This window comes from Peromyscus californicus, unplaced genomic scaffold (genome assembly GCF_007827085.1).
Source record: "Peromyscus californicus insignis strain IS unplaced genomic scaffold, ASM782708v3 Scaffold_4__1_contigs__length_199733344, whole genome shotgun sequence".
Classification (NCBI taxonomy): domain Eukaryota; kingdom Metazoa; phylum Chordata; class Mammalia; order Rodentia; family Cricetidae; genus Peromyscus; species Peromyscus californicus.
The window spans coordinates 64,301,741-64,590,098 of record NW_026294562.1 but is presented as its reverse complement, the minus strand read 5'-3'; the positions used below and the strand labels follow the sequence as shown (position 1 = coordinate 64,590,098).

General features: G+C 46.1%; 3 protein-coding genes and 1 long non-coding RNA gene across 14 annotated transcripts; 1 reads left to right on the top strand and 3 right to left on the bottom strand.

The window, feature by feature from the left end:
* Nucleotides 1-136,415: 136,415 nt before the first annotated feature.
* LOC128094831 (MAPK-interacting and spindle-stabilizing protein-like) lies at nt 136,416-185,751 on the bottom strand. Of its 8 annotated transcripts, none has more exons than XM_052713411.1 (5): nt 185,406-185,705; nt 164,801-174,314; nt 154,937-156,555; nt 153,719-154,412; nt 136,416-152,582 (listed from the first exon to the last, which is right to left on the bottom strand). In XM_052713411.1, the coding sequence occupies exon 2, from the start codon at nt 174,224-174,226 to the stop codon at nt 173,165-173,167; it is 1,062 nt and encodes a 353-aa protein (XP_052569371.1). In that variant the 5' UTR covers nt 174,227-174,314; nt 185,406-185,705; the 3' UTR covers nt 136,416-152,582; nt 153,719-154,412; nt 154,937-156,555; nt 164,801-173,164. The 8 variants fall into 8 exon arrangements, with proteins under 8 accessions (XP_052569371.1, XP_052569372.1, XP_052569370.1 ...); XM_052713412.1 differs by lacking the exon at nt 136,416-152,582 and having other exon boundaries at nt 153,718-154,412; nt 154,937-155,109; nt 156,471-156,555; XM_052713410.1 differs by lacking the exon at nt 136,416-152,582 and having other exon boundaries at nt 153,718-154,412; nt 164,801-165,834; nt 171,850-174,314.
* A 100-nt stretch (nt 185,752-185,851) lies between these two features.
* On the top strand, nt 185,852-224,376 carry Ppp2r2d (protein phosphatase 2 regulatory subunit Bdelta). 4 transcript variants are annotated; one of them, XM_052713404.1, is made up of 9 exons: nt 185,854-185,968; nt 186,051-186,143; nt 207,089-207,186; nt 209,125-209,290; nt 209,823-209,935; nt 212,284-212,461; nt 213,444-213,608; nt 215,394-215,655; nt 223,545-224,376. In XM_052713404.1, exons 1-9 carry the CDS (start codon nt 185,962-185,964, stop codon nt 223,822-223,824), a joined length of 1,362 nt encoding a protein of 453 aa, XP_052569364.1. In that variant the 5' UTR covers nt 185,854-185,961; the 3' UTR covers nt 223,825-224,376. The 4 variants fall into 4 exon arrangements, with proteins under 4 accessions (XP_052569366.1, XP_052569364.1, XP_052569365.1 ...); XM_052713406.1 differs by lacking the exon at nt 209,823-209,935 and having other exon boundaries at nt 185,852-185,968; nt 212,411-212,461; XM_052713405.1 differs by lacking the exons at nt 185,854-185,968; nt 186,051-186,143 and adding an exon at nt 199,541-199,583.
* Nucleotides 224,377-233,566: 9,190 nt separating this feature from the next.
* Nucleotides 233,567-253,876, bottom strand: Bnip3 (BCL2 interacting protein 3). Its single transcript, XM_052713417.1, has 6 exons — nt 253,714-253,876; nt 242,878-243,025; nt 242,183-242,264; nt 236,909-237,015; nt 236,685-236,834; nt 233,567-234,549 (listed from the first exon to the last, which is right to left on the bottom strand). The coding sequence occupies exons 1-6, from the start codon at nt 253,742-253,744 to the stop codon at nt 234,504-234,506; spliced, it is 564 nt and encodes a 187-aa protein (XP_052569377.1). The 5' UTR covers nt 253,745-253,876; the 3' UTR covers nt 233,567-234,503.
* A 4,187-nt stretch (nt 253,877-258,063) lies between these two features.
* Nucleotides 258,064-286,838, bottom strand: LOC128094522 (uncharacterized). Its single transcript, XR_008212986.1, has 3 exons — nt 284,941-286,838; nt 259,111-259,216; nt 258,064-258,453 (listed from the first exon to the last, which is right to left on the bottom strand). It is a non-coding gene; the product is annotated as an uncharacterized LOC128094522 (long non-coding RNA).
* Nucleotides 286,839-288,358: the final 1,520 nt, after the last annotated feature.

Sequence of the window (288,358 nt, the reverse complement as noted above, 5' to 3'; positions counted from 1 at the left end):
TGTTCTTAGATTGTTTCTCTCTGCACATCTTTTTTTCTCTGGCTACTTTTAAGTTTATTCATCACTGATTTTATTTATTTATTTATTTATTTATTTATTTATTTATTTATTTATTTATTTATTTATTTGCTTTTGGTTTGTTGAGACAGGGTTTCTCTGTGTAGCTTTGCGCCTTTCCTGGAACTCACTCTGTAGCCCAGGCTGGCCTTGAACTCACAGAGATCCGCCTGCCTCTGCCTGCCAAGTGCTGGGATTAAAGGCGTGTGCCACCACCACCCAGCTTCATCACTGATTTTAAACAACTTTATTATTGCATGCTTTAATGTCATTGCTTTGTGTCTCTTGTCAATGTGATTTGTTGAGTTTCTTGAGTCTGTTAGTTTCAACCAACTATTTTCAACAAACTGGGGATTTATCACCCACATTTCTTTACATCTTTCCTGTGCCTCCCCACCTCATTACCATGCTAATTACAAGTTTATTAGGTTGCTGAGCATTCACATCATGGCTCTAGTCTATGTCGTTTTTGATAATCTCTATTGATAAAAATTCAAGTTCAGAAATACACTGTCTGATGCTACTGGACACTGCTGTCTATTAAATAATGAATGTCTAGGACACACTGTCTTATTCAATATGCAGTGTAACACTAGCTCTCCCAACAATCCCTAGTAATTTTTACCTAAACCTGCAGTCCTCACCCTAGAGGTTTACACTGAGACATTTCACGTCTTTCATGACTCTACTTAAGGTATTCAAAATTTCTCTAGCTTCTTAGAGACACGAGACAGAGTTATAAGGACTATTTTAATGTCTATGTCTGCCAATTATACTGTGTGTCACTTCTGAGACAGCCTTGGTTGATGTTTTCATCATGTAGGGCCATTTTTCCTGTTTCTGTACATGGATAGCAATCCTTACCGCATACGAGACAGTGTGCTTTCATTTCCTGGGTCAGTGTGTGCCTGTGTTCTTACAGATAACCTAGTTGTCTATAGAGAGAAGTTCGGCTGCTTGGAAGCAATTTTGTCCTTTCGGTTCTTGGTTTCAAGCTTTGCCAGGCAGCAACAGCAGCATTCTGCCTTAAGCTGATTTGCCAAACCCTGAGGTACAAACCTGCAAATGCACACTGAATGCCCTGTGCAGCATGAAGGGATCCATTCTGGAGGGTGAGGATGGAAACTACCCTGTGATGAGAGTCCCTCCCTCTGTTGCAGTGTTCTCCGGTCTGGGTGGTTTTCTGATGTGTGTGCGTTGGTTGGAAGACATGAAGGCATCCTTTAAAAGACCCTGCCATCCTCCTGTGTTTGGCTATTTCCTCTCCAGTGTCCTGCCTGTGCCCTCCAGGTGCCTTGGTCTTTCCAGATCCCAGCTTTTTTGACTTTGAAGACCCTGAACCTACCAGCTTCCTTCCTTCCCCATAGTTGGAGGAGATACTATAGAGCAAGGTGGAGAGAACTTGCTGGGTCAGCCACTGACTGCAGACTAACTGGTAAAAGGAAAGTAATAAATGAGCTGTGTGCTCATGAGCAGTACTTGAAAACTCACAATCTGGACTGACTCCCCAACACAAAGACTGTATCCAGAAACTCCCAGTGGACATTCACTAGCTCTCTTGGAGCATCCTTATCCCAGAAATGCCTAGCCCCAGCTCAGGAGGCAGCATCAAACCTCAGCGACCTTCTGGCTGCTTGAGAACAGGAGAACTGGATCTGGTGCCTTTTGGGTGGGGGTGGAGGACGTCAACGACTGCCCACTGTAGCTTCCCTTCTCTGGAGAGACATGGACATCAGCCTTTGAGAGAAGCTCCAGTGCCTGCTGTGGGTCTGGTTTTATGCATGCCCAGAAAGACTCCTCTTGGTAGCTCCCCAGGTGAAGAATGTACCTCCTAAGTTGTCAGCAGATCTACAGCTCATCTTCATGGCTGCGACTGAAATAGATAGTAATGGGACACCACCCATCTAAAGCTGTGACAAGGGAAGCCTCCCTGGCAGTGGTTCCCACTCTTGCAAGGGATAATCATAGGAACACAGGAATGATGGATCTGCTCAGATATATAGCTCTAAAAGACTCACCCCTGTCACTCTGCCGGGATGCCCAGACTTCACCCCCATAACACTAGAACACTCACTATTAGTCCCATCACCCTATCAGGACACTTACATCCCAGGTCAGCCTCCCCATCAGGATGTCCATGCCTCACTTTCATCACAGCCCAAGTCTCCACTCATGGGGTTTGGTCAGCAGTAAGGAGCCATTCTTCCTGAGAAAGGTACTCTGCACTGTCCCTTCTGGACACTGGTTTGGAGGACGGCTGTTAACTTCATTCGCCTCGCCCAGTCTGTATGCATCCCACACTGAGGAGAACCAAAGAGACCCATGTGTCTCTCTCCACTGCAGTCACCACCAGTGAGGGGTCTGTTGAAGGTTGAAGGCTCCTTGCTTTGAAACGTTTCGGGAGGTGGATTTCTAGTGTGACTTTTCTCCATCACTGGGAGTTTGAGGATAATGGACAAGACTGCAGGGACACGTCCCTGCACTGCCAGTGAGCAAGGCGCCCACATGACCGCACCATGGATATTGTCACTTTCTAGTGAGCCGTGGATGCAAACGGGGGTGCTGCACATAGAGTGTGAGTCACCCTTCCTGGGGGTCAGGAGCTAAGTACAATGGCCTTGTCACCCAGAATATGGAAACTCATGTCCCCAAAATCCAAACAGAATGGGAGCCACTGTCACAGGGGAGAGTGTAGTGATGGTGACCTAAATGAAGTTTACTGTGACATGGACACTTGGCAAACACTTACGGGTTCATCCAGCTCTACCAGGCCTGCATGAGCCCCACTAGCTGCTAAGCAAGGGCAAGGGCTGTTGCAGGATATTTGATCATACTGTGACACCCCGAGACTGTGTTAATAAAGTTAACCTTGAATCAGCGGGAGGAGGCCGCAACTAGTTGACAAGAATTAGCCATAGAGAATAGGGAGGACCTAGGCTACTGCTAGAGTAGCACAGGAAGGAGTAGGGAGGGACTTGGAGATTCTAGGGCTTTTTATCGTTCCTTTTTGGTCTGGGAAGTGTGGAGAGAAGGTCAGCTGGTTGCTCCTTGCCACTTCTTTGATCTGTCAGGTTTCCATCTCAATATCTGACTCCGAGTCTTTATTGGTGATAGAACAACAAAAGGCCTTAGACAAACATTGGTTCCTGTGTCTTGCTGGCCTTCATCACACAGACTAGTGTTTGCACACCAACCCTGTCCCTGTGTCTCCAGAATGCCAAGAGATTACAACTAAATCCAGCTCCCAGCACCTCCATCTCTGTCCAGGCAAAGAGTCCAGGCCCACTCCCATTTCTTCTTTCTACACTATCCAAAGTAATGCTTGTGAGTTGTATGCTTGGTCAACACCAATCACTAGAGTGGCATGTGGAAATCCTGATGCTGGCATTTGAATCCACAGTGAGGAAAGCCTTCAAACCCACCCTCGGTGATATCCTCAGAGGTAAGCCCAAGGTGGATGTGAGGAAAGGTAGGAAGGTGAGCTGTCATGCAGGGACTCTGACTCTCAATTTTCCCTCTATGCAGGGAAAAATAAATGTCACCCAGTGCTTATCACAAGACTCCTCAGCACGGGCCAAGCATCTAGTTCCACAGTTCCATAGCCTCAAGTCACCATAGCCTACTAATGGGCCTGCTGGGAAAATAGCTTGGAGGTAGAGGGTGACCAGCGAGGAAGGTTAGGCCTCACCCGTACAGTCAGAGGATCAGGCTAGCCTAGAAGAATGAGGCATGGCTGAAGAACCCTATGAATGCCCTACTTTCCTGCAGAGATATTTTCCCGGCACTCACCTCATTATGCTGCCCAATAGATTCCAGGGATATCTGAGACAAACTGATACTAGCTAGGTACTGGGAGCTTTAGGTGGTCCCCCCCACCACTCCCTGTGCCTGAGGGCCTCAGCAGCTCCATCGCATGATAACGAACAGGACTATGGGAAAAGAGCTCTCTGTGAGCCAAGCCTTGAAGCTAGGACCCAGAGGACCGCCCACTTGGCACTGGGATAGCCCCATAGTCTAGTGGATGGACAAAGAGCCTGCTCAGCAATACCTCAGTCTGGCTGCAAGGTCCACTGTCCCCTGTCTGTGTTAGGCCTCACTCTGGGAGGTGTGTTGGCTTTTCAGGCAAAACAGTCACCACACATGGCAGCCTGAAGCAGCATCTACCTTCTGGTTGGTCAGGAGCCTGGTCTCAGCATGACCAGCTCCCCACTCAGGTCTTGTTGGAATCAGCGTGGCACAGGCATTCTCCAGACTATCAGAGGAATAGCCTTCCAAGGTAGGGCACTCAGGTCCCTACTTCCTCACCAAGAGCTTCCAGATCTCTCCCCTACTGGCTGAAACCAATTTCACTTCCTAGAACCTTTCTTCGGGTGTAGCTGTACCTCCAACCAGCCAGTTCCCAAATAATCTCATGGAGACATATTATTAATTATGAAAGCTCGGCCCATATTGTAGGCTTGTTCCTAACTAGTTCTTATAACTTCAATTAACCCATATCTTGTAATCTACATTCTTTTATGTGGCTCGGTTACCTTTACTCTGTACTCCACATCCTGCTTTTTCTCTGTCTGACTGGCAACTCTGCCTTCTTCTTCCCAGCATTCTCTCTGCCTTGAAAATCCTGCCTCACTATGGGTTGTTTTGCTTTTTTTTTTTTTAATTATTAAACCAATTATAGTGACATATCTCCACACAATGTAAAGGAATATTCCACAACATTCAGGTCCCAGGGGCTGGCCACAGTTCTCTGCCATTGGTTCTCCTCATGGCCACTGTCACCAAGTCCACGAGAAAATCTTAGAGCGTCTATCAAGAGGCCTCTCACACATTCTGACAGTTGTGGAAGCCACTTCCAATGCCCCCACCAAACTCTGTGGGTTGGAAGCAGGTCATAGGTGCTGCTGACTCTCAAAAGGGTGGGGAGGGAGCCAGTGACACAAGGGAATGCAGACCACGAGATGGGTCCAGGACTCCTGCCACAGACTGCTAGCTTTGGGTAAAGCTGAGATCCTTCCAAACATCCAGCCAAGGTCAAGAAGCACAGAGGGTAAGTCCAGAGTCCAGGGCAGGGGCTGGCTTCTCCTAATGGGAAAGATAAAACCTTGCCGCCCAAGTAGGAATCAGCCCTGTTAAGCTGCCCGGTGGAAACTTTAAAAAAACATGGCTCACATTATTTTCAACTATTAACATCTTCATAGGACCCAATATTTAAAACACATAGTCAGTGTTTGCAAACCACAGGGCAATTTTACTTTTCATAACTGGTGATTTCTCTGCACTCCTGGACCACATGCAATTCACAGCATAAAGCTCTCTCCCCCTCCCCAAGGTCTCTCATTTTGTGGCCCAGATGGGTCTAGAACTAGCTATGTAGACCACAGTGACCTTGAACTCAGAGATCCACTTGTCCCTGACTTCCTAATATTGGAATTAAAGGGATATGCCACCACACTGGACACAAAGTTCACTTCACAGTTACAAAGTAATAATAGAGTCCTCACCCAGGCCTGCCAAGAAATCCCTGTGCTCCTGTGGCTGCTGGTGTCACCCACATGCCTACTCAGGCAGGGTTAGTGGATGGTGCTGAGAGACCCCTGGTCCACTGCCTAGGGTGGAAACAGAAACTACTCAACCCACTGGTCCCCCCCCCTCCCTGTGAGTGGCCCAGCCTCAACTCAGACATGAGAAGAGAGAGAGACCTGGGTCAGTGCTAAGGGGAGCATTCGATGAATGCAAAACGCTTTCCTGGTGTGGGAGATGTGAAGTCTACACTTTTTAATTAATCTCTTTGGACAGTGAACTCCATAAACAGTCACATAAACAGTCACAATCACGGAGCTTGGCCAAGCTAGTCTGAGAAAGGGAGGGAGGCTCTAGAGTCTCATTCCAAAAGGTGGAGCTGGAAGAGAAAACAGGGCACACACACACACACACACACACACACACACACACACACACACACACAGTCTTACTGGGAGTCCCCGCTGTTTCCTGTGGTCCGATGTCTGCAAAGGAAACCAGTGCAGGCCAGCCCAGTGCCCAGCTCCAACTGCCTCCCGACTGCCGACTCCAAGTATCTGATGTCGGACAACAGAGAAAGCTTTCCCATAAAATCATAAATTAGCATTTAACAGATTTGCATTAAACAATCTTGCTCATTTTAGAGAGTATTTGTGACTTTTGAAATATTCATCTTTTGGATAACCACCTCTTTTAGAATAAACTATGTGGATCCTATGTAACATGTATAGAAACCACTGATACGGGAACTTAAAAGTCCATGGCTGTGTCTCACCACTGGTCAGCTAGAAAACAGTGTTTCTGTTTTTCCTGGTGGCAGCTAAGCAGTATTTCAAGTGTCAACACAGAAACACAGCTCTTGTCTCAAAGGGAATAAAAGATAGTTTATTCTAGAGCCAAACTTGAGCGACCATGGCCCAGGAAACAGAGAGCTCAGTTACCTCAGGTTCCATGTCCAACATGGAAGCAGTTCCATGAAGTTTTATAGTAACAGAGGACAGAAAGTCATAAATAAAGGCAATTTTTAAATGTATCAGAGGAAACATCAGTGAGGTGGATACAGCAAGAATAGAGAATCTCTCCTACAGGCTGTATTTTGACATCCTTAGCTTTTGGGTTAATGGAAACTAGTGGTCTGCCAAGTTAATAGATTCCAAAATATTTTTTATCATTAGCCACAGGATATCAGTTCTAACACAGAGGTAAGCAAGGAACAGCTATGAGGGGACGAAAGGTAATTAGGCTCCGGACCCGCAACATTCCAACCCCTCATTGAAGTTCTAATGAATCCGTCTCTGTGAGTACAGCTTCTTTCCAAGAGTTCTCATTCACACAGGGCCCATGCTTGGGGTAGGGGGGAGGTATTCTGAGAGGTGGAGGAAAGGGCACAGCTACCATATCCGTAACATCCAACTTTTCTCTGTCCTCACAGCAGGGAGACCCCGAGAACCAGAGGAGAAGAGTAGAAAGAGGAAGGGCTTCCCAGGGGTTGCTGACATTGCCAATCATAGATGGGAAGACTAGGCTGTGACGTCATGTTTCTAGCAGGCTGACCAAGCACTCAGTCCCCAAGGGAGATTCATGGGTGAAAACACAAGACTTCAGCGTTAGTTATACCACGTCTTCATCCTCCCTGGAACACGATGACCCAACACTGTGGTTTTTCTCCACGTAGTTCATGGGTCTAGCACAACCTAGGAATGAAGAACTCAGATGAATTTCTCTGCCTTCTCTGACACGCCTCCCTGTGGATGCTGACAGCCTGGCACCCCACAGGGTGGTGGGAGAGTTCCCACCCTCCTTGTAGATCACAGCTACAGAACAAGTCCTACAGTTCATTCAGTGTAGACAAATGCTCTGTAGCTCTCAAAAGTCCTTGGAATCTCAGGCTTTTTTCCCTAACAAAGAAGATGGTTGAACTGACTTGGCTCTAACAGAGAAGATGGTTGAACTGACTTGGCTCTAACAGAGAAGATGGTTGAACTGACTTGGCTCTAACAAAGATAGCTGAACTGACTTGGTCCTCAGAGCATCCCTGTGACACCCAGGCCAGTATGCAAAAACAGCAGCACTGCCCAGCTGATGGTGAATAGAACTTGCTGCTGGCACAGAAATCCACCCTCACTGCAAACCGTTCAGTGACCCACAGCACCGCATCAACTGCTCTCCCATGGGCTATGTTAACAATGTTAGAAAAAGTCACAGCCTGTGTGAGAGCAAACGAATGATCATTCACACAGGGCCTTTCAGTCATGGTTACTGCTCAGAAGCCCAGAGAGGCTGAGATGACAAACAGCCAGAGACAGGCAGAAGATGGACCTGGATCCAAATCCAAGGTCAAAACCATGGCCCATGGCCCAGAGACTTTAACTTAGCTGTCTATGCAGAAAAGCAATTTCCTAAGAACTGAAATAATGAAATGAACATATGCTTTAGCGAGTGCGTGCCTGCATCGATTTTAACAAGCTCCATAAGGAGTTCAACAATCGTGAGTGGCTGGGTACCCAAAAGGGCCCTGGGCCCCACCTTCATCTTTCAAATGCTGCCACTCACCATTCCTTGAACATTTATTTCCCTGCGCAGTACAGGGGTGGGGGCCGTTTGTGGTCAAGGCTCTGCAGACACACCTGTTTCCTTATTTCCCCAACACTCTGGCTTGCTTTGTCCCACAGCTGCTAAACAGCTGTCACTTTTCAAATACCATTAGCGGTTCAAATGTGGAACCTATGCCTGGAGTACAATATAGGTCCTGAGTATCCCTCAAGGGCTCCTGCAGGCTCCCTGGACACATAAGAGCCCCTTGCTCGTGGGACCACATCCAGTAGATTTGCTATTAGGATAACTGTAGCCTACCTTCCAGCTCTAGACAGAGTGAGTCTGCATATTTTCCTAGATTTCCTCAGAAAAAAAAAAGGCACAAGTGTGTTTACATCACAATAGCTTATGTCCCTATAGAGATGAGAGCAATATATGTCTAGACATGTCTCCATAAAAGGAAAAAAAAAAAACTCTCAAAAAAAATTACAGAATTTGCCCAGAAATTTGAAGCATGTAATCATTTATTTTCCTGTCATCATTTATGAATTGCAAAAATCATGTCTGGCCTGTTAAGAAGAATAGCCATCACAGACCAACCCCCCTGGACCAGGCATGCCTGAGAGTTTTTGCTCAGAACACTCTTGCTTTGTCACAGGCTCTCAGCTCCTTCCAGCCCACACCACAATCTCACTGTACACGTGAGACCACCTGCCTGGCTATCCCAACTCCGCCAGCCCGGGTACCTACTGCCAAGACTTCCCACACACGCCATGAGGGGCTAGAACATCCTCCTGCCTCAGATCACCGTAAGGAGACCTCAGCAAGCAAGGGCGGAAGTGGAAGAAACACGCTCAGTGTCTCTGCTCTTGTGAACGCTTCAGTGTTTGCTGACTAAGCTGTTTTGGAATTGTAAAGGGCTCGTGTGATGTGTGAATTTTTCACAAAAATCTGTTGACTGGATAATTTTTTTAAATTGTATTCAGAGCATGGAGGCTGGGTGGTGATGCTTGGGTATCCTTTGATTCGATTCGGTGAGTACTTATTGGATAATTGCACCCACTCCATTATAGAATAAGAAGTAAACTAGGTTGCTCCCTCACGCAGAGACCAGCATAAAAATGTCTTCCCAATGGAGATCTTAAATTATAATATTAAGATTTCTGAGACAACTTATTCAATTGATTTGCGGGAGTGTGCGTGTGCGTGTGCGTGTGCGTGTGCGTGTGCGTGTGCGTGTGCGTGTGCGTGTGTGTGTGTGTGTGTGTGTGTGTGTTTAACACAGGACGAGATGGATCCACAGTTAAAAGCACTGGCTGCTCTTCCAGTGGACCAAGGCTCAACTGGCAGCTCACACCTGCTTATAACTCCAGTTTCAGTGGACCCGACGGCCTCTTTTGACCTCCACAGGCAGCAGGCATGCATGGAGTACACAAACATACATGCAGGCAAAACCCACGCACATAACAATAATAAAATAAAATTTGTATTTTATAAATACAGAGTCTTTATGAAGACTGGAACTTAAGGTTCTCCTCCCTCTGCTTCCTGAGTACTGAATTTGCAAGTATATGCCACCATGCCTGGTTTCCTCTGAAGGGTAACAGTGTATAGAGGCCGCCTTTCCATGTCAATGGAGACATAGCCACACCATCCTCCTCCATAGCTATACAGCTTGTGTTGGTGCTGATTCAGTCATCTGTAAAATTCTCTTATTAAATTGGGCATTGGGGTTGCATTTTAGGCTTTGATGGGCTGACACGGTCCTGTACAGAGCACACAGGTTACAGCTACATCCCAGATTATGGAGAGCACGATCTATAGGAGATTTCTTTTGGGGGTGTTCTGAGCAGACAGAGCCACATGTCTGGTAGGTTCCACTGGCTAAACAGGACACAGTCCACAAGCTACCTGAGGTAGAGGACGGGGAAGTGCTGACCTAGATGCAATGGTGAGTCTCTGCATGCTTAGCAGAGGCAAGTCATTGCTCCTGCCCCTTGAGCCAGGCCTGCACATTGAAGGGAAGAGAGGTTGGGTAATTTCTGGAAGGCTGGGCTGCTACAAGAAAATGAAAATACAGATGATCATCCCCTGGACAGCTCGGCTAGCCTCTGGCCTCACGGTCCTTCTTGCCACCCATGAGCCATACCTGCAGTCAGTCAGTGTGAAGCCAACAGTAACCGCAAAGGATCCCGAGCCTGAACCCACAAAATGCAGGACCCACGTGCACAGTTTTGTTGCCTCGCTTCCCCCCCCCCCCCCCCGCCCGAGTTTCAACCTCTCAGTGCCCTGACATTCTCACAAAAACAACAGCAGGAGGCAGAGGCACCATCCTCTGTGGCCTGCACAGGGCACCTCTGGCGTGAAGGACGTCTGCTTGAGGACTGCACTGTGTGCTTAGGAGAAAGTGCATGCCATGGAGAAACGGTGTAATTTTTTATAAAAATAAAAGGGAATGTAAACTATTCTAAATGTTTGAGTTGACTGCAGCTGCAAAGCTCAATCATCCCCTAGGTATGAAGTCTTCTATACACATCCCCACCTGACAACTCCACCCACTGAAAGAGTTGCCCTTGGGAAGGAACTTCAGAGCGCTCGGAGCAGCTGCGCAGGCTTTGCAGAACCCGCCACCATGAACTGCACCTGTGCAACAGGAACAAGGGAGTCACTCTGTCCTCATCTATCTCTCTAATGGGTCCAGGCATCCTACTTCCCCCTCCAGACCAACCCTGACTCTGTTGTTTTACAGAGCACACATTTCATGCTATACCTAGCTACAGTCACAAGGCCTCTACTTCTAAGGCTGTTTGAAAAGAGCAATCAAACATTTATTAGGCACGGACCAGATGGGATTCCACACGTTCCACTCCTGAGATCAGTGAACACAGTCCTCTCTGGCTTGTGCTGATGGCAGCTTGGCCTTGGCAGAGACAATCAGGAGCCCTGGTTTGGGAGAGGACACAGAATGCCTTGTTCCACCAGGAATCCAGAGTGAACAGGAACTCTCATGGCCTGGTGGTATCTGTCACTTACATCGAATGAATGATTACTTGACCCTGGTAACTTTGACAGGACAGGGCTGAGGTAAACAGCAAGGACAGAGAGGAAGCTACTTTTCTATTAACTGCCCATCCCCCAACAGGAAGAGACGGCGCTTCCTTCAGCTTGGCTAGTTACACTGTAGAACACCTCTGCTGCAGGACTCCTCTTAGATGGGTCTGTATCTGCTTTTGCACTGGCCCATTTGATATTTGCTGTGGCTAGAACAGTGTACCAATGGGCTCTGATTCCAGTGTGTGTCCTCAGAAGCATTTCTCATGACCCTGATGTGACAGTGACTTCAGAGCATGACACAAGTGTGTCTTGCCTTTGAAGGAATACCTTCTATATTCTGCTCTGAAAATGGGCTGGGAACTTCTGGGATACTCCAGAAGTCAATCAGGCTATTACTAATGAGAAGACCTATCCAGGATCCCTGAAGCTTTTTCCTTCCTTTCAATATGCTTAAAGTTTCCAGAGCAGACCCCAGCATCATGGTACACAACTATAATCCCAGCACTCAGGAGATCAAGGCAGAAAGAAGATGGCCACAAATTCAAAGTATATAGCTAGAACCTTCCTCAAAATTGAAAAAAAAAATAGTTCCACGTAGCACATGCAATGATTTTTAATGACAGAAGAGTTCCTTTCCCTGGAGATGACTGAATAATCACTTACAAATGGCGAGACCAGGTACATGCATGAGCCTGAGGTTTCCACAGATTGGGAAGGGAAGGCACAAGGCATACACTGATGATACAACTGTAACTTTAAAAATGACTTCCTTACCACGCATGAGCATCCCGTCCACAGACCTTTCATCTGCGAGACCCATGAACTCAGGATGGACATGGGAACTGCCTTCATCCTGCTTTTTCCACCATGATGCTCCTGCACCTCCAAGATGTCCCAGGAAGCAGTGGGTGTCTGGAAAGACTGCCCCCGCCAGCCTCTTCTTGAAGTCTCCCATTTTCCTGATGAACAGCGCACCTAAGAGCAGGCAGGAGGAGGCAGTGAGCCTCTGCCAAGCATTGTCCCTACATGTCTTCTCCGGTGCCTCACAAACAATGTCAGTTGCACTCTTGTCTACACTGACGGACTCAATCCCCCTCAAAGGACAGTATGACTTTCTGTTGATTTTCCATGGCAGGGACAATGGGGAGTCTCGCTGACATGTAATAAATGCTTGACAAGGGTAATAATGAAGGGGGAAGCAAGTTAGCTGCTTTCATCTGACTAAAATATGTGCTCTGCAGCATCCTACACCATCGGAAAACACACCAGATATGCAGAACTTTCACAGAAGAAGCGCGATTTTCAAATACCACAGTTTTCCAGCACATGAAGACACAGCGGCCATTTTTGTAACTATCTTTGTGTAACTTGATAAACTGCCCATCTGAAAATGCCTTGATAGAAAGTTTGATATCAGATAATGACAGCTCAAGGGGATGGAAGCAGAGTGAGAATCCAGGAGAGTCTTAGGGGACACACTGGGTGATGAAGAGGACCATCAGTTCTCTAAGGATGGGTGTTGTTTTGCTGTTGGGGTAGAGTAAAGGGTAGCATGTCCTCGTAGGGCTTAGAAGCAGGGCATCTGTGACACATGCAGAGGCTGTGACTCTGCTCCTGTCCCTGTGCTCACCTTTTGTAAGCTGGCCCCCGTAAGTGGATGACATATATCTGCAACAAATATCCCTGTGCTTGCAGGGGAGGACATGTAGGTGTGTGGGTGTGCGTGTGAATGTGCACACACTTTCAGATTACCATCTGATGGCTAGTGCTAACTGTAACTCTAGAATCACCTGGGAGATGGTCCTCTTTGCATGTCCAGGGTTGTCTTAACTGAGTGAACTGACAGGAAATGACCTGCTTATTATAGGAAGCCCCATTCCCCCGCTGAGATCTATGGAGGCAGCAAAGAACTGAGCAGCAGCTGGCATTCATTCACCCCGCAGCCTCTTATCTGGATACAACGTGATCAGCTTCTTCAGTCTCCTGCTGCTCTGACCTCCCCACCACGGCACACTGTAACCTAGAACCCAGAGCCAAAATAAACTCTTTCTTCCTTTAGTTACTTTTGTTAAAGTATTTTTATCACAGTAGCAAGAAAACCTGGGCCCTGAGCACCCACAGGCTACTGGTACCTGAATAGTGTTTTCTTTCCAGGTCATGCTTTCTTGCCCTTATTGGTCTCTCAAAGTCAAGTAGAGAAATTAGAAAAGGCTCAGCAGAGAGGTACACCCAGGCCATTTTTGCTTTTGTCAGATTGATACCAGGATCCTATCATGCGGAGCGTCCTACTTTCACAAAGGGAAGAAACATGTTGGGAATGACCTGGCGACCATTGTCTGACCAAGTGCCGTCGAATAAGCTACATCAGGTATGACACTGTAGACTTTCCAAAGTCTCAGGAAATGTCCCTCCCTTGGGAACAGGAGCAGCCACTGACCACCCAAAGTAGGTGGCTCCAGCTCCCTGCTGCCCCCTGCAAGATCATCCTGGAGTGTACCAGCTGTCCCTCTTCTGGTCATCAGTTTCAGGTCTGACTTAATGCAGACCCATGGAGTGTGGTAGACCCCTCTGCCTACGATGTATCAGCAAGCCTGGATGCCACATCTGGGTCGTTACTGAGCCTCTTGGGCGATGTTTTTCTTTCTGCACATTACAAATTGGGATTTGCAAATACTTGATGACTTTCATACTTGGAATATTAATACAACGTAAGTGCTAGTAAAGTGCTAGTAAACTATAAATCAATAGAATAACACATGACCGCATGTCAAGTAGCCCAGATCTTGAATAATTACCACTTGAAACATCTTTGAAATCTCTAAGTGAGCACTAATTACCAGCCATTTACATGGGAAACCACAGGGATTTTAAACGTCCCATATGCTGTTTGTTATGGACAGAAACAATGGCTAAGACTGGAGGGAGGGCTGAGTTTCCTAATCACATGTAAGAGTTGGTTTGTTACTGCAACACCCCAGGTCCTGGCTGGGATGCCCATGAGGAGACACTTGTATCTGGTGGGAAAAGAATCTCCTCGAGGCCTGTGTGCACACCTCTCCTGAGGGACAGGCTGGCTAGCTTCCATTTTGTAATTGTTTTCCTTATTGACACTTAGATTAATTCACCTCACAAGTGTAAAATACCCTCCTTTCAGGAAGTCCCCTTGATTTATATAGTCACATTGGGTTCTGTCCACCAGTAGTATTGATCTTTCATTATTTTCCTATCTGAGAAGTTACCCAGACCGTCTCAGTGGCTAATAAAAGGCCTTCTTATTATGCTCAATTAGCTTTATCACTTGTCATTGTACATTTAGGATTTTTATTTAAATATTGTCTTTGTAAAGATTAATTCAAGGGAAAGATCAATAAGTCACACCCTAGTGGCCCTACAAAGAATGAGACACCAGAGGGGAGTATAGCCCACATGGCTACCCTGACTTTGCCCTGGTCCTGGGTCTCAGAGAGGTCTGCATGCTTCCCAGAGGCAAGTGGCCAAGTCAGACGTTGGACGTTGGTGGGGTTCCCTGGGCTGTCCATGAGCACTTCACCCCACTCCTTTTTCCTTGGTCCTCACCTCCTCAGAGTGTTCTAAAACCAGATGAAGATTGCAAAGCTGAGAGGAAGGACAGAGGTGGGGAGAAAAACTGCAAGTCTCAACACACAGTTACCCTAGGCTAGCTGCTGCGTTTCAGCAATTCAGTGCTCACAGGTAAGGAGGCAATGGATGTATGATACACCTGTTCCCAAAAGAAGAAATGGAGACACAGGGGGTGCAGGCATGCCCCCCATCTCAATGACAGCACCTGCCTCCCCTCAGGCTTTACTGTTCCCCAGAGGTCTGGAGAGTCCTTCACCGGTTCCCAGTCCCCACTGGAGACTGCAGGGCCACCGGATTTTCAGTGGCTTCTCAGCATCACAGCCCAACCTCTGCTCCAGCTAGGGTCATGGGGTAACATCTCAGAGAACATATGCCTACCAGACCTCAGAGAAAGGCCAAGGGCCACACGCAGCTTCAGGTACCTCTCAGGGAGGCGTGCATTCCCTCTGTACCTGTGCAGTATGGAAATGGGGGCAGACAGGAAGGTGGGAGGCAATAACAGACTGGTAAATTATGATGTGCTTTAACTCCAGTCTTATGCAAATGGGCACCCCAAATGCTCCACCCTCAGAACTCATACAGGACGCTGTGTCCTCCCCAGCAGCCCAGACCACATTGTATGTTGTTTCTTGATTTGACAGTCCCACTTAAAGGGGAGCTGCCCAATAGGTGGGGATGCGGGGGTGGGGGGGGGCTGCTGTCAATTTCATAACCCTAAAAAGAAGCATGACCAGTTTTCATATGCATGAAAAAGTGAATGAACAGTGAGAATCCAGATAGGTGTGGTTAGCTTATGGAGCCTGTGCCCATGAGCTGTATCTTGGAGTCTGTGTCCCCATGCAGTGACAGCCAAGAGTGCTCTTTTTCTCCAGCTCCACACTGAATATAGGCTTCCTGATGCCTCTACTCTAGCTGAGAGGAACCTCTTGCACAGTCTTGGCTCTAGCAGCAGGAAAGTGCGGGGTGGGGTTGGGGGTGTACTTCTACCTCCTTGTTTATAGCTATTTGCATTTTGATCACTGGAGACTTGAAGGAGACTCAAAGGAGACACTCCAAGGTCCCTTCTCTTCCTCTGACTCATCTGCATCAGCAAATCTGCATACAGATGGCAAAGCCACCTCCAGCTTGCGCCCTCCAGCTACCATCAGTGCCTCCTTCCTGACCCTTGTCGCTGGCTGGCATCAATTTGCACTTGCCTGTTACCAAATTAGACCCAGTAATTAGGCTGCAGCTGGCAGCGTAAGGACAAGGCTAGACTCCTTGTCTATTAGGTTGACCAGGACACCTGCTGGTGAGGGAGGCCGAACAGAAGACTGGGAGCCCTCTGACATGGACAGCAGCCACCGGGGCATCACTCGGATGTGGCCCCAGCGCCTCTGCCGGGACGCCAGCTCTACTGACTGGCTGGGGCCATCTCCCAGGAAACACATCTTGACAACACAGGAGGGGCTCCTTCCAGATGAAGCTCTGAATTTGCAACGTAGCAGAAGGCGAGTTCTCTGCTGCTTTTATGAGGTGTACTTATCACATTTTCACAGACAACGTAAACATAATTTTAAGTATCAAGCATCTTTAATGTCTTTATTCCTCAGGAAGTGACAGTAAACGCTCCTCTATTAATGGGCTGTTTGCTGTAAGGAGGAGATAAAAACCCCTATTCTTCTCGGCTGGGCCAATCAGCGTGGTTTAATTTGGCTGCAGGAGCATCCATCTCCCTGGCTGCTCTTCCTTCAGCGCTAATTTGGAGTTATGACACCGTGCACAGTGCCCTTCAAATTGAGCCTGATTTGAATCCCAGCCTTGGAAACAAGGTTCAAGGTTCATTCCGTGCTCCTTCCTGGCAATGGCATGGGCCCTAATTTCTGCTTCTGTAAATCCAAGTATTGAAAACTCCCTTCGTGAAGTTCCACTGAGAAGGCAGCTGCTTGGAGGAATAGCCTCGTGGGGCCTTGGTTCAAGGACAGGCTGTAAGGGTGGCCTGGGGGCATAAATACCTGGAAACCATCTCACTAACAGAGGGAGAGAGGCCTGCTCATTTCCATAGTTGGAATCCAGTACCTGAAAGTGAAGACAGTGACAACAGTGGCTGAGGCCAGCTTCGTGGAGTCTGTCGGACCATCGTCCCGAGGCTCAGACTGTCTCCTCCACTTATACACCTCCCCACTCAGAGACAAGCTGCCAATTTATTAGAAACACAGCCACATCTCAATTTGCATACTGCTTCTCGTCTATGCCAGAAAGTGAACGTGAACACTTGCCTATCTCATTCCAGACAATGTGCTAAGAAGCTCATAGTCCTCCTAAAGTGACATCAGGGGAAAGGGCAGCCAGCATCAGGGCCCTGTCTGCAAAAGCAGAGCCCGTCATCCACCTGTGAGCCGGAGGGACTCAAGCCTTCCTCCTGGCATCCACTGATCTAAGCAAGGCTTTCCATCATTTGTTGAGTCCTGAAACTTCATTTTTCAGCAAGGTGACTTCATGTCTGAAACTTGACTTGTGTAGAGAGACCCTGTGCCACTCACAGGTTAGATTTAAATGCTACTGTAGACCTAAGGAGGTGAGATGTGTCAAATCCTGCACAAACAAACCATGGAACCCTTGAAAGGTCATCCACAGGGTCAGTTGTGATACCCACACCCAACTTGGTGCAGCTGAGCCTCACAGTCACTAGGATTGGGGTCCTGGACAGGGATTGAGTATTTGTTCAAGGCAGCATGTCAGTGGGTATCACAGAACAGAGTCAGCCTTTGGAATCAGAGCAGTGAGGTCCAGACTCAGCTCTGCTGTTGTTTTGTACTGCTTTTATTTTAGCTGAGGATGACAACAAATTAACCTTCACCCTTTCACCAAAGAGGCCAGTAAATGATGCACCCGGGCATTGGCAGGGATTCAGTGGGTGTCTTGTTTACTCAAATTCACTGGCTTTTCCAGGTACTCTACAATCTGTGAAATGGTGATTACATGTGTCCTGGCAAGAACTATGTGTTCTCAACTTGGAAGCAGAGGAGCTGTAGACACACACATACCAGAGACTGTAGAGATGCCAAGCTGACTGCAGCCCCTCCACAAATAGTATCTCCTGGAACCTCCAGTCCACAGTGCAAGGGCCATGTCGGAGTTCCATGCTAAGCAGACAGGGACTCTAACTGCTACAGTGATCATATCCTCTCACACAGCATTGGCACACAAAGCACACTCATATTCACAGAGGAGCAAACACACCCAAGAACACACACACATACACACACACACACACACACACACACACACACACACACACATCAGCACAGCACATACACTCATACAGGTATACACACATGCTTGTGCACACATCAGAACAACACACACACACACTCACAAAGGAGGAAACACACCTGAAGACACACAAAACTCAAACACATACATCAGCACAGCATACACACAGGAGCACACAAACAAAAAGGCATACAGCATTCACACACACACACACACATATACACACATCAGTACAACACATACACACTCACAGAAAAACAAACACACCTGTGCACACAGCATACACACACACACATACACACACAGTATAGCCCATACACACTTCATAACCCATATGTGCCCACTGGAGCATGCATATGCTTGTGCACAAGTGCTCACAAATATACATCATCATAGCACATATACACCCTCCAGGGCATGCACACACTTCTGCAAACAGCACCCACACATATTCACACACACACACACATGCACATCAGAGTCCACTGGAAATTCAGAGCCTGAGCTCCGAGGCTTTCATCAGACCCAAATGTACTGGGACCTGTTGTTAGGAGAGGGAGACAATCACTGTGGTCATTGGGGCCTGCAGACTTCAGGAAAGAGCTGGGCCAGTGGAGATATAGAAACCCCTGTGACAGTGTCCCATCATATAGTTCTGGGGTACCATCTGAGTTCTCTCTTGAATCTCTCATACCAGCCCCACAGTGGTGGAGCTCTGCTGAGGCTGTGGCCCCAGGAGTTCTTCTAGGGCACACAAGGGTAAAGAACAGGGAGCTCAGCAAGGGACATGCTGTCCCCAGGCTCTGTGTCCATTTCAGAGAACTATACCTGAACAGTTCTTTACTGGGGCTGCTGCTCTCAGGGAGGAGGAGTCAAGGTGCTGCCTGTTCTGTGGACACTGCCAAAGGAGGCAGTGGGACCCAGAGGGGACACACAGGGGACCCAGAGAAGACCAGCCCGGGACCATTGCACCCCAGCTCAGATGACCACTTCCGGCAGATCGTCTGAGGGTCCACTGAGCCCAGTTTCTTGGAGAGGAAGCAAAGCAGGAAGAGGTATGGCGCTGGCCCCTCACATAGAACGCCTTGCTCCCCTCACTGCAGTGAGTCCCTGGGGAGGGGCCACAGTGGTTCCCAGCTCTCCTGCTGCAGCCCTGCATGCTCTTCAGACTTTTTGTGCTTTTGTGTGCAGATCCTCCTCTTAATTTGCTTTCTGCTGCTTTGGTAAACATCATGAGAAAAAGAAACTCAGAGAGAAAAAGGGTTATTTCGTCTTCTGGGTTACAGTCCAGGATTGAAGGAAGCCAAGGCAGGCACTCAAAGCTGGAGCTTGAAGCAGAAACCGAGAAAGGCTGTTGACCAGCTTATTCTCAGGTCCACCTTTCTTACAAAACCCAAGCCCACCTGCCTAAGGATGGTACCACCCACAGTGGGCGTGGCCCTTATACATCAGTTAGCTATCAAGAAAACGCCCCATTGACATGCCTATAGGCCAGAAAACGGAGGCAGTTCTTCAACTGAGGTCCCCCTTCCCCCAGTGTGTGTCAAGCTGACAACCAAGATTAGCCATCTCTGAAGCAGATGCAGAGATCCACAGCCTGGGGCCAGGCCGAGCTCCAGGAGTCCCATCGATGAGAGAGAAGAGGGATTCTATGAGCAAAGGACATTGAGAGTATGGTGGGAAAAAGTACAGAGACAACTGGCCAAACTAGTGGAAGCGCATGTACTGTGGATAAATAGCTGAGAAGCCCCCATGGTAACAGGCTAGGCCCTCTGGATAGGTGAGACAGTTGTTTAGCTTAAACTGTTTAGGGGCCCCCCAGACAGTGGGATCAGAACCCGTCTCTATTGCATGAGCCGGCTTTTTGCAGCCTAGTGCCTATGGTGAGACACTTTGGGCAGCCTTGGTGCAGGGAGGAGGGGCTTGGACCTGCCTCAGCTGAATGTACCAGGCTCTGCTGACTCCCCATGGGAGGCCTTGCCTTGGAAGAGGTGGGAATGAGGGGTGAGAGGTGGAGTGGGGGAGAAGGCTGGGGGGCGGGAGGAGGGAGGACAGGAGAATCTGTGGTTGGTATGTAAAATGAATAGAAAATTTCTTAATAATAGTAATAATAATAATAATAATAATAATAATAATAATAATAATAATAATGATTAGCCATCTCTGAGCCTATTTCACAGACAGACCTGCAAGCTAAAACGCCTTCACGAGACCCAGGTTCCAGACCCAGCTCCTTTCCACTCCCAGCTTGCCTTCTCTCATCAGGTGATACTCACCAAGTCACTGTGTGCCATGCCCAAGGTTCAGGACAGCAATGCAGAATGGTCAAGGCTATGTGATCCCAGCCAAGGTCCTGTGAAGACCCGGCCAGCAGGAGGCCCAACTTGGTCAAATGTGGTGGGCTGTTCTTTCTCCCTGAGACCTGGAGTCTTAGCTTATGCACCCAGCATTCCCTGAGGGCTGCCTCAGAGGTCCCTGTTTTACAGAGGAGGAAACTGATGCAGTTAGTATACTTAGGGTCACACACCAGAAGGTGGCCTGGAATCACGAGTCTCATGCTGCCTTGCTCGTGCTGGGGAAGGGGCTGGATGCCGACCCCTCTCCGCCCCCATTTCCAGCACAATCAGGATGACATGTGTCTGAATTAGACATGTGACTGGGGAAGGTGGCCTGGTTTAAAAACAGATTTGTCCATGAATATTCATGTCTTGTGGGAACAGAACCACTGCAGATAAGTGCTGGGTCCTTGTTTTGAACATTTCTCAGATTAGGGAAACCTGCAGCTTCCTGGTCACCCCTGCCCATGTTTACGGATAATTACTTGTCGGAAGCTCTGTAGCTTCTCCAGCTAAGGCCTCCTTTTCTTTCCTGGGGTCGGTTCTGCTCTGAATTCGCTGTGTGCTCACACCATCTGGAAGGCGTAATTTGCAGCTCAATTACTTCTTAGGCTCTTAAGAACTGCTTTTCCCCAGTGGGTGTTTCTCCTCAAAAGTTACTTTCCTTTTTTTTAATACATAATTTCCTTTAAACTACCCCTGAAACTCACATTATGCTTTGCTCCTGAATACTCTATGAAAATGACACTGTGACCTCTGTTGCAGAGGAGGGGAAAGGCTAATCCACTTGGCATTTCAGTTTGCGTGTGGGAGAACCAATCGTGAATAACCCCTATCCTATAAAGCCATCCCCTGTCCCATGCACTAGGTCCTAGGGCTTTGCCCAGGACATCAGTACCTCATGCACTCACAGAGACAAGGGGGCAAGGCATCCAGAATGTGAGAGGGACTCCCTCCCCACCCCCCTCACCCCACCTCCACCCCCACCCCTCCACCCCACTCCCCCCAGGAGTCAGGGCTACAGTGTAGCACCTACACAGAGGAGCTGGACTACCTGAGGTTGATACTGACTCTGAGCTACAAACTACAGCTCAGGAGTGTAACTGGAGTTTTCCTGCCTGGCCCACAGTCAGGACAAATCTCTGTCACTCGCCCAGTCCCACAGCCGCTCAGACCCAACCAAGTAAACACAGAGACTTATATTGGTTACAAACTGTATGGCCGTGGCAGGCTTCTTGCTAACTGTTCTTATATCTTAAATCAACCCCATTTCTATTAATCTATACCTTGCCACGTGGCTCGTGGCTTACCAGCATCTTCACATTTTGCTTGTCATGGCGGCTGGCAGTGTCTCTCTTACTCAGCCTTTCAGTGTTTTATTTATTAGCCAATCAGAGCAACACATTTGACATACAGAACATCCCACAGCACAGGAGGGAGCTAGTCAGATGTGGCTACCACAATAGCATTCTGGATCATAGGAACCAGAATCCAGAGAAGGAGGTAAGACCCAGAGATGCCCAAAGAGGGACCAGGCATGGGGGTAAGGGCAATGTGTTCAGGAGAAAGGCCCAGAACACTGAAGAGAAGAGGTTTGAACATCATTTCAGTGGACACAATTTGGACCAGAAGAGGATGTTCAGCAACTCAGATGGGTGGAGATGCTCATCCAGTCTCCGAAGATCCAGGACCAATGATTAAGGAAATAGTGCTGGACAACAGAATCTCATTGAAGGGAGGCAGGACACTTCTACTACATACAGTATTCTCCCTGGGTAGAAGGTTCTAGAGGTATCCTTTTAAGGTGTCCCATGGTGGCAAAGATGTCCAAAGTGCTTTCAGGGATCAAACCAGCATGGCTTGACACTGCCTCGACCAGGGCTCTTCCCTAAGAGAGAAGAATCCCTCACTGTTGCCTGTCACCAACTCTGAAGGCTCTTCAACACCAAAAATGACAAAGGCCCCAATCCAAAGGACTCTTGATTTAAAAGAGCACGGAGACGGGACTTGTCTCCAAGAGTAGCCCTGTCACCCTTACTCCAGTGGAGGACATAGAGGTGGAACTAAAATAGAAACCAGAACAAAAGCAGCGATCACCAATCCAACTTTTGGGATCAGTAAATGTAATACTGTGTCGACAAATTAAAGACAGAAAACCACGTGATTGTATCATTTGATGCAGAAAAAGCATTTGGCAAACCTAAAACTTACCCAGGATTAGGGGTGGGGGTCATGGGAGAAGGGGTTTGGGCTTTCAGCAAGTTAAGGATAAGAGAATTAGCTTCAAGAGTATTAGTAAAAATAAATCTACTTCTAGCAAGCCACGCTGACAAACTAAACACTTTGCTCTTAGGAGCAAAGCCTGTGACCCCTCACCATTGTAACTCAAAGCAGTGCCGGGGGTTTCAAGCCACCTCTTGTGCACAAGCCACAGCACTCAGGCATAGATTAGAGAAATCTCGAAGGACTCAGCTCTCTCCTTCCACCTTGAGGATACTGGGACTTGAACTCAGGCCATCTGGCTTGGTGATGGCACCTTTACCCACCGGGCCGTCTAGCCAGCCCAAGAACATGGTTTTTAAATGCAGAGTAGGGAAGAAAAAATGGGGACACCCTTGTTTGCACAGTGCCGTGGCCATCTATACAGAAAATTTCACAAATGATATCAAAAGCAAAAATTCCCAGAACTAATTAGTGAATTCACAAGGTTCATACACAAAACTATACTGTATTTCCACTGACAAGTGTGGTTACATGGACAGTGAGATTAAAACCACAGAGTCACCAAATATTGAAAATATTACTCACAAAAAATGAATTCTAGGGTGAAAATGCCTTTAAAAACTTGTATACCGCCGGGTGGTGGTGGCGCACGCCTTTAATCCCAGCACTCGAGAGGCAGAGCCAGGCGGATCTCTGTGAGTTCAAGGCCAGCCTGGGCTACCAAGTGAGTTCCAGGAAAGGCGCAAAGCTACACAGAGAAACCCTGTCTCGAAAAACCGAAAAAAAAAAAAAAATGTGTCAAAAACTATAAAACATTGTCTGGCATGGTGGTGCACATCTTTGATCCCAGAACTCAGAAAGCAGAGACAGGCAGATCTCCGCAATTTCAAGGCCAGCCTGGTCTACACAGGAAGTTCCAGAACAGCCAGGGCTACATAGAGAGACCTTATCTCAAAACAACAACAACAAAAGCCTACAAAACCCAAAGAAGTCAAAGGAGGTGTAAGTGGAGGCATTTGTGTTCAGAGATTCAAACGCTCAACCGTGAATATGTCAGTTCTCTTCAAATTAATATATTTAACACAAATTCTATTTTTAAAAAATTACGTTTTCTTTTTTAGATCTAAACACATCCATTGAAAGTGTGCATGAAAAATACAAAGAACTAAAACAGGAAAAGCAACTCTGAACAAAATGACAGAATTCAGCCCACCAATGTTAAGACTTTTATGTAGCTGCAGCAGCCAAGAGTTTGTGATACCAACAGAGGGGTGGATGCAGAGGTCAAGGGAACAAACAGAGAACTCAAGAATGAATCCAATCCACAAGCGTGAGTTCAACTGGCTGTTTAACAAAGGCCAAAAGCAACTCAATGGAAGAAAGAACTTTCAACAAGCTGTGCTTGAGCAATAGAGAAAGGAAGAGGGGGGGAAAGGAGAAGTAGGGGTGGGGGACGAAATGAAGGCAAGATAGACAGACAGAAAGATTCTGGCTTAACTTTTATACCTTTCAGAAAACTGAACTGAAAATAGATCCTGAACTTGAGTGTAAAACTACAAAAGAATTTTAATAAACACAGAGGACGTGTTTTAAAGGATCTAAAATGAAACAGTGAGTCCTTTCTAAATTTTGTGAATATGTCAGGGGTGAGTGTGTGTATGTAAGTGTAGGTGGTCACAGAGGTCAGACAAGGGCATTGGTGTCTCCTGGAGATGGAGATAATGGGCAATTATGAGCTACCCAATATGTGTGATGAGAACCAAGCGGGGGTCCTCTGCGAGAGTAACACATGTTCTTCACTGCTAAGCCAACTTTCCAGCCCCTCAAGCAAAGAGTTACTTGACATGACATCTAAATCATAATCCAAGGAGCTGGGAGGATAGCTCTGTTGGTAACTTGCATGTTCTGCAAAGATGAGAACATAAAATTAAGACCCCCAGCACTCACAGAAAAGCTGGGTGAAGCAGGGCACACCTGTAACTCCAGCACTGGGAAAGCTGAGACAGGCAGATTCCCAGAGCTCACTGGCCTGACAAACGGACAAGCTCCAGGTCCAGTAAGAGATCTTGGCTTAAAGATATACGTGGAGAGTCACTGAGTAAGCTACCCATCCTCAACCTCTGGCCTACATACACACACACACACACACACACACACACACACACACACACACCATGAGAGACAGACAGACAGACAGACGGACAGAGACCATGAGACAGATAGAGAGCACAATCTATAAATCAATTAGTTTGTATCAAAATTGGTAACTTTAATTCTGAAAACACTATAAGAGGTTGGGAAGACTAGATACATGTGGGGAGAAAATGTCTGCAAATCACACACATACACACACACTGTGAGTGATTTCTCTCTAAGAATAAGACATTAGAGAATGCTCAGAACTAAACCACTTGAAACCTGAAAACCCCATTGGAAGGGGCTGCAGATATGAATGGTCACTTTCCCAATGAAAAGAGAGCATGGGACAGCCAAAAAGCCATAGAGCAAATGCATGAAGATGTGGGTGGCTAACCCAGGGGTACACATGAAAGGCAGTGTAAAACACCCCTCGCTGGAATGACTATGACAGCCAATGCTGGGGAGGATGCTGAGGCACTGGGTCATGTCAGGATTACTGGTGTGACTGGAGGAGGAGCCCTCCCAGTTTCCTATAAACTCAGCTCCCATTGCCCGATAGCCAGCAACTACACTTTGAGATATTTATCCCAGGGCAATGAGAAATTACGTTCACACACCATTCTGTATATAGTGTTCATAGTTCACACCTGTAGACCTGATGCCAGCCAGTGTCACTTGGTGATAATAATAAATAGGATTTTGAATGGATCTCCAGAGATCTACACGGAATGGGGAAAAATCAATTAGTATGATGAAACAAGTAGGTGCCCAAACCCACAGAGTCCTGGGATCAGGAGTCCAGATACTGGCTGCCTGGAAACCATTGTCAGAGCCTCAGTAGGCCTGGTTGATGGTGCCCACTAGGGTTCCAGGGACTCTTCTGAGGCATCTCAGGTTGTAGACACAGTCTTTCATAGCTATAGCACAGAAGTTTCTATTTCCTCAATGGCTCTCATCTCCTAGAGGCCTCTCAGCCTTAGCCCTTGGTCCCCCGCAGAGTAGTATTCACCATGCTGTCTGACCCATGTGGCCAGTGGGAAATCTACATGCTAAGGGCTCCTTTATTAGCTCAGTCACACCCAGGTTGGCCTCACTGATGATTATCTCAAAGGCAACTGGTTAGGATCCGTAATCGCATATATGAGATCCTTTAGCTTATGAATTTAATGTAAGACAACTATGTCAATCTTCCATCCTCAAGAGGGTCTCCCTGACTCAGGGAGACCTTCTCACTGAAGGGGCAGGAACCCTGGCCACAGTGGGTTTCTGCCATCCCTTCACTGCTCATAACTATGAAGAAATGGGGAGTTTCGCCTTCCGCCTCTTTCTTCCTCTCCTCCAAGCCATCCATCTTCAGAAGTCATCAGACTATTGCATAATAAAGAGGGAACTATGCAGTTGGCAGAGACCTGGCACGCTAAAATCCCTGGCTCCAACATCATTAGTGCCAGACTTAGAAGAAGAAAATGTTAAATGAGAGCTTTATTTAGAGCATGAAATGCTGGGCCTAATCTTGCAAGTCTTTAAGTGATTTCTAGAAGAAAGGAAGAGCAGAGAGTCTCCGTCCCTTCCATAGGTGGGGCTCAGCAAGTGCCTCAACCTCTGGGTCAGCATTGGTGCGCCAGCACAGAGAACCTCATGGAGCTGCAGCCTGGGCACAGTGCAGCTTGGTGGGAGTAGACACTGGAAGGGGACTCCAGTGTTTTCAGAAAGGGCTGCAGCAAACAGGCTATGGTATGCAGCCGCTGGACCTGGGGCACCCAGGAGCCACACGGGACTTCTTTTCTTAGAAACAGAGTCAGGCCTGGGATCCTGCTTCCCTCAACCCACACCCTAGCACTGTAAGTCTGAGTCAAAGGCTGGGGGTGTCCCACCTGCAGAATTCCAGGGCCAGAAGACCTCCCAGGGGCCCTTAAGAAGCTTCTTCCTTACAGGTGGTATCCTCACTGCTAGCAGGTGTGGGGCTGGATGACCTCTGTGATCCTTTCAGCTCCTCCCTGAATCTTCAGAGTAGCAGTAGCAGACCCTAAAATTCTTTGGAGCTGCTCATGGCATCGGAATCTTGGGGGGGGAGGTGTCATTTCAGCATCCAGAGAGAGATCACCCCCTTCTCCTCATTAGGACACCACTGATCTGTGAGTAATAAATAGAATGAGAAAACACACACTGCATTTAAAGACAAATGAAATCAGACAGCCTTTGAAATGAGGCTCAGAAACTTTCACAACAGGACAGGGTGACCACAAACATGGGGGGTGCTGGGGAGGTGCCCTGTTTCATGAAAGATGGGGCCGTGCTTCTGTGTACTCGAATGACTTGCTGGAAAGCTTGCTAACTAGATAAAAGCCATGGCTTTATCTCTTTGAAGCTGTTTGAAATCTGATTTCAAAACGAGCTGCGTAGTCACCTGGGTTGACAAGGGTTTGCCAGGCGGCACCGCTATCTTTGGCTTCAGGAAACAGAAATCCTTCATAGTTTGTCCTGGATTTGGTCACATCTCTCTGTCTGGGCTGTGGTAACAAGCCACAGACAGGACACTTAAACAGCAGGCACTTATTCCTAACTGCTCTGGAGTCTGGGAAGTCGAATATCAAGATGCCTGCAAGGTGGGTCTCTGGGCATTCTCTCTCTTGCTTTGTAGGTTCCCACCTTCACACTGTATGCCACTGACCTCTTGCGGGGGTGGGAGGAGATGCTCTCCCATGCACTCCACCTTGAGAACACTAATCGTAACATACAGGCACCACCTCCTGAGCACATCTAACCCTAGTTACCACCCAGGGCCTGCCTAGTCCCATCACATTGGCCTTAGGATAGTCGTGTTGTTGATTTGATTTTTGAGTTTTTTGTTTGTTTGTTTGTTTGTTTGTTTGTTGAGAAAAGACAAAAATCACTGCTCTTGTAGTGCAAGAAACACAATCTTCCTTTTTGTAGGAGGGAATGGGGGTGGGTTTGAAGGGGGAGGCTGGAAGAGCAGGAGAAGGGAAGAGGGTGATCTTTGATTGGTATGTAAAATGAATAAAAAAATTCTTAATAAAAAATTTTAAAAAAAGAAGCACACTCTTTCCTGTTTAACTCCAATTGGGTCACATTTGGTCCTGGGGAATAGCACACAGCTGCCATGTGCAAAGATCTGGGAAGAACCATGAAGATGTCTGGAGTGGTTCAGTGACAGAGACTAGGACTTCACAAGGCCCTGTCTCCATCCAAAGCACCATAAGAAAATGATGAAAATCAATGGATGGGTAAGTGGATGGATGAGTGGGTAGATGGATGAGTGGGTAAATGCATGGGTGGGTGGGTGGATGAGTGGATAGTTGGAAAGTATGTGGGTAGATGGCTGAGGGGGTAGGTGAATGGGCGTGTGGGTAGGTAGGCAGATGGATAGATAACTGAGGATGGGTGGATAGGTGGATGGGTAGGTGAATGGGTGGGTACATGGATGGGAAGGTAGATGAATAGGTAGACTGATTGAGAAGGTGGGTACATGGGTAAGGGCTTGGGTAAATAGATAGATGAGTCGGGGGGCAGATAGATGGCTGTGTGGATGAGTAGGTGAGTAAGTGGACGGATGGGTAGCTAGATGGATGAGAAGTAGATGATCGGGTAGATGGATAGGTGAGTGGATGGATGGATGAGTACAATTCTCATATCCCTTTCACTGCAGTCTCTGATAGAATGCCAGAAAAGTTTACAGCTGCTCTAAATCCCCGCCTTTTCTTTCCTAAGAACCCAAACACGATTGTGGACTTGGTACTTACCCTAAGGACCTCACCAAAGTCTATCCCCTATGGGCCCCGGGCTCTCACTTGTCAGCAGGGAGTATCCCACCACAGTCCAAGCCACATAAAACTCATCTGTGAGCTCACCAGAACACTTCACCAGCCATGGCTCCACATGACTGTGGGGATGCTGGTGGTTTCCGAGGGGAACAGAAATGCCCTGAAGCTGGCATCTGCCTCTGCTTTGCACACTCTTTCCTGGGCAACAACAGCTGCTGTCTACCCAGGCTGTGAGACAGCGTGATGCACGGTACACAATGTTTTATCAATTGTCTAAAGCTAATCTCGGCATTTTGTTTGATGTTGAGAGAAATGAGAAATCACTGGTTGCTGCTGACCTCTCACTGTCCTCCGGATGCTGGTGATTGGCACTCTCCTGCCTGAGCCAACAGCCAGACTCTCCCCAAGTACCCATGACCCCACCAAGCACTGCCTGGCCTCCTTGGGCTTACCAGCTTATCACCCTTACATTCAGGCGCCAGGAACACCCATGTTCTGCAACCCGTTGTGTCTGTGGGAGGCGATTGCAGGTGGAGGTTCCACTCTAATCCTCCCCTACAATTCTCCCAGCCTCACGGGCAGCACAATCAGAGTCAGGAGCCCAGGACTTCCTTATGTAGGTCATGGCACCAGCCCGCTAAACTTAATTTAAAGTCTCCCTTACTCACAAGGCGATCTTCCAATAAAGTGCCTTGTGTTCCTAAGGTGACGCTAATCTCCTCCTCTAAGAGGTCTGGTTTGCTGAAGGGAAAATACTAAGGGGGGCAGAAAGCTTGTACAGGCATTCAGCTGCTTGAGAGACATCTAGGAGCTGAGCTGAGACACCCCGGGAGGGAAGAGGCTTTGCAAGAAGCAGGAGAGTCTGTTCTGTGTGAGTCCTGCCTCAGGGTGAGTATACCTAAACAAACCCTAAACATGAACCCTTGTATACCCCATTCACAAACACACACACACACACATACACACACACACACACACACACACACACACACACACACACACACACACACACGAGGCTGAATGAGATTGGTTTATCTCATCCATGCTAGGTGACATCCAGATTATAACGTTATACATAGTTTTACAGGGCAGCATGTAGTGAGTACAAAGAAGGTTCCAGGCCAGCCTGAGCTACCTGAGATTCTACCCTTCCTCCCCCAAAAAGCAAAATGGACAACCATAAACTAAATAACAAACCCTTGCTCAGCTTCTTCCATAGCCTTGAGGGATCAAATGCTGTGGGAATTGACCTCCTTGTGGAAAGAAGTAGAAAAACCAATTAAATATATGAAATAACAGTTCTCGAGTACTGGACAACAGGTATCAAATAAATGGAATTCTCAAGAATGGTAAAGCTTCAATGGAGAGCCCTGTGGGTCCTCAGCTCACAGCAGAAAGCCGCTACAGTGGGGAGACCTACAGTGTCCAAGCTCATAACCCAGGGGCTGCCCCGGGGAGCAGAGCCAGGGGGCATCACCCAAGTCCAGCCATCTGGCTTTGAAAGAGGCAGAGCTGACAGAGGCGTAGGGTAGAACATCAGGAGGCAACAGGAAGTGCAGGGACCTAGGCAAGCTGGGTAGAGAGCTCAATATGCATGGTTAGCACTCCCTGAGTCTGAAGAAGACCCACCAGAATGCTGCAGCTCCAACAACTCCCACAGCTGGTACAGGAGTGGGATGGGTGGTGTTCCCATCAGAACAGGGCCTCAGGTACATGGGACATGGGGTAAAAACAGTGTGGTACAAATAACAAGAGTTAAAAATGAACTATAACAATAAAAGTCTGAAACAGCTATTATAAATATTACAAGTATTTCCATAATTATGAAGTACAAACATCAGAAGTTAAAGATATGAGACGGAAATTTGGGGGGCAGGGAACATCATTCTGCCATACAAGCCAGGGAGAGAAAGGAGGTGGTAAATGCTCTGGGTACTCCCTCCCTGTCTGTGTCCTGCTCCTCACAGATTACCTGAGGGGACAGGCAGACCACACCTGGGGTGGGGCACACTTGACCAACATGCTGCCATGTCCTCCCACCTAAGGCTGCCCACTGGCACACCCCTTAACCTGCCATTAGAGATATTCTCATTACTTGGGGCAAAAGATCATCCAGATCCCCTCCCCATCTGCTTCCTGTGTATGCTAAGAACCAGCTTCCCAAACCAAGACATCCTGCCTGACCAGTGGCCATGGTCTGTCTTGCCTCTCCTACCCTTCTAGCCAAAAACTGTCTGGGGGGTGGGGCATGTCTGTGCTTCACAGGACTCCTCCATTCACCAACTAGGACCTCAACTCTCCTGGTGAAATAATACATATTTCCTCATTATTCTAAAAGCATCGTGAACTTAGGCAGGAGGAAGGAGGAGGCCCCAGGATCAGAAGGGATCCATGCGTCAGCCTCTCACAACTATCCAGCTCTGGTTACTGGTAGCATTAGTGAATGTCCATGCCAAGTGCCTCATGGCAGTCTCATTGCTTCTGTAACTGCCTGCCAGCACAACCTGCTAAAAGAAGGGAACCAGGCTCCCTAAGGAATCCTTCAGGTGAGCCCCAACACTTATAAATATTCAGGACTTTTCTCATTGTCTGAAATAGATGTGGAAATTATTATTTAGCAAGGTAAGTTCAGGCACTAGCACAGTTTCAGGAGGGAACTGGGCACTGACCTTGGTAATTCCACCTACACAGCAAGAGCAGAGGAAGCATGGCAAGTGAAGCTTAGAAGGCCAGATCCCAAAGAGAGACAGCACCCAAAGACAGGCCCCAACCAAAGTCCCTCACAAGGTTGCCAGTCACCTACCAGAACTGCCCCATCAAGGTATGGAGGCAATTAGAAATCTACCTGCTGTCATGTGCTGGAATCCTAGCACATTCATATGTCAGCTGAAAAATTCAACACCATTTTTTTCCCAACATTATTTTTATGGCTCCTGATAAAAATGATTGTAGTTACGACATGCACTATTTTAAATCTTTCACCTGAGGAGGAGATTCTTTTCTTTTTCTCTTTCTCTTTTTTTCCTTCCTTTTTCCTTAAAGGGAGAGAAGACGGTGCATATAGCTGGAGGTGAAGATGGGACCTTGGAAAAATCCAGGGAGCCCAGTGCTCAGGGCCCGACAGCACAGTGCTCACGGGGCCAGGTAGCCCACTCCTACTGTGGGTGTCTAAGGAGAAGGGAGAGGAGGAGGCTTGTGTCAAGAGGGAAGGAGGAGAAGGGTAGACTATTGAACAGTACCCTGAGAAATGCAAAATCTTGTTTGCAAGCAAGATCCACTGCTGATTAAAAACATGTGTATTGTAGGTACCTTAGGATGCTGCTCAAGCCGTGTGTGTTGTAGGTACCTTAGGATGCTTCTCAAGTCGTGTGTATTGTAGGTACCTTAGGATGCTGCTCAAGCTGTGTGTGTTGTAGGTACTTCAGGATGCTGCTCAAACCATGTGTGTTGTAGGTACTTCAGGATGCTGCTCAAGCCCTGTGTGTTGTGGGTACTTCAGGATGCTGCTCAAGCCGTGTGTGTTGTAGGTACTTCAGGATGCTGCTTAAACTGTGTGTGTTGTAGGTACTTTAGGACACTGCTTTTGAAAAATTGGGAGATATATAACACACTGTAAAAATGTGTCTGTGGAGCTAGAGCTGGTTGAAGTCATGAGGACCACAAGAAACAGGGCCTACGAGCTTCAGAGACAAGTGAGAGCACTTGCCTGTTGGCTATTTAGCTGGATGGTGTTTTATTCTTCTAAGTGTTTGGTGATTTCTGAATGTTCCCTGTTTTTGAGCGACAGAAATGGCATGGCCCTTAGCTCATCTTGGGCCATTTGAGATCAGGAGCATCCTAGGTTAACAGCAGGCATCCCTGGACCTTGGATTCTGATCAGTTGCTCTCTTTCTTAGTCTAGAATATGCTCAGTCCCGCCAAGGCTTGTCTCAGCCAGCCCTGGCCCCCAGAACTCTGTTGCCCAAACAAAGATATTAAGTTATTAAAATGCAATAAGCAACTCTCGGGAATCATTTAGCTAGTTCTGTGATTCAAGGACTCGTGGCCAGCCCCAGAGCCAGTCTAAGGCAGAGCCATGGCTCCAGCTGGTAGACCTGCCCAGTGTCTGAGTTCTGCTCTAGGTGCTGTCTATACCACATTCCCCTCTCTATCCAACACTAGAGGCAAAGAAGTCTGCGAAGGGCACAGTGAACTATGATGCCCATGAACTGGGAGGCCGCGACTATTAATGGCACCTCTAGTTCTAGAAGACAACAGCTCCAAAGCTAGAACCACTCCAAGAACAAAGCACATATCATTTAATTTTCTGGCTGTGGCCCTGAGGTCAGTGAGCAAGTAGTTGGGGCTGTGCCAGAATGTCCCGGTCAGGCAGTGGGTTGCATTTGGGAGACACCTGTTTTAAATGTAAGAGCTGATTCGTTTGGTTAAGTGCAACAACTTGGTGGTAGATCACGGGAAGGGTAGCCTCCAACTTCAGCTAGGGAGGTTCCATTCATAGGTCGCAATTTCAGGCCTTGTCATGCTTGCGTTATGTCTAAAACCAACCTGAATTCAGGGATGTGTCAGAAGCCTGGAGCCTCACACTTCTGTTTCCTGTCCTCTGCCCCTCGCTGTCCATCTGTGAAATGAAGTGACAGAGGGAAAAGGTCTCTCCCGTCATGGGGCTCTGTATCCAGGGACATCACAGCTATGGGGTTTTGGAGTCTAGTGCTTGGTCTGCACCAGACCCTGTTTCCATTGCTATGTGGCCTAGGGCACTGATAGGTGGCCTGGTCAGTGGAATCCACTCCTGTGGAATAGCTAGGGAGATAAGGATAAGCAAAGGGTGAATAAGCATGGAAAGTCCTCACTGGCCTGTCTTGTGAGGGGACTGGAGATGTGGGGGGGGGGGGGGAAATATCTCAGGTTTGCTCACATGGCAGGCTCAGGTACAGGAAGAGGTGACCAGAAGCCACTGCCCTCTGGGTGAGGATAGAGCTGAAATGCAGAGCAGGAAGCCAGAACAAGAGAGAACTAGCTGCCTCTGCAGATGCTGGTACCGCACTGTACAGGCACCTGAACCTGTGACAGCATCCCAGGAAACTGTGGCCAAGGGGACCCTGCACTCAGCTTCAGTCAGTCCTGGGGAAACCGCTGCAACTGAGAGGTGCTGCATATGAAAGAGTCGGACCAGCAAGCTGAGCTGGACTCTGGTGACTGGACTAGATTTCCACCTAGTTCTCCTCAAGTTTTCTAGGTATTCCATCCTGGTGGCCACAGGTGTGTTGTGCTTCCCCCACTTGGTGGTGTTGGCTTTTCTGTTTCTTGTCTTATCACACTGGCCACAGGATGCAGGCACTGTCTACTAACTGGTGAGACCCATATAGGCTGCCAAGTCGCTAAAGGGGGAGGACAGGGTTTATGAAGAGGCACTGGAGACTGGTACAGCAGCCATGGAGTCCTTCTGAAATTTTAGACAGTCTGGGCATGTGCCAGGATGATGCCAAGAGGGAGGGACAGGGACACTTCTGAGCAGATTTAGAGGAATCCCTGCCTGGACATGTGCATCCAAAATCCCTACAGGCTCCAAACCTAGACTGCAAGAGCTAACAGGGCCCTGGCCAAGGGAAAGTGCCATATTCTAGCCACTGTTCAACCATTGTCAGTTTGCTCATGTGAAAAATGTGAGAAGTGAGATTAATTAGGATTTTCAATTTACAATCAGTTCTCCAAGAATATGGACTCAAATTAAATTAACAGCTGTTTTAATTTTCTCCTATACCTCCACGGTCTGATTCTTAATCACCCTACATCCCAACTCTTATCATAATTGAATTATATGGAATTACAGTTCACTCGGCAAATCTGTGTGTGGGGCTCTTTTGCACGAGAGTCCTGCAACCATACCTCCTTCTCTAGTGGTCTGGATGTCTCAGTCTTCCCAATCTGGTGCTGAAAACCTGAAAGATCCCTGGAGAGATATTGGTCTTTGGTCAATGTTGGAATCTCAAAGAAGTAGGTTCTAATCTCAGTGAAGAAAATGTCTCACAATAGAGTGGATGGACTTGCCAGTGAGAGTAAGGTCAGGCAGGCAAAAAGCAGTTTTCTTCTTCTGTGTCCCTGTATCAGGGCTGCCACCTAAATAAAGATGCCACCAAGATTTAGGGTGTGTCCTCCTGCTTCAATTAACCTGATTAAGAAACTCCCTCACAGAAGTGCCTGGCAGCTGGGGTTTAGTTCATTCCAAATCCATCAAGTTGACAGCCAAGGTGAGTCCCACAGCACTGGTGTCTACAGTGGGTATCTGCTACAGTCTTAATCCTGGACGGTCCCCACAGGGGACATCTGCCTGCTCGTCCCTTGTCCCTTCTTCCACTGTTTCTGTTGACAGGTGACATGCGGTAGCTCTGCCCCTTCCAAGAACACTCTTCGTGGACCCAGGAAGTTCTAGCCAGTGTCCCCCAAGAACAACCAAGCTTGCGCCTAGCCTGGCTCCATACTCCTGCTCTCACCAGCCCCAGGGCACCTCAGACTTGTCCTGTTCTTTGGTCTCACTCCCTCCATGGTCACTACTGACCTTTGGCTGTCTCCAGACTTGAATATCCGTCCTCTTCTGCCCTGACTTCTTCTGGTGTTTGAGACATGGGCTAACCCCTTCCATTACACACTCCTCTACTATACATCTCCTCGCAGTAGCCCTGGTTTGTGCAGCCTTTCACGGCTGGTGGCTATTCCCATTCTTCCATTATTTTCTGACCCAACTGCCTGTTTTTACACTGTTCGACTGTGGGGAGCTGCAGATCTGGGGCCAATTAGCTCATCTCTTAAAATGCATGCTGTGATGTGGTCATGGAGCATTCCTCTTCCCTGCACGCGTTTCCTGCCGTCTCAACGGGAACATAGCCCTCTGGTTTTTGTTGTTGTTGTTGTTGTTACTGTTTTTTCAGAAGCCCTAGCAAAGAGGGCAGCATCCATACCTGCCTGCTCTTGTGCATTCTGGGTCCTCTCTTGACTCAGTTCTAGATAATCATGTTCTGGGGCTAGAGATGTCCTCCCTTTCCCTGTGAAGACCCTGCATACTGCATGTCTTGGTCCTGTAATGGTAATGGGGCTGGTCCCTAGGGCACCTGGAGACCAGCCTGTTTCTGTCTTTTTGAAGGTTCAATCTAGATTCCAAAAAAGATTCTTCACAGGAAAAATCAGATCTCACTTACTAAGGATGGCACTAGCAGTTTGGGAAACAACAGAAGTAGGCAACCATGCCCTGTGCGGTGCCTCTATGTGCCTGGCTAATGGATTAGACTAGCAGGCAGACACTGACAAACCCTCATCAGTTCTTCGTGTTGGTGCATTTTACCTCTCAAACTTGCCAGGTCTCTTGTTAAGTCCTGGCAGATGAGCCCCAGGGGCCATGCTCAGGTGTCATGAAGAATCTCCCCATCATTGCATACTTGTGATTTAAAGAGAAGGCCAATAGCTTAGGAAGAAGCATTAGCTCAGGGTTGAGCTGGCTCCTAGTGCCCTTCCCCACAGAGCCACAGGCTTCCTGCAGTACTCTGTGGGCTGGCGTTACAGGACCTGAGCTTAGGAGATTTCCAGGGAACAAAATGAGGGGATGCAGCCTGGCATCCGGTCTGTACCTGTGTCTGGGCACCTAATATCACAAGTAATCTTATGTCAGTTTTCTATCTTTGGCTATGAGTTACAGCCACCGAGCCTCCCCGAGGCATGAGGTTTAGCATGTATGTTGGTTAGTTACCTTGTTGCTGTAACAAAATACCTGACAGTGAGCAGCTTATGCTGGCTTACAGTTTGAAGGGATACAGTGCATCACTGGAGGGAAGGCATGGAAGTAGGAGCAGGAAGCTGGCTGGTCACTCTGCATCCATACTCGGGAAGCAAAGAAGGAACATGAAGTAAGGCCCAGTTACAAAACCTCAAGGCCCACACGTCTCCCCACCACCCCTACTCAGTGACCTCTTCCTCCAGCAGGGGCCCAACTCTTAAAAGTTTCATAGTCTTCCCAAACAGTGCTACCATCAGGGCACCAAGTGTTCAAACTCAAGTTTATGGGGGACATCTCACATTTGATGGTTTGGGCTGGTCACTGCCATGTACAGAAACCCCAGATCCTTCCCTAGGGAAGATTAAATCATTTCCATGTGAATTTGTTCTTATTTGCCCACTAGGACTTCTGGTCCTGCTCATGACCAAAATCAGGTGAACTTGAGCTGACTAGAGGCAGAAACATGGCATGGTTCCTAGCATCACCATAGCAACACTGGTACCATGTTAAAAGATACCTCCTGGTCCAGCACTAGGTCCATGCGTCAGTTTATGCAGACTTCCCTGGACAGGCTCCACCCAGCTGCTCTAGGCTGCTAGGCCCTGGTACAAGATTCCCCTGATCATCAGTCATACCCTGTGCCTGGAGACAGTGGCATTCTATAAGACGCTTCAGGGTTTGGGCTCCAGAAGCCACCTAAGCCTGCCTTCTTCCTGACTCCCTAGAGCACATCCTTAGAAAACACTAGCGTGCAAGTCTTCAAATCAGGAAGGACCAAACACAGATGAGCTCTCCCTGAGGTCTGTACCATGACTCACTTGTGGGGCTTCCAGATAGAAATTGGTAATGGGTTTTCATGCAAAACGTGTGCATCAGAGCATCTGAGTCAAGGGGGAGGCAAGAGGATATGCTGTAAGAAGCCAGCTCCTGTCTAGGGCTGTCAAAGCCACTGTACCCCCATGAAGACCTAGACACAACCATCAACACTGTCCAGGCTGAATGGTCAGATCAGACATTAGTCCGACATAAAACACACTGCTCTGGCCAAGGGGATGGCTCTGCACCCCTAAGCCATGTCCCCAATCCAATACCTAGTTCTTCATCTGCCACCTGACCCACAGGCAGGACACACCTGATGCCATTCTTGTTGACCACACAACCTTGCCTCCCAAGGGAAATGAACAGGCTGTTGACAACACCCCAGGCTTACTGTGGAGACTGAACCTGGCTCTGGTCTCTCAGAGCCCTCCCTCCAGCTTCTCCCCAGTAGGAAGGAGGACTCGGGACACGGGAGTCTGTTGTTCCAAGCACACCTTCTTCTTATGAATATGGATTAAAATGGTAATAAACATTGAACAAATAATAGACACAATTGCCTTTTAAAATAAACTCATATGTTTGAAACTCACGGCATGCTTTGGGGATTTGTGTAATTTTCACATCTCTCTCACCTCTACCAGTGTTTGGCTTTCTCATTAGATTCTTATTTGGACAAAGCAACAGAGAATTTTGATGTATGAATCATCACCAAGACACTTGTAAACAGTTATCCTAAACCAGTCCTAAGGCTTCCCTTGTGCTAGATCCCGGCAGGCAGGTGGCTCGCTTCTGGATTTTGGATTACATAGAGAAATGAGTTTATCCAAGCATCATATTGCATTATGAGCTCATGTCCTCTGACCTACAGCTTCATGAGCTAGAGAGCAGGCAATGTACCCGCCCCTCCCTCTTTCCCATGTCTCTCTGCTTTCCCCCACTTTCCTCTCTCTCTCTCTCTCCCTATCTCTGTCTTCTCTCCCCTCTCCCTCCCATCCCCCCTCCCCAGTCTTCTTTCTGTCCCTTCTTTCTGGCTTCTTTTCCATCATCACATTGTCCCTTATAAGGATCCTTCTGGTGACATGGAACCTACCTGTATAACATGAGACAATATCTCACCTGGACATCTTAACTCTGAAAGGTCCCTTTTGTCCTCTGAGGTGAAACATTCACTGTGCAAGAGTGGGATGCACCCATATTGAAGTTTCACATCTGCCCTGCCTGCTCTCTGTACAGCCCACAGGTGGTCTGCTTTCAAAGTCCTCCTAGGAGCCACTACAGCGGCCTTTCTTTAAAAAAACAACACTGGCCGGGCGGTGGTGGCGCACGCCTTTAATCCCAGCACTCGGGAGGCAGAGCCAGGCGGATCTCTGTGAGTTCGAGGCCAGCCTGGGCTACCAAGTGAGTTCCAGGAAAGGCGCAAAGCTACACAGAGAAACCCTGTCTCGAAAAACCAAAAAAAAAATAAAAAAAAAAAATAAAAAATAAAAAAAAATAAAATAAAATAAAATAAAAAAACAACACTGGGGGGGGCGGGTGTTAGGGTAAAATATGTAAGTCATTCAGGAAATAGCCTACTGTTTTAACAAGCCTCATGCTGTCTCCCCTGGGTAGGTTTCTTAAAAAGTTGCCGGCAGTTTTCCTCTGTATCTACACTGCTGTGGACATTGCTGCCATCAACATGAGCATGGGGTCCTATGGAAGGAAGCCTTATTTATAATTTTAGAGGGAACTCTATACGGTCCACCATCCTAATTACATGTCTCACACTCTAACGTACAGCAAGCAGTGTGTGTAGTGACAATATTCTGTGTATGGTACTATATAATTTTAAGAGAGGAGGTCTCAAATTAAATATTCTTGCTAGAACTAATAGGGTTGTGGGAGCATTGAGAGGTGACAAATGAGTTATTACTTGCTTATGGTGATGGTTTCAAAGGCTCAGGCAAACCCCCAATGATATACACTAAGCGTCCACACTTGGGGTGTATTGCTTACCAAGGAAGCTGTTATGAGCAAGTAGTCCGCAGCTGTTGCTCCTGTCAGACATTAGCTTCCACTTGTCTAGTGGACAGGAAGTTATCCTTTTCTGCTTCCAGCTTGCATGAGCTGCTGGCCATTAGACCTCCCCTCCCACAAAGCATGTAAATAATGCCCAAATGAAAGCTCATTGCCAAGGTCACAGCGGGGTTTGTATCGATGACCGCCAACCCAGTAGTGCAAACAACCACTTTTTGAAGCTTGAGCTCTGTGGACCAGGGTGGAAAAGGGTCTCACTGAACTCAGAGAAAGTCTGACAGGCCCGGCTCCTCCAAGGAAACTGGGAAGGACTGAATCCTCCCTTGCTCTCTAGCCTCCAAGGCCTCCCAAGGATGTTGGCTCCCAGCCTCTTCGTCTCTCTTTAAAGACGGTGACAATGGATGAGTTTCCCCAGCTCTCCTTCAAGTCCAGCTTCAGTCTCTATGACCCGCTGACCCACAAGCCTTCATCTCCTTTGTAAGACAAACAGTCACCGCTCTGGGATCAGGCATAGCATCTTTCAAGATGTCATTCTACAGCCTCAGCTACAGGATGGCTCACGTTAGGACCTCAGAGACGCAAACTGATGAGGCACCTTGACTCTTATAGACTTCCCCACCAGCCCAGGTATAACCTGGAGATCTGTGGGGAAAGCTACCTCCTAAGGACTCAGTTTGAGCTTTGGTCTTTGTGGTCCAGCAGTGCCCCCTCATCCGACAACATTGCAGCTTGCAATGCAGAAGTGAAATGACTCCCATCCGTTCCTTTGGTAAGTATTAACCACCACATGGCCCTTAGATGCCACCACTGCCCGGCTCTGATTGTCCCTGTCCCTGAATGGAGCCAGTGGCATTCACCCTGAGGGGGGATGCTTTCCTAACATGTCTATTCTAATAGATCTCTCCATGAACAGGGGAGTCTGAGGTCTCTGAGTCTGAAACTTTCTCCTAATGAAATTGTCCTTGACCGTTAAGTTAATGGAACTGCAGAGGGAATAGTTCAGGAGCTGGGAGCAGGCCTCCATCTTTCCCTGGTCTTTCAGATGGCTCTGTTGGGACACACACATGGTGGAGGATTGAGGCTACTCTGGATGGGGGTGGAGGCAGCAGCATAGAGGTCATTTTTTTCTGCTGTCATATAAAATTGAAAGCCTAGAGAGTGCCAGGAGAAAGTTTTTTAAACTTTTATGAATTATTCCCACAAGGAGCCATAAGCATTTTTCACTGTGGCCATTTCGGCTCAGCAGAGCGGCGAGTGGCCGACAGCTGCCTGGCTTTGTGATTAAAGGCTATGTTCTGCTGCCCAGTCACACAGGCCTGGAAGAGGGTGGACCGTGTCCTCAGGGCCAAATCTATTCAGTCAGGAAACAGGAGAACAAAATGCAAGAACAAGCTGTGGTCCCATGGGGAGCTGCTTCCCCAGCCAGGCTGAGAATGTCTACTTCCAAACCAGAGGGCGGTACAGAGAGTGCTGAGGGAAAGGACCCCTAGTGAATGAGCCACCATGGCTGGCATTCATGCACACTTGACTAGAGGCTGGTGTAGGCTGTGAGTTTCAGTCCTCAGTTCTGCCCATGTCCTACCGTCTGTCCTACCCCACGGACTCCCATCTCTGGTTGGCAGGACAAGTTGCTGTTCTAGCTGGCTCTCTTCCTGGGCCACCTAGCCATATTCAGCTGACCTTGAGAAATATCTGGGCTCTAGTACTAACATCAGTAAAAAGAGTCATTATGGAACCTACCAGAGAAGTGGCTCTGAGAAGCAAAGGGGCCGTGTGAAGCCCTGGTCATCTGGCCAATACTTCCAGCATCCCCTGATGGCACTAAGATCAGAAGACCCAGAACATTCCCCTTGCATGTCCTGAGATGACACAGAGGACCAAACCCAGGTTCATCCTTCAAACTGGAGGGAAACAGCCTAGGAGTCCAAGTCCACCTCCATGTTGTTCCTAGTAGAAGTCTGTGTGCACACATGGGTGCTGTGGATATCAATCTGTATAAATAAAATGCTGATTGGCCAGTAGCTAGGCAGGAAGTACAGGCGGAACAAGCAGAAAAGAGAATTCTGGGAACAGGAAGACTGAGTCAGAAAGATGATGCCAGCCACTGCCATGAGTACCAACATGTAAGATACTGGTAAGCCACAAGCCATGTGGCAAGGTATAGATTTATAGAAATGGGTTAATTTAAGATGTAAGAACTAGATAGCTAAAAGCCTGAGCCATTAAGCCAAATAGTTTAAATAATATAAGCGTCTGTGTGTTTATTTTATAAGTGGGCTGTGGGACTGCGGGGGCTTGGCAGGACCAGAGAGAAGCTCTCCAGATACACATGGGCTCTAACAGGGAGCCACACAGTCTCCGCACACCCATAAGGGGCTCAGAGGGCTGAGCACTGGCTGAAGACATCATGACCTTCTGTGTAGCCCACTTCCACCTCCTAAGAACCAGACCCTCTGAGACAATCCCAGCACAGATGTTAAGTTCCTGGGAGCACAGTCCTGGTTGAGATTTCCCCTGCTGTCCCAGTAATATTCTCAACCGATTTTTTTTTAAATCTCTGATGATCCAGTGATTAGTTGTGCAGTGCATTTAGCCCTTGTGTCTCCTCACCCATGGGTCCTCACCCACTGTTACCAATCACATGACCCTTTCAAAGGATCTAGCAGGTCTCTGCTGAAGGTACAGCATTAGCAAGCAGAAAGTATCTCCTTCTGTGTGAAGCAGGTACCAAGGGCTGCCCTGTCTATGGAACACCTGGGACTGGCACCTCATGACAGGGGAGTTATCTGGGCATCTGGTGTCAGTGTGTCCTGCAGTGACCCATGTCCTGGGGGAACTTCACTAAGCAGTGCTGATGCTTTTACTCATACCTCAACTCACTGAGTAGGTTCTCTGTGAGCCTAGAGTAAGGCTCCCTCATGGGAAGTGACACTGAGGGACTGTCATGACTTGACTCTAAGATGTCCCCTGGGGGCTCATGTATTGGAAATTTCCACTGCCAGCTGATGGTTTGGGGGGAAGTGATATGACCCTCAGATGGAGTGACCCCTTGATGGGGTCATCATTTGGTGGCATTATTGAGACTTAATAGAAAGTAGAAGGTAGGACCTTGTTGGAGGAAGTGGGTCATTGGAGTATGCCCTGGACAGATATATCTTACTTCCTGTCTCTGCCTCACCTCCACTTCTCAGCTGCTATCAAGTAAGAAGCTCTGCTCACATGCTCTGACCACCATGATTGTTTAGCCTCACCTCAGGTCCCAGTGAAACCAGCTGTGCTGGAGAGTTTTATGTCAACTTGACACAAACTAGAGTTATCTGAGTGGTGGAAACATCAATTGAGAAAATGCCTCCATAATATCCAGCTATAAGGCATTTTCTTAGTTAGTGATCAGTGGGGGAGGGCTCAGCCCATCGTGGGTAGTGCCATCCTTGGGCTGGTGGTTCTGGGTTCTACAGAAAGCAGGCTGAGCAAGCCATGAGGAGCAAGCCAGTAAGCAGCACCCCTCCATGGCCTCTGCATCAGCTCCTGCCTTGTTTGAGTTTCTGTCCTAACTTCGATGATGAACAGCAATATGGAAATGTAAGCCAAATAAACCCTTTCCTCCCCAACTTGCTTTTGGTCATGGTGTTTCATCACAGCAACAGTGACCCTCACTGAGACACCAGCTGACTTTGGACTCAAGTGTAGATGTAACCAACGGTCTTATTAAATAAGAAACACAGAGCCAATTCAGAGAAGAAAGCCAAGAGGTCAGAGCTAAGAGCCTCACCCTTCCTGATTCAGGGATCCTCTTCAGCCAAGAGAGCTCTCCGAAAAGGACCTACTTCCTGTGTGTATGTCTTTAAAGTCTTCCTGTTCTGCCTTCTCATTGGTTGTAAACCCAAACATGTGACTGCCTCGTCACTGCCTGAATGTACCGCCCTCCAGGTCCTTAAAGGCGTGCGCCACCGCCGCCATGCACTTGCTATGGCTCTAATAGCTCTGACCCCCAGACAACTTTATTTATTAACATACAATTAAAATCACATTTCAGTACAAGTAAAATACCACCACACTCAAGCCTTGACCCTGTAAGCCGAGGCACCCTTCTTCACATTGTTTCTCTGATGTGTTTGTCTCAACACCAAAAAGCTGACAGCCCTGGGTTCCTATGAGATTCTGAGAGGCCTCACTGCCAGGGGCTGTTTGTTCCTTGTCAACTCCAGTACCACAGGTTCCTCTTTAAAAGGCCAGGATTTGTGTAGAGGTGTTAAAAAAAGAACTTAAGCTTGCAGGACTCAAAAGAGCACCTGTGACCCAGCAGTGACCCCCAAACAACCCTAAACACATGCCTTGTCTCCAAAACAACCTATGTGCCTCTGAGGGCAGCATTACAGTGAGTTTATCCTTTGTTACGTCCCATCAAGCCCTGCCCTCCCTTTGTGCTGAGTCCCCCTGGTGGGGTCCTCATCTCTCATAGATGTGAGCTCCCAGATCCCAGGTTGCATGTCTAGCCCTGGCAGTCTCAGTGCTTACCTGCCCCTGTGTCCTGGGAGCGGGTGACAGATGTTCTTCCCACGTATGCCTCCTCCTCTCCTCTCAGGAGCGCGGTCCATGGCTCTGCCCTCTGCTTCACTGCCATATTCCTGTCCCAACCAGATCCTGGGGAAATGCAGCAGAAAGCTGCATAAAGGCAGCCCTGTCTTTCTTTGCATTTTTGCCATGTGTACATGTGATTTTAAAAAGTCTCCCCAGTAGCAGCCACAGAGCCTGGCACTCGGCAGTATCACACATGGCCAGTCATGTGCATCTACACAACATTTTGCACAAATTGGGGCATTTTTACACACTTTTTCATCCAATGTTTTTGTCTTGTTTGTTTTTACGAGACAGAGTTTCTCTGTGTAGCCCTGGCTGTCCTGGAAGCTTGCCTCGAACTCGGAGATACGCCTGCCTTTGCTTCCCAAAAACTGAGATTAAAGGCATGTGCCACCACCGCCCACTATCTTAGTGTTTTAATACTGGTGCTTTTGTGGTTACCTTTCATTACTAATGAGCATTCCTTTTAAGCCTGTGTAGATTCCATTGCACAGCTAAATGACCCTGCTGTGGCGTTTGGGTCTCTTCTGTGTTGTGGATTATTTCATACACTGTGTGAAGATGTTTTGCTGTGACTGGTGTAATAAAAAGCTGAACAGCCAATAGCTAGGCAGGAGGTATAGGTGGGACTTCCGGGCAGAGAAAGAACTCTGGGAAGAAGAAAGGCAGAGTCCCCAGCCAGACACCAACAAGACACAGAACAAGTCAGACATACAGAACAGAGTGAAGGTAACTGAGCCACGTGATAGAACGTAGATTAATAGAAACAAGTTAATTAAGTTATAAGAGCTAGTTAGAAAAAAAGTCTAAGCTAAGGCCACACTTTCATAATTAATAGTAAGTATTCTATGTTGTTATTTGTGAGCTGGTGGTCCAGACAAGTAAGTATTGCTACATGCCTGTCTCCTTGCTTTTGTAGTATAGCCATTTCCATGAATCTCTGCTCTCCCGTCGTGAATTCAGCCACTGTGTGGTTCCACATTTGGGGATGATGCTGCAGAGGCGGTCAGCATCCTGAATGGTGCACATTTTCTTTCCTTGGGGCCCAGCATATAGTCTCAAAAGCAGAGCTGAGGGTACCTCTGCTGTGGCCCCATGCATACTGGGTGTTCCCACCCCGTGCCTTTGCCAGGCTGGAGTGATGCCATGTTGGGGTATGATGCCCTATTTCCCTCTCCCTCACATAAGTCTTATTCCTTGAAGGAACTTCTCATTCCTCCTCTGCTCTCTGATGGTATCCTAACCCAACAAAAGTTAAAACAGGGCAAGACATGCTCTGACCCATCCACTGTCCCTCTGTCTTCAAGGTACTTAAACATCACTATGATCTTTCTCATCATTGGCCCTCCTGGCACCTAAGCCTACCCTGTGGCAGGCTTTTGCTGTCCTTAAACAGCAAAGCTTGCTGACCTGAGAACCTCAGTCTTATGGGGCCTTGAAACTGACCCCTCCCTTAGACCTTGACTCTGGAATGAAAAGTCACACAGTCAAAGCTCCATTCGGCCTGCCATATATGGGAGTGTGTGCTCTTGAACCAGCCACATTTCTTCTATCAAGCTACCAAATGACAACAGTCCCAAGGTGACCTGAGATCAGCTCAAAATACCCACAGAATATCAGAGAAGAAAAGTGACAATTGTTTTTAACTGTTGAATCCAAAGGTCTGAATAACTAACTAGAGATAATGACCTAGGTTTGTCCTTGGAGTAGATGAAGCCCAGAGCTAACCACAGCCTTGGAAGCATAGGTAGTCTTGAGGCCCAGGGCTGACCACAGTGGCAAAACATGGGTAACCAATACCCATGCACAGGATCATAGTAAATCAACCTCAGAAAAGGAATACATCTTTGGAAAGTTATTGGTTTCTCTGCCCAGTTCCTATGGAAATTGTGAGTGGGCCAGTGGGAGTTGGACAGTGCAAAATGAAAACATTGGAAAGAGACTCAGCTCTTCCTGTGGGGAGAGCCAAATTCAAATGTGGCTGCTTAGAGGTTTTCCCAAGGAAGGGTGAGAGAAACCTACTCACTTGTGAGATCCACTGGCTGGAATATTGAAACCCACTAAACTGTTGGCTGTAGACATTGCCAACCTGTTAGCCAGGCCATGCAATAAGGATGCCAGCAGCATGCCCTGCACTTGCAAGGTCTCCTGCATAGATTGCAATGCCCACTACTGCTGCCCGGTGACTGTGAGCATCTGCTCTATGAATTGAGGCCAGAGCTTAGCACTGGTGCTCAGAGCAAAACCATGAAGATCAGCAGACAGAGGGAATACCTGAGCCTTTGGGGGAAGGAAGGGGAGCTGGGTCAACATGGAAAGGCAAATTGTCCTTGGGTCCAGGGGATGTAAAGGATGAGTCAGATTTGGAAGGTGGAACAGGAACTTGGGGTCCAGTGAAAGCAGGTATGGAGCTTAGAAAGGTGGACCTGGAGGAACTAGGGGTGGTGGGATTCTTCCCTTCAAAAGAGTGGGTTGTTTGGGTCCATGATGTTGGGGCAAGTCGGGGCAGAGAATACCTGAGAAGCCATGGTGGACAGGAAAGAAATCAGAAGCTGTTGGTGTGGAAGCAGATGAAAGGGGGGCAACTGTGTAAAATGGAGAGTAAGGTGGGTAAAAATACCTGGTCTTTGCGAATAAGAATGAGGATACACAATCAAATGCAGAGTGCAAAAAATATGCAAATGTGAGTTAGGAGGAATCTTTAAGCTTTGATTTCCAAGGCATTTGGCAAGCAGCTCATAATTTTACACAGCTGCTATAATAACATGGTTAGCTGACTTGTACTAGATGCTGGTAGGAAATATTTCAGAAATGGTGTTCTCCAATTTCCAAGCATGACATATGCCTGGCACAGAACCACCCCGTGACATAACCAGCGATTAGAGAATGACAACCTTCCTATTATCACAGGAGTCACAGTCCACATGATTGGACTGACTTGAGCCAACTATTACTGGGAAATAGGTACAGAATTTGTCCTTTAAGATAGAGAGTACAAATACGCCCTTAAGACCATTCGCCACTGTCCATATAGGTCAAAATCAGGTCTAATATTAGTAGATGAGAAACGAGCTGGCAAATTGAAAGTTATTGCTGGAAAAAATATGCCTGATACAAAGTGGGTGATGTCAAAGTAAACCCTGCCTTTCACATTCGTGCTGCCAATTCTAGAAATAAAATAATTACGCTCTTCATCCTGAAATTGTGACACTCGGGAAAAGCAAGTGAGTGCTTCTCACAACAACTCTGCAGTCACCCTCTGTTAAGCCAGGTTGGCGTCCAGGCACCTGCTTCCTGGTGGCAGTTGTGGAGCTGTGCATTACACACGGTGACAAGCCAGGCTTGAAAAGAATCTGCCTGACCTCATAGCCGACGGTTGCTTTGGAAACTCTGTACCTTTGTTTGTTGTCAGGAATGTGCTCATAACCACAAGCATCCCTACCCAGGTAATCCATCCAGGCCAAAGCAGAGCCAGTTTTCCTGGCTCACTGCTATCAGTTCAAAATGTGGTGGTGTGCATCATACCATAGACACCCACTCACAGAGACATACAGAGGGAGAGACACACACAAAGGGGCACACAGAGACAGTGAGACACAGAAAGAGAGAGGCACACACTCAGAGAGGGAAGCAGAGAAAGACACACAGAGGTACACACTTAGAGAGAGACACACACAGATATATGGAGGCACACACAGAAACACAGAGAGAGACGGACACACAAACATACACACACAAAGAGGCACACCCTCAGACACATACACACACACACTCACAGAATCACATACAGAAAATCGCACACAGAAACGTGGAAAGAGGCACAGGCATCCACATACACAACACCATAGGCACACACATATACACACACTAAAACATACACAGGCACACACAATAGACATAGGATTCTCTCAAACATCTCAGATACACACCGAGAGACATACATAGGCACCCCCACACAGACACATGGAGACACACACATACACGGAGGTAGACACAAGCACAAATGGGCAAACACAGAAACGCAAGCAGAGATCTACACAAGCACACAAACATGGAGGGAGACACTGGCAAACATGTACAGACACATAAGCATTCATACAGAAGTGTAACACAGGCACACACAGACATGGAGAGGGACATAAACATACATATACAGACACACAGGCACACACAGAGGTGTACGCATAGATGGCACACACATACACATATACACCAACTGTTGCTCAGGCAACCATCTTGCCATCAATGGCTTCACTGGCAGGTTAAGCTTGTCTCGGGGAACTGGGAACATGCATAAAGCAAACTGTCCTCTCAGTAAGAGGGGTGAACTGTCCAAGAAAGTCAAGCCCAAATGGTCCTTAGAGATTTTCCCCTAGAATCTCAGGGTGTTCTTTTGGAAACAGTCAGGAATAGTGGCAGGAGGGGTCAGTAGATAGCACATAGGAGGCACAGAAGCCAAGTTGGGGGCCACTGGATTCTACCTCCTGCACTCAAAGAGACACCTGAGCCACTCATAAAAGAAACAAAACAAGCTGCCCAAAGACACCCCAGTGATCACAACCATCCAGTGTCCTAGAAGGAGATCCCTGGATCAAGGGAATCAGCCAGACTCCCGTGCAGCCAGGGGCAGGGGAGTCCCATGTCTCATCTATCCCTGGACTCAAGGGTCATCTCCCTTAGAGGGAGTCACTTGGCTCTCCCCGGGGCTCAGAACTCCTCAATCTATAGTCCCTGACATGTACAGCTCATGCCTGACATCTCAGAAATGTGGTAGTGCCCTATGGCTGAGGGCCAAGTGTATCCTGCACTCTGTACCCCATGAGTTCACACATCAACCTCATAGGAGGTACATGATAATCCCTGTGTAGCAGGTGAGGAAATCAAGGCACAGAGCACCATGGAGACTGTGTACCCTGAGTTCCTGCACTTCACACTAAGAAGTGTGAACTTGCTGTGCAGCTCCATTGGCAGCCACAGTAAGTGAGTGGACATCACTGGAGTCACAGGCAGTAGTAAGAAAAAACAGGGGGCCCCTGTCATTCATCCAAGGTCCCCATGATGATGATGATGCTTTGCACAACTATATAAGCTGGGTGTCAGCACTGATGACCCTGAACTTCTGGTCCCAACAACAACAACCCTCAAGTGCTAAGATTACAAGCATTCACCATCACATCCCATTTCATGAGATGCTGGGGGTTGTGAACACAGGGCTTTATGCATGCTAGGAAGGCACTCTATTGGTTCCCCTACAGTCCCAGCCCAGTGTCTGTCTTATCACATCATGCCATGCACCCACTACCATGGCCAGGAAATGGAGCACTCTCCCCAAGAGCCCCTGAGTTGACCTATTACTTCATCAACATGTCTTGTTTTGGTTTGGTTTGGTCTTAGGACAGGGTCTCTCTACACAGCCCTGGCTGTCCTGGGACTCTCTATGTAAACCTGAAAGGCCTCAGAATACAGAGATCCCCCCTGACTCTGCCTCCTGAGTGCTGGGATCAAAGGTGTGTGCCACCATGCTCAGGACATTAACACATCTTAATTGTACATATTAAGGTGACTCTTCATGCTGTTTCGCATGCATCCAGCACACGCTGATCAAATCCAACCTTCTTTCTACACTTCCCGCACACACCCTTCCTACTCTCTAGAGGAGATTAGACTTTCAGGTCATCGTTTATAGCTTCCATAGTTGAGGAAGCATGTCATACTTTGTCTCTCTGTGTCTAGCTTTTCTCACTTAACACAATGTCCTCGATTCCTGTCCATTTTTTTTTTTTTGCAAATGTCAGCATTTCGCTCTTCTTCATGGCTAAATAGTATTCCACTGTGCATGGTCAGGATGACCTCTTATTGCCACGCCCACTCCTTCCAACCTTACTCCCTCTCCTCTCCCCATGTCCCCTCCTCTGCCTCACCGCATCTTACATTTAGCCACCACTCATCCAACCTGTCTGTGTCTGTTCCTCTTGAAATTTTGTCAACTGAAAATGTTTGCAGTGAGATTATACACTGCACCCTCCTAAGACTGCTCTTTTAGCAGGGGTAGGTCCATCCAGGTTATTGTGTCTGTCCCATGCTGTGCATACACCCACTGGGACACATCTGGACTGACTGATTCATTCCTCATAGGCATAGGCTGCCATGACCACTCACACACCAGCCTTTGAGTGATGGTTAACCTCCACTTCTTTGGATAGATTCTAAGTGTGTGGAGATGGATCATATCTTACTTGTGTCATTTTACAAGGAGCTGCAAAACTTTTCCTAAGAGGCAGCCTGCCATGTTCTTCTCAGCAGTGCCAGGATGGGCTTCTCTCTGGCCTCCTCAGTGTGCAGGATTGTCACACTTACAACTCAGTAGCTCGCTGGGCTGTGGTGGTGCATGCCTTTAATCCCAGCACTTGGGAGGCAGAGCCAGGCAGATCTCTGTGATTTTCGGGCCAGCCTGGTCTACGGAGCGAGATCCAGGACAGACACCAAAACTACACAGAGAAATCCTGTCTCGAAAAACCAAAAAAAAAAAAGAAAGAAAGGAAGAAAGGAAGAAAGGAAGGAAGGAAGGAAGGAAGGAAGGAAGAAAGAAAGAAAGAAAGAAAGAAAGAAAGAAAGAAAGAAAGAAAGAAAGAAAGAAAGAAAGAAAGAAAGAAAGAAAAAGACAGACTCAGTGGCTCTTGCAGGAGTGTGGTGAGATCTTGGTATGGTTTTATTTCTGTTCTCTCGTTGGTTAACCAGGATAGTTATTTGCCTTCTCACTTGCGCTTCCTCTGTCTTCTAGTGAGGCGGCTGTAGAAGGTTCCAGATTGTTTGAAGGATAGTTAGCAAGCATGTTCTCACCATGTGTAGCTTGCTAGAAACAAGCTTGGCATCCTTGCCATGCATTTCCAGAGTGTCCATTTTGAATGGGTCCAGTTCATCAGTATCTCCTCCTGTGATGACTTGGTTAGGGTTTCTATGGTGGCAACAAAGCACAATGACCCAAAAGCAAGTTGGGGAGAAAGGGGTTTATTTGGCTTACATTTCCATATTGCTGTTCATCATCGAAGGAAGTCAGGACAGGAAATCAAAGAAGGCAGGAGCTGGTGCAGAGGCCATGGAGGGGTGCTGCTTACTGGCTTGCTTCCCCTGGCTTGATCAGCCTGCTTTTCCACAGAATCCAGGATGACCAGCCCAGGGACAGAATTAACCATAATGGGCTTGGCCCTCCCCTGTCAATCACTAAATAAGAAAATGCCTCACTACCAGATCTTATGGAGGCATCTTCTCTACTGAGCTTCCCTCCTTTCCAATAACTCTAGTTTGTATGTCAAGTTGACATAAGACTAGCCAGCACACATGGATTCTGTTTTCTGCATCAAGTCTAGAAGCTCTGCCTCTCTCCACTTTACAAAAAGCTTTAGCACTTTCACGTCTCCCTTTGAAGCCTCGGACACACTTGGATTTCCCTTTAGTATAAGCACGAGATGTAGATCAAGGTTTACCTTTTGTCCATGGATGTCCAGTTGCTCTGGGCCTGCTTGCTGAAAAGGAACCTTCCTCTGCTGAACTGCTTTTACACATGCATCAGACATCATGACAGATTCCTGTGGGTCTCCTCTGGGGTCTCTGTTCTTTCCCACTGTCCTATGTGTCTACTCCTCACCCAAGCACCCTGCCTGGATACCACAGCTACAGAAGTCGAGAAGTTGATAACAGTGATTCCTCCCACCTTATCCTTGTTCAAAACTGTTCTAGCTGCTCTCCAGCCTGAGCTTTTCCATATAAATTTTAGTATAAGCTTGTTTATGCTTAAAGAATACCATATTAAGCCACCTCACTAAGGAAATTGACATCTGACTGGGTGAACTCAATTCATGAGCATGATGTCTCTCCATTTATTTGTCTTCTGTGGTTCGTTCTTTAAGACTATATTACCATTGGTTATACTTTCCCTAGCATACAACAGAGACCTTGACCTTATCCCTACATGACTGAGATTTTACAGCCTTTGGTCGACATCATTCCAAGCATACTCCCAGCACCTGAGAACCTCAACTCTACCTGTGCCTCTGCACTCGACTTCTCAGTTTCAGTACATGGGTGATATGTCCACTCCCTTTTGGGTGCCTGGTTTACCACCCCCTGCAACAAATCCTCAGGATACATTCATGTTGTAAGTAATAGGATCTCCATTTCTGTTCTGCATCTCTGCCACTGTGAAGAATGTCATGCTGTGCACAGGAGTGTACAGATCTCCAGCATTTTTACTCTAAGCCCTTAGAATCCCAAGGAGGAACTGTTGGTCACATGGTTTCATCTCCGTCTTTTAAGGAATCTCCATGCCGTTTTCTCACAATGACTGCTCTACCCGCAGTGTGCAGGGGTTCCCTTCTCTCTGCATCTTCACAAGTCCCCTGCCATCTGTTTAATAACAGACACTTTAGCATTTGGAAGGTGATACTTCTAATGTAGGCTGAATCTGCATTTCCTTGATGATTGGTGGTTCAAAACATTTTGTCACACATCACTGAGACAGTCATGTCTCCTTTTGAGAAGTGTCTACCTTTGCCCATTTCCCCACTGAGGTGTTTTCTCCCCATGGAGTCCTTCCGGTACCCCAAATACTAACTCCCTTTCAGATGTGTGTCTTGCAGATGTTTTCTCCCCTCATGTTGGTTGTCTCTCTACTCTCCTGAGGAACTCCTTGGAGGAGCTGAAGCTTTTAAGATGTATAATCCCATTTGTCTACATTTCTGCCCTCATATAAAAAAAAAAAAAAGCCATCCAGACCAATGTTATACATCTCCCATGCTATTTTCTTCTAGCAGCTCACAGTTCAACCTCCCATTTAAGACCTCAATCTGCTAGCCCTATCCCACGCAGATCATCCTGAGTGTGTGAAGCACCTACTGTGTTCAGGAGAGTGTGTCAGAGGGTTCAGAGAGAAAAGGTCACATAGTACAGACTTGTGTGCTTACACAAGTATCAAAATCGTCCCACCATGAGATAGATGGTTAATGCTTGTTGTCAATTTGACAGCTTCCAGGAGACAAACTTTTGAAGACACCTATGAGAGGGTCTCTAGATTAGGTTAACTGAGGCGGGATGATCCACCCTAAGTGTGAATGGTACTATTCCATGGACTGAGATCTCAAAGTGAATTAAAATGAGGAAGGAAGTTGAGTCCCAGCATTTCTCTGTCTCTGCTTCTTGACTGTGGATGCAAGGTGACCAGGTCTTGTCGCTGTGCATTCTCCACAGGACTAAAGTCCCGAGCCGTGAGCCAAAATCAACTCCTCCCTCCTTAAGTTGCTTCTGTCGGATATTTCGCCAACAGGAAAAGAAACTAATGCACAGAATGTGTAAAAAGTGGGGAGAATGGCAAGATGAGAAACTTAGGGTGTCTTTGAGACTACAGAGCCTTCCTCAACTCTTCAATGGGCTTTTAATTCAGGAGTTAAGTTGTTGACTCTCATAGTCACACAAAACTTCCCCAGAGTAGGTTGCCTCTAGCTTCTTGTCTCAAGAATTTGAAGAATGAATAGACCATAGAAGGTGGATTTTAAAGAAGTATTTTATTATAGATAGCTTAAAAGAAAGAAAGGAAGGAGGGAAGGGAAGGGAAGGAAGGGAAGAAGGGAGGGAGGGAGGGAGGGAGGGGAGAAGGAAGGAAGGAAAGAAAGAAAGAAGGAAGGAAGGAAGAAAGGAAGGATAAATATCAAGAGGGATCCCCGGAGATGGATACCATTGAGAGTCACTGCCTTGGAGGTAACCAGGCTGTTCTGGTGAAGTCATGAAATGGGGGAATGGTCTGGTCAACACAGCTCCCATTCACAGGATGCTCAGGTGCCTGTGTATTCAGTAATATCCTAGTGCATGGATCCCAGGAAAAGGGTGCTCATTTAGGTGAAAGGACATAAGGAAATACCAGACCCCCTATTCTGGCATCCCTAGCCTCAGGCCATGGCAGAACCAAAGACATTTTAGCTTATTTTCTGGTATCTCTGATCTCTTGCAATGGGGTCAAGTCCATTTTTAGTTTTTAACCCAGAGGGGGGCAAATTGTTCACTTTCAGATCCTCTTACCCTAAACTGCCCAGCCAATTTCTATCTCTTGTCCTTATCAAATGATTATCTCCTAGACCATGCTCTCTCTCTCTCTCTCTCTCTCTCTCTCTCTCTCTCTCTCTCTCTCTCTCTCACACACACACACACACACACACACACACACACACTTTCACAGCACATCCACCCTGTGTGTCCAACACAAACACCCCCAAACCTCAGAGCGCACTCATTCAGAGCCTCTGAACACCCTGCTCTGGCCAGCCGTAAGCTGCGGGAAGCCTTGCAGAAGAAGTCGGCATTTCAGCTTGTCTATAGGAATGGGATCTGCAGGTTCATTAGCGGCAGCCGTCTCCATCACTGTGGGCTCCACTGCAGTCTGACGTGACAAATCACAGTTATTACAGCCACTATGGATTGTCAGCGATTAGCAAAGGAACCAGTATATTACCCTAATTTAATTATCCCACCATCTGATGCTTATGATGATCACTAACAGTACTTATTTCTAAAATGAAATGTGCTAGTCTCTAATTGTTCACAGTTCGAAAGAAACAGCCAGAGAACACTCTCAACCATTAAGGAAATGATATTTTAAATGATGAACATACTGTATATGTTTGTACTTTAAGGAAACAGACTCTGGTAATGTTTGGGGAAATTAGTGAAAATTTACTGATTCCCAGAAGAAAAATACGTGTGTCTAACAGTGCCAGGCAGAATCTGTGGGCACAGTCTAGGGAGGGGCTGCAAAAGGCACAGCTCAGAACAGTGAGATGAGATGAACCAAGCTAACCGGGATCAAAGCCTATCCCCACCAGGGACCCCAGAACCAGGGAATCCGCAGCCTGCCCGGGCCTTTTTCTCTGATTCTGCCAGCACAGCCTGTGCTGTGGGGCTAAAGGAAGGATCCTGTAAATTTAAGGCAGGTCTGACTCTGCACAGACACTTCCCCAAAGTACCACCTCCCCAAAGTCAGCCCTCCATAAGGCTCCAAGGAGCGTTAAGAGCCTACTGACATTGTGCATTGCAGGAGTCTCCAGCTGGCCTGTGGAAGAGTCAGATCCCAATTTGTGACCAGCCCAGACCTGGCTCTTGCTGAGATATGGTGCCCCAATGAGGTGGCAAAAGAATGTTTAAGAACGCAGTACATGAGCTAAGGACATGACTCTATGTAGAGCACTTGCCCAGCACATCTGAAGTCCAGGGTTCCATCTCCAACTCAAGGAAAACAAAATGTCCCATGTACATATTTGTGGCATATATAGCCCTGGATGAAGTCTCACTGGCATTGGCCTGGGCCATCCACCCACTCAGCAGCCCCTGAGTAGAGGACCCTTCCTAGAGAAAAGGTCAATGTCTGCCAGGTATGGTGGCACACATTTTTAATCCCATCCATTAGGAGGCAGAGGCAGGCTGATCTTTATGAATTCCATGCCACCTTGGTCTGCATAAAGAATTCCAAGCCAGCCCAAAAGACTCTGCCTCAAACAACAACAAAAGCCACAGTGCCAGTCGAAAACTCCAAGGGCATCACCAGGGCTAACAAGAAAGAGAGGCAGCATCCCATAGGACTAGGCAGGGTGCTTGCTGGACCACATAGCTGGGGTTACCTATCACCTCAGGCTCCCTCTCCAGCGATAGCCTTCTCAGAGCTGAGGTCTGGAAGTTCTGGCCTCCAGGGTCAGTGGGTTTGAATTAACCACAGGGAATGGGTTGTTCTGATTGCCAACGATCAGGGTAAGGGACTCCAGAGCCTGGTGTGTGGTCATAGGTCTCCCATCTTGCTGTGACCCAACATGGCCCAGTGAGGGCTCCAGCTACAGCCCCACAGAGACCCGCTAGGAGTACAAGGTGGACTCATCCCAGGGCCAATAGCTGGTTCTTGGAGGTGTAAGTCTCAGCAGCTCTGGCCCCCAAGGGAGGGAGAAGCCAACTGCAGCCCCTTCTTGTTGGTCCCCGAATCCAGCCGGCTCCCACTGGCTGCTCCCTGGGAGCCTCTCTTTATCAAGTGATAAATGAGCGCTCCACTCTCCCGTTACCGCACTTCTCACTCCTCCATGCCCTCCCTTTCCATGGCCGAAATAAATAATCCTGCACTGGAGGCAAATGCATTTGTCTAGAGGGTAGACGGCGCTGGTGTCGTGGTAGGAAGGGCTGGTGACTGCTCTCTGGAGCTGCAGCCTCCCTCATGCCTGACCTTCTCCGCCTCCTCAAGTCTCCCTCTGTTCCTGACTGACACCTCTCCCCTCTTTCAGTTTTATTAACGTCCGTGGGAATGGCCCATGGCCTGTGATGACTCTGGAAAACTGCCTAGGCTGTGTCCTGGGCTGTTCTTAGCGTGGGTGTGAGAGCATCCGGAGGTCACAGTAGGCAGAACAGACCCCTGGCATCTGCTGGCTCCAGCTCCTGGGTGGGTGGAGACAACCGCCTGCTGGCCACAGGACATCCTCCTCCCACTATCCACTAAACATTGCCTGGGTCCCAGAATGCATCCGTTTCCTGAGTGAGGAAGAAGCAATAAACCATTGAACCTCATCCTGAGTCGCAGCCCTGTCTACTTCAATCACCATTTGCACATTTCCCTGTCGCATGTTAGGGAACAAGTCCATTGCACCTGCACCTTGAACAGATCAAAGGAGTCAAGGAAAAATCCGCATCTCCACCAGGAGGAGAAGGACAGAAGGACCACTGGGTGAGGTGGTTGCAGGTCCAGCCTTAGATTCTCCTGGTGCAGTTACAGGTGGGCCTGCCCTTGCCATTGAGGTGGTCTGCACCTTGTGTCCTGGCAGTGGCTGCTGTCTGCCACCAGGGCCCACCTCAGGCTGGGAGTGACAGAAGTCAGTCTCCTAGAGACCAGGATAGTGGGCACGAGCAGTGTTGAACCACTGGAGAGATTTTGGAAGGCTTCACTGATGGTTTCAGGCAGTGGTCAGCAGCAGGGTCAGGGAGCTGCTCTCATTTTGAACTCCTCAGAGGATTCAGGTGTCCAGCAGCTTTAGAAAACCAACGTCTGAAGATGGACATGACAACCCCTTTAAAGGGAGGACAGTCGCTATTTCAGGCCTCTCAAGTCAGGCAGTCGCTTTTGCTGGAGCTCATTCACCAGCCACCAGGAACATAGCTCTGGACACACGGCAGAAGACAAGCACAAATGAGTGTTAATAAAGCTTTATTTATGGTGGGCTGAGACAGTCCCCCCCCCTAGTCTGTAGACTCCTAGCCAAGACCTATAAAGGGTTTTAAATTGCAAATCACAGATATCAGAGGGTCGGCATCATTATAATCCTATTTAATTTATTCAATAGATGTACATGCCTCTGAATTTTTGCTTTTATTTATTTTAAAACAAAGCATGTTAATAAATTACACACTAGCTGGGCGGTGGTAGCACACGCCTTTAATCCAAGTACTCAGGAGGCAGAGACAGGCAGATCTCTGAGTTAGAGGCCAGCTTGATCTACAGAGCAAGTTCCAGGACAGCCAGGGCTATACAGACAAACCTTGTCTCGAAAAACCAAACAAAATAAAATATAATTAATTAATTAAACACAAATGATTATACAAAAAAATCCAAATTAAAGATATAAATTTAAAGCCAGGCAGTGGTGGCACACCCCTTTAGTTCCAACACTAAGGAGGCAGAGGCAGGCAGATCTCTGTGAGTTCCAGGCCAGTCTGGTCTATAGAGCTAGTTCCAGGACAGCCAAGGCTGTTACACAGTGAAGCCTTGTCTTCAAAACCATATGTGATTAAATTTATAACCTAGTATGGTGGCACACACCTTTAATTTCAGCATTCAGGGCACAGAGGCAGGCAGATATCTATGAGTTTGAGGTCATCATCACATAGTGAGTCCCAGACAGCCAGGAATACATAGTAAGACCCTGTCTCAAAAATTATGTGTGTGTGCGCACACGCAAGCCTGTGTGTTTCAGATAGCAAAGATGTTCTGCTGATGCTAAGTCACCTAAGGTGACTCAGCTCCATCAGAGTCCCCTCCTCAGCAAGCCACTGCTCCCCAGGAGAACTTGACTGGACCAGCACATCATGACAGACATGTCAAGTACGTGCCAGATTGTGAGAGCAGCTTCATGGGCTTGTGAAAAAATCCAGGTTCAACAGGCACCAAGTTCACCTGGAAGGTGGATCCTCAATGACCAGAGTGAGGGTGCTTGTGTGGTGTGGTATGTGTGTGTGCATGCATGAGTGTGTGTGTGTGTGTGTGTATGTGTGTGTGTGTGTGTAAGTGTGTGTGCATGCATGTGCATGTATGTGTTGTGGGCTTGTGGGAATCTGTGTGTGTAAATTGTATAAGTTCATGTGTATTTATGTATTCTTTGTACAGTGTATATGCATACACATGAGCACTCACGTGTTACAGAGAAGTGCACTCATAAGTACACACACACACACACACACACACACACACACACACACACACACACCACTATCCCCTCCATTTCAGGAAGTTGCGGCACCAGGAAGTTGTGGGACTTACCCAAGAACCACAGCCATGGGGTGAGGTGAAAACCAGGAGGGTGCACAGAGTCACACCTGACAGGGCATCCATCTCTAAAACAGGGAGTTTAGCCGGGCAGTGGTGGCGCACGCCTTTAATCCCAGCACTCGGGAGGCAGAGGCCAGCAGATCTCTGTGAGTTCGAGGCCAGCCTGGGCTACCAAGTGAGTTCCAGGAAATGCGCAAAGCTACACAGAGAAACCCTGTCTCGAAAAACCAAAAAAAAAAATAAAATAAAATAAAAAACAGGGAGTTTAGCTTGCAGATGGGGACAGAGAATCACAAGACGCTGGAATATAAAATCCCATTTAATCTGTTCAAACATTGAACTATGTGCAGGGAACCCTCTGCCCTGCAGGAATGCACTTTTGTCCCTTCTTCTCCCAGCAGAGTTTCCAAGACATACAGCTCCAGAGACAAACAACTCTCCAAACAAAACGCAAAAGGCCCTTGGGGACTCCAGGGACATTTGAGATGCATGGTTTTCCACTTAGGGACTGCTTCCTGGCATGGTCAGCCGGTGCCTCAGGTCCCAGGCACTCTCTGACAGGGCCAGAGGCACCAGCTGCACATAGTGGATGAGAAACACCTCCACAGATACAGAGTGATGGCTGTTCCTGTGAGTTACCACACCTGAGTGATGCGAAGGCTGTCCTCTGGTCGAGATCAGGGAGCAGCAGCCTTGGGAGACAGAGGAGAACAGGACTGCTGAGAGGAGGCAGCCCTGCTCTCTCACCCATGCTAGCACTCCCTAAAAAGGGAGCCCTCATAAATAAAAGAGCAGGCACTGAGTCTCCGGGCTGTTTTTATTATTGGCTTAATTTCTCTTCCCTGATATAGCTCTCAATATTTTATGACTTGTCGCCTAGCAATTCGGTTATGACAACTCCCCTTACTTGCCGTACCCCTGACAGAAACACTGAAGTGCAAGGAGAAGAGCCCCCAGCCCTGCTTCTGTGGTCCATAGGCAGCCCCTGCTGGGCATGGGATGGAGGCCAAGGGACAGATCCATGTGAGAGACTTGGAGCACAGCAAATGATGGGTACCACTCCTACACAACCAGAGACCCTGGTCCTCTGTGGAAGGGAGGCCTGAGAGCAGGGCTGCAGGTCCCAGCCTGAAGGAGGCCTAGGCCCTGACCACTGCCCTGTCTGCCTAGACCTCTTTAAGAGTGCAGCAGTTAAATCCCCCACAAAAGCCCCAGAGGTTCCTGTCACTGCTAGGAGTGGACACATGAAATGTCCTAGCAGTTCAGACACTAACCACTGCCTGGGAGATGCTCAGATTACCATGATTTCTCAATGTGGTGACAGGGCACAGAGAAAATAGGAGAAAGACCCAAGCCAACTCGTAAAAGAATCCTATAAAATTGTTGAAAATGTGATCCTATAAATAAATCAATAGTTTCTCTGTATAGTAGCAATAATTGACTGAGAAAAAAATCCTAATACCTTTCCCAAAAGCAGCAGAAGATACACACTCCACTAGGGTCACTCCTGTATAACTCGGGGATGGATGTGTAGAAAGCTTACATGAAAGACAGTCACAAAGGATGCCAAGAGACAGGTGGGATGCTGCCCCAAAGACATCCGTCCTGATCCCCCAGACTCTGTGGACGTGTCCCCTTACATCAGGGTTTCTCATCCTGTGTGTTGTGACCCCCTAGGGGGGTGAACATCAGATATCTTGCATCTTAGATATTTACATTGATTCGTAACAACAGCAAAATTACAGTTTTGAATGAGCAATGAAAATAATTTTATGGTTGGCAGTCAGTCACCACAACATGAGGAACTGGATTATAGAGCCACAGCAGTAGGAAGGTTGAGAACCACTGCATCAGACAGTGAAGAGGACTTTGTGAGATCAACCTGGGTGGCATGGGGACACATAGTGTCCTCACAAGGGTCCTTGTCAGAGGAAGACAAATGGTAAGGGGGGAGTCGGGAGTTTTGAGCTCAGCAGAGGCTGTCTCTCTTGCCATGGGTGGGCTTTAACTCAGGAGTTGGGGGAACAAACTCAGGGTCATTCAAACTTATCCTGACTCAATGGCTTCCACGTTCTTTTCTTCTGAATTGGAAGAATGAAACTCACAGACGTGGGAAGGACGAGTTTAGAAAAGAGTTTTGTTACTGTTCATTCACGTGGGAGCTTTCTAGAAAGTAGACAGGGCTCCTGTAAAGCAGATACAGGTGCGCAGAGGTGGGTCATTGATTGCTAGTCTAGGGACCTTCAATGGTCTCAGCAGAAATGGGTGAGGTAAGGGGAGGTGGTCAGCCCAGTTGATCCACCCACAAAGTGTCGCAGCGCCTCCCCTAAGTTCCCATCATGTCTCCATGACATCCCTCAGCTCTGGTGAAGGCAAACCAGGACACTTCTGCTTCTGCCCAAGTACAAGAACCTTTCGAGGTTCCCGTTAAGCTGCCTGACTAGTTTCTGTCTTTCTTTTCATCAGTCACAAGGAGCAGTGGAGGGAGAATGATGGACACTGGAGTGTCAAAAAAGTGAAAGAGAGCAGCCAATGCTTCAGACCTGGAATGTCCCTGGAAGACTGTGTGTGGAAGGCGTGGTCCCCAGCCTGGGACACTATTAGGAAGTAGTGGGACTTTTAGAAGGTGGGCCTGTAGTAGAAGAAGGTTGGGTCATTGAGGGTTTGCCCTTAAAGGGGACATTGGGATCCCAGTCCCTCCTTTTTGTCTTTGTTTCCCACCACTGTAAGGTGAAAAGCCAGCCACCTTCCCCACAGGCTCCCATCATGCTCTGCTGCCTTGCCACAGACTCAAAGCATGGAGACCAACCCACCATGAGTTGAAGTCTCTGCAACTATGTACCTCGTCTCAATGTATTCACCTCAGGTGCTGTCACGGTGACAGAAAGCTAACAGGATGCCAAGAGGCAGGGTCACAGGAAAGGAGGTTGGTTGGTGCTGCGTGTTCAGTTCTGAAGACAGAGGAAAAGGCAGTGAGCCCAGGGCTATAGGACCTTTAGAAGTCGGGAAGGGCGGGAGCTGAGTTCTTTCCAAACCCGGCAGAAGAACATGCTCTGCACCAGCCCTCTGGCTCCTAAACTGTAGGTAAGAAATGTGCATCACTGTAAACCACTAAACCTAATTACTATTACCTTGGTACAGCAGGGATAGGCAACTAGCACACTTGGTCCTAAAGAAGGACAACTCATTGGAGATGAGCAAGGTTTCTGTTAAATGTGATTATAACATCACCTTGATGAAACAGGCTGAAAGGAGGAAACCTGGAGGAGGAGAATCCCAGAAGGGCAGCACTCCTGGCTACCTTGTGGTCTCAAATGAAATCTGCTGCAGTGGGGAAGAAGTTGTAAAGGATAAAGAAGGGAGGCTATGACCACAGCCCCTCTGCTCAGTGGGAAGGGTGTCATGCGGTGATCACTATCCAGGAGATGCAACTATCCCTCCTGCCAGAGCGGAGAAACTGGGCCCAGTTTCTGTTTGCTATAAGAACCACAGCCTGAGCTTCCTCCCTGTGTTAGGGATGCCAGGGAAGGGTGTGGTGCATCCTCATGGGAAAGCCACACAGAGCCTTGGGATGGTGATGGGTTCTGTGGTTCCAGGAGGGAGTCTGTGCTGTCCCAGAAGACCGTAAGGCTGAAGGACCCCAGGAAGCAGATGGTAGGTAGGTGAACTAGGGTTGGGCCATTATGGTGGATGGTCGTGACAGGGAGAAGGGAAGGGTCCAAGAGGAACAGATAGGCAAGACCCCAGCAGGGAGCCAGCTCTAGACTTGGCTTAAAGTGGGGAGGGGGGCAGGTAGTGACAGTAGGCACTGGGCCCAAGGGAAAGGTGGGTTTGCAGCACCTATGATCACCACTTAAGGGTAAAAAAAGCCTTGACCAAGGGTGTGAGGGGCAAAGGGGCAGGACAGAGGACAGAATTTGGGAGAGCTGGGCACATTCACTGAGAGAGTCCAGCCCAGGACCACTGAGGCTTTCTAAGAGGAAAAAGACCCTCCATCCCTCAAGTTTTTAAGCAGAAATAAAGAAGCTTAATTACTTCTCAAAAATTCATTTGATGCTTTTGTATTTAAATATTAACCAGGAAGGAAGCCAGTCATTGAGATTAAAATGAAGCCATACACCTACAGCAGCAAGGAAATGTCAGGAGAAATGGGGGAGGGGGAAGGTCACCTTGGCTGAGAAGTTCCTTCCTTCTCACTAATAGACCTCTCTGCCCTGGTTCTTGGGGCTTTGGGGTTTTCTCCCAAAGATGTATTGGAAACTATGCAAGTTCTAGAGCGTACTTGAGTCATCAAGGGCCAAGGTCAGCAAAAATGAAGCTCCCATGGGGCCACAGTACCCTCAGCTGTCTGAGTATCCCTGGTGCCACACTGATCACAGATCAGGGGCCAATGAAGGAGGAGAGAGTCATCTCTACACACATGTCCAGAGCTTATACCATGGCTGGAGAGTAAGGACAGGAGACAGGGACATCAAGATTAACACACCAAAACAGCCAGTTGGCTAAGGACTGGAAACCTTCACCATCTGGGCCATGTGGTCAACAAACAGAGCATGCCCGAGAAAAGCCTGGGAACTGTGTCAATGAACCACCAGGAGTCAGGGGTCTAGTGACTCAGCGCTTTTGAGCATAAGCCTTTCCCCGGCTTACTTACCCTGTGTGCCTACTGCCATGTCTTCCCCGCCATGATGGATTATATTCTTCTGGAACTGTCAAGATAAAATTAGCCCTTTCTCCCTCAAGCTGTTTTTGTCGGTATAGTTCACCACAGCAAAGGCAACCAAGACAATAGCCATTGTTCCACCAGCTCATCACTTATTAGTGGAAAGAACACTGGATGTCCATTCTTCAGCAAATTTCCAATCTACAGTACATTGTACACCGTCTTCCTTTCATCACCCGCCTACTGTGTGTCTGTGAGATGGTAGCCCAGATGGAGCTGGAGGACAGAGCACCAAGTGACACCAGCCAGGGAGAGAAGGGCCAGGGTTGCGCAATCACACTTTCACGTGGATTCTGCACAGTTGATTTCATGGTAAGAAGTTTTACTTTTTAACAACTTTCTTAAGACAGAATTCACACGCAGCTTTTGAAAGTGTACAGCTAGGGAGCTGGGTGAAAACTCAGTGGGTAAAGTATGAGGGCTTGAGTTCAATCCCGAGACCTACATAAAAATACCAGGTGGGATGGCACACACCTGTAATCTCAGTGCTGGAGAGATAGAAGCAGAAGGAGCCTGGGACTCACTGGCCAGCCAACCTACTCTACTTGGCAAGTCCCAAACCAGTGAGAAACCTTGCCTCAAAATAAACAAACAAACAAACAAATAAATAAGTGGAAGGCTCCTGAGGACTGAGATGTGAAGTTGTTGTCTAGCCTCCATATTGTACATGTGTACAATATGTACACATGTACAAAACTGTCAAAGAATAAATTAATTTTAAAAAATGTAGTCTTGGGGGCTGAAGAGATAGTTGTCAGTAGAATGCATACCATACAAACATGAGGACCCAAATTCAATCCCCAATCATTCAAGAAAAAAAAAACAGGTGGTAGTGTGCTGGAGAGGTGGAGACAAGTGGATCCCTGAGGTTCACTGGCCAGCCAGCCTGACCTAATCAGCAAGCCCAGGTCCCAGAGAGAGACCCTGTCTCAAACAAAAAGATGGACAACTCTTGAGAAATAATACCCAAAGTCGACCTTTAGCCCCCAAACATGTATATACATACATGCATGTGCACCCGCAGAAATACACACACACACACACACACACACACACACACACACACACACACCTGCCACCTGCACAAACACATTTGTGGACAACAAAAAAAAAAATGAGTATTGAATTTCCCAGCTACCATTGTTGAATTATCTATTTCATATTTTTATTGTAAATTCAGGGTGATCTCATCTCAAGATCCTTCAGTCAATCACATTTGCAAAGACTCTGTTGTAAACAAAGCCATATACAAAGGTACCAGACAGACAGAACTCTGGGGAGGACATATGAGCTAAATGCCCCAAACCAGCAACACACCAGCCTCACAACATGGGTAACACTGGGAAGCTAGCTCCTGGACTTCTTGTGTTTCTCTTGCCTCCAGCCAGCAGGGCTTGGGAAGGCCTCAGGAAAACCCTGGAGGAATCCTTGCTCTTAGTTCTTAGCCAAACCTCTCATCTGCAACTGGGTGAGGCGCTGCTTCTGGACATGTAGGCCTTGGCAGCTCCTTACATGAGGACTAGAGAGCAGCATTTGAGCACACTTTAGGATGAAGTTTCTTTGAGAATTTTTTCTTCCCTTTCTGACCCCATGGCACCTGTCCCAAAGGTGTAGCCAATCAGAGCAGAATGGTCACCAAAGGAAAGAATGGCTGCCAAAGATGCAGGTCTGCCTCAGAGCCCCCAACATGGAAAAGGCTGTCCCTAACCATGAGCCCAGCCCATGGCTCCTACCTGGGTTCCTACCTGGGGGTTGGTACTAGGCTCTCTATCTATTGACCTCATTTTCTGGTTCTTTCTTTCTGTTCTTGCACGGGCAGATGATCATGAGAAATAGCTAGAATTTGCCTCTTTCTTATTCTGGATGTTTCTATTCTAGTTTCCATAGAAACCACCATGTGAATGTGGACAAGGAAGAAAGGAAGATCCTTTAAAATAATGATGGTTGAAAAACTTTGACATGCCTATGCTTCCAGCTACCTGGTAGTTTCCATGGAAATCCAAGTCAACAATAGAGCCAAATGGACCCAAGTGCTGGATTTCCCAACAACCAGCACTGGATGGAATGGCCTCCCCAATGGCTGTTGTTTTTGGATGACTCAGTGGATTCCTCTGCCTCCTCCCTAACAGAGCATGTCCCTGCTTCTTCTTGGTAATATCCTCCCAAATTGCAGAGAAAAGACATGAGAAGAGGAACTCCCGGAAAGAGGGGAGATGGGGGTAGGCCCACAGCTGATTCCTGCTGCTGAAATCAGAGCCCAGTCAGAGTCTCTTCTACCTTGAACTTACAGTAGGATGCTGGGGACCAGAGCACTATCTGCTTATAGAGGTAGCTCCCTTGTGGATTATGGGGTTCACCCTAGTGTCATCAGGATTGTACCTACCACCCTTCTTTTCTGGAAGCTACCACTGGTGAGCTTGGTCTAGAGGCTAGGAAAGTCAGGCCACCCTTGCCTAGGCAGCAGGTTCAAGGAGTCGAAGAAGAATCATATGAGATAGACTTACTGCTGCTCAGAATGTGGTTCAAGAGCTCATCCACTGAGTAACTGTAGTCTGTATCTGCTCAACTGAGTATACACTTGGAAACGCATCATTGGCCTGCAGCTGCACCACCCAGGGATCCCTGGGACTTTGTAGCTCTGCTTTCTAGCCAAGATTAGAGAGCTCGGTAGTAGTTTCCCAGTATCCATTCGAAAGACAGTATGTCATCTAGCCACAGAATGCTGACTTAGCAACCTGAGGACAGCCTAAAGGCCATCTGGACTCTTCTATCTTCGTTTGGACAATGTCCAGAGTCCTTAAAGTAGTTAATTCATTCAAACCAAATGAACATGCCTCTGGCTTACTATTTCCCCTCGTAGTCACCACATTTGGCAGATGCTAAAAGCAAGAAGCAATGGTGCTGTGAAAAATTCTCACTGTCACTCATGGAGTACGGGTCTGCACTATGACCTTGCAGGTACCACCTCATAGGACAGACCTCCCACAGAAGCCACACCCTTTTAGAAGCCACACAGGGGAGCTGGGCATACCCCACTGCATAGACACCCAGTCTGCAGCTCCAGGGACAGGGGAGACTCTTTGTTCTATAAAGCTCTGGATGATTTGAGGAAACATGCCACCCCCGACCAGTCTCAGGCTTTTGAACACATAGTCCCTAGTTATGGCACTGTTTAAGCCTGCTGGAGGAAGTATGTTACTGGGGTTGAACTCTGAGAGTAAAAATGCTTTGTCTACTTCCAGTTTGATCTCTCTGTTTCACGTATGCAGTTCAAGATGTGAGCACTCAGCTTCCTTCTCCTACTGCTGTGCTGCCTACTGCCATGCTATCCACACCACTAGAGACTCTAACCCTCTAGAACCTCAAGCCAAAATAAAGTCTCTCCTCTATGAGTCGCCTTGGTCATGGTGTTTTATCACAGTAACAGAAAAGTAACTGATACAGGCCCCATCTGAATACAGAGAAGGGTTTAACCTTGGATTTCCATTCTCTCATTAAAACACACAGTAAAATCTGTGCTTTGTTATTGGATTTTTACTCTTTTTTGGGGGCCTGCCACCCAGATCCCAAATAAATCACACACAGAGGCTTATTCTTAATTATAAATGTCCGGCTTTAGCTTGACTTGTTTCTTGCCAGCTTTATTTAACTTAAATTTTCCTGTCTAGCTTTTCCCTTTGGGCTATTACCTTTTTCCATTTCTGTATAGCTTTCATTATTTCTTACTCCATGGCTTGCTGTATAGCTGGGTGGCTAGCCCCTGATGTCCTCCTCCTTCTCTGGCTATTTCTCCATTCTCCCAGATTTATTCTTCTATATAGTCTCTCTGCCTGCCTGCCCCACCTGTCTTTTCTCCTGCCTCGCTATTGGCTGTTCAGATCTTTATTAGACCATCAGATGTTTTAGATAGGCAAAGTAACACAGCTTCACAGAGTTAAACAAATGCAACCTAAACAAAAGTAACACACCTTAAAATAATATTCTATGAGTGAGTGCTTAACCTCATCCCAGTCACAGCACTGAGTCTTCCAGGGCACCCTATCTTCGGGGTGATAGAGGACAGAATGCAGCAATGCTGCCTGTAGGTGCTTGAAACTCTCTTAATGCAACCCCAGATGGCTGAGAGCCTATTAAAACTGGTGAGAATTACACTTAATGAACACATACTCGGCTCTATGCCGTGCATTGTCGCCGATATCATTTCAGCTCCTAAGGGTCAGAAAAGAGAGAAGAATGTCCTCCTTCCAGGGCACGAAACATGAATGCAAATTTGGATGGAGCTATGAAGATGACTTTTAAGGACAGGCAGTATCAATGAGCTACAATGTTTATGAATCACAGGAGTGAGCGGGTGCCTAGCCAGCCTGTGTGGAATTGCTGGCAACTGTGCCAGGACTGTGGGCTCTGCAGCTGCTGGCTTGGCACTTGTCTCTCAACAGCACACCTTGCACCGGGGCTGAGCTAGAAGATGTTTACAGAGGGTCGGGGACCTTCGGGATGCAGAGCAGCAGCAGGGTGGATGGGCACGGCCTGAGCAGCACTATGTGGTTACTGTGTACTGTTGTGATTGACAAAACTCGGGAGCCCAAGTGGTTTAAAGGGGACCTAAACAGGTAGGCTCATAGATGACCCCCAGAAGAAGTTACAATACGGCTAACAGCCTAAAGATGGGAGTGCTTATCCCAAAAAGAAGACCTATCTCCTACAGGCAGATCACAGGCCAGATGAAATGGACCACAAGGCACCCCGTGGGGTTGGCAGACTGAGCTAGAGGGAGGAGGTAGGCTACTTCATCAGCTGGCCCAGATCACAGTAGGAGACTCGGGTAGAGGGAGGCACAGCAGGATTCCTGTCTCAGTCACTCTAGAGAGGTAGGAAGGACACTAGAGGACATGTAGCCAGAGTGGGATGCTCTGCAGGAGCCAGGAGCAGATCCATGGTAATGTTTAAATCTGCTACTCCGAGCTGCAGCTGAAGAGGGTCCACAGACTCTGCCCCCAGCCTGGAAGAGTCCAGCCATCACTTCCTAACAGAGCTGACCAGCTGCTCTCATTAGCCTGGATTATTCCCCGTGTTGGCTGTGAGAGTTCACTGTTGCATCATGGTAGGTGCCTACAGAGATCACTGGAGTTAAAGGTTTCTCCTGCCCCCGCTCCCACAAGGAGCAGAGCCAAGAGCAAAGACAGAGCACCAGGAAGGGAAAAGGGGCGCTACTCTCATTCCTGGGTCCTTGTACCTGTGTGCCATGGGATGTGGAGCTAGATATCCCTGCCCTCCCATTTTCTGACCCTGAAGCCTCTTAACCTCAGATCTCAGACCTGGCGGGAGGGAGGGAGGGAGGGAGGGAGGGAGGGAGGGGGGAGAAAAACTAAAAGGTGTCAATGCCATCTTCATCATCTTGAACAGCGTTCCAAGGGCTGGCCCTGCTCCTCCTTTCTGTGCTTCACTAGGAGAGGTCAGTTCTCTTCACCTTTACAGGATTCCTCTGAGCTGATTCCCAAGCGAATCCCTCCACTCTCTGGGAGGGAGGGAAAGCTCCCTGCTTAAAAAGCTTCAGACACCTGTCAGCAGTGGGAGCAGGACTTGTGAGAGAGTTCTCCATCCTCATGGCTGGGCTGATGTGTGGTTACATTCCCCCCCCATACCCTGCTTCTCCTCCTCCTGCCCCCAACCCTGCCAGAGCACAGGTCACATCCTCCTTAGGATGTCTAGGTCGTTTCAAAGAACCTCAACGCAGCAGCGTTTTGATTCTAATCATGTAAAATGGCCCATGTTGAGGTCCATCAGAGAGGCCAGCCATGCTCAGGGTCCCCAGGGAGAGCAAGGAGCCAGGGGCACCAAGGGAGGAGGACATGACAGGACTGGAGAGGCACAGTCATAAATGGCCATCAGGCTGAACTCATCCAGGCAGCATCAGAACCTCACCATCCAACCACAAGGGGTGCCAGCAAGCAGAGCAGCCACTCAAAGAGAGATCTGGGGAAGGCTTCCGAGGGTGACAGAGCAGCAAGTTCCTCCCTAGATGTTCCTCTGACAGGTATCCTGAGTTTTGGGGGCAGACTGTCCACAACCAGGGTTCAGGACTCAGCTGATCCTCCCCAGCCCCGACACGTAGCCATTGCCTCCTAGGAGACTCGGGATGTTGATTAGTGAACACACATCTCAGAATAGAAGGGACCTTGAAGACAGTTGGGGCGGGGGGAGCCTCTTTCAGATCCTGAAATATTGAGAGAAAACCTTCCCTTTTTTCTTCAGGGACAGGTGGCCATCCATCTGCTCTGCTTCCTGAGACTGCCAGAGCAGGAATGTCATACCAGGGCTATCAGAGCTGGCCTCTCGGGTGACCACAGAGCCCACATAGCCTCTGCAGCACCCTGAAGTGCCCAGGACATAATCCTCGACTGGGACCAAGCTTCCCACCAGAGAGAGAAGTAGAAATGGGCCGCCTGGAGCAGGAGGGGCGCTCCCCACCTTCACAAAGGATGATGGGATAGGGAGAGGTGACAATAAGGTGAGTGGTGGCTAGGGACTCAGGAAGGCATCCCAGCCCAGCCTTATCCTAAGAGTAAAGCCGATTCACAGCCCTTGTCATCGCAGGACGGCAAAGACAGCTCGGTGTGCCGACTGATAGGCAGACCTCTGCTAGCACCCGGTGAGCTCCCAGATTCAGTTTAGTCTTCTGCAGAAGGGGGCTGTGAACAGACACACCCATACTCATGGGGTGGCCACTCCTCCATCTTCTCCAGCACACACAGGCATGAAGGCAACTGTCCTGGTTAGTTTTATGTCAACCTGGCACAAGCTAGAGTCATTTGAGAAGAGGGAACCCACTTGAGAAAACGCCCCCACCACATTAGCCTGTGGGGTATTTTTTTTTTTATTAATGATTAATAAGGGAGGGCCCAGCTCACTGTGGGCAGTGCTACTCATGGGCAAGTGGTCCCGAGCTGTGTAAGAAAGCAGGCTGATCAAGCCATGAGGAGCAACCAAGTAAGCAATGTTCCTCCACGGCCTCTGCTTGAGTTCCTGCGCTGACTTCTTTTAATAGTGGACTGTGATGTGGAAGGGTATGCTTTTGGTCATGGTGTTTTATACAGCAATACAAACCTAAGTATGTCAGTGACCCAGAATGGGGAGTCAAGCCCACAGTCAGTGCAGAGTGCCTTCCTGAACAAAGCTGTCAGTCTCAGTAGGACAAGGACTTCAGGGGAGGTGGCTGACATGCTTACCAGTCTACCAGGAATACTTACAGATATCTTTGGCCAGTACAGCCACCATCTCTTCTAAAACATTCTTTTTTACTGGAATCTGGCCCCTGGGCACTAAGACCTGCTCTCCTCCTTCAGCCAAACCCCAGGAAGAGACTGCTTCTTCTAGGGCCTGCTGCTCCTGGACAAGGGACCACACGGGTCCCACCTAACTGCCTGCTCTCCACCCGCTACAGGCTGATGCAAAGGCAGAGAGACAGCTAACTGGCCACCTGTTGCACCCACCCTAGCTCCTGCAGAGTGCTTGCTGTATACACAGTGGGTGCTTCCCCAAGTACAGGCCACATGAATGAACAAATGCCTGAGTGGATATTTCTAGGAGCTGGTGCATTGTGTCAGCTTGCAAAACAAAGGTGTCAAGATGAGTGGAACTCAGCAGAGGGCAGAGGTGAGCACAGCCATAGCAACAAAGACACAGGGCTGTCCTCACCCTATGATCCTGCAGATACAAAGACACGCTCACCTTTCAGGGGCTCCATGTTCAAACAGCACCTTCCAGATAAATATAAGCAGCTTAAAAACACACACCTATATACAACACACACATACCTGTATACCACAGGCATGCATACACTAAACACACACACAATATACCACATAGGTATGTAGATACCTATGATATGCACACACACACACACATCTTAACAAACACATAACAGACAAATACACATACTTAAAAACTTGCCGGGCGATGGTGGCGCACGCCTTTAATCCCAGCACTCGAGAGGCAGAGGCAGGAGGATCTCTGTGAGTTCAAGGCCAGCCTGGTCTACAAAGTGAGTTCCAGGAAAGGTGCAAAACTACAGAGAAACCCTGTCTCGAAAAACCAACAACAAAAAAAAAACTTATCACATATATACACCCATCCATGTAACACATAAATACATATATATGTATGTCACTCATGCACATGAACACTACACATATCACATAGGCATTCACATGTACAATAAGCACAACACACATATTCATACATAACACACACATCACATAACACTTGTACATAACACTTGTACATAACACAATACTCATATATATATCAAACATGTAGCACATACCATGTAACACAAACACACACAAAATACATATATACATATGTACACAGCATATCCATAATACAGAACACACACACACACACACACACACACACACACACACACACAATACACACTCTGGATCAAGACATCCCCCAGGCTGCCCCTCATTCTGCTGCGCTCCCTGCAGGAGGTAGCTCCCTGGGTCCTCCTCAGTCTGTCCTCACCAGGGCTTCAGGCCCCACAGACACACTGTCAAGTTGGGGCTAGTCCTCTCTCTGGGACAGGAATCACACAGCCCACAGGCCGCTACCAGAGCTGGATTTCAGTTGTCAGCACTTGGGCACTGAATGAAAAAAAGAAATAAAAAGGAGAGGAAAGGACATAACTGCTCCTTGGTAGGGTAGAAGAGAAAGTTAACTGCAGACAAAAAGGAGAGCATAGGTAGAAGCAGGAGAGAGTCCAGAGCAGACATGATCAGGTTGAGCTGGTCCACGTGGGGAAGGGGGGGCGTTAAGGAAAGAGAAGAGAGGGGAACCAGGTACAGCAGCCAGGAGACCAAAGGTATGAAAGGGGTGGGTAACCAAAATGTCTGGATTATGTAGGGAAGAGCCTCTGGGGAAAGGGCAGCCTGGCCCCTGGACTGGAGAGTTCAGGGTAGAGGGCAGGGTATATGAGCTATATCCTGTAACAGGGAGGGAGGGAGGGATGCTGGGAACCTGGCTGCCAGGTCCAGCTTTGATCTTAAATAAGCACCTCAACCATTTGTCCCAGTTTGAAACTTAACAGGCATTTAAGACCTCTGGGTGTGTAGACAACACATGGGGAACATCTGCTCTGAAAGTGCACATCTGTAGAAAGGCAGTCCCAGGACTTTACTGGCCACTAGGGGCAAAAAAAATAAATAAATAAAAAAGAAAGAAATCAGATTCTGTCCCTTCTGCACCCCAAAGTCAGAGCACATGACTCGGCTGGATCAGTGATTTGCCTTTAAAGGCGGTATCCAATATCTATAGCTGCTAAACCAACTCTGCAAAACCAATGGCTCAACCAACCAACACAGACTACTGTCTCCCAGTGCTGGGATCCAAAGTCTAACACAGGCCTCGCCGGTTGATCAAGCATCAGCAGAGCCATGTTTCTTCTGGCGCTGGTGCCTGCAGGCCCCTCACCTGAGATGACAGCATCCAGTATGTACCTTCTCCAGCTTGCAGAGGTAATTGCACCTCTTGGCTCAAGGTCATCTTCTCTATCTTCAGAGGCAGCAACACAGCAAACCCTATCTTGCTCTGATGACGACTGGCTCTCCTACCCCAGTTTCATACCTAGGGACCCATGTGATTCTGTAGGTCACCTGGGTAATCCAAGAAAATATCCCCAAGTTGAGGTCAGCTGATCAACGCTCCCTATGCCCCTTCTTCAAGTTGCCTAATATGCACACAGCTCGGGTAGTAGGACTTCTTCACACCATTCCACAACCACTACACGCCTGCTTCTCAGGAGATATTTGATGACTGATTTTTTTCAGAATTTGACAGGAATTTATCCCAAGTAGACAATTTTCTGGTGATTATAGTTATCAATTCAGAGAACCAAGATTTGCACAAAAATTGCAGGCCTTTCTTCTCAGGAATGACATCAAGGTCCCTTCCGGAAAGAATGAACCCGTGTGGGGAAACGTGGAGACCTTAATTGAAGATGATTCTGCCCACCGGGCAACAGCTATCAAAGTAGTCTTCAGATCTTATTTTGGTCAAGGTGATACCCTTGTCTTCACTTCCGGTACCTCCTCTACTGCAATCGCAAGTAAAATCACAAAAAAGAGGATGCAGCCTGCTTTCCACAAATGAGAAGCAAAGAAGACACAGTGCTGTTGGGCTGAGAATCCACAAGCAGGACTGCAGGACTAAAAATCTGTGGTCTGATGTGACTAGCAAAGATGCCAAGGATCTAGGATGGGAGGGGATGGCCCAAGCTCTCACTCCAAGGGTCTCCCAAGCTTTGTAGCTACTGATATGCATGTGGGCTTCAGCAGTCACAGCTGTAGGTTGTGACAAGGAGCTGGCATATGGCAATGTAAAAAATGAGGAAAGCTACTGATGACATTAAAATAGATGCCCAGGCCACAGTACTGCTGTTCCAAGACAAGCTGGCTACAGGCTGAAGGCCACAGCAAAGCCACCACAAAGAGATAAGGGGTGAGAGGACACAAAACAACCAAGACCATCCAAAAGAAACAGAGCCCCCCCATACAAGAAATGAGCCCCCAAAAGCAAAGGTCAAGAGAAGGAACTGTTGCTGAGGTATTGAGGAGGGCAGAGACTTCTGCTTCAGTAACACACCCTCCCCCACCACCACATTCCTGGCTGAACTTAAAAAGCCACCATACTTGAATCCTAATCTGAAGGCATGGCCACAACACCCATAGAAACACAGAATCAGAAAATGAAAAGAATTCAGGGCCACTGGCTGCCTCCCCAAGGGCCAAACCAGGAAGAGAAGGGGCTGGAGGATTCTCTCCGGAGGGCCACAGGATAGCTCAGCAGGTAAAAGCATTTGCACCAAGCCTGACAACTGAGTTTGATTCAGTAAACATATGTGGTGAAAGATGAGAACAAATTCCTATGGGTTGTCCTCCGTATGTGCCCTATGTTTTATGCACACACACACACACACACACACACACACACACACACACACACACACACACACACACACACACACAAAACTACGCACGCATGCACGCACTCTCTCACACACTAAATAAATAAATAAATAAATAAATGTGAAAATAATTTTTAAATTCTCCCTGGAGGAACACAATTTTAACCTAACTTTCAGAGCACTTCCAGTTGAGAAGATGAGCCATTCCAACAGCGCACACAGGAATAAAGTATTCTAAGTGACTGGGAGAGGTGCAAAAGTAGATTCGGTAAGACTTTAGATACTGCAAGTATCAGACATGTAATATTAAATTTTTAGTACGGTTTAAAAATTCAAAGGACATTTAAGAAGGAAGCATACATATATTAACAGGGAACAAGATGATGTGAAAAATAATAAAACTAGTGAAATAGAAGCATATTGAACTGGATTTAAGGGAGAGTAGGCAGGGTATGTCAGAAATTATCCAAAATGTGGCCCAAAGAGACACGAAGGCAGAGCACGAGAAGGGAAGGAAGTCACAGCGCAGCTAGGTTTAAAGAACACGGGCTGGATGTCAAAAGGAAGCAGAGGGGAAAATGGGAAAGAGGCCATGTTTGCAGAGACAAATTGTGGAAAGAGGCAATCATCAGATCCCAAAATATTCTTGAATCCCAAGCAGTTATAAATAATACAGAATCTATAGCCTAATTCATGAGTGTGAGAGCAGAAAGTAAGGCAATGAGAAGCACGAAATCACCCCATCCCCACACATCGACAGGCAATGACCCTCAAAGCAGACTAACTCCTCCCCAGCAGCAAAAGGGAAATTAAAACCCATTGAGCAAGTCTCTCAAAGTTCCCAGAATAAGTGACCTTCATCCTAGAACTCCACCCCAGTTCTAGAAGTATCTGGAATGAAGATGAAAACAGATATTTTAAGCTGGTCGCCATGTGTATTGCTTATGTGACAGAATGCCCTAACCTTGATAGGTGACATCCTGGGCAGTGAGTGCCAGGCATCTTCTGCTGACTTCGCCCTGTGTCTGCTTCCAGCAGGCATGTGTTCAGCTCTGTGAAATCTTGGGTGGTCCTATCACATGTCTGCTGGGTTGGCAAGCTGATGGCTAGGGATCTCAGCTCCCCTCTTCAGGCTTTTCATCTCTTCGGGACCTGATCAGACTCATGTCAGGTGGTTTGAGTTAAAAGCACAGAAGAGACCCCTGACACTGCTGAGAGCACCAGGACCCAGAGGCTGGATGACCCAGAGACCTAGGATAGAACCAAACACGACTGAAAGGGGAAAACGTTAAGGTAATGACACCTAACGATATTCTGCGGTACTCATAGATTGATGCCTAGCCCAATTGTCATCAGAGAGGCTTCATCCAACAACTAATGGAAACAATGCAGATACCCACAGCCAAACCATAGGTAGAGCTCAGGGAATCCTGCAGAAGACAGGGAGAAAGGATTGGAGGAGCCAGGGGGGTCAAGGATGCCACAAGAAAACTCACAGAATCAACTAATCTGGCCTCACAGGAACCCACAGAGACTGAACCAACAATCAGGAAGTCTAGATGGGACTGACCTAGGCACTCTGCATATATGTTACAGTTATGTAGCTTTGTCCTCTTGTGGAACTCCTAACAGTGGGAACAGGGGCTGTCTCTGACTCTTTTACTGACTTTTGGGACCCTACTCCTCATACTGGGTCATCTTGCCCAGCCTTAAATACATAGGGAAGTGCTTAGTCTTACAGCAATTTGTTAGGGAGTGGGAAGGGGGGCTGAGGGGAGGGAGAGGGACTGGGAGGAGAGGAGGGAGGAGAAACTGCAGCTGGGATGTAAAATAAATAAATAAATTTATTTATTTAAAAAACAAACACGGAAGAGTGTGTATTCCACCTCCCTGTGCCTGATGACATCTATCATATCTCCTAGCAATTCCAAGGGAAGGAGAAATGGACTGGGAAGGGGAAGAACTTGGGACAGTTCTTTGCAGCCTATTGCCTACTGAAAGACCCCAAGCAAAGGGGACCAAGGACATAACTTAGGTGAAGGGTAGAGACCCCAGACAGAAGATTCAGGTGCCAGAGGATACATTGAGAGGGCAGCAGGTCCAGGGCAGTGTAAACAGACCTTATGTGGGAAGCAAGGCCTGAGGTGGTGGGATGGGAAGATTAGGGATCAGGATGCACAAGGCTGAGAAGGGAATAATCAGGAAAGCACTGGAAGACTGCAGATTCCCAGAGGGAGGATGAGAGCAGTAGTGATCAACTCTAGAATACAAGGGGACTCATACACTAAGAGGCCAGGATACACCAAGAGCATACACACAATGTCTGTTTTCTGACAAATAGAGGCAGTTTTAGCCACCACATGTCTCTTGGTGGGTGATATGGTACCTGGATGCAGGACCCACCCCTGAAGAATGGCCTTAAGGCAGCCTCTCCATTTCTAGGCAGACGGTGTTAGCTCTGTTACCAGAGCAAAGGCAGACCTACCAAAATGAACATCATTGGACCAGACAGACATCATCAGACCAGCTGCACACCTCCATCAGAAGCAATGGCTACTGGGTGGATTTTATTCCCATCTGTGCTGCAGTGCAAGAAGCATGTGGAGTTTCCCTCCAGAACCTCACAGGAAAACTACTAAAGGATGCGCTTCACCTCTGTAGGAATGGCAACAGAGCACTTTCAGATGAAGTAGTGGAATCAAAGATCTCAAGCATCATTAATAAAACTGTAGAAGCATAGCCAGGTGGTAGTAGTGGCACACGCCTTTAATCCCAGCACTTGGGAGGCAGAGCCAGGTGGGCCTCTGTGAGTTCAAGGCCAGCCTGGTCTACAGAGTGAGATCTAGGACAGGCACCAAAACTACACAGAGAAATCCTGTCTCAAAAAAAAAAAAAAAAAAAAAAAAACTGTAGAAGCATATCATGAGGTTTGGGAGGAAGAGCAAACAGTAATTGTTAGCCAATCTTCAGCCACTATAAAAAATAAAACTTAAGATAATCAACTTATGGAGAGAAACAGTTTATTTGGTTCATGGGGTTGGAGGTGTCAGTCAGCTTAGTCTTGTAGTTTTGGGCCTAGAGCAATTGAAGACCACAGGGTGGAGAGTGCATGGAGGAGGGAGGAGGGAGGAGGGAGGCTGCTCACCTCCTGGCAGTCTGCTTTGCTGTCTATTGTTGTGATAAAATACTAACCAAAAGCAACTTGTGAGGGAAGGGTTCCCACTCACAGCCCAACACTGAAAGAAGCCAAAGCAGGAACTCAAACAGAGACTAAGGAAGAACATGGCTTATTTGCTTGTTCAACTGCTTTCTTATACAGCCCAGGACCACCTGCCCAGGGGTAGCACCACCTACAGTGAGCTAAACCCTCCCACACCAGTCATTAACCAAGAAAACCCCCACCTACAGGCAATCTGATGCAAGCATTTTCTCACTTCAGGTTCCTCTTCCCAGATGACTACAGCTTGTATATCAAGTTGACAGTGTAAACAAAAACAAAAACAAAAACAAAAAACAACCAACCTAGGACACTTAGAGAGGAAGTAAAATATACAAAGGGGAAGGGGCTGGAGTCCACTATACCCTTCAAGAGTATGCAACCAATGACCTAAAGACCTCCCAGTAATCCACACTTCTCAAAGGATTCACTGTCTCCCAGCAGCACCATGGGCTGAGAACCAAGTCTCATTTAACACGTGGAAAATGCTATACCATAGCAGTGACCATGTCCTTTACTGAAGGCACATACCAGTCGTGAGAAACAGCTTTCTAGAGAAGTCCTCTCTTCAGGATCCTTTGACCACACTGCACCATGCCTGGTGTCAGCATTTGTTGACTGCTACTCTGCCAGGGCCCAACTCAGGCTTTGGGGGGACAGAGAAGCAGCAAGTACAGCCGTGTCCTCAAGTTGATGACATTCCTACTGAGGAAAGATTCAAACTTAAGTTCACAAGTTCAGAATTATTCCCATTCATGAGTCTCTTCTAACTTCTGTTCAAACTGTGCTCACACGAGCATTGACTTCACAGATGCCCCTTCTACCCATTCCTGAGCCTTGGATTTATTTGAGTGGTAGCAAAGGTCAGACAGAGTCAATGAGGTCAACCCATGTCAGGATGAAGGAGCTCATTTCCATTCTAGCTCTGTCTCTCACCATCTGTGGGACCTTGGACAAGCTAGCCAGCCCCTATGATCCCATGTTTCCTTACCTGTTACAACAAAGACGTTCATTACCTACACAGTGGAGAAGCGTTCACTAGTACATGTGGAGCTATGAGTCAGATCCTGGGTTCTCAGGTAGAGCATGCTTCATCAGTTTTCCTTGCCGCCACAGCACTAGGATATAAACAAAGGGCAGGGCTCCCCAAGCAACAGAGCTAGAAACATTGCTCCAGACAGCTCTTGTCCAGACCTTCGTCCTACAGGACCAGGCTCCAAGCCCAATCTTAGCTCACATCAACCTCAGACTTAGGAAGAAATGCAAGTGATACAGATGCAAGGACTGTTCACCTTGTCTCTGCAGAGGATCAGTGTCCTTCCCTTCATTCCCATGAATACACAGCCACCCAGAACTGAAGCAAGTCTGTAATAGGTTTTCTGCACCTTGATTGTAGGCTTTCCCACCAATGCAGTAAGCCAGATCAAGCCAAATTGAAAAGTAAAAGAACAGATTTATTTTGATCAAAGCAGCTCCTGGATGAGTCCTCCAGCCCCTAGAGATCGAGGAGAAGGGGCAGGAGAAATTTCATACCCGAACTAAAGAGGGAGCTTAAACACCCTATAGGCAAAGGATGATGATGTGTCTTCTATAAGTTGGGTTTGTGCCTGCCCAAGTATGGTATGCTTTTAGGTGGGGACTTGGGCCACTGGCAACTTCAGGGGAGGAGCTGGCACAGCCGCCAAGAATTCAGAACTGGGCTTTAGGTGCCTTTTTGTTGTTGTTGTTGTTGTTGGAGATTCTCTGAGTGGGTTGAGCTTGGAGAAAGAGGAATGGGGCTTTCCAGATCAAGCAGAAGTGAGCTGGAGGTTCCAGCCAAACAATCTGCAGGATGCATGCCTGTGGCCCTGCTCCACACACAACCATTATTCACATAGAGCAACATATATGTTTCACGGCATACTGTTATTGATTGTATTATAATGAACTCTTTGTTTTTTTAAATAGGTTCCCATCAAAGCTATTCATCAATAAGGTATTGTCTTTTTCCAAGTTCAGACTCCAGCACTATAAAGGGGTCGTTGAAGTCATTTCAATCCTCCTGATTTAATTACAATTCTCTTCCCAATCCTTTAGACTGAACTCATTCTGGGTGTGTTATAGGTAGAAACGAGGTTGCTAGGTAAGTTCTAGGCTCCCCCTGCCTGCTGCCTTGCTTCTGCAGAGGTCTTCAAGTTTTGGATAAACAAAGCAATAAATGCAAATGGATGTGCCAGCTCTTTCATGTGTCAAGTGTGAGATTATCTTTAGACATCCCCTTGGTTTCCCTCTAGCCTGGTGTGAACGCCCTGTGGAGAACTTATCTCTCTGCCACAAGTCACAGAGGGAGCCTGGACCTCATCCCAGCACTGATGTGTTTCTTGTGCTTTGGGAAATACAAGAAATTATTAAGATATCCCAGGCAGAACATCACCAAGGCAATGTTTGATATTGAAATCATCCTTTTTGAAATAATCTTTAGAGTTCTTCTTTGAGAAAAGCATTGGAACAAGGTTGAAGCCATGGCCAGTCAGTAAAGCTCTAATTTTGCAAGCATGAGGGCCTGAGTTTGATCCTCAAAATCCATGCAAAAACCTAGGCATAAGCCCAGCACTGGGGAGGTGAAGACAAGTGAATCCCACTGGCCAGCTGGCCTAGCTGAATTGGTAAGCCTCAGGCCAATGAGAACCCTGTCTAATAGAAGTATCACATGCTAGCCCACTGTGCTGCTGGAGCTCTCTGGGAGGTAGGTTACATCCCTGAAGATAACATAGGAGATTCTCTCTCTCTCTCTCTCTCTCTCTCTCTCTCTCTCTCTCTCTCTCTCTCTCTCTGTCACACACACACACACACACCAATTTTTAGAAGAAAAGCATTGTAATAAACTAACATGGCATCCAATACCTGCAAGGTGTGCCCTATTGGCTGATCACCAAAGGGGGCACGAAGTGGGCACTGAAAGGGCTCCTTCACAGGCCATGAGCTCCCTGGCCTCTAGCCCCTGGCATCTTGGAAATACACACTAGTTCTGGATTACGCAGATTTTACCTTTTAGTCACTGCCATTTTGGATCCACTTAAAGTGATGAGATCATCTCTCCCACACTGGTCCTGTTTTAAGGGCACTAGCTCAGTGAAAGAGAACAGGCATAGGAGCCCGAGTACCAAGGGTGGCTGCAAAGTCATAATGAGGGAGTGCCCTTTGCTCAGCACCCACCTAGGGCTGAGCCTGGCCCAGAAGTTAGGCAGATGCAATGAACAGGGTGTATGCAATGAAGCATGATGCTATGTCCATGAGGCTGTCCTTTGGCCATCGAGTCTCAGGGCCAGTCTGCCTAAAAGCCATTCTTGCAGTAACTGGTACTGGAGGAAGCCTCTGCAGAGGACGTAAGGCCTTGTGCCACCTGCTTTGTGACGATTTTACGTTGTTCGTTGGCATCTAACAGAGCTTATCACATACATTTCATTTCTGGAAGCTAAATGGGTATTGGCAATGGTATCTCTTCCTAGTAGCAAATGAACTGAAAGTTCAAGAAGCCAACTCCTGCTGCAGTTTTGTGCCAGTCCTGAGAGGCCCTGGGAGAGCAATGACTTTCCCTAGGAGGCCATGGACTAGAACAGCTCTTGGATGTGGTCCAGAGATGTGTAAATGGGTTCATTTTCGTGCTTGAGAGACAAGGGGGCTTTTAATAGTAATGAAACATGTGCTGTAGCATCTACGGCCATTGCAATCACCATGATTAAAAAGCAACTTGCCTGCTCAGAGCCTCACTGCACCTTAAGGCATATTTACCAGAATGCATCTTCTGATGCAGACCATGGTATGCTAATCTCCTCGCCAAACTCCACCCACCTGCCCAGTGCCCTCTCCCTCAATCAGCCAGGATCAATTCCTGCATCGCTGCCAGCCAGCCTCTCCTGCAGGAGCCCATCGATTTCCTGAAATGAATGATTTCTGTCTGTAAAACCCATATTACCATTTCCCTCAAAGTAACACTTAGAAATTTTGTCTCCCTGATAATGTTAACATCATCCATAATGACCCATTGGGGACACTTAACCTGATGATGTAGAGGTGGCAGGGGAAATCAATGAAAGCCCACATGTTGGCTTGAGCTAGGGTCCCAGACATTAGTACCAGGCAGCCTTAGAGCCACAGTGCAGGTTCCAGAAGCCACTGCTCCCATGATCTTCTGTAACTGTGAACAGAGACCAGCTGCCCTACCTGAAGGACAGCTCCTCCCTCCCCAGGCCTGGGGGTTCCCCAGGATACCTTGTTTGCTTGCTTACTTGCTTTCTGAGAAAATTCGAGGGCTCAGCTATTTGCCAGGCTCACCAGGACACGGACATGGCACAGATTCTGTGCCGTTCTCCAGAAGCTTACAGGGAGAGGGGTCGTCTTGAGACATCAGAGCACCAGCAGGGTCACAGAGTGGGCTCTAGCCCAGAAACAGACCAGGAAGTCATGGGAAGGAAACATTTGCCACAGGCTGGAAGCAGAAACTGGGCGGCTAAGCACACATCACTGATCTGCGAAGCAGACCAGGAAAGTTGTGTGCTTCTAAAGGGCACATCACAGAAGTAGGAAGAGGGAGGGGCATGTAGTCTGAGAGTTACTCAGTTTGTCCTGGCCAGAAGCTGCCAGGTCCAGGCATTTGACGCCCATCTGTCCATTTGCAGGGAGGATCAGCAGCAGATGGATTCTGGCGGAAGAAATGGCAATAGGCCTCTGAAGATGTGCAGACCAGAACAGAAGATGGACAGAGCAGCTAGCCCAAGCCCTCGGGAGCATGGAGCAGGAGCCAAAGCAAACACAGCTTTCTCTCCAGAAAGAGCACAAGAAAGCTTACTCTGAGCTCAATGTGAGTGATCATGGCCCAGGAACGTGGATTCAGGTTGGCCCAAATGACGTGTTTCACTATGAAATTGGTTATGTGAGCTTTTTATAGTAACAGAGTAAAATAAAAGTCACAAATCAATGCGTTAACCAAGTGTGTTGGTGGGGACACCAGGTGCACAGCTTATAGAAGAGCAGGGAAATCTCTGCTATAGATTTCGCATGCTATAACATCCTGAGCTTCGGTGGGTGGAAGCTAATGGTCTACCAAGTTCATATATTCCAAAGCTTTCACCTGATAGTCACAACGGTGGCAGGTCAGACATAGAGGATGGCCATGAATGGCTATTAAGAGGATTGTGACAGTTAATCTTGGTGTCAACTAGATTGGATATGGAATCAACTAAGAGGCAGGTATCTAGGTTGGTCTGTAAGGGTAGTTGCTAGGAAGATTAATTGAGGTGGGGGAAGAACCTCCCTCCAGAGTGAGTAGAACCTCCCATCACAGCCCACATAGAAAGAAGCCTAGGGGTCAAGGAGAGCATTGCTGCTTTTGCCTGCCTGCCTGCCTGCCTGCCTGCCTGCCTGCCTTATATCTGTTCGGTTGTGGTTATTGTTGCTGCTGCTGCTGCTGCTGTACCCCTCCACTGATATCAGAACCCAGCTTCTTCAGCCTTTCAACATGGATTATTGACCAGTGGCTCTCCAGGAATCCTCCAGGACTGAAGATTGCTCAAAGTTATCTTGGCTTTTGATTTGCAGCATTCCAACTCTCCGCCATCACAATTCTCATCAGTCAGTCAGTCAGTCTGCACATCTTCACCATAGCTGTGGCTTTTTCAGGGGCCTTCAGTTCACACAGGACTGGGAAAGGCACCCTGTAGCCATTCATGGAGATGCACACAGGCAGTGTCTGAAGCAGTCAGGCCAGGGTAAAGACACAGAGAGGCTGAGTTGATCAGGCCATGAGGCTAGAGAGCACCTGGACCCAGCATGGAAGCTGAAGAGCCAGAGAGTGAGATCTTAGGGCCCAACCCTGCCAGGCAGTTGGTGCTTTACCTGGGTTATAAGCTTGTGGTGGGGAGAGGGGGCTTGGCAGTACACACACACACACACACACACACACACACACACACACGCATACATACACACATAAGCATACACACACATGCACACACACATATACACATACACACACAAGCACACACACATGCACACGCACGTGCACGCGCACACACATACACACATAAGCATACACACACTTGCACACATATATATACATACACACAAGCATACACACACACACACACACACACACACACAAGCTCGCCTTAGACATATATTGGACAGGTTCCCTCTGCAAACTCCATCTGCCTGCAAGCCCACTATGTGCCAGTCAAAGGGATAGTCACCACTGCCTCTGGCCCTGACATTGGGCAAAGATCCCCAAGTTGACAATGATGTTAGTGTTCAGGAATTCTGCATTCAACAGCATCAAGAATAGGGGATAGTGAACAGCAAATTCTGATCCCTATATGGGACACATTTTCCCATTCCCTGCACAAATACCCAATAGGTAGGATGGGTAGGGTGCCCTCTACCATGGCAACAGAAGGAGACCCAGAATCAGAAAGACCACCAATCCTGAAACAATTCTTCAAACTGGCAGGTCCCAGGGGTTCCTAAGCAGGCACACATGTCCATGCCAAAAAAAATCTAAAGTGACTGTCAGGCATTCATCCACCATGCCCCACCAGAGGGCCCTGGGAGACACAGGATGGGCCCTGGGTACGTGCTGATACAGTTTGTTCCTGAAGAGACCTGAGAACCAGCCTGCAAGGAAAAGTGGGGCTTCCTGTGACCTGTCTGGTCCTGGTACAGTCTGAGAGTGAGGCTTTCCCATGCCCTGACTGGACCTCTAGCAGTCTGAGATTGATGTGTCCCTCCAAGGGTTGGAGCAGAGGCTGTCCCTCCAAGTACTCAGAGAGTGATCAGCAACTGGCTAGGGGACCTACTACTCTTCAGTGACCCCACATGCTGGAAAATGGCACCTACTAGACCCCAACCCTTTGGGGACATTCTGCTTGGTGACAAGTGAGCCTGCCACTGGGTAGGCCTGCCCTGTCTGCCTGCCAAGAGCTGGGGGCTTTCATTCTCTCCTCTCATCTATATCTGCCCAGGGTCTCCCTGAAGGGCCCTTCCAAAAAGAATCACCCAGCTCAAGACGGCTTGAGAAGCACACTCCGAGTGGAAACCTTGAGAGCCACTCTGTCCTGCACCAACATGTCTCTCCTGCCTCTGTCATGACAATGGCGTTCTTGTTTAACATTATGTTAGTTACGTTTCATCACTGTGAACAAAGGAGCAAAGTACTTAGAAAACAACTTCAGGGAAGAGAGGCTTATTTGAGCTCCTGGTTGAAAAGGGTATAGTCAATTACGATGAGGAAGACACAGTGCCATCCATGGTGGAGGAAGCAGGAAACAGCTTGCTCACATCTGGACCAGAACGCAGAGACTAGGCTAGAAGCAAGGCTGGGCTACAATCCATAAGCCTGCACTCCCCACCCCATGACTCTCCTCCTCCAGCTAAGCCCCACCTCCTCAAGGTTCCACAGTCTCCCCAAACAGTGGGAGGGGAGGCACACTAGCTGGGACCAAGTATTCAAACATATGAGCCTGTAGGGGACATTTCATACCCAAAACACAACACTCCTGACAGATGTTTGCTGTCAGGGAAATGTGCACACACACACAGAGAGAGAGAGAGAGAGAGAGAGAGAGAGAGAGATGCACATACATGTGGTCATGTGCACAAACACAAACTTCCGCATTTGATGGCCACCTTCCCTCATAAGCACAATATCTCCTGCCTTTGGGGGCTGAGCTCACTGGCAGCCCAGCTCCCTCCATTAGACTCACTGAATATTCAGCTCAGCTCAACTCTGTTTCACGCACACTGGGGGAAGATACCAGCCCCACACAAAGCCCTCCGGGAAGACAAATGACCCCAATTATGGCATCAAAGATGATTTCTGGAAAGGGAGGGAAATTCACAACAGTTCTTTGTAGTTTGTTCTCAGAGCTGCCGTGGGTCCAGACACCTGGGGCCCATACAGCTTCAGCTGTGTGTTTCCAGGAGGGTTGCTCTGCAGGGCACAGGCAACAGCCACGGCAAACAGTGCTCCATCACACACCCAAACCAACTCCATTTGCTTTCAGAGTGAGAGTTTCTTTTAGAAGCCTATCAGAAACTTGAGATTAGTTCCAGGAAACCTCCTAAACTGAAAGTACATATTGCGGTAGCTTCTGGAAGGATCCAGTTGATATGGAGCAGGTGTAAGTTGAGGGTAATTAAATCAGCCCTGTGTGAGGGCTGCTGGAGGATGGCTGAGGGGTATGCCTCTGAAGATGGAATGTCAATATTTTAATAACTTTCCTTGGAAATATATTGCTGTGTCATTCTCCTTGGTCTGCATTCTGGGGTTCTTCCATCCCTCTAGATGATCAAGCTGCAGGAATTACCACTCCAGCTATGGGTTCCTGTGTTCTTCCCATCCCCCAACTGCTCCACCCCACCGTGGTATGGATTACAGATATGGTTAATCTAGGGTTCGACATGTAAGGGTGCTTCAAATGTCATTCAGAGCGCTGGTTTCATATTTTATCTCAGTGACCAGAAAATTAGAATGCTTTTGCTCGTTCAGTTCTTTCTAAAATAGCTACAGCAGCAAAAGAGGGTTTGATGTTGCATGCCTCTACCCTCCGGCCCCAGTAGGATGAACACAGTCACGTTCTCTACAGAGAGTTTAGGCCTGCACAGAGGAGGCCAAGGTGCACAGGTCAGCTTTGGAGATCAAGGTTGAGAGAAGCCGAGGAGAGGACCTGGAAGCTTCCTTCAGAGTAAAGCTTTATCTGAAAAAGTCTACTCTCCACCTACCCGGGAGGGTGGGGCCCAAGAGTCAGGAGATAATCCTAGTTGGTACCTTTGTGTCCATTAGCTATGACACAAAGGTCTAGAAACCAGAGTGGGATTACACACACACACACACACACACACACACACACACACACACACACACACAGCCAGTCATGGAAGACACAGAACAATTCTGCCAATGCCCAAAACAGCCCAGGTCTCATTCTTCAAACCCTATCGTGCCCAATTCATTCCTCCACAGTTCTCTTGATTGGCACACAGGGCAAGAGAGAAACATAAAAACACAGTGCCAGCTCCAGAGCAGCCCTTGGCCATCAGGAGCCAGGGAACAAAACAGCCCCCACCCCACCTGAGGATGCTCCTGCCTCTCTGAGGCCTCCCAGTGGTCCAAGCTAAGAGTCTTGCTGTGTCCATTGGCATCTTCTTCTCTCACACCCAACCCAGCCAGGTATTCCTATGATCATCCGGCAAACAGGAGTCTTCATGTGGGGCTTTGGTGTGGGGTAGGGAGCCCCAGTTCTCAAGGTTGGGGACCAGCTTTATGGAAGTGAGTTCACTAGCATCAGCTGCAAGTGTGAGAACCCAACAGGGAACGCAGCCAGTCCCGGGTAACAGGCCCCTTAGGTTCAGTGTCCCAGCTGAAAATCCAAACCCCTCAAGTGGGTAGCAGAAAGACCTAAGTGCCCTTTAAGTGACAAGTGGCATCAAGTAAGCCCTACTTTAAGGGGAAGGGACAGGAGCAGAGCAGCACTTCTATGTCACCAGGAAAAGGTAGACTCTGGAGGGCAAAGGGAGTGAACTCAGAGAATGCCGGGAGAGAGGGGCCCTGGCTCTTTGGGAAGCTCTGGGAGTCAGGAATTGTATCACAGCTTAGAGGACCAAGGTCCCTGTTCCTTAGCTAGCTTGGGGACTGGGAAAATAAAGAGGACTTGAAACAACACGAGGTACGGAAGGAGCAAAACGGGATCCATCTCAGGTGAGAGCTACCTGGTAGCCCCAGCCGCACTGTCACAGACCCCTGAGCAGAGCAAGGCAATGACCCTTTGCCAGCAGATCTTTCTCACCAGGCTCTGCAGCTGCAGGGCTAGGCCCCGCCCACCTCACTGCTACAGCACAAAGGCCTAGAGTCCCACTCCAGCCTGCAGCCCAAGCCCACTGACCTCTCAGGGCTGCTTCCTGTAGCTCCAAGACTGGGGTAGCTGCTGCTGTGCGGGGGGTCAGTGACCAGTACCAAGCCCAATTCAACAAGGAGAGGGTATGTCCTACCTAAAGCTTTCTGGAGATGACAGTTCAGTAATTTTCTTCAGGACAAATTCAAATTTTAGAGTTGCTTTTGGGGTGTCTTCATTCGGCCATTTGGATTGTTCCAAGCCAAAATGCAAAGGAATTCACAGCAGGGCTTGCGGGATGCTAAAAATAACCAGCACACCCACTGGCGCCAGCTTCGCTGCAGCAGCTGCAGAGTGCCATGGACCCTCGCCTATTTGTTTGTGTTTTCTTAATTGACTTGTCTCTAAGACCATCATGAATGCCAGCCAGCAACATCTGCCTTTAGCAAGGGTAGGGGACTGTCCTGGATGGAGCCCGGGAGGTCATGAAAACAGGCCACCTCCTCCTCCTCTCTGCCTCTAATCTGCAGCTGGCCCAAGTGTGTGAGCTGGAGCCTTCCTACCTGAATTGCAGTTGACTCACTATTCAGCCTGTCTTCTCTTGTGACCCAAGGGTATGACACACAGCCATAATGGCCCTCAGACAGAAGGTCTTTAGATTCCAGAGCACTGCAACAAGCAAGCCTCTTTCCTCCATTCTCTCCCCCACTAAGGATCCCTGAGAGCCTGGTGTGCAGGTAGGAGTGGGATTTTACATGAGGATGGTGGGCTTCTTGAGTGAGAAGCACCAGCTATCAGGGCCAGCCCATTGCTGTGTGTGGCTGAGCTTCAGAACAGCAGGATGGGGGAGCTACAAGAGAGATGGGAGTCCATGAGTCGCTGGAAGTAGACATGCAGCAAACATCCTAGCTTTCTCTGGATGACCCTGGGCTGACCTTGGCCGTAGTTCAGGGACCAGCAGTCATTGGTGAAGTCCTGGTAAGTTTCATCCAATAATTGCAGCAGATATTATTGACAGCTAAAGGCTAGGGACAGTATACTGGCTGTTGGTTCATTACTGTAGAAGATAAGCTGGCTGTGGGGAAAGTTTAGTATCCTAAATATACCCAGGCCATTGTCCCTTTTGTTCATTTTATTCCTCCTCAGCCAGGAGTTGCACCTGCCAGTAGGACAGGCAGCAAGCGTCTAGAGCTAGGGATAAGAATAATGGACAAGAGCTCCAGTCTAGGAGCAGGTTGGAGCCGAAGCAGCAAAAACTCCAGGTCAGAGAGGTCAAGGGAAGTGATCTAATGAACACACAAATGTGTCTAGCATCTGTGAACTGGAGAGGGACAGCCCTCTGCTCCCCCCATGACCTTACAGGAGCCTTAGCTCCCTCTGGCCTGTTCAGCATGCCCATGATGACCACCTAGCCTGCTGACAGACAGTCATGTTTTCATGATTCATAGAGCTATGAGGCCACTGGCCTCAGAGAGCCTGCTAGGCCTGGCTTCTACTCAACAGCGCACAGGCTTCCTCCAGCTCTTGCTGGTCTCCCAAGGAAAGCCTACCCCAAAGTGTTCTTGGCATCCTCCTCTGACTGAGCCCACTGAGGATCCTGTTGAGAGGTTTTTGTCTGACCCATATGCTCTCTCAACAGCAAATACTCTCACTTGAGTGTTGAGATAGCCATCATTCTCCAGGGATGTCCGGGGAGGCCAGATCACAGAGCCAGTGGCCAGCTCCTATGGCTTTCCCCAAAAGGAGTGGAGTGAGACTGGACTCTGTGGTCCATCTCCCAGAGTCTCAACACTAAAGCTGGGGAGTCCCTAGGCAAACCCATACAAGGGTCCTAGAGCTGATCTTTGTCTATTGCTGAGATTGGCATTGGCATACCCTTACAATGTTCCCTTGGATCCCCAAGAATATCACCACAGATATAGATAGATAGAGAGAGAGAGAGAGAGAGAGAGAGAGAGAGAGAGAGACAGAGACAGAGACAGAGACAGAGACAGAGACAGAGAGACAGACAGAGAGAAAGAGAGATAGATGGAGATGGAGATATATAGAGAGATGCACAACACAACATCCCAGCATCCTGACTCCAGCCACATCAAAAAGCTTTTGCTGTGTAAATCTGGGCCTAAGGGTGGACTCTCTGGACACACCCACCTGGCACTGTGTTGTGTGGCCATTAACTCCCCATCAGTGTCTCGTTCAGTGTCAGATTCCATCCACTAAGCAAGAACCTGTGCATTCCTATTAGCTCATGTCCCAGTGTCAACCAAATAGAATTTCCCAAGCAGTGACTGTGGCCAATTAGTTGGGCAAGCAGACACCATCCATTTCCCAGGGCACTCAACAGAACTTTGTAAGCTCACAAAGAACTCCCTTCCCCCAACCTGACTCTAACAGCAAAGCCCCACGCTTCTCCTTGGAACACGGCTGCTCCATGGCTGCTGAGGTCGTATGCTGGAACAGACTGGCATCTGTAGAGCCTGAAGACTACCCCATCCATCAAGGGACAAGGAGAAACCTTTCAAAAGAACAGTGACCAACACCTGCAGGTCTCAGCTGAGGTGTCTTCTTTACAAGGAACTGACCCCAAACCTGATCCTGCATTCGTTCCCAGGACATTGAATTTTAGGGGCCCTCGGTCCGTCAAGAGAAGTACAAGTGCAGGTTGTGGGACCCCCATCAAGCCAGCACTGAGGCTCGTCACGAACTGGACATGAAGATTCTCAGCTGTCACCTTCCTGGGAGGAGATTTTATCCTTAGCCAAGAGGCACATGTGGCTGAGTTGGAGGACAGCCCGCTGGTGCCTTCTGTGAGCCTGGACAGGGAGCTACTTTGTCTCCCTCCAGAGCCTAAGTGACTACCTCTGAGGACTACCCCACCATTCTCAGGAGAATCCCCATGGAGCCATCCTGTCCTGAAGACAGTTGTCTGCCTACAAAGCTATATGTTCTTGTCTGTGGCAGAGGAACTGAGGTTTTGTGAAGGATTCTCATCTTGAGATTTACAAGCAGGTGTGTGTTATCCATGAACTAAGATGTACCATGCAGGTGTTAGCTATTGCCACACTGCCTAGGAGATGGCACAACATGGGCCCCCACCACACACACACACACACACACACACACACATATCTTGGCATGAAAACCATGTGTCACCGTCTAGTTTTTTAAAAAAATCTTAAGAGGTAGAAATCTAGGCTGGATTGGCCTCAGAACCATGGTCATCTGGAGCCAGGTAACTGGGTTTGTAGGGCTGGTCTCTAATCAAGAGAAAATTAGCAATGTCTCTGGCCTCCACCCACTAGAAGCCAGGACCTTCTCCCAATTCTGACCACCAGAAGTATCCCCACATTGCTGATGGTCCCTGAGGCAGAAACCCACTGCTGAGAACCACAGAGGGAGGTGCAGAAGGGGAGGAATGTGTTGGCCGGTTCTGCTCTGAGCCTGTCTTTACGTCTATTCTTCTTCTCGAGACTTGGCATTCTGGAACTCTGGGAAGCTAGTCGTCATCATCAGGAAGGGACAACTCACCCACTGAGCCTTGAACCTTGGGGAAGCCTGTGGGGGACAGGAGTGAGGAAGTCTTTGCTGTGCTGTTAATTTCTGAGGACTTTGAATTACTGTTTAGAGGAACAAGACAACCTTATGACGCATCTTTCCCTCGAATTTGCCAGATCAACATTTGCGGGCTTGATTATTATTTTTTTTCTCATAGCAATGAGGACATAAGCAGCTATCTATGGACTTAGGAACAATAATGATCCCCTTCCAGCAAAAAAAAAAAAAGTGAAAATTGAGATTTCATCAACATGGCCTTGTGCACATCCATTGTCTCCAAGTGGAAGGAGCAGATCCTGACCAACATTTTGTAGGATTCTTACCAACTAGGAAACTGGATACCTTTTCTCCCTGCCTTTTTATGGAAATGGTAACCTTGGTGTCCCTCTTTCTTCCTGAGGCCTCTCAGCTCATCTGGGCCCCCTCTTGGCTAACCTGGGTCCCCTCTTCCATCCTACAGAGCATCTCTAAGCTTGACTCCCTGCCCACTGCTCAAGTCCTCAGTGGGGCAAAAAGTCATCACATGATCAAGATCTGCCCATATGATGTAGCTACCGGCTGTGGCTCTTGTACACTGTAAAGATTTGTCACTCAAACTGGTTTAATAAAATGCTGATGGGCCAGTAGCCAGGCAGGAAGTATAGGTGGGGAGACAAAACTAAGAATGCTGGGAAGAGGAAGGGCGGAGTCAGGAGTCACCAGCCAGCTGCAGAGGAAGCAAGATGAGAATGCTGCACTAAGAAAAGGTAGCAAACCACATGACTAAACACAGATAAAAATTATGGGTTAAAGCCGGGCGGTGGTGGCGCACGCCTTTAATCCCAGCACTCGGGAGGCAGAGCCAGGCAGATCTCTGTGAGTTCGAGGCCAGCCTGGACTACCAAGTGAGTCCCAGGAAAGGCACAAAGCTACACAGAGAAACCCTGTCTCGAAAAACAAAAACAAACAAAAAAAAAAATTATGGGTTAATTTAAATGTAAGAGCTAGTTAGTAATAAGCCTGAACTACTAGCCAAGCATGTATAAGTAATATTAAGCCTCCGAATCAATTATTTGGGAACAGGCAGGTGGGAGAGAAGCTTCTGTCTACAGCTCCACTCCCCCCAAGAGCCAAAGACCAAACAAAAACCCCCATGCCAGACATAAGAAGCCCTTTTTGAGTTGTTGGCCAGGCCTGTCTAAAAAACTCCCCAAACATGCAGCCTATTGCTATTGCCTTGGTAGAGTCCTTAACTGTTTTGACTGGGCCATTCACACGTGGGGGGGGGGGGAGCCATTTTTCTCAGTCTCAGTTTCAAACCTCTTCTGGATGTACCCTTTCAGACACTCAGAATAAGTGTCACCATAAGTCTGGGTACTTGGGGCCCAGTCAGCTGGCTTGTGAAATTCACCACCAGTGTTCCATTCTGGGGATAAGGAGACTAAATGTTGACTTCTATATACTCCTTGGTCACTGCCATTATTAGAATTCCCACAGTGAACCTGTGTCTGAGTGACAGGGTCTAAGGTTCCCATGCAGTCTACAATTCACCTCTGAAAGATCACAGGAATATACCACATGGGACCTAGCCTGATCCTTAATGCAGGTAACACTTGCATCCTGGGCTCCATGGGCAAATCTGACCACTCCCTCCTTGTGGATGGAACTCTACCCCAACTGCTGCTGTCCCTCCACTCCCAGACTCCCTCAGCTGGTGTGAGCTGGACACTTACTTTCCTCTCCAGCTCATCCCTCATTCACACTCATGAGTTAGCTCTTTGGTTTCTCAGCTACAACAGTAGCCCTACTGTGTGCTGGGTACAACTCTTGGCACTCACCTGCTGTGTCTCCTCAAGAACTTGAACACATTTTTATTGTGTTTATCATTGGGGGGTATGTGTAGCATCGTGCATGTATGGATGTCAGAGGACAAGTTTGTGGAGTTGGTTCTCTCCTACCACCTTTACAGAGGCTCTGGGTTACCAGGCTTGTGTGGTAAATGCCTTTACAGGCTGAGTCATCTCACTGGCCCTAAGCACTTTCTTATTCAGGAGATTCTCCAGGTATGTTTAAAGGAGTGTGGCCCTAAAGGAAGACATCTGTTTTGCTGGCTACACATCCACAGACTCTGATCCCAGTGAGAAAAGAACTGGAGGCCATCAGGCATCATGGGTTGTCGGGATCTCAATGCACCTTCATTCTAATCTGTTTGATCTATAATGGTGCTTTGATGGACAAGCATGAATATATATATATATATATATATATATATATATGTATTTCTAAACATATTTATCTGCTTGTTTATTCACATGAAAACTTACTTTATATAGTTACTAAACACAACAGTCCATTTGGCTCCATACAGTTGTTATTTATCACATGTCCACACTGGCATTAGACCAGAACCTGCATCCTCCAGAATCAAGATGCGACTTCTGCCCAGCATAAACCCACAGCCTGGCAAGGAAATAGACATATTTATAACTATAACCTAATATAATAAATGTTCATGTAAAAGTGACACAGGAGCCTCTGTGGCCTCCCTGTCACCCAGAAGGGCCCTGAAGCAGGACTAGGGGAGCTCTGCACAAGGCCCAGCTTCATACTGAGAGCCACAGTCAGAAGTTCTCTCTCACCCACAAGTCACAGGTCTTTGCATGACAAGTATCAACAATATGCAATTTTAATTTGTAGCAAAAATATTGCCACAAAATGGTACCTACTGCAGGAAGATTTAGAACATAGAAACAGAAGATGTATTGGCCAGGACTGTTTAGCATTTCTGATTCCCCCCAGTGCTCATGCAGTGAGCTGAGGTAGGACATCTTGGCTAGGAGGGGCTGGGCAAAGGCCCATCCCTCAAAGCGCATCCTTGGGAAAATGGACCCAAACTCTGAAACTAGCTCCCACCTATACTGACATTAAAGGCACTACGACACACCTTCCCAAGGAGCACTTATCCTGGTTCATTCAACACAAATGACTGCTTATCTGCCACGTGAGTATGGGGAGGAGCCACCACAGAAACAGCAAAGAGGAAGATAACAATCCCATGTCATCCCACCACTCTTGAAGACCTGTCAGCATTGTTAGTGTGTTAACTTTTAGTTCTTCTTCTAGAGTGAGTGAGTGAGTGAGTGAGTGTGTGTGTGTGTGTGTGTGTGTGTGTGTGTGTGTGTGTGTACATGTGGAGGCCAGAGGACAACCTCAGGTGTTATTCCTCAGGAGCCATCGTCCTTGAAGCTCACTGATTTGAGCATGCTGGCTGGCCAGTGAGCCCCCACAAGGATTGGACTGTTTCTGCCTCTTCTAGTGCTAGGATTATGTTGTGGAATATTAGTTTAAAATATGTCACAATTTGTTAATGCTGTGGAACATTTGTTTAATGATGCAAAGATGTGTTGCCTTCTTTTATGTTGCATTTGTTTAACTCTGTGAAGCTGTGTTACTTTGCCTGTCTGAATCGCCTGATGGTCTAATAAAGAGCTGAAGAGCCAATAGTGAGGCAGGAAAAGGGATAGGAGGGGCTGGCAGGCAGAGAGAATAAATAGGAGAAATCTGGGAAGAAAAGAAGAAGGAGCAAGAGAAGATGGAGGACGCTAGGGGCCAGCCACCCAGTCACACAGCCAGCCATGGAGTAAGAGTGAAAGTAAGATATGCAGAAGTAAGAAAAGGAAAAAGTCCAGAGGCAAGAGGTAGGTGGGATAATTTAAGTTAAGGAAAGCTGACTAGAAATAAGCCAAGCTAAGGCTGAACATTTATAATTAAGAATAAGACTCCATGTGTGATTTATTTGGGGGCTGGGTGGCGGGCCCCACAAAAAAGTAAAAGCAACCAACAACATTTTGGTGTTCCAACATGGGGACACAGAAAGCTGAACAACAGGATTGCAAGATCACACCACGTGTCCTGGCATTTTTTTTTGCATCAGTTCTGGGGGACTGTGCTTGTTCCTAGGCTTGCATAGCAAGCTCTTTACTGACCAAGCTATCTCCCCAGCCTCTCACATGGGATTTCTGGACCATAGTAACATAACTAATTCTGTCTTCACTTTTATCCCTTTACAATTAAAACAGTAGTTTGAGGAACTTGGAAAACCCCACCTTTGTGACAAGGAAGTGGCCTCAAAGATGGGTAGGATGGGCACATAGTCATTTATTTGATTGTCCTATTATCATTTGACACTTTGAACCATTCTATTTTTTCATTAAAAAATTGTGATTAATACCATTTTTAAATTGCTCATAAGGCACACACACAGAGCCCTTTCCCAGAGGTCCCTTGTCCTGCAACTCATCTAAGCATCTTGCTGGCCACAGAGCCCTCTGAGCCCCCAGCAACCAGAGTGGTGGCCTGCAAATGAGAAGGGGACAGTACAAGAGTAAGGTGAGCTCCTGGCGCGGGGCTATCAGTATTCAGATCAGAATCATTTCCACAATTAAATAAAATTTAATTTTTGGCTCACGTGGTAAAAGATTATATCAGATTTCTCATTCCACGGAAAATCAGAAAGAACTTAATAACAAATACCACAATTATCTGTGAAGAACGAACAGTGATTAAATTACCAAGAGGCTGCTCCTCCCAAAACTATTTCCTTAATTAGCTAAAACTGGCAGTATATATTAATATTTCTGGAGATATTTGCATACATTCACAACAAGCTAACTCAGATATTAGCTGAAATATAATTTTTATAATATTATGTTAGAAATATTTTAAGATTAAATCATATTATCATTTTCTTCAATGGTTATTAGAGTAGACAATCTTGATTTATTACCATAAATTCTCTAATTTAAGAACTGAAAATGCCTCTTGTTTTCCATGATGATGTTTTCCAGTCCTGCTGACAAAATAGAGAAGGTTGTTTCAGAAGCCAGGCACTGTTGCCACCATGTGCACCCATGCACGTGGGTAGAGGCAACAGACTACCCTGACGTGTGGGGAAGTACTGCCACAGCATGCTACAGCCATTCAGCCCCCCATGACCAAGGCAGGGAGCTCAGAGTGAGGGTGAGCCCAAGAGAGCACAAGAATGGAAGGTGTATAGCTGGCAGGATTGAATCATGGCTCAACACTCATGGGGTAATTAATCGTATCAAATCGATGAACGCTTGCATTCAGCTCACTTTCTCCTTTGTAGACAGTCTAGGATCCTAGCGCAGGGAATGGTGCCACTCACAGTGGGCATGTCCCACCTCCATTCCTGATAAGAGTCCTTGCTCCCCTCTGAAGCCTCATGAGCTGGGCATCCATAGTCCACATTTCTCTTAGCATTCACATCTTCCAAGCTCCAATCAGAATGGCCTATTAAGTTCTGTTCACAATATTCAAGGGTTTTTTTTAGCCCAAATTTTGAATTTTTCCACATTCCTTCCACAAACCAGTTCCAATGGTCTAAGAAGCACATAATCAGACTTATCACAGCAAAGGCCCTACTTCCTGGTACTAATTCTCTGTCATAGTTATTTTTCCTGTTGTTATGATAAAATACTCTGAACAAAAACAATTTGAGAAAGAATGGGTTTATTTCAGCTCACAGTGTTCAGGAGCTTGAGGCAGCTGGTTACATTGTACCTGCATTCAGGAAGCAGAGCAGAGTGAATGTTTGTATTCAGTTCACTTTCTCCTTTTCATAGAGGCCAAGACCCTAGCCTGGGGAATGGTGGCACCCACAGTGGGCAGGGCTTCCCACCTCAATTAACCCAATCAAGATAACCCCATCACAAGCATGCCTGCCCAGAGGCCTTTCTCTGGAGTGATTCTAGATCTCATCAAGTTGACAATTGAGACCAACTGTCACATTTATCTTACTTGACAACAAAAGCAAAGACTGCAGTTTTTAAGGCAATAGTTCACTCGGTAGCCCACACAGGCTTAGAACTCTCTTTGTGGTTCAGGATAGCCTCAAAATTGAGGCAAGTCTCCTGTCTCAGCATTTCTAATGCTGGGCTCATAAGTGTTAACCACTATGCCTGGCTAAAATAAACATTTCAGAGACCCAGGAGCCCAGGAACTGACATGGGTACAATTAGGAACCCAGAACTCCTTGTACAAGCAGAGCTATCTATAGGCGATTTGCAGGTGGCCAGGGAGATCTAGGCTAACAGAGCTGAAGACCAAATCACCAAGGTTCACTTTCTGAGAGAACACAGGACAGATGAAGGTATAGGCCGGTGCGGAGGAACAGCCCCAGCCTGATCTGTTGGACAGCCCCAGGCATCAAGGAAGTTGACAACTGGGAGAAGTTCAGTGTGTGTCCTGAGAACTAACTCCAGCCTGCTACCTTGACTATCACTGGGTTCTGGGAAGTCCGAGTGCGTTTCCTAGACGACACGAGGCAGGAACCTAGAATGAACCATTAAATACAGCCCAGCATAGTGGCACACACTTGCAATTTCAGTTCCAGAGAGGTGGAGACAGAACTTACTGGTGCTCACCAACTAGCCAGCCTAGCCGAATCAGTGAGCTCTAGGCCAATGAGACGTTGTCTCAAAACCAAGATGGTTGGCTTCGGATAAATGACACTTGAGGTTGATTTCAGCCTATACACACACACACACACACACGCACGCACGCACGCACACACTACACCACACCACACACACACACACATACACACATATACACACACATACACACACACACACACACACGGACACACACGGACACACATATACACACATACAGGGACACACACACGCATGCATGTGCACACAGACACACACACACACACACACACACACACACACACACACACACACACACATACCTTAATTCTGAGGCAGAGCCACAGTGAGGAAGCTCTCTGTTTTAATCTCTCATTTCACGGGTGTCTCTAAAGGCTTTGGATGACATCTCTTTAAGAACAGAGCTGTGCAATGAGTCTTCAAAGCCCATCCTACAAAAAAACCTTCCCAGCCTTCCCCTCTCTCACTTTGTTTTTTGTTGTTAGTGTTTTAATGACTCTTTTTTTTCATTTTTGGTTTTTGGTTTTTCAAGACAGGGTTTCTCTGTGTAGCCCTGGCCCATCCTGGAACTCACTTTGTAGACCAGGCTGGCCTCAAACTCAGAGATCGCCTACCTTTGCCTCCCAAGTGCTAGGATTAAAGGCGTGCACCACTACTGCCTGGCCTGACTTTCTTTCCAGACAAACCACATCAAAAGCAAGATGGCCTGTGACTCTTCAGAGGCAGAGACAGGTTCTGAGTCCCTTATTGAAATCTCTACACGTGTCTGCTGATGCGCTAAAATTCCAATGTGAGGCCGAGGCTGGGACCTGGAAGCTACTGTCTTTGTCCCTTTCTTTTCCTGCAGGAGTTGTGACTCCTTGGGTCAAATAAAGGTACAGCAACCAGGGGCCTCTAGTCTCCTCAACATGCCCTTTGGGGCTCGGTCAAGGCAGACTCTACTTTCTGAGACATAATGTGTCCCAAAGCCATAGCTCCCCATCCCCACAAACTAAAAAAGTATTCTAGGGATTGGAATGCAGTGTATTCAAATTACAGTGGTCTATCTAAATCAGGATGCCACAAAGGCAATGTAATATTCATGCTCAGCTTGTCATCTTAATTAATTTGTCTGTATTATTTCAGGGGTTCTAAAAAAACACAGGGCAGTCATCAAGGAAAATGGAGTGTAAATAAAGCCTTTTAATTACTCTCCTGCAGACTAGTTGGGGGGGAACCTCTCCACCCAGAGGACAAGTAGCTGGAGGACACCAAGAAAAGACCACTGGGTGTAAGTGTGCGTGACAGATAGATAGACTTAAAGTCATTTTACAAAGTCCATGAAATTTACGTAATCTTTTTCCAGAATTTTTTTTATTAATAAAGTGTAATGTCTCTAGCGACTTTAGGTCCCCAGAAAGGTTTCTTTGACTCCTCCACTAAACATACACTGCCCCCCAACATCCCACCTGTGCAGTGTGTTTACTGAAACTGAGCCTGGTTACTCCGCAGGATCCACAGCTCCCAGCAGCATCTGCTCTTGTGTCCTGTAGCCTATGTGTTTGACAATGTATTGTGATACACAGTCACAATTACAGTCCCATGTTGAGTCTTTAAAAATTCCCCAGTGTGGGCCTGGAAAGATGGCTCAGCTGTTCTGAGCGCTTACTGCTCTTCAATAGAACCAGAGTTCTGTTCTCACCACCCATATGGAGGGGCCCACAACTGTCTGTAAGTCCAGCTCCAAGGGGATCCCATACCTCTGGCCTCAATGGGCACCTACACACACATGCACTTATCCACAAAACACAACACACACACACACACACACACACACACACACACACACACACACACACACACATTCATGTAATTAAAATATTAAATTTGAAAATAAATATTTTTAAAAAACCCAATACCCCACCTCTTCATCCCTCACCCATGACTCTTGGCAGAAACTGGCCATTTCGTTTTGTCCATAGCTCTGCCTCATCCACAATGTCATCGTCAGAACCACACCTCTTGGAGCATTTCGTGATGAATATTACACTTTCTCTGCTTTCTCTTGACTTGACAGTCCATCTCTTCTGTGGTGGAATGATATTCTCTTGCTGCCTGTACATCATTTATTTATTCATTCATTAACTGAAGGACATTTCAGTTGTTTCCAAGTTCTAGCAATTATAAAACTTCATGAACGTCCCAATTCGAATTTTTGTGAATTTCCAACTTCTTTAGGTCAAATACCAAGAGGTCCTAGCACTGGATCTTATGGCAATGTTAACTTTCTAAGAAACCATCAAGCTGTCTTCCAAAAGGGTCAGGGTCATTCTACATTCCCTCCAACAGTGAACAAGGCTCCCTCTTGCCCCACATCCTCATCAGCACTTGGTGTGGTCGATGTTTCTATTTTGGCCCTTGTAGTAGGTGTGTGGTGTTATGCTGTTGTTTAAATATCTGTTTTTGAGGTGATACAGGTGTAGGGCACATTTGTGTTTACTTATTTGCCATCGAGAGCCCATTCTTGGGGAGGAATGATTCAAACATTTTGCATGTTTTTTAATCACCTAACTGATTATTATTTAATTAGCTAACTTATTGCTGAGTTTTTGAAGGTTTTTGTGTATTTGGGGTAAGCCCTTTTTATTTTAAATGTCTCTTTTTATTTATGTGTTTGTTACAAGTAAGCAAGTACTCCACAACCAAGCTGCAGCTGTGACCCCAAGACAGGATTTTAACTCGTCTGTTAGCATGGCTGCTAGAGAAAGTTTCCACTTGCTTGCTTGTTCTCCTTTCTTTGAAAGGTCTATGCATTCCTATTTTTCCACATACTGTAATTTTAATGTTGAAATTTGGGTAGTTTAATTAATAATGTGCTATCTCTAGAAATCATTTTTCCTCCCCGCCCCCCCCCCACAATTGGCTGCATTTTGGAGGGGTCTAGTTGATTTGGGGTGTTGTAGCTATGGGCAATCTCCATGCTAAGAATCAGCCTAGGATGTTAACTTGGGGTCTCTGGAGAATTTTGTGAACCTATACCTTCCCATAAGCATGCATAGCAACACTCTAATTTTCTTCATATTTGAAATTCCTTTCGGATGTCCTAGTCTTTAATATCTGGCTCCCAACAGAGGGAAATGAACGGGGGATTTTCACTAGTCTGTTAAAGTTCCGGGATGTCTCTCCAGCTTGACATGGGGCGGGAGCCGCAGCGATGTAGGAAGGTACGATGGTGGCCACTATCTCATCCTCCCCTTTTTTAAAGGGCATATGCTGATTGTATAATGTGCTTCCTTATGTTGTTCCCACTTGTGTTTACAGTGAACTCCAGTTGTATTCAATCCTTCATCATCCTCTTTATCCCCTCCACTGGTTGCTTCCTTCCTATCAGGTTGTCTGTCTTCTCCAACGCTTTCTTCTTCACACAGATGTGCCTGCTGCTGACAGTTCTCCAAGCCTTTGAATGACTTCATTTTCTTGGCATTGTTTTCTGTAGAGGTGGGGTCTTTGCTTGTTGGTTCTTTCATGGATTGTAACCTCAGTATTGTGTCTACAGAGTCATCCTCACACCGAAGGCCATCAAGGCTTTGCTCTATCATCTTCTAGGAGCTCCAAGTTGGGTATCTTCATCTGCGATCCATTTGACTTAATTTGGGGTAATGGTATGAGGTCTGCACCTGAATTCATATTTCTTACACACGAACATCCAGTCGTGCTGTCCACATTTACTTGGAAAGTCATCATTCTTTCTTTGGTTGCTTTTGTTGATCTGTCCATGATCAGGGTGTGTCTGCTTTGGGACTCTCTATTCTCTTTCATGAACTTATTTGTGCAGTTCTGAAAAATACCACAGCCATCATCACTGTGAATTTTCAGGGAGTTTGAAAACCAGACTTTGACTTTCTTCTTTCTCCATATTGTATTGGCTCTTACTAACTTAGATTATTTTCCCTTCCATATAAACTGTAGAATCCATTTGTGGTGATATTGTGTTCCTCAAAATATTGTACACCCTAATAAACTTATCTGGGGTCAGAGAACAGAATAGCCACTAGATATAGAGGCCAGAAAATGGTGGCACACACGCCCTTAATCCTAGCATTCCAGAGGCAGAGATCTGTCTGAATCTCAGTGAGTTCAAAGCCACACTGGAAACAGCTAGGGGTGGTAACTAGAGTCTTTAATCCCAGGAAGTGATGGCAGGAAGCAGAAAGATATATAAGGTGTGAGGACGAGGAACTAGGCCTGGTTAAGCTTTTAGGCTTTTGAGCAGCAGTTTAGCTGAGATCTATTTGGATAAGGACTCAGAGGCTTCCAGTTTGAGGAAACAGGATCAGCTGAGGAATTGCGAGGTGGGGAAGCTGTGGCTTGTTCTGCTTCTCTGATCTTCCAGCACTCACTCCAATAATTGGCATCAGGTTTGTTTTTATTAATAAGACCTTTTAGGATTCGTGCTACAACCATTTGTTGATATCCTATACAAAAAAAAGAAAACAAACAAAAAACTTTTAAAGTTATTGATAGAAATTTCATTTCATCTATGGACAAAGTTGGAAAGAAATATTTTGACAGTATTGAGACTATCTATGAACATGGGATATGTCTCCCCATAGTAAACATGGGTTGAAATTCTCCACAGTGAACAAGGGCTATGTTTCAACATAGTAAATGTGGAATATGTCTCCCTGTGAACATGTGGTATGTCTCCCCACGGCGAATGTAGATATGACTCCCTGTGGTGAATAGGGCTGTGTCTCCCTGTAGTGAACACGGGCTATGATTCCCTGTGTCAAATGTGGACAATGTCTCCTCATGCTGCTGTGTCTCCCTGTGGTAAACATGTGATGTAGTTCCATATAGCTAGTTCTTCTTTAACATCATCCACCACAATTTCATAGTTTTCTTCACATATTTTGTTAGACTTACACCTAAGGAGTTCCTTTTAGTGTAATGTAGATGGGAGTCTGTTTTGAGCTTTAAAATCTGGTTGCTCCTGCTAGTAGTTAAGACACAGCTGACTTCCTGGCACATTGCCTTCTGTCCTGGAACATCGCTGTAACCGCTTATTGGTTACAGGAGGGTTTTGTTTTAATCTGTCCCTGAGCACTTTCTACACAGCCAATCATACCATCCATAAACAAAGACAGTCTTCTTTCTCGTTTTCCAATCCATACACTTTTATTTCCTCTTCTTGTCTTGTTCACGTTAGCTAAGACTTCCGGTATGCAACTGAGGAGCAGTGAAGAGTGACAGGCACATCCGGCCTTGCTCCTGACCAGCATGGTTGCCACAGTTCTTCCTACACTTCCTGTTCTAAAGTCAGGATGTTTTCATTCCTTCTTTTGAGCAGTGCTACAACTCCTGAAATGCTTTTATTTTTTATTTACATGTTACATAACGAACAGGTATGTCTGGTTCTGTGTGGAGAAATGAGAATATCTCGTTTAAAAGTGTTTGAAGCTGGGGCCAGCTCTGTTGGTAAAGTGCTTGCTACGCAGACATGAGGACCCAAATTCAATCCCCAGTACTCACATACAACAACCAGGTGTGGTGGCACACACTTATAATCCCAGCGCCAGAGAGGTGGAGACAGGAGGATCCCTGGGGCTTGCTGGCTGGTCAGCCTAGACTACTTAGAGAGCTCCAGTCCAGTAAGAGAATTTGTCTCCAAGAAAAGGTGGACCATACCTGAGGAATGACATCTGAGTTTTCCCTCTGGTGTGCGGATATGTGCACCTACACACACACATACACACACAGATAGATAGATAGATAGATAGATAGATAGATAGATAGATAGATAGATAGATATACTTATCTTGCCTCTCCGCTTGATAGCCCTAGAAGTGTTCCCACATTGCTCTAAAGACAAAGTCCCATCCTAAATGCCATGGTCCCTGGTCATCTCTGGTGCTCTCCTTCCCTCCTTTCCTGGGCACTATGTCCTATGTTCTGCTGTGAAGAGCCCGCAATTCCTCTTCTCCAAGGTGTATACTGAGGTGTACCACCAACTAGCAAGCCCTTCTGCTACCTAAGACCTGGCCAGAGCTCCTTTCAAAGACACTAGACCCATCTATCCAGGGAATAATACAAGGCTACCCGACATCACATTGTCAGAGGCCCTGCCAAGGCGATATGTTAATTTAAAATAAATGAAGTACACAGACTGTAAAAGATGGGATAATCATTGGCAAATTTTTATGGCTGCATTCAAAGAAAGATGAAAGAAAATTTATAATTAGAACTAATAAGAAGGTTCAGCAAGGATATGCTTACAAGCTCAACACAAAAATCAAAGCCTTGTTCCACACTGGCAATAGCTAATTAGAAAATTGTGATTTATGAAAGATTCTCAGTCACAATGACAGAAGAATAAAGAAGCTAAAAGCTATCTAAGATGAAATCTAACACAGAGGTCTAAGATACTTGAAGAGAGCATGACATTACTCAAGGACACAAAAGGTGAGTAAGTGGAGAAAGACACAGAGTGGATGAGCAGGGAGACATGGTTACATAAAGATCCAATTCTCCCCAAGCTAATCTATAAATGCAAAGCAATTCCAGTCAAAATCCCAGCGAATTATTTTTGTCAAACTTGTAAAACATATTCAAAGATTCATGAGCTTGTTACCCCCATTAACATATACAATGCTATGTTTTTATATATCAGTTAAAAATAAATTTAATTTAAAAAATAAAATTTATGCAAAATATGAAATTCCAGGAGAGCCAAGGAATTCTGGAAAATTACAAGGAGGGTGGATAGTCTTTTAGGGACTCAGGTCATGGGAAACATGCTATGGATAGAAGGCCAGGCTGAACACCAGGTCAGAGAGTCCCAAGCATAGCCATGAACACACACAGGACATTGCCATATTGCAGAGGAAGTAAGTAAGCTAAAGGGAAGAGAAGAGCCACTCAGCATCGGATAGGTGACTCCATGGTTTGGGGCCTTCCGCAGGGTAGAACCCAGGCCCTGTTCTCACCAAGAACAAATGTGAGTTCTATGTGGATCAAACCTCATGTGAAAATCAAATTGGAGGAGGGAAGATGGAGAGGGACTTTCTGGTGAATTATGGGAGAGAGGAGTAAAACACAAATATTGAAAGAAAAGAATCACAAATACAACCTTATCAAATAAATCTTTGTTATCACAGGCAATGCCGTTAGTAAATTTAAAGTTAATCAAAGCATAGCTGGGGGTGGGGGGATTCGAACTTTTGTAATCTGTGAATGATGTTTATCTTGATGGTGTGATTTCCCTACAAATTATAAAACAACAAACAAACGAACAAAAAGAACCCAATGTGCAAAGGGCTCCGAGGCCTTAGAAGTCTCTAGCATCTACTGGTTTGAAGGGTGATGTCAAGACTAGCTCACAGTAAAGGAGCAGGAAACCAAGCTTCACCCTTGAAAACGTGAGGGGTCTCAGTGACTTTGTGGGCACACTCTAACCCCACCATACAGTGGGCCCTTCTTTTACCCAGAAAGGAGGGAGACGTCAAATACTGTTCCAGGGAGGTGGAAACTTCCATTGGCAGATTCCAGCTCCAGTAGCTAAACTTCTCTTTCTAGCAGACCCCTGGATTCCTGGGCTTTTCATGAATGGAGACCCCACCTCTGAGCGCTCATCCCTATCCCTGGGCTGATTCCATTGGTTGATTTTAATCAGCTACTTGGAGAGCAAAAAGAATCATGTTGCAAAATATTCTTGCAAATCGGGAGCAGCTACAAGTTCCACCAAGTTGGAAACTAAATGACTGTTCTTTTCCTGAGACATATGTTCGGCTCGTACCTCATTAATCTCCCTTCTGCTCCGACTGTAACAACCTGGCTACTAATGCTTTGAAGTCACCGCATCATTACTCTTTTATAATCTCTGAGAGTTCTCTGTTTTGAGAGGCTGAGCCCTGCACCATGAAGACTGGGTGCAGCTCGAAGAAGATGGTTCAAGGAAGTCAAGCAAGAAGCTGCACCCAGGGACCCAGGGACCAGCGCGGAACACTGTAGACAGAGAGAGCTGTGGGGTGAGGTCAACAGACACAATGATCTGCCAATTGTACACTTTCAAGCAGCGAACAGACATGAGACGGGAGACGTGTACACATCGGGTGTCTCTTCAATATAATGTTTATTGCTTTTAGTGGGAGCCATGAACATAATAAACACTCATTGGCAAGCACTCCAAAGACTCAGAAAAGCCCAAAGAAGCAAGGAAAGCCTTCACTAGCCCAGCCTTTCAAGGAGAATCTGCTAACATTCCATAGTTCTTTTGGCCCAGGGTTGGCAGGCTCTGGCTAGAGGACCAGGCTGGCACACCTGTTCCTGTTTGTCTGATTTTCTTTGCATGCCTGGGAAGACTCACCATGCCTTCCTCTTCACTCCTTTCCTCTGTGCTTCCAGACACAGAGTGGGACGGTCTCCACTGCCCGCTCCTGGACACCTGGGGGTAACTGGCTGCTTGTTTGCTATCCCTCCATCTATACCTGTCCTTTGTGTGCTCTTCCACAGCCTGAAATAGCAGCTGGAGCCAGGGATGAACTTCAGCCTTGCGACACAGATTGTCCTGTGGAAAGCTTCAGCATGGCTTTAATTTCTACAGTTGCTAACCTATTGATATCCCATAATATCACTTAGCCCATTTCCTATTATTGAGCAGTTAATTGCTTCTAATTTTTCACTATTACAGTCTTCTAATTAACATTGTATTCATTTCTGGATGTCAGTCTGTTAAGTAGAGGGTCTGTCCTTCTGTAAGCCCAGATACTGGCCAGTTGCCCACTGCTGCCCCCCCCCCCCCCAGTATCCCTAAGCCTCCTCCTTATCCCTGGATTTTACTTTGTTACTGTTATCCCTGCTGTGAGTATAAATGTCCTCTGCATTTGAACTCCACCTGCTTGACTGCTGTGGAGTCAGGCTCTCTCTCACAAACATGGATGTCTGCACCTCTTGACTCAGGGTTTGAGGAGCTGATCTGCTGAGCCACTGACCACCATGGCTTCTCAGCTAAACTCCTCCCCATTAACTCAGCCCGTACCATCTCTGATGGTCAAGAAGCTACCATTGCCTCCAACAACACTTGAACCCATGCTTACACCCATCAGCTGACACTGTGAACCTCCGGAGCCTGGTGGAAACCCAGGAAACAGCTCTCTGAGCCTGATGGGGCCATGATGACCTCCAACACCCAAGTCCACCATCACACCCACATGCTTCAAACAATTTTCTAGACAACTACACTGTCTCATTCACTCAGAATGTAATACATCAAGGACACTGGTATCTGGGAGACCAGTTAGAGTTCTTATGGTATTTGCTGCACTGGAAATGAATCCTGAGGTTTGGCGTAGGCCATCTCCAGGCACACAGAAAGCCAAGTACTGGAGGCTGTTGATGGAGACTGAGCAGTTAGAGCGAATGAAAGTCAACACAAGTGCTCTGCTGTCTCTATTCATATTCTGAGCCAGCCTCAAATGGAAAGGGGAATAATGAACAGACACTGATTAAATTGCCCATATGAATATTCATTGAATCACCTGGCCTTTCATGCTAATTTGTTCTTTCTCCCATGGCTGCCTCTGAAGAGCAAAGCTTCCTTCCCTCTCCAAAGACCTGAGTTCAGCGCTGATTAGAAAACAAAGAGAGAAACTGAGTTTGAAAGTCTGCCAAGAAAAAATAAAAACAAACTTGAAGGAATCATGACCCTGGTTCCTGGATCTAGTCTGACCCTTTAAGATGTGCCCTCCCTTTAAAGTCTACCCTACCTTAGTATCTTCAAAGCAACAGAGGTTGTTTCACAGGGATGGACATGTATTTGATGAGTGCCATAGGGCTATATTTCAAAGGATAGTCACATTAAACTGTCTTGTGAGAGTCCCTTCAACCAAGCACCTAAACAGAACTACTTCTCAGATGCCAGGCAGACTTCTGTCTAAAACCAAGAGCAAAGTTCGGATGCATATGAGTTTTGAGGGAACTCCTGTCTGACAAACTGTGGCTGTAGGCTGACCCCTGCTCTAGAGGCTTCCTCATAGCCAATACGGAATGGCACACTGTCTCTCCAAAGGCGGAGCAGGTAACCAGCTCCCTGCCTCCATCCATCCTCTACTTGCTTTAGCTTCCTCTCTGCCCCCAGAAGTCCTCCTGGGTCTTCCCCACCCCCAGGGCCTGTGCTACAGGCTGGAAGAAGGAGGAGTCCACAGAAGGGGTTGGGTTGGAGGGGAGCAAAGATCCTACATTCCCTACCTCCCCCTGAGACCCTTGCTCCGCATACATATCTGATATATGCTGGTCAGCCATCACTGTACCAGTGTACTTGGGGCAGGGGCTGCATCTGCCTGGGGATCTCAGAATCTCTGGTGGCAGGCACAGGAGAAGGGAATGCCCCCTCCCCACTTATTCTCTCAACCCCTCCAAGATGCCTATAGATCTTGCCTCTGCTGACTTAGTTCATTATGTGGACATCTCTGTCCCTACCCCATGAGACATGGGATGACACACAGTCTTGTTCTATCTGGCACTCAGCCAGCCATGAGAGAGAAAGATTTTAGAGCTAAGAGGTATTCAGTTTCAGCAGGCAATTGCAGTCATCATAAACTAAGGGAGGGTTGGCCTTATTAAAAACTTCTGGGGCTGGTTAAAAATACATACTGTTATTGCCTAGGACCTGAGTGCAGGTCCCAGCACCTACATAGAATGACTTATAACCTCTTATAACTCCAACTTCAAAGGATCTGGCACCCTCTTCTGGCCTCTCCAGGCACTGCACTGGTGTGCACAAACACTCAGTCATTATTATGTATATATAGTTTTGAAAGTATTTTTCTGAAAACTTCTGAGGGTCTCTTCTGAGGATGTTCACATACAGCATGGTCACTCATCAGGAGCAAAGGTGGGACTTGAGGGTTTCCAGCTTCAACTGCTTTCCCCTATTATCAATATCAAAATGTAGATGATGGCTTTGGAAAAGGTATATGTGATTAAAATATTAAAATAAAATCTAAAGGTGACACCTAAATGTTCACTGGCCCAGAAAGAGCATATCTACTGAGAACTCCTGAGGACATCTGAGCCCAGGGAAGATGGAAAGGGAGTGGCTGGGAGGTGCTGCCTCACCCTTGGTACTACAAAGAGTTCACCAGCTCCATCTTAACATAGCCTCCTCTTCATACTTGAGACGTCTGCACAGGGCCTGTTTCCAAATGAAGCCACTAACACAGGTGTTAGAGACACAGTCAACCCCTCAGTGGGAGATCTAGCTATCTCCTACAGAGAATACCAGGAAACCCAGGGAGTCCCACTGGCCTCTGAAAACTGGGTCAGCTGTCAAAAGCATTGACATAGCTGGCCTATGGCTATATTCATGCTCACCTCTAGCACACAGCTCTACTGTATTTCTACTGAATTTTTGTTTGGTTGGATGTTTTGGGGTGTGTGTGTGTGTGTGTGTGTGTGTGTGTGTGTGTGTGTGTGTGTTCATCCGGGAATAGATTATCTCTGCTGCCTGCTCCCAGCTCCAGGGTTACAGGCATATACCATCAAGCCCAGGCTTTTACATGGGTGCTAGGGATCCAAACTCAAGTTTCTGGTAGAGCAAGCACTTTACCAACTGAAACATTCCCACAGCCTTGGTTTTGTTTTGTTATTGTTGTTTAAAAAACAAAAACAAACAGAATCTCACTATGTAGTCCAGGTGAGCTTTGAACTCTTGATCCTAGCCCCCACCTCCAGGATGCTGTGACTGTGTATGCTGCCTGTTCTTCATCTCCTTCACTGAAGGAGTTTTTAGTGTGATCCAAGGACCAAGGATGATTGACACTCTCAGCCACAAATATTGACCTGGAAGAGTATCTCTGAGTTTGTTGTCTCAAAACAATGAAAATTGGAGATGCTGACTTCCACTGGAGGATGCAGAGTGGAAGGAAGCTTTATTGAGAACCTCACAAAGGGGAGTTAGAGACATGGCTCAGTGGTTAAGAGCACTGGCTGACCTGCAAATTCAATTTCCAGCACCCACATGGTGGCTCATAGTCCCAGGGGATCCACTGTCCTCTTCTGTCCTCCAAGGGCACTGCATACATGTAGTACACACATACATACATACAGGCAAAATGCCCATAAAATAATTTTTAAAATATTTAATTGGAAAACTTAAGTGAAGAACACACTAAGAGTGGGAGGGGTTTCCAAGAGAGAGACAGCCAATGAACTTCCTTGTCTAGGAGTTTTTATGGGGCCACGGCAGAAACTGGACAAAGGCTGAGTCACGGCTATGAGACTGACCACCAGTCTTAGCTGTCATGGACTGAGCCAATAGAGGGTCCACACACCCTGTGCACACACACCCTTCCCAACCATGGGAGTGATCATGTTCTGTTCATGAACCACCCACCCAGTTAACTAACTTGATTAAGTGTGGTTACTTCTTTGGAACAGTCTGAGCCCTAGGTGCAGGAATAACGAGCTTTGTAAAATTAACAGCTCTGGGTGCATCTGCAAAGGCCAGGGCTGGTCAAACCCCATTCTGTCCATCTCGGACTTACAATAACTGTTGACTCTGACTGTGCTCACCCCTTGGCCAGCAATGCTGCTTCTGGCCTTGCAGGTGTCGCCAGTGCTATTCATTTTACTAAGCTCTTTGCTCCTGCATTTAGGGCTCAGCTTGTTCCTAAGAAGTAGCCATACTTAATCGACTCAATTAACTCCTTATCTACAGGATGCCCTGGGGCCTCTTCTCTTGAATTGGTGGAGGTTTCCTTAAAACTGTGTTGTCTTTGTCTATTACATTTGGCTGCATTAGAAGCAAGGTCTATAAGAGGACAGCTATGTTCAGCATATTTCCCAGGAGGGGTATCATGGAAGCTAGCCACTGACCCTCCAACATTAGCCTTACTTCTCAGAGTCTGCCTGTCTCCTATCAAGTCCACTTGGTGGTCTCATATCCAACTGCAAGCTTCACTGTTTCTCATTCCTGGTATTCCCAACTCCAGCACTTTACCCCTAAGATCTGTTCTCATTGCAATATCTGCAAGCATCTTGCAGGTCTCACCATGGGTTCTTTACCATTACTAACTACAGAGAGTAAGTTCCAGCCTCATCACCACAGATCTGAGATGGGCGCTATGTTAGCCACTGCTCTGTTGCTGTGAAGAGACACCATGACCAAGGCAACTTAGAAGAGAAAGCATTTAATTGAGGGCTGGCTTACAGTTTTAGAGAGAGTGCATGGCCATCACGGCAGGGAGCAGGGCAGCAGACCTGGCCCTGGAGCAGTAGCTGAGAGCTTGCATTCTAAAACCACTGGGCAGAGAGAGAGAGAGAGACAGAGAGAGGAAGAGAGAATGGGCCTAGGATGGGCTTTTGAAACCCTCAAAGCCCACTCCCAGTGACACACTTCCTCAAACTAGGCTACACCTCCTAATCCTTCCCAAAACAGTTCCTCCAACCGAGTAAAAATTATTTAAACATATGAGCCTGTGGAAGCCATTCTCATTCAAATCACCACAGGCCCGTCCACACTGGGAAAGGAGAGAAGACCGTCTGCTTTCTCCCTGCCATTCTTGCCCTAGAAGAGCCCCTGGTTCACACAACTCATGGCATCAAATGACTTGAAAAACCACTTTCCCCAAACCATACAGCACCTCCAAAGGAAACGGTATCCTGAGAATTGGGCAGTAATGGCAATAATCCATGGGACACTGTCTCTCTCAGTGTGTGTCAGGTGCCACAGGACTAAGAACTGCAGGCATGAGCCCCAGCTGGGTGAGTCACCTGGAGAGGGGGCTCAGTGAGGAAGCCTTGCCCAAGGAGCTGATTCTACAAGGCTCAGAAAAACCGGCCAAATTCTCCCCGAGCCCCCTGAACATGGCAGCCACACTTTTCCCTGCTGAGTTCGTCCCACCAACTGCTGGACAGGAGGGAACTAAAGAGCCACTCAGCAACGATGGCATGCTCTGCAGCATCCCACCGGTCCTCCTCTTGCCTTATCATTGGACCCCATGACTGAGTTCACCATTTGGCCCCAAAGACACAGAGGTGGCATCGTCAGATCCAGGGAACAGGCAAACGTCTGCTGAGGTCCTTGTAGCTGACCCAGGCTGCTCTGCACCAGATTCACCACCTGGGATGGGAGTGATGAGGTGGCAGGGCTTTATTGAGGCCCTTTATGGGAGTCCTTTTCTCCACCATGTAAAGCAGGGTGGTTTTTATAGATTCACTTTTATGCTAACTCTTTTTAATCTGCTGTTACATGATTTTTTTTTTTTTCAGAAGATTGGGATCTGAACCCTGGGTGGAGATATGACTTTCTGAACTGCCAGGAAGATCAGGAGATTACTATCTAGCAGGAGGCTAGATAAAGAACAAAGACGTTCTATTGTTCTCTCCTAACAGTTAATACAATGAAACTGTCAATCACCAGGAAATATTTATTTAATATTTTTAAGATATGTTAAAGCTACCTTAAGGTGTAGGTCGGCCCAATTGTCTCTCTGGCCACTGGCCACTCTCATCCCGGAAAGTGTTTCCTGTCACTCTGTAATAGTAACCTGACTTGTCTCCTACAGTGTGCTTTGTGGGTCTCATCGGAATTCTCTCAACAAAGATCACAAGGACCAGGGAGCTGACGGTAAGCCAGTGCGCAGTTCCAGCAGTAGGTGGGGTGCCACGTGTGGCCCAGCCCTTCGTGGGATGAGTGAAGCAGGGGGAGGCCCTCCCCGATGGATGAGCCTCCAAAGCCCAGCGTCAGCAAATGCAGAACACCAGATGCCTACACACTGAATACCCACGTGTTGCACTCCCACAAGGCCAACAACGAAATAACCTCTTCAGAGATGCATGTGTGTGCAGCAGAGCACACATGGAAATGGAACATCATCAGGAAATGTGGGGTTGGAAGGAGGAAGGAAGGGGGGCCAGGAAGCAGTGGGAGGCCCCTCCGGGGCTTCCTGTCCTGCGTGTTCACAGTCACTGAATGTGGCTATGTGGGAGTCAACTCATTATTGCTCTTTAAGCTGAATCTGCATGTTTTTAAAAATCTCATTTCTCTCTGTTTTATGTATTTTATAACTTATTTTAACTTCAGAAGGGATGAGTCGCAATGAGAGCCCCAGGCATCAACAGGAATCTGTAATTCTGAGGGGCTAAGGGGTGGGTGAAGGCAGGCGGGAAAGAGGCAGATCCCCAGGGGCGCCAGGAGGCATCAGGACTGTCACCCAATTTCGCTGAACCAAATCTCTGTTCTTTCACCCTCCAGAGCAGAGCCAATAACCTCAGCGGGGTAATTCAAGTGAAGTCAGGACTTTCTCTGTGGCCAGAGGGGATCAGAAACCAGGATTCAAGCTCATCACTCAGTGCCCCCTTGGGAAAGCAATGGAAGTAAGGTGATGTGCTGTCTTAATATGGGAATGCAGAGGTCAAGTATACAAGTTCCACATTGTATAAGACCATGACTTTTCAGGCTGTGCCTTGCCCCAAGAGACTCCATTTTCACTCCTTCCGAACACAAATATAGGCTGTCTCACTGGACACTGGGTATTGCTAGCTGATACCAGGTTTCTGGGAAGCAGGCTCTGCAATGGCATTGGGGATCTAGGGGAATAGGAATTTCTGCAATGGAAAGATAGATGTGTAACATACTCAAAGGACAACTGAGGCCAACCTCCCTCCCCACCCCTGCACTGTGGGACAAGGCAGTCATCATCCACTGAGCCTGTAGGGGCCTGTACCTAGTGTATGCCCCTCAACTGGCCAGAGCCTTCTTCATGCCCTAGGCTGGGTCTTGCTAGATTCACCTTGCACTACCCAGCACCCAAGATACACAGAGGGAGAAGAGGCCTGTTGTAGTTTGAATGTGAAATGTCCACTCTAGGCTCCTGTACTAAACACTTGATCCCCAGCCAGTGGCACTGTTTGGAAGGTCCAGCCTTATAAAGGAAATGAGTCACTGGGCATGTGTTTAAGGCTTTAAAGCCTGCCCCGCTTCCTGTCTGCAGATACAATATGACCAGTTACCTCATATTCCTACCACCATGCCTTCCTTCCCTACCATGATGGACTGTGTCCCCTGAAACTGTAGACCAAAGGAAACCCTGCCTCCCTCAAGCTGCTGCTTATCCAGCGTTTAGTCATAGCAACAAGGAAAGCAGCTAACTAACGTGTGGTCTGAGAGACACCCTGGCCCCTGAGGACTAAGAAGCAAGGGAAATCCCTCAAACCCCCCAGGTAGCCCAGGAATGAAAGAAACTGTCCCCAGATGGGAAATAGCAGAGTGGGGAAGGGTACTCTGGAGGATGGCGTGAAGACAGATGGGAACTGTCAATAAGATGGATTGATGGTGTGACTGGAGACACACCAAAGTCTAAGACAGACAGGAGCATGGCTCATTTGGTCACAGCTGAGCAGTACCCTGCCACATACAGCACACCAAGCTGAGCTCACGGATGAAAGGTTTGGCTCCTGGCTGTGTCCCATGTTCTAGGAACAGAGGCTCTGAGCTTCCTCATTGCTCCTCTCTCTCTCTCTCTCTCTCTCTCTCTCTCTCTCTCTCTCTCTCTCTCACACACACACACACACACACACACACACACACACACACATTCCTCTCCCTCTCTACTCCCTCTCCCCGCTCCCCCCATTCATCTTTCCCTCCCACCTCCCTCCCCCTCTCTTCTTCCCTCCCCCTTTCCCTCTTACTTCTCAGTAAAGGGCATCTTCACAGAGAGTGGTCCCCTCAAATTAGCATCTCATAAATCATACTCATGCCTGGGCACCTCTCCACCCCCGTGGGGCTGGTGTACAAGGCAGAGATGCACACAGGCCTGCTCGAAGATGCAGGGAATGTGGGCGGCTGCTGCTTAGGGAAAGACCAGCTAAGCTGCAAACCTGACTCTCAAGTCCTTGGGGATTTGTCCAGCCTGAGAAGGAAAGTCTTTACACAGGCAGATCCTCACTGGGACACTCAGGACAATGTTTACCACTCTCCGAGGTGGAGGGGCTCGATGTGAGCATAGGCATAGGAGGGCCTATGAGTGAGTCTGACTTTAGAAAAGGACAGTGTCTCTGTGTGTACATGTATGAGGGTGTGCCAAAGAGTGTACATCTGGTAACTATGTGTGCCTCACTACCCGGGTGTGGATGTCTATGACTGTGTTCATCTGCACAGGTATGTGCCTACACAGTACAGTGTGACCATGGAGTCAGCTTAGTGGAAGGTAGGGGAAGAGAAAGCTGTGAACTGTGTCCCATGCCAACAAGAAAGTGTTAAATATGCTGTCATTTCTGTCTCAAATCCTGGTGTCCTCATATGAAAGGTGTCCTCTGTAGGGGGCAGCCAGCAGCTTCTCCAGCTTGTGACCCACCAAGGGAAAGTCAACAGCTCTCCAGCATGTGATCCAGTGAGGGAAAGCCTGCTCTGAGTGTTCACCAAGTACTTAGTACATCCAGGTGCTAATTCACACTGTCTACCTTTAGAGTCATCTTCTGCTGCCTTAAATACAAGTATATGTTCTGCCCTGAAGGCCTAGAAGACAGATATGACACCTGCCAGATGACTATACCCTCTCTGCAGGGTTCAATATACAGAATAGCTGCAGAGAGCCTAGTCAACAGGATGGATAGGGAGGAGAAGGGAAAAGATGGTCTCCAGGTCAGGGTGGAATAGGGTACCATGGGAGCTCTAGAGACTTTGACCGCAAAAGAAAACATCTCAGCCTGTTCTGTTCCATGATACATCTGTCCTGGAAAGAGGGACCAGTCCTTTCACTCATCTTTCTCCCCAGCTGGTGACTGCTCCTGGCCAGTGCAGGGCATCAAGGAAGCTGTCGCCTCCTCCACAGAGCTCAGGGTATAAGGTGCCCAGGGCAGTGGTATAGGACCATGTGCCCAAGGAAAGCCTCTCGGGGCTATTTAAATAGAAAGTCTAAGCATGAAAGGAGCAGGAGAAGAAGACGTGGGAACAGCAAACCATGAGAGAAAACACACGCACAAAGGCGAAGAGAGAAAGATTGCAGTGCAAAGGCCGTATGGTGGACATGTGGTAAGTCAGAGGAAGTGTAGCCTGAGCATGAGGAACTCACCTGGGGTCAGGCATGGACCCACCCACCATAGACTATAGAGATCACAGGTTTTGATAGTTCATCACTCAACAAAGAAAGCAACCTGGGCTGGGATGTAGCTCAGTGGTAGAGTGCTTGGCTTGCATGCAAAGCCCTGAGTTTGAGTCTCAGTATCACAGATTAGAAGAGCCAGAGGGCCAGGATGTCTATTGCAAGGTTGTTTCTCCTATATGTGACAAAGGAGCTGCACCCATGAAATCTCAACAATGTGGCTGCCTAAATAAGGCCTGAATAATGACAACACCAGCTGACATACCTACATGACTGGGGGAATCTCCTGGGGCCCCACTGCTGGATGAAGAGCTGTGGGCAATTAATGACTGCTGAGAAAAGACGAATCGATCGTCCCCAGGGATGCGCCCCCTGATATGTTATCCAATACCAGTGGTCAGCCCTAAACACATATACATATGAGCAACACTAAACAGAAATAGACCTAGCAGGTTGCATTTATATATTTGTGCATATATATAAAGAAAAAGATCATAAATTTGAGAGGGAATGGAGGCAGGCAGAGGACATGGGAGAGGTCAGAGGGAGGATAGAGGGAAGTAAGTTATGTAACTTTAAAAAGCAAATTACATAATTAACTAAATTTTTTAATTAATTTTTTTAAAAAGACATGGAGGCACATGCCTGTAATCAATCCCAGCACTCTGGAGGGGATGCAGGCAGGAGGACCAAAAGTTCAAGGTCACTCTGAACAACACAGGAAGTTCAAGGCCAGCCTGGGCTACAGGAGACACTTAAAAGAGAGGGAAAAAGGAAGGGAAAGAGGAAGGAAGGGGCATCAGTCACCTTAAGAGGGTATAATGTGCAACTATTCAAGGAGCTTCTGGGTTAATTCAAACTTGGAGGGTGGGTGGGAGAAGTCTACAGGCACCAAGGTCTCCATGTGAGAGTTCCCGAACACATCCTGGATACGGGAATGATGCTGGGGTCTGCTTCCCCACAGCCCTCACTGCTGTGTGTTCTTTCATGTCAGCCTGGGGAAGACCAAGAGCTTCCAAATAAGCGACCGTTCTGACAGCCAACAGAGGGTTGTATTTTGACAGACACAGGTACAGAAGCCAGGGTAGCACAGAGCTCTCCCCAAAGCACCTTCCACTAGAAGCCAGCACAGCTGTGGGGCCAGGCGCCTGCCATGGGGTCAGGGTTGGCCCTCCTTGTACATTCTGCTGAAGAGGATCTTTAAGGAAAATGTCAAGTGTCCCAGCAGCCAACGTGAAGGTTCACGGGCCCCGTGCATCAACACCAAATGTTCTAGATTCCAGGTGACCTCTTGGTGTTGCGTGTCCATGTGGTTTGCCTTTGTCCTGGCAGGAACTCAGGTGTTAAGTTCACCATGCAGGTCATGGGGACAAAGGAACAGAGTGAGCCTGATTGAGCCACACTCTACCTGCTCCAGCTCATCAGCTGCCTGCCCTCCCTGTCCCTGTCACCTCTTCAGATTTCTCAGAGAAGGAATCAGAATGCTTTAGGGAAGAGGGTGGCTGGGGTGCACTTCCAGGCTAGGATGCAGCACCACAGGGGGAGGTAAGGAGAGGCTGACACGGGTCTTTGTATTTTTTCCAGCTGTTACACTTAAACCTACAATTGTGTCCAATTAAAGAGAATCTATCACAAGACTTCTGGTAGTTGTGCTCGTGATAGGAAACCTTTAAAGGGTCACCTAGCTAGGCTTCCTTGGGAATGCAGAAATGAGTGACTCACTGGATCTACCCATCTGCTTTGCTATCCACAGGGCAAAATATTCACCCTCCCGAGTTTGGAGGCATGGTCTGTGGTCCCCAGAATAACACCTCTTATGAGTATCTACAGCCCAAACCACAAATGAGTCCTTTTGTGTGGCTAAAGGGACATCACAATAAGACCAAGCCACTGGGTCAATTGGGGATGGGGGTGTCTCGCCAGAGACAGGCAGGAGGATCAGAGTAAAGAGAGACAGGCAGATGCCCTGCTCTGGCCTTGAGGATGGTGGCAGAGGCCAGAGGCCAAGAAGAGCAGCAGCCTCTATGAGTACAAGAGGTCAGAAGAAGGTGCTCCCCAGCCTCCACAAGGAGCTGGCCTGGGGAGCCCCAACCACACTCCTCACCTGCACAGATGTCACCGAGTAAGTGTGTTCTGTCTTAAGCCACTAAATTAGTTGTGACTCATCACGGCACAAAACAGCACCTGTACATTGCTTCTCCTGCCTTGTTTTAAAGTTTTTCCTTTCTAGTCTATCTTGGCCATCAGAGCGTGAGGGTGGCCTGAAACCATTCTGCATATAGTTTAGATTTCTTTCCCCCCTACACCAAACTGTTAACTTCCTGATCTACAGAAACATTCTTCCAAGCTTGCCAATATTCTACAGTGATAAACTGAGCTTTGTAGCTCAGGATCTTACCAGAATCATCTCCATGATAAAAGTTGCTTCATTAAATTACACACACAGATCAATGAAACCAAATGGAACTCGTGGCGGCACACTGAGAAGTTAGAGATGTAGGCAAAATAGGGAGCTCGGGGCTGGCCAGGCTGAGGGTTCAACAGAGAGCAAGGCACCAGGGGAGGTTGCTAGATAGGTGGGCCCAGAAGCCTAGCAGCCCTTGTCAGATGTCCTCAGCCACACCAGTGTCCCACTGCAGTGAGCTCCTTCGCTACAGCTTGGAATCCCATTGATACTCTGCCTCTCAGACCTCCATCCGTGTGAATCAGTTCAGCAGGTGGGGAGTGGCCACAAAGACAATCCAAATTGGGGCTAGAGGGATGGCTTGATGGTTAAAAACACTTGGTGCTCTTACAAAGAATCCAAGACCAGTTCCCAGCAGCTCACAATCACCTGTAACTCCAGCTCCAGAACACCCAGAACCCTCTTCTGACCTCATGGGACACCACACATGCATGTGGTGCACATACACACATGCAGGCAAAACACACATATGAATAAAATAAACTTGAAAGAAGATAATCAAGCTGGGAATTTCCACCACAGAACTGTCATGTTTCCCCTACACCAATCATGTTTCTCTGAGGCTGGAAGTCAGGGTGCTCGAGCAAGATTTCCCAAAAAGAGTCTTCCTCTTCAGCAGACTGTTGGGACCTCATGGGACTGTCCCAGCTTCAGATAGCTCCTGAGTTTCAAGGGGTGAGAAAGGAATGAGATGTGCTATGTCTAGGGACAGATCATCTCCAGCCTTGTGACCCCTGCCCTGAACTACAGTGAGAAAGAACAGGGTTCTGCCCTGGAGGCCTCTCATACTGGGAGAACCTGGGCTGTGGGAGACCAGGCCACTGCAACGAAGAACGGTGTCATAGTGTGGGAGACAGAGACCCACGTGCAGACCCCATCTGGAAGGTGTGCAGGCTTTTAGAGTAGGGGCGGGGATGAAGTGACACAAGATCACACAGGGTCTGCCATAGCCAGAAGTGGGGCATCATGGGAGCCAAGGAGACATCGAGACAAGCACAGCAACAGCCCATCAGGTCACTGGGTCACCCCAGGAAACATGGGGTCAGAGAGACAGGAAACACTGAATACAGCATTGCACTGCACCAGAAGGGCCTCCCTTGTCTGCTTCTGGGTTCGAGTGTAAGCCTCCATCCCCAGACAGATGGAGGGAGCTCAAATCTCCTTCAGACCTCACTGCAATGACGTCAGCATTTCAGATTTTCATTAAATATGAGAACCAATATATGTTCATTATTCTCAGTTATACATAGTAGCAAAATTCAGGTTAATGATGTGTGCACAAACCTAGGTTGGCATGCTTACGGGAAGTCGATTGCACTGGGACAAACACTCCTCTCTGGTCCAATCACCAAATGACCTTAGAGTGTCTGTGGAACAGGTCGTCACAGCATTTGGCCCACACTGTTTCCTCCAGTGTCAGATCTGTGATCAACCTCCAAAAACCAAAGACACTGAGCATTCAGAGCTGACGATGATTTCCACGGGTGCTTCGGGTCACCTGGGCTTTTTCTGAATAATTTGAAACTCACATTTTTAGAGTGTCTGAATATATAAATGTTCCCTGAGAGAAGAAATGTTAAGAAAATAGCCACAGAAATAGTTTAAGGTAAATCAAATAATACACTTCACTAATGAAAGCATTGAGCTTAATGTCTTTTTCTGTTCTATTTTAAAATTAGAATGGGTACTTTTTTAAATCAGCCGAAAAAGCAAAGTGCATGGTGGAGGCTACTGGCTCCCTGGACAGTTCTCTAAGACAACTCAGCACAGCCCAAGGTTACAACCATCTCCGCAGGTGACTGGCCCCATCTGCAAAGATAAAGTTTAATCCTGAGCAAGAGGAAAGGCCCATGTCCCTGAGTCAGGTGATAGAATGTTAGCGAGAACTCTTTGCACACTCTAAGGGACCATGTTGCTTGGTTGATTGATTGATTGAATGATTGATTGACTGACTGACTGACTGACTGATTGATTGATTGATTGATTGACTAATTGATTGCTCACTTGCTAGACAGGCTCTCTAGCCCAGGTTAGCCTCAAACTCCCCACACAGCTCATCTTGAAAGTCTGCTCTCTGATTGAAAGGATCAGTTTCTGCTCAGGACCCCCAAGACCAAGTTCTCAGTACAAAGGAGATTTATTTGTCCCAGAGGGACAAAGGACAGGGAATAAGAGACAAAGACAGGAGACAGAGGGTGTAACACGAATCTTAAAGGTCTTATTAATAAAAACAAACCTGGAGCCAGGTATTGGGGTGAATGCTGGAAGATCAGAGAAGCAAAACAAGCCACAGCTTCCTCACCTTGCAATTCCTCAGCTGATCCTGTTTCCTCAGACTGGAAGCCTCTGTGTCCTCATCCAAATGGGTCTCAGCTGAACTGCTTCTCAAAAGCCTGAAAGCTTAACCACCTCTAGTTCCTGGTTTCACGCCTTATATACCTTTCTGCTTTCTGCCATCACTTCCTGGGATTAAAGGTGTGAGTCACCATGCCTGGCTGTTTCCAGAGTGGCTTTGAACTCACAAAGATCCAGATGGATCTCTGCCTCCAAAAGGGTAGGATTAAAAGTGTGAGTGCCACCATTTTCTGGCCTCTATGTCTGTCTAGTGGCTGTTCTGTTCTCTGACCCCAGATTAATTTATTAGGATTACACGATATATTGGGGAACACAATATCACCACAAGAGGGCGAGGGAGAAGGGGAAGGGAACAAGGGAAAGTGGGCAGGGGTATTTATCCCAGAGGGACAAAGGACTGCCTCTGGATAGAGAGAAGATGTGGCACATAGGAAAGTGGCGGTTTATAAAGGTGTAAGGGGAAACCCCAAGTTAGGATGAGGTGTTTCATTTTAACTGGGCATGTTAATTGGGTGAGCCAAAGGGGACTTTTGATTGCTGGACTTCAATATTTTGATAGCTGAACCTTGGTAGTCAGCCACAAGAGGAGGAAGTGGCCAAATAAGGGAATAGACCTTAGGAACATAATCCAATGGTTTTTAGCAAGGCAGAAGGAATGAGGGAGAAGGGCAAGGTCTGCCAGAGCCCTATTTGCCAGGCCTGGGACGGCTAGAGTCCCTTCACTGATCTTCACCTCCCAAGTGCTAGGATTATAGACATAAACCAGTACACCTGCCTTCTGTAGCACTAAGGTCCAACCTAGAGCTGCTTGCAAGCTTGGCAGGCACTCTACCCCAACCCCTAAGACTGTTTTCTGAGCCTAGTTGTCCTCAAGAAACACGTTGACCAAGAGTGAACTAAAAGAGGAAGCAGGGGCCCATTCATGGTCATCAACAAACAAGGACCTCAGGCCCCCCAAGGTTCTGCAGGTGGGTGGGACTCACCAGGCACAACAGTGTGGTGCTGCTTCCCAGGCATCTGGTCCTCCAGCTTTACACTGGAACATGCAGCTGCATCGTTTTGTTCACTATGTGCGCATCAGTGAAAAGGACCAGATTCCATGTGTATACACACCACCTTCCACCAGCAACATGTGAGGCAAGGGAGTTCTCTCTTCCATCATGTGTCAGACACACACTCTCAGGCCCACAGCTGGCCCTCCCTTAGTGGGGCATCCCTCTACCATAGTACAGAGTAGGAAGAAGATGCCCTCCCTCAGAAGTGGGATTCTCCCTCCCCAGGTCTGATCTTCCTTCCACAGATGCAGTACTCCTCTGGCAAGTGAAGTCTCAGTGAGTTTCATTTTGCATAATTTACAAAAGTATCTCCCCTGGCTGCAGCTGAGTTCCGCCAACTCTAGGCATTTCTGTGTGTAAGCCACACAGGAAACATACTTTGAGGTGTGACAGAGAAAGTCAGGTCTGTATGTTGCTGAGGTCTCCTGAAACCATGAAAACTTCTGTGAGTGCTCACAGCTGTAGTTGGCATTTTCTTTGGGTCACCAACCAGCTCCCAAATAAAGACTCAGAGACTTATTATTAATTATGAATGCTTGGCCTTAGCTTAGGCTTGTCCCACTAGCTCTTTTAACTTAATTTAACCTGTTCTATTCATCTATGTTTTGCCTCGGGGCTTTTTAACCTTTCTTTCATTCTGTATGTTCTACTTTCCTGCTTCCTCTGTGTCTGGCTGACTGGCCCCTGGCATCTCCCTGGCATCTCCTTTTCTTTCTTCTTGAACCTAAACTCCTCCTCCTACTTACGCTCCCTGCCTGGAAGCTCTGCCTATAACTCCTCCTTTGCTATTGGCCATTCAGCTTTTTATTAAACCAATCAGGTGCCTTAGGCAGGCAAGGTAAAACAGGAGCACATCTTTACATAATTAAACAAATACAACACATCTTTACATAGTTAAACAAATGCAACACATCTTTGCGTAGTTAAACAAATATTCCGCAACATACAGCAGCTTTCCTCATGGTGCCAAACTTGGAAGCAGCAAGTAAGTGATTTCAACAGACCAAGATCCATCCAGACCAGGGAATGTTATTCAGTAACCAAAAACCATGAGCCACCAAGCCAAACAATATGAATGAACTGCTATATTTTCCTATGCTGAAGAAACCAATCTGACCAGGCTGCATATTAAATGGTTCAACCATGGGATATTCTGTAAAAAGGAAACCATAGAGTGATGATCAGGGCTTGTCAGGGAGTGGAAGGAGGGTTGAATGGACCTAGGAGTTTTAGGGCAGCATACTATTCCATATGGTCCATGACATCCAACATTGTCTAAAGCCATCAACTGCAAAGCGTAGAGTGAGCCTTATTGTGCACTCTGGTCTTTGAGTGAGAATGGCAGTCATTGTGGACTCATCACTGGCACCAAATGCACACAATATGGGGACTATTGATAATGGAGAGTGTGGTAGTTTGAATGTAATTGGCCCACAAGCTCATAGGAAATGGCACTATTAGGAGATGTGGCTTTGTTGGAGTAGGTATGGCCTTATTGGAGGAAGTGTGTCACTGTGGAGGCAGGCTCTGAGGTATTATATATGCTCAAGCCACATCCAGTGTCTCAGACCACTTCCTGTTGCCTGTGGGTCAAGATGTACAGTGCTCGGCTTCTTCTCCAGCACCACGTCTTCCTGAATGCCACCATGTTACATGTCACCATGATGATAACGGACTAAACCTCTGAAACTGTAAGCACCCCAATTAAACGTTTTTCCTTTATAAGAATTGCTGTGGTCATAGTGTCTCTTCGCAGCAATAGAATCTTAACTAAAACAGGGAGAAACTCTGCATGTGCTAGAGATAGAGATGTATAGGACATCTCTATGATTTCCTCTCAGTCTCTCTCTGATCCTCAAATCAAAATTAAGCCTATTGAAATTTATTATAAAACAATCGTATCTGTGGAGCTGCTATCACTGTGATGGCTACTATGTGGCAGAGGCTAGACTCTCAGTCACAGACCTGGGCATGCCCTGATTGTCATACAATTTCCTAATTTATATTAGATCTGTCTCAGAGTACCATCCTGCCTATGAGGTTGTTTGGAGAGTCAACCTCAGTCATTACAAGGGACTCCATCTGTCATTCTACACACCAAAGCAGATGAGGAGTCCTGCTAGCCTCCTGCTAGGCTCCACCAAGGGCCAAATGGCAGAGTGACTAGAAACCAGAGACTCTGTGATGCTGGTTCAGTTGGCCCAAGCTGGCCATATATAGAATCTGTTCTATATTCTTCCAGGTGTTGAAGAGTCCAGGTACCCAGAAAGGAGGCACACAGCCTCAGACAGGTGAAACTGAACCAAGTGAGAGTCAGTGACAGTGTCAGATTCCTGGAGAAGAGTGTGACAGATTGTGAGGTGAAGTGCCCACTGTCCACACAGCCCACCGTCCCACTCTCAGTGCTTCATCTGAAGAATGGAGATTGTGGCTGCACAGAACTTACCCACGAATGCCCACAGTAGCATACTCCTCCCAGGCAATGCACATACATATGAGCACATTGAAGTCCTTTAGCAAACAAAGGGACAACAGACACAGAGCATTCACACACAGCGTTCTGCTCAGCAACAGAAAAGGGACCAACATCCACACACACATCAGCCTGATTTAAGTGCAGGCTGTTTAAAAACTATTAGAGACCTCACTGTTACACTCACCAACAAAAAACAAAGTAACAACTCGAAAAAAGATCAGCCAAGACTCAGATTTCCCAGCACCATTTGTTGAAGAAGCTGTCTTTATTCAACAGAGGTTTTTGACAGCTTTGCTAAAGATTAGGTGGCTGTGCTGTATCGGCTTGCTTCCGGGTCTTCCATTCTACACCACTGGCCTGTGTGTATTTTCATGCCAGTGACATGAGGCTTTTGCTACTACAGCTTAAGGAGGGCGGCTGGATGGGGATGAGTTAATGCAAATTATAATAAGAAGCCATCATGAAAACCATCACTTTGTATGTTAGCTTTAAAAATCAGTTAAAAACAAAAGGCAGTTAAATGTTCAACATGCCAAAGGCCTCAAAGGAGCAGGAGAGGCACTGTGGAATAGGAGTATGTTCCCATCTCTGTTGACCTCAGACAGCTCACAGCTTACCTTGGCTACATGGCTGAGAATTTCCCTTTCACACTGGCACACCTCAGACATCATGCTATACCAACATGAGGCCCACCTCCTTCCCACACTGGCACTTTATCCTAGGGCAATACAACCTGTACATCCCACAGATGGGCAGGTCTACAGCTGTACCACAAACGCCACAGCCATGACCACACTGAGTATGTGGGAACACCTCTGCACAGAAGACCCAAGACAACCTTCGGCCTCCAGCAGGATTCCCTCATCAGTGGAAGCTGAAATCTTAATTATCCCGTATCCCAACTACACAGTTTCTGGTGGTCAAAAAGGAGAACCAGAAACTGGAGAGATGGCTCATCAGTTAAGAGTACTTGCTGCTCTTCCAAAGGACCCACACTGGGCAGCTTACAACTGTAACTACAGTTCTAGGGATTCTGGCACCCTTTCTTACACCCATGAGCACCTACACACATTTGGCATACAAACACACATGTAAATAAAAAGAAAAAATTTAATGGGGCTAGAGATATGACTCCAAAGTTAAGAACACTTGCTGCTCTTACAATGGATACAGGTTCACTTCCCAGCACCCACAGGGTGGCTCACAACTATCTGTAACTCCAGTTCCAATGGATCTGACATCCTCTTCTGACCTCCTCAGGCATCAGGCATGCACATGGAACACATACATATATGCAGCCAAAACATTCATAGACATAAATCTTTAGGGGGAAGAAAGGAGAGCCAGCCCAAGGGCACAGCACCAGAAATGGGCAGCACACAGTAGGTACCCACTGACCATGCACAAACATAGAGTTGGCAAACCAGGGAGATAGAACCACGTATAAGTCTTGGAAATATAGTAAAGGTGTTGAACAGAAGCAGCAAGCCCTATGTGACATGTATAATACATGGAGCATCAGAGTACAGACTCCAGAAAAACACAGGACAACTCTGTGTAATGTCACGAACACATACACAGTATTAAAAGTACTGCACAGACCACACAGGGTAATAACAAACACCAAATCCAAATACTGCTAACCCCGAGGGAGAGGGAAGCTGGCAGCCAGGTGGAGTCAAGGGAAACCCTACAAAACCCTGCGTGGTTTTGTTCTGTAAGCTGAGTGGAGAGTGTCGGAATGTTTGGTGTTATTTTCCATTTTTTATATGCTTTAAATATTTCATAAGTTAAAAGAGCAAAGTACAGGACAATATAAATAATACACTACTATTCACCCTCCTAACAAAAGGATACACATACACATATTTACATGCAGCGGAGAGATGGGCAGCCCTCGAATATGAATGAGGATAATTCTCAATTCTTACACATGCTCTTTACACTGTTTAGATTTGTTTCCATGTACACACTTTATATTTTCAATTTTTTAAAAAGTGTAAATATTTTAAGAAGATTCAAGTGGGAGGGAGCCTTGGTTCACTGAGCCTAGCCAGTCTCGTCTCCTCTTCAAGGCTTTATGGGGACAGAGCCCTCCTCCTGGGGGTCCTGATCCCTCCAGTGTCCAAAAGAGCCTCCTTCTCAGTGGCTCCCAGCTCTCCTTCTAGGTGAAGCTCCTGAGTCTTGTCCTTGGAACTCTGCATTGACATCCAGATTGATTCTATTGCCTAGCTATTATGAAGAAGACACTTGAAGATAGAAAGGCCCTCCATTCTCGTGGATCGGAAGAATTAATATTGTGAAAATGGCCATGCTACCAAAAGCTATCTACAGATTCAAAACAATTCCAATCAACATTTCAACACCATTCTCCACAAACACAGAAAAAAAAATTCAAAAATCTGTATGGAGGCATGAAAGACCAAAGATAACCAAAGCCATCCTGAACAAAATCAATACTGTGGGAGGTATCACCATACCTGATTTCAAATTATACCACAGAGCCATTGCATTAAAATAGCATAGCACTCACACACACACACACACACACACACACACACACACACACACGCACGCGCGCACACACACACACACACACACACACACACACACACACACACACGCACACACACAAAACAACCTAGACACATAGATGAATGAAATAGAATTCAGGACCTATATGCAATTGCAGTTACATGCGTTTTTACAAAGATGCCAAAAGAAATACATCGGAGTAGTTTTAACAGGCCTCAGGGGACCGCACAGCAGGCAGCAACTACGGGAAGCAGCTTCTATTCCAAAGATGACAGGAACAAGAGGAAAGAGGCTGAGGTTTCAAAGACAGTGGTGGTGAGCATGCACAAATTCAAGACATGTGGGGCAATGAATACACCGACGCGATCACCAAAACCAAGGGCAAGGGAGCAAAGGCCAGCCGGAATGTGCAGCATGTGCCAGTGCTGCCTTGTGGCTCAGAGGCCCCTGGAAGCAGTTCACATGCTTGCTTATCCAACTTTATACAGTGAACAAGAGGGGCCTCCTCTCTATCTGGAAGAGACCATGGAGGGCTTGATTGCAAGCTGAAGGATCCTCCTGCAGGGACAGTTGAGGGTCTGTAATCTCAGGAGTGGGCGGGACCAACAGTCCTTCTGCAGCTATGCCCTTAGGAGTTTCCCATATGGAGCAGAGCCATCAAGACTCATTTGCCTCCCTCCTTGCTCAGCTGATGACCCCAGGGCCAGCATACTGACCTCTCTACCCCATCAATTACCACCAAGGAGATCCAAGCTGCACATCTAAGGCCTTACCTTTCCAGAAGTTTCAATTATATATGATTTGGGGGCAGTCCCATCATGCACACGATATTGATTCAGTTTTTTTAAAACAAACAAAATGCAGGCCAAGTGGCACCTGGGAAAGGTCACAGTTGTGCAGAGACAGCCCTGAGGATATAGTTCTGCCTTGGCTACATCCGACAATTAAAAATGGCCAGTGTAGGGACAGGGAATTGCTCAGTGGGTAAGAGCATTTGCTAAATGGGAAAGAGGACCTGAATTCAAACCCCTAACACTAGTGAAAGCCAATGCACCTGTAATCCCAGCATTGTGGGATAGAGGTAGCTGGATCCAAGAAGCTTGCTGTCCAGTCAGCCTAGCAGAAATGATGAGCTTCCTGTCTTAAAAAATAAGGTAGAGCGACAGCTCACTGGTTAAGGTCATTTGCTACTCTTGCAAAGTACCCAGATTTGGCTCCCGCCACTCAGATGGCAGCTTACAACTGTCCACTCCAGATGTAGAGGACCTAGCACCCTCTTCTGGTCACTGTGGGCACCAAGCACAAGCATGATGTACATACATACATGCAAGCAAAACACCTATACACACAAAATAAAAATAAACAAATCTTTAAAAAAAAAATAGAAAGTAACAAAGGAAGACACCTGGCATCTTTTCCTGGCCGCCAAATACTTCCTAAAGAACACACAGACCAACACACACAAAGATGTGCATACACACACACACACACACACACACACACACACACACACACACACACCAGTGTAGATTTCATTTACAAAATCACATTGACTTACCTCAGCTCCATAAGCTCAAAGTTGTGGAAGAACCTGTGACTACATTCTTTCCTGCCTTGTTTCTGGCTGATGAGCAGCCAACCCTCCATGATCCATCCTCTATTGTCCAAGACGGTGGTGGAGGGGAGGGCTTCTCAGAGCACCAGGAGGCCTAGCCCACTAACGCTCCTCTCAACTACAAGAATTAGGATAATCATCTCTGTCCCAAGGCTCAAGCCAGGTCATCCTAGCATGTAAAGTCAGGGAGGGTATCACAGCATGTGTGTCTGTGACCTTAGGGTCCCCAGCCCTGAATCTCTACTTACACAAAAAGTGCAAACAGTACCATGTGGACCATGGCTGCTAACCATTAATTAGAAAGCCTAGCTTGCACTGTGTTCTCTCAACAGAATTCAGGTGAAACCCTTCACTAACAGCTCTAGGCAAGTCTTACTTAAACTTCTCTTAATCATACTTCAGTTTTGAGCTGAACTGTTCCCTATTCCATGCAGAGGGATCTCGTCACTTACCTTTTACAGGTAGGCCCTGGGGCAGGATGGGGGCTACAGCCCACTCATGGCCCATCTAGGGTTACCTGAAGAGGAAGGACACATTAGATGTATGCTAGTAGAAAGGCCACTTCAGAAGGGAAGATCACCCACTCTGGTACCTATAGCACTGTCCCAGCTCAGGTTTCCAAGAACAGTCTAGATGCCATGCATCCTTTCAGAGCTTACAGCCCAGGGAAGGGCATCCATGCAAGGCAGGAGCCCAGGCTTGCCCTTGGAGACTGAGGTTTTCCCTTGTGGCCCTGAGAACATGTCTTCTTTCTTCCTGGCCATCGTACTCTCTATGGGTAGAAGGAAGAGGTCAGCACTCAATAAGTAACACAGCACCAGAGCTAAGTGGATCTCCGGCTTATGGCCAGAGGCTGACAAACCCCTGCTGCTGGTCACTCAGAGCCTGTTGACATCAGGGGAATTCACACTGCTCAGTGCACTGTTCCATCAGTTGCCCTGTGTCCAACAACACATCAAAGACGTGGAATAGCACAATGCCCCAAGCTTCGCTCTTGATGGACCTTTCATCTGACCTGCCCCATCCTGCTCTCTAGTCACCCTCACCTGTCCCCTGGAGTTCTGCCTCTTCTACAGTACAACAGAGTCACCCTGTGTGCGGCCTCACATCAACCCTGTCTCTCAGCCATTAGTTCAACCATGTACAACAGGGGTTCTCTACTGCAGAGGCAGAAGATCACCAAGGTTAAGCCTGGGTCACTGTCCTGGAGGCTGGGCATTGCTCTCCAGCTGTTTGATCCTATCAATGGCTGTTTGAATTGTTTCCAATATGGGTGAGGTGATTTGGATAAGAATGGCCCCCATAGGCTCATATTCTTGAACGCTTGGTCCCTAGCTAGTGGAACTATTTGGGGATTAGTAGGTGTGTCACTGGAGGTGGACTTTAAGGTTTCAAAAGCCCATGCCAGATTAAATGCCTCTCCCTTTGCCTGCCACCTACTGATGAGGATGTAAAGCTCTCAGCTACTGCTCCAGCACCATGTCTATTTGCTTCCTGCCATGATGATCATGAACTAAGTCTCTGAACTGTAAGCAAGGCCCCAATTAAATGTTCCCTTTTTATAAAAGTTGCCTTGGTCATGGCAACTTCACAGCAATAGAACAATGACTAAGACAGTGGGTAATTATCAAGAAGGCTGTGTAAATATTTACATGATGCATCCCTTTCAGTAGATGCCAACCCTGAGCATGCTTAATTGAAAAGTGACCTCCATACACTTCCCAAAGCAGGTGGAGGCTCAGTTTTATGTTTCCACCTTTCCCACCAGTAAGACAGAAGCTCCAATTGTCCTGCATCCTTGACAGTAATTGATACTACTGTCATTATCCAGTGTTGTGGGTTAAATGAGAAATGTTCTCATAATCTCACATGTTTGAGTACTCCGTCTCCAGTTGGTGGTGGTATTCTGGGAGGCTGTGGATGCTTAGGAGGTGGGGGTCCAGCTGGAAGAAGTGGATCACTGGAAAGAGGGACTGCTGGGTTATAGCCCTGCCCACTCCCAAGGATCACTCTACTACTGACTACTGATGTGGCCTGAAGCTGCTTCCTCTCTTGTGCTTTCCACACCATGACAGACAGAATCCCCCAAAGTGAATGGTGACCTGTAAGTTGCTTGTTGTTGGGTATTTGGTCACATAGATGAGAAAAATAACTCACTTCTTATCTTTCCATTTAGTTTTACAGCAGGTATGGGATGGCACTTGTAGCTTGTGCATTTTCCTAATGAACGTTCTGAAGGGCTTTTGTGTTTTCTTTGATTTACATGTGTTATTTGGTGGTGTGTGTGTCCAAATTCCTTGTCAATTTGGATTTCTGTTGGATTTGGTTTCACTTTGGCTTTTGTTTTGTTTGCCTTGTAAGGAAAAGTGATGTGTTAACTTACAATTTTGAAGGTTACAAGTACAAATGGCATGCTACAGGGTCTGGTGAGGACCTGTCTTACTGTATCACATAGAGAGAATGCTTCTCCTCTACCCTACCCTCTTTTCCCCTTTCCACTCCGCTCTGCTCAGCTCCTCTCCTCTCCTCTCCTCTCCTCTCCAACTTTTTACACTGAGTCTTAGTTTCTTACCGTTGTGTTTTCCTGTACTTCATATGCTAGGGGTACAAGCCCTTTGTGATGGTCAGTCCCTGTTGTCAACTTGATGGGATCTGAACTCAACTAAGAGACATGCCTCCAGCTGCACCTGTGAGGGCATTTCCAGCAAGGGCTAAAGAGGAAAGACATCCCCCAGACCGAGCAGCGCCTTCAGAAGGAGCCCAGATAGAAAGGCCGTCTGCCTTCGTTTCTTGCTGGTGAGTATGTCCATCCTGTTGCTGCTACTGTTGTCATCCTTTAATGATGTCAGAATCCAGCTTCTTGAGCTGCTTCTTGCAGTAGATGGGAATTAACGCCGAGACTCACAACTGGATAATGTGCGGGGAGTGAGAGAGACTTTGGCGCACTCAGTTCTAAGTGTGATGTCTTCATCAAAGCCCTTCCCCCCTCAAGGCCCAGAGATCTATGAGAAAGAGGAGGCAGAAAAACATGTACGAGCTAGAAATGATGGATGTCTCCAAGGAAACAGTATCTTTGAGACACTGCAGGACTGATGCACATATGAACTCACAGAGACCTTGGCAGCATGCACAAGATCTGCACAGGTTCAAGTCAGTGTCTAGCACTGACAGGGAAGTGGACACAGGGTCCCAACCCCTAACTAAGAAGCTATTTGCAATTGATACCCACTGGCAAAAAGAAAATCAATGTTCTCCAATGGAGGGTCACTGGGTATATCAGCCATACTTTAAGGCAGGTCCCATGCTCAGGAGTAGTTGGCCAACACAAAACAAACTCTGTGTGTGTGTGTGTGTGTGTGTGTGTGTGTGTGTGTGTGTGTGTGTGTGTGTGTTTTACTTTTTGCTTATTTTGTTTGGGCATTTTTTTTTGTCTTATTGGTCTTTTGCTCGCTCTGATTTTCATTTTTGGGTTTTTATGAAGGGAGTTGGAAGAGGAAGGATAAAGTTGGGTAGGTAGGAAGGTGGGGAAGTTCTAGGAGGAGTTGAGGGAGTAGAAAAACATGATCAAAATTAAAAATTTTCTTTTAAAACAAAAGAATGCACCTTCTTAGCCTTCTAACATGGATGAATACCAGTGACTCACCAGGAATCTTCCAGGCTGTCGAACTGAGACTACTGAGGCATCCAGCCTCATGCAATGATCAGCTGCCAGGTTCTGCTCTCCAGTGTACAGCCAGCCATTGATGGACTACCCAGTTCATATTGGCTGTAATCCATTCTAGTAAATCCCCCTTTATAATAATATACATTCTATCCATTCTGTTCCTCTAGAGAACCCTGACTAATACACCCTTCAGCAGAGGGACGATTGAAATTTATCATTTCATGCTCTTAGCAATGTATTTTGATGAGAAAATTTATAATTTTAATGCAATTCTATTTATTAACTTTTATGGATCTGCATGTTATTTTACAGTGTTGCATCTAGGAGCTTTCCTGGCTCAATCCTACAAAATTTCTTTCCTGGTCTCTTCTGGAAGTTTTACAGTGTCAGGTTGCACATTTAGGTTTACGATCTATCACGTAAGGATTGAGTTGGGTATTTTGGGTTTTTGGGTTTTTTTGTTTTTTTTTTTTTACTATTTCTCCCTTCTAGATACCCAATTACTCAGCTGCTTTGTAGAAGGGCATTCCTCTCAATGTTAACATTGAGTAGTTTTTGCACCTAAAGGGATTGTGACAGCTAGAGTATATATTGTGTATGAGTAGAACTCACAGAATCTTCTATAAATAGCTTTAAAACCACATATTCCCAGAGGAGATGGCTCAGTTGGCAAAGTGCCTGCCACTAAAGCATAAAATACAAGTCCAGCACACACATCTGCAACCCCAGCACACATATCTGCAACCCCAGCACTTGGGGGGAGTGCAGAGACAGGCAGATCCCTGAAATTCATTGGCCAGCCTAGCCGACCCAGTGAGCTTCAGGCTCAGTGAGAGACCCTGTCTCAAAAAATAAATGTGATGATCAGTGTTTTAGGGTTTTCATTGCTGTAAAGAGAAACCATGACCACTGTAACTCTTATAAAGAAAACAGTTAATTGGGGCAGCTCACGTAGTTTCAGAGGTTCAGTCCATTATCATCATGATGGGGAGCATGGCAGTGTACAGACAGATGTGGTGCTGGAGCTGAGAGTCCTACATCTTGCAGGCAACAGGAAGTTAACTGTCACACTGGGTGGGATCCTGAGCAAAGGAGACCTCAAAGCCCACCCCCACAGTGACACACTTCCTCCAACAAGGCCACATCCACTCCAACAAAGCCACACCTCCTAATAGTGCCATTCCCTGAGATTATGGGGGCTAATTACATTCAAACTACCACAAACAGTTAAGAAAAGATACCTGATATCGACCTCTGATCTCAATACGCATACACATGTGCACACATCAACACTAACAAGTATATAACACACACATGCATGAACACACACACATACACAGAGAGATATCATATAAAAAATAAATAAATAAAACCCACATCCCCATATTCTGGAAGTTTAGGTGGCCAGCAGAGCAGGATTCATACTAGGAAAGCTCTGAAGGCCTCATGGAAGGATTCTCCAAGCATGAGGAGAAGGAGTCCCCTCCCTGTTCTCAATGGTGTCCAAGAAAAAGAAAGCTCAGAGATTCAAGTCCCCTCAGTAGCCATGGCACTTGATATAGACACAAGTGTGAAAGAGTCCCGCACTCAGTACACTCAAGTCTTCAGATGAGCTCACCATGTTTTGTGAACACCCTGTTGTGAGCACCCAGGAGGCCACATTCAGGCTCTCTGCTTGGAGGCGATGATTAATTGATTAGGTGATTGTTCTCAATTTTATCCATCTAGACATTGTTTGCTGTGTGTAGAACGCAACTTATTTTGTAAACAGATTACTTAAACATCATTTGACAACAGTGCTTGCCCATTGGTGTTCTCCTTTGTGGTGTAATTATCACACCTTCTGTGGTGGTTAATCTTCATTGTCACCCTGATGAAGATTCAGAATCACCGTGGAAGCACACCTCTGGTTATGTCTCCGAGGGCATTTGCAGAAAGATTTATCTAGGCAGGACAGGAGAAGGGGGATCCCCACTCTGAAGGTGAATTTAAATGAAAAGGAGCCAGCTGAGTATCCACATTCATCTCTCTCTCTGCTTTCTGACCTTGGATGCAATTTGACCGGCTGTCTCAAGCTCCCGTGCTCATCCCTTCCCCACCGTGAAGCCAGAGTAGACTCATCCTTCATTTGCCTTTTCTGGGGATATTTTGGTACCAGCAATGATAAAAGTGATTAATACCCTTTCTGTCTGTGGTATTCAGAAGTGCTACCACCACAGACATGGTGAGCCAGGCACACCAACATGTATCTCACCCTGTACTATCTGCCATAGCTGCCCCAATGAAAAGGAGAAGTTGGTCCCATCTGCCAGAGTGTGAAAGCCTGCATGAGCTGGATGCAGTCCCATGAACATGTCAAGAGAAATGGGAGGCTCCCTCATGGTATGGAACTCCCACAAGCTAAATACCTTCCCAGTCTCCCCATCCACCTTCATGGGTCACCAGCCTGACACCCTTGTTCTTTGTGTCCCAGCAATGCCTTCTCAGTCCCCCGGAGCTGTCACTCAAAACCAGTCCCTTCATTCAGCCTCGTGACTAAGTCAACCACAGCCACAGAACCTCTCCTGCTTGGCTACTCACAGGTCACTGAGCCAAGACTTGGAGAAGCCAAGGTCTGACATCAGATGCTTGAAGTTCTACACCACTTCCCCTTCATCCCTAGAGTTAGTCCATCCCATTCTCAGGTACCAGGCCCAAAGAAGCATCATCCCCCAAAATGCATACTGGGAATCATGTAGAGGGCCCTTCTCATCAAACTGCCTCTGGTTATCCATTTATCCGTGGTTGCAGCTGCTGCAAATTCCACTCGCATCCCCTCACTTCCTCCAGACAATCCAAACTGTGCCACTTCCTGCCTGGGTACCTGCTACCACAGCCAGGCCACTTTATAGTCCACTCACTCTACCCACAGTGGCCCATATAACACCATGTAAACCTGTGGAGTTTCCAAACCCATCTCCAAATGGGTCTCACATAAATCTCCCCTTGCAACATCACCCTCCTAGTACGATGCTGCATTGATTCTTCTAGTTCTGAGAGCATCAATGTATTTGTCATTTCAGGGCCTCTGCAGCAGCAATCCCTCTGCTTGAAGGACCTTCCTACTGTCACCACACCACCCAAGGCCTAATCCTTGGGCATCTCAAAAGAATGAATGAAATTCCAGAAAGAATGAGACACTGACCTCCTGCTCCATAGAATGAGACACACTCCTCCAGCTCCAGCTCCAGTTTATCTCAGCCCTTATCATGTTCAGGAATTGCCTGATATGTCTACTATTTATCACCTATATGCCCATGGGGGCAAGAACCTGATAGATCATCATATTATGGACATTGCAAGATACACGTTCAGTAAACAAGTGGATGGCTGCCATCCCCCCTTGGGAATCTGAGCAAGGATGGTCAGACGTGCTGTTCCACCTTAGAATCAGTGACAGTTTCTCTCACTAACTGACTTGTACTGCCAGTGACCTCATCTCCCACAAAGGGTAGCAGGGCCTTAAGTACAATCTTGCAACAAAGTGGGGTCTGTGGTAACCCTTGGCACACTTTATGGGATCAGTAGCTGGCCCTGAGGCCAAACCCTATGTAACTGAAATGTTAAGAATTCCTCTGCCCTTTAGTAAACATACAGGGCTCTGGGAGAGGGGAGAGCTGTAGCTGGGGCAATGTCTTGATAGCTCACCCCAAGGTGTTTTCTGGAAACTACATCAAGTCATTCCAGGTCAATGGGGACTAGTTGGCCACTGCAGCACACTAGCCCAATGTGAGCAGCATTAAGATGCAGGTGACAGGGAGAGTCACACCTAGGAATGTATACAGTCCCACAGGGCTCCGGAGGACACTCTTGGGGAAGGAGTAAGCTAAGGCTATGCTTAACTAGTCATCAGCTGTTCTATCTTCAAACACCCAGGGTCGACCAGAGATGCCAATGAGCTTCAGAGGCACAGCTGTCATCCATGCCAAACATCCACATAAAGACAGTCACCCTCTCCATGGTGACCTAGACCCCCAGTCCCTCTGTCTGGTAGCTAGAGGAGTTAGTATCCATTATAGGGGTTGTAGGGAGGATGGGCGAAGTTGAGCAGGTCAGGCATATATGACTGTTACCTTCATTCCTGACACGTGGGACGGTGGACATTGCAGGACCTCCTGCCCTCTGACACTTTCAGGCCATCCAGCGGCCTAGTGGCCTCTGCAACCCTGGGGGTTTAGTACAGTGATTGACACTCCTGGAAAGGTGTTTGAAGTAAACAGATGTGGAAACTCTCAGCAACCCTTATAAGAAATTTAAATTAGATTTGGGAAGAAACAATGAAGAGTTTGACCCAAATGTGAAGAAAACGAAACCATCTCATCACAACCCGAGCATCTCTTCATTATTTTAATTACTAACTCATGTTCATTGTACAAATTAATGGGTTTCATGGTGACATTTCTATACATGTACATACCGTGTTTTGGTTGTTCTCATCCACCCTCTAATTCTCATTCCTTCCTTCCCCTCCCCCTGATCCCCTTTCTTAATAATCCATTTTTTATTTTCCAACCATTTATTTCTGCTTTTTTGTTTCTATGTATAACAAAAATTGTGATTTTTTTTTGTCTTTCTGAGTCTGGCTTATTTCACTTAACATAATGCTCTTCAGTTCTATCTGTTTGCCCACAAACATGATTCTGCTCTGTTTATGGCTGAATAATACTACACTTTGTATATATACCACATTTTCTTTATCTACTCACTCACTGATGGGAACCTAGAGCAGTCCCATAATCTGCCCCTTGGTAATAGTACTTCAATAAACATGGGAATGCAGGTATCTGTTTTGCATGCTGACTCCACTTCCTTCACATAAATATCCAGGAGTGGAACTGGATTACATGAGAATTCTGTTCCCAGTGTTTTGAGAAACTCCACACTAATGTCCACGGTGGTTAAACTGATTACATGCCCATCAGCAGTGTATAAGAGTTGCTTTTTCCCACATCCTCACCAGCATTTGTTGTTATTTGCTTTCTTGATGGTAGCCTTTCTGAGTGAAGTGACATGGATTCTTAATGTAATTTTGATTGGCAATCAACTGAAGGCTAATGGTATTGAGTATTTTTTATATATTTATTAGCCTTTTGTACTTTTTTATTAATCGTGTGTGTGTGTTTGTGTGTGTGTGTGTGTGTGTGTGTGTGTGTGTGTGTGTATACAAAGTGTGTACACCTTTGTACATAAGAGCGCAGGTGTGGGAGTCAGAGGGTTACCTCAGGGTTCTGTCCTCATCTTCCACTTTTTTCGAGACAGTCTCTCATCAGGGTTTACGTAGGTTCTGGGCAGTTGAACTCAGGCCCTCTTGTCTGCACACCCAGTGCTCCTTGCGCCATCTCTGAGCCATTTCTGCTGTCCCATTTGTATTTCTTCCTTTGATTAGCGTCTGTCTAGATCATTTGTTCATTGGTTGATTAGATTCCGTATTCTTTGATCGTTAACTTTCTGGGTTCTTGGTATATTTTGGATAGTAATCCCCTGTCAGATAGCAGAAAAGTATTTTCCCCAATATCTAAGATGTTTCTTCACTCTGTTTGTTTCCTTTGATGTTGAGGAGCTTTTAAACCTCCTGGAATCCTGTTTGACAGTTCTTGAGCTGGGACCCATTAAGTAAACAAAACTGACCTTGAATTTACAGCAGTTCTGCTTCGGCCTTTGGGGCATTGGGATTGCAAGTTTGAACCACCTTGTCATCCAGCGCTTTCTTACCAATCTCCACTATCTTACCCAGCAATTTTTATATCTTGCCATCTAGTGTATGACTCAGCGATTTGGTTCTAACTGATCCACCAAACAGAAAGTCAAACATATGCATGCACACACCCAGCCTGGTGCACCAAAAGGTCAGAGCAGTTTTATCTTAAGGGTCGAGACTCTGGCATCATCCAAACACCTATCAAGTAGTAGTCAATAGTAGCTGTGGTTTTCAGAATGGAGTACTGGTTAGGATGAAGAGCAAAGAGCTACAGGGCAAAGTGGCAGCACTAATAAATCTCCCAGCTGTGCAGATGAAAGAGGCAGATGCAAAGAAATGCACTCACCAGGCAGCAGGCTCTGTGAGGCTCAGGAAAAGTTAACGGACAATAGCAAAATGAAGACTGTGCTCTGTTGTTGGTTGGTCTTTAGTCTTTTGGGGGGACCCACCACCCAGCTCCCAAATTAATCACACATGGAGGCTTATTCTTAATTATGAATGCCCGGCCTCAGCTTGGCTTAGTTTCTTGCCAGTTTTCCTTAACTTATCCCATCTACCTTTTGCCTCTGGGCTTTTCCTGTTCTCTTACTTCTGTAAATCTTACTCTTACTCCATGGCTGGCTGTGTAGCTGGGTGACTGGCCCCTGGAGTCCTCCTCCTTCTCTGGCTGATCCAGCTCTCTTTCCAGATTTCTCCCTCTATATATTCTCTCTTTCTGCCAGCCCTGCCTATCCTTTCTCCTGCCTTGCTATTGGCCAGTTCTTTATTAGACCATCAGGTATTTTACACAGGCACAGTAACACAGCTTCACAGAGTTAAACAAATGCAACATAAAAGTAACACACCTTACAATATTCGACTACAGTGCTCACCAAGAGTCAGGAACCTTAAGCATAGAAAACCCAATGGTGTGACAGAGATCACATGACTGGTGGAAGATGCACAGAGCTGGGCACCTATAAAAGCTCAGTAGATGATGAGTTGGAAGAAGGGAATTGTTGCTATGTAAACTACGCCTCAATAGAGATAACTTTTTTAAAGATCAAAATAGTCTGGCCCCTTAATCTCAGGGCTTCAGAGGCAGAGGCAGGCTGGTTGCTATCAACTCAAAGCTAGCCTGGTTTATATAGTGATTTCTAGGACAGTCAGAGCTACATAAAGAGACTCTGTCTCAAAATGATGATGAGGAGGAGGAGGAGGATAATGATGGTGATGATGATGGTGATGATATGATGATGATGATGATGACATGAATTCACAGGGTTAGGCAGAGAAATGGTTCAGCAGGTAAAAGCACTTGACACAGAAGATTATGAATTGAGTTCAGTCCACCAAACCCATGTAAAAGGCTGGGTGTGCTAGCCTGCATCTGTAATTCTGGCACTTCTACTTCGAGATGGCAGGCGGAGACAGGAAGACCAGCTAGAAGCTCACCAGCCAGCTAGCCTGGAATATACAGCACAGTGGCAGAAACAAGAGAGGCCATGCTTCAACGAGGTGAAAAGTGAGGATTGACTCTTGAAATTTGTCCTGTGACCTCTGTCTATGCACCATGGCATGCATGTGCCTGCACTCACACATACACATAGCAAAAGTAATTAATTTGATTGCTAGATCAAATTTCTAAAATGACTTAACAATATGAAATCAGGCTTGGGGGATGCCTCAGTGGGTAGAGCATTTAATGCTGTGCAAGCCTGAGGAACTGAGTTCAAATGTCCACAGCCTAAGTAAAATATCCAGGTGCAGCGGCAAGTGCTTGGAATCCCAGCACCTCCAGAGGTATAACACTCAAGACTGACCTCTGGCCTGCACACACAGATACTTAACATACATATGCATCTATACACACAGAGCATGTGCCTACAAATAAATACACAAACACACATAAAAATAATGGAAAAGAAATTATTTTAAAGGTGATTGAGGACCCTGGTGTGTTTTGGCTCACATGGCTTAAGTCCTGATGTTGGATTATAAGTTAAAGCTAGAACATTTTCACTATTTATTGGTTCACTTATTGATTCTTATAAAATTACAATATAAAACCCATTTTAGGGTAACATTTTTATGACAAATAATTTTCCAAATTGAAAAAAAATACTATGGACAATATCTTGCTTGCAAATATATACAAGTCTCTTCCATTGGGGCTAAAGGCCTGAACCACCATACCCAGCTTGACTGAATTCCTTTTGTAAGTTGATTTCCATCAAGTATTATAGGCAAAGAAGAGGCATTGCCTATGCCCCTTTGCCTCCAGCTTCCTCTGAACTTGCAGCCAGATGCAGTGGGCTTCTCCTGGAGCATCCATAGCCCAGCCCCACTTGGCTCAGCAGGTTCCTGGTCCAGGATGCTCCTGCACTAGAGATGCAGGGCTATGAGACAGGCTGTCTTTGGGATGCTCTGCAGCTGAAGCTTGTTGTTGCCTTCCCAGTCTCTGACTTGTCTGTCACCATGGTTTCCAACACACCCTGGGCTAGAACTTCTTTCTCCCTTTCATATTTCTTTTCTAACAATGTGAATTGAAAGGCTAGGGGTGTTGTGCTAATGGTGTCATCTGAACTGAGGTGTGGACTTTAAGAGATGGTGGACCTCATGGTAGTCTCATTAATGTATTTATGGCCAATCTTTCATGGCATGCTATTCAAGTTGCCCTTAAATAATGTATTATTATTATTATTATTATTACTATTATTTATTACTATGTGTGTATGGTTGAAGAGGGCACATGAAACAACATATTATCTCTCCTTCCACTTTTTTGTGGGTTCTAGAGATTGAACTTGGATCATCAGGCAAGCACTTTACCTCTGAGGCATCTCATCCTTTCTCTGTCAAGTTTTGTCAACTTGACACAGACCTAGACTTATCTAGGAAGAGAGAACCTCAACTGAAGAATTACCTCCATCAGACTAGGCTTGTCTATGGGGCATTTTCTTGATTGCTAGTTGATGTAGGAGTGTCCAGCTGGCTGCAGACAGTGCCATCCTGGGCAGGTGGGCCTGGGATGGATAATAAAAGGAAGCTGAATGTGTGCCTAGGAATGAGACAGTAAGCAGTATCCCTTGTTCCTGCCTCCAGTTCCCGCCACAGCTTCCCCCATTGTTTAAGCACAGCAGCCTCGTGCAGACACACGCTTAGGGAAGGAAGGGTGTTACGGAGCCCTCCAACAGCTGTGGATGTTCCCTGACACATGACACGCCTCCCTGCAGACTGACTCAGTGAAGGTCATTGTAGACTTCAACACAGAATTAACGGACTACTCCTGCCCTATCTGTCTTGCACTTGTCTTAATCCCTTTGAGATGAGGACTGTGGCTTTGTGTTGACATACCAGGTCTGTTTTGAACTTGTTTTGTTTTGCTTAATGTTTGTTAACTCACCACTGATTTGGCCAGGAAAGTTACTGAGCATTGAGCAGCCTTCATATGTGCTGGGACAGACACCATTTATCCACAAGTCTAATTTTTGCCTGAAAGCTCAAAATCCATCATTGGCAACAAGAGCTGTTGGCTCTCTTCCTCAGAGTAACAAGTTCCCACTGCTCATTTGGAGAAAACATCTGACCACCAGGAAGCCTGGATTAAGACTTTCTCTGCCAGTCCCTCATTCAGATACAAATCATTAAGAAGAAAACCAGGGGACTAGGGAGATGGCTGTAGGAGCACTGATGACTCTTACAAAGGACTTAGTTTGAATTCCCAGAACCACATGGCAGCTCACGAACTCCAGTTCCAGGGAATCCAACACCCTCTCTGGCCTCCACTGTCACCAGGGACACATATGGTACACAGATATACATTCATGCAAAACATTCACACTAAAAAAAATAATCAAAGAAGAAGAAAACCAGCACATCTGTGCAGCCCAGCACTGCCCATCCTGCTCAGGGTCAGTGATGGCAGCACTGGCATGGATCTCACAGGCACAGAAGCTGCTGCATGCTCTTTCTCTTCTGCTGTGGGAACCACTAGCACTGTGTGTTGTCAAGGATTAAGACAAAAATTAGTCACTCTAATTGCTGCTGGCCTCTGGCCTCTGTGTTGTGTGTGTGGCTCTGAAGAGGATGACATGGAATTCCACAGCAGATGCTGCCTTGGTCCCACTTGGGCATCCATACTTTCCCATGGTGGTCTTTGCCCCGTTGGTCAGCAGCAGCAGCAATACTCATGGCAACAGCTATTTTCTAAGTGCTATAATGAGCAATTTTACTCCCTCCCCACTCCTTTCCACCTCTTTCTCCTTCCCCTCACCCCCCACCCATGCCAAGTTCATCAGTGAGTAGTGAGGGGTCTTAAGTCTCCCAAGAGCAAGAGATTGGAAATTCTATTTATTCCAACGACACTGTTCAAAGCTACCAGCTTTAAAACTACATTAGCACACCCAACAGATGTCCCTCTAGGAGAAACGTGGGTAGCCACAGGAAGTCAAAGGCTATAGCCACAGAAGCAGACTTCTCCAATACAGCATTTGTGGAGAGAGCAGTGTGTCATCCCTTCCCCTCACAACTGGATGCTTCATGGGCTCCTTCAGCTCCACACTCCCCTCCCTGATCCCTAGGCTCATGAAGATTTCGGCACCAATATCATGGTAGGGGCCAGCATATGTGGACCAGAGAGGGCCTTACCCTCCTACAGGAGCAGGTGGGAACCTCTGAGTCCTGGGAACTTTGTCCTTCAAAGTTACATGGGTCACCAGCTACAAGAAGTATTCCCTTGACCAGCCCCAAAAGTATACTGTTGCTGCTTTGACTGTCAACCATGACAACAACTGAGGTAGAAGAAGATGAGACACCTTGGCCACCTGGGCTACTCCTGTTCTCGGCATCTTTCTGACTGCCCAAACTGGGCATCTTCCATGAAGAAGAAGGCATTCTAGAGGCAGACAGTATAGGCAGCTAACAATCTAACTAGAATCCAGACTCTGAGGTCACTCTGTGCCTGTTACCCCCACCATAAAAGGGAGATGACCATAGGGCCTTCATCAGAGGGTGTATTTGACATTTTTCCAGCCAGTTCACTGAACTTCCACATCAGAGGAGCCGTTTCTCCTGGGTGGGGAGAAGCTTGTGGGTTTACTGCCCACAGATAGGTTCTCATTCTGAGACAGCAGCAGCTCCCTAGTCCCAGATTTTCTTATCTTTCCTTCAAGCCATGGCAGGAAAATAATGAGAAGCCAGAGAAATAAGAATGAGAAAAAGAAAGCCGTGTGTAGTTTAATCCCAGAACTCAGGGGCCAGAGGCAGGTAGATCTCTGTGAGTTCGAGGCCAGCAAGGTCACATAGTCCGTTCCATGACAGCCAGGCCTACATAAGTGAGATCCTGTCTCAAAAAACAACAAAAATGAAAGAAGACTGTTGAGATTTGGGATTGAAAACCAAACTGCCAGGCTGTTCTACAGATGCAGCTCAGATCCCTCCAGAGGCACACACCAAGGCAGAGTGCTGTGCGGAGACTGCAATGCAAAACCGTGGGCCAGAGAGGGCTGCAAATGCACAGTAAGCCCCACCAACTAAAGGAAAATCCCCACCCCAATCCCCCTTAAAGCCCAGGCCCCAACGTTCCTGGAAGTCACTTGTACAACTCTTGAAGGTTGTGGAAGAAAAAGTGGCTGGCCCCAGCCCCAGACAGCCTGTGACTGCAAAAACAAAAACGGATGCACAAACAAAAACAAACAGGCAACAGACCAACCCCTGCTGCTGCTGTTCTAAAGGCAACTTATCTAGAAAACAGCTTACTTCTCCTCTTCCGCCTCAGACAAAACCTGGCCCTCCTCCTCCTTCCTTAGCTATACCGCATGCACGCATGCATGCACACGCATGCACACGCACGCATACACACACACACACACACACACACACACACACACACACACACACACACACACTGTGTATTTTGCACTCTCTCAAATCCTGTTACAAAGTCAGTCTGCTCTTGTAGAGGTCAGTCTGAATTTTCATTTTTTATTTCCTCCTATGAACTTAATTCCTTACACCTACAGTTCTGACACATCCCTTCAAGACCCAGATTCAAGTTCAGTTTAGCAGAGCAAATCTAGAGACTACGGCCTCCTAGGACAGCAGAAGAGACCATTCCTGCAGAAGAAAGTAGAGGTTGGCCTGGATCCTTGACCTCTTCATTCTAGATTTCACCTGCTGCCTCCCAACCATCACTCCTCAGTGACATGCAGGCTTTCACTCTGTACAGAGCCCCAGGAGGGGATCCTTAGTCCACAGTGATATACAGACCCTCAGCCTCCCCCATGAGGGGACTCCCCAGCAAGAGGCTAGGAAAAATGACCCCAAAGACGGCACAGCATCTGCTAGGAGGCTGATCCTAGGTACCCAGTGTCACCCTTGGACAGACAGAGATGGACTATGCTTCTGAGAAGATGGGGTGGGAAGAGAAGGCAAAGGACACGTGGAAAGCAAGGGGAGCAGACCCTAGTAGGGTAATGAGGGATGGCAGAGTCGGAAGACAATCTCCTGAAAACCAAGCCATGATAAGCCCAGCTTACTGTCTACAACTCAGAGTCTAAGACAAGAGAGCAAGCACCCATGAACCAGCAGAGTTCAGAAAGCCCAAGTCACCAACAGGGTGAGGAATGGAACCAAAGACACAAATGCTGAATAAAATACACCAGCCCCAGCTGGGTCCTGGTTCAATGGAAAGATCCATAAACTATGGATCTGCTCTGGGGGTGATGTGAGTATGGCCGTCTATGATCTTATTTACTGTTAATTTTGTTATGGAGATTAACAGCATTCAGATTCCCCGGGAAGACACTGTCATCTTCAGAAGACACAGACAAAGATATATCTAGGAAAGAATTGCTCTGGGGGCCACTTTCAAACAGCTGGACAACAAGAAAAGTACATACTCGGACAAAAGAAGCAAAGATAGCTGTCTTAGGGTTTCTATTGTTGGAAAGAGACACTATGACCATGGCAACTCTTATCAAGGAAAACATTTAACTGGGGTGGCTTACAGTTTCAGAGGTTCAGTCCATTATTATCATGGTGGGACACAGTGGTATGCAGGCAGACATGGTGCTGGAGAAGTAGCTGAAAGTCCTACATCTTGCAGGCAACAGGAAGTGGTCTGAGACACTGGTGGCATCTTGAACATATATGAGAGCTCAAAGCCCACCTCCACAGTGACACACTTCCTCCAACAAGGCCACACCTATTCCAACAAAGCCACATCTCCCTATAGTGCCACTCCCTTTGGGGTCCATTTTCTTTCAAACCACCACAGTGCCCAAGCTTCACTTAGGTGGGATCTCCAGCCCTGCTTCTGCCTTGCCCAGGAGCCTGGAGTTTCTACTAGTGAAGGGCTGGAGCAAGAGCTGGCATTTCTTTTTTTCTTTTCTTTTTTTTTTTTTTTGAGACAAGGTTTCTCTGTGCCTTTCCTGGAACTCACTCTATAGTCCAGGCTGGCCTTGAACTCACAGAGATCCACCTACCTCTGCCTCCTGAGTGCTGGGATTAAAGGCGTGCGCCACCACCGCCCGGCTGAGCTGGTATTTCTTAAACACTGATTCTCCTCCTGACCACACAGACAAGGCCACTGTCAGTCTCACCAGAGAGTGAAGACTGGGATATGAACTGCACTGTGAATTACAGGGAGGGCTTCCAGAACATCTCTACCACAGCAGGAGACTCTGAGACCATCTCCACTCCCAGCAGCTATTCTGGACACTTGCTACCCAACCTCCCTCTATCCCATAGTGAAGCACAGCAGGGTCAGCATTCCCCAGAGCAACTCAGGACAGCCTGAGTGCTTACCAAAGGCAGGAAGCTGAAAGTACTTGATAGCTCAGCCCAGAGCTGGGCAGCAGCCTCCTTCCCTCTGAGACCATAGCAGACAGGCACATGAACTGCAGATCATGGGCAAATGAAGGGGGTCAAAGGTCAGAGAAGCCCCTCTAAATGGCAACAGGACAGGAGAGCCATGCCTGGAGTGGACAGTTATCCTGGGAAGGGTGTCAGAGCTCTAGCCTCATTCAAGCCCTGCTGTGTTGGAATAAGGAAAGGTAGGACAGAGTCTGTATGCTATGCTCCCCAGATGTCATAGTCACTGTCCTATTGCTGTAAAGGAACACCATGACCAAGGCAACTCTTAGAAAAGAAAGCATTTGATTGGAGGTTTGCTTACACTTTCAGAGAGTTGGTCCATTGTCCTCATGGTGGGGACATTGGCACCGTGGCATTCATGGCACTGGTGTGGGCTTTTGAAACAAGCCCACCCCCAGCACATACTGCCTCCAATAAGGTCACACCTAGTCCAACAAGACCACACCTCCTAATCCTTCTCAAATAGTGTCACTCCCTGATGACTAAGCATTCAAATGTATAGGCCTATTCAAATGTATAAGCCTATGGAGGCCATTCTTATTCAAACTACCACACCATGGAAGGTTCTGATATGGCCTTTAGAATAGGGACCAAATGCCTAGGATGTCTGTGACAGTGTCTCAGAGGAATGAAGTACTCCCCAGATCAATGCTGAGTCTTCAGTGTCTTAGCACCCACCTGATCCTTAGCAGGTGATCAGAAATTACCCAACGGCCAAGGATGGACTTCAGATGATAGAGGTGTAGGTACTTGATAAGTATTCACTGCATTGGGGGTGGTTGGCTGATGGCTCAGAGCTCCCCCAGCCCAGATCCCAGATGTACAATTGGCCTATGCAGTGTGGAGCCTCCAAGGAGCCTCACTGGATCCTGCTGCTGGTCCTGAGCCACAACTTCCAAGGCTGAGAGAGAGGAAAGGGAGAACATTGGCCCGGGACTGGAGGACACAGAGTCGTCCCTCTCCAGGGGCTACGTGAGGTCCACAAGACTTGGAAACTGGGCAGCATCAGCTGGACCAGTCTGTGGGCCCTGCCCTCCATCAGCTAGTCTCTGGAGAGCCCCTTTATCAGCCCTTCCCAGAGCTCTGAGGTACTCCTAAGGCAGCCCCACCCAGTGTTCAAATTCTCCTAATGAGAGCTGTTGGTTCCCAGGCATTGACAATGCTGCTGAGAGAGAATAGGAAATGACACTTGGTAATTGAGTCTCTTGGGACCTTGGTTCTGAATTCTTTTCTTCACAGGCTATTCTGCTCCTGTTAGAAGTTGAGGAAACCTCCTCTGCCATTCACAAGGCCAACACCCACATCTCTTGAGGTCCACACTTCAGTTCAGATGACGCCATTAGCACAACACCCCTAGCCTTTCAATTCACATTGTTAGAAAAGAAACATGAAAGGAAGAAAGAAGTTCAAGCCCAGGGTGTGTTGGAAACCATGGTGACAGACAAGTCAGAGATTGGGAAGGCAACAACAAGCTTCAACTGCAGAGCATCCCAAAGACAGCCTGTCTCATAGCCCTGCATCTCTAGTGCAGGAGCATCCTAGACCAGGAACCTGCTGAGCCAAGTGGGGCTGGGCTATGGATGCTCCAGGAGAAGCCCACTGTATCTGGCCATAAGTTCAGAGGAAGCTGGAGGCAAAGGGTCATGAGTAATGACACTGAACAAGGGCACATGTTCTTTGCCTATAATGCTTGGTGGAAATCAACTTACAAAGGGAACTCAGTCAAGTTGGGTATAGTGGTTCAGGCTTTTAGTTCCTAGGAGACACAGGTAAGAGGATCATGAGTTTGAGGTTATCCTGGGCTACATAACAAGATCCTGACTCAAGAATGCACAAAGAAAGAGTGAAAGTTAGCATCCAAGTCAATGGTAAATGTGACAGTTCTTTACAGTGATGAAGCATAAGAAGCTTCCACTTGGTGTCAGAGAGGAGCCAACGACACCATTTGTTCCATTGACTACAGCTAAATCCTCCACACAGCTGACAGAGCAGCAGCCCGAAGCCTGGTAAACACTGAAAACCTGCAACTGATGGCAAAGATAAAACACGGTGTATGCCACACAGCAGTGAATGCCCTGCCTTGCTTCCTCCCATCTCCTGGTTATTCTCAGGGTGGCCCAAATCCCCAGGTTACACAGTAAGTTCAGACAATAGAGACTCACAGCCTGAGACCAGATGGCCAGGGCTGCCATCCCTCTGCCATCATGCCCCAGGTAGAAATGCCAATCCCACGGGGTAGCGTAGACCAGAGTCACCACACTCTCTGAGGCACACCCAAGTGAGAGCATATTCAATATCACAGGGAGGTGGAAATGTTGGCTTTCTGGCCAGAGACCAGGTGGAGGGGCCTGAGAGAGTGTGCTATATCTCAAGAAAATGAAATAGGTCAGCATAAATCTAGCAAAATAAATAAAAGATCTATACGCCAAGAACTATAAAATTCTTGTGAAAGAAATCAAAGAAGACCTAAATAAATAGAAAAGCACACCACAGCCATGGCTTGGAACACCAAATTTAGTTAAGATGCCAACTTTCTCCAAAGTGACCTGTAAATTTAACACAACTCCAAATAAATTTCCAGCACTGCTTCCTGTAGACATACAGATCTTGCAGTTGTACTGATGCCATACTAAAATATGTATTATGGTAGAGCAAAATATTTTTGGAAAAAGAAAACAAAGTTGGCAGATGTGTGTTGTCAAATTCTGATTTACCACAAAGCCATAATGATTAAGATTACATCACATTGTGAAAGACACAGATCAGGGGCTGGAGAGATGGCTCAGAGGTTAAGAGCACTGGTTGCTCTCTTCCAGAGGTCTTGAGTTCAGTTCCCAGCAACCACATGGTGACTCACAACCACCTAGAATGAGATCCAGTATCTTCTTCTGGCATGCAGGCATACACTGTATATATAATAAATAAACAAATCTTAAAAAGAAAAAAAAAAGGCCAGGTGGTGGTGGTGCATGCCTTTAATCCCAGCACTCAGGAGGCAGAGCCAGGAGGATCTCTGTGAGTTTGAGGCCAGCCTGGTCTACAGAGCAAGATCCAGGCACCAAAACTACACAGAGAACCCCTGTCTCGAAAAACCAAAAAGAAAGAAAGAAAGAAAGAAAGAAAGAAAGAAAGAAAGAAAGAAAGAAAGAAAGAAGAAGGAAGGAAGGAAGGAAGGAAGGAAGGAAGGAAGGAAGGAAGGAAGGGAGGAAGGAAGGAAGGAAGGACAGAGAGACACAGATCAAACAGACCGGCACAGAGATGGTCAATTAATCTTGACAAAAGTGCAAAGCTGATACAATGGGAAAGGACAATCTTTTCAGCAGATGTTTCTGAAATAATTAGACCATCCACACACAAGAAAAACTATGGGACCCAACCTACTTTACACTTTATAAAAACCAAGGGCAGGAAAGATGACTCAGCAGGCGAAGGTGCCTATTGCCAAGACTGAGGATGTGCTCACACATGCATGTACACACACACACACACACACACACACACACATAAATGTAAAAATAAATAAAGCATCTAATTAGGCTATAGGCTTACATTAGAAACTATGAAAGTTTCAAAAGAACACAGGAGAAAAATATAATCTTTATGTTAGCAAACCGTTATTGAATGAGACCCCAAACTCCTAATCCCTACAAAGTTGATGAACAGTAGAACATAAAATTAGGAATATCTAACTTTTAAAGGGCATATAAGAGAGGCTGGAGATGCTCACTGGGTAACAGCACTGGCTTCTCTTCCAGAGGACCTAGGCTCAATTCCTTGCACCCACACACCATCTGTAACTCCAGGTCTATGAGGTCCAATGCCCTCTTCTGGCTTTTGTGGGCATCAGGCACACATGTGGTACAAATACATGCAGCCAGGCAAAACACTCATACACATAAAATAACAAAATAATAATTGAAAGGCACATAAGAGGAGAAAAAGACAAGTCACAGACTGCAAGAAATGTTCATACGTAGCACATCTGATAAAGGATTCAGTCATAAGAAATCCACCCACTGTTAGCTGGTGGTGGTGCATGCCTTTATTCCCAGCACTCAGGAGGCAGAGGCAGGCAGATTTCTGAGTTTGAGGCTAGCCTGATCTACAGAGCAAGTTCTAGGACAGCCAGGGAGGGCTACGCAGAGAAACCTTGTTTTTAAAAAAAAAAATGAAAGAAAAAGAAGAAATCTAGCCATCTAGCCACCCAGCTTTTTTTTCTCGTGTGTGTGTGTGTGTGTGTGTGTGTGTGTGTGTGTGTGTGTGTGTTAAGTACTTGCTAGTGTAGGTGTGTTCATATATAGGTATAGAGGTCAGAGTAGATATTGTATATCTTTTCTGGATAACTCTCCACTTTTATGTTTTGAGACAGGGTCTCTCACTAAGCTTGAAGCTCATCGACTTGGCTAGGCTGTCTGTCCAAAGAGTTTCAGGGAGTCTTCCTGTCTTCTCACCTCTCAAGTGCTGGGGTTACAGCCTGCGTTACACACCACCATGCCTAATCTTTTACACAGATTCTAGGGATCCGAACTTGGGCCCTCACATTTATGCAGCAGGCACTTTACCAATCAAGCCATCTCCGCAGACCACCTACCTACCTCTTCCTTAATGACAGAAGGGTTCCATAGACAACTTCCCAGAGAAGATGCACAGATAGCACCATAAATGCATGGGTGAGCCTGCTCTTTCCCTGGAACCCGCTGAGCCATATAGGCAGTGCCCGCCATGGCATCACTTCTTGGTCCCAATGTTTCTCAGGTCTGTCTCTGCTGGGAAACTCTTCCCAGCCGTCATGAGGGCCAGAGTCACAGTGAGTCAGGTTCACGAGTTGAGCTGTGCACAGCTTGGCATGCTCTTCAAAGCCTACAGCAGTGCTGCCCTCCTTGGCCTTTTCTCTGCGGATTTATGAACTTTGGTAAAGTGAGTTAGCAGGAAGGCCAAGTTTATAAAAGGCAGCTGGAGGACACAGGCTTTCTGAACCTGTCCCTTACTGTCACACACTTAGGGAAAGGCACCCTGGTAACAGCTCCTGGACACTCCTGTTCAATTTGGCTTCTCCCTGTCTCCACCATCAGCTGTCATAGAGACCTTTGCAGCAGGCTTGGGGACCTCAATCATAGTGTGCTCTGGTTTGGGCTCACTGTTCTCCATGAAGCCACCTGGGGGTGAGAAGCCAGGATCTGGCCAACCTTTTCTGTACTCAGTAAGCTCCCATCATCTCTGCCTAGACCATGGACAACCTGTAAACTCACACACACACACACACACACACACACACACACACACACACACACGCACACGCACGCACGCACGCACACAAACACACACACACACAACACATGCACACCACACCACACATACACACCACACACACACCACACACACACCACACACACACACACCACACACCACACACACACACACACACACTGCTGCAGCAGGGGCTGCCCCTCCTGCTAAGAGAAGCCACGACTTCTCCAGTCCCAGCCCTCTCTCACCTCTTCAGACCTGACATCTGGTATCGGTCTGCTCCTGGGCAGAGTCTACAGCTGGATGCGTGCAAGTAGCAGTGGTGTTGTCGTCATGAAGGTAGACGTGGTTGGCTTGTGGTCTCACAAGAATGGCGGACCCTGACCTGAGCTCCTTAGCTCTCAACACACTCACAAACCGGGAGCCTGCAAGGGGAAGACAGAGCCTGGAGGGGCAACATGCTTTCTGTGTGCTGTCCCTTTCACAGTGGTACGGCCCTATGGACACTCCACATCTTGGGTGTTTAACATTCCCCTGGCTGTGAACTGAGAACATGCTTATCCTAGGTAACCCTCCTGTCATCTCACTCCTGCCCTGGGCACTGAACTGGCATCGCCACTCACTGCATACCTCATGCTCTGATCTCTCTCTCTCACCTCACTCCCAGGTGGCACCTGCCATTAAAGGCATAGGGGCCCTATGATCATGCCGTTGGAGGACAGAGCTCAGTCATACAGGCTCAACACTGCGGCTGACTAGAAGTGACACCATCTCAGACTATGGGCTAACACAACCTCCTCTTCATGACATTTCTCAGCCTCATGACTCCCCCTGCCTCCTCTCAAGACTAGAACATGATGAGCTTGGGGCGTGCCTTGGCACTGTGTAACATTAGATCACAGCCAGCCATGGATGCTCACAGCCAGACAAAATGGACTGGCTGCCCACAGGGCAAGGTGGTATCTGGACACATGCTTGCACAGGCACTCTACTCCTACCCCTGTGTGGTACCCTGGGGCTCACTCAGCTATTTGCAAAATTGATGTTGGCTGGGACACACAATGCTTAATCTGTTTTGGTTGTCAAGCAGCCCCCCTGTAAGATCAAAGCTCAGTAACTTTGAACATGACCTCTGTGGTATGAGTGTGCATATTCTCTCAGCCATGTGGAGTGATCTTTGGGAGAACTCATCAGCCCGCACCAGGGACAGTTTACCCAATTCTGTCGTGTCCAGCTTTCCATGCTGTGTTCTAACACTTGTCAATCTCAGCTGACATAGTCATTTCCTTCCTGGAGTCCCCTTGAGATATAAAAACACATCAAGTTCAAGGCTCTGTGGTGTGAGCTGACCTCCCTTTATGAAGCCATTTATGAGAAGAGGCCAGTAAAGGCTCCACATACTATCTCACTTAAACCTCCAAAACAATTATTCTCCCCTTTTCCACCAGTGCCTTCACTGGAGTCCCCAGACTCAGCAAGGTTCTTGTCAAGGGTTGATCCTGGGGACCCCAACACTGCCTCCTACCCTAGGGAAAAAAAGTACCCACAACAGCAGGAGAGACCCTGAGAACTGGCCTCTAGGTCACTGTTGCCATCTGTGAAAACTACAGCTGTGTTTCCTGAAACTACCCCTTCCAGTCTAGAAACAGGCTGGTGTCGTCCATTACAGAAGGCAGAGGTGACACAGGGCGACTTCTGAACTGGGCCTCGTGACATGATATTGCTGCTATCTTGTTCAGCGGACCAGTCACACTTGAGCAACTGAGTAAAAGTGTCCCTCGTGTCCCTCCTATGACAGAACCCCGTGTGGCCCTTTGTCAAGCTTCAAGACTTCCCAGCAGCACAGGCGTCAGTCATGGTGCGGCAGAGACCTCCCATGCCCAGTGTTTCTGGTGAACCAGAAAGCATCCTAAAATAACGGCTACGGGTGTGGGCAATTTGTTACACAGCAGCTGCTACCGCCCCACTGCCTGCCACAGCGACTGTTGTGTCTTTCCTTCCGCGCCTGAGGGACGGTGCTTTGGATGAGAGGCTGGAGAAGTCATCTTAACAAGGTTTTGTTCTCTTGAGGCCAGCAGAGGCCAGCAGGGGGAGCCACCAAAGCTCGCAGCCTGGCCAGGACAGGCAGGTGAGTGGTCCTGTTCCACCGCGGCCACTGAAAGCCCCCATCTGAGCTTGAGTCAGTTCTCAGGCTGCTGGGTGACAACAGCCTCAGTGGGTTTCCTGCGATTCTCATCCTCTTTCCCCTCCTTCCCTGTGGCAGCCTTAGGCAGTTTCATATTGACAAGCTAAGTCTGTTTCTGAAAGTTAGGCCTTAATTCAGCGTGGGGAAGGGGGCGCTCGAAGCATTTAACATAGCAGCTTCAGCTGGCGCTCCATTTAGAGGACGCTTATTGTAATAACATGGAGATGTTTCTTCAAGGCTGTTTGACAGGCAATCTCTAGAGGCCATCTTCCCACATCAGTTTTTTTTCCCCTAGAAAAAAAAGATACATGGTAGTTATGTCTTTACTGTAGCAGAGGAAGATTTACTTTCTTAATAATGGAGACCCTGGTGCAGCTAGGCCTTGCAGCATGCTGCAGTTAATGTTTGTGTTTGTGGTGGTGTTCCATCGTGAGGGTTTAATTGACAACTTGAGATTTGCCATTGCACAGCCATGAAACATCTGGGAAGCTAGAGAGACACGTGTTTTTACAGCCTTAAGGCTACTCGCAATTTGATAAGCATAATAAGATATGGATGATCTAAATGCTTAAGCATTTAATTACTAGGAAATGGAAGATGTTTTGTTTTGTGTTGTGTAGTTTCTCCTTTCATAAGTTTTCATTTAAGCATCTGGGAACAGAAGCCAACTTTCTGTCTTTGCCTGGTTCCATTGTCGCCCGCTCCTTAGAAAGTAGTGCACGACACACTCCAGGAAAAACAGGATTCTGCCCTGTGCTTCCAAAGCCTGAGGCCTGGGGCAGCCTCCATGCTCACTATGGCCCCTGAGAGCATCCATGTCAGTACCACCTCCACCCTCCCTCTGGTTCTCCTCCTCCAGTCCCCCTCGATGGGGAGCCTCCCTCCTTAAAACCCCAGAGCAGCAATGATGTGACATGGCCAGTCAAAGGCCTCTACATGGTGGAAACAGGGCTGAACCACAACCAAGAGATGGCCGATGTGGGGAAGCCAGGCAGGCACTCTCTGGGTCCAGAGAGTAATAGCCAACCTTCTTCCCCACCAAGCACAAGCCTTGGCTTTACACTTGATTAACTGGGATATGAAATCCAACAGCAATGTAAGTTTTTAAATGTCTTTATATGTACATCCACAGACGTATCATTTGGCCCAAGTGCAGCTGTGTGTCTACAGCACAATACAGACGTCAAGTCTGCCTTTCTTTTCCCTACTGTCTTACACACCCACTTTTCCTTCCTGTCGCTTCTCCCTGCATCCCTCGCTGGCCTCTCACCTCCCCCAGGGAGCCCTTGGTAGAAGTGGCATATAAACTGTCACAGTCCTTCCACCATGAGTGTGTGACTATTCGGGCAGAAGCACATTTAGAGGGGCTTCTTCCCTGTTGATTCTAGGAAATAAGAACCAGGCCAGTACATTTTTCTGAGACTTACTTTTCTCTTCTAACAGCCTGTGTGGCATTCCATTCTTGGCGTTAGGGGATCTCTCTGTGCCAGTCTCTGCCCAGGATCCTGGGACAGACACCTGCTGCGGGCACAGGTTTTCATTCATTCATGCAGATTGCCAGCAGAGTTACCCACATCAGAGTGTGTCAGAGATGGTAACAGCCACCCCAGCCACCTCCAGCACCATCCTCGGCTCTCGGCAGGGCTGGGATGAACTCTGGCCCAAATGTCCAAGTGGCACACTCTTCCTTTATCCCAGAGTCTGAGACTTGTGAGCCTCACCAAACCTCCAGGAAGCTTCCAACTCTGACCACTGTAGTTCAATCGATCTTGACTGTCCACTTCGAGCTGGTGACTTTGGGTGTTGCCTGTGGCCTCCACTCTGGGCCTCCCTCCCAGGAAAGCCTCTTCTGGCACTTGCACTCATGACATTTGCTACCTGATGCTTTCCCAGGTGGAAGGAAAAGGGTGGTTCCAGAACCTCACTAGCTGCCAGTCACAGAGACACCCACTCCACTACCTGCTTGTCAGGTGACACTCTGGACCAACACTGGGCAGTGAGGGCCACTGAGAGAGCAATCCAGGCACAGAGAGGCTTGCCGGGTGTTGGGAACCAGGAAGGTGAAGACTTGGGAACTGTGATGGCCCATGGAGGAGGGCTATGGTTGTCAGTCAGAGCAGGCTGAAAGGAGAGAAGAAAGAAGGGGTGTGGCCCAGCAGTGACATTCTGACCTCCAGGCATACCTGCCCTGGCACAAAGGGATATCACAGAATGGCTGCTCTGCCACTGCCCACCCCTGAACAGCAGGTAAGGCAGCCATGAGTCCTCCTGACACAACCAGGAGTTTGGACCTATGACCCCAACACCACCCCATCACCCTGACCCATTCCAGGGAGGTTTTACATGCATGACCCTGAACCCTGCACTTATATCTAAATGTGTTATTCCCCCCCCCACCCCAGTGAAGTCAACAGGAGCAAGCATGGGCTGCTGGGGAAATCGCTACAGAGTCCAATATGGGGAGCAGGTAACACCCTTCTCCAGACATTAGTGTGGCTTCTGATGACTCACAGCAACACTGAATCTCACAGACAAAAACCTTGGGAAGACACTCAACAACATGGGGTCACCAGAGCTCATGATTCAGGCCACCAGAGGAGAGCCTGGTCTCGGTGGACCCTAGGTGCCTGGCACTGGATACTCACTCGACATCAGCTCAGAGCATAGGTGGAGAAGCTGCAGTGGAGATGTCACCCAGTCAGCTTTTGATGCATGTGGATGCATCCAAGCCACAAACAAGCCAGATGAAGTGGCTAGCCTGTACCCCAGTATAACAAGAGGCCCTGAGGCTTCTTCTTGTGTATCCTAAATACACAGCCTAGCACAGGCAGGAAGAGAAGGCATATGTCACCAAAACCTCTGGATTTTATGACAGGTGAGGTAATTCATCCCACTCCCAGTAGGGTTTGGAAGGGCTTCACACCTGCAGGGCCTCCTGCCACTGTCCAGCCCCATAGGGCTCTCGGGACAACTCCATGGTCACCTTGTTACCAAAGTGAGCCATGGTGATGTCTTCTCTTGGGTTAAAAACAATGCTGTCTGGTGTTAAAATATTTGGCATTGGAAGGTGTAAACTGGCACCAACCCCATCAGAAACCATGTTCTGCTTGGGCCCCTGTATACCTCCAGAAAATAGGATGAGGGACTTGAGAGATGGCTTGGCAGTTAAGAACACATGTTCCTCTGGTAGAGGATCCAGACTCAGTTTCCAGCACCCACACGGCAGCTCACAACCAGCAGAGACAAGAGAAGAGCCCCCCACCCCACCCCTGCCTCCCTGGTCAGAGAGAAAGACCAAAGGACAAACACATAAAACTTGTATAGAGTCAATACTCAGGACAGAAAGTGACCCTGAGCAAAGCTGACTGCATCAGCCCCTCTCTCCTTCCAAGCCTGCTCTGGCCAGTCCTGTGCTGGCCAGAGACGTCAAGCGTTCCTTGAAGCTTCCCAGGAACCAGTGCTGGAGACACAGCCTCAAGAGGCCAACGCCTCTCTTGGGAAGCAGGGATGTGAGTCAAGTACTTTCGAGATGTATATACTAAAGGGGTCAAGGGGCAGGCATGGAGGTACAGGCCTGTAATCCCAGCACTAGGGAGGTGGGGGCAGTAATATCTTCAGTTTGTGGTCAGCCTGAGCTACATACCAAAACCATGTCTAAAACACATTTTAAAAATAGTAATAAATAAAGCAAAATATAAACAATACAGGGGTTTGGGCAGATCCGTTGCTTTTTCACCTTTCTTCGGAAGTTGGGCACACTCCGGAAACCTGGATGCCACGCTGACTTCCAGCATGAGACAGCCAAGTGAAAAATCATAGACAGAGGGAGAGTGTCTTGTTGGGCCCAGAGACAGGATGAACTGAAGTAACTGAGCTACTTCTCCTCAGGCTCTAAGGACACCAGGGGATGTCTCAGCCAGCTGCTTCCAGCAGGACCTGTCCTGAGCAGGAGCAATAATACCTCTTAAAGCTAGATGCTACATTTTTCTACACATCTGGGTGCCTCAGGCCGCCCTCGCCTTCCTTCCCCATCTGGCACCTGGAGGTGTGGCAGGCTCAGGGGATGTTTTGGAAGACAGGCCTATTTACCACAGAAAGCACAGCCGGGCTTTCAGACATTCACGCTGCACACAAATGCTCAAACCACAGGGGAGGATCAATTAGGAATGTGTCTTGTACCTGAGAAAATGAGGGGGTGGAGGTAGCTGTCACTCTTGTTTTAGAACGAAGGATTCCTAGAGCAGAATCATGGGAAATGCCACCCCTGTGTAGGACAGGAAGGGGAGAGGGCAAAGCTTAGTGGTCACCTTCCTCTATATTGTGAGGTCAGGTTGTTCTAAGTACACCCCAAGAATTACACTATAGCAAATACAGGGATATTCTGGCCACTCTCGGGACCCCAGTGTCTGCACAGATTGCTCATGTAGATGCAGGGGTCTCAAAACACACTCACTTGGTCTGGAGAGATCGCTCAGTCGGTAAAGTGCTTACCACACAAGTGTGAGACCTGAGTTCAATACCCGGAACCCACATAAAAAAAAAACACGTGCTCTTGCATACCTGTATTTCTAGCACTAGAGAGGCAGAGGCAGGAGGAGCCCCGGGGCCTTCTGGCCAGCCTATTTAGCCAATTTGGTGAGCTGCAGGTCCCAGGAGAGACACTGTCTCATATAACAAAGAAGAGAACAATTAAAGAAGATATCTAATGTTAACCTCTGGCCTCCACATGCCTGCATGCATGCACACACACTCACACGCATGTGTGCATGCACATACACACACACCCCACATACCACACACGCACATGCACACAAACACACTAGCTCTAGACATTCCAAGATGGCCCGAGGATTTGGACTGTGCTTTGCAAGGGTGCCTAGAGAAGCAGCTCCTCCTGTCCCTGCTCTGCCCATCTTGGTGAGCCACCAGGGAAACAGCCACCTTAGCCAGCTCCAGTGGAGAACCAAGCGCACACCTTGCTGCAGAGAATGTCCAGGTTCTGGGCTGGGCAGCTTTGGCCATGGATAGCTTCAGCACTGTTATTTCAGGACCAGGCCACCCCAGTCTCCCTCTTCCCAAGTTACCCTTTCTCCTACTTGGGCTCCAGTTCTAGGGCTTTCCCTGTAAACATTGCCCTGGTTCTGGCAATGGCTTCTCACAGGGCTTTTGTTTTAATTATTTTTTCTATTGTGTGACCCAAAGTAACATGAGGAGGAAGGGGTTTATTTCATTATAGCTTACAGTTCATCATGAAGGGAAGTCAGGGCAGAAACTCAAAGCAGGAATCTGAAGGCCAGAACTGAAGCAGAGGCCCTAGAGGAATGCTCCTCACTGACTTGCTCTCCATGGTTTTCTTGAGTTGGTTTTTACTACAACTCAGGATCACCTTCCAAGGGATATCACTTCCCACAGTGGGATTGGCCATCTCACATCAAACATCAATCAAGAAAATGGCCCATAGATTTGCCTAACGGCCAGTCTGATGGAGATATGCCCTCACTTAAGGTTCCCCCTTCCCAGATGACTCTAGCTTGTATCAAGCTGACAAAAACCTAACCAACACAGCTTTCCATCCCTACTATATAAGACACCTGACCAGAGTGGAAACCACAGATAACTGGCCAGCCTGGGACTAGCTACCTTCTACCATACACCCCCACTGTGTCTGTGACCTAAGGCCCCTGGCATGGCTGCTGCCCTCAGCAGAAGAAGTATGAAATGAGTTTTCCTGGGAAGAAGTGGGGCTTGACACCTCCACACATTGAGCACTCAAGCTACATATAAGTCAGCCAATGGAAACAAGAGGAAACAGTTCTACTTCCCAACCTCAGATTACTGCCCACCTGGGGTGTTTGGTCTAACCTGATGACATGTGCCTCCCTAAAACAGGTGCTCTTGAGAAGCAGCAAGGGTCAAGACACGCTGGAATTACCTACCACTCATCCACTGCTCCTCACGAGCCCTTGTCTGAAGGACTGCCCACTGGTGAACCCCCAAAAGCCAGGCAACAGAAAGTGAAAATAAGCCCAGGCACCATGTGCTCATTCATGCCACAGTAGAGCATCTGCCTCCCTTTAAAGCTGCAGTGCCAGAGCCAGCAAGCAGCACAGAGCAAAGCTCAGGAGTGGCTGTCCTCTGCAGATACCCATCCTCACAGCCCTTCCCTTGCCAATGGGTGATTCTATTAAGCATTCCACATCTGGACAAACTCCAGCTGTGGCAGCTGAAGAATGAAGAAGCTGCACACAGAAGGACCCACTGGCTTAACTGATGTACATATTTACTCAGAAAGTTCTGGAAGACATGGTCCATCAAAATGAGGAATGAAGTCGGGGGGTTGGGGGGGCGGTCAGTGAAGTGTCAGACACGGGAGAGAAGAAAAAAAATTCCAGAAAGGTGGGGGTGGGGAACATCCTCAGCCAAGAGCCAGGTTGGAGCAGGAGCTGAAGAACTCAAAGAAGAAGCCTCAACTAAATAAAACACACATAGGCCTCACAAACACTTAGAGGGAGGCTCCAAAGAGCTTGGTTTCCCTGGGAGGCCACTGGCTGGGTAAGGATCTGAGACATTGTCTGTTGCCTTAGAATGTGGTGCAGCTTTTCTAAATATGCTTTGGTTTAAAAATTAAGGATAAATTTAAGTAGAATGGACTTGAGTCAAAACGGCAGGCAGGCTTGCTGTTGTGGCCTCAAGCCAGTGGCTGGATGGAATTTGAAAATGCTTTTACTGTGCTGCAGGACTCAACAAACGGGGCTTCGTGCAAAGCAATACAACATATGAGGATAAAGACGGGAAAGAGGCCATAAGAATCTTTCTGAGAGCTTTATAATGACAGAATGTTCTGCATCAAGAGAGCCCTGGACCCGACTACAAGGCATCCGCTCTTGTCTAAGGAACAGGGGACAAAATACAAGGAGGATGAATTCTACCTTGAGCCATATCTGAAAGACATTATTCAGGAAAGAAAAGGTAAGAATGGGCAAAGGAATCTCGTAGTTGAGATCTACGGGTGTGACTGGTCTCAGGTTATTCTTAGGAACTTGGTTCAACCTGAATCCCAGTTTGCTCTGCAGAAGTATTGTTTATATATCTATAAAGTAATATATATATATATATATATATATATATATATATATCTGTTGAAATCATTTTTAAAGTAAGATGGACATTCACAAGGACATCTATAAAGACGGTCACTATAGGGTTAGCAGTTTGTAAAAGGTAGCCTAAATACCCAATCACAGGCATAACCATGTGCATTTCACAATATCCTGGGGCAGGGAAGGGGTCTGTCCCAGGAGCCATTGTAACTTAAATATGCTTGTTATTGTTAGGATTTTGGAATCCCTTAAACAGAATCCATGGAAATCCTCTGGGTAGGGCTTCCCTCTCCCTGTCCCCTGCTTCATGGCACTTGTCATCTTCCCAGGGACAATTCTTAGACCTGAGATACTTACTGATCATTCCGCCCAGTCCCAAACATTGCATCCTTAAGGATAGGTTGATTGTGGGTCTTTGAACATCATGTGGGTCAGGATCCAACTTATAACTCACAGATCAGGAATGTCCATCCCCACTGAGCACCTGGAGGTCAGAGTCTCACAGCTGGTCACCAAATCTTGCTTTACACTCAGCTGGTGAGATTCCCCCAAATGCTGATGTCCTTACACAGAATCTGCCCTTGGCCCACAGCCCCACTCTGGAAACTGATCCTTAGATGGAAGGCCACATGTGCAATGAGACAACCACAGTCTTCCTACTGAGTGCTATGGATGACTTAAACCTCCACTTGACACACCACAGCAGCAGCTGTCTCTGGGGAGCTAGAGGCAAATTTCACCAGTCTCTTGGTATTTTCCTGGTCTCCATTTTTTATAATACGATACATGACTTCTGAAACTGAAAGCTATTTCTAAGGATATGTTCAATTTACATCCCTGAGAAACTGTCCCACAGTAGGAACCACCACCCCTAGGGGACCCTGAGAGAGAGTCCAGTCTCCTTCAGGGAAATTCTGGGGTTTGTGAGGTGTTGGAGAACTGGGTCTAGTCTTGGGCAAATGGAGAAAGGATCAGAAACCACCACCTCGGATCGAGGATGAAGCTCAGTTGGTAGAGTGCTTGCCTAGCATGTACGAAGACCTGTACTGCACCCTCCGCATCACTTAAACCAGGTGTAGTAATGCATGCCTGTAAGCATGGCACTCAGGAGTAGGCAGGAAGATCAGAAATTCAAGGTCATCCTGGGCTACAAAAGACCTGTCTCAAAAACTTAAAATTTACAAAGAACACCCACCACTGTCCCTCCCCACTGAGAGTAGAAAGCACTGGGCTTTACCAGCATCGAGGGTGTCCTGAAACAGACATGAAGTTCACTGTCCCTGACACTCCAGGACCCCATGGGACCCTGTCCCCAGCTCAGACTTTCACAGAGCCTAGGATAGACACAGGGCCCACAGGGACAAGTGTCTTTGATCTCCAACAGATAACAAATTGAAAGTGCATGTATCTTCCAGTAGCTACTCTGGAGAGTCTCAGAGCAGCCTGTGATCTGCATTAGGACACTGCCCCCTGTGGCCATTAGAGCAAACAGTACTGCTCCTCCTGCCTCCCTCAGTGGAGCTGGCCAGCCTCTGGGGAACCCTTCCTCCCAGAAATCCCCAAGGGCAGAGCTTCCTGTGTCCCACAGGGGCCAGGACAGGCCAGCCACTTTGTCCATGCAGGACACTTGCAAAGCCCCAGGAGCTTGAACACCAAGCACCATGCACCGTGCCTTCCCCCAGGACCTGCAGGGCTGAGGCAGATGTGGAAGGGAGATGCTGGGGTGGTGCAGCCTCACCCAGCACCCCACCCAAACACACACACACACACACACACACACACACACCACCCTCACCTTGCCTCCCCATAAGCAGTCCATGAATGGAAGTGGAGTACAGAGTGACTTTGTCAATTGACTAGTTAGTGAATTCCTACCCACACCCCACCCACGGGAATAGCCACCATAGTCAGGGAAGAAAGTTTCCCCGCTGGCCAACCTGAGAACCCCCTTCCTCTCCTATTTTCCCAGGTCTCTGAATGATCCTACCTCCCCTGTCACCTGACAGTAAAGTGCAAGCAAGTTTTAAATTCAAAAGAGATTTAAGAAACTGGCAACAGCATCCATGGACACAGTTCCTGCCCTACACTTCTGGGAATGAAGTAGCTACACAACAACAAAGTGACCGCAGGTTAGAGGTCAAGGTGAAGCTGGTGAAGAGGTGTGGTAGGAGAGTCAGGAGCTGGTGCCCTGAAATGTAAAAAGGAGGGCTTAGTCACTTTTTCTGTGACTGTAGACCTGTGCTCCAGGGTTAGCAAAAAGCCACCCTCGCTTGTTTGCCACTTTAAAACATCAAATGCCACACAGGTCACTCTGCATCCTAGGCCAGTACCCACTAAATGCTGGACAGTCATCTGAAGCCAAGCAAAATGAAGAGCCACTGTCCAAGCTGGAGGTACACAGCCCTACAGTGGCAGATGTCTTAACCCATGCTGGGGAAAGGCTCATATCAGAGGGCTTGCCTGTACCTGCCTGGGTTTCTGGGGGCCCTGCCTGCCATTCCAGGGCCTTCTGGGGCTGGGGCCTTCTGGGAAGCCATGAGTGTGGGCCTTCCTAGGTTCCTGTCGATAGGCACGCTCCAGCTGGAATGACACAAACACTGAGCTCTACCGGGATGGTACTCAGGGCAGACTGCAGCCCCTGACTGCAAGTCAGCTTTGACGCTCACACAAGGTACTGCTGTCCCACCCCAACCTGCCAGAAGCTCTGTGGCCAGCTGAGCCCTTTCCAACTGCCAGATCCTGGTGATATCTGAAAGAGACAACCAGACACTGCCAGTGAAGTCTAACCAATTACCCTCAGTGAGCTCAGGGGTCAGGAGAATGGGAATGACCTGGTAGGAGGCCATGGGTCTGCCTCTCACTCTGCAGGTGGTCTAGAGCAAGCTCAACTCATCTTGTTTGCGACAGTGAGGCTCAGCAAGGACACGGGAGCTGGAGATGATATGCTGAGAAGTCACCAAGGTCTGACCACTCGGGCCCTGGGCTCCAGGCCAAGGATCCCCATGTAAAGGTTTGGCAAGGAAGCAAGCCAGAGTGTGCAAAGGCTTTGTCAATTGTCAAGAACTAAATAAATGCTGGGGTTGTTTTTCTTGCCAAGTTACCCACCTGTGTTCTCTAATTGCCAAGTACTCCTGAGCAGAACAGATCTGGACACCGGGGCTCATTAGGAATTCCGGGCGATTCCATGTCTTTTGCTGACCTCTGCATTAATTCTTGCCCTGTTCTTCCCTCATTAAATCCTATTCCTGGGAGCTGATATTAGCTCCCTAGTCTCTCCCTTGATTAAATAATGACCAGGGATCACTCATTTTAGGTGTTCCCCACCTTCATGACACCACCAACCTGAGGCATCCCATCTTTGGATGTGTCTGTTGCTGTGGGTGCTGACTGACCTGGCAGATGTCACCAAATCACCTTTGGTCTCACTCCAGGCAGATGCCTCTCATGCCATTTTTTTTTTTTTTAAGCTTGCAGCTTTCACGGAGGAGGAAACTGCACTTCTATAAATAATTAGGTTGGGATTTGATCTTCCCTGCAGTTAAAGGACACTAATGAACCCATTCTGTCAGCAGAGTTCTCATCTTGAAGTTTGGGGTGGTTTGAGATGCCCCCACCGATAGCCATGGAGCCCTGTTCTGGGGTCTGCCTATAACCCTGCCTCTGCATTAGCCCCAGCTGGTCATCCAACTAGTGTTTAACAAGTCACCTTTCACAGTCCCTGGCCTGGCTTCTGAGTATTTCCTGACCTGGATTAGAAAAGCCAGCCCTAATTTCTTACAGGTACAAATACGAATAATTTACAAATGCAGTATTTGTAAATAATCAACAACCCAATTCAAATATGGGCAAAGGACCTGAGCATCTCATTTGGCAAAGAAGGTTGCACAAATGGTGAATGAGTACATGAGAGACATCCCAGACCACCAACCTCCAGAGAAACGCCCATCAAAACTACAGGGAAGTACCGCCTCCCACTGTAGATGGTCACAGTCAAAAGGTCGGACACAGCAAGTATGAATGCAGATGAAGAGAAAGTGAAACCTGTGTACTGCTGGGAAAGTATATGGTATGGCCAGTGTGGAAAACAACACAACCCTTCAGAAAATTACAAACAGGGCTTGGGAGGTGGCTCAGTGGGTAAAGTGTTTGCTGTGCAAACCTAAGAACCTGAGTTCAGATCCCCAGTGCCCACATAAAAAAAGTCAGTCACGGTACATATCTGTGATCCCAGGTGAGGAATTGGAGACAGAAGGATCCCTGAGGATTGAGGGCCAGCCAGTCTAGCCAATCAGTGAGAGACCTTGCCTCAAAAACTAAGGTGGGGTGCAATGGAGGACAACACGATGTCAGCCCCTGGCCTCTACACGTGCACATGTGAGCACGTGCACATGTACATATGCACACCCACCCCCAGCACACACACATTGAAAACACAACTACTTTATGTTCCAGAAAGTCTACTTCTGGTTAGACACCAAAAAAATTGAAAGTAGGACTAGGGGTGTTGCACAATTGTTAGAGCACTTGCTTGACTTAGATGAGGCCCTTGACTCAAATCCCCAGTTCTGAAGGAAAAAAAAGAATTGAAAACAGATTGAACCACTTTCTGTAAACCTTGTTAACAGCACTGTCATTCACAGCCCAAGTATCCATCAGTAGGTAAGTAACAGGCAAATAGATAAGGAATATGATGATTTGATCTGTTCAGATTGCCATAACAAAATGCCACAAATTCAGTAGCTTATAAACAGCAGCTCTGGAGGCTAAAATGTCCAAGGTCACGCCACCAACACATTCAACATCTGGTGGGCCTGCTGTCTGCCTCACGGGTGGCACTTTCTCACTCTGTCGTCCCATGGTGGAAGACACAAATGAGTTTTAAATGATGGGAGAGACCTCTTTTACAAGGGCACAAACCACATTCACGAGGCCTTGGTCCTTGTGGCCTAGCTGCCTCCTGAAGGCTCAATCTCTGAATACTAGTGCACTGGGGATCAGGTCTCAGGGTGACACCAACACTCAGGCCTATATATAACTGTATATACCCTGCCCTACCCACGCAATGTAGCATCAGGAGGCCTTAAAGAGGAACCTGGAAGATACAATGCTGAGTGACGTACACCAAAGAAAGGTAGTCTCCTCAACTACGACCATTGTTATTAAAAACCACCCGATGCCACTTAAGTTCCAGGAGTCCTAGGACCACACATGATGGCGTTCAAGTCCTGCCCTCACCGATACATGCCCTGTTGCTGCAAGGGCCTGGGAAGAGATGGCTCCAGACTTCTCAAAAAGCTAAGAACAAAGGCGGTCACGAGTCACCAGAGACTGGGGTGTTAGTCGGGCTTTTCCTGCTGTGACAAAGAACCTTAAGTAAACAGCTTGAGAGAAAAGATTGTTTGTACTCACAGCTTCAGAGGGTCAATCCACAGTCACTCGGATCCATTGTTTCTGGGCTGTGGTCAGACAGAGCCTCACGGTGGTCTGCATGGGGTGAAGCAGAGCAGCTCACCTCATGGTGGCCAGGAAAGAGAAATCAGAGAACCAAAGAGACCAAGGGCAAGCAAGGTACACCCTTCAAAGGCAAGCCCCAGCAAACCTCTTCCTCCAGCAGGCCCGACTTCCTAATGTATCCAGCTCTGAACTCAGTGTGTTCAACTCAGTGTGTTCATCCCGGATAAAATCTACACCCTCCTGAGGCAATCGCCTTTCAACAGCGCCACCTGCTGGTCACCGAGTCTTGGCAAATGTACCTGTTAGGAACACTATCCTCAAACCCTAACAATTGGACATAAAAATCAAACAAATGTGATATTAAATATACATCAGTGGAGATAACAGAAAGTTGGCTCATCAGAAGAATCAGAGGGATGGCCAAAGGGTGGACTTGCCATGACAGAGACGGTTGTCATTCAAATACTAGCCTCTCTGTGGTCCTTTAGGGCAGCGGATTTTCCCAGCATGCACAGTGGCAGTCTGGGTCTTCCTTAGGAGAAACCAGACCAGATATAAAGAGAGATCCACTCCAAGCCTCTCGCTAAAAATTGCACATTCCAATAGTACCCCTGCATACATATGGCCACTTCATTTTGATTCAAACAAATTACAGATAAATAAACTAGTCTTTAACCCGGTCTCAAGAGTCTTGTTTCAAGTCCTCAACAGCTGTGTAGGGCTAACAGCACATACTGAGCTGCACACAGAACTCTCCCAGCATGCAGTTCCTTCATGGGACCTTCCAGCTCCCTGGGATCATATGCTCCCAGCCTGTGTTTCAAGGCATCTGGAGAAGAGGTGGGTTCAGGTCTCCTCAGCAGTTCTAGGGCACTGAGGAGTCCCAAAGGCAGGAAGCAACACAGGAGGGTCACCCTCCTGCTCAGAGGCAGGCTCCTGGAATGTACCCACTTGGAAGCAGCAAACTGGGTCTCTACCATGTTGGTCTCCTGGAAAAGTGAAAGAAAGGCAAGTTCATAAGGCTGGCTAGAGAGAACAGCACTGGTGAGGAATCTCAGGTGACATAAATCCATGTTTAGTGATTAAACCACCAGTCTCACCCACATAAGGCCTACCATTGACCTTTCTCCTCCTAAAGCCTTCATAATTGCTTTTATTATTATGCCAGAATTTTATCTCAGTTGAAAGTTTCTCTTTTTTTGCACCCTATTAAAAGTGTTAATAAGCTGCAGTTAAGACCTTACCTCACAATTATGTTGAATAGGCTGAATAAATCAACACTGGTTCTTAGTCCATTTAAGGGGGAAAATTGAACTGCTGTGAACTTAAATATTTTAAAAGTCAGAGCTGATGAACATGTTAATGCTGTCCAAAATTAGCATGCTTAATTTATGGTGACAAACAGGAGGCCGTTCCCTGAAGAGCCCTGGGAGGAAGGACCACAAGAAGGCAGGAGCAGCCAGCAAAATGCATTTGGCAGAAGGCTTCTAGGAGCTTCCTGGTTCCCTGGTCCATGGTGTCTCCTTATTTCCACTCCAAATTCAGACGAGAAACCCCCTTTGTGTGTATGTGTGTAAGGTGGGAAGGGGGTGCCTCATGTAGCCCAGGCTAGTCTTGAGTTTGCTCTGTAGTCAAAGATGACCTTGAATGTCTGCTCCTCCTATGCCTGCTTCCAGAGTGCTGGAATGATAGTCACGGACCACCACACTAACCTGAGAAGCAGCATTTTGTTGTTGTTGTTTCGAGACAGGGTTTCTCTCTGTAGCTTTGGAGCCTGTCCTGGAACTCACTCTGTAGACCAGGCTGGCCTCGAACTCACAGAGATCCGCCTGCCTCTGCCTCCCAAGCGCTGGGATTAAAGGCGTGTGCCACCACGGCCTGGCGAGAGCTGGTGAGATGGCCCAGCAGGTAAGAAAGCTTCACAACAGGAAGACATGAGTTTGGATCCCAGTGACCATGCAAAAGGTCGAGCATGGCCAGGTGTGCAGCCTGTAACCCCAGCAGTTTGGGGGAGGAGGGTGGCAGAAGTAGGAAGACAGCTGGGGCTTACTGACAGTCAGCCTAAGAGTCAGTCAAAGGATTAACACAGAGAATGATAAAGCAGGACAGCTGACATCCTTCTCTGGCCTCTGCAGGAGTAGGCACACAGCTGCAGGGCACACCCATGCACACACATACATGTGCACATATACCACACATACAAATACCACAGGTACACACAACAACAACAACAACAACAATAATAATAATAATAATAATAAATAAAAGCCCCTGGCAGATGCTTGTGTGGGTAAGCTCCATGGAAGTCATGCAGCTCTGCACACTTCCTGCCAGCATTCTGCACAGCTCATCTCATTCTCAACCATTCTACCCCTGTCTTCCCCCTAATATGGTAGAGATGTGCCTTGAGAGTAACATCCAAATGGACTCCCAGACCAAAGGGCTAACATACTTGGCCTGCCACATCTTTAATGAAGAGATCCAAGGGCCGAAGTTGAAGAACGGGGGAGACTTAAGGGGTAAAGCGCTAGCTGTGCACTGAGTTCAGATCCCCAGCACCCATGTCAAAGCTGGGTATGGTGATGTACATCCATAATCCCAATGCAGGGCAGACAGAGATAGGAGGACCCCGGAGCTTGCTCTCTAATGCAGCTAAAATGGCGAGCTCTGGGTTTAGTGAGCAACATTGTCTGAAAAAATAAGGCAGAGAGTAATAGATGAAGACACTCAACATGAACCTCTGGCTTCTGTATGTGCACACACAAATGGGCAGGTACTTATGCACAGGTGTACACATAGGCATACATCGAGCTCACACACACATACGGGGAAAGAGAGAGAGAGAGAGAGAGAGAGAGAGAGAGAGAGAGAGAGAGAGAGAGAGAGAGAGACCATGGTTGGAGACTGGGTAAGTAGCCCAGCAGCAGAGAGCTTGCCTAGTGTGATGGTTAATCTTCACTGTCAAGTTGACTGGATTAGAATTACTTACACAGGGAACACAGCCCACGCTGTGTATGTAAGGGTGTTTCCAGAGAGGTCTGACTGAATGGCAAAACCCACCCTAAATGTGGGTTGTACCATCATATGACATTGGCTGGGGTCCCAGGCTGAATAAAAAGAAAGCTAGTCTAGGCATGGTGGCATATACCTTAAATCTTCACACTTGGGAGGCAGAGGCAAGAGGACCTCTGTGAATTTGAAACCAGCCTGGTCTACAGAGCAAGCTCCAGGCCAGCCAGGGCTCCAGAGTGAGACCTTGTCTCAAGAGGAGCAGGAGGAGGAGGAGCAGGAGGAGCAGCAAGAGGAGAAGAAGGAGGAAGAGGAGCAAGAGCAGGAGGAGGAGGAGGGGCAGAAGGAGGAGGAGCAGGAGGAGGAGGAGGACCAGGAGGAGGAAGAGGAGGAAGGCCAGGAGGAGGAGGAGGAGGACCAGGAGGAGGAGCAGGAGGAGAGGGAGAAAGGAATCTGAGCAGGAGCACTTGTCTCTCCTCTCCTTGACAGTAAGTGTAGTGTGGCCAGCTTCCTCATTCCTGCTGCCATGCCTTATCTGTCATGGTGAACTACACACCCAAACTGAGTAAAAATAAAGCCTGCCTTCCTTAGGTTGCTTTGTTCGGGCATTTTATCATAGCTATAAGAAAAGTAACCAAAAGCAACTAGCATATACAAGACCCTGGGTTTCAGCCCCAACACAGCACAAAAGGTCAGTCCAGGGTGTAGTAGCTCAGTGGAAGAGTGCTAACCTAGCCCCTGAGTGCTGTGGGATGATCCTTCTGTATGCTGTGAATATGTATGACTCATTGGTTAGTAACAAAGCTGTTTGACCTATGGCAAGGCAGGAGAAGGTTAAGTGGAACAATCACACTGGGGACTCAGACGAAGAGGGGCAGAGTCACGGGAGACACCAGTGAGCTACCCAAGAAGCAAGATGCTAGAGGACAGGTAAGGCCACGAGCCACATGACAATACATAGATGAATACAAATGGGTTAATTTAAATGTAAGAGCTAGTTAGTAATGAACTATGGCGGAACATTTTGTAATTAATATAAGCTTTTGTGTTTATTTGGGACCAAAAGGTCGGGACAGAAAACTCTGCCTCCGTTTATACTTGAAAACCCTGGAAGATTCCCCTTCACTACAAAAGCTGGCCCTAGGTTCCATCTCCAACACCAAGGAAAAACTAAATAAATCAGAGTGGCTGGCTCCAGGCTGGGGGATAAGGAATACCAGGCACAGGCCTGCCCAGGGGTGGGTGCCACACCCAACTGGTAAGGCTTTCTAACCCTGAGCAACTTGCCTTAAGAGAATGGGAAGGTGTTGGGGGGAGGGGGGAACACAGACGATGACACCACATGCCCAATAAGAGGCCAGGGCTGTGGAGCTTCTGGACAGAGGAACAACTGGATACACTTTAACAGGCATCGGGGGTGTGGCCTGAAGTTGACACTCATACAGAAAAATACAGCTTAGTTGTTTTCTTTGTAAATGTCAATATTTTGTGATACATAACAAAGTCCTTAATTCTGTCACTGGTTGATGGGGTCTCTGTTTAGTTTTGTTTATTTTGAAACAGTTTCAATATGTAGCCCAGGCTGGCCCGGAACTCACCATCCTCCTGCCTCAGCCTCCCAAGTGTTGAGATAAGGAACAGTATGAGCCACCATGCTAAAAATATGTGAACAAGTTCTTGTGGAGTAAAATCAGTGTTCTGAGAAGCTCATCATTTTTCTCCAGGACATTCTATATTTCTGAGACAATAGAACACAGAGCATCCACTCTGAGAGGTGTGACTAAGCTCTGCCCAGCAGGGGGAGTTAACGCACAAATTTCATTTCACAACAGTCCTAGAGGTGCCATTAAGAAGGCCCAGGAAGCTTCCACACCTGTACTGGATCTCTCATCCCTCCCTAAAGTGAGAGACAAACACCTCTGCCATCAACTACATGGCCCAAGAGCTATAAGGGAGGGAGTGGGAGAGGTGGGGCCTCTAGAAATCCTCTACCTCCGGCACAGGTCGGCCTGAGTCCGGTGTTGTCAGTTAATGAGAGTATGCAAAACTCTAGGCTGACATTCCACTTCAGTATTCTGTAAATGTATTCAAATTGCTTATGTATTGTTATTTATTTTATTTATGGAGTCTCGATTTTCCAAGTAAATTATTCTCCCCTGACTCTAATATATTAGTTTGAAATGACAAGTGTTGCAACATTCAACACAAAATGAGCTCTGAATTAAAGAGATGTGAATCTTCAGATGTGGGGATAGAAATGTCCAGAAAGCCATTTGAAGTATGCGTATTTAAAACGTCAAATAATGGAGAAGGTTAGTGGAATTTAATGAGTTATAGCCTCATGTTTCTTAAAATAGTTTCTGTCACAGGAAGGCTGCTCAGACTGTAAAGTACCCAGGGAGGAGAGGGCCTTGTGTGCCCACACCATGAACACTGCCTATTTCTAGCTACAGGCTTTTCAACTGTTCACTGGCCACATTTAACCAAGGATAATTCAGGTGACCTGGCCAGTCACTCAAAAAGGTCTTGCTCAGTTCCCAGGACAGCCTCTGACCCAGGAATCCCAAAGGGTCTGCTCCTATGTTCTGAGACATTTGTAGCCCTGGAGAGACATGGGAACTTTAGATTCACTGATTGATGGCACACTACGCAACAGTTGGCCTGCCTGCGGTTATTGAGGGTCCCCAGAAGCATGCTGGAAAGAAATTTAAACAAATCAATCAGTCCACAACCAAGAGTAGGAAATCCATATGGGTTAGGACTCAATGACCAGGTGCTAAAGGGCCATAAAAAAAAAAGGTGGCCTGGAGCTTTTCAGTTCTGGCCTTAAGAGGACATTCATTCTTACTCAAGAATGTGTGAAACTCACCCAAGTTGGCCTTGCTGCCCTGAGGGACAAAATATCTGTGGCTTTTCAAAGCAGCCAGGACCACTGGCCAGTCATGGGGAGGCTAGGGTCTCCATGGTCCCTGATGTGTTCAAGTCCCCCAAAGTTCCCACATACAAGGCTGTCTCAAAATAATTTCCTGAGCAAATGATGGTGCCACACATGGCAGGCAGGCTGTATCAGACAAGTGTAGGACTGAGCAATCACTTTGCTCCTAGCTGATATAAGTACCATCCAGCCCAGGTCCCTAGCAGCACTGAGCAGAGATCTAAAGGACTGGGACCCATTCTGAACCAACAGCCAACATATTCTGCTGCAGCCAGGTCATCTCCTGCAGGCACTCCCCTAATGCCCCCTTTGAAATAGGAGGTTGTTCCAGGTTTGGAAACATTCAGCCCGAGGCCACAGAGGCAAGAAGCCTGTTTTCAGGAGCAGAGCTTCCTAGAGGCCAGGAGCATGGGCTAAGGACCAGGTGCCTGGGCTAGGCTCAGTGCTAGGGGAGGGAGACCCAGTGCACAATCCAATCCTGCAGATGAGAGCAGGGGGTCCCCACCACTCCGCCCAAAAGGAAGCTGTCCCTTGCTCTGGATCTTCCTTCTTTTTCCTTCTGTGTCTCTTAGGTGCTACAGTCTAGATAGTACTTACCCACTGTGGCCTCACCCTGGAATTGGTCATCTGGTGCTACCTCAGGCTGTAAGATGTCCCAAGCCCTCAGGACTCTTCAAGCCCACTTTTGGTCCTAATGAAGGATCCAGTCCTGCACCTGCAACTTTGCACCATGGAAGGCCCTGAGAACTATGGTTACACCTATAATTCTATCAATTACACCTGCAATGTGGTAAATCTGCTTTGTTTGACAGAGTCTGGTGTAACTCAAGGGCCTCAAACTCACTATGCATCGAGGATAGCTTTGAACTCCTGATCCTCCTGTTTCTACCTCTGAGTGCTGGGATAACAGATGTGCAACATCATGCCCGGTTTATGTGATATGATTATACTAAGCAAGCACTCTAGTAACTGAGCTACAGCATTGCCAATAGCTTCTTTTTACATGTCTATTATTTATACTCATGTGTATAAGTGCAAGTCTCTGCATGTGAATATGTACCTGAGTCCAGATGTCCATGGAAGCCAGATGCATTGGATCTTCTGGAGCTGGAGTTACAGGGCCTTGTGAGCTGCCAAGGCCCCCTCTTCCCATAGCTTCTTTCCTCTTAACCAACAGGTTCTCTAGCGCCAAGGTGAAAGAAAACTTCTAAGCCTTCTGTTACAAAGCCTTTTAGAAAACTCACTAGTGGCACATTTCTATCTATCTAGGAACTCTAGAGGAAACCTGATTCCTGTTAAGAAATGGAACCCAGACAGAATAGTTTAGCGTTTCCTTAGAGGTCACAGCAGTGGGGACTGGCAACGTAGTTCACTGTTCAGGGGTTCCCAGTTCAATTCCCAGTGCAGAACTATGTGCCCTTTCTGCAGCTGAGCAGAAAATCTCAGCACCCAACCAATCCAATGAGCAGTGAGCATCTTGCTTCCTTCTTTCTTACAGGGGACAGCCCAGTGACTTACACCTGAAACAACGGATGTTAAAGAGAGAAGATGGCGCTGGTGAAGAGGAAGAGGAAGACAAGCCCAAAAGTCTCAAGGAATCCCAACAGTGCTTATCTCACTTCAGGCCTCTTCTTGTTCATTTTACAAACAAATTAGTTAACAAAAAAAAAAAAAAATTGTTACCTTGGGGAAAAAAAAATCCCCTTAAAATGAGATACAAGAGCACCACCCTGTGGTAAGCCTCTTTCACTGTCTGTCTAGATGTTTCCTACCATGTTCTGTACTTTCCTTCTAACAAGGTCATGTGTATGAACACCTGCAGTAGCACCTGTAACCCAGAAGGTGCATGTGGCATCTGAAAAGGGGAGCCTCACTGAGGTAACCCTGCCACCCCAACCAAGGAAACTTGGTGAAGGTAGACTAGGGTGAGGGGTCTCAGAGGGGCTGACTCCCCCACGCACCCCACAAGAGGCAGGTGCCAAGCTTCAGGGCAAGCTTCATTCCTGGTACGCCACAGTCCTCAGTGGTGTAGGCCTGGTCTTCACCACCAACCCTGCAGTGTTGCGGCCCTGACCACTGATCTAGAAGGATGTGGGCAGATCCTAAAGGAGAGCTAGGGCTCCTGGGAAGCCTTTAGCTCCCACTGCTTCTGTGACTTCTGCACTAGAGAGGCCAGAACTTGATGCTGATTGGTATACTGGTGAGACCTGAGGACCTAGCTGGCCCTCGAAGGGACCCCACTAAAAACAACCAAGCCTGCAAAGTTGGACAAGGCCCAGAACAAAAAAGTAGTGGTGTGTTTTTGTTTTTTGTTTTTGTCAAAACAACATCATACTGTTTATTACAAGTGTGCCTTTTATCCCCACTGACAAAAGTCATTCAGATTCTGAACTGACACGCTGAGAATTAACATGTAATATAGTCATTAAACATAATAGCATCATTTTGGGGTCAGTAGTATTGTGTCCTTGTTGTTTCCCCAAGGTCTCAGCTTCATGAGTTAAAGTCTTGATGTCTCCCCAAGTTACTGGCTTCCTCTTCCTCTTAGAACGTCTCCTCTTGATGGGTTTGTCATCTACCTTCAGCTGCTTCATTTGTCCGGTGGTCTCCGGGGTGCTCTCCGGGGTGCTCTCCTGGTTGGATGCATCAGGACGGGAGCCACCTGGGACTTCGTTCGTTTTCTGTGGGCCACCAGGCACTGATGGAGCACCAGAAGGTCCTGAAGGCTCCATCACTTGGTAAGGATTATTCGGAGCAGAATGGGGTCCTGGCACAGGATATGATCCTGCAGGGGCAGGATATGATGCTGGTGGTCCCCAGGCTCCCGGTGGCACAGTGCCCCATGGAACAGGCGGTGCTCCTGACACTGGAGGAAGAGCAGTGGGATGTGGTCCTGGAGATGAATATGGCATATTAGGATGCTGTCCTCCTATTCCTGGTGCCCAAAGTCCAGAAGACATGGATCCCCGTGTACCTAAAGTACCAGCTGCAGCTGGATCTGCGGGTGCACCATACGGTTTCGGTAGCTCTGGAAAGGGTATATTTGGTGTAGCATAAGGCCCTGTGGGACCAGGGCCTCGTACAGCAGGGGCTGAATAAGGGCCACTAGGTTGGAGACATGAAGGTCCAGAAAGAAGAAGGGATGCTGGAGATTCTGGTGGTGGTCCAGTTGGAGGGATGGACGGATACATTCCTGTTGGTGCTGGTCCAAAAGATACAGCGGAGGGTGCTATACTTGGTGGGAGTCCAGACAGCACAGCAGGTGGAGCACTTAGGATACTCCGAGGGCCGGAGCCCGGCCAGCCTTGAGGAGCTTGGCCAGCTTTTGCATTGCTCACAGCAGAGGTTCTGGCAGCGGACTGTTCAGGTAGCACATACGCCAACAAAAACTCATCTGACATTTTCCCGGCAAGATCTGAACCTGTGGCATGACGCATAGTGGTGATGAATCCAAAGAGACAGGCAATGGAGAACCAGCCTGAGCAAGCTGACTGCTTAAGTCTGCTTCATAAAGGAAATCGTGCCCTAAACAAAACAAAACAACTGGTTGATTAGATCCAATTTTGAACCTTTAGTGGTCTGGCCACTTTTGCAAAATGAAAAAAAAAGGCCTGGGAAGACTCAAGTAGTAGAGACTGGGTGGTTGGGGACAGAGAAAAGAGGGGCCAGCATGCAGGGAATGGGGGTAAGGAGAGCATGTAAAGAGCAGCAGTGTGAAAAGAGATGGTTCTAGAAATGTTTCCACTGTTGTTTTTGGAAAACAGTCTTGTAAACTAATTTTAAAAGGGATAGTTGTATATTAGAAAAATTCTAGTAGACTGAAAATACCCAAATTGAGAAAGAACATTTACAAAAAACTAAAGTTGACTTCGTCTTTAATGGTGAGAAAATAGATTGTTTCTACTTGCAATCAGGCAGTACAAGGCTGGGGTGCCCATTTCACCACTCGGCCAGCATCAGAGAGAAGTCCCAGTTAATGGGAGACAAAGACTACAGAAAGGGAAAGACCATGGAGGTAGATGAACAAAGGCAACAAGTCTCTGTTCCAATTATTCGACTGTCTACGTGGAAAATTCCAATGAATGGACCACAACAAAAATACCTCCTGGAAGATATAAGTGATCACAGCCAGGCTGCAGGACAGAGTCACCACACAAAAGCCCATTTCTTTCCTGTGTACCAACCCCACAAGAGTGCATAAGCGGGCTGGAGAGATGGCTTAGCGGTTAAGGGCACTGGCTGCTCTTCCAGAGGTCCTGAGTTCAATTCCCAGCAACCACATGGTGGCTCACAACCATCCGTAATGAGATCTGGTGCCCTCTTCTGGCCTGTAGGCACACATGCAGGCAGAACACTGTATACATAATAAATAAGTAAGTCTGAAAAAAAAAAAAAAAGAGTACATAAGCACCAAAAGAATTAATATCAGAATTCCAGAATCATCAAAATAGAGCAAAGTCAAAGGATCGACACTACCTAACTTCAAATAAGTTCTCAGAGTGACAAAAAAAACAAGACAGTATTATACCTGGAATAAGTAAATAAATAAAAACAAAGGGATGGAATAGCTAGTCTAAAAACAGGCCCACACAAGTTTCAACAGATCTTTGACATGACAATGGTACAAAGAAAGTCTATTCCACAAAAGGTGCTGAAATACCCAGATGTCCACAAGCCAAAACAAGTAACTCAGACAAAGAGGACTCTTCTAAAAAAAGTAGCTCAAATGGATTACAGACCTAAAGGCAAGGCATAATAAAACACATATTACAAAAAAAAAAAAAAAAAAAAAAAAAAAATAGGCAAGACCTTTGTGACCTCAGGTTTGGCAATGAGTTTTTAGACACAATACCAAAACCAAAATTGTGGAAGAAAAACTGAGCTGGGTTTCTCTAAAATGTAAAGCTTCTACTACGTGGAAAATCTGTCAGATTGAAAGAAATGGTCTCAAAATATCCCTGGTAGGGCCGTCCAAGAGACTCCCCAAATACACAGTGTATTGCTGTTGTCCTTGGTTATCACCACTCCCCAGAAGTGGAACTTAAGTCCCTACTGCTAAAGATACCATGAACTGAAGATACCTGTTCAGAAACTAGGCCCAGAGACCCCTGAGCTAGAATTGACCTAAATGCCCCCTCCTTGAGGGCTAGCTCTCATGGTACAAGAAGACACCATGCAAACTTCCAAAGAAGGGAAGTTAACCAACAATCCGACCCAGCATGTCACAATAACCCTAAAGGTGCAGCAGTGGCACACATACCTTGACAGTAACCAACAGGTCTCTAACTGGACTTGAGACCCATTCAAAAACAAGGAAATGATGCCTGGTACTGGAAGCCTAGCTAACTACTCAAGCGCTAGTGAAGTTATAGATACTGGAGGAAAATCTATAATCACATATTTACTAAACTATCATAATCCCTAACAACAATTTAAACATTTGTCTGTCCTTATATCCATCATCAAGAAACTTCTCTTTGCAACAGACAGAAAACCACAACCAATCAAAATGCAGTTGTAGAGCCCCCCGCCAGTGGATACATGTACAAAACATTTCTGCACCCAAGGCACAGAGAACATTGTGGAAGAGGAGGCAGAAAGACTGTAAGAGCCAGATGACTAGGAACTTAGTTGGCTGTAAGAGTGTGTCTCCTGGTAATATCAGAAGCTACATCCATAAAGTCTCACCAACATGACTTCCCAAACACGAGCTAAACAAGGACAGAACCAATGGACAGCCGTAGTGGACAGAGAAAAGCCCACAAGGCCTCAACCCTACACAAGGAACTATAGGCAACTAAGGAAAGCTGGGAATGGGAGAGGCTGTCTTCCCTAGGGAAGGGCACACCAATTGGTTGTCCAGTGCCAAACGGTCAGCCCTGAAAACATATAAAAAGGTAGCATTATACAGACTGAACAGGTTATATTTAGGAATATTTGTATTTATACACACACACACATACACACACACACACACACACACACACACACACACACACACACATATATGCAATAACAATTAGTTAAAAAGGAGGCCATAAACTTGAAGAAGAGCGGGGAGGAGTACATGGGAGGGTTTGAGGGAGGAAAGGGAAAGGAGAAATGTTATAATTTTTATAATCTCAAAAATGAAATAAAAAAATATCCCTGGTAAAGAGCTAGTGTCAAAAAACACAGACGTACCCAGAGAAAGAGGGCTGGTTGGTATACTGGTCATCCAGCTACTGTAACCAATTGGCAGACTTCATGACTTTCAGCAACAGAAGTGTACTCTCCCTCAGCTCAGGATACCAGATGTTCACAACCAGCCTCACTGTGGGCTCGGCTAGGCACCTTCCAGAAATTCTAAGGTCCTTCCTTCTGCCTTCTAGCCATAGAGACAACTAGAGGACATCACTGCAGCGGCCCCCTCAGTCTCCATCTCATTTGCTCCTCTGTTTTTCTCCCTTTACCTCTACAACAAAATTACTTTCCACGCTATCGGGGGCTCCAGATAACCATGTTATCATCTCAAGACCCTCAACTAGGGACTGGAGAGATGGCTCAGCAGTTAACTGAACCCTTGCTGCCTACAAGCACTAGACACACAGGTGATACACAGACATAATGCAAACAAAATACCCATACACATAATAAAGAATTTTAAAAGCCTCTCAGCTTGATTATATCCAAAACATCATGTCCCAATGAGGCTTCACTCACAGTTTAGGGAATGGAAGCATAGATACATCAGCCTCAACAGTTAGCACGGGAAAGGGTTAGTCTAAGGAGAAATGGCATATGAGATCACAAGGAGGCATAAGGGGGCCTTAGGCCTCCTGGCTGGCTTCAGCATCTAGGTAAGGTTTAGAGAGGCTCTCACATTTCGAGAGGAATCATGGGAAGTTTCACTAAGAGTAGTATCAGACAGATGCTGGCATTTTTTGTTTGTTTTCGTTTTGATTTTTCTATGTGTAACCTTGTCTGTTCTGGAACTCACTCTATAGACCAACCTCTCCTCAAACTCTGAGATCTGCCTGCCTCTGCTGGGTTCTTATGATGACTCCTGCAGATGGTTGACAGAAGGGCTGAGGGGGACAGAGATCACTAAAGAAGAGTCAGCCGGACTTTCCAGCTCAGAGAGAAGCTAGGGCAGAAGCCGCCAGATCGAGTCTGTCTCCCAAAAGAACTTGTGGGCTTGGCTTCTGCCCTGGGAGAACCAAGACAGCTCAGACCTGAGAGCAGACATAGCCACGTGCTCAGACCAAAAGCCTTGGTCAGCCTAAGTTTCCTGCTCCACCAGTACAGGGGCACTATTGCTTCTCTTCTGAGTTGACACTTGATTTCTACATCAAAATAGTAATAAACCACAACGAGTACACGGGGTATGTTTTTCCAAGGACATGGGTCATGTTTATCAAAACTTCAGTCACAAACAAGATGTCTGGCTGAAGGCCAGATGGGTCTCCTATGAAGACCTGAGCCCAAAAGTCTCATCCTTGAGCCAGACACAGAACCATCAGGCATGCCTTAGAGACAGCCATCACATTTTCCCCAGAACCCCATAGGGCAGAGACCTGTTCTGCTTTATGAGGGTGACTGGGCCAGGTCTGTCAAGAAATGCAAACTTGTGTACACAAACACACACACACACACACACACACACACACACACACACACACACACACACACACACACCTGCCCTGTTTCCACTCACTGTTTCCTGCTCTCCTTTCTTCTTCCTCCCACTCCCCCATCTCTGGCAGCAGGTGAGAGACAAGGCCAAAGGTCAGGGACAGGGCATGTCTATGCATCCTAATGACCTCACCCCCACTCAAAAGGCTGATAAGAGGTTTCTGTCCAGGATTTTACAGTGGGTTTGTGAGTGTGTAAAGATTCTGTCAGCTTATAGGGGTAGGGCTCAGTTTCTGATCTCAAGAGATTTCTGCTCCCAGGATGCTTTTGTGAAAACAGAATTCCAATCACCTCCCCATCACCTTGGTCTTTTCCAGGACTTCCAAGGTAGGCACTGAGCGGCTTCCACTGTCTCAACCAGCAGAGGGCAGCAGCTCCCTGATGAAGAAAGCACCAGCTGCCAGCTTTGTACTTAGTGAAGCTCCTCCAAGAAGGGCTGGATCAGGCATCTGGTACTTCTATGGATATATATATATATATATATATATATAGTGTGTGTGTGTGTGTGTGTGTGTGTTGGACTAGGACCCATAAATGATTCCCACTTCTGCTAGGAACTGTCACTCCTAACTATTGATGATGAAGAAACTAGCTCAGAGAAGCATTGGTGGCACACATTTGTCAGTATATACCTGTGTGCACACCTGCGATCCCAGCATTAGGAATACAGAGGCAAGAAGGCCCAGGAGTTCAACATCATCCTGGACTACATAGAGACCAAGGTCAGACTGGCCCACATGAGACTTACAAGAAAGAGAGGGAGGGAGGTGAGTCTTCCAATCTGGTGGAGCAGAAGCTTTGGTTCCTGACTCTGTTGGGCTCCTGGCCTTGGCCACTAGGGTGACACCCTCTATATTTACCTAGGTCCTGCACTGGAGTGTGGTGATGGGGAGCGCTGCTCCAGCTGGACACTCACATTAGGCTAAGTCCCAGCAGCTACTGTCAAGTTCCTAAGATCAAGCTCCTGTGTTAGTTCTAAGGGATCAGAGGACAGGACATGGGGTCACCTTGGGTTAAGTTTTGAAGAACATATTCTTGCTGTCCCTTCCTTGTTCTGGATGGGCAAGAGATTCAGCTACAATGAGTCACTAGGCTTCATGTGGGATCTGTTCCTGGTGGTGGTGTGTTTCTAACAGTGACTCATGGGGTAAATGTCAGGTGCTAATATGAAGAGGCTGCCCTAAGAGGGATCTCCACAGAGCAAGCAATCAGAGTTGAGGCAGAAGAGAGAAGACTGTGCACTGGGCCTCTCCTCAGAGCAGCCTTCACTCCCCAGATCACATCAATCAAGCTGACATTTCCTCCCACGAGAAGATGAGACAACTCACATTGTTAAGGAGCTTTGATGTACAAAGAGCTTTTCCCAATATACAGGATTCCTAAGTTACTAAGATAAATGGGGAAAGATGTGACATTTATTGTGCATAATTTAAGTTCTAATAGGTTCCCAGTGAAGAAAAACTGCAAGTCGCTGAACGGAGTGTGCCTCCAGTTCCATGCCTTCTGCTGTCATTCCGGCTCTGCACTGCTCTCAAGCTGCCTTGATTTTGTAATTTAGAGAACAAAGCCGTATTACAGAATATTGGGAAGCTGTATTTTTATTTTTGAAATGAAGTTATCCCCATCTGTGAATTTTTTTTTTCAGAAAAGCACTCAAAATGAGCAAGTGTTTTTCTCTCACTTTAAAATATGTGAGTCAAGAATTCAAAAAAAAATCAAGTAGCTGACAGTTTAAAAAAAAATAGAAAATGCACAGGTATCTACCAAATTTAGAGAGGAAAAGTTTTCACAAGCCTCTACACCAGAGACCTGCTGTGCATGGATTCAGTGAAGTCTGTGCTCTGCTCCTAATTTAGGGCCTGCTGTGTTGCTCCAAAATGTAGAACAGAGACGTGCCTGAATATCTGTGTATCAGCTTAAGATGAAGAAACCAAGCTGCACCCTATGTCAACAAGGACAGCAGGTCTCAGCCCTCTGCTTCTACCTCTGCCTCCCCTTTAGAGATGGGAGGAACAGCACCATGGAGGGCAGCAGAAGGAGCTGATGCACTCCCATAGGTTAACATCATGGCCTCGGGAGTTTCTGAACTAACGCAGGTAAGTGGTAAGGCAAGTGCTTTCTACTGACACCAGGACTTGTGGATCCTGAAAGTTATGAACTTGGTGCTGAGTCTCCACTCCTAGGCAGGATGCTATGTCTAGAGTGTGGGGAGAGATTAGCAGTAAGTGCCTGATTCATACACTAAGCTCTTCAATGGCCTCTGAATTGCCAATGACACACATGCACAGATACGAGGAACATCTTCCAAATCCAATGGGTACATATTAGGTAATGCACCTGCTTCTGATACCTTGGGTGACACCCTAGAGATTCCAGAAGTGTCACTGGAATCTGGCCAAGCGCAATCTTAGGGATTCCAGGCAAGGAGGCTGGCAACTGGGTAGTAACTACAGCAAAGTATAATTGTCCCAGGACTCCTGCTCCTGCCTCTCCCCAGGGCTTCTCTGTGTTCACCTGCCTTCTCCCCCAGGTTCCTGCCCAGCCCCAAGGAGCTAGAAAGTCTGAATCAGGATGGTAGCTTAGACTGAAGTTAGTGCTGGCATATAGCTACATGAATCAACCAAGTTTCTACAGTCTTACCTGAGATTAGGCCATGATTGACAATACTGCTACTCCCATTGAATTCCTATTAACAGAGTCAAAGAGCTTTGGAAACAGAACCTTTTAAGAAACTGGAGACTCCTGTTAACCATGATCCTCGTGGCTGGCCTACACTGGCTACCTGACTATCCAGTATAGGGACTCAAGGTCTGTGTCACAGCCCAAGGTGGTAGCAGCCCTGATGCTTCACCCTCTACAAGACACGTGTGCTGCAGAGGCCTGGACTTCTCCAGGTTCAAGGTTCTAAGGCTCCTTGGATTTATGGTACAGGAGAGCTTGAAGAGACTACAGGGTGAGCACCACCAGAACAATCCATAGCTTCTCCTGAGGTCCCATTTCCTGCAGCAGAAGCCTCTTGGAGGGTGCTCTCCTGCATGTGTGGGTGGAGCCAGTTCCTTAGGTCTCCATGTTGCTCCCCAAAGAAGATAGTCTCATCTGAATGACATTCCACTCCCACTTCAAAGACACTGAACTTTCCGTACCCTCTCTGTCCTCTCATTGCTTCCTCAACCCTTATCACCCATCAAGCTCACTGATGCTCCCCCAATAGCCTCAGCACCCACCTTTCTGGCTAAAGCTCAGATCCCTACTCTTTGCTGAGCTCTCACAGACTCCCTCCTGTCCCCCTCCTTACACAGCAGACAGATATGACTCAGAGATGACCTGCGCCTGATGGACTCTGAGCTCCTGTGCACAGAGACTAAATCAGTCTCACTCAACAGACAGTATTTGTTTTATTCATTACTTACTATTGCTGTGGAGACCTTAAGACCAAAGAAGGCAGGGGCCAGAACTCCTGTGGGTCATTCTTTAGAGACCTTAAGCACAGTAACTTAAGGTCTCTAAAGAATGACCCACAGGAGTTCACATGAGGACAGGACCACACACTTAGAGGAGGACAATAGAGACAAGAGAAGCAAGTGGGGATAGAGTGGAGGTGGGGAACAAAGGCAGGTACTATCCTACTCCGTATTAAAGTAAGCAGTAAAAAATGATGAGGCTGGAGATGGCTCTGCTGCTCTTCCATAGGTCCTGATTTGGTTCCTAGCACCCATGTCAGGCAAATTACAACTTCCTGTAACTCCCAATACTAGAGGATCCAACACATTCTTCTGGCCTTAGCATAGACATGCATACATTAAAAAAAAATAAATTTGGCCTGTGCTGGCTCATTTTATGTCAAGGTGATACAGGGTAAAGTCATCTGAGAGGGAACCTCAATTGAGAAAATGTCTCCATAAGATCTGGCTGTAGGCAAACCTGTTAGGCATTTTCTTAATTAGTGATTGATAGGGAACGGTCCAGTCCATTGTGGGTGTGGCCACCTCTGGACTGGTGGTCCTGGGTTCTATAAGGAAGCAGGCTGACCAAGCCATGAGGAGCAAATCAATATGCAGCACCCCTCCATGACCTCTGCATCAGCTCCTGCTTCCAGGTTCCTGCCCTGTTTGAGTTCCTGCCATGACTTCCTTCAATGATGGACTATAATGTGGAAGTTAAGTAACCCCCAACCCCAAAGGTCATGGTGTTTATCATAGCAATAGTAACCCTAACTAGAACAGTGGTCCAAGCCTTGAATCCCAACACTCAGGAGGAAAAGGCAGAGGAGTTTCTGAGTGAGGCCAACCTGGTCTACATAGAGTTCCAAGACAACCAAGGCTACATAGTAAGTTCTCGTCTCAAACAAACAAAACAATGAAAAAAAATTAATCAAACTGCCTTTTAAAAAAGAAAATAAAATGATCAAAGTCAAACTCATCCAAAGTCACTGTAAGAAGGGTTCTAGTAAGCCAGGCGGTGGTGGCGCACACCTTTAATCTTAGCACTCAGGAGGTAAGGCAGGTGGATTTCTGAGGCCAGCCTGGTCTACGGACTGAGTTCCAGGACAGGCTCCAAAGCTACAAAGAGAAACTCTGTCTCGAAAAAAAACAAAAAAAAGGAAAAAGAAAAAAAGGATTCTAGCCCCAGACAGTGGCAACACAGAGGTCAAACTGTGACCCAGTACTTCAAAACAAGCCACAAGAGCCAGTTCAGCATTAAAGTGTATTCTTCAGCCGGGCGGTGGTGGCGCACGCCTTTAATCCCAGCACTCGGGAGGCAGAGCCAGGCGGATCTCTGTGAGTTCAAGGCCAGCCTGGGCTACCAAGTGAGTCCCAGGTAAAGGCGCAAAGCTACACAGAGAAACCCTGTCTCGAAAAACCAAAAAAAAAAAAAAAAAAGTGTATTCTTCAACATCTAATGATTTGTGACCACACCAATGATCACAGTGCAGCTATGCAGAGGGGACTCTGAGAGCTGCGTGAGGACAGTCCATTTATGAGGTAAGGAAGTTGAGGTTCTGAGATGTGACATTCACAGTCTGTCTGGTATCTAAATCTCTGCTCATTGTCACAGTGCTGCATCTAAGACAGAGCTAGAGCTGATGCACAGACAGATGCGCAGAGCAGCAAGAGCCTGCTTTCCAGATGCTTCAGATAGAATGTGCAGAAGCCATGTGTGCCAGTGTCAGAAACTGAGTGATACCCCATTCTTCACTTCAGTGATGTCAGGTTGGTTGCAATAAGGGTGGTAGTGATGGCTATCTCCTCCTCCAGGTGCTCACGGCCCCCCTTTCCTCCTTGATCCTTCTCCTCCCTCTTCTTTTTACTCAAGAGTTCATTTCCTGATACACACTGCCCATCACTAGTTATTAGGGCAGCTACTTACACTCAGACTACTATTCTTCATACAGATGCATCCCAGTGCACATGGACACACATCTGACAGTGGGAGCCATTTTGCTCACGGCATGTTTTAAACATGCAGCTACAATTTGGCAGAATGGAATATTTAACCTGGTGTTACTTGAGATACCTATGCTCTATATGGAGTTCACATAAACTTAACTTAGACCCCAGTTCTGCAAGCAGTCTCAGAATGCTCCTTCCAAGGCCTGGAATTCCTTCTTCAAGTCTCTTTGGCTGCCCAGGGTCAGCTCCTCCCCAGCATGTGCTCCCATGATTATGCATGTGCTCTTAACAATCCTGAAGCTCTAGGGCGTCACCCGTCACTACTCCCACACCTTCAATGCCCATGTGTCTCCCTCTTCTTCTTCTCCATTAGTCTCACACACCCAGACACCTGCACCTCATTTTATCCTCCTACTTACCACAGAGACAGTTGCTTTCAGAAGCAAACCTGGGTGCTGCTGATGGAAGGCACTTTTCCATCATGACTCTCCCCAACTCATGGCCACAGCCAGCCATCTCATTAGAGTCCACCCTCCTGAAAACGGCTTCCTGCCTTGCCTCCACTACTAGCCTTCCTCGGCCATTTTCTCCGGTTTCTTGCTGCCCCTTAAACAAATCAGGAAGCTAGGTGCCGTGGAGGTCAGCCTCGGATTACATGGCAAAACCCTGACCAAAAGTGTGTGTGTGTGTGTGTGTGTGTGTGTGTGTGTGTGTGTGTGTGTGTGTGTGTGTGTGTGTGTAACTGCATAAGAATAAATTCAAAGAACGAAAAAAGAAAAGGTCTGGGTGGACCTGCGTGTGCACTGTCTGTTCCCACTTCTAGCAGCTGCCCAAGACTTCGCAGGGCTTGCACTCTTGTCTCCTCCAATCGCTCTCTTTTTTTTTTTTTTTCGTTTTTCGAGACAGGGTTTCTCTGTGTAGCTTTGCGCCTTTCCTGGATCTCGCGCTGTAGACCAGGCTGGCCTCGAACTCACAGAGATCCGCCTGGCTCTGCCTCCCGAGTGCTGGGATTAAAGGCGTGCGCCACCACCGCCCGGCCTAATCGCTCTCTTAAGATGCCATCTCTCCTGCTCCTTCTCCTTTCCCTCCTTCTCTGCTATGTTTTTCTTATTGTCTCTTCTCCATTGAGGAGTAACCTCCACCAGGACAGATGAAATCAACTCTACACATGCAGCGTTCCAGCCAAGACTGAGAACAGGCAGGAGCCTGCTAAAAGGCAGACCAGCATTTGTGGAGTGGAGAATGCTGTGGTTTGGAACAACTGCCCTCTAGTGGTACAATACGCCCACTGCCGACTTCACAGTATCTATGAAAGTTGATTTCGAATACGTCAAGCCCACCAGCGAATAATCCCTCTTTATGCTTTAAAAAAAATAAAAAATAAAAAAACACCCACAAATAAAGCAAAAATCAACCAAAAAAAAAAAAAAGCCTTCCCTAGGGCTATACTAAGAGATTAAGGACCCCTCTGAAGTAGCATTCTGATGCTAACGGTGCGCAGAGGTTAAGATACTGGGGCAAGAGAGCGTGGGAGATGGGCAAAGTTACGCACTCAGGTGCTGGGCTCCAGATGCTGGTGGCTCAGAGGCCCCGCCTGCCCACTGCCGATCGCTCTCTATCTGCAGATTCACGGAGGTTCCGCGTCTCGGTTGGCTCAGCTGTGGGGAAGGGTCTGGGCCTACGGGCAGCGAGTCTAGCCGGCTGCAGAAGCAAGTCTGAAAGCCTTAAAGACGCAGGCCTGGGGCGTCGCGTCCTAGCCTTCAACACGATTCGAGAAGGCCACCTGTACCTGCCGGTGGACTATCCCAAGACGTTCTTTTCACGGTCTGCAGCGGCTACGCGTGTCCAACCTCAAGACGGCTCGCGCAGACGCAGTCGGCGTACGGTGCGCTCCCGGCAGCCCCCGCGGCACTGGCCGTCGGAGGAGGCGGAGGGGGATGACGTCATCCAGCGGGGCGACGGACATTGGGCGCCATTTTGAAAAGGGAAAAAATTCCCTCCCCGGCAGCGGCGGCGGCGGCGGCGGCGGGAGCGGCGGCGGCGGCCGAGGCTGAGCGCTCGTAGCGCCTCGGTCGGCCGCGCTCAGCTGGGCGCGTCCCGCCCGCGCCATGGCAGGTAAGAGCCGTGCGCGAGCGGGCGGGTGGACGGACGGTGGTGGGACGGGGCGGGGCCGGCCTGACGGCGCGCTGTGTTGCAGGAGCCGGAGGAGGCGGCTGCCCGGCGGGCGGCAACGACTTCCAGTGGTGCTTCTCGCAGGTGAAGGGCGCTGTCGACGAGGACGTGGCGGAAGGTGAGACCCGACCGACCCCCTAGCCCCGGGAGCAAGGTCACGCTCAACCGCCGGCCCGAATGCGGCCGCCTGTGCCCTCCTGGCCGGTGCTGTCCTGGGAGACCCTCGGCCGGCCAGCGGCTGAAGAGAGGGCGGGGCGGCTGTAGGGAGCCTGCGTGGGGAGAGACTGCGGCGGAGGCCCGCCTCGGGGATCTGTTGGGGAGACGGCAGTGGGCGCTAGCCTTGCGAGGCTCTGGGGGGATGGCCATGGACGCCAGCCTCGGGGGGTCAATGGGCAGATGGCCGTGGACGCCAGCCTCGGAAGGCTGTGGGGAGTCTGAGGAGGTAAGGCGGGAGACACAGATCAAACCATGCGGGGTAAAGTGGGTAGATCTATGGCCACAGGTCTCTGGAGTCTAGGGTGTACAACTGTCTTGAATGCAGGCCCCCAGAGTCTGTAGGGAGGCAAGGCTGTAGACACTGGTCTCTGACTGTGACCCTGGGATTGAGCTAAGAGTTGGTACTGTAGGGTAAGATGAGGCCCATATGTTGGGGGGTGGAGGGGCATGGCCGTTGGTCTTGAGGCCCTGTGGGGTAAATCATGTCTCACACACTGATGTAGGGGCCTGTGTGGTATAAAAGGGGACCGTGGACTCTGGTCTCTTTGGGGCCTGTACAAGGGAAAAGGAGATCCATGCAAGGTTATTGGTCTCTGGGGCCCATTCGGTGCGAGACTGAACTCTTGAGATATTGGGTGCCCTCCTCAGTGGACGTAGGCGTCCCACTGCCCAGTCCAATCTCAAGCCAGAGAGACACTGGTCAGCCCTGGGCTAACATCTCTTGGTCCTGAGGTCTCCCGAAGCTCTGCAGTAGCGATATTCCACTGCTGAGTGTCTTCTCTTCCTCTGCTGCTCTTTCAAAGTCACTCCTCCAGACTTCGTTCTCGGGTTTTTTGGGTTTGTTTTGGTTGGTTGGTTGAGAAAAGTTCTTGGTTTTGTAGCCCCGGCCGGCCTTGAACTCCAAGGCCATCGAGTCTGCCCCATCCTGCCCAAGTGCTGGAATGTCAAGCACACACTTAACTTTCTTTTCTACGCTTTTATTTATTTATATTGTGTGTGTGTTTGAGTGTGAGTGTGTACTTTACCCTGCACAGGTCAGGGTTAAAGGACAACTTGTCGGAATTGATTCTTTTTACCTTATGAGTCCCAGGGATTGAACTCGGGTCATCATCAGGCTTAACAGCAGTTGATTTTACCTGCTGAGCCATCTGACCAGCTCAAACTCCTTCTGAGGCTGGCCTTGAATTCTTTTTGTTTTTGTTTCTTAAGATGGATTTATCAGTGTGACAGCCCTGGCTGTTTTGGAATCAGCTCTGTATACCAGGCTGTCCTCAAACTCATAGAGATCCGCCTGCCTCTGCCCGGAATTAAAGGGGTGGGATGTCAGGAATGCTAGGATTAAAGGCGGACACCACCACACCTGACTTTGGCCTTGAATTCTTTGGCGTTCACCACAATGCCCTGCTTTCCGTAAGACTTTGTTGCTTTGTCTTTCCCCTAATCCCAGCTTTAAATGTGCTGTGGCTGGAGGTTAGTAGACAAGGAACTAAGAGAGCTTGAGGGTTGTGGAATCCATTCTTAGAGCATTAGCATTTTATAGTAGAGTCATTGAAACTTGTTCAGCCATCTAATAAACATGGACCTTTGCCTTTCTTTTGAAAGAAGTCTGTTCACCCCACCCACTGTCCTTGCCACCAGCAGCCTCTTCTCAGATGTCTTGTCCTGCTTCTTGTTTCCCCCTTCACCCTGTGTCTTCCTGCCAGTGTCTGGCCTGACTCATGATCCTCGAGAACATCTGGAGGTCTGTGGTCCCAGGGGACAGACAAGACCAGACCAGGTGAAACTGCTCTCCGGAAAGTCGCAGAGATACGTGGTTTGAGACTGAAGCCAGATGACTTTTATGTGAAGTAGTTTATTGATTTTGTTTCTTCTGTGTTGGCATAAAATGTATTACTGTGTTTCATTTTGCATGTGCCAAGTAGGTGACAGGTCAGCCTTACTTCTGTGATTATTGTAGCTATGGGAATAATGGTGGTAGGAAGGTGGGTTGGCCTTAATTTCTGGTTTCTGTATGGTTTGGTTTGGTTTCCATTGATAAGTTAAATGAAATTAAACTGACTTTATACTTTGGAAAATGGTATTCTTTCCTTTATAAATCTTGACAGAAATATTTTGTTGCTTGTGGTAAACTGATTAGAACTTCTTGTGTTGTGTTTTGTTTTAAGTTTTGTTTTTTGGTTTTTCCAGACCGGGTTTCTCTGTGTAGTCTTGACTGTCCTGGAACTCTGTAGACCAGGCTGACCTTGAACTCAGAGATCTGCTTGCTTCCACCTCCCACCGTAAAAGGTTGTGTTGAGACTAAAGGCGTGTGCGCACCACCTCTGCCCATCCTTTGTATTATAGTAAAACTTTGAGTACATCTAAAATTTTAGTTAGCAAGTCTTTTGTATGTGTGTATAATATTGTGATAATTACCTGTATTTTTCTTTTTAATTGTATGTTCACAATTTTCTGTTTAACACATACTTCTTAAAATTCATCATTTATAATTTCATCGCTTTTTGTCAGACAGAGCTCTGGTATTGTTTGATTTATCAGTGATGGTTTAAAAAGGCAAAGGTAGTCATTGGCAACTAGGACTTGTTGTAGCAACAAGAATCACTGCCCCAGTCCTATCCAAACTCAAGCATGAAGAAATGTTGGTGAGAGATAATTAAAGGTGGCATTTCAAGGGGTTTATTTCGTGTGCTGATGCTTGGATTTGAGAACTGAAGGTATGGCAAAATTTATCTGTTGAAACTTGTAGCTTGTGAGACTTTTTGCTCAGCTCTGCAAAGTTCCATGTAGCGCTGCTCCTGCTTGTCTTTCTTTGGTCCTAGGCATAGGCAGTCAGATGTGTCCTAGAGATTAAGTCTGAGGTCTTCTGACCTGGCGAGCAATACCCAGAGATCATGGGGGACAGAGGGTAGGGTGTAAATAGACAAACCAGGCAGAGCAAGATAAAAAGGGCTTTTGTTTCCTGTTTTTAACCTAATAACCCCTGATACAGTATTGAACTGTGCACACTTTGATTACTTTTATGTATATAAGAATGAGATTTTGCTGTGAGTCCAGTCACCATTTCTGCTCAAAACCATGGTTTCTTTGTGTGGTCGGTGAGTCCTTTACGCCTACAAATGGGAGCAAGCTGGGCACACAGGGAGATTAGTAATTGTCTACTGATGGCCAGATGTGAGAGTGACTGACAGTAATGGTTGGCTCTCCTCCTCCTGTTGGAGAGTAGACTAGGAAGCCAGAATCAAAATAGCAAACCTAGGGGACTTCCAAGTACTGGGCTTTAGTCACTGCTTTAGGGATTAATTATTTGGGCAGATTTTGTGATGTGCAGTGATTCGATCACCAGCTCCTGCTCTCTCTATTCCTGAACATTCTTCCTGCAGGTGAATATTGCATGACATTACAACCTTTTGCATGTTTGTACTTGGTGCACTGAGTCCTCAAGCTAAAGGCTTGTTTCCTAGGCCTTGCACAGGATCCAGCCAGAAATTGTGCAGGAGCACTGCCTGTGACAGTTAATTTTACCTTTACCCATCTGAGAGGCCGTTCTTCCCAGTTTCAGATGCACAAACAAGGCACAAAGAGTGGTCACCTCAGCTCCATAGCCAGACTAGAACAGAGGCTGCCTGTTTCCAAAGCCTGTGTGTGCTTTGCTGCTCTAGTAACCAGTTTTAGCCAGCCCTGGGGAAACCCCTTTCAGAATCTATCTGTTCGTTAGCAGAGATTGTACCACTAGCAGTTGAACTAAAATGCCTTTGAAAACACAGGAAAACCGCATGCTTTAAAAAGGAATGTTTATAGCCTGGAGTAGTAGAACATGCCTTTGATCCCATCACTCTGGGAGGCAGAGGCAGGCGGATCTCTGAGTTTTGAGGCCAGCCTGGTCTACAGAGTGAGTTCCAGAATAGCCAAAATTACACAGAGAAACCTTGTCTTGAAAAAAAAAAAACAGAGAGGGGTGGGGTGGGGGGATACTTAACAGATAAAGTCAGAAGTAAAGCGTTCAAGTGTAGTGTCGTTTTCTCAAATCTCACATCAAAAAGTAAGCCTCACAGACAAGTTGTAACTGGAGCCCTACAAGGCAGACACCTACTACTTTTAAAACAAGCTTAGAGTCAGCTCACTCACAAGGAACCTCAGGGCCTCTCCCTTTTTGTGTTCGTTGCTTTTCCAGAAGAAATGAGGGGAACTGATGAAGGAGAGTCTTATGTTGAATTTGATGTTTTTGAGTTTGGTATCATAAGATCAGCCAGTGGGTCACAGCCAGTTTCTTCATGTCAGAACTCAAAATTTTAAATTCCTTGTCTTTTTGTTTATTTTGTTGTAATAATTTCTTTTCTTCATTTATATCATGTCTATACCTTCCTCAGCCCCTTCCAATTCCTCCTATGTCCCCCCACTACTACTCAGATTCTTGACCTCTTTTATTACTGTTACACACACTCACATACACAGGAAGAATAAATGCAACCTATAGAGTCTATTTAGTAGTGTTGCTATGTGTGTGTGTTTAGGACTGACCACTTGGAATTGGATAACCTGTTGTTGTTGTTGTTGTTGTTGTTGTTGTTGTTGTTTTTAACTTATATTTGGAGAGCAGGCATCGGAAGACAATTTAGGGGAGTGATCCATGTGGGTTCTAGGGATTAAACTTGGTTCATCAGTTTTGGTAGCAAGCGCCTGTCCACTGAGCCAACTTGCCAGCCCTGTCATTTCTTAATCCATGAGGGAGTTTATTGCTTTAAATTCAACCTTAACTTCTTTTTCTTTTTTAACCTAAGGAAATAATACAAAGTCAAACTAAAGGTCTATGTGCTTAACTCCAGAGTACACCTTGGGAATTATATAAGTGAGCTAGCAAGCTGAGTGATCTGGCATAAATAAAAAGATTTTAAAAGAAAAGATAAGCCCTCCTTTGGGTCACGGAGTGTTTTGAAAGAAGCAAACCCCAGAAGGTAACAAAATGAGCAGAAGTTGGGCTAAAGTCAGGAGGTAACTATGATTCACTGAATGTAAAATGCATCTCAGCCCAGCAGTGGTGACACACACCTTTAATCCCAGCAATCAGGAGGCAGAGGCAGGCAGATCTCTGTGAGTTCCAGGCCAGCTAAGGCAGAGAAACCCTGTCTACAAACAAACAAAAATTACATCTCATTTCATAGATAGTTAAATGTGGGGAATGTGGTATCAGGGGTGGGATATTTAGTCATAGTCTTTATGTGTTAGGACTGATTCCACATATGGAAATGGAAAATGATGCTTAATGTGGGTCTTTCTGCTTTTTTCCCTTTCTTTTTCAGTGGCACAGGGAGTTTGGTAAGGTGAATTATTTCCAATCTGAGTTCTGCACTCTGTTGCAGCATTTTTATTTTGTCTGTAGGAACGTGTGTCAGGGAGAGCATCAGTGAAGTGAACCAGTAGTAAGTTGTTTGCAGTGGAACTCAACTGAGAAGGAGAAATCAGACACTGCCTCTTCCTAAGATCCCTGCAGTTCTTCATCCTCACTGCGTCGGTCACTTGTATCTTTGAAGTTGGATCTATGACCAGGGAGTTGACCTGGTCACAGTTACATAATTAGGTGTAGTTTGCAAGATTGTCCTTAGCATTAAATGAACACTGTGTTTTTAGTCCTTGATGTGAAGATTTCTTGTTTGAAGGGAGATCCTCGGTTCAGGGTATATTCAGCAGTTATCAGTTGTGAGGGCCCCTACAGACCCTTGATTGTCTAGAAATCACACCAAAAGATTTATGATAAAATAAAGGGTGCAGTACTTTGGTTACTGGTTAAAGTACTAATCTGGATGTTAAATAACCAATTGAAATGTTTGCTTTTAGCTGTATATAAGCAGAGATTGCCTTTTACCTCTGCAGTCTACTGAATCCTGTCTTCTGGACCTGGCATCTTGATTTTTTTTCACTGTTACCCTACAATGTTGCCATCTTTTCCTTCATTGCCCCTGTTTCTTTCCTGTTCAAGATTATTCTTCTTGCTTCCTGTCTATTCTCAACGGGCCACTGATCCTTCTTATTCCATCAGATTGCACCTGGTTGGTAGATCCCTGCTCTAACTGCTCTTCACACCTGACTGAGGACTGTCCTTTGACTTGATGTCACATGTTAGGCTTATCTCTTCAGCTTGCTGCCAGTCAGTACAAAAAGGCAGGATATATGGAAAGGCAGTGTGCAGAGATGTAGGTACAAGCCCTGTTTCTACCCTCTTGCTAGCTTTGTGTTGGCTTAGCAGGACACTTCCATTTCCCCATCCAGAAATTGGGGACTTTACCTATGACCATTACAGAGTTGATGGAATTCCAGAGAAAACTGGAAAGCTCTGGCAAGCAGGGACACAGCTGGTACCTAGGGTACAACTTAGAGGAGCTGACCCTGTGCTGCTGTGGGAGGCATGGAAAAAGAATAGTGATATGAGGCTTAAGAAGTGCACTGAAGGGCTGCCCGTGCTTGGCCTAAGAAGTGCAGAAATGAAGTTTGGTCAGTGGGTAGAGCATTGCATCCCTGCTAGGTGTAGGACATGTGGAGAACCAGAGAGGAGTGACCACTGCACAGAGGAGGTAGAGGTGGAAGGGAGGAAGTCAGGGCATGACAAGAAAGGAAGAAGAGAACATGTGAGGTAAAGAGTGCTTTGAGGAGAGGTATAAGAAGCAAGGCTTTCTGAGAAGTATGAGAACCCAACTTGGTCCTTTGGCAAGCAGGAATGCCCTGAGAGGCAGGCCAGCCCAGCTAGTAATAATGCTACAGCCCTTGGATCCCATGCCAAAGGCTTTGAGTTGTGCTATGAGTGACTGATCTGAAGGTCCTAAGCAAGCGTGATAAGAACTCTCTAGCTGTGTGAAGGTCACCCTGGCCGGCATCTGGAGCATGACTGGGTAGAGGAGCACAGGTTCTCGGGAGGAAGTCAAACTCTCAGGAATTTGTACACTTTTCCACAGAGCCAAATGGCAAGTAGTTCAGACTTTGCATTCTGGACTGTCCTTTCACTTGGTGTGACTTTGTTTGACAGTGTCCTATGTCAAGTGTTTTGGGGGTTTTGGTTGTTGTTGTTGTTTGGTGTTTTGGTTTGGTTTGGTTTTTTTGTGACAGGGTTTCTCTGTGTAGTTTTGGCACCTGTCCTGGATCTCACTCTGTAGACCAGGCTGGTCACAGAGATCTGACTGCCTCTGCCTCCCGAGTGCTGGGATTAAAGGCGTGTGCCACCACCGCCCTATGTCAAGTGTTAAACCTGTCTCTTCAGCCTGATGCCAGTCTAGAGGAAAGAAAGGTGGGACACATGGAAAGGCATTGTGCAGAGATGTGGGTACAAACTTTTACCTGCTGACCTCGAACCTTCAAGGTATACCTTACTGGCCTTCCTGATTCTCAGGCATCTTACTTGGGACCCAGAAAACTTCTATGTGACTTAGACCTGTCAATATTTACTATATTTGAAATTAGAACAGCTTAATTTTTAATTTTTAAAAATTTTTTCACTGTAAAATAAATCTATATGTTACTCTATTAATGAAAAACTATTTTTATGAAACAGGTTTAGTGAAAAGAATTCTATTGTCTTCCACTTAGCAATTCCTTTAAAAATGGCTTAGTAAGAGACAGCTAATCCTCAGATCTGTCCCCAGATTGGGTCTGTCACAGTTGGTTGTTGAAGTTCATGAAGAAAATTTGGCCTCAAACTGTAGTTAGAAAATGTAGAAGCAATTACTCTTTCCAGGGAGTGGTGGGTGTTATGCTCTTTACTTAGTTGGGACTTTGTTCTTAAGCTAAACGTTGGGATCCGGACCACCGGGTTTTTTGTTTGGGTTTTTTTGTGTGTGTGTTTTGGTTTTGTTGTTGTTGTTGCTTTGAGACAGGTTTTTTTTTTGTAGCCTTGGCTGTCCTGGAACTAGCTCCATAGACCAGGCTAGCCTCGAACTCACAGAGATCCTACTGCCTCTGGTGCCTGGCCATTGGGGAGCTTGTATACCCTGTCAGGCCAGACTCCATTGCTGTGGGATGGTCTGTATGTCAAATGTGTTGCTGATTGGTCAATAAATAAATCACTGATTGGCCCGTGGCTAGGCAGGAAGTATAGGCGGGACAAGGAGGAGAATAGAGCTGGGAAGTGGAAGGCTGAGTCAGAGAGACACTGCCAGCCGCCATGATGAGAAACAGCATGTAAAGATGCCGGTAAGCCACGAGCCATGTGGCAAGGTATAGATTAATGGAAATGGATTAATTTAAGCTGTAAGAACAGTTAGCAAGAAGCCTGCCACGGCCATACAGTTTGTAACCAATATAAGTCTCTGTGTTTACTTGGTCGGGTTTGAGTGGCTGTGGGACTGGCGGGTGAGAGAGATTTGTCCTGACTGTGGGCCAGTCAGGAAAACTCAAGCTACACTCCATAGTTCTTACCCTTATGGGAGTATTTGTGTGTGGCGCTATTCTGATTTTTGAAGTTTTTTTTTTTTTTCATTATGTTTGTTAATGCTACCATTGATTTCCTCAGAAACTTCTCAGCAGGGGTAAGTGGTCAGCAGTAGCAGTAGATACAGACTCCCAAAGTCTAATGTGTTCTTAAAAACCTGGATTTTATTATTGACAACAGATTTTATTCATAATTTTCACTAAAGTAAAATGCTCACTTTGCTCATTTTCAAAAATCTACCACATGTCAAAGTCTGAATGACCAACCTTGGTAAGCCGTTGCAAATGAAGAGAGCATTCTATGAAAACAATGGCAAGGAGGTGCCTTTCCTGGAGACAGATGTGCATGAAGCAGCAGCAGACAAACTTGGTGAAAACACAGAAAAGCCCGGTTACAGGATGGGGAGCAAGTCAAGTCAGTGATTCCGGTGTTGGTCGGGGACAGTCCTAAGGAAAACTGGCTCTTTGCCTTTTCTTTTGCCACATGGATGTCCTGCAGAACTTGAGGATGCTACTGCAGCATGGTGCTGGACTGACTGCCAGTGGCCTCTGCTTATCCACACGGAGGATGGCATTGGTCCAGCAGAGCACAGATCTGCGTCATTTCAATACAGCTTTGACCCTTGAGTTCTCCAAGGGTTCCTAAAGGTTCCACAGACCAAGCTGTGAGGACCTCTGCCATGCAGAAAACTATTAATAGCGGAATGACCAAGACAAGGCAGGTTTGAAGAACAGCCACATTTTTTTTGTCTTGCTAGATTTTATTGTTTTTGTACCAAAACAAAAATACAGTGATATTTATAGAAAACCAAATGGTAGAACTGCTATAAAATGAAGCCTCTCATGGTTTTCCCACTGTCCTGGAATCCCTCCTAGGTCCCCATGTGTAATTAACAGTGTGTATGTTCTCAGCCATTCTTTGTACTCATCTATCTTTTATTTATTTTTAAGCAGCAGCTCCTCTCCTGGACTTGTAAATTCTGTTTGTGGCTTGCTTATTAGTGTATGGTTTAAGATCCCTTGCCAGGAAGTTTTGTGTTTGACTCCTTAAATCCTGGCCACAGCCCTTGAGCTGTAACTGCTGCATTAAGGTCATTTCACAAGTGAAGAAATTGATTCCCAGGAAGAATGAGTGGGTCATTTTGGGCTGCTACAGAGCTGCAGGTGTTCCAGTCAAGAGTTCTGTCCAGGTGTGTTATACCCACTGTCTGTGATCAGATGTGCTAGATCACCTTCATCTGTGGTTCCAGTCATCCTTCATGGTAGCTGCATTCTGTTTTTTATATAGGTGGCTTAGTTAGGGTTTCTATTGCTGTGAAAACACACCATGACCACAGCAACTCTTCTTATAAGGAAAACATTTAATTGGTGTGTCTCGCTTACAGTTTCAGAAGTTCAGTCCATTATCATCATGGTGGGGAGCGTGGTGGCGTGCAGGCTGACATGAGAGCCCTACATCTTGCAGGCAACAGAAAGTTGACTGAGACAGTGGGTGGTATTCTGAGCGTAGGAAACCTCAGAGCCCACCCCCAGAATGACACACTTCCTCCAACAAGGCCATACCTACTCTAAACAAAGCCATACCTCCTAATAGTGCCACTCCCTATGAGATTATGAGGGCTAGTTACATTCAAACTACCACAATAGGTACCCTCATCTATCATACTGACTGTACTTAGTACTAAAGTGATGCCCCAGGACAATCTTGTCCATTCATCTGCCTACTTTAAAAGGAAGGTAGTCCATCCACTGAGAAGTAGGCACATATCAGTAGCTATGCAAAATGGTAAGAATTCAGTTTGCTTAGCATTCTAGAGTCTCTCTTTGCTTGTGTTTTAGAGGGCAATTGGCATCTGTCTGAAGAGATGAGATCCCAGCCAGGCATGGTAGCACATGCCTTTAGTCCAGCACTTGTAGGGAGCAGAGGCAGTCAGAGTTCACTGAGTGAGTTGGTTCAAGGTCAACCTTATCTACAGAGAAAATTCCAGGCCACCCAGGGCTATACAGTGAAACCCTGTCTTTGTGGGGAGGGGAGCAGAAATAATTAGATGAATAAATAAAATAAAAGACATGTGACCCCATGGTTCCATGTGTAGGAATCCTACAGAAATGTGCTGGCATTTCACTAAGAGGTGCTTTGCAGTTATAGAGCCTAAGGGCAGTGAAGCAGTGAGCTGGGTCATGCTGTATAACTGGTTAGAGGGGTCTGTGCTTGGTGAAAGCAACATGACCTGCTAAGTGACAGCACTTGCCAATCAGTGAGCCTGTATAAAAGGTCGTCAATGCCTGGGTCAGGATGGTACTGGCAGTTAATGTATGTCACCTGTGGATGAAGAGGGGCCTGTCAATGAAGAGGTCTTTTGCTTTTATTTTGTTGCACACCAAAGTGCCTTTCATTTTTACAGTAATAAGGAGGAAAAGGCCAGCCAGAGAAATCAGATTGTTGGTAACAGCTAAGAGGTGGCAGATCTCCTATGAACTCCTAGTGAAGTTCTTTGTGTCCACTTTTCTAAGGCACACTGGCTTTTGTAAACTGTTCTAGGCTACTACTTTTTCATGTTTAAAATTACTTAAGTTTTTATTTTTCTCTTGTAATTGCCCTGCTCTGGGTATCTAGAACAACAAAACAGCTGTTTATAAAAGCTCCTTTAGGCCTGGCAGTGGTGGCATATGCTTTTAATCACAGCACTTAGGAGGTAAAGGTAGGTGGATCTCTGAGTTTGAGGACAGCCTGGTCTCCAGAGCTAGTTCCAAAACATCCAGGGCTACACAGAGAGACCCTGTCTCGAAAAACAAAAAAACTCAGTTACTTACGTAAATAGAACTTCTCAGTTTCATTGTTGTTGTATGCAGGAACGTGGGCTAGAGTACTGGTCATTTGTCCCATCTTGATATACCCTATATATCTTGACAGTAAAGCACTAGTAGTGATGTAGTGATGGGAATAATGCAGGCACCTACATCTCAATGCCTGTACCTCAGCATTTGGTCTTGTTTAGATTTCTTTAAGAAATTAGAGCCACAGTTAGAGTTGAAGTCTATACATGTAATTTCTCAGTTGTACACCTCTGTCTCCTTGTCCACAGCAACAGTGTCTGCTGTGACCATTGTGCAGCTTGCCCCTGCCTCTGAGTTGAGTCGGTGCACAGATAGTTTTTGCTTGAGCAGACTGACTAGGATCACTTTCTCTGTGCCTTTTCCTACATCTTTCTATATCTTCTCTCTTGTTAACTCTGACCCACATGGTGTATTCTGTGCCTGATGTCTCTGCATGGACTGTGCCACTGTGTATTATACCAGAAAGGACATGATGCAGTTGTCAAAAGCATTCAGGATGTCAGAGATCATCCTTGAAAGAAATGTCCTCTCCTTAGAACCCTGGTAAATTCAGGTATGAAACAGTGACATTCAAATGAAACAGACACTGAGAAAATATTTACCCTGTTTTTAGTGTACTTAATCATTTATTAAACAATTCAGAATTCAATGGTTTGTTTGGTTAGTTTTGTTTTGTTTTGTTTTTTTTTTTAAGATTTATTTGTTTATTATGAATACAGTGTTCTGCCTGCATGTGTCCCTGCAGTCCAGAAGAGGGCACCAGATCTCATTACAGGTGGCTGAGAGCCACCATGTGGTTGTTGGGAATTGAACTCAGGACCTCTGGAAGAACAGCCAGTGCTCTTAACCGCTGAGCCATCTCTCCAGCCCCCAGAATTCAGTGGTTTTTAAAAAGTAGTCAGTTTACATCATGAGAATGTTTGTGTGCAGTTTTTGCAATCTAAGTAAAATACTACTACAAATGGGGAGAATTTATGGGTGAATTCTGTAAGCACTGTGTACATTGTCATTTCTTTTCTTCAGATACTAGAGATTGAACCCAGGGCCTCAGACATACTGGGCAAGCATTCAAGCCTTTTTTTTTTTTTTTTTTTTAGAAGGTTTGCTGAATTGCCCTGTTGGCCTCCCAAGTAGCTGGAATTATGGGTGCATGCCACTGTCTTGAGCTAAATTACCACTTGGTTGTGTGTGTGTGTTTGTTTCAGTCAAGCTCTCACTGTGTAGCCCAGGCTGGTCTCTTAATTGAAATCAGCCTCTTGGGTGCAGCATTTGAGGCATGTGTACTCATTTGCATGGCCTGTACCTCATGGTTTTTCATTATCCCCAACCAGAGCCTATGCCTGTGAGTATTCTCTTCCTCCCTTTGCTGCGCTGCTGCCAGGCATACTCAGTCTTTAGGGAGCCTGTGTGTTAAGCAGGAGCACACTAGTCATCCACCTGTCTCTGCTAACTCTTCTGTGTTCCAGGCACCTCACAGTGCTGGGGGGGAGGGGGGGCGCATCAGCACTTCCTTCAGACTTACCCATTCCATGGCAGGATCTGATAAGGACTTTTGAAGCATGTGTTTTCAGCCTACCTTTTTGTAACACTGTTTTTAGTACTTGTTACTCTTGTTAAATTTTTATTTTCAAACGAATGTATATCAGTTGGCAAACTTAGCTGTCATACAGTTTCTTCACTTTAGAGAGAGCTTTGAATTCCTACCTATATATTTAAACATATGTTGGTGTTTAGTATAAGGAAGAATCTTTCAGGGTTGGGTATATTCCTAGTGAATGCTAATGAAGATGGAGAACGAGAAGCAAGCTATTGGGAAGCATTAGCAGCCCTGTGTTACGTTTAGAGTTCCAGCTTGAAATTCTGAGATATTTCTCCTTTTGGTACAGTTCTCAAAATGATGACTTTATTACATTAATGAGGAAATCTCGGTCCTTATAGTAGCCTGAGTCTAAAGTACAGCAAATTTGGTCACTGTTTCTCTTCCAGTTCGCTCTATTTGAGGGACACAGAAAGAAGAGCCTCAGTAGGGCCACCTTGATTTTGGACTTGTTGGCCTCTAAAACCATGAGAGAACTTTCCGTTCACTCTAAAGGTACTGGCTGTTCTATGATCTCAGCAGAGATTGACTAGCCCTGGGCAGCTAGCTACCTCTTGCTCATGGGGCCCCCACTCCTCAGCCTTTGCTCTCATGCCAGAGGGAAGCCCTATGAAGGCAGGGTTTGCCCTGAGCATCATGTTCTCAGAGCCATACCTGCCATAGAGTGGTCCCAACAGTGTCTGTAGTTTAAAAAGTAAACTTCACTGTCAGGTGGGTGCTGATAATGGAAGATGATTTACATCTGTTCCCCTAAACTGCCTGTGCCCTTCTTGTTCACACTCAGCATCTTTGATTTTAAAAATCGGGTAAGAGGACATGGTGGTGAATGCCTTTAAATTAGCCTTTAACCCCATCATTCAGCAGCAGGCAGAGCAGATCTCTGTGAGTTCAAAGACAGCCAGAGCTATATTGAGAGACCTTGTCTCCATTAAAAAAAAAAAATTAATTAATTAGTTAAAAATTAAGCATGGCCTGGAGAAGTGGCTTAGTGGTTAGAGCCTATACTGTTCTTCCAGAGGACCAGGGTTCCATTCACAGCACCTGAATTGGGTAGCTCATAACATTCTGTAACTCCAACCTTAAAAGAACTGAAGCCTTCCTTTGGCATCTGTGGATACACACACACATAAATAAAAGTAAATCCTATGTGAGTGCATGTGTGTGTTCCTAAGTGCTAGCACCAAGCTGTGGTGTGGCCTGCAGTTCGTGTCCTGTCCTGCTGTGCATACCCACCACCTTGGCTCATTTTCCTCAGCCACAAGGATCTCCTGTGTCCTCTCAGTACACATCTGTGTCACTGGCTCCCTACCACCTGCTGCTCTTCTGCCCTGCCCCTGATGCTTTCTGATTCCTGCTTTTGAGCAGTAAGCACTACTGGTGGCTTAGCTTTTTTTTAGTAACATCACCTTCAGCCCACAGCTACCTATAAAACAGTTAGCAGAATTATGCTAATGGGCTATCAGTTTTATTGCAATGTGTTTCTCCTTACTGAACTAATTTGTATGTTTTCTTATGGTTTTGTTTTTCCTGGAGTTAATGATTACCTCATTTTTATACAAAACCAGTTCCCCATCTCTCTCTCGTTTCTTTCCTCCCCCTCTCATTTGGCCAAATTGTAACTTTTTAAGATTTTATTCTTACTTGGATGTATGTGAGTATGTACATATGTACATGAGCATGCCTACAAAGTTTCAGGGTATCAGATCCTTTGCAGCTGAAGCTGCTGTGAGCTGTGAGCTACCCCACATGGGAGGGAATCAAACTGGTGCTCTGAAAAAGCAGCAAGCAGTATAACCACATGAACCATCTCTCCAGGCCAGCCAGTTTGTAGCTTCCAGCACTTTCTTGTAAATGGATTTGGCTTTTTACATGTTCAAAAACATTTTTATTCTCCCTTCAGCCTTGATTAAAACTTAACTTTGTATAGAATCTTAAGTTGAAATTAGTTTTTTCTTAGAGTTTTAAGGATGGTAAGTTTATCCCTCTCCCTACAACCTTGGGTGGCCATCAGACTCTCCTTCGTTTTGTGAGGTTGGAGTCTCTGCTGCTCTGTGAGGATGTCCTTGTTCTGCCCCTATGCCTCAGTGGTGGTGGGCTCATCAGCCCTTCTGCCTGCAGACCCTTGTACCTAGGAGACTCTGGTCCTAACCCTCTGATACTCTTCTCTTTCTCTCTTGTCTCAGAACTGTCAGCTGGGCCATATACCTCTGGAACCCATCCTCCAGGTGTATTTTCCTTCCTGTTGCCCATTGTACCTTGCAGTTTTTAGGCTGCTTACATTTCAGATAGAACTGCCTTCTCAGTCAGGCAGGGGTGATTGTAGCTGCCTCCCAGCCCTAAAGCTCATCCTAGGTGAGACCAGTATGTGCTCCCAGGAAGAGCTTGGTGTAACACTAGCACGGGGAGTGCTGTTAGTAGACAGTGGGGCTACAGACATTAGTGGTCACTTGTGAGCCTTTATTAGTGGACTTCTGCTTTCCTCCAAGTGTCTGCTTTGTTTGATTGACTTTTCTCACATCTGCAGATCCTGGGCTGTGCATTTGGTTTTAAAAGTAGAGCCACTGTAAAGACAGTTTTGTGAGCAAGTGGCCTTGGAGAACTGTCTGCATTCTGGGCTTTAGCATTTCAGAGTGGTATCCTGGGGTGGGGGTGCTAGACTATCACCTAGCATCTTGGGAACAAGAAATGGATATAGCCCCAGGGAATATTTCTCTAACTGGGCTTGTCTGGCCTTGGGGCAGAATAGCTAGAATTGTCTCAGTGAAGTGATCTAGGCATTCAAGCAAGACCTTCTGTATCAGCTGGACCACCACTTCACAGTAAAGAGCCTCAGTGACCCCTTTGCCCCACCACAGTGAAGTTGCAGCCAGTTCTGTGTGGGCACTCTAATACATGGTAATTTAGAAATCATTCAGTTCCCTGTGACAACACCGTGTTTATGCTAACATCAGTCTCCTATTGTAAAATGGTATCCAGCAGAATGAATTGATGTTGATCATTTAAATTTTCTTGGTTTTACAATCTGTTCACATTAGTTCATGTGTGCATTTAGCTTTAGAGCTTATCCAGACTTTACAAAGAGCATTTCCATCTTTAGGCCCATACATGATTTGTGACTTAATGAAAATTATTTCTCAGCACTGATAGGCTTGGCAGTTCCTCTCTTAAAAGATTCGGTTTGTTTTAATTAAGCTGAAAATCACTGACAGCTAAAACATCACTAATTATGTAATATTGTCTATCCTCTGAGTATAAATGACATAGGTTTTTTTTGGACCAATAGAAAAAGTTTTAATTTCATTGAAGCATATTAAATTATTTTGAGTAACTTAAGGGTAATAGATTGGAGGTGTGACTAAGTGGTAGATCACTTGCCTAGTATACAAGAGACCCTGTTTTTTTTTTTGTTTGTTTTGTTTTTTTTTGGTTTTTAAAGACAGGGTTTCTCTGTGTAGCTTTGCGCCTTTCCTGGAACTCACTTGGTAGCCCAGGCTGGCCTCGAACTCACAGCGATCCGCCTGGCTCTGCCTCCTGAGTGCTGGGATTAAAGGCGTGCGCCACCACCGCCCGGCCGAGACCCTGGTTTTATGTAGGAGTGGAGTGTGTGCTGCTAATAAAAGTAGCCCAGCTGAAAGCTGGATGGTGGTGGTGCACGCCTTTAATCCCAGCACTGGGAGGCAGACACAGGAGGATCTATGTGAGTTCGAGGCCAGCCCAGGCTACAGAGTGAGTTCCAGGATAGGCTCCAAAGCTACACAGAGAAACCCTTGAAAAAAGGAGCCCAGCTGATCATGGAGGCTCATGCCTATAATCCCAGTTCTTGGGAAGTGAAGGCAAGAGGATCAGAAGTTCAAGGTCAGCCTGAGCTACATGAGATCATCTCAAAAAAGGGAAAATGTGGTCTAGTATGCCACATCCAACTGAAGCATTCTGAGGAAAGTAGCCCCCACAAGTGGAATCAACAAACAATACCTGTACAGTCAGGCCAGCTCTGAGATGTCTGCAGAAACTGCTGGCAACTATTTGATTAGTGCACTGTGCAGTGTTAAGAGTGCTCTCTCAGAAACACTGGCAGATGAATTTCTGCCTTTCCACTGTGTCCGAGTTTATTGAATAACAATAAATTCACAAGGGGTGGGAGTTTCATTGGTTGCAATTTGCCAGATAGTCCTGTTTTCCTTGACAGCCAGCTAAGACAAACACTGGTTCTTTTGTTCCCATTGTAATTACTAATATTAACACTCAAATCATACATTATACATCATCTAGTAATAGCTCTGTACATGTATGTGGGCTGCAGAATGGCTACAGGGGTTAAAGAGGCCTTAGCAGAATTCAAACAGGGGCCTGCTGGAAATGCTGCTGCCACCTGAGGGTCAGAGTTAAGCCGCAGAAGTGAGATGTGGAGAGGCAAAGTGTAAACCACATCTAGGTAACTCTGGGAATATGGTTGAATGGCAGGTCCAGACAGAGTGCTGGGTTGAATGGAGAGAGCAGTTGGAGCAGATCACATCATAAACCAGGCCAAGCTGAAATCCCTGAGACAGTCAGTTTTCTGCTTTTGGTGCCTTGATGCACACCCAGGTGGTCAGATGACAGATTAGTATGGCCATTATGGTGTTAGGTGCCTACCTCTGTATAGGTTCCATTTGAGGGAGCTGCATCTTTTCCCCAGTCTGGACATACCAGACCTGGCTTTCCTGGTGATGACTTGAATATGCTCTTGTGCTCCTGTGGTTCTCATTTGCTTTGATAAATTTACAGGATGGCCACCCTTTCTACTTTTTATCAACCCAGCTTGTGTCTGTGGGCAGTACCAGGCAGATGGCATTTGTTTAGTGTCCACCCAAATGCAGAGTTAGCCTACATTCTCATAATGGAATTAAGTACTGCTTATAAAATGGAGTCTCTTGGGACAGGACATCCTAAAAAAAAAATAAGTTTTTTGGTTTTGTTTTTCAGGACAAGGTTTCTCAAAAATCACTGTTTTATACAGTAAGGAGTAACTTAGAGCAGGGCACAGTTTGATCTCATCATACAACCCTTAGGAATTGCATCTATTCATTTGGGAGTTCTTTCCGTCGTTTCAACCTTTGTGGAGAAGGTGCTTACAGCTTTGTTCTCGTCTGCCTGTCTGTTGTTGTAACAAACACCATGACCAAATGAAACTTGAGGAAGTTTCATTTGAGGTTATTTTCACCTACAGGTTATAGTTTGTTGTTGAAAGAAACCAGGGCAGAGACCTTGGAAGGAAGCTGCTTGCTTGTTTACTCCCTCTGACTTGCTCAGCCAGCTTTCTTATAGTCAGGGCCAACAGTGAGCTCTGCCCTTGAATATCAATTAGCAATTAAGAAAATGCTTCACCAGGTGGTGGCACACACCATTAATCTCAGCACTTGGGAGGCAGAGGCAGGCAGATCTCTGTGAACTCAAGGTCCTCTAGACTACAAAGACAAGACCCTGTCAACCCCCACCCGCGACCCCCCTCGCCACTGCTGCCACCACCAAGAAAAAGGAAAAAATGCTTCACAGACTGGCCACAGGCCAATCCGATTGAGGCAGTTCTAGTTGAACTCCCCTCTTGTCATGTAATTCCAGTTTGCTGTCAAGTTGACAGCTGATGCTGACCTAAAAAGCTGTATAGTATTTATCTGTGTAAACTTCCTGCTTTAGTAGATAGTGTGGGGAGCACAGAGATCCATCTGCGACATGACTGGCCTCAAGGCAACTGTATTGTAAATCAGCTGTCCTTACTGCCACATGAACTGCAGTCCTCTCCACAGGATATGCCCAGACTGCCTCAGAGAGTGTCTGGGCCTTGTTCTCATTTAGGCAGCAGGCAACACAGCTGAAATAGCCTAGATCCTTTTCTGGAAAATATGACAGCCTTTTCCCCACTCACAGGCATGGAGCATATTTCTTCCCTAGCCCCCACAGGGACACACACCATTTATTTGCTACAGAGGTTCTTCTCACACCTTGGAGCTGGGGAAGAGCTCATAGCCTTCCAGTTTGCCAATCTTGAACAGGGTGGCCATGGTGCCTATGCTTACACAGCCCATGACTGCAGTCCCTTAGCTGTAAGAGTAAGCTCCCAGAGTCAGGCCTCCCTCGTGGCCTCTGACGTATCAGGGAATCTCCCACTTCTGACATAAGAGGCAAAGCCAGACTCCACCAGCAACTACAGTGAATGTGTACTGCCCAACCCAGGCCACTATTTCAAGGGCAGAGGGTGGAGTGTGCAGGGTTGAGTGTGATGCTAGGCTACCAGGCCAACAGTGCTACCCCTGGCATTGTTGATGTAAGCCTTGCAGTGAACTTAGTGTCTTCAGGGACACCCACATAGACACAGGAGCCGCTGGGCCTTGGAGCGTATTTCTTGACCTAATATTCTGTATTATAAGTTCAGACCTACTGTGGAATATTATTTTAAGATGTGACATTTGTGTATGCTGTGAAACATTTTAATGATGCAAAGATGTGTTGCATTCTTTTATGTTGCATTTGTTTAACTCTGTGAAGCTGTGTTACTTTTCCTGTCTAAAACACCTAATTGGTCTAATAATGAGCTGAACTGCCGATAGTGAGGCAGGAGAAAGGATATGTGGGCTGGCAGGCAGAGAGAATAAATAGGAGAAATCTGGGAAGAAAGGAGGGAGGAGTGAGAAGAGAAGGTGAGGAGGAGGCTGGGAGCCAGCCACACAGCCAGACATGGAATAAGAAGGAAAGAAAAGACATACAGAAATAGAATAAGGTAAAACCCCAGAGGCATAAGGTAGATAGGATAATTTAAGAAAAGCTAGCTAGAAACAAGCCAAGCTAAGGCCTGGCATTCATAAGTAAGAATAAGCCTCCATGTGTTTATTTGGGAACTGAGTTGGAAGGCCCCAAAGAGCCTGCCCCAAAGAGTAAGGAAAAATAAACCAACTACAACCTACTCTCTCTAAACCTAAGGACTTGCCACAAGCCCTGAAGAACTTTTTCAGTGCTTATATTGGTTGCTCTTTGAACCCATGATCTTTACTTCTGGTAAACTCATGCCTAAAATCTTGGTGTATGTGTATGTCTTGAGAAATCTTGAGGATTCTCACTACTGATAATGAATGGTCTTCATCCAGGCAGTGAAGTACAGGACACTGAAATGTACTGTCTGTAGTGTTTACAGAGGCTAGCAAAATAATACTTTTATTATTATTAAAACAGCCCTACTATTATTTTGTAAGAATCAAATTTAGGAAGCTGGAGAGGTGATTCGGTGGTTAAAGAGCATTGCCTGCTCTTGCAGAGGACCTGGGCTCAGTTTTCAACACCCACATGGAGGCTCACAACCACTATAACTTGAGTCTCAGGGAATATAACACCTTTTTCTTTTCTTTTCTTTTTTTTTTTTTTTTTTTTGCTGTATGCCTGTAGGCAAACATTCATGCACATTTTAAAAAAATCATTTATTTTTAAAGTTGACATTAAGTATTTTAAAATTAGGCACCATTCTTCTAAGACCAACCAGAGTGTTTTATGTTGTTTTCCTTTAAAAATTATTTGCCAGGGGCTGGAGAGATAGCTCAGCTGTGAAGAGCACTAGCTGCTCTTTCAGAGGACCTGAGTTTAGTTCCCAGCAACCGCATGGTGTCTCACAACCACTATAGTGGGACCTGATGCCCTCTTCTGGCATAAAGGCATTCATGCAGATAGAGCACTCATGTACATTAAATAAATAAGTAAAGTAATAATTTCCTAAAGTCTTGCTCTACTTTGCAAATAAAAGCAGCCCAATTTAGATAAGTTTGGTGTATGCCAGGGACACCAGGTACTGAATCAGTGAAATCAGACTCAGAATTCACGTGTACTGGTGATCTCTATCTTAGATCCAAAACACAGCCAACAAGTGTATATATTTCCCGTGGAATGTTTGTTTTATCTGGGGAGAGAGTTTGTACGTGTTCATTTTTTGATCCTCACAAAAAACGTCAGTTGTGATTGACTCTGTCTTCTGTTGACAGCCGACATCATCTCCACCGTTGAGTTTAACTACTCTGGAGACCTTCTTGCAACGGGAGACAAAGGTGGCAGAGTTGTTATTTTCCAACGGGAACAAGAGGTCAGTGCTTTACAGTCCACAAATCAAAGGCATCACTACACTCTGCACACACTGCTTACCAGAAAGGAAGCATAGTTTTCAGTATCCGGCTTTCTTTGACACTCAGTCCTGTTGCAATAACTGTGTAGGACTTTTTTTTTTTTTTTTTTCCAAACACTACTGGTAGATGAAGAAGAAATCTACTACTCACTGTGAGTACTCCTAAGCTGACGATGCCTTCATCCTATTGCAACAGGTACTTAGAAAATATTTTTGTTAAAAAAGCATGCCTGTCTTACATGGGTCCATAAGACAGCTGGAAAGAGTATGAAAATGTGGTATCTCTGGATCACTTGTATTTGACTACTATCCTTTGGGTTACCTGCTTCCCTGTGTCATAAGCACATTAAAGCACAACAATAAGTCATTGTCTTTTTTTTTCTTTTTTTTCAAGACAGGGTTCCTCTGTGTAGTTTTGGTGTCTGTCCTGGATCTGGCTCTGTAGACCAGGCTGGCCTTGAACTCACAGAGATCCTCCTGGCTCTGCCTCCCAAGTGCTGGAATTAAAGGCATGTGCCACCATCACCCAAGTCATTGTCTTTTATCCTTGGATTCTGGGAACAGCAGAGTTAACAGGGCTACACCCCAGACATGAGCAGTTATCCACAGGACAAGGCTGCTGCACCATGGAGCAGAAGGCAACATCTCCTGAGAACCAGTACAAGCAGTCGGAACCAGAATGGAAACAACTAGATAAAAACACTCTGAACAAGACTCCCAGGCTACACATACCTCTTGTGCTTTGATTCCAGTTTTTTCTCTATTTAAAAGTCATATCAGTGCCCTATAAATGAGCCTTTAGCCATTAGGCCTTTCTGCCTCCCCTGATGTGGCCACATTAAACCTGTGTTTGTCTCGCTTTCTTTTTGTACTGGCATACTGGAACTGGAGGCCAAGGTTAGCTGGCAGGGACTGCTACAGGTAGGACTTGGGTGTTGTCGTTTTATTGAATTGTTGCTGCCTTTTAAGCACGGAGGTCCGAATCAGCAACTGCAACTCCCACTGCTACAGTGATTAGGCTGCAAGAGCCTCAGCCTGAAGGAAAAGAGAATTCCGTTCCTTCACGCTCCAACTCTTTCAAAACTACGAAGAGAACTTAACTAAATCTGTCCCTCTAAAGAACTCAAGATTCGCCAGCCTGGTCTACAGAGTGAGTTCCAGGACAGACTCCAAAGCTACACAGAGAAGAAACTGTCTCAAAAAGCCTAGATAGATAGATAGATAGATAGATAGATAGATAGATAGATAGATAGATAGATAAGCAAACCCTCAAGATCCACAGGTTGAGGTGGAATTCTGCTCCTTAGAGAGGCTGAATAGCAAGTAGCTCACATCCTCTCAAGCCTTGGTGCTCCTCCTTGCCCCCACTTAAAAGCCCTTCTCCACCTGGCTCCTCTCTACCACTTCCTGTCAGCTCATTGCTGACTCAGCCTCCTGACTTCCAGGTGAATTTTATTTAATCAAACAAATGTAACACATCTTTGCATCATGAAACAAAAGTTCCAGAGCATAAACAAAAGTAACACACCTTAAAATAATATTCCACAACACTTGGGCACTGAATCTTTGGCTACATTGTAACTTAAAGGACCTGGGGCTAGTTTAACAGTTACAAAGAAAGAGAAAGGCGGAGGAGGGGAGCACGTCTACAAACAAACTTAATCATATCCCCACAAAGCTGCTTGTCCACTGCAGAGAATACCTAGATGTGCAGTGAAAGGCCTGCAGTGTTCTGTGTTTTCTTCCAAGTGCATTAATGTAAGCTTCCTCAGAGGTTTTGAACCAAGACCTTTATTAACTTCAAAATATGTGTGATCATTTAATGCTCATGTTGATAGTAGTAAAGATGTATCTGCATTGTGCTGTGTTCATTAAAGAAGCTGTCATGTTTCCTTGCAGAATAAAGGCCGCGGTCACTCTAGGGGAGAGTACAATGTTTACAGTACCTTTCAGAGTCATGAGCCAGAGTTTGACTATTTGAAAAGTCTAGAAATTGAAGAAAAAATTAATAAAATCAGGTGGTTACCGCAACAGAATGCTGCTCATTTTCTACTCTCTACAAATGGTGAGAATTGTAAAAGGCTATTTGATTTAATTTATTTTTAATTTTAGTGTGGATGGATTCTTATTTCAGATAATTCTAGAGGTTGTCTCTGCTTTAAACTTTTGAGAGAGTGAATTGTCAGCTAAAGTGAAAAAAATAGCTAGGAAATTCAAACTCTGCAAAAAGAAGTATTTGTATATTTGTCTACATCTTTTCTTTAGTTTTTGTATGTGTATGATGTATGTGCACAAATGTGGTGAATGCTTATGTACACATGCTTCTAGAGGCCATTGGATGTCCTGCAATATCACTCTCCCATCATTCCTTTGAGTAACCCCAAACAGTGCTGGGGTATAGGGACATGGCTAGGGATTTGAACCTGGAGTCTCATGCTTGCTAAGGAACTGCTCTTAACCAGTGAGCCACCTCCCCAGTCTGCCAAGCTTAGACATCAGCTTAGGCAGGTAAAAATGTCCTAGAACAGCCAAATAATAGTGATACATGTTGTTGGTGGTTTTTCTTTTAATATGAAGAATAAGGTTTTTATTTTCAGATAAAACTATTAAATTATGGAAAATAAGTGAACGGGATAAAAGAGCAGAAGGTTATAACTTGAAAGATGAAGATGGACGACTTCGAGACCCATTTAGAATTACGGCACTACGGGTATATGCTGTATTTTCTTTAACCTTTCCAGCACTTTTCAGAAATTAATCCAAAACAGTTAGATCAGCTGTTGAAGTATAGCAGGCTCTACCTTCCTGGCTCATCTGTAATGATAGTAGTGGCCCTCCTTGCTGTGTACTTGCTGAAAATGGCATTCGTCAGTGTCACCAAGGTCACCACCTAGAGAAATATGGTGGTGCTGAGGGAAAAGCTCGTGTTTAGTTTCCTGGCAGAGCTTCTGTGGTAGAATCCAGAGAACTTGCTGGTGGAGTAACAATGTAGGTAGGATGACCAATGAACCAGCAAGACATTACCAGTGGAGCTGGTGAAATTTCCTCTGAGCTAACTGTGGGACACTAGTAGGTTTTTTTATTTTAATTCTTCCCCTCTTGGACCTGATCATTGATACTTTTAATGGTGGGCTCAGTGCAAACAGTGGCACCTGGGAAGGAGCAGAGCACAGCTATGTTTTGGAAATAGGTGGATTGCAGGTGCTTCGGTGAGGTTTAAGACTTTGTTGGTTGAAAGTGGCTGTCTGCAGTGCTGCTGCTATGTGGCAGCCTTTTTTCCTAATAGGATGCCTCAGGCTCAGCAGCTGGAGTGTATGTAGTCTCTGTCCCACATGCTTAAGAAAGTAGAGAGTGGTGACAGCCCCATGAGGTCTGTCCCTGCACAAAGATGGTGGGCAGAGCTGGGCTGATTATCCAGGACAGTTTTCCTTTTCTAACAGTTAGCCTGATACCAGGCCAAGAAAAGAGATACTGTTTGTTCAGGTGTAAGTCCTAGGAACTTAGATGCCTTCTTCCATACCATTGGTCAGTTTTGGCATAGTGTGCTGTGTTTGCCTGTCTGACTTAGTGTGGATACATTTTGTTTTAAATATCCCATGGTGTATGGTGCTGCTGCCAAGTTCTCTGAAACCTCCTGCTCTGGCCTTACCTCCCCTGCCACCAGCTCCACCCCACTTGTGCACACAGCCCTTCACGAACACTGTGATCCTCTCATTCAGACCTCTGCATAGCCTGTAAGCTCATGTGCTTATTGGGAAAACTCAGGTCCTACCAGGTCCGGTGTGATTTTATTCCAGGCCTCTTGGACAGAATTAACCTGAATAAAACCTGTCTGATTGGTGGCCAAAGTGAACCATATGAGAGAGGTGATATTGCGTTGGAACAGTGTGAGGACAGAATCATTGGCCGGCAGTTCTGTGATATTCTTAGGTCTGCATTGGAGTTTCTGCTTCTCAGAGCTCAGAGTGAACCATCTGGCCCGAGCAAGAGCTGGAGACATTAGTCTTTTAAGCCTTTTTTCCCCTGTTATTTTAGTTATTTTAACTGGTTAAAAGAGCCCTTTCGATTAGGATTGCGGTTGCTGCTGCTTTGGCTAGCTGGAAACAGTAGAGGATCATGGCAGTATGTGTCTTAGCCCTGCACATTGTAGAACTGTCATTTCTGTTCTAGGGAAACCCAGGGTATGGCCAGCACTGACCTAGGCTAAAATGAGAATAGCATCACTACACATTTGCCTAGGCAGGCTCACTTTTATAGATTTGGACAGGGAAGACTCAATTGAGAGGTTCTTCTAAGCCTTCAAGTTTCTTGGTGTCTAGTTACAGCAATAAAAATGACTCTAGCATTTGACCTTTACTGGAACCTTAGGCTTCCCTTCCCTGGATGAGAGAGAGATAGAAGCCTTTTTTCCTTTTCTCATGTGGTGCTGCTCCTTTAGACTAACTCTTAAGCCTGTGTTGGGCACAAGTGCTCTGGCCAGGCCATCTTTCTCCCTGTCTCCCTTTGCACCTAGCAGCTTATACCCCAGAAGCCTCTGGGACCGTGACACTGAGACCTTTACATGAAGGATTCAGACTGTAGTGAGCCCTACATCAGAAGGTAGAGCCTTCTCAGCCCAAAGGACCTCTTGCATGCTGTGTATTGATCCCTACATATGCATACACCCCACCTCTATGGCCCATGAGTTGACACTATGAAGCAGACCGCCAGTGCTATAAGAGCAGAGATTTGTGCACTCAGCTATAAAGACAAGGTGTTGCTGTCTCATGACTCAGCTCTGGTCACCAGAGAACTGCCAAGAGTCTTGGTGACCTGGAGAACATTGATTAAGGCAGTTTACCTTCCTGTTTCCAACAAGGCCATATTACCTCTATAATGGGAACAAGGAGGAATAGCTGTGAACAGATAGCTTTCCACTCTATACTCTGTAGCAGCTCTCCCGGTTTGAGGTGTTGCACAGCTATAGTAAACCTCTGTTTATCCCTTTTCTTGTCTAAATACCATGTGCTATGCTGTTGTGACCTTTGTTTTGAATTCCTTTCTCCATTCCATTTTTAGGTTCCAATATTGAAGCCCATGGACCTTATGGTAGAAGCAAGTCCGCGACGAATTTTTGCAAATGCTCATACATATCACATTAATTCCATTTCAGTAAATAGTGATCATGAAACATATCTCTCTGCAGATGATCTGAGAATTAACCTTTGGCATTTAGAAATCACAGATAGAAGCTTCAGTATCCTTTACCAGGTACTGCCTCTTCTTGTTTCGATCATTATTGTGCAGTTACTTCTCATGGGCAGCTATATCCTGGTCCCTCAGACACTGACCTTTTGAATGTAGTATGTTCTAGAGTAGGTCTTTGTAACTGGGTATTCCTAAAGATACGTATCTCTGCCTGAACATTCATGTGAGAAACTTTCAGTCTCCTTGGATCAGCCTCTGCCTTGCCTCTCTGCTACTGCCATCTGCCTCCCACCCCTTGCTCTCAAGTGAACCATTCATGCCCTGCCTGACTGCTCTGCCATCAGGGGTTTGTCAGAGCTCTAAGCACTATAGTTCTTGTCACCATAGAGGTCACAGTACTTATTCTTGCCCCAGGCTGCCTTTCTGTCTCATCACACACAGTTTCTGTGGTGTCAGAGCCTTGACTCCCAGCTGCTTCTCTGGTGCTTTACCCTGTAACTCTATCAGCTTTCCATCTCCTTAACTTGAGGGTGTCATCAGACTCTGGGTCCCCTCTCTTCAGCAGCGTGACACTGACTGGGCAGCTTGAGGCTCATACTGTCTCTAGTCCCTCTGGGTTCCTGTCTCTTAATTGTGGCATCCAGTGATACAGTATAGACTCATACATTGCATTTTGTTTTTCTTAATTTCCATTGGCTGATCGCCGTGATTGACTTCTGCTGTGTTTGTATTGCTCTGGCAACCCTAAGCAAGCTCTTAAAGTCAAATAATTAGGAAAGCAAAATCATTTGTAATTTGATAATGTTTTATATTAGTTATAGATAGAAATATGTGTAGATGGCACTGCTTGCCTTTGTAGGTGTCATTCCGTATGCTGTGTCATAGTCAGGCACTGTCCTGCGTCCACCTAAAGCCCCTTGCTATGGGCTCCTCTGTGGCAGTCTCCTGCAACTCTTCCCTTAAGCCTCACTGCACAGTTGTCTGTCAAATTTCCCTTGGATGGCCAAGTATGCCTTAACATCGCACTCCAGACATTGTGGACATCAAGCCAGCTAACATGGAGGAGCTGACAGAAGTCATCACTGCCGCTGAGTTCCACCCACACCAGTGCAACGTGTTCGTCTACAGCAGTAGCAAGGGGACCATCAGGCTGTGTGACATGCGCTCCTCTGCCCTGTGTGACAGGCATGCCAAGTGTAAGTCTCCTAGGAATACCCTTGTTTTCCAGAAACTAGCTGTTTGCACTGGTGGACATCTTCCATGTCCTCTACAGACCTGGAGCATGCTCATAAAGAGTTGCTCCAGCAGCTTTCCTCTGCTCTGACTCAGCTTGGCATCTTCCCTGAGTTCCCCCTGACCTGGGTCCATCCAGGGGAGTACCATCATCATGGCCTCTTTTGTGTGGCAGGACCTGGGCCATAGCCATCAAGAGTGCATTCCACTTCTGTTATCTGTAGCCTTAAAGAACTGACCCAGGAGATACAATGATGTATGCTTGAGGGCCAGGAAGAGACTTCATCTTAACAAGAGGGTGGGGATGGAGGGTTGGAGAGATGGCTCACCTGTTAAGGTATGTACTGCTCTTGGAGAGGACCTGAGTTTGGTTTCCACTACCCATTTCAAGTGGCTTACAACTGCCTGTACTCCAGCTTTAGAGCAAAAAGAAAGCCATTCCCTTCTGAAGAAGCTTCAAGTAAAGGTGCTCTAGAGGCAGAGGCAGGCAAATTTCCAGGCAAACTGTCTATGTAGTGAGTTCAGCCAGGGCTGCATAGTAAGACCCTGTCCTAACAACAACAAAAACTCCAGTTCCAAGGGGATTTTTGTAAGACCCAACTTTAAAGCATACCATGGTCTGTGTTGTTCTCGTACACCATCTCAGAAAACCACCATGTGTAACTGTCCAGTAGAGCTTCCCACTCTCATACTGGAACACTTTTGCAAACAGGAAAGCAACTCTTGGTCAGCTACTCTGGAGTGTGGCACCGTGAAGTGTGTGCAGTACCAGGGGTGCTTGACAAAGTGTATCCATTGGGAAATGCTTCTCCTAAGGCCGAAGTGTATCATAGAATGCTGTTCCCGTTACAGTTCTGCAGTGAAGTGCTGCCAGTATGTGTAGCTTGGGTCTTCAGACGATGTTCCCTCAGTGAACAACTTTAGGTTCCAAGAAGAATTGACCTTGTCAGCACTAGGTTAATCGAGTAAATGCACTAGCTGGCTTCCAGTCTGTGTGTCCCACGCAGAGCCAGCAAACATCACAAACTCCTATACAGAGAAAAATGGAGGAAACTGGAGAAGCTTCAAGTAAAGGAAATGTGTCTCCCAACCTGAAGCATAATACGGCATGGGCATGGCTGTGTGCGGGGAGATCCAGTAGCTTGGGTAGAAGACCTCCCTCTGCTATGGATGCCAGGTGCAGGGAACTATCGAGCTGCTGCAGACAAAGCTCGCTCTATGGAGGAAGCGATGATACTCTTCCATTCAGATCATGGGGAACAAGCCACTCACTACAGTAGACAAACTCCTTTGCTATCTGGACTGTCCAGTAGTCCCATTGTGTGCTAGCCACGATGTTGGCTTAAGTTAAGGGACATTCAGTCCTGCAAGCTCCGTGCCCTCCATATAGCAGGCTCTTTCAAGGGGCCCAGAGCACTGTGTTTGTGTGCTACATACATTCCTGTGGTGTGGTCAGATAGGCAGCACATCATGTCCCCAGCCCAGTGCCTTGAGGATTCAAACAGTTGCAGTTGTGTTCCCATGCATACTAAGGTGCTGGGTCCCCACAGGACTATGGTCCAGGTATGCATGAATTTGAAGGCCTATACCTTGCTGTGGGCACTGATGGTAGATGAACGACCATCAGAAAGCTAAGGGAGTGAGGATGACACTGAGTCCTCCAGGATCTCTGAGAAGCCCCTGCTGACTTTAGGGTGGTAGTCTTCTGATACAGCACAGGAGCTGAAAGTGCTCCCTTTGTCTTTCAGTTTTTGAAGAGCCAGAAGACCCCAGCAGTAGATCCTTTTTCTCAGAAATTATCTCGTCTATATCTGACGTCAAGTTCAGCCACAGTGGTCGGTACATGATGACCAGAGACTATCTGTCGGTGAAGGTATGGGACCTCAACATGGAGGGCAGGCCTGTGGAGACCCACCAGGTACATGAGTACCTACGAAGCAAGCTCTGCTCCTTGTATGAGAATGACTGCATCTTTGACAAGTTCGAATGCTGCTGGAATGGTTCAGACAGGTGAGGCTGCCGGTGTCATACCATGCTGGCATCCAGAAGTGCTGGTTCTTTTCAGGATCTCTAGCAAGCCCCTCAGACTGAGTGCTACCAGGAAGGGCATCTTAGTCAGTTGCAGGATGCTGATGGGTTTGTGTTCTCCCTTTATTTGTTCTGTGATCTATCTCAGGAAAAACCAGTCATTTGAGCAGACCTTTCCTCACTAACAGTGCACCATGGTTCACGATAGTTGTAGAGTGCTCAGTGAATGATTACCCCGATAAGTGGAAGGAAGGAAGGAAGCAAGGAAGCAGAAGTCATCTATTAGTCCAAAAGGCTACCATGCAGTTTGCCTCTATTTAGAGGGGTTTAAGAAACAAGCTACACCGAGCGGTGGTGGCGCATGCCTTAATCCCAGCACTCAGGAGGCAGAGCCAGGTGGATCTCTGTGAGTTTGAGGCCAGCCTGGGCTACCAAGTGAGTTCCAGGAAAGGTGCAATGCTACACAGAGAAACCCTGTCTTGAAAAACCAAAAAAGAAAAAGAAACAAGCTACTACTGGGGCTGGAGAGATGGCTCAGAGGTTAAGATACTGTTCTTCCAGAGGTCCTGAGTTCCAATTCCCAGTTACCACATGGTGGCCTCACAACCATCTATAATGAGATCTGGTGCCCTCTTCTGGCCTGCAGTCATACATGCAGACAGAACACTGTATACATAATAAATAAATCTTTGAAGAAAAAAAAAAGGCTATAGCCCTCCTATATACTGCTGGGGCATGCTGCCTCAGTGCAGTCTTAGACTGCATCATTTATCTCATACACATTCTGTACAGATCAAACTGTTTTTAGTGCTGCTGAGAGGTCTTTGAAATCATCCCAAAAGAAGTCATGTCTCAGATGATGTAATTAGATTCTCTTAGATCATTTTATAGAATTTCTGTTAAGAATTTAAGTGACTAGGGCGGTGGTGGCGCACGCCTTTAATCCCAGCACTCGGGAGGCAGAGGCAGGCGGATCTCTGTGAGTTCGAGGCCAGCCTAGTCTACAGCGCGAGATCCAGGAAAGGCGCAAAGCTACACAGAGAAACCCTGTCTCGAAAAACCAAAAAAAAAAAAAAAAAAGAATTTAAGTGACTAAACACTGAAATACCCTTCAACATAAATGGCTAGGATGTAGTGGCACACAGTCTGAATCACAGCATTTGGTGCTAAGGCAGGACCACCACCAATTCAAGGGTAGCTTGGGCTATACAGCAAGACCCTGTCTCAAAATGATCTCTAAATACCTAGAAACATTACCTACAGTACAAGTACTTCATTAAGTAATAGTTGAGCTCACACACTAGAATTGCTGCCTCAGCCCCAAATGCTCATCCCTACAATGTGTCTCTATTTTGTACCCTTGCAGAACTTTTGAGATCTGTTCTACCTGTGTGTTATGGGAGACCTACCTCACACTGAAGAGCTAAATGCTTGCCCAGGGGCAGAGCTGAGCATCCTTGGCAAATCTTTTCTTGGACTGCTCACAGATTAACTAGCATGCCAGTTTAGACGTTCAGAGGCCAAGCACTGCAGTCATCAGGCTAGAGCGGGCAGCATGAGCTTCATGCTGGCATGGCTCGGCTCCCAAAGTGACTTGTGGGCCTGCCATAAACCTTGAGGCACTGAGTCTGACATTGCAGCCAACTTATCCTGAGCTGGAGGATAAGTGGGTTGGTTACTGTTTTTACAGCATGCAGACTCTATTTAATACCCTCTTCCTTGAGGTTCATGAATGTAGAAAGCATTCATGAATATTTTAAAACTCAATGAAAAGCATGCAAGGCTGCTTCACAGTGTGTGTTGTATTACCCCACCCCAGCTCTCAGGACTCTTCCAGTATGAAATCAGTTAAGCTCACAGGGAAAATTTATCAAGTGTATTCAGGAAAATGCTGTCACAGGCAACAAACAATAGAGTTTCTAGGAATCTTCTTCTTATTGTTTGTTTTTATTTTGATTGACAGGGTCTGATATATCCCAGGCTTGCCTCAAACTCAAGATTTAGTTGAGGATGGCTTTGAACTCTTGATCCTCCTGCCTTCTCCCATGTGCTAGCATTATAGATGTGTTACCTCGCCCAATTTATGTGGTCCTAGGAATCCAGCCCAGAGTTTCATGCATTCTAGGCAAACACTCTGCCAACAAAATTACATCACTTCGTCCTCGGCCCTTTTTTCTTTTTGGCACAGGTTCTTGCTTTGTAGCTTGGAAGGCCTTGAACTCACAATCCTTTTACCTCAGCCTCCTGAGTTATGGAATTAGAGGTGTCCACTACCACACTTGGCATAACACCTAAGAATTCAAATGTAGTAAGTCTAAGTTACAGATTATAAAGTAAGAATATCTGAAGTAGGTGCAGATGAACGGCAGAACCAAAAAGGTGAACAAAGAACCAAAAGACTATTAAAATGTTCTAGGAGATTTCTAGCACAAACAACTTCTAGAAATGAAAGATACAGCAGAGCCCAGTCTAACTAAAGATTGATCAACTACAAGGAAGATCAGAAGTTACCCATAATACAACTCCAGAGCCCAAAGAGCTGGGAAACATGACAGTTAAGAAATATGGAAGCAGGGCTGGAGAGATGGCTCAGCGGTTAAGAGCACTGGCTGCTCTTCCAGAGGACCCAAGTTCAATTCCCAGTCACCCACATGGCAGCTAACAACTGTTTGTAACTCCAGTTCCCTGGGATCTGACATCTTCACACCAATGCACATTAAATAAAGTTAAATAAATTATTTTAAAAAAAAAAGAAAAAAAGAAATATGGAAGCATGGTGGCATGTCCTTGTAACACCAACACTGGAAAGCTGAGGCCTGGGCTACATATTGAGACCCTGTCCTTAAAATGATGACAACAATGTACTGAGGCTGTAGAAATGGCTAGGCGGTTAAGAGCACTAACTGCTCTTCCAGAGGACCTCAGTTCAATTCCCAGCCAGTTCACAACTGTCTGTAACTCTACTTCCAGGAGATAAAAGATCACCTTCTGGCCTTCTTGGGCCATAGGCCCACATATGGTACATACACATACATGCAAGCAAAACACCCCAACACATAAAATAATTTTTAAAATTTTAAAAGGAAACAATATAAAGGGCAAAGAAGATACGATATGCCATAGCCAACTGGAGAGGAGTCTCTAAAATTTTAAGACTGTTGAAGGAGCTAGTATTAGACTGATAATAAATCTCCCGCTATATGATTAGTACATCCTAATTTTAAAATAGTTATGTCCAGAGGTTTTCAGCAGCTCATCCAGGAAGCACAGAACTTCACAGCAAAATAAGTGCAAAAGTAACCTTTCCACATCATAATGAAATTACAGGACACCAGAAGTGGATGTTAAAAGTGGTCTGATGGGGCTGGAGAGATGGTTCAGTGATTAAGAGCACTGGCTGTTCCTCCAGAGGACCCAGGTTCAATTCCCAGCGCCCACATGGCATCTCACAACTGTCTCTAACTCCAGTTCCAGGGGATCTGACACCCTCATACCAATGCACATAAAATAAAATGTAAAAAAGTATTTTGAAAAAAAGACTTATTAAAAGTGGCCTTAAAAAACACACACACTATGCAGAGTGGATGTTGAGGCTGAAAACATACTTCTCCACAGAAGCTGCCTAACTCTGTTCTGTGTGACATCAGAATCCAAGAGCCTGGTGATTACATAAAGAAAAGGTTTGTTTAGCCTCTGGTTTGGCCCACAATTTTAGAGACTGAAAGTCCTAGATGAGATAGTTTGATCTGTTCAATCTCTAATGAGCATCACATGACAGGTGTCAGAGAGAGAAAGAGATCACGTGGCAAGAGGAAGCAAGAAAACCAACAAAGCCAGACTCACTTTCTGTTCCTATAGAACTAACTGACTTCAGGAGTTAGAAAACCATTGTACACTTAGTGAAAGTTCTGGAGTAAGAGCTGAAGAAAATCACCACAGGATGTCCTTCAGCAGGACAGAGATCTAGGTGAGCATCATGGATGCCAGTTGTAAGTAAAGTTGATGCCTTGTGATCCTATGGATGAAACGGTATTAACTTGTCCTGGGTAGGCAAAAGCCAGAGTCCTCCCCACACTGCAGTAAATAAGGCCTGAGTGTTTAAAGACTGGGAGAAGATTCAGGAGAGCACATTTTCAGGGTCTGGAGATGAGAGCTTCTGAAACAAGGCCTCAGAAGCCCAGGTCTGGGGGAAAAACATGACAGAATTTAACTGCATTGAAAATAATAGCCACAAGACTAGAGAGATAGCTCAGTGGTTAAGAGCATTCACAGCTCTTGCAGAAGACTAGTTCAGTTCAGTTCCCAGCACCCACCTGGCAGCTTAAAATCACTGGAAACTCAAGTACTTGGGAATCCAATTCCCTCTCTACAGGCATCTGCATGTGTATGATGCACACATACATAAAATAATAAAATACTTTAAAAATAAAAAGGAGAGCCAGCCAAGAATAGTGGTACACCTCTTCAGTTCCAGCATTAAGGAAGCAGAGGCAGGAAGATTTTTGTGAGTTCAAGAGTAGCCTGGGCTACACAGACCCTGTCAGCCAAAAAAAAAAAAAAAAAAAATGATTGTTGTGGCGATAGCTCAGTTAGTAAAGTGCTTTCCATGCAAGCATGAGAATCTGAGTTTGGATCCACAGCACCACCTAAAAGCTAACTATGGCAGTGCACAGCAGATTCCCAGCACTGGGAACATAACTAAAGTTCATTGGCTTCCCAGATGCTCCAGCATCTGGGATTCAGTGACCCTGTCTGAAGACAGTAAGATGGTGGGGCTGGAGAAATAACACAGCAATTAAAAACACTATCTTTTTTCCCCAGAGGACCCAGGTTCAGTTCCAGCACCACATGGTAGCTCACTGTAACTTCAGTTCTAGGGAGATCTGAAATGAAACCCACCTCCAGTCTCTAGGGGCACTAGGCACACAATTGGTGTACAGATGTACTCACATGTAAAACAAGCACCCACAGGAAATAATTTTTTTTTTTTTAAGATTTATTTATTTATTATGTAAATATGTCTGCATGTATTTCTGCAGGCCAGAAGAGGGCACCAGATCTCATTACAGATGGTTGTGAGCCACCATGTGGTTGCTGGGAATTGAACTCAGGACCTCTGGAAGAGCAGTCAGTGATCTTAACCTCTGAGCCATCTCTCCAGCCCCATAATTTTTATTTTTAATGAAGTGACTGAGAAAGAGACATGAGATCAACCAAAGACCTCCAGGTTCATGTGCATTCACATGTACCAACACACAAGTGCACATATACATATAAAAATAGTAGCCATGGAGATAAATGTTCATAATATATGAAGAATTACAAGTTTAAAAGAGTGACCACCAGGTATGGTGTGCATGGCTTTAATAGCACCTTGGAGACAGAGGCAGGTAGATCTCTGAGTTCACGATCACACTGATCTATATAGTGAGCTCCAGGGCAATTAGAACTACACTATAAGAGCCTGCCTCAGAAAATAATAATGACTACTAGTTTGCTTTAGAAGAACAAAGACCACAAGTGGGAATGATGGCCAATGGTATTGCCCTGCCTCCTGTAGTACTCAGGTAACAGCAGTGTGCTGGAAGAATTTTGCATATAAAGACAAGAAAATGTTATCAATCAGCCTGCTTAGTGGCCTCTGGAGAACACACAGCTAAATTACCTATGTGTAATAATAAAAGGCACTGGGCATCAGTGAACAGACTGGCCTGGATCACAGAATTAGGAACAGGACTCGGGGTATAGCTAAGTGGCAAAGCACCTGCTGAATGTGGAGAGGTCCTGAAATTGGAATCCCAGCAACAAAAAAAGATCTGTAACTATTCAAAATACATCTGCATGGAAGTTACATCCATTTGCTTTGAGGAGAAATTGTCTTTCTGGGAATGGTGGGAGGTATCTTTCTATAGAGTAGAATTTAACTATCACAGAGATGATACATCCCCAAGACTGCAAAGTTCTAGTGATGTTTGCTCAGTCCATTCATTCCTGGGGTCTCTCCTCCATCTGCTTGCCCAGAAGCTTCTCCATGGGTCCCAGTGAAATGGAGTGTAGTCTTTGGTAGAGTAGCTGTTGGTGCCTGGTACCCTGCTGCTGTGAAGCACTGCCTTGCTCTGCTCCATCTGCTTTGTTTTGGTCCCTGGGCAGGGGCAGACCTAACACTTGCTACCATGATTCTCTTGCTGCCCTCAGGTGCTGGGAAGGTCAGTCAGGAGATGCCTACCTTAGTGCAGGCACTGTCTGTCCTCATAAAGGACACCTGCTGGTTATTGTTTCACACCCATTCTGATGAAAAGATACTTCTTCCTGCTGGGTGGTGGCGGCGGCAGTGCGCATGCCTTTAAGGCAGGAGTATGTCTATCAGTTTGAGGCCAGCCTGGTTTACAGAGCAAGTTCCAGGACAGGCTTCAAAGCTACACAAAGAAATCCTGGAGTAGGAGAGCTTGAGGTTTTCCAAGGAGAGGACAAGACGTGGTTGGTTGGTCTTCACTTGCCAGGGAAGTCAGGGCAATGTGGAGTGGAGTGTTTTTTTTGTTGTTGTTGTTGTTTTGTTTTTTGAAATAGTATTATGTATTGTGTAGACTAAGCTTGCCTCTACTCACTGTATAAGTAGGCGTGTTGGCACACAGCTGTATTCTTTGCACCTACAGGAAAATGAGGAGTTTGTGGTCATCCTCCGCTACATAGCAAGTTTGAGGCCAGCACGAGCTACATGAAATCTTATCTCTATAACACAAAACAAAATCCTCCTGGAAAAATCCTCCCTGTATGGCTCCTGCTTGTAATCCCAACAGTGGAACATAATTCCCACTGGGACAACAGACACATAATCTCACAGGCAAGCTGGGCAGTTAGACTAGTTAGAATCAGGGCAGTCCAATTCAGTGAGAAACCCTGTCTCAAGTAACTTGAAGAACAATTAAGGAAGAAACTTGTCAGCCTCGGCCTGCATGCACATAACAATTAAATGACTTGCAAACCAAATACACATTCCAAAATTTAAAAAATTATTCTTTCCAAGTCATGGATCAGATTGCTACTCTGACTCCTGCCTCAGCTGTCTGAGTGGTAGGTAGGATTACAGATGTGCACCATCCACTGAACCAGGCTTTGAAAGAAACTTAGAAATTAAATTAGTCACATTGTTTGATAAATGAGTTAACCTCCTTTGGGAAATATGACTGGCATATGACCAGCTTTGACTTAAATTGTTGATGAGACACTAAGGCTCATGGTAAATTATCAGTTCGTGACTAAGACAGATGGGTTTTTGTTGTTGTTGTTTGTGGGGGGAGGGGTGGGTTTTTTTTGAGACAGAGTCTCTATTACATAGACCTTGGTGTCCTGGGCCTCTATATAGACCAGGCTTGGCCTCAAACTGACAAGAGATATGCCTGCCTCTGCCTCCCAAGTGCTGAGACTAAAAGTGACTTGGACAGAGTTAGTTTTCCTCCTCTTCCTCTTCTCTTTCCTTCCCCTACCCTGCTTTCCCTACACTCTACTCCACCCCCTCTGCCTCCTCTCCCCTCCCTTTCTGTTCATTAGTTTAATTAGGAGAGCTGGAGGAGTTCTGTTCCCAGCCCATGTCTGACAGCTCACTACCTCCTGGAAGACCCTCGGGGGTAGGGTGGTGGGCGTGGGCTCTGACACTTTCTTCTGGCCTTCATAAGCATGTATTTAAAATGATGGGCCCATGACTTTTTACTTGGACATGGAGATATGTGAAGTTCACTGGAGAATCTGCACTGCGTTTCTTTCCTCATAGTGTAGAAATTGGGGCTCATGGAGCGTCCATGCTTCATGCCATTGCCCTGGGTGCTTCTCGCTCTGCCGGGTGCTCAGTGTTCCCTCTTTTCTCTCCCAAACAGTGCCATTATGACGGGGTCCTACAACAACTTCTTCAGAATGTTTGATAGAAACACTCGGAGGGATGTTACACTGGAGGCCTCACGAGAGAACAGCAAACCCCGAGCCAGCCTGAAGCCCCGGAAAGTATGTGCAGGGGGGAAGAGAAAGAAAGACGAGATTAGCGTGGACAGTTTGGACTTCAATAAGAAGATCCTCCACACAGCCTGGCACCCCGTGGAGAGCATTATTGCTGTAGCTGCCACCAATAACTTGTATATATTCCAGGACAAAATTAATTAAGGAAACTGACTGAAGGACCAAGTGTTGTCTTGCATAGTTAAGCCGGTCGTTTTCTATCAAAGAAAAGGCATTGTCCTCTCCATTGAGAATAGTGACGCACCTCCACTTCCCTCATACACAGGAGAAGAAGGGTCTCAGCTGTAGTCTTGGGAGAGATGAGTGCTGCTGCTGAAGTGAAAACCTACTCGAAGCTGAATTGGTGGACTTTGTTCAATAAAGGCCGTTACTCAAATGTATTTATTTAAGTCTGAGCCTTCCTTTCCAATTTATAAACCAAAAAACTAACATCTGAGAGGAAAAAAATCTCATCACGTCTCTCTCCAGCTCTTCCCTCTATCTCTGCCATCCATCCCTGGGCCTTAACCTGGACATGGTGTGGCCACTGCCCACGTTCCTCTCTGGCCCTGGAGCCCCAGTGGACTGCATCACCACTGGTGCGTGGATACGCCCGAGCAGGCTCAGGCAGCTTTACTCACCCACTGTACCTGCCATCACACCTCTGTGGAGCTACTTAATAAACACAACACACTGTGAAGTGTTTTTAAACCCAAACGCCATTGCAGTCTTTTTATTTGTTTCAGTTGCACATAATGAAATTATTCAGAATATTCCCTTTGGAACAAATTGAGAACTGTTTGCCTTTGGCAGAATGGTTGAGTCTGTACAGAACTGCAGATTCTAAATGTAACTATCCTAAATTGCCACTTGGTTTCTCATCTTGGGAAGCCATAATTGGGTCCACCTTTGAAAAAGAAAATTACATGAAAGAGCAGCAGAATTGCTGCTACAGATTAGCACCTGGTTTAAAGTAGACCCCAGAGTCACTACATTTAGTGTGTAGGTACTTTTTTTTTAAAGTACTTTGAAGAAAATATACTTTTAAAACATTGATAAGATTATATGTATGCTAGATTTCATACTGTATCTCAGCAGAACTCAATAACTGTAGTTGGGATATGACGCCACCTGTACCTGTGATTCATTTTAAAAGACCTTGGAAATCAGGTCAAGATTTCCTGGCAAGAAATGTAAAAGTTAAAAAGAAAAAGAAACGGAGAAGTTAAAATGTAAAAGTTAAAAAAAAAAATAAAAATACCAACACTTGGTCTGGCAATGGTGACGAATGATTTTAATCTCAGCACTTGGGAGACAGAAGCAGGGATTGAAGGCAGGCAGATCTCTGAGTTCAAGGCCAGCCTGGTCTACTGTCAGCACTTAGTGTTTTTGAAAGTCAACCAATGAGGTCCTGCAGGTCAGGGAGCTGGGCCTGTGCCTGCTAAGTTGGAAGGTGTGCTGATGACTGACTGCTGATCTGTGCCTGGACAGCACACCTCACCATCACGGAACTAATGTTAATACCACTCTCGTTCACACTGAGTTCTAAGATTGAAAACCTACAAGTATTTTTACCTAAAAGTAATCACACTCTCTGCCAGGCCTGGTGGAACATGCCCCTAATTCCAAAAGCAGGAGGCGGGAGCAGACATATCTCTGTTGTTTTCCAGGTCAGCCTGGTCTACATATCTAGTACTAGGCCAACCAAGGATACATATGGAGACCCTGCCTCAAAGAATAAAAGTAGCTAGGTGTAGTGGCACACACCTTTAATCTCAGGACTAGGGAGGGCAGAGGCAGGCAGATCTGGATGAGTTTGAGGCCTGGTCTACATAGTTCCAGGACAATCAAGACTATAGTAAGACTGTCAAGGGGGAAAAAAAGGTGTCTTTGATCTTGATTGTGGCAGCTTACAGTGTCTGAGATAAAGCCAAGTTATAAGCATCAATCCCAGTACCCAAGGGAAAACAGTCCTAATATAGCAGGACTGTATGCTGTCTGTTGTGCCAAAAAGTTTGGTACATTTCAATGTTAACCTGGATTTGCACCGGGGTATTTAGAAAACTTTCCATGCTGTCCACTTGCAGAGGAGGCAGAGTAGAGGTGAGCATGCAGCTTGTCTGTGATCTTAGCTGTCCCTCACAGCCCTGAGCCTGCGTGGTCTTTTCCAGGGAGACCATGCTCTCCCCACCTCTGGACTCCCTGCGTTGCTGTAGTGTAGGATATCAGGTGCTTTTGATGCAGTTACTAGTGTTGGCTAAAAGGACTCATTTCTGACAAATAGGCACTTTCTGAAGGCCTGTTTTGTTTCCATACAAGATTCTTAACTGCTACAGCCCAGGCTGGCCTCAAACTTGAGACCCCTCTCCTTCAGTCTCCCAGGTACATGTCACCATGCCTAGCCTAAAGAAGGTAAGAATCCTACAGTTTTCAAGTTTAAATTGGTCTTGTTTATTATATTCAAACTTGGAATGCCTACCATTTCTTTCTCTAGAATATTCCCTTTAAGAAAGCAGTTTCTGTCTGGGCAGTGGTGGTGCACACCTTTGATGCCAGCACTCGGGAGGCAGAGGCAGGTGGATCTCTGTGAGTTCGAGGCCAGGCTGGTCAAATGTTTTATTGCTATGCTTCTGGGCTGAGGACCTAGACAAGAAAAACCATGTGGATTTGTTTTGGAGGGGCAGACAGGTCTTACTGTGTGGCACTGGCCTGGAACTCATCACTGTGGAGCAGGCTGACATCAAACTACAGCATCCTTAAGTGCCTCTGCCTCCCGAGTTCACCACTGTGGCGTACATGTGGAATTTTTTATTTTGAGACAGGGTCTCGATTCCTAGCTAGCCTAGAACTCTATTTATTCCAAGTTGGCCTCAAACTCAGAAATCCTCCTGCCTCTGCCTCCATAGTGCTGGGATCAAAGGTATGTACCACCACAAGCACCCTAAACATTTGAATTTAAACATGCATTTTGCCTAAAGGAATGTAATCCAAATACATTGGAGGAGGAGCAGGAGTATTAAGTCATCCACTGATAAAATGAGTTAAGCCAACCTGGGTTACATGAGACCCTGGGGGAGGGGTACCTAAGCATGATGGTATACACCTTTGATGCCAGCACACAGGAGGCAGAGACTGGTAGATCTCTTGAGTTCAGCCAGCCAGGATTACATAGTGAGACCCTGTCTCAATTTTTTTTAATTAATTAAAAGAGGCTGAAGAAATAACTCAGCAGTTAAGAGCACCCGCTACTCTTTCACAGGACCTTGATTCACTTCCCAGCACCCAACATGTGGCTCACAACCTGCTGTAACTCCCGGTTCCAGGGGACTCAGTGCCCTGGAAGTACCAGGCAGGCAGGCATGCATATGCATGTGCATAAACTCAGGCTAACCACACATACATAGAAAATAAGAGATCTTTTTTAAAATTTTTAAATTTTTTTTTTCTGCCAAGAAGTGGTAGCGCATGCCTTTGATCCCAGTGCTTGGGAGGCAGAGGCAGGCGGATCTCTTGAGTTTGAGGACAGCTTGGTCTACAGAGCAAATTTCAGGCCAGCCAGGCCAGAGCTACACAGAAACGCTGTCTTGAAAAAAATAAATTTTTCTAAAGTTGTTCTTCATGATGCAGTTGTGTATCAGTCATGTCATTTGACAAGCTATTGATAGTTGCATTCATCAGTGGCAGTAAAACAGATGCCAAGTAGAAACTATCCCAGAGGTCCTGGGACAGCCTTCCCGGCTGTTCAAAGTGGAGGAATGGGGGTGCCTGACACTTCTGTGCTGTTACTCTTAGGTCCTGTCCCACTTGCCATACCTGGAAAGTTCTTGTCCAGAGCTAAGTGTGGCAGCTGGCTTCTAGTCAGATGTCACACACTGCTCTCCTTAGCTGAGGGCCTGCAGTGGGAGCCCCACTCATAGTGAGACCCAGTGGAGGAATGGTGGGTGCCTGCTGTGTGCCTGGCATTATTATTCTGTGCCGGTGCTGTTAGGCCCAGTCCCAGCTACCATCCCTTTAAAGTCTAAAGAGCCAAGGTTCTTGTGAGGGCTAATGTGATGGCTAGCTGCTAATCCCTGGACATCGCAGATAGAGAAAATACCCAAGGGTGCTGCGAAGGGGTCATTCTCTGCATGCAGCATGGCTAGAGAAAAGAACGGGCAAAATTCCATTCTGGGGAGCTGTCTGCCAGGTGACAGTGGGACGTGGATAGTGCAGGTCACAGCACTTCTAGGGACTCAGCAGCGCTTGCAGGGACTTGCTGCTTGCAGGCAGTTCGAGGCCAGCTTCATCTACATAGCAAGTTCTAGGACAGCCTGGACTACGTAAAGAGACCCTGTCCCTAAAACTGAAAACTTGACATTCCCACCTGGTCTGCCTGCTCCTGCCTGTAATTTCATCACTTGTTCTGCCTCAAGTCCCACATGCATTTCCTGAGGTATGTGTCACTCAGGACCAGCAGAAAGATTTTTGAGGCAAAGCAACAAGAAAATGATCAGAAGGGTGATGTCTCCAGTCCAGGAAGTGCCAGTGTGGTCTGGAGCTCTCTCCCCAAAGAGGTCCTGCACAACAGGGTTTATGTCAAGTAAAAAAACTAACATTTTAAAAATGGAAACTAGTACCTACATATACCCAGAGCAGACAGGACCCTGAGCTATCAAAATGATGGGATTAGAACTCCTGAAAGTGTCATGAAGTCAAGTGTTAGGTTGCAAAACAAAATCTTGGTGTGCAGGAAGAAGCATTATTCTAAAGAAAGCTTTTGGACTCAATTTTGTGGCTGTTTTGAGATGATGATTAAGTGAAATGAGACTTTGGTGGCAATCCCGAGCTGATGAGTGACTGAAGGCAGCATGTCCAGTTCATAGAGTCCAAACAGTTGTTTGAAAATACTTTTGAAAGCTTTTGATTTTTGCAAAGCTTGTGGTCTGATGTTGGGTCTTGCACATTTCAGGTGCAAGGTACTCAGGCACAAAATCCTGTCCACCACTTAGACCTCACGCCATGGCTTGAGCAGCATGACTCCTGGCTCTTGTGGCTAGAGGGCACTGTACAATGGCCCTACACCAAAAGCTACCCTGGGATGGGCACAGCCAAGAGTGAGAGGTAGTAGCATTGTCATAGAGCAGAGATTCAGTGATTTGTCTTGGCCAAATTCCACCATCACAGTGGTACTTATTTTCAGATTATTAGGTGAATTGGGTGTTGTAAAGCATGCCTGTACTTGGGAGGCTGAGGCAAGAGGGTCACAGTGAGTTTGATACCAGCATGATATACAATGAAATCGTGCCTCAAAAAGGTCAGGGCGGGAGAGGGATAGGAAGGCTGAACATTGTGGCACATCTTTAATCCCAGTGCTCTGGGATGTGGAGGCAGGCAGATCTCTGTGAATTTGAGGTCATCCTCGTCTATGTAATGAGTTCCAGGACAGCCAGGGCTACATAGAGAGACCCTGTCTCAAAACAAACGCTTTAAACTCATCTCTTTAACTCAGGCCAGCCTCAAACTCACTAGGTAAACCAAGAATGACTGTGAACCTCCTGTCTCTACCTCCGGAGTGTTACCACACCTGGTTTGTGGTACTGGGGATCAAACCTAGGGCTTTGCAAATGCCAGGTGAGCACTCTGTCAGCTACTGAGCTATATGCCCCAGATCTTGTTTTATCTTGCTGTGTTTCCCAAGCTGGCTTGAACTTGTGATCCATTTCCATATCCCAAGTGCTGGGATTACAGGCAGGTGCCACCACACTGCCCAGTTTTAGAGATTTTTTTTTTTTCTTTCTTCCTTTATAGTCCTGACTTGGTTTTGGTTTTTTTGAGACAGGGTCTCTCTATAGCCCTGGCTGTCCTCAAACTTACAGAGATCTGCCTGGCATCTCTGACGTGTTGGGATTAAAGGCATATGCAACCATGCCCAGCAAAATTCGGTTTTTTCTTCTTTTCTCCCTCTCCTCCACCTTTTTTTGTTTGTTTGTTTTGTTTTATTTTTTGAAACAGGGTTTCTCTGTGTAACCCTGGCTGTCCTGGAACTTACTCTGTAGACCAGGCTGGCCTCAAATTCTTGAGATCAGCCTGCCTATGTCCCCGACCCCATGCTAGGATTAAAAGCATGTACTGCCACCACCACCTGGCTGATGTGTTTTTTTCTTAATTAAATTTTAAAAAGTACTGTATAGACTTTGAAGTCCTCAAAGGAGTAAGGAAGGTCTTGCCCTGCTTCTGACTCTTGTATATTTCTTGAATGTGTTCAGATTTTTAGACATCCCAGTTTTAGGTAAGGGTAGCTCCACCTGTCACTTCACAGAACTTCTCCATTCTCTCCACAGCAGTCAAGGCCACAGCTCTGACCAGAGGGCATGTATCTCAGAATCTACACTTCCAGAAATACTCTGATGCTACCAGCCCAGGACCACTGTGAGTAAAGGGCACTATTTACTTGTTTTGTGGAACAATTGGGAAAAAGACGAGACTATCTTTTTTAAAAAAACTGACAGGAGCTGGGTACATGTGTGGAGGTCAGAGACCAACTTGTAGGAATCTGTTCTCACAGGTCCAGGGCTAGGACTCATCAGGCTTAGCAGCAAGCACGTTCATCCCCTAAACCATCCTGCTGGCCCCAGAACATCTCTTCTTGCTTTTGCAGGCTAACACTGTTTTCCATTGGTAAGTCAGCAGTTCTGTAGTTTGCCTAATGGTAATTTTCCATTCCCATCATCCCCTCCTTTTGTATTAACTTGGAATTCTGTTAGGAAGAATGCTACCTGGTCAAACATGTATGGATTGAAGGGCACCTGCTTTATGCTGTGGGCAAAAAAACATATGCGATCACGGCCTCACAACTCACATGGCCAGCTGGGACCCTTCATGGTGGGCACACAGGTGTCTCCAACTTCAGTGGCTGCTGTCTGAGCTCTTCCTTCCTGGCAAGTTCCAGACTTATCTTCCTCTGATTACTGACTTCCTCAGTGAGCCAGGCTTTTCTCATCAGAGTATGACACTAAATGTAGGACCTACGGCTTAGTGCCACTGTGTCCCAGGTGCCTTAACTTACTTTTTTACTCAGTATTAATATACACAACCTAGTTTCACAGTGCGAACTTTACTCAAGCAAGGAAACACCTGTTTACTATGATGTCCTTGTAGGCTCTAGTCCAGACACTACTTGCCAGCTACTGGGCTCCTGCTTGTCTCCCAGCTCCTCCGACAGCATGCTTTTGCGCTTCACTTGTAATTTAGTGAAGTGCCCTTGTGTACTTATGTCTGCCCTTCCCCCTCCTACTCCTTCCTATCCACCCACTCCACCCACCACTCACTGCCTCCTATGACTGTCACATCCCATTCACTTCTGGCTTATTCATCTCAGATTTTTACACAAATGAGGAAGCGGGCTCCACTGTCTTCAGCTCTTTTCTCAAGATGAGTATTTCTTTTGGGTTGAGCAGTACTGTGGGCTCAACTCCAGGTGGCATTAGCTGGAGCCAGAAGACTGTCAGAATGTGGCAGCAGGGTGAGCTGGTCAGCAAGCTTCCCAGCCTTTGACTTACAGGGAGGCCTGTCCACTGGGCAGTTTGGCTTCTTCCCAGTATAGAGCCTGGGGTCCAAGAGAAAGTGCCCAATAGAAAAGTAGCAGCTGCCTGCATTAGATCTGGATGGACCCAGGAACTAGGCTACATCACTTTGTCCTTGTCCTAGCCATCAACCTCTCCAGAGTTCCAGGGAGGGAACATACACACCCATCAGAAACTACAGAGTAGACCTGCTTTAGAACTATCAGATTTCCTAGATCAAACCTTCATCTTCAGCACCCTTTGAACAGTCATGTTTTGCTTGCATTTTTCATGTTCTATTTGCTGTGTCCCAGGAATCAATCAGTTCCTTCTATCTTAGCAGCATGCTCCTTGTGCCATGGCTTTGTGAACCAGCCTCTTCATCCTACACAGGTACCTCAGAAGCTTAAATATGTTCATATTCTTGTGCTTATTTATTTTGAACCTGTTTAATAGCACTTTCCTATGTAGACCAGACCGTAAGAGAATATTAACTATGTAAAGGTGTGTTGCATTTGTTTGTGCTGCATTTGTTTAACTATGTGAAGATGTGTTGCTGTTTCACCTTGCCTAAGGTATCTGACTAGTCTAATAAAGAGCTGAATGGCCAATAGCTAGACAGTAGAAGGATAGGCAGAGCTGGCAGAGAGAATAAGTAGGGGGAATCTAGGCTCAAAGGAGAGAGGGAGAGCCAGCCACCAGCCAGCTAGCCATGGAGGAAGCAGGAAAGTTGGACATAGAAAACGAAAGGTCAAAAGCCCCGAGGCAAAACATAGATGAAGAGAAACAGGTTAAATTAAGTCATAAGAGCTAGTGGGACAAGCATAAAATAAAGCTAAGCATTCATAACTAATAAGTCTCTGTGTCATAATTTGGGGTCTGGTGGTCCAAAAAGGCCTGCTACGCCAGACTGGCCTCAATGTTGTGGTCCTTCCGCCTCAGCTTACAAGTGCTGGAATTAGAGGGAGGCATGAGCTTATTTTGCAATTCTTAAGGTCTTCAGGGGAAAGTTCTGGCAATTCAAAACAAAGTGCTTATGTTAGCTTCTTGATGGGGTTTTTGTTGTTGTTGCTTTTGCTTTTTTCTTTTTTTTCTTTCCAGATCTTTGAAATATACCACATGCATGAAGATCCAAGGTGTCAGATCTCCTAGCTAGAGTTCTATACCAGTGCTCTTAACCACTGAACATCCCTCCAGCCTGCCCTGGGTTTTTAGGGTACTGCCCCAGGTCTTCTCCACAGTTGTAACCATCTGCACTTCTGCCATGTCACATTCTACACTATGTTAGCTCAAACCTGCGGGTCAGTATAGTTCTGCATCATCAACTGCATTAATTAGTGGCCAAAGCAGTTTCTCTCAAGTCAAAACGACTGGATTTTGCTACATTTCAAATTTGTTATTCAGTAACTGAACAGTAGTAATTATATTTAGATGTATGAGTGTTTTGCCTGCATACATATCTGTGTAAGACTTCTGTGTCTGGTGCCTGCAAAGGCTCGAAGAGGGGCATCAGACCTAGGACTGGAGTTATACATGGTTGTGAACCACCCATGTGGGTGCTGGAAATGAAGCCCAGGTTCTCAGGAAGAGCAGCCAGTGCTCTCAACCACTGAGCCAGCTCTCAATCCCCCAGGCAGTCATTTTTTTATATAAGCAGGCTGATTGTGGTGGGACAAGCCTGTGATCCCAGAGACAGAATGATTCTAGAGCCCCAGGCCAATCTAGATTACTTAGTAACTGTCTCACAAAACAAACATACATACCTAGACTAGAAGCATAAAGGCGTGCAGGGCAAGGTAGCTCACACCTTTAATCCCAGCACTCAGAAGGCAAATCTCGAATTCAAGACCAGCCTGGTCTATATAAAGAGTTCCTATCGCAAAGAAAAAAGAAAAGAAAATCTTTTCACTAAAGCCATTTGGAAATAGATTTCTGTCATTCTGCCTGAAGGCTGAAGCATGAGAAAACTGCCCTTTTGCAACTATGGGTTAAAAAGAAAAAAAAAAAAAAAAAAAAAAGGGCAGTAGGAGGGTGCCGCAGGAGAGATGGTTCAGTTTCCAGCACCCCTATAGGGTGACTCACAACCAACTCCAGCTCCAGGGGAATCCAGTGCCCTTTTCTGGCCTCAAAGGGCAGTGCACTCATATGCTAGTGTACCATTTAAATAAAAATAAAATATTCAGGAGCCAAGTGTGATGCTGCTTGCCTTTAATTCTAGTACTTGGGAAGCAGAGGCAGGCAGATCTCTGAGTTCCAGGTCATCCAGAGCTACAAAGTAATAATATTTCAAAAAAAGAGATACCATCCCACCATCTTTCTCCAAATGAAAGCTATTTCCAGTAATCATTTAAATATAAACAAAAGACTGTTAAAATGTTACTTTTATTGAACTCACCTGAGTTAAGTGTGGGACAATGAAACAAGTACATGTTTTTATATATATGGATATATACAGCATGTCAAGGAGGCAGCCTTTCAAAAACATGCTATGGAAAAGAGGAAGACTGACAATATGCCTGGATTAACAGAAGCTCTGGATACTGATTAACCCATATGCAAATCCAGTAATCTCCAAAGGATTTGGCAAAGATGTATTTTCTTTTCATTTCCAGTCTTTTAAAGTAAGACAGATTTGCTTACAATACAGCTGATTTTAAAAGCACACAAAATTTAACTACAAACAATGGGATTAAATGCAGGAGAGTGGTGAAGGTGCCAGCAACAAAACTGACAACCCAAGGCGGTGATGGCAGACAATGAGGCTGCACAGTGGGGTTTGTGGATAATTTTAGCTTCGCCTGGCTGTTTAATTCACATAGTAAGAGGTCTTTACAGACACACCTGTTTAATTAACTACATTTGTATTTTCTACTATGTAATAGGATTATAAGGCCACAATATTCTTTTGGGACAAACCCTTTAATCATTTTAATAATCACTTACTCATTCTTTTGAAGTGTAAAGTGTCTTAACTGGATTACAATTATAGATCATTTTTAAATACACCATTGCTACTATATTAAAATTATTTATACTATTTATATCTAATATTCAAAGAAAATTTACTAATAAATGCTACAATAGGTATCAGTCTGACATGCTTATTATTAATTGATCCCATAGGTATAATTATAGGTCATGATATTAGTCTATTCTGTCTAACTAAATCAGGAACACTGCATTTACAGAACAAATACACACACATAGTGCAGACACCCAAGGATCATGCTAGTTCTTCAGTTATCTGTCACAGCTCAGACATGAATCCTCACTGTGTGAACAAAAGTCAGCTCCAGTTCTTCATCAAAAGGTGCTAGTGGACGTTGTCAGACGCCTTCCAATGTAGATCCTAGACAGAAAAGGAATGGCAGTCAGTCAGGTCTCACAATTCTCAGGGCAGGTCACTGTGATTACAGCTTGCAGAAGGGAACTAACCACCTTATACTTAATAAAGTATGATTATCTGTAATCTTTATCAAGTGTTTTAGTCATCAAATATGTATTTCATATTGGTCTAATTTTTCTTAAATTAAAATTTAATTTTGGGGGTTTTTTTCAATTATATTCTCATGGCACAAAAGACTGAAAGTACAAAAAGAAGAAACTAATATAACAGCAGGGATTGAAACTCAATGACAAAGTACCTATAAGGGCCTTAACACACAGGTTTAAACCCCAGGACTGCCCCGCCCACACACATACACACAAAGTACAAAACAACCACAAATGTTATCACTATGGAGCTTCGCAGTTCCTTCAGTGTGCAAAATGAGCTACACAGCTGCATGCCAAGAGAGGCGGCTTCACATCCAGTTAGTTCATCACTACTAACATCAAAGCCCAACCAAGGAATAAGTAATGATGCCTCCCTTCCCCAGTCAAGTAGAGGGGAGTGAAGTCTAGGAAAGGAGACAGGAAGAATTCCAGCTGGCCAGGTCTGTGCAGAGTTGGGAGAAATAATTCTGTGGGCAGTGAGCTATCTGGAACTAAGGAGGGTAGCTTTCATCTCAAAAGACTGAAAGTTGCTAAGAGATCTTGGGTAGGGTGGCACCATCAAGCTCTAAGACTGGGAAGGATGCAGGACAGAGACAGTAGGTAGGAGCTGGATGCAGAAATGATTTCCTGAAGAGAAACTCAGCTTGGGTACTGAACATGTAGATTCCTAGACCCTATCCACACGCCTTGCTGGTTCTGTTCTGTTTTTGTTTTTTGAGACAAGGTCTCAGTGAGTAACCCTGGCTGGCCTGGAATTCAGAGATCCCTGCCTCTGACTCCCAAGTGCCACTGAACCCTACTACTTGTTAGTTCTGAGAAAAGTTCCAGGTGATTGGATGCACCTGACCATGAGACCAAGTACCAGGAGAGAACTACACATGGGGAAGGGATGAAGGCAGATAGGGTTCCAGTCCAGCAAGCTCAGGAGCCTCTGGCATCCAGGAAGCCATTTCTACAGGAGGGTCCATACATCTGTGGGTCTGCAGTACAGGAGTTAAGGGCAGTGAGGACTGGAATTGGATGTACCTGAGACCCACAAAATCCCAACAGATCAAACATGAAACAGACCAGGTGTCATAAACCACATGAACAGCCTTTGGGGGGAAAAGAATAAGCAGACAACAGAGCTTTCAACCCACAGAGCCTTCAACCCAAAACATATCCCCAACTAACCGGAGGCCAGAAGCCCACAGTGCCATCCAGGCCATTCCGATAACTCAAAGCCATACCACACTGTCTTTATATATGGTCTTGTGAAATCATCCCCACATGGATAGAGGAGAGGGTAGCAGCAGGCCTAAAGAAAGTAAGGGCTGGGGATGTAGTTCACTTGGCAGAGTGCTTAGCCACCATCTATGAAGCCCTCAGTTTAACCCCAGGGCCATATAAATTGAATGTGGTGGCACATGCCCATAATCCCAGCATTCAGGAGGTAGACAGGAAGAATGAAGCCTAATCTCACCCTTGTGAGACCAACTGGGAATCCATTTGTCCCAGTCCCTAGTGTCCTCTTGGTAGCCTGCTCTGGCTCTTCAGCACTGGTCTCATCTAGAGAATCCACAGTTCTATTCCCTGGTCTATTTTAGTCTAAACTTGATACAAAAGCAGAAAGCTTGGAGGCCTTATTTATTCCACTATTGCCAAGAATTCAACAGAACCATCCACCCACTATAGAGGTGGCACAAGAAAGACTGAACATGAGAACTCCTGTGTAAGACATGGTGGATAAAGGGGCAAGGGCCTTTCACAGCACAGTTTCTGTACTTCATGACATAACAGCGACTTGGAAGTAAGTTTGTGAAAATGCACCAAGCTATGATATATCTATCTATCTCTCATCTCTCTCATCTCTCTCTCTCTCTCTCTCTCTCTCTCTCTCTCTCTCTCTCTCTCTCTCTCTCTCTCTCTCAATAACCAATGAGAACATCTATTCTGGGGTCTACAATTGCCAAGGCCTACCCTGCTAGCACTCACAGAAGCATCACTTACCCCAGTCCAATGGCCAGCAGGTGAGACAGCAACAGAGATGGAAGAAAAACCTTCAGGAAGTCTGCTGAGAAAATGCCTCCCTTCTTCATAACGCTTGTGTTTCTCATGCTGAGAGTAGTTGTGCGCTTCGGGTGTTTAAAAAGGAACTCCCTGGGGTGTAAAGAAACTACCAGTCAATATGTCCTCTTGTCAAGGGAAGAGCCCATGATACTGAAAACACTTACTTGGGGGGAATATTTTCTGGCCGACTTGACCAATCCCATATCCAATCTGAGTTTTTCTTCAAGATGCTTTCAACTTCTCTTCTTCTCTCGATATAATCTTCCTCAGACTAAGGAAAAGTATTAATAAAACAAGTGAGCTTCCCACATTCACACCACAGAGTACCCATAGTCTCTTATGTCCTTGTTGAGGCCTTTCTATAGACTGCCAGGAGAAGGTGTGGTCCAGATTAAAGGTGGATCTTCCCACCTCAAAGATCTAGATGAAAGGTTTATCTTCCAACTTCAAAGTGGGTCTTGCAACTTCCAATGATTTAATTAAGAAAAAATCCCTCCCAGCTATGCCCAGTCATTTGGGTTTTAGTTAATTCTAGATTTGTCAAATTGACAACCAAGAATAGTCATCACAATTTCACCCCTTTCAACTTAACACACAATCCTATCTCCTTATGCCATGCTTAATTTCCAAATGAAAACAATAACCAGGCCATAACTACACCTAACATGGTATTAACTATCCCATGTACAACTGCAAATGCATTATAAATTTAGACATTTAGGCAGTAATGTCCTTTGAGGGACATTCTTAGCATCTCAAACTAAAATATGATAACCACTGACTTTCTCTTAACTTACATTGTATGATAACTAAATCAAGTAAAGGAAACACAAATATCTGTAAACACATTTTTAACAAAACATGACAGAAACATTCATGTCAATTATAGTCCTCATTTCTACAACTGGTCACATGGCCTTAGCAGCTGAAATTTAGAACTACCTTCCTCTACTACCCATTCTGTATTTCCTCCACCTTCAGCAAGTATGTCGGGGAATCTTGGTTCTTTTCCTGGGGGGAGGGGGGGTGACCCATACCTTCATTCCTGAAGAGTCTGTGCCCTTTGTCATCCTGCCTAGATTAAACTGCTGTAGTTCCCCATTGACTTCAATCACAGGACATGGTAGCTCTAAAGGATCCCCTGCATCCTAGACATGTTTCTTCCACTGTGGAAAAGCAATCCAATTTCCCCCTGCTAATCTGGATCAATCACCCTTCCCAACACTTTTATTCCTTTCTTAGCCTTGGAATTTTGCCTCTCTTGGCTTAAGAGGATCACAAAATGAGCTTCCAGTTCAATGGAATGTTTGCTGTGTCTCCTGGCAGAATCGCCCACCACCATCACCCAAAAAAAAAAAAAAAATTCTAGACCAGCAGAACTTAAGGTCACAGAACAAGAAGAAAAAAAATTCCCTAGGAGTAACCATGGGAACTACTCTCTTTTCCACCCCTTGATTTTTGGATCCATAGATCCTGGTTATAGAAGAAACTGTACCATATACTAGGCACTGATTTAAAGGGTATACCACCTTCTGGAGAACCTTGCATGCCCTCCAGGCTGCTGAAACCTAATTGGCCCTGTGTCTACAGAAGGTTAATCCATCTATCAGGCCAGCTGCTTCAGGTGGTGGGGAACATGGTAATGCCAGTGGATTCCATGATCATGGGCCTACTGTCACAGTTGTCTGGCTGTGAAGTGAATTTTTTTGGTCAGAAGCAATGCTGTGTAGAATACAGTGGATAAGCATTCTGTAAGTCCACTGATGGTGGGTTTGGCAGAAGCATTATGTGCAAGAAGAAAGGCAAATCCATGACTAGAATAAAAATCTACTCCAGGAAGGACAAAGTGTTGTCCTTTCCATGGCGAAAGTGGTTCATGTAGTCAACCTGCCACTAGATCTCTGACAGTGCCATCCATGTCTAGGGCTCAGTGTTGGTCTCTGCTGTTGGCACATCTGGCACTCAGCAGAAGCTGTAGCCAGTCAGCCTTGGTGAGTGGCAATTCATGTTGCCGAGCCCACACATAACTGCCATCTCTGCCACCTTGGCCACTTTGTTCATGGGCCCACTGGGCAACGATGGGAATGGCTCTGGAAAGAGACTGACTCTCCATAGAATGGGTCATCCTATCTACTTGATTACTGAACTCCTCTTCAGCTAAAGTCACCTTTCAATGAGCATTTACATGGAACCTAAGTATTTTCACATCCTTTTCCCATCTGGAGAAATCTGTAACACATACTCCTTCCTGAGATGTCCTTCTCACCAATTTTCAAGTAATGTTCTTTCCAAACTCCTGACCATCCAGCCAATCCATTGGCTACAGCCTATGAATTCAGTAAACGGTCGTTTCTCTTTCGAAACACAATGTATGACCATGTATACTGCCCAAAGTTTTTTGCCCACTGTGAAGATTTCCCTTCTCTGGCGTTGTCTTTCAGGGTTGTCTCAGAAAGGGGTTGTAATGTTGTAGCTGTCCACTTCTGATTCACTATTTTCCCTGGCAGAGGCAACTTGAAAGGCCTTCATTTAGTCTTTCCAACCATAACAGCTCTCACTCTACAAGTCAGGGAACCAATGTAAGAATTCTGCCAAGAGTTCACAACTGTAACTCCAGTTCCAGGGGATCTGACACACTCATAAAGACATATATGCAGGGAAAACCCCAATAATTAATTAAAAAAATAAAACTTTAAAAAAAAAGAATTCTGCCAACTTCTAAGTATATCTATCCCAAGTAAACATTCTGGGACTGGGGAAATAACCACAGGATGAACTCAGGTACCACTGGACCTACTCTGAGTCAGACTTCAGCCAAAAATCCATTAATTGCCACCATAAACACCTACTTTAACTAGCACAATGTTTCTTGGGGTCTCCTGGAATCAACATCAATTCATATCTAGTATCCAAAAGATCCTAGAATATCTGATTATTCCCTTTCCCCCAGTGTACAGTTACCTAGTCTTGTCTCACACAAGCTGTCCTTTATGGACACGCCCACTTTGTCCAAGTCCTACTCAATCTGCTAATGTAGTAGGTTTAGGGGCTGGAGATGTAGCTGAGTCAGCAACATGGTAAGCACCTGCCTACCATGTACAAACAGTCCTGGGTGTTCCATTCCCAACACCACATCAACAGGGTTCGGTGGCACGTGCCTTTGTCTCTGCACTTGGGAGTGCTAGGGCTAGGGGAAGCTGAAGTACAGCCTAAGCTATAGAGTAGGAAAGACCCCACCTCAGAATACTAGAAACATTGTTGTAATGCCATGAGGCCTAGATAACACCAGAACCTATTCTAGCAGAAGAAAATGAGAACATTCTAAAATGAGTCAAATAGGTGTGGCTAAGTAAGTGGAATATTATAACAAGCTAGTTTAAAAGATGCTTTTGAGAAAAAGCAGACTACAATTTCAGCTACATTTTAAAAATTATGTAACAGCACAAAATACTAATTAAAATGGTCTTCAAAATAGGAGATAATAGGAAATTTTCTCTTGCATTCTTAAAATTCTGGAACTGAGTACTTACGTGGGGGGTGGAAGGTATTTAAAATAATACAAAAATTTAAAAATATGACTGCTCCAAAAGTGGACATGCACTCAAGTGTATAGTAGGTTGAGTGAGTTCCAAAAGCTTTTGGAGCCCAGATTGGGGCCAAACAGAGTTCCCTGAAGAAAGCCTAGGCTAGAGGTAAAGACAGTCGGTTTCTGGTGATGGGATACTGGTAAAAATTGGCACAGGAGGAAACAATGCTTTTAGTAGAGACCTTGCTTCCTAAGAGAGCTGCTGAACTATTACAGATGTTATTCGTCTTCACCATATTTAACATTATGCACTACCAGATAAAAATGAGCAAGATTCCACTGCCTCAAACTACTACATAGAAATGGTATGGATAAGAACAGTCAGCTTAAGCAATAATCCATCTACATGTCTCACTCTGAGGTTCTGTGGTGGTTTAATTAAGAATGGCCCCCCACAGGCTCATGTTTGAATGCCTAGTCATCAAGGAATGCCACTATTTGGGAGGGATTAGGAGAGGTGGTCTTGTTGGAGTAGGTGTGGTCTTGTTGGAGGAAGTATGTCACTAGGTGTGGGTGTGGGTTTCAAAAGCCCAGGCCAGACCCATAGTTCTTCCTCTTCCTGCTGCTTACAGATCCAGATGTAGAACTTTCAGCTACTTCTCCAGCACCATGTCTGCATGCTTCCTGCCATAATGAGAATGGACTAAACCTCTGAAACTATAAGCAAGCCCAAATTAAATGCTGTCTTTTATAAAAAGTTACTGTGATCAAGGTGTCTCTTCACGAAAATAGAACACTGACTAAGACAGGCTCTATCTACAATAATGCTAAGGACATTGTATATAAAGCTCATTAAGTTTCTGTTAATGTTAGAAAAGTGAGCTCATGGACTGGGAAGTAGCTCAGTTTGCAGAATGCTTGCCCAGCATGCACAAGGTCCCAGGTTCTAGTCCCACACTCACTACAAAAGCTACAAAAGCCAAGTGTAGCTGTACACACCTATAACCAGTTCAGCACTAGCAAAGTGGATTTCCCAATAAATTAACTAATTTTTAAAAGACAGTTTTAAAAATATAAGCTGTGTAGGGCTAGGAAGATGGCCCAGTGGTTAAGAGTACTTGCTGATCTTCCAGAGGACCCAAATTTGGTTCCCAGCACCCAGACCAGATGGCTGACTCCTGCCCATAATTCCAGTTCCAGGGGATCCAATGCCTTTGGCTTCTGGACACCTGCAGTCATGCGCACATACCATACAGACATAGACAGACACAATTTAAAATAATTTTTTAAAAACTCTATTAAAGCTGGACAGTGGTGGTGCACACCTTTAGCCCCAGCACTCGGGAGGCAGACCCAGGCGGATCTCTGTGAGTTCGAGGCCAGCCTGGTCTACAGAGCGAGAACCAGGACAGGCACCAAAACTACACAGAGAAACAACAACAAAATGCTGCTGTTCATGCATAGGTCTTGAATTTGGTTCCCACCACCCACACCAGGCAGCTTATAACTGTCAATAACTTCATGTCCAGAGGATACCTGCATATATGTAGCATTCTCTCACACAGACATACATATATGCATAAATAAAAACTTGAAAAACACAGATCCCCAACACTCCTGTAAAATGACAGGCACAGTGGAACAGTTCTGTAATCTCAGCCCTGGGAGGCAGAGGTAGGAATATCACTAGGGCTCACTTGCCAGCTTGTCTAACCAAACTGGTGAACTCCGTGTTCAATGAGAGACCCTTTCTCAAAAACTAAGGGGGAGCAAAGGTAGTGGGGTGTGTGTATGTGTGTGTATGTGTGTATGTGTGTGTGTAAGAGAGAGAGAGAGAGAGAGAGAGATTATGCAAAAGTCACCAGACTGATGATGTGCTAAACCTTATAGCATCCTCCTATCTATGGCTTACCAGAGTGCTGTTTTTCTCTCCAAAGCTGTGGGTGTCTATTTCAGCTCTGTTGGTATCTTGTGGTGTCTGGGAGCGAGGTGGGCTTGATTAGGAAATGGACAAAACAGAGCAGCATGTTAATTCTGTCATAAAAAGCATAAATTCCAAGCAGGGCTAATGCCTCAATAACGGGGATGGAGAGGGCCCTCAATAGCATGCCTCTTCCCTTCTGCCTAACACCAGACCAGGCCAAACAATTCCTTAGTCTTTTCAAATGAGCATACAGGAACCAGCTAGACAGTTCTGAGGGAAGCTCCACCCTTCTGCATGATCTGTTGCATAGCCCTCAGAAGCATCTGACCTTCGATCACTGACTCTCAGCCACACACCTTGGATTCAAGCCCTAGTAGTGCTACCTAGGAAACAAGCCAGCTGGGGGGCATGAAGGAAACTGCTCAGAGTCAGTATTCACAGTGAACAGATTCAAAGGGGGGGGGGGGTATATTAATGGACTTTGTTATTTGTCCCTAGGTTTAATTAATATGTTCCCTCCAGACTAAGCCCCAGATCACTCCCTCCCAGCAGACCAGAATTGCTGCTGAAGTTATTCCCAAATGTGGCCTTAGACCTGGAGGCCCACTCACAAAAGCATGCACAACTGTGATTATTCATCTGCTAGGAACATCAACACTGTAAGAGACATCCAGAAAACCTACCTGTCACAGTGAGAACTCTTGGAGCTACTTCGTCCAGATTCATGCTGGGCATCCAGCAGTATTTTTTCCATGTCACCATTATAAATAGAGACAGAGGCTGGAACACTGCTCCCATTCCCATTGCTGAAGTGCAGTTCTACCCAAGAACCTGAAGACAACAAAAAGAGCAGTTAGAAATCTGCCCACTCATGGGACTTGATGATGTATACCTTAGTCCAGATACTCTGAGTTCAAGGCCAGCCAGGACTACATAGTAAGACCTTGTTTCCAAAACAAGAAAGAAAGAGAAAAAAAAAGGGAGAGAGAGAGTGAGAGAACGAGCATGCATTGCCCACTCACATTCCCAGGAAATCCCAAAGGTGGCACATGATGAGCCATCACTCTAGGCCCTACTTTAATCCCACTTAAGACACTTGCATTTCTGGTCTGCTGGTCTCCTTAGGTCCAGTAGGCAAGGTTCCTGAGGCTGAGACACTGCACTGTATCTTGACATTCCTTTATTCCATGCAGGTATTCTACAAACCTGTTGCTTTACCAAGGACCAAGATGGGGGTCTTGTTTAGGCTGGCAAAGAACTGGAGGTCTGGCCCCTTCTGTGAGCTGGGTTACAGGCATAGGTCAACATGTCTTACCAAAGACTTAAACTATTTTCACATTCCAGGGTCATATGGCCCTGAGGCTCTGTGAAATTCACATTTATGACTGTTGGTCTGCATTTATACCAGAAATCAGATTAGCGAGTTTTGAAACAGAATAGTTAATTTCTGGTTACATTTCACTCACTAGAGGGATCTACCTTTCAAGTATTCACTTACACAAATCTTTTACACTATAGAAGTACAGCATAACACACATTAAAAATGGAAGTCCAGGGGTACAGTTTGGTTCTCCAACACCACAAAAATAAAAGAACACTTTGTGCTGTTACATCAGTGGCTTGCTTCCAGTTTGGGCTGCTGAGTGCATCTATAAAAAATACTTTAAGCCAGGCGGTAGTGGCGCACGCCTTTAACCCCAGCACTCGGGTGGCAGAGCCAGGCGGATCTCTGTGAGTTTGAGGCCAGCCTGGTCTATAAAGCAAGATAAGGAAAGGCTCCAAAGCTACACAGAGAAACCCTGTCTCGCCATAAAAAAACAAGGGCTAGTGCTGTAGCTCAGTGACAGCGTACTTGCCTTGAAATCATAAGGCCCAGTACTGCCAAATGTTTGTGTGTGTGCATGTGCATATTTTTCAGCAGGACATGGTGGTACACATTTAAATATTCAGCAAGGCTAAGGCAGGACTGCCAAGCTTGAGATCAGTTTGTGCTACAAAGATCCTATCTTTGTAGATGTAATTCTAAACAGTCTTATTAAATAAGAAACACAGAGCCAAATAAAGAGTTAAAAGCCCAGAGATCAGAGCAGTAGCCAAGAGCTAAGACCACCTTATCTTACCACTCCACTCGCTGCTGTCTTTCCCCTGAGAGACCTTCTTCCTGTGTCCTGTCTTTTATTGCCTTTCTGTTCTGCCTTCTCATTGGTTCTAAACCCAACCACATGACTTCCTCATCATTGCATGTCTATACAGACCTCCAGGTCTCTATGGTTCGGGTCACCACTTGGCTGTGTCCTTGAACACACAGAGACTCTGCCTGCCATGTGATTGGATTAAAGGGTGTGTGCCACCACCACTGCTAAATGGCTTGCTCTTAGCTCTGATCCCCAGGCAATTTTATTTATTAACATACAAATAAAATCACATTTCAGCACAAATAAAATATCACCATATATCTTTAAAAAATAAATTATGTGTGTGTGTATGTACACACACACACACACACACACACACACACACACACACACACACACACTCTCACCTGTAACTGTCTGTATAGTCATTTTTACTATGTCTCTAATGAATGGGGTTACTGGGTGAAATGCAGTGTTTTAATAGATTAATGCTAACAAACTACTTTCTGATGCAGTTGAACCAGCACGTAATCACAGCATGAGTTTGTGCTACTTCACACTGTGCCAACACTTGATTACTGGTCTGACTTTCATGCTCCTGGATTTGAATGCTGTTTGGCAACAGGGGCGTCTTTTATTGCAGACTGCCTCTGCTTACCGCCCTATAGTGCTTGCTTGCTTTCTATTTATTCAGTGTCTGTATATAGATATGTGGGCACCTGTGCACGGTATACAAATGGAGGTCAGAGAACAACCTGCAACAGTTGGGTTCTCTCTTTCTATTATTTGGGCCCTGGGGATTGAACTCAGGTTGTCAGGCTTGACAGCAGGCCCCTTCTATCTTGCTGGCCCCTGGTGCTTTCTTTGGCAGAAGCTGAGTGTATGTTTAAGTGCGGGCCTCATTCTGGGCCCAGGCTGATTTCTCTATTTTGATTCACAAGTCCATTTGTTTATAGAAAATCTTTTGTTGAGCCATTAAAATGGCTCAGTGGGTAAAGGTGCCTGTTGCATGAACACATGCATGCACACAAGGCAATAACAAAAAAGAAAATCATTTAATAGTTAAGAGGTAGGCTGGGCATGGTGGTCCATGACTTTAATTCTAACACTCGGGAGGCAGAGATAGGAGGATCTCTGTTTGAGGCCAGCCTAGTCTACCCATCAAGTTCAAGGACAGCCAGGACTATATACAGTCCCTACCTTAGAAAAACAAAAAATGGGCCAGGCAGTGGTGGGGCACACCTTTAATCCCAGCACTCAGGTGATAGAGGCAGGAGGATCTCTGTGAGTTTAAAGCCAGCCTGGTGTACTACTGTTACACAGAGAAACTCAGTCTCTCATTCTCTCTCTCTCTCTCTCTCTCTCTCTCTCTCTCTCTCTCTCTCTCTCTCTCTCTCTCTCACACACACACACACACACACACACACACACACACACACACACACACACACACACACACCCATGGGGGGGAGGGAGGGAGGGAGGGAGGGAGGGAGGGAGGGAGGGAGGGAGGAAATTGAACCACTTCTAATCAACTCACTGAGTTGGGGAAGTAGAGCTTGTAAGAGGCCCTAGTTTCAATCTCCAGTACCAAAAGGGAGGAAGGGAAAGGGCAAGAGTCACTTCAAGTTCAAGGCCAGCTTCATCTACATTGAGACTTTGTTTCTAAACCACCCCACACACACATCTCCAAAAAGAAAAAGGAATTATGCATGGTGTCACACACCTATAATCCAAAAAAGATGGGACTTATGAGTTCAGGGCCACCTTCAGCTACCAGTTTAAGGAAGCCTGCGCCCTGTGCTACATGTGACCTCTAAAACCAACAAACTCCGTCTTAAAAAGCCAGGCATGATGGGCATACCTACAATCCCAGAATTCAGGACAAAGAAGCAGAACTGTTGCAAGTTTGAGGCCAGCCAGTTCCAGGCCAGCCAAAGGTACACAGTGAGTCTCAAAAGCAAAACACACATACATGTGCTCTGGGAGCAAAAACAGCTATACAACTTTCCAGAACACCAAAAAGAGGTGTTTTAACACTCAGAAACCTGGCCTGTGTACTTGTTGCAGAATATATCACATCAATCAGGAAAAAAAAAAAAATAATCAAAGGCCCAAAAATAAGCTGGATTTATAGTTTATACCATCAACAGCCTCTCAGTAAGCTAACAAATCATACAACCCAAACCTGAAAATAAACACAATTTTCCTCATTAGCCTCTCAGATTGCCTCATGCAGAAGCAGGTCTAGCCCACATGAAGCACAACACCAACTGAGAAGGGCAGAGTCCAGAGCCTCTCAGCAGCTGCACACAGGCAGAGGCCCCAGTGCCCTCTGAGATCTGCAAATCCCCACATTCCAATTCCAGACACTCTAATGTCTTTTGCTGGCCTTCTTCCCTTCACTGACTGATGACACTCAGAAGCCAGGGATGGTGGCTCATACCTAGAACCCCTGCAGTTCTGAGTCACTAAGGCAAGAATGTTACTCTGAATTCAAAGCCATGCTGGACTACAGTGTAAGCTCCTAAGCCTAGTCTACTGAATGGTACATAGTTTCAGCTATGGGCAGTTCCTTTTGTTTAGGTCAATCTAGTATTCAGAATCTGAGCCTGTCCCAATTTATTTGATGAAGCTTAATTTTATCTGAATTAATTTTATCTGAAAAAACCTTTTCTGGTATCTAACATAAATGTTTGAGGTTTTGTTACCTTCTTCCCAGCACCCACCCCTGATGGCAAATGCAGACTCTTTCAATCAGGAGTCCAAGGATTTCGACAGTATCTCCTAAAATTAGTATCCAATCCCATAAATTAAAGGCTGAAACCCACAAGGATGCCGCATATCAGACACCAGTCACAAGTAGAGTACAGGCTATCCACACTGCTGCTCAATTACAAATTTAAAAAACAAAAACTAAAAGACTCATTCAGGATCCCTACAGACCCCTTTATCAGATTTAATACTTTGTTAGAGCTCAGAACCCAAGAAAACATGTTGCTTAGTTTGTGATACAGTTCAGAAGCAGCCACATGAAGCACACACACAGGGCAGGGAACACCACCTTCCTGTTGCCAACTCCAAAGCTCCATGAACATTCTGACTCAAAGCTGGGCTGTAGTGGCAGTTTCTTATATTTTTAACAGCCCATCCTCCAGCTCCCTCCCTCCCTAGTGGCCCTAAATTTCCACCCTCTGATAACTTATTAGTGACCAAACTGTAGCCTGAGGCTAGCTATTCTGGGTCCCCAGTAAGTCATCTCATTAGCATAATCTTAGGGGCTCCTTACAAAATGGACCTGAGTAACAGGATCAAATAAATTCCCCCTAGCTAAGAGATTTGTTTCATGTCAGTCTCAGCACTGGGAGTACCAGGAGTTCAGGCCAGGCTGGTGCATAATGGAAGACCTATCTCCAAATATAAAAACAAAAACCAGATACTCAGGAAATCCCACAAGTTTAGGAGCTTGTGTCAGGAAATGAGCCAACAGCCAGATGTGTGTGTAGTTACTACACAAGGGGTAACTGACAATACAGGGAGCACCTGTCTCTGTCCTGATCTATACTATTGTAACAGTACTCTGTGGAGACTTATACAGGAGTCATTTCTCACAGCTGTGTCACAGTTGCGGGAGCTAGCAAGCCCAAGCTCCAGTCCTTTGCTGTCTGTGAGGAAGCCAGTTCCCCGCACAAGACCCTTCACTTGGGCTCATCACAGTGCAGCAGAGTACTGGTCCTGCTGTCCTCACACTGGTAGCACTGGACGACTGTCAAAGAGACAGATTCATGTCTTCCAGTGCTTTCAAAAATCATCAGGAGGCCCAGCACCTTCGAGGGGGAAAAAAATTCCCATTTAGAATGATCTGCTGCAAAAGCCTTAGGTCCAAAAGCTCCATCTCCAGGAATGATTTACTAAGGAATGAGTTTTATCATTAACCTGTGACTGGATAGGAAGTGTAAGTCCTGGAAAACAGAGAAGACTCTATTCATTTACATACACCCTGCAGTTATTCATCCATCTTTTTAAACAGGAAAGGTTGGGTATGCACCTATAATACTAATAGAACACTTGGAAGTTGAGGGCAAGTTTAAGGCCAGCCTGGGCTATATAAGCAAGAAAATAAATAAATAAATAAATAAATAAATAAATAAATAAATAAATAAATAAATAAATAAATAAAATTTAAAGCGTTTTTAAAAGGAAAAGAGCACAGGATTGCTTCTTAACAACATTTTTGGTTTTTTGAGACAAGGTTTCTCTGTAGCTTTGGAGCTTGTCCTAGAACTTGCTCTGTAGACCAGGCTGGCCTCCAACTCACTGAGTTCTGCCTGCCTCTGCCCCCCGAGTGCTGGGGTTAAAGGCCCATGCCACCACCGCCCAGCCAGGATTGCTTTTTAACAAACAATTTCCTCAGTCAACACAGAAAGAGCAGTGCTGCTGGCCCAAAGCCCTCATCTCCATTTTCCACCCCTCTCTCCCCCTCTCTGAACCACACCAACAAGACACAAGGCAAGTACAACTGACATTCCCCTGCGTCTAGAGCCGCTGGGAGGTGAACTCAAGTTCCCTAAGAAGCAGAAAGTGCTCTTACTCTATATGTACGAGTGGTTTGCCTGTATGTATGTTAGTGCACCATGTATGTGCCTGGTGCTCAAGGAAGCTGGAAGAGTGCATCAGCTCCCCTGGAACTGAAGTTATTGGCGGCTGTGAACAAGTGCTCTTCTTAACTGCTATAATCTCGCTAATCCCTCATTTGGTTTTGGAGACAGAATCTCACTACATAAACCAGGCTGGCCACTGTGTTAGTTGGTTTTAATTTGTCAACCTAACACAACTTAGAAACTGAGGAGAGGGCTTTTTAAAGTATTTTATTTGAACTTGCAAGAATTGGTTTTTTCCTTCTACTATGTGGGTTTCTAGGGACCAAACTCAGATCAACAGGTTTGGCAGCAAGTACCTTTACCTGCTGAGTTATCTTGCCAACCTCATAGGAAGTGAGTCTAACTGAGGAATTATTTAGATCAGGTTGGCCTATGGGTCTATCCAGGGAACACTTAATTGTCTTAATTGATATAAGACAATCCAGCCCCTAGTCAAGGGGTCCTGAACAGTTCAAAAGTCAGAGAAAGCTAAATAGAAAACTAGCAAGCAGGCAACATGGGTGCACTCAAATCCGCTCCACTCCTGACTGTGGATATGATGTAACTAGCTTCATTGAGCTGGTCCCTCAACTTCCTCAATAATGGAGAGTAAGCCAAATTAACCCTTCCTCTCCTAACTGCTTTTGGTCAGAAGTGAAACTACGTCAGCCATCCAAGTTAGGATCCTCCTTGAGTATAGTTCAGCTGACTAGAGTACTTGAAGAGCATGCTTACTTACAGCTGTCACTTTATGGCACCACATAAATGGTGTATTGGCATGTGCCTGCAATCCAAGTGCTCTAGACGTGGAGCGAAGAATAAAAGTTTAAAGTTACCCTTGGCTACTTACTAAGTTCAAGGCCAGCCTGGGATACAAGACCATCTCAAAAAAAATTTTTAAACAAAAAGGCTATCTCTACCTTTTTTTTTTTTGTTTGTTTGTTTGTTTTTTTGTTTTGTTTTTGTTTTTCAAGACAAGGTTTCTCTGTGTAGCTTTGCGCCAACTCACTTGGTAGCCCAGGCTGGCCTCGAACTCACAGAGATCCGCCGGCCTCTGCCTCCCGAGTGCTGGGATTAAAGGCGTGCGCCACCACCGCCCGGCATGGCTATCTCTACCTTAGCCACTAGAGTACTGAAATTACAGGGCTGCTCTACCCGCCTGCCTTCCAGGCTGCTTATATAATGACAATCCAGGGAAGGGAATCCCCTCTGTGTACTACCCTCTATATCCCAAGGCAAAATTGTAGATTGTCAATGCCTAACAGTAACTACAGCCAACAGATCCCCATGTAGAGGAAACACAGAGTCCCTATTCTCAAGGCCACCCTACTTCCTGGGAGTGGCTGGACTCAATCCATGGTTTTCCAGAAACTGAGCCCAACTTGAAAACAGAGTTAGAAATTCAAGCAAATATGCTGACAAGCTCGAGCAGAGACAGCATCCAACCAGAGCTAGAGGTCCTCAGAGAGGAGCAGGCAGGCACACAACCTCGAAACAGAAATATAATGCCAGAGGAGAATGATGCAAGTACTATAGCATTCCAAGAAAGCCAAGCAAGGGAGCACCAAGTCTGAGGGAAGCAATGCTCCCAAATCACACAGGTCTTCTCCAGAAGTGATTTTTGCTGTCTCAACACTTGACTTAGGAGGGGATCAAGAGACTTGGCTGGCAAATAATTCTGAACAGAATCTGCCTGGTAGACAATCCAGGCTACTGGCTTCCTTTTCTGTCACACACACACTTGTTTTATTTACCATGCTTCATGTAGCCAGGCTGGCTTTAAACTCCTGATCTTCCTCCCTCCATCTCCCAATGCTGGGATTACAGGCTTGCATCATGTCCGGTTAAGCTACTGGCTTCTAAGACTAACTAGTGAACTTGTCTCTCTGCCTATTGCCAGGCAGTGCCTGTCTAATGCATCCTGAGTCAGGTGCCCTCAGGTATCCCTCTGGTACTGAGCAATCTGTGGCCTGTCCTTAATTCAAGTAGTCATCCCTATTTTCACTTAACCTCTGGATCTCAGTATGACTATTTGCAGGGGTGAATTCATCTAGAGCCTAGGAGGAACCTCTTCAGTCTAATGTTTTTCTCATCATACAACCCTGCCTGAGTCTGCCTGTAATCACAGAATCACTTATCAGAACCAGTTGCAGACAGGGCAGCTGAGTGAAGACGTTAGAGTCTATATAGTGGGCCTTTCAGGGAGAGGTAGCAAATAAAGCACAGAAGTATCACGAAGCTTATGTCCCCTCCTGCATGCCAGAAGTCATACAAAGAAGAAAAAGCCAGCCCTGCTTTTAAACACCTTTCAATAAGATGGACCAGAGGTTAAAAGGAACAGAATCAATCCATTTTGTGGGTAACACCTTCAGAAAAACTAGTCCCAGAGGTTGCTAAGGGGAATATTTGCTGTCCCACCTACCAACAAGGCTTCCACAGCTCTCAGCCTCAGAAGTAAACAAGAAGTGAGCAGAACAGGCAGGCAGAGGAGCTCAGACTCCAAGCTGGGATTCACATTTCATAGGGCAGCTGAGATATGCCATGTGACTCAAATGACCCCTCCTACCCCGGGCTAGACGGTGAGCCAGTGCCGGGCTGCACGTACACCCCAAACAATGGCCCAAATCCTTAGCGTGAGTTTCCACACGGTAACCATCTTTTTATAGAATAAGCAAAGCAGAAAAACAAAAATCATCTTAACCCCTGAAATGACAAATGACAGCCTCGATTTGCCAATGACTCAGCAGTCTAAAGTGTATGTCAAGGAATTAGAAGGTAACTGAGACCTCTCAGGAGTACCCAGAAACTTCCAGAGATGAAACCTAAGTAACAGTGTTAGAAATAAAATCTCTATAACTACAAACATGACTTTACAGCAAATGTTATAAAACATCCCTTGATCTCATTTTTAAGAGAAAAGACAGTCTATCAAAGGAGAAACTGCAACTGTTGGACATTAAGGAGTAAAACCTGAATTACAAGATTTTTTTCTAATGAGGTTGTAGTTTTAAAATAAAGATTCTAAAATGTATTAGGCTGGTTAAACTGTTGTACTAAAATCTTATTTAGAGTAATAAATGCAGATCACTAAATCTTAATAAAAGCTTTTTAAAAATTCTTAACACAACCTAGCATGGTGTTGTATGATTTGATTCCAGCACTCCAGTAGACAGAGGCAGGTAGATCTCTGACACAGCCTCGTCTACACAACAAGTTCTCAGACACCCAGAGCTACACAAACCATGTCTCGAAAATAAAAGAAAAAAAACCTATCTTCACACTAAGTTGGGTATGGTAGCACATGCCTTTAATCCCGGCACTAGGGAGGCAGAGTTCTGGCAGTTCAGGAATAGTGAGACCCTGTCTTAGAAAAAAAAGTTAAAGTACTCACTTTAAAGGTTTAGATGGCTCTCTCATGTTTATTTACATGCTCATTTTACTTTGTGAACTCTTGCTTCAGAGAATACAAAGGTCAACAGGATCCTCCTCCAGTTCTTGGGTCCTTAGGATTAAGGCTGAGCTCTTAACTCAGACCCACTGGGTGGCTCTCAGAAATGTATGATGGCACATACCACTCAAGGTGGCCTTGCAAAACTAACAGCTGTCTGCTCAGTGCTATTAGTCTGGTGAAGGCTGCGTGCTAAGCGAGCCTTTTTGTTGTTTGTTTGTGAGACAGGGTATTGCTGTGTAGTCCAGCCTAACCTTGAACTTGTCAAGACTAAGATTCACCATAATGGGATTTTAGACGTCTCATCTCACCACACCCAGCCTAGCTTCCATCTTCTAAACCTACAAATCACTTCATTGCTTACAGTGAGCCTACTGAGCAGAATTATAAGCACTTTACCCCACTTTTTGTTGTTTGTAGCTCTTCCACACTCTCTCTGTCGTGTCGTGTCCCCCCACCCCCACCCCGGCCCGCCTCCAGGTTTCTCCATATAGCCCGGGCTGTCCTGGAACTCTCGCTCTGTAAACCAGGCTGCCTCAAACTCAGAGATCCGCGTGCCTCTGCCTCCTGAGTGCTGGGATTAAAGGTGTGCCCCATCACACCACCACCTGGCAAGATAACAATCTTTTAACTCTAAGAGGTAACAGTGGTCTGAAGCCTTAGATCCTCCTCTTCCATTAGGAAGAGATGACAAAGCAAGCCAGGGATAAAGATGGGGGGTAGGTGGGCGGGCGCGAACTGTTCATCCCAGCTACTCCAGAGGCTGAGGCAGGAGGGTTCCAAGTTCAAAGCCACTACGTCTTAAAGCATAAAATGAAAACTGGTAGTGTTGCTCAGTGGTTGAGCTCTTACCTCGCACATCCAGACCTGGTTCCATAGCCGGTACCAAGTAGGGAAAGTGAGAGGCACTATGACCATAAATACTAACGAGTTCAATCAAAGCACTGAAAATTCAACCTGAAACCTCTGGCTCCCTTAGACAATGTTGAACCAGGCGTGGGGGAAGCGGAAGGCCTGAATAATGTGAGCTTGACTCAGGAAGCTGAAGAAAGAGGATCGCAGGGAGTTCGAGGCTTGCCTGAACTAAAGAGACTGTAAAGACACAGAACGACTGACAGTGTGAACGACAGACCACGAAAGATTCGGCCCTGCCTGACTGTAAAGGGACTGTCTGTAAGATGCACCGAGGCTCATCGCCCAGCCCCGGCCGCACCTCACAGCATCGCGGCCTCTAAGCACCGCACCCCGGCCCGCGACCCTGCCGCCCCCGCGGTCCCCCTCGGCCCACAGCCTCACCCTGCAGGTTCTCCTCCCCGCTCTGCGACATGGTGGCTCGGCAACAGAGTCCGAGCCCAACTGCGGCAGGCCTCAGCGGCGGTCACCGAGAGATACGAGGGCCACCCGCAGCCTGCTCAGCTCTGAGGCCAGGCGACGCGGGGCTGAGGGACAAGGGGCGGGGCGGGGCGGGACGCACGCGGCGGCGGCGCCCATTGGCTGGGGGGCGGGGCTTGCAGGTGGAGGAGGAACGCGGGGCGCGTGCGGCACGTGCGGCGCGTGCGCAGGGCGGAGCCTGGGTGGGGAAGGGGCGGGGCCTGAGGCCGGAGTGCGCTGGAGGGCGGCTGTTTAAGCTCCGGAACCGAGGGGGCTGGGGGCGGGGCCTGAGGCTCGAGCAATTGGGACGAGGACTTGCGCGGGTAGGGGAGAGGCTTGGGGCGAGGCCTGACGCCGGAGCGTTGGGACTCCGAGGTGCGTGCATTGCAGAGGCGCTAGGGGAGGGGCCTGAAGCCGGGCTAAAGTGGGCATGGCCTGGGCGGGCCCTGAGGTAGGCGTGGCGTGGAGAACCAACCGTCAGGCTCTGGTGCGGCGGGCGTAGGTGTGGAGCCTACCCCTGCTGCCCGCGGTTGACCCACTCTGTGCCCCTAGCTCCCGAACCTGCGGGCGCCAGCGACGGGAGCACGCGGTGGTCTCGCTGGCTCTGTGCACGCTTACAGATACGATTTCTTTTAAGAAACGCCCCCAATCCTCGAGTGGCTGTGTATGCCTGGAGTCCAAGCCCTGGTTCGAGGCCAGGTTGGGCTGCACAGTGTGAAGCTGTCTAAAATAAAGCAAAGCAAAAAAAAAAAAAAAAATTGCCAGCATTCTGCTGCAGCGACGATGGCGAGTTGTGGAGTGCCATGGCAAGCTGCAGTCTGCAGGCGGGGAAGAACAGCATTTTTGGACGGGAACAGAATTGGAGAGACCGTTGGAGGGCCAGTGTTGAGAAAGATTCTGCACTGTCCCTGTACCCTATCCGGTCAATCCTCTGTTCTTGGAGGTTGGAATTCCCTCTCGATACAGTTCTGGGATAGAGAAGGGAAGTGTGAATCTTAAAAGAAGCTGTGTTAGCAGCAGTGGGTGGGGTCACAAGAAGCAACTTCTTCGGTGGTTTTTCTTTTCCAGACAAGGTGTCATAATGGAGGGTGGTCTTGAAATGTCTGTGTATCAAAAGCTAGCCTTGAATTCCTGCTTCCACCTCCCAGTTCTGGGATTACGGCTGTGCAGCTCTGACTTCTTTTTTGTTTTGTTTGGAGTGCTGAGATTATACCCAGGGCCTAGCACATGCTAGGCAAGTACACTGAGCTATGTCACCAGACCTTGTTGGATGTGTTTTCAGACAGATTCACTGTGTAACCTAGGCTAGTCTTAAACTTTCCATCCTTGTGCCCCATCCCCCCAGGTGTTGGGGTTACAGACAGCATCACCACTCTCAACCGAAATTTTTCGTTCTTACAGTGCTGGAGACCCAGCCTAGGGCCTTCCAGGTACTAAACACATTCTCCACTACTGAGCTCCAGCACCAAACCACTTTGTCTCAACCTCAGAAGTGCTAGGAATACAGGCATACTACCACACCATGCAAGAAAGAAACAAGAGCCGCCGTGGTGCTGCTTGGCAATAGACTCACCATGTCTTGCATGCCCAAGGCCCTGGGTTCAATCCCCAGTTGCATAGTTATGTGTGCCTGAATAACAAAGGGAAAAAGAAAATGGCCTGGAAATTCTCTACACAGTATACTAAAAAAAGAAAATAGAAAAACGTGGATTAGAAGGGTTTAGGAATGTTATAAGTAGACATGTTTATCATTTTTTATGAATTAGGTATATTTAATAAATAAGGCTCCTAATTTCCTAAGGTCTGTTCTAGGTAGCAGAAACTCTCTTGAAGATATTATGTCTAGTCTCTTTGTCTTTCCCAACTTTGTTTTTTTGTCTTGTTTTGGTTTTGTTTTATAATTTATTCTTTTAATTACACTCATGATTATTAATTACATTTGTGGTATTCATTGCTTACATTTGCAGTATTCATTCAATAATTATATTTACGATATTCATTAATTACATTAATTATATTGATTTATTACATTCATGATATTATGTCCTGATACTACTGTCTATTTGTGGGGTTTTTCCATCACACAAAACAGAGATTCTGTACTTAGTAAATCATTGCTCTATATTCCTTTCTTCTCTATCTTGAGATAACATCTAATCTTTCTGTCTCTATGAATTTGTATATTCTATTGTATTACATGAAATATATCAACAAATCAATTAATTAATTAAGACAGGATCTCTCTCTACGTAGCCCTAACTGTCTTGGAACTCACTATGTAAACCAGGCTGACCTCAAAATCAGAGTTCCACCTGCCTCTGCCTCCTGAGTATTGTAGACATTTGTTTTTCAAGGGAAAGGGGTTTTCCACCTCTTCAGACCCTTCAATAAAAATTGTCAAAGCAGTCGGGCAGTGGTGGCGCACGCCTTTAATCCCAGCACTTGGGAGGCAGAGGCAGGTGGATCTCTGTGAGTTGGAGGCCAGCCTGGTCTCCAAAGCAAGTTCCAGGAAAGGCACAAAGCTACACAGAGAAACTTTGTCTCGAAAAAACAAACAAAAACAAAACAAACAAACAGAAATTGTCAAAGCAGCCAGTTGCTTTACTGGAGCACACCTGTAATCCCAGCACTCTAGAGGCAGAGGCAGGTGGATCTCTGTGAATTAGAGGCCAACCTGGTCTACATAGTGAGTTCCAGGCCAGCCAAGTTACGTGGTGAATCCCTGTCAAAAGAAAAGAAAAGAAACCTCTCTGGGAAAACTTTACAGTTCCTGAGTGAAGTTTCCAACTTACCCCTTAGTTATGGTTTCTATTGCTGTGAAGAGACACCATGGCCATGGCAACTCTTAGAAAGGAAACACATTTAATTGAGGTGGCTTACATTTTCAGAGGTTTAGTCCATTATCATCAGGGTTCAACAAGGTAGTGTGCAGGCAGACACGGTGCTGCAGAAGTAGCTGAAAGTCCTTAGATCTTGACTCGCAGGTAACAGGAAGTGATCTGAGACAGTGGGCATGGCTTGAGCCTATATGAGACCTCAAAGCCCACCTCCACAGTGACACATTTCCTCCAACAAGACCACACCTACTCCAACAAGGCCACATCTCCTAATAGTGCCACTTCCTCGGGGGTAACTTTCTTTCAAACCACTACATACTCCATACCCATCGAAAGTCTCAGTGAATCCTTCCCTCAACTGCCACAATACCCCAGACATACTCACCTCCATTCATGACTAAACAAATAATGCCAGTAGTGTGGCTCAGAAATCTGGGACATTTATTAACAACTTCTAGCCAGCTGTGGTGTACTTATAATCCCAGCACTTGGGATGGCGGCCAGAAGGAGTTCCAGGCTGAGCTTTACCAACATAGTGAGTTTAAGACTAGCCTGGTCTACATGAGACGCTGTCACGATAAATAGGTAGATAAATAAATAAATAAATAACATAACATAACATAACATAACATAAATAAAACAAGGGCCTTGGAGATGGTTCAGCAGGTAAAGGACCTTGCCATTAAGTCTGACAACCCGAGTTCAATCCCCAGAATTCACATGGTAGAAGGAAAAATCTCATGCCCATAAGTTACCCTCTAACCTTCACTTATACCAAGAGCAAGCACATGTATATTAATTATTAATTAATAAATAATAAATGCAAAAATATTTTTAAATTAAAAAAACTCAGAAAATGTTAAGTTCTTTATTTTATTCATTTATTGAGATAGGATTGTCAGGCAGGTGGATCTCTGTGAGTTCAAGGCCAGCATGGTCTACAAAGTGAGTTCCAGGACAGCCAGAGCTACACAGAGAAACTCTGTCTCAAAAAAAAAACAAAACAAAAAAAAAAGGAAAAGAGAGAGAGAGAGATGGATCTCACTGTGTAGCCCTGGGTGTCCTGGAACTCACTATGTTCACCAGGATAGATACACCTGCCCCTACCTCCGCCTCCTTAGTGCTGAGATTAAAAAGCATGGTTCCCCACACTGGGCTAGTAATTTATTCTTTAAAGAAATTATATTTGACTGTATGTCGTAATTCACACCTATAATTTTCGCATTCTAGCGGCCAAGACAAGATCATAAATTCATTAAAATGTATTTATTTACACATGTGTGGGGATGCTCATGCCGTGCTCATTTATTGAGGTCAGAGGACAGCTTAAAAGAGTTAGTTCTCTCCTTCCACACTGTGAGTCCCTGCTGACAGGCACTCTTACCAGATGAGTCATCTTGACGGCCTGAGCCATGCAGTAAGTTCAAGTATAGGACAGTATCTTTATTAGGGTTTTCTATTACTGTGAAAAGACACCCATGACGGCAACTCTTATAAAGAAAACATTTAATTGAGGGGACTGGCTTACACTTTCAGAGGTTCAGTCTGTTATCATCGTGGCAAGGAGCATGGCAGCATGCATGAAGGAATAACTCAGAGTCGTACATCCTGTGGGCAAGAGGAAGTTGTCTGAGACACTGGGTAGTATCCTGAGCATAGGAAACCTCAAAGCCCACTTCCACAGTGACATACTTCCTTCAGCAAGGCCATACCCACTCCAACAAAGCCACATCTTCTAGTGGTGGCCCACATGTGTAATTGAAGCCTGTGAGAGGTAGCGGCAGGAGGATGATCTGTTCAAAGTTAAGTCGGAGTTACAAGAGACTGTCTGGGGAAAAAAAAAAGAAGACTAGGGATATAGCTAAGTGTAGATTTCTTCCCTAGCACGTGTGAGGTCCTGGGCTCAATCTCTAACACTGACAAAAAGAAAAAACAGAGTGACAACCGCCCAGAAACAAGGATCAAATTATCCTAAATGACTCTCTACCACAAAAAAGGCATTTATTTATTTATTTATTTATTTATTTATTTATTTATTTATTTATTTATTTATTTATTATGTTTTTGAGACAAGGTCTCTTTATGAAGCCAAGGCTGGACTCCAGCTCATGGATGGCAATATTCCTGTCTCAGCCTCCATGACACTAGGATTGCAACATGGCTCTTCCACACCCACTTAAGGTTATAGAAACTTTGACAGTCACCAAACAGAAAGCCAAAAATCAATGTGTTGACAGAACGCATAGGTGAAGGACAGGAGGTGAGGGTGGGTAGATAAGAGGATGGTGGGAACATCTGGGGTTAGATGCCATCGATGTCAAGTTCTGAGCCTGAGGGCAGGGAGCCTAGGCAGGCAAGGTGAGCTATACATTCCAAGAGTGTTACCCTTAGTTAAGAGGATGTTAGGGCAGATCCTGGGGTGGTTAGTAAATACCCTCCAAAGGGAGCTAAAGATAGCCTGAGACCATTTGGGTTCTTGACTTACAGCTTTCCATCTCCAAAGTCAACATGCTCTCAGCCAAGGTCAGGCATTGCCAGGATCTTGAACGTAGGTTCTGCTTCTCCGGTACCTCAGTTCAAAAAGCATTATCCTAAAGGAATACACATGTGAAAATAGCAGTTTAAGGGCTGGAGAAGAGGGCTCAGAGGTTAAAAGCACTGGCTGTTCTTGCAGAGAACTCAGGTTCAATTCCCAGAACCGCACAGAGCAGTGGTTCTCAACCTTCCTAATGGTCTGACCCTTTCGTACAGTTCTTCATGTTGTGGTGACCCCCAAACCATATAGAATTATTTTTGTTGCTACTTCATAACTGTAATTTTGCTACTGTTATGAATCGTAATGTAAATGTCTGATATGTAAGATATCTGATATTCAACCCCTGTGAAAGGGTCATTCAAACCCCCAAACGGGTGGAGACCCACAGGTTTGAACTGCTAACATAGAGGCTCATCACAGTAACTCCAGTTTCAGGGAATTCCACACCCTCTTCTTGCCTCCGGGCACCGGGCAAGCAAATGGTATACAGACATACATGTAGGCAAAAACCAAACTCAGTAAGTCAAAAACAAGGGGCCTGTCTTGTTTGGTATGGTTTTAATTTATTATTAGTATTAGTAGTAGTATTATGTGTGTGTAGGGGGGGGTTGTCAGGGCCAGGGATGGAATGTGGAGGTCAGAAGACAACTTGGTGAACTCTGTTCTCTCCTTCCACTCTGCATAGGTTCTAGGGAATCAAACTCAGGCCAGGCATTTTTTTTTTTTTTAATTTACCAGCTGGGCCGTCGCACTGGCCCCTGCAGACCTTTTTCTTCTCTACTTTATAGGGGAAGTAACTGACATGATCAGCTTTATGTCTCCTGTATCCTTTCGACCCTTTTTAAAATCAACTCCTCTGCCCAGCTCCCTGGCATATTTATTCTGTTATCATGAAGTATTGCCTGACTCAGGACCAAAAATATCAATGCCAATTAAGATCTATAAACTAACTGGGGGTGTGTGTATCGGGGGGAAGCATGCCTTTAATCCCATCACTGAGGAGGCAGAGGCAGGTGGATCTCTGTAAGTTCATGGCCAGCCTGGTCTGTGGAGCTAGTTCCAGAATAGCCAAGGCTACACAGAAAAACCCTGTCTTGAAAAACCAAAAAAAAAGAAAAGAAAATTTAATAGGAAGATTAAGGTGGTTGTAAGGTTATCTGTCATAGGGTAGCCTTATCTAGGCCCTTAATATTTCCATTATATGCCCTTCAGTAACCCCACGCACAATAAGGGACCCCTAGGCTATCCCTCTTTATGGAAGCTCTGCTTGTAACCGAAGCAAGCATATCTTTTTTGTTTGATGTTTGAGACTGTTTTATTTTGCTTTGAGATAGGCTCTCATGTAGCCCAGACTGACCTCAAATTCACTATGATTTTGAGCTGCCGATCAGATTACAGTCCTGCACCATAACACCTGGCCTTGAGGTGAGCTGTTTTCCTTTACGTGGAGTGTCTACAGTCTGAACCAGAGCAAGCAACTGGGATGCAGACTACATCAGGGTGGAAGCTAAGTGGTGACTCTCCAGAAGCCACGCTCACATGTGGGGTGTGTGCCACCCTTTCCACAGTCTCCTCTTCTCACTCTCCCTTTATGCTCACATTTAAATGTATACTGAAGCTTGTTTCTACCCTGGGCACAGGAAGTAGAGAGTGATGCCTTAATTTTGTTTCTGTTGCTGAGATAAGATAGGCTGATAAAAAGCAGCTTTGGAAGAAAGGATTTATTTTAGCTCACAATCCCAGGTTGTGGTCTACCACTGCCAGGAAGTCAAAGCAGGAACCGTGCTTCTATCACACCATATCCACAGTCATGGGTAAAGAATGTGTGGACCTAACACTCTGCTTGATTCCTCTATTCTTGTAAGGCCTAAGGCTCCAAACCTAGAAATTGTGCTTTGCACCTTTAGGCCAGGTCTTCTCGCAGCAGCTAAGGCAGTCAAGATAATCCCTCCCAGGTATTCCCCACAGGCCAAGCCCATCTAGAAAATTCCTCGTTGAGATTCTAGTCTCAGGTAATTCTAGGGTGTGTCAAGTTGACAATTAAAATTAACCATTGGGGCTGGAGAGATGACTCGGGTTAAGAACACTGGGCGCTCTTCCAGGACCAGGGTTTAATCCCCAGTACCCACATGGTAGCTCACAACCATCTGTAACTCCAGTTCCAGATCTGATGCCCACTTCTGGCCTCCATAAGCAATACACATTTGTGGTCTGCATTCATACACACAGGCAAAGCACCCTTACACACACAAAATAAAAATAAATCGTTTTAAGGGAAGGGCCCTGGAGAAATGGCTCAGCAGTTTGGAGGACTTGCTGCGAACCCCAGTTTTGGTCCTCTTCTGGCTTCCAGTGGTACCTGCACACACCTGGCAGACTCTTACACAGACACACACAAAGATAAATAATTTAAACATAAATAAAAAGTAGAACTAACCATCACAGCAGACCTCTCTGGCAAACAGTACAGTTTTTTCTGAGCACAGAGCCAGAATAAAATTGAGGGTCTGGATGGCCACACTGTCCATGGCATAATAATTGCCATAGTGACAGCCCAAAGCAAAAAGAAGATATGGTACATGAGCCAAAGGTGGCAGAAGTGACAGACGTGACTCTCACCCAGCTGGGAGAAGTCACAGGGCACTGGGAGAAAGGGATTATAACAAGGGTTTGTTTCTCCATAGTACAGAACCAGAAGTGGGTAACTGAAATGAATCCAGCCCTGGTGGCTGTTACCAAGAGATGTGCCTCTGACGTGGGAGACAGGAAGGGTGGCTTAACGCCAAGGAACCTGCTGGGAGTCTTCCACCTTTCTGGCAGGGCTCTCCTGCATCAAGCCGTACTGACCACTTTGTTCTGGCTCCTTCCCTCCTCCAGGAAAACACCCACTTTTCCAGGAATTCACAGTGGCGCCTATGCCACACGAAGTTATTTTTAGAAGCTGGCGTGATGAAATATTCAGAATTGTAAACAACATGCACACACTTTAGGTCCCAAGTTTGTACTTGTGCAGCGTCCCAGTTGGCTCCAAAGTGAGATCCCCGGGGAAGGAAAGGGTGTTCTTTGATAAAAGCCTGGACTGGACTTGCCAGAGAATGTTCAGAACAGGAAGCAGCTCGGGCTCTGAAAGTCAGACACAGCCATACTGAGGCTGCACAGTATCCCCGGGGACCTATCAGGGAGTGCTAGGCTGTGGCCACTGCTGTTTATTTGTCCTTGCTTGGTGAGGCAATAACTTCAGGCATGCTGCACCAAGATTGCAGAAGTGGAGTAACTAGTCAGATGGCCTGAGACCAACATGCTGACGACTGTCTCAGGACGAAACGTGCCCAACAGCATATCTGTCATGCGGCTCAAGGCACACATCCATCTCTGTAGGGCCACACGGTGGCCATGGAGTGAGGAAATGGGAGGCGACTATCTTAAGGAAGACAGGGTTTTTATAGGGAAGGAAGGTAGGTGCCAGGGGGTTGTGAGCAGGAAAATGGCACTAGGCAGTTTCCAGCCCCCCCAGTGTCTCTCTTTTTCTCTCTCTGCCCAAAACATTTCAATTGACCTTGACCTTTTGGGACAAATTTCTAGCATTCTTTTTCACACTTGTTTATTTGCTCGGTTGGATTTTTGTTTGTTTGTGACAGTATTAATATGTAACCCAGTTGGCCTAGAACTTGCAGTCAATCCTCTTGCTTCATCTTCCAGAGTGCCAAGATCACAGGCATGTCCCACCACACCAGGCACAGTAATCACTTGCCTTTATTTGTTTGTTTTTAATGAGGCAGGGTCCCTTGTATCTCAAGCTGGCCTGAAACTCACAATATAGTGGAGGATGCTCATGAACTGAACCTTTTACCTCTACCCCTCTATTCCTGATTACTAGGATTAGAGGTGTGGCCACTTCCAGTTTGTGTGGTGCTAGGGATCAAATCTAGGGCTTTGTGGATACTTGGTTACCAGCACACTACCACATTCCTAGCCCAATCCTCTGCTTATTTTACTAAAACAAGCCTTTTGCCAGGCGGTGGTGGCTCACGCCTTTAATCCCAGCACTCGGAAGGCAGAGGCAGGCAGATATCTGTGAGTTCGAGGCCAGCCTGGTCTCCAAAGCGAGTTCCAGGAAAGGCTCAAAGCTACACAGAGAAACCCTGTCTCGAAAAAACAAAAAAAGGGGCTGGAGAGATGGCTCAGCGGTTAAGAGCACTGGCTGCCCTTCCAGAGGTTCTGAGTTCAATTCCCAGCAACCACATGGTGGTTCACAACCATCTGTAATGAGATCTGGCACGCAGGCAGAACACTGCATACATAATAAAAATAAATAAATAAATAAATAAAAGAAAAAGAAAAACCAAAAAAAAAAACCCAAACCAAACCAAAACAAACAAACAAACAAAAAGCCTTTTCAGCTTCACAGAAAAACCGAGCATCAAGTACAGAGATTTCCCAAATGCCCTTGACAATACAACCCCCACATGCACAGGCTTCCTCTAGCAGGATCCTCACCAGGGTGATGTCTCTGTTAAACCAAAACCCTCCAGAATCACCATTGCCACCCATTGCCTACAGCTCATACTGTTTTTGGTGCATGTTCTCGATCTGACAAGTGCAGAATGGCATGGGTTACCATTTAAGTCCCCACCCTCTGCCTCAGCACCCCTGGAAGCCCCCACATTTTTTTCCCTGTCTGCACAGACTTGTCTTTTCCAGAATACCACGGGTTGGAGCCTACAACATAGCATTTTCAGACTGGATTCTCTCCGTAATGTAATGTAATGTAATGTAATGTAATGTAATGTATTTGTTTGTTTGTTTGTTTTACAAAAAGGGTCTCACTATGTAGTCCTGCCTGGCTTGGAACTCACTAGGTAGACCAGGTTGGCCTTGAATTTATAAAGATTGGGCTGCTTCTGCTTCCTCAGTGCTGGGATTGAAGGTGTATGCCACCATGCCAAGCCCAGAAATGTGTTTTTTTTTTAAGTTTTTTTTTTTAATGTGTATAGGTGTTTTGGCTGAATGTATGTCTATCTGTGCCCCATATGTATTCAGTACCTGAGGAAGCCAGAAGAAGGTATCAGATCTGGAAATGAAATTACAGACAATTATGAGCCACCATGTGGGTGCTGGGAATTGAACTCTGGTCCTCTCCAGCCCTACTGAAGTTGTTCTTAAGGGTCCTCTATGCTTTTTCCTGGCTCAGTAGCTCATTACTGAAAACCCTTCCATTGTCTGAACAGAACACAGTACTTACTCCTTCACCTACTGAAGGATACCTCCATGCTCCCCAGCTTTGGCTCTTACCACCACAGCCTCCATGAACACCAATGTGCAGGCTTCCATGAACACCAATGTGCAGGCTTCCGTGAGGATGCAGTCTCTGCTCTTCCACCCCAGCCCTCCTCTGAGCTCTCCCACATCTGTCCTGCTCTGTTAACACCCAGTCTGGCCCCATTCTCCTGACAGGACTCGCCTTGCTCCAGACACAGAGTAAGCATTTTCTCCTGACTCCTTGGCATCATTCCCTTGTTAGCTCCATTTCTGGGCATGTGCTATCTTAAGAGGATGCAGTCTTCACAGGACAGACTTTTTCAAATCTCAGGCCAGAAAACTTAAAAACACAGGGACTGGTTTCTGATGGTTATGAATTGCAATAGGTTTTTTTGTTGTTTCTTTGTGTAGCTCTTACTGTCCAGGAACTTGATCTGTAGACCAGGCTGGCCTAGAACTCAGAGATCCACCTGCCTCTGCCTCTCAAGTGCTGGGATTAAAGGTGTGCACCACCATGTCTCACTTTGGTTTTTTTGTTTGTTTTTCTTCTTCTTTTTTTTTTTTTGAGACAGTGTTTCTCTGTGTAGTTTTGGAACTCACTCTGTAGCCCAGGCTGGCCTCAAACTCAGAGTGTTTGTTTTTCAAACAGCAGCAGCTGTGGCTGATGATGAAAATATATAAAAACACCACATGGTTCCCCCCAACTCATACCATTACACATTCTCTCACCTTGGGCATTGGGGATACTGTCCAGCTAAAAAGAAGTAGCTGCCAGTGCTGGTGTTTCAGGTAGATTTAGGGTAGGTAGGGTGTGGGGCGTTTACCCAACCACCCCCACAGTTCCCCAGAGTTTTCTTGAGTGCGAGCAGCAGGAAATATTAGATAGAAGGATTTATTGCGGAGAATATCGCGGAGATAAACAGATAGAAAATAAAGGATAGCCTCGAAAGGGCCTGGAACCTATTTCAACGGGCCCCGACTGTCTCTGCCCCAGGGTTTTTATAGAGACGCCAAGGGGTGGAGCAAAAGACCTCCTCCCCCAGCACAGCCAAGTGCAGACCATCTCAGACACCTGCACTCAGGCCCGTGGTCCTAATCATCCTCTATGTGAACCTGCTGGGTAAAGCCACGAGGAACCCGAGAACGGGCTCCCACAGGTCCCCCTTTCTTAATATATAAAAAATAACTACTAATGGCTTACAGCAATCTCCATAGCTGTTACACCTCCCAATATGGGAGTAGAGGATGATAAAGATGGCATTTCTCTTTTGACTTAGGTCCAAGGTGACTACAGCAGTCTTAGCTGCCTCAAGCCCTTTCTAAGCCAAAAACTCTTAAGGCGACTTCAAACTTAAAGAATCCCTTAGCTTCATCATTACCATTAACAGGTTCACATAAATATCGCTATACATAGTCACAATTCTCTCAATCTTATAACTCAAAGCAAACTCTTAACAGAACCATTTGAATTAGCATATATGGTGCTATATATAGTTAATTTTCTCCGTCTTACAACATTAACTCAATCATTTGAATTTTCTTGCTAACAGAACATAGGAAAAAAACTTCGATGTATTCACATCAAACTTAAATATTTCCTTAACTCCAAAAAATCAGGGTGCATTAATATCAATAGGGTAAATATAATTTCTGAAAACATAATTCAACCTCATAACTCCCCCTTTTCTTTTTTAAACAAAATCTCAAACCTAGTTAGAAAACCCAAACTTTTCCATTTAAACAGTTCCACTTATAACACAATACCAATTCTGTAAACAGTTCCACAAAACAATTCATGAATCACCAATTAATAAAGCATATATGCATACACAAAACTGCATCTTGATTCTAGGTAGAAATAAATTTCTTCATTTAAACAGTTCCATTTTTAACCCAATTCCAGAAAACAGTTCCTAGGTCATTACTATAAGTAAACTCAAAATTGTCCCATTGCAATGAAATCTATTGTTCAGTTCATTAAGTCCTAGAATTCAAATGATAAATTCTGGTACTAGCCTTCCAAATATGAAGAAATCCAGAACCAAAATCTTTCTGTAGTTTTATCTCATTTTAAGTTCAAAAAGTTCAAACAAGAAATAAATTCTGGTATCAGGCTTTCACTTCAAAATGTGAAGAGACGTTTTTCAACCAAAACTTTTTGCAGTTAACAACTTTTGTTCAAACAAGCGTCTCTGAACTTATTTTCAAGCCAGAGACATTTTTAGGTACAGTAGTATTCTAAACTGCACCATTTTTGATGTTAGCTCAGGTTTTTCTGTGTTGCGTTGATTTTTCCACGGATCTCAGCTGCGGATGCCTTGTGCTGGTTCTGGCCTCTGCCATTCTTAGCTTCTTAGCGGCTTTTGGAACTTTTGAAATCATTCAGACTGCCTACTTTGCAGTCTGCTGGGACACTAACCTTCTGTGTCTCGGGTTCTTTCACCATATACATTAGGAATAGATTCATATTTAACATTTACTTTTTTACAAATTCACATATAACATTAACATCTACTTATTTATACTCTTTAAGGGAACTATAGAACTACTTTAGCAAATATATTTCTTATTACTTCTTATATACTTTATTCATTCCATCTTATTTCTTATTTAAACTTACATTTACAACTAGCATCTTTACTTCTTACAAGCTTATTACTACATGTCTTAAGACTACCTTAGATATTTCTTGCAAGCTTATATTCTTAAAGGAACTCTATAGATCTATTTTACAAACTTATATAGGGCTACTATTAGCATACGTTTAACTTCGCAAACACCTAAAGATTTCTTAACACAGATCTAACAAGACAGAATTTCTTCAAACTCATATCTTATTTTCATCTTTTTCTATTATTCTTAATTATTATTACTATCTTAGAAAGATTTTCTTAACTAGACAGGAAGTACGTACATCATTGCTAAAGTTTAGAGTTTATAGTCAGCTTTGATATAAAGCACTGGGATTTAGTGAGTGTTGTTGTTATAGAATTGTGATAGTTGTTGCTAGGGGACTGTAACATCTTTGGGACGAAGCCACACTCCAAAGTTGCCAGTTCTCTCAGCCGTTCCGGACCGGCAGAGATGCACTGTCAACGGTAGACGGTTTTTAACTAGAGGCTGTCCCTTCACCCAAATTCATAATAGTCCCCTAAGTGCTTCAATTCAGACAAACATTTCTATTACAGCAGTACTTTTGGTTCCTTCTACCGAAAAACTTCACTTCACACTGAGCGTGAAATTACCGTATTTAGCTGCTGTAAAACTCTTCGCCAAATACTGCACAGCTATTAGGTGATATAAAGTATTTTTCTAAAGGAACTAGTAAAGCCACAAGTGGCACAGCTCCGAACTGTATTTAGTATTTTCACTTCATTAGCTTTAACTCCTGATGTTATTAGCAGCTGTAATATTTAGCATTGATTTCTTATAAGGAACTTTCAGATGAAGCAACTCTTTTGTAAGACAGCTAGATTTTCTGAAGTTTGTTTCCCATCTATAAAGCAGTCATTTCTTTTTGAATGCTTGTTTCTTATCCCCTTAATTAGATTTGCAAAAGAATCACTTATTGCAGGCTGTTTGTTCAAGAGGTAAATAATTTTTAATTTCACATAAGTTTCTTCATATCTAAGACAATGTTCAGTGTATAAACTGCTCCCTTGCTTTCTTAAGGATTTTAAAGTGGCTTATTTGCTCTTAAAGGTAGCTTTTTGTCTTCCAACTACTGTAAAAACTTTGCACAGCTATTAGGGTAAATAAGGCATTTTACCAAGGGAGCCCCAAACCGCGAAGCACCTAGTTCCATATCCTTTCAATTTTTCATTGGAACTGACACTTAAATTCTTAGACGATTTTCCTCCTTATTCTTTTAAAAGCTGTATTTAAGTTTACCAGGAACGTATTTTCGAGCTGACAAAAGTGTTTCAGGGCAATGTCGCCATCTTTAGCGGAAAAACTACCTTTGCCAGAATGCATTTCCCTTATATCAGTCCATTATAGTATCAGTCCCTTATATCAGTTCTTTATATGATTTCCCTTATATCAGTCATTTCCCGTATTTTTTTGGGTCTGAGAGTCAACTGGTTCTTTTACCAGACTTGCTTACAAATTCTTCCCCGGGAGGTTTGAACAAAGTTTTTTGCTTTTGCAACGGGAGATTTGAACAAGTATTTTACATTTTCAATTATGGCACATTGGGAGGGTTCTGGTCTCTCCTTAGCTGGCTTTAACAGGTGTCTCTCCTTCATTTGACACTGGCCCCAAATCAGAACTGCACCTGCCTCGTTAGCCGGCATTGAGGCTGGCATTTCTGATAGCAACTTTCCTTGGGGCTTGTGTTTGCCTTAGCCAGTCAGTGAAAAACATTTACAACAGCTTTTCCATAGCTCTTTCAGAGAGATTTTCTCCCACTGATTTTATTCTCATTTTGCTTATTCCATCCTTCCCCAGATGCAGAGCTTCAGGTATCTGTCTGCGGCTCTGTTCCTCTGCTAGCTGCCTTTGGAGGTAGGGGCTTTTTTCTCTCCCCAAATCTGCCTTAAATTCTAGCAGCTTTTTCAGGTCATATATTTCTGGGGAGGATTATGTCCCTTCTGTTTCTTCAGAGTCTTTCTCCCAGACAGTTCCCAGTTTGGTCTCAGTTTATCCCCTCTACCCCAGAAACAGTTTCCGACACTACAGTGGCGGCTTTCCCTGCTACTGAAGGTAGGGGCTTTTTGTCCGTTTGTTTTCGGGTCTGTGTGGTTTGCATACAGACTGAAAATCTAACAAGGGAGGTTTTTGCCATTTCTAAACTCCCATTAGGACAGGTGCTTTGCTTCATCAGGCCTTCACCTGGCCCAGTCCCCCAGTGGGTTGGGTTTGCTTGTCTGGGTGCTTAAGGACAGAGCTTATACCAGAGGCAATCACCCCTCAGGGCTACACTCCCTCATCTCAGGGAGGCAGTTGAAACAAAGCTTTTCTCAAAGAGGTACTTTCTCTGACAGAAAAGAAAGCTTTACTCCTGGATAGTTCTGTTCTGCCCTGGCTGGGCTCTTTCCCCAGACAGCATTCTGACTCAGCAGTACAACTGCTTCAGACACAGTTCAGCTTTACTGTTTTCCCAGAAAGGTCCTTACTTTGATAGGAAAGCTTTTTCTCAGATTTCTTTTTGCAGCTGTGGACCTATCAACCAGGACTTGTAGGAAAACGGGCAACTGTGCTGTTCCCACTGGCTTTAGTTTTGTTTGTTCATTAGCAATCTTCCCCTGGGTCCTGCACCTTCCTGCCTCAGCTCTGTGCTCCAGGAAGTTTACAACTGCAGGAACCCTAGTATCCCCGAAATGCACCCCAACTCAGAGACGCTGGCCAGTCACCTCTGGGTTTTTGCTCAGAAGCGAGGATACAGTGCTAACAGTTTGCATTGCTTCAGGGGATCTTTGCTTTAGGACGATTAGGAGCATGTTTTCATTCTGAAATGCTTACTCAAACAAAACCCTTGATGCCTCAGCTCAGCTGTAACTGAAAAGCTTGGCTTTTTTGCTTTTCCCAGTAAAGTTTCCCGCCCTTTTGGGCTCTCTGTAGCTCTTTACCCACACTCTCCCAAGCGTTTCCCTCAAGGTACTCTGACCCACTGTCTTTTACTAGCTTGAAGAGACAGAGCTTAGAAGAGAGGTTTTTAGAAACTTGTCCCTGCCTCCTGCATTGCAGGGAGGATTTTTAAAGCTTGAAAGACAGAACTTAGAGGTTTTGCTGTCTTAAGAGGGTTGTTTTCCCTTAGAGCTAATCACAGTTGGTCCCCATACTAATATCTTCAGGTGATTCTAATTTTTGTCCTTCTGAGAAAGTTAAAGGCTTTAAGTTTAAGAGCTTTTGAGAAAGATGAAGGCTTTTTAGAGAGTTTTTTCCCCCCAAATTTTCCAAGAAAAGCTTTATAGTTTAAGAGAAAGATTTTCCCCCCCAGGAGAAAGACCAACTTTTCCCAAAACTTCCCAACTTTAAACTTTGACTTCTTACATCCCCATTTTTGCCTCAGGGAGAAATCACTTTCTCCTGCCACTTGGATTCAGCATTTCAGCTGTCCCCAGGTCAAGAAGCTTCCATAGGAAACTTTTTCTTCCCCAAAAGCTCAGAGAGCTCTTTTACTACCCGAAAAGCCCAAAGAAAGATTTTTTTTCCCAGTTTGCGTTTATAGCCCCCAAAGTTAGAAAATTGGAGAGTTTTTCTGTCTAGTTGCCTTACTTATTTTTTCCTATACAATCTTACACTTCTAAGTTTTTTCTATACTATATTACTACCCTATGCCTTATACTTATTTTTCACAGATAGAAATTGAGAAAGGGATAGAAGATAGAAAATTTTGACAGAATTTCGCTGCAGCATCGGACATCCTTCCAGTCTGCTTTCCTTTTCTCTCGAGGATAAAACCCCTGCCTCTCAATATATATAAAAATATATATATTTCCATAACACCGGCATGCCTTATCCACTGGCAGGGCTGAACTCAGCACTTTCGCCAAAAACTCTGTAATAAAACTATTATTTTCCTTTATCTTTAGTCCCTGTTCATTTGTCTTTAGTCCCCCCTTTTTTTCAGTCCCCTCTTTTCTTTAGTCCCTTTTTTTTTCTTTTTTCTTTAGTCCCTGTTCATGGCGCCATTCTGTGGGGCGTTTACCCAACCACCCCCACAGTTCCCCAGAGTTTTCTTGAGTGCGAGCAGCAGGAAATATTAGATAGAAGGATTTATTGCGGAGAATATCGCGGAGATAAACAGATAGAAAATAAAGGATAGCCTCGAGAGGGCCTGGAACCTATTCCAACGGGCCCCGACTATCTCTGCCCCAGGGTTTTTATAGAGATGCCAAGGGGTGGAGCAAAAGACCTCCTCCCCCAGCACAGCCAAGTGCAGACCATCTCAGACACCTGCACTCAGGCCCGTGGTCCTAATCATCCTCTATGTGGACCTGCTGGGTAAAGCCACGAGGAACCCGAGAACGGGCTCCCACAGTAGGGAGCCTGCCACTGCAGAGGTTGGCCAGATCTGAAATGGAGACCATAGCATAGCCTCATGGGTGGAGATAGCAAAGGAGAAAGACATCACCATGCTGCTCTGCTGTTCACTCCTGTATGAGCACAGTAGATGATTGTAGGCAGAGTTTTACTGTGCTGGTGAACACTACCAAATAATCACTCAGAAACTTAATATTGATTGTAAATGCTCGGCCAATAGCTCAGGCTTGTTACTAGCTAAGTCTTACATTTTAAATTAACCCATATTTCTTATCTGCACTTTGCCACATGGCTCAGCACCTTTTCTCAGAACAGTATGCCTATCTTGCTTCTCTCTGCATCTGCCAGTGACTCTCCTGACTCTGTCCTTCTTCTTCCCATCAGTCTCAGTTTGGCTCTTCTGCCTAACCTTATCCTGTTGAGCTATTGGCCAGTCAGCTTCTTTATTAAACCAATCTCAGCAACATATATTCACACAGTGTAAAGGAATATTCCACATTTGCCCCTTTTTGTCTAATTAAAAAGGAAGGTTTTATTTTTAACATAGTAAGATTATATATAACAAAAACAGTTATCAAGTAAGAATTATAGTTACAATATCTAGTTCATTTGTATTTGGCAAAATTAGAGATAATATTCTATTATCTATTTTATCTAAAATTTTATAGTTAATTTACCTTTTATCATAACTAAGGAAAACTTTGACTATCTAGTCTTCAACTCCATCCCTCAGAAGGGTGAAATGTTACCTAATGACAGGGATATCTGGCTGCCTGGACAGTTACCCTAAGTTCTTCTGTGATATTGGGGCATCCAAGGGTGGCCTACAGGCCTAGTGTATCTGACAGACATTTCTGAGAAGCAGAGAATTTTGAAGGACTGTCCTTCCTTGTTTGTCAGTTGCTTTTTTTGCATCCTGCTGGTCCAGTTTGGACAGTATACTGTCAGCAATTGAGGCAAGGGCAGTTTCTTTGCCCAAATGGCTAGCTTTTTCCATAAAGAAAGCTAACTCCATACAGAATTTCTTCAATGCCCATCATCTTCTCTGAAGTAAATTGGTCTTGCCAGGAGCAGACATGTGTCACTGTCATGAAAAGCCTTAGGTTATTAAATGTATTAAATGCCATATTCTGTAGATCTTTCAAGTGTTTGAAAACCATATGTATCTATATCTATATCTATATATCTACATATCTATATCTGTGTATGATCTTGAAAACATACCTAACATAGTGTAAGTTTGACTATTATAGATGACTATTAATCTGTATTTTTTAATTATATATTACATTTTTAAATGAGCTGCATAAACATAATACCCCAAACAAGAGTAGAAACATACATACAGTATAACAAAATTAAATTTGTATCAATAAACCAAAATCCATACCAATGTAAAATATTTTGAAGTTAGTTTTTTAGTTTAAAAGTAGATTTAATAATCTTCCCTTTTTTTTTTTTTTTTTTGGTTTTTCAAGACAGGGTTTCTCTGTGTAGCTTTGAGCCTTTCCTGGAACTCGCTCTGTAGCCCAGGCTGGCCTCGAACTCACAGAGATCTGCCTGCCTCTGCCTCCCGAGTGCTGGGATTAAAGGCGTGCACCACCACCGCCTGGCCTATAATCTTCCCTTTTATCTCATCATTTCTATATCATCTCCCCCTTTTTTTTTCTTTAGAAAGAGATCTTTGAATTTAACTCCTTTGTTTAGCTTTTTTTTTTTTTTAACTATAACCAATAACAACTTGTAACCAACCCCTGTTAAGCGATAATAAACATCTATAACCCATGTTTTGGGAATTTGGGTGTTGTTCTCTAGACGATTTCCTGTTGTTTGGAGATGCTGATTCCTTTGAGGGAACCTTGAGAAAATCAGGATAATTGTTAAATCTTGGCTGGAGTAGTCTGTGAGGCTGGGTCATCTCATCCATCAAACGTGAAGCTGTTCTGGATACAGAATTTGGAGGAAATTGTAACAGAGGCACTCTGAGATGTTGGATCATCTGGGCCATCTGTTTTTATTGGTGTTTTTTCTTCTTATTCTGAAAATATGTGAACTTTTAAAGGTAACATGCGGGAGCTGGAGAGATGGCTCAGAGGTTAAGAGCATTGACTGCTCTTCCAGAGGTCCTGAGTTCAATTCCCAGCAACCACATGGTGGCTCACAACCATCTATAATGAGATCCTATGCTCTCTTCTGGCCTGCAGGGACACAAGCAGACAGAGCACTGTATACATAATAAATAAATAAACCTAAAAAAAATACTAAAGGTAACATGCATTACAAGTATGGAATATGTGGTGTGCACAAGTTAGTTAAAGACAATTTTTTTGTTTTAAGTTTGAGCAGCTAAAATATATGTCATGTCTTGTAGTTCTTCTAGTTTTTGTTTTGTTGTTGTTATTTTTTAATGTCTGTAGACAAGATTTCAGGGGGTCTTCCCTGATCAAACCTGATTTTCTTTAACCGGAAATGAATCCACAGCCTCTAATTTCCCGTTGAAATAAAAGCACAACCTCGCCAGGCGGTGGTGGTGCAAGCCTGTAATCCCAGCACTCGGGAGGCAGAGGCAGGTAACTCTCTGTGAGTTCGAGGCCAGCCTGGTCTACAGAGCTAGTCCAGGATAGGTTCCAAAGCTACAGAGAGAAACCCTGTCTCAAAAAACCAAAAAAAAAAAAAAAAAAAGCACAACCTCTCTCCTAAAGCAATACACCTTTTGACTTAAATTCTGAATTCAAGACATTTTCAAAATATATAGGTTAATTTAATCTAATAGCCCTCATAATCCATTGTGTCCTAGCAGCCAAAAATTTCAAAGACAATACAATAATATACAGGATCCAGACTCTGCGTATTTTCCATCTTTACATGTCTTTTTTCTTTTATAATACTTTACTCCCTTTTTAAAGACTTTAGTTTATTATTCTTTTTTTTTTTTTTTTTTTTTTTGGTTTTTCGAGACAGGGTTTCTCTGTGTAGCTTTGCGCCTTTCCTGGATCTCGCTCAGTAGACCAGGCTGGCCTCTAACTCACAGAGATCTGCCTGGCTCTGCCTCCTGAGTGCTGGGATTAAAGGCGTGCACCATCACTGCCTGGCAGTTTATTATTCTTAAACTGTTTTTATATACTCTTTCTCTTCTTTCTCCCAAGCACACTGGAACCCATTCAGCGTATGTTTGTTTGTTTGTTTGTTTGTTCATTTGTTTTTGGTTTTTCAAGACAGGGTTTCTCTGTGTAGTTTTGGAGCCTGTCCTGGAACTCACTCTGTAGCCCAGGCTGGCCTTGAACTCACAGAGATCTTCCTGCCTCTGCCTCCCGAGTGCTGGGATTAAAGGCATGGGCCACCAACGCCTGGCTCCTGTAATCTTTTTCTAACCACATGAGCCTTTAAACTATGAGATGCTTTTCTGTATTGTACCAGTATGAGAGACTGTGGGAGGCTTATGTCATGGTGTACTGGTGGCTCAAGTCTGCAGGCAGTGGCCAGGAGAAATATCACATCTATCACAGCCAGCGTGAGAGAACATGAGACTAGGAAGCTGCTTTTGGCTCTGTTTCTGTATGTCTAGAACCCCTTTCCAAGCTCTCTCAGATTTTATGTGGATGTAGTTGCTGAACATTTGGGCACTATTGGTAGGCAGAGTTTTCCTGTGCAGGTGACCACTCCCAAATAAACACTCAGAGACTTAATATTAATTGTAAATGCTCAGCCAATAGCCCAGCTTATTACTAGCTAACTCTTACATTTTAAATTAAATGCCCCACCCCCAAAAAATTATTTTTTTTTTTGAGACAGGGTTTCTCTGTATAGTTTTGGTGCCTGTCCTGGATCTCCGCTCTGTAGACCAGGCTGGCTTCAAACTCACAGAGATCCGCCTGGCTCTGCCTCCCGAGGGCTGGGATTAAAGTTGTGTACCACCACCACCCGGCTGCTTGGTACCTTTTCTCAGTAAGACATGCCCATCTTCTCTCTGCATCTGCTGGTGACTCGCCTGACTCCACCCTTCTTTCCATCATTCCCAGCTTCGCTCTCCCACCTAACTTTATTCTCTTGAGCTATTGGCCAGTCAGCTTCTTTATTAAACCAACCATAGCAGCGTATATTCACGCAGTGTGAAGGAATACTCCACAGGTGATAGAAGGGACATGGACGATGTCAGAACAAGAGGCAGCTGTGTCACTAACTCTGACATTTATCCTCTGTTCTCTTCATGCATCAGTCCCCTAGACCACTTCTTGGCTTAGATGTGGCTCCCTCAAAAACACCAGTCAGGACTCTCCTGACTACTTCTATAGGAACTACCTGGACCCTGAGCCTTTAGGGAGACACCCCCTCCCCAATACATGGACTAGGCACACAGAACTGTATCCAGACTTTTGTTTTGACTGCTATCTCCCAAATAATGACACAGAGACTTCTTATTAATTATGAAAGCTCAGCCTTAGCTTAGGCTTGTTACCAACTAGCTCTTATAACTTAAATTAATCCATTTATATTAATCTAAATTCTGCCACATGGCTTGTACCTCTCCTCCGTATTGTATATCCCCTGTCTGTGTCATTCTCTCCCCCTGCCCCACCCCAAATCCTTGCTCCAGATTCTTCCTGCCTAGCTATTGGTCATTCAGTTCTTTATTAAACCAATCAGAAGGTTCCTTGGCAGAGACATATCTTCACAGTGTACAAAGATTGTCCCACAACATTTCCCTATTTTTGTCAAATAAAAAGGAAAGGGTTTAACTCTAACACAATAAAACTATAAACACTCATGGGGGGGGCCAAGTCCTTCTGATGGAGGCCCAAAGGGGCCATGGTAAGGGAAGTTATATGCTTTTCAGATTAGAAGACAGATGTAGAGTCCCAGCTCCTTGCATGAAAGGGCTAGATCTTCTTTCTTCTTTGTCTCCCTAATAAGTATCACAAGTCAGTAGATGTGGAGTTGCTGAGATGCCTGGTAACAGCATGTGTACCTGCATTGTAGATGTCATGTTATTAAAGGAAATGAGAGTAGACTGACCATCAACAAACTAACCACTTAAACTTGAACATGCAAAAACTATACATATTTACTGTGTACTTTTTCTGTTTATGTCCTGAGACAAGAAGTGTATGAGACCTACAAGTATACGAGATAAAGTTACAGCTTGAACTAAAGAACATTTCTAAATGCCTGATTACTTCATCAAAACACATCTCCATTTTGCCATCACACTGTCATGCTAAATATCGTCTTGTGAACAATTCTAGAAACTTTGTTATTGACTTAGACAGTGTTCTATTTATTCCACTTTTACCCAGGAAGTGAATATTTTAGAAACAAAAATATGTATATATTATCTTGGCAGAATATAAATTCACAATAAAAAACTATAAACAATAAAAACAATTATCAGGTAAGAATTAAATTCACAATGTCCGGTTAGATTTGTATTTGGAAAATTCAGAGAAAATACACTATTATCTATCCTATCTTGGTGAGTTCTAAGTTTTATACCTAAACCACTTTCTATCATAACTTGTATTACCAACCTAAAAATATATTTAGACCTTAAAACATTTTCTTAGATTAATCACTTAAGCTTTTCTGACTCTCAACCTTGTAAACTTTATATCTCTTTCATAACTTTCTTTTCTGAATTTAGTAACAAGGAAGATGGTATAACTATCTAGTCTTTAACCCCTAATAGAGACCAGAGAAGGATAATATATTATCCTGAGTGAACAGGAAGTGCAGAGCAAAAAACTTCCAAAACTGTAGGAGTGACAGAGATAGCTGGAGACCTGGACAGTCACCAAAGTTTCCTCTGCAACATTGGGGCATTTATCTTTGGCCTACAGGCCTAGAATATCTGACAGACTTTTCTGTGAAGCAGGAATTTTGAAGGACTGTCCTGCCTTGTCTTGGCAAAGTTCAGCAGTCGCCTTCTGTGTCCTGATTGTCCAATTCGGACAGCAAACTGTCAGCAGTTGAGGCAAGGGCAGTTTCTTGCCCAGTGACTAACTTTGCCACAGTGAAAGCAAACTTCGTATAGAGGTTCTTCATTTCCCCTCATCTTCTCTGAAGTAGATTGGTGCTGCAAGGAACAGACGTATCTCATTGTCATGAAAAGCCTTATGTTATTAAAACATCTTAAATACCATATTCTGTAGCTCTCTGATGTATATTTTAGATCTCCATCTAAACTACATCTCTGGTTGACCTTGAAACATACCTAACACTATAAGTTTGATTGTTATAGATGACTAACTACTAACCTGCATTTCTTAACTGTCCTAAATAGTTTGTAATAATATCTTTCAAGTACTAGAACATTTTTAAAGAGCTGCATAGGTACAATACCTTAAACAAGAGTAGAAACATATATACAGTATGTTATAGCAAAAATAACCTTAAATTTGTATCATTATGCAAAAATACCTGAAATAAGAATAGAAACATGCCGGGCAGTGGTGGTGCACGCCTTTAATTCCAGCACTCGGGAGGCAGAGCCAGGCGGATCTCTGTGAGTTCGAGGCCAGCTACACAGAGAAACCCTGTCTCGAAAAACCAAAAAAAAAAAAAAAAAAAAAAGAATAGAAACATATATACAGTATGTATAAGAAAAATAACCTTACATTTGTATCAATATACAAAAATTCATACCAATGTAAACTATTTGAGACTAGTAGTTGCTTTTTAGTTTAAAAGTAAATTCAATAATCTCCCCTTTTATCCTATCATTCCTGCAGAACAGCAGCTTCCAAGCTTGGCTGCATAGCACCGCTGTCTGGTGAACATGTTCAAGTGACAAATTCCCAGGTCTAGAGTCTAGAAGTCTTCAGTAAGGGTTTGATGATCCTGGGCCCACAGGCCCTGCTCCACTCTTGCTGTCAAACCTGTCAGCTCCAGGTCTTCTCTGCAGTTGAAGCCATCTTCATACCTTCCAGGCTCTGGAATCAGGAGTGACAGGGGACACAATGCCCCAAAGAAGATCTGATGTGAGAAACACCGTGGCCCAGGCAGTTTGTCTCCCAGGACTTTAGTCTGAGTGACCTGATAGAGCATGGTGGAGGGCTCCCCAGGGATGGTACCATGGCAGCCTCTATGAGGAAGACGTTAATGGAACAGAAAACTACATAGAACCCAGCTGGCCAATATGAGGTCCAGGGACCTGAGGACCTTCACAGGGATTCATCTGTACTCATCTCCTTGGGGGCGTCCTCTGGCCATGGATGAAACACTTCATGCACAGTCACTAGTGATGACCCACCGACAGCTCATCTTTCTGTGAGCACCTTGAGTGATCCTAGAAAGTAAATGGTTCACTGCCCTTTTGCCCAAGAAACAACACAAAATTATGTAAATCAAGAGGTCAGTTCCTCTTGTTTGCTTTATAAATACCCATGGGACTACCCAGGCCATCAAGGGTCTGCACATCAGAAAAGCCATCAAGTCTCTGAAGATGTCACTTTACAGAAGTAGTATGTGCCATTCTGGAGGTGTAACAGCATTGTGAGTAGGTGTGCTCAGGCCAAACACTGGGGCTAGAATAGATCATTGGCAAAAAAAAAAAAAAAGCACTAAATTTAAGCTGCATATGCTTAAAAATACAGATTAACCAGGTGTGGCAGGATGATCTCTATGAGTTCCAGGCTAGCCTGATCTACATAGCAGGTTCCAGGCCAGCCAGGGCTACCTAGTGAGAGTCTGTCTCAAGAGGATAAGAAGAAGCAGAGAGTAGTGCTAACTTTCAGGTTAGGCATAGATTATTCTCTGATCATTAGACACATCCAGGTGGGCAAAGCACTTGAGATTTCGAAGCCCTCTTACAGAGCTCATGTATATACCCACATAAGAGCTCTCCTGCCACGTCAAGGGCTGGTGACTGAAAAGGAAGAAAAAAGGCATCCCCAAGGAAACAAAAAACCTACAGCCCAGGGATACATTCAGTACAAATAAGTGCACATTAAAAGTTAAAGAAGTCAGGGGGCGGCGGTGCACACCTTTAATCCCAGCATTCGGGAGGCAGAGTCAAGCAGATCTCTTTGAGTTTGAGGCTAGCCTGGTCTACGGAGCGGAATTCAGGACAGGCACCAAAACTAGACAGAGAAACCCTGTCTCGAAAAACAAAAACAAAACAACAACAACAAAAAAAGTTAAAGAAGTAAAGAAAATGACCAGGCAAAGTTCTGACAATAACTGAGTGTCCAGCTGTGGATGGTCATTTATATCAACCTCCCCACACCCAGGGCTTAGGGACATCTCAGAAGAAGGCTGTCTAAGGGCTAGAGAGTATAGGAAAGAACTGTGACATGATATGGCTGTTGCACACATCACCTCACAGCAGCTGTGGTTACCTGCACAAGATTAACCCCGGCAATATTCCAGCATGGATGGGGGAGGGGCTCCTGAGGACCCACCCTGAGCTGAGGAGCTACTGGCATTTTGGCTGCTGAAGTAGGAAGCCTCAGTGAGCATAAGGGCAACACTGACTGAACTCAATGCCTGAGAGAGAGAGAGAGAGAGAGAGAGAGAGAGAGAGAGAGAGAGAGAGAGAGAGAGAGAGAGAACATGAAGTTGGGAGGAGGGTAATAGGGTATAAGGGGGATGGTATTAGAGAAGTTAGAACAGGAAGTAGGGGTGGATATAGTCAAAATACATTGTATACATGTATGAAAATTTCAAAGAATAAAGAACATTATTTAAAATTATTATAGTGGTCAAAATTCCTTTCTATTGACGTACTTAGTTCTTCCTAAATTTCAGAACTGAGAAGATGGTAGCAAATATTGAACCACAGATACTCCCTCCTGGGAAAATCTGAGCCCCAAGCTCTCCAGGAGGCCATTTTTCAGTTCACTGACACCCTCTGCTGTCCAAGACGCAGAAGCCTGAAAATAACACAAGAAAGTGACCAAGACTGGAAGCTGCCTACAAAAATGTCTATAGCATTTTACTCAGAACAGACGCAAACTAAAATGTTCCTCGGTGTCTCTCCACAGGAGAGTAGGCAAACAGTGGTAACTACACAACAGCGTAATACCTAGGGTGTTAGGACTTTCCATCACTTTGACAACATACCCGAGAAGGAGGAATTTGGACTCCTGGTCAACCTGCTCCATTGCTTTGGACTTGAGAGGTGCAGCATCATAAAGTGTGGGGGGCAAAGCTGCTCATCACAAGGGGGTGAGGAAGGAAAGGCAGAGAGGAGGTATCCAGAACAACACAACCTCTTCAAGGTCCCCGTGACCTTCTTCCTCCAATTACCCCATCCTGTTGTAGACTGGTCAGTGGATTGCTCTACTGGTGGACTTACAGCCCACTCATCAACTGGGACCCCGTCCTCAACACATGAGCCTTTGGGGATAGTTTATGTCCAAACCACAGTACCCATCAATAAATAGGAACAAACCACAAAAGCAGGCAGCAGTTTGGCATGTGCATGATCACATGCCAGCTCTTCATATCTGCTGGTTCTGCAGCCATGGATCCAGTCAACCACAGATTGCAGGGTTGGGGATTGGCTCAATGGTAGAGAGCTTGCCCAGTGGGCATAAGGCCTAGGTTCAGTCCCCAGTTTGGTGGGGGAGAATCAATCACAAACTGAAAATTTATGTTTTGTTGAAGACACAGTGTGGTGATTAATATAGTTAACTAGACAGGCTCTAGAATCACCCAGAAGACAAGTCTTTAGGTGTGCCTGTGATATAGATTAGGTTAACGGAATGAGAAGAGTCACTGTAATTGTGGTCAGTATCATTCCACAGACTGGGGTCCTGACTGATAGGGAGAAAGTGAGCTGAGCACAAATTTCCATCATTCTCTGCTTGCTGATTGTGGGCACACTGCAGTCAGCAGCCTTCATCCCCATGACGGACTTCCCTTTGAATGTGAGCCCAAACGAATCACCCCTTCCTTAAGCTGCTTTGGTCAGATTTGGTGTCAAAGCAATGAGGGAAGTAACAATACACAGGATCTTGTTTCGTCTCTCTCCCTGGCTTGGTACTTGGTATGTAGCCCAGATAGACTGCCCTCCAACTCATGACAATCCTCCTGCCTCAGACTCTTCAGTGATGGCATTCCAGGTATGTGTCACCACTCCTGGCAGATTGAAAATACTAAAAACTGGGCAGGAAAGTGTATACTGCTCAATCACCCACAACAGGTGGCTTTCTAGAGGAACCCAATGCTTCTAGCCTTTGTAGGTACCTGCATTGAGTGCACACACATACACCACACACATACACCACACACACACACACACACACACACACACACACACACACACACATGAAAAAAATAGGGGCTAAAGAGATGATTTAGCTGCTAAAAGCATTGATTGCTCTTCCAAAGGACCTAGGCAGTTCTAGCATCTACATGGCTGCTCAAAACCATCTGTAACTGCAGCCCCAGGGACTTCTTTTCTTCTGCCTCCACAGGCACCAGGCACACATGTGGTACACAGACCTACATGCAGGCAAAGTACCCACATACATGAAATAAAACAAAACTAAAAACTAAATCTTTCAGAAATCGTATTTGTCTATTTTTTCAGTGCTGGGATTGAAGCCAAGGCCTCACACATGCTAGGAAGTTCTGGAGCACTGACCTACATCCTCAGTGTTTTACTTTATTTTCCTTTTGCTGTAATAAAATACCCTGATAAAAGCCACTGAAGGAAAAAATCATGATTGGAGGGAATGGAGGGATGGAGAGGTGGATAAATGGATGGGTTGAGGGATAAAGGGTATGGAGAGGTGAAGGGATAGAGAGGATGAGGGATGGAGGGATGGGAGACAAGGGAATGGAGAAATGGAAAGATGAAGGGGATATAGGGATGGGCGATAAAGGGAATGGAGGAATGGAGGGGATGGACAGATGGGGTGATAGAGGGGATGGAGGGGTGAAGGGGATGGAGACATGGAGAGATGGAGGGATGAGTGACAGATAAACAGCAAAAGAAGCTGCTCGTAAGTGCATTAAGTTTCTTAGCAAATGTAGGCAGTGAGTGGATTAGGTTGGAGAGAGACACACTGGAAGCCAGAGGACCAGAAATACTCCCAGGAGAAAATGACTGCTGGGGTGTCTCAGCAACAGAGCACTTGCTCTGCAAATCAAAAACGAAACCTTAGAGCAGGATGAGCCTCGCATCCAGGACTTCAGTTAGCCACCCAGGATAGCGCTGTCAGAACCTGGAGCCTCAGCACAGCCATCCGGTTCATAGATTCACAAGCACACCAATCAGCTTTATTGAGCTTGGCTTTTGACAGCTAGAGGTTGTGTGCCTCAGTTTCCACATCTGCTCTTGACTGTGGGTGTGACCAGCTGCTCACATTCCTGCCTTGATGTCCTGATAACGATGAATTGTAACTTGAAATTATAAACTAAAGAAACCCTTTCTCCCTCACATTTGTTTTTATCAGGGTATTTGATCCGGAAATTAAAATGAAACTTGGACACACAAATCTCGGTTAACCCAGGCTGGCCTGAAGCTCTATACATAGCCTTCACCTCCCCAGTGCTAGGAGGACAGCCATGCACCACCACACCGATCCATGCTCAGGGCTTGTATGTTAGGCGAGCACTCCACCGACTGACTTGCATCCCAGCCCTCCTCCACTGCTTCTTATCCCACTCTTCGTATCCAATCGTGGTTGCGCCACCTAGTGCGTTGTTTTAGGTTGTCCTTAATAAGATCTAATGCTATATATCTTCAACTTTATACATTATGTTTACCGGTATACTGAACATATTTACTGTTCATGCCATTCTTTTGTGTGTTTGTTTTTTGTCTTTTTGTTTTCGAGACAGGTTTTCTCTGTGTAGCCCTGACTGATCGGGAACTCACTCTTTAGACCACACTGGACTCTTAACTCTGAGATCTGCCTGCCTCTGCTGGGATTAAAGGGGTGGCCACCACACCCACCACCACCTGGCTGTTCCAGTTATTCTTTGTGGGGCGTTTTTGGTGTTGTTTTGCTTTTGTTTGTTTTTATTTTGGTTAGTAAGGTTTTGCTGTTGTTGTCTCTTTTTGAGGGAAAGTTGACAGTCTCCCCCCATTTCCAGCTTTCTGTGTGTGGTTGAGATGTGGCGGCCATGCCTGCCTGTTGCCATGCTTTCCCTGACATGATGGACTCTGAAACGGTAAGCCAAGATCAATCTTCCTTAAGTTGATTTTTTGTAATGGTATTCTATCACCTCAACAGAAAAGTGACTGATACAAGGCCCCATGCCATTTGAACAATTTTGCACACATACAACCTAGAAAAGTACCATCTGTGCTTCATATCTATGCTGTGTGAATCTGAGTGGTACTTCAGAGAGTAGATTTGCCACGAGTTGATGCTTGGTGGTTACACAGATAATACATGTGGTGAGCTCTGACCTTTAAAGTGCCAGTCACATGACTCATATCACCCTTGTCCTTGGCTCAACATTTTTACTCTCCGCAGAGGCTGGGAGCCCCTGCAAGGTTGTGTAATTCTTTTGATATTGTTGTGTGTTTTGACACTAGCACACATTTTGCATTCAATAACTTTTTAGACTGCATACGATAGCATATGCCCATAATCCTAGCATTCAGGAGGCTTAAACAGTAGAATTTAGGTCATCCTAAGCTACATAGAGAGACTCTATCTCCAAAACATAAAAAAATTTAACAACAAAAAAACTCAAACCCACACAGATTTTCATCTTCTCCCCTACACATTGGGTTGGTAGAAGCTGCCAATGAGGCCATCTGTGCTTAGAATTTTATTTGGGGAAAGATTTTTTTAATCCATTGATTCAGTATCTCTAAAAATCTTTTTTAAAGCTAATTTTGTTATGTTTCCAGAGTTTTTCCATTTTATCTTTAATTTTTGAATTTATTGGCACAGAATTTACAAAACCTCTCATTTTAAAATATCTGACACATTTTAGTAAATTTATCTGAGATTTGTGAATTGAATGATATTTGTATGTATGTATTACGTGCATGCATTTGGGCATTCACTTGCCCATGTGTCTGGTGTGCCCACTCATGTGTATGGCTGCATGTAGAGGTCAGAGGTCCAAAACGGATGTCTTCCTTTATTGCTTAGTTTTTTGAGACAGGGTCTCTCACTGAACCTGGAGCTTGTTGTTTTTGCTTAGCTAAATAGCCAGGGAGCCTATGTGTACCCTCAAGCCCCACGTTACAGATTTATGTGGGTGTCAGGGTTTGAGCTCAGGTCTTCACTCTTAAACAACAAGCTCTTCTTCACCTTCCAAGCCCTTTATGGGTTTTTAAAGATCTGATGATTTCTTTGTTACTATTAAAGATTCTTATTTTTGCCTGGACTTAGAAGCAGAAGCTCTCGGCGAGGACAGCCTCTGTCTGTCTTTTGTCCATCTGTTCCTGGCATTTTTCTTTGGCTTCCTTCATTCTCTTGGCCAAAATTTTAGCACATTACACAGACTCCACCTTATTTTTCTTAGTGAGTTGTCTTGTCAGAGAAATACATTGGCATTTGTGTTTCAGGGCATGTGGAGTAACAGAACACTGAGCCTTGGGTGCTTTGGTCCTGGGCTTCTTACCTTCTTACCTTCTTGAAGGGCTTTCTGACAACGTATCGGCAGACATCAACTTTAGAGAGATTGAAAACCTTTCAGATTCTGCTAGCTTCTTCTAGCCCCAGCTGCCAAGGCACCATAGTTATCTGTCAGTCCAGGAGTTCTTCTTCTTCTTCTTCTTCTTCTTCTTCTTCTTCTTCTTCTTCTTCTTCTTCTTCTTCTTCTTCTTCTTCTTCTTCCTTTTACAATAACCACATTGAGAACATTCAGATTAGCATCCACAATGAATAACCAGACTTGCACTTCCTCTGTAGTTTTTCTTGGTCTACAACACAAGAATGCCCCTTACTCAACAGCAGGCACACTCTGCCATGAGTCATGAGCCTTGCTTCCTGGGAAAACCTTGTTGGTGGTTCCCACCACTGATTGGGACTATATAACCCTTCCACTCTTCACCCAGAGCATCAGCAACTACTTCTGTGGCCATGTGCTTCTCAGAAAGTGTAAAGTTTTCATTCTTCCTCTGCTTGGGTGAGTTTCTGACAGCCAGTGGCTGGGAAGGATATATTCAGCTTCATGGACTGCCACGAAAATAGAGCCTCCATGGGTATTTTTAGAGTAGACTACTGGCTCAGTTTGTTTTTCTATTGTCCTTTCTCTCCTATCTCATGAATTTTGTCTTATAGTTATTAACTCCTCCTCCTCTCATTTCATTTGAGTTTGATTTGTTATTTTTCTAAGTTCCTAAAATAGATAGAAAAAAATCCTTGGGTGTACCAACAGCCCTGCCCCCAAAGCCATCTTGCTATTCTACTAGCTAACAAAATAGATTGGAGAAGGTCAGCTGTGGTGGTACTCACTTTTAATCCCAGAACTTGGGAAGCAGAGGCAGGTGGACCTCTGTAGTTGAAGGCCAGCCTGGTCTACATAGTAACTTCCAGGACAGACCAAGCTATGTAGAGACCTTATCTCAAGCCAGGCAGTGGTGGCATATACCTTAATCCCAGCATGCAGGAGGCAGAGGCAGGTGGATCTCTGTGAGTTTGAGGCCAGTGTGGTCTACACAGTAAGTTCCAGGACAGCAGGGCTACAGAGAAACCCTGTCTTGAGAAAAAATAAAATAAAATAAATTAGGGACCTTGTCTCAATGTGTGTGTGTGTGTGTGTGTGTGTGTGTGTGTGTGTGTGTGTTCCCACTAGCACACACTCATTGTAGGTGGTACTGTGCTATGTAAGAACATTTTCATGTAGACGTACAATGCTCCTTAAGCACACTCTCCAGAGCTCTCCGCTCCCCTTTCTCACCTCTCAGGGGCCCTCCTATTAATCCCCTCTGTTCTCCTAGACTTCTTTCTGCTTCCTGTACATATTTTATATATCTTATATAAAATCAGGTGTGTGGCTGGGGAGAGGGGAGGGTGAGTGGAGGGATGGCTCAGAGGTTAGGAGTGCTCGCTGCTTTTTTCAGAGATACAGAGCTCAGTTCCCAGCACCCAGATTAGGCAGCTCACAGTCACCTTGAACTCCACCTCCAGGGTGTCTGGTGCCCTCTTCTGGTCTCCTTAGGCACTGCATGCACACGCACAAACCCACCTACATGCACAAACTCACACTCAGATACACACAAATAAAAATAAGTCTTTAAAAATCTAGGAACCACATAGGAAAGAAGACATTTGATATTTCTGGATTAACCTATTCTTTCTGGAGTAACCTAATTCACTTAATATGATTGTCTCCACTCACATCTATTTGCCTGTAAATGATATAATTCCACTCTTGGGTTTTTTGTTTGTTTATTTGGTTGTTTTTTTGTTGTTGCTGTTGTTGTTTTGGTTTTGGCTTTGGTTTTTTGAGACAGAGTTTCTCTGTGTAGTCTTGGCTGTCTTGGAACTCCTCTGCCTCCTGAGTGCTAGGATTAAAAGTGTGTGCCACCACTGAAACATTTGGTTTCTTTTTTTAAAATTAATTTTTTTTTTTTTTTTTGGTTTTTCGAGACAGGGTTTCTCTGTGTAGCATTGCGCCTTTCCTGGAACTCACTTGGTAGCCCAGGCTGACCTCAAACTCACAGAGATCCATCTGGCTCTGCCTCCGGAGTGCTGGGATTAAAGGCATGCGCCACGACCACCCGGCTAAAATTAATTTTTTAAAAATTTATTTTACATACCAATCAATTTCCCCTCCCTTCTCTCCTCCCGTTCCCTCCCCCCACCTCCTTTCCACCACCACCCCCATCCACTACTCAGAAAGTGTAAGGTTTCCCATGAGAATCAACAAAGCATGGCATATCAAGTTGAGGCAGGACCAAGCTTCTCCTCCCTGCATCAAGGGTGAGCAAGGCATCCTATCATAGGGAATAGGTTCTAAAGAGCCAGCTCAAGCACTAGCGACAGATCCTGATTGCACTTCTAGGGGCCCCCAAACAGACCAAGCTACACAACTGTCATCCACTTACTGGGGGCCTAGTTTGGCACCATGCAGGTTCCTTGTCCATCAGTCTAAAGTCCATGAGCTCTCCCGATCTCAGGTCATCTGTCTCTCTGGGTTTCCTCATCATGATCTTGACTCCCCAATTTATATAATCCCTCCTTCCTCTCTTCAGCTGGACTCCAGGAGCTCAGTCCAGTGCTTGGCTGTGGGTCTCTGCATCTGCCTCCACCAGATACTGGATGAAGCTTCTATGATGACAGTTAGGGTAATCACCAATCTGATTACAGGAGAAGGCCAGTTCAGGTACCCTCTCCACTATTGCCAGGAGTCTTAGCTGGGGTCATCCTTGCAGTTTCCAGGAGTTTCCCTGGCACCAGATTTCTCCCTAACCCCACAATGGCCCTCTCTATCCAGATATCTCTTTCGTTGCTCTTCCTCTAATATTTGATTTCTTTCTTTCTTTTCTCATTTGTTTTTTGTTTTTTCAAGACAGGGTTTCTCTGTGAAAAAGTCCTTGCCACTATCCTGGAACTCACTCTGTAGACCAGGCTGGCCTTGAACTCCCGAGTGCTGGGATTAAAGGCGTGTGCCACCACCGCCTGGTTACATTTGATTTCTTAATCACTGTCATTCTTATAGGGTCTCAAGTAGGTTGGACTAGTTTAAAATCAGTATGTCATCAAGGATGGCCTAATCTCTGCTCCTTCTTTCTCCATCCATGATGTGCTGGGATTACAGGCATGTGTCACCACTCCTGGCTAGGCATCTGAATTTTAAATGTGTACACTTGTAATAGCAACTCTGCCCTTGGCTGTGTAAGCCCTTTTCTTGCCTTTAGATACTTTGACCTGCTGTAGTCTGTAGATGTAACCAACCGTCTTATTAAATAAGAAACACAGAGCCGATTCAGAGAAGAAAGCCAAGAGGTCAGAGTTAAGAGCCTTACCCTTCCTGCTTCAGCCAAGAGAGCTCTCCGAAAGGGAGCTACTTCCTGTGTGTTTGTCTTTATAGT

Bases quoted from the DNA above. Each gene is read 5' to 3' on its own strand.
- LOC128094831 (XM_052713415.1), bottom strand. From the start codon at position 174,226: ATGCGTCATGCCACAGGTTCAGATCTTGCCGGGAAAATGTCAGATGAG.
- Ppp2r2d (XM_052713404.1), top strand. The intron at 212,462-213,443 runs GTATCCTTTACC...ATCGCACTCCAG, and splicing joins AATCACAGATAGAAGCTTCA to ACATTGTGGACATCAAGCCA. The intron at 215,656-223,544 runs GTGAGGCTGCCG...TCTCCCAAACAG, and splicing joins TGCTGGAATGGTTCAGACAG to TGCCATTATGACGGGGTCCT.
- Bnip3 (XM_052713417.1), bottom strand. From the start codon at position 253,744: ATGTCGCAGAGCGGGGAGGAGAACCTGCAGG. The intron at 243,026-253,713 runs GTGAGGCTGTGG...TGTTGTCTTCAG, and splicing joins CGGGGAGGAGAACCTGCAGG to GTTCTTGGGTAGAACTGCAC. The intron at 234,550-236,684 runs GTAAGTGATGCT...TTTTCTGTCTAG, and splicing joins CTGCTGGCCATTGGACTGGG to GATCTACATTGGAAGGCGTC.